Raw genomic sequence first — 288,358 nt, 5'->3', positions numbered from 1 at the left:
CCCAGGCGCCCCCCAACAGAAGGCATTCTGATTCTTACCTATATGAAGACATAGGGCATTCAAGGCCTTTCACCATCTGACACACGCCCAGAATTATGTGCTCAGTCCCCGTCACTTCTCCTGAGAAATTGTATGCTTCAGGCAAACTGGAATGCTAGCCATCCTATCGACATTTCAGGCACTAGCTTACCTTTGTCCTTCTGTTCCTCCCTCTCCAGAAATCCCTCACCTAGCCTCATTTTTCAATGTCCAGTCCAAACATTAACCCCTGTTCACAGATTGCACTCCTTGATGCCCCACACTATTTCCAAGTTAGGTAGGTTTAAATGTGCCCTCATGAATGGAAAACACTGAATATATTATGATTGTTTTTTGTCACATGTTTAACATAACCACTAGAGATAAAATTTCTTTCTAAGCAGAGCATTGCTTGTCTTGCATCCCACAATTTTTTATTTGTTAAATTTTCATTATTATAGTGTTCAAACTATTTTTTAATTTGTCTTGTGATTTCTTCTTTGACTCTAGGTTCTATGTAATTATGTGGCTTAATTTCCTAATATTTGGGGGCTTTCCAGATGTCTTTTCACTATTTATTTTTTAATTTAATTCATTTGTGCTCTGTTATGATTTTAATCCTTTAAATTTCTCAAGACTCATGTCATGGGCCAGCATGTGATCTGTCTTTGTGAATATTCCATGTGCGCTTGAAAAGAGTGTGCAATATACTGTTACCGTAGGCTATAATCTATACATTGGTCATGTTGCATTGAGTTGTGCATGTCTTTTATATCCTTTCTGATTTTCTCACTGCTTCTATCAGTTGCTGGGAGAGGAGTATTAAAATATCCAACATAAATAAGGATTTTTGTTTATTTTTCCTTTAAGTCTATCTGCTTTGTTCACATATTTTGAAGTTTTGTTATTGGATGCATAAACATCTAATTATTGTGGAATATTCCTCTTCACCTGTGATAATACTTCTTTAAGTCTACTTTGTCTGATATTAATATAGTCATTTCAGCTCTTTTCATGCATGGTATGTTTTTTCCCATCTTCATATTTTTAGACAATTTGTATCATTATATTGAAATGAGTTTATTATAGACAGCATGTAATTGGAATTTACTTTTTATCCAGACTGACAATCTCTGTGCCATAACTGAATCTGGTTTTTATGCTTCTTCTCTCTTCAGATTGTGTTTTTGTCATTCATATGCATTGTAACTTTTTGCTGAAAGCCAGACATGATGTAGTGGGTAAAAGGAATTGCAGTAAATAGGTCATCAGTGTAGGGCAATAAGGTGTGTAGAGAAGGGAAGCATCTTATGGTCTTATGATTGTGCTTTGGTTTTTTAGTGAGCCTGTGTCTCTGGGCTGTGATTTCGCAAGTGCTTCTTAGTCCTTCTACCCCCACTGGTGGGATAGGACGTTTAGAGGGGGCTGAACTTGAATGAATTTTTTTTCTTTTTTTTTTCCTTCTAGGTTGGTTAGGCTCAGATAAAACCCCAATAGAATAGGATCTGCTAAAATAGTTTATCTTGAGGGAATGTTTTACTAAGAACAGAATGCTCTGGGCATTTTCCAGAATGGTTTATTCCCCCCCCCCCCACTCTGCCAGAAGCAAGAAGGGCTTTTTTTCCAGTATTCATGGTGAAAACCTAGTGGTGTTCCTGAAAGTGAAATATAAAAGTATGGATGTACCCCTAATTCCGGGCCTTCTAGGTATTTTAAACGCTCAGCCTTATGAAAATAAACTTCTAGCAATTTGCAAATTATGGTTAAGACTTCCTAGTGCTGATTCCCATGGAGATTTCTGCTCAGGTAAGTGCTAATTCTCTAATTGTTGTCTGTCTCTCCAGTTCTGGGGGCATCGGTTTTCCCTGTAACCTCAATTCTCTAGTGGATCTAAGAAGGCTTGTTGGTTTTCAGTTTTTCAGCATTTTACTTGTTGTTAAGTAAGAGTGATGACTTTCAGGTTCCTTAGTTATATGCCAGACTGGAAATTGGAAGTCAGTTTCTGACTTTAATTGAAATATTAGGCCATTTACATTTATTGTGATTATTTATAATGTTGAATGGAAGTGTACAACCTTGTTATTTGTTTTCTGTGAAGTGGCCATATTCTCTTTGTTCTCTCCCTCCTTTGTTTTCTGCCTTAGTTTTAATTATCTTTTAGTATTCTGTTTTATGTCCACTTTTAGCTATTAGCTTTACCACTGTTTTTAAAGTGGTTGCTCTAAGGTTTATAACATTATCTTTAACAGTCTACCTAGAAAGAAAATTATACTATTGTACTATTTTATATGTAATATGAGAAACACGTTAGTAGTCTGACTTTTTTGATGCAGATGCTGTCTCAGATTAATAACTACTGAAATATTCATATATTTTTGTAGTAGAGTGTCTCTCTCTATAAAAGGGAACAGAAACTAACAAATGATAATGTGCTACATTTTGAAATGTGCTATATATTTGAAATTTAAATATGGAATATTATAGAATTATCATATAACACAGAATATAATATATTGAAAATAAGGAATATTAGAGAACAAAGAACCATTATGTACGGTGTAATTTCTTAACTTTATGACTAGTATTTTTATGACTTTTTTACTACTCAAACTTATACAGTTTATACTTCAAACACTTTTCAATCTCAATTTTCTGTTTCACAGGAACAATATTTTATCACTTTGATATATTATGTGCATTCCAGATATCATTTTACTAGACTAATGTTTATTTCATCTTAAAAGGAAATATAAGACAGGATCTTCTTATCATGTGGAGTCTATGGAAATTTTTCTAAGTAATCTTACATTAAGATTATATGAAAAAAATGTTAAGATCAGCTCTAAACATATATCTCAGTCTCAAGTAGCCTGATTAAATGCACTGAATAAGAAAGACATTTTTCCATAAATTGAAGAAAATGTCCCCATGAATTCCAATCTGCATTCTTTTCTGTGGACATTCTTTATGATATCAAATCAAAACTCCCTCTACACATCTTATGCATAAATGACTTTTTTTTTATATCTGCAACCAAGGTTTTTGTTCTCAAAATATTTTCTAAAAACCACTTTATTTTGTTAGAAAAGTATGAAATAAATCTAGAGAAATGTAAAGAATCCAAAGGAAAACAGAATAGGGACATTTGCTTGTTCAGATACCATAAAATAGAAACTAATCCTCCAAAAAATCATATAAGAGTATTTTACCTTCTAGGTTTTCAAATGAAGTTAAAATAAATATGAATTCAAGATTTGGAGTTATTGCATATCTTAAACCATATTGTTAAATGAGTTATAGAAAATGCCAAAATGGTAAATACATTTTTCCTTGATTCTTAAACTGAAGAAAAATAATGAATTCACCAAATGTCATACTGAAATCTGAGGCTGCAGCTTAGTTTTTATTTTTTCACAAATTGTTCTGTCTCTCTCTTTGCCCATGGATTGGATGACATCATCAGAGCATCTTGGGTTAATCCCCATAGTATAAGACAGTGTTTTAGTTTCCAGAGGTGGCCAATTTTGCTTTTAAGAGAGACTAGTTTTATCAATGTTTCCCCCCCCGCCCAAGTCTAGGACTTTTAGTCTGTTTCTTTCTTTCTTTCTTTCTTTCTTTCTTTCTTTCTTTCTTTCTTTCTTTCTTTCTTTCTTTCTCCAAATTTATGGATTTTTCTCATTAGACCTTGAGCTCTTTGAAGAAAAAGACTGTTGTTTTTGTTTGTTTTTCACTTTGCATCCCTGAGCCCTTTTATAGTTCCTTGAACAAATGCTTTCATTTGTTCATTAAAAAACAATCATTGATATCCTACTATGTGCCAGGCACTGCTGTAGCCTCTAAAGATACTCTGGTAAGGAAGACAAAGTCCTTACCATCACGGAGCTTACATTTTAGTTTGAAGGAGAAGTATATTTTAAATTAATATACACACACATGCAGGTCTATATGTCAGTTAGTGTTAATTACTCTGCTAAGAACTAAAAGTAATTTGATAACAAAAGACAGACAGATTGGCTACTAAGACTGGGTAGTCAGTGAAGACTTTACTAAGTAAGTTTTACATACACTGAGGAAGTTTATTACTATTATTGTTATTATCTAAAAGATCAGAATAGCAAGAAAGAGACTAACCTGGGACAGTCTGAAGAAAGAATCTTCCAGGTGGAAGGAAGAACTAATGCAAAAGCTCAAAGTAGAAATGAGTTTGGCTTATTTGAGCATAATGGGTAAAGGCACAGAGGATAAAGATTCAGAAGCTGAAGCTGAAGAAAGAGGCAGGAAGCTACCATACCTGGGGCCACATATTTTCTCCCCTCAAAAGAAGAGGTTGTTTCCAGCCTACTTTCCCATTCATTACTGCCCCTTGCACACTGGCCATACTACCATGTCTTTAGAGAGAAGAAGCCCTCTTATCATTTGTTGCTTCAGGTCCTGGAAAGGACCTCCTCTCTCCCCTTTGTTGGCACAGCACTGGCACCTGCAGGAAAGAATGGTCAGCCCCTAAACCTATAGCATCTATCCTGAACTGGCTACAGGAGGCAATCAGAATTCAGCTCATTGTGCCCACATTCCTCTTTACCTCATTTACCCACAAACCAAGTCCCCAAGTCTTCTGTCATCCATCAAGCCCTCAACCTGTGCCTTCTGTGGAAGCACTAACTGGCTTGATTTCTCACACTTCATGCCCTCTTAAACACATTCTCCACCATTTTTTAGGATAATCTCTGAACTTTCTCTTCACTTTTTAGGCCTAATTGAAACCTGATTATCCTCTGAAAACATTACTTCTCCTAAAGCCCTCTAAGTGCAGGTTGCTTTTCCAGGTCTTTCAGGGATATAAGTGGGATAGAAATTCTTCATCTCTGTTTTCTACCTTCCGGGAATTGCAGGAACATACTTTGCTTTTTTGCCTGTATCATAGATGAATGCTCTCTACTCCTCAATCTCCCACTTGTGTACAGATTCCATGTCCACCCTATTTTGGAAGGACATCACACCACAAATTTCCCCTTTTACTCTTCTGTTCAACATTTTTTCTCTTGTTACTGGAACAGTCTCATCAGTATGCCAGCAAGTTGTATTTCTCTCAATCAAGGAAAAAGAAAACCTAACCTTTTCTTGACTCTATTCCTACCAGCTATCACCCCCTTTTTCTTACTTTCCTTTATAGTGAAAATATTCACAAGAGTTACTGTACTTACTTTTCCCAATTGTTCTCTCCTTTGTCTCTTCCTCTTCTTTCATTTGGTACCTTTTTATTTTGATCTACTTTCTACCATACATAAAAGTTTAAAAAATAGCATAACAAATTTCCATGTATGTTATAGCCAGAATCACCATTTGTTTACATTTTGTTCTTCTATTATCTGTTTATCTGTTTATCTATCTATCTATCTATCCATCCACATACACTGAGTCATTTGAGAGTGGTTGGGGACACTGTGCCCCTTACCACTAAACACTTTAAGGTGTACTTCCCAAGAATAAGTCTGTTCTCCTTCATCACCACAGTAAAGTTATCAAAATCAGAAAATTAAACATTCCTGCAACACCATTATCCAATACAGTGTATACATTCAAATTCTGTCAGTCGTCTCAGTGCAACTCCATGATCACACATTGCACTTAATTATCATGTCTCATTAATAGCCTTTAATATGAAACTATTCCTTAGGCTTTCTTTGCCTTTGCTGACCTTTATATCATTCCTAAATGTACTCCTTTTAGCCATTTCCTCCTACCATTCTACTGAAACAACTCTCCTTAGCATGACCATTGTTCTCCAGAGTTCTAATGGTCTACTTTCTGTTTCATCTGACAGCAGCATTTGACACCAGTGATCACTCTATTTCCCTTGATTTAGGTTAATAGAGTCTCCTGGGACCCTCACAATCTTTTGACTGTGATTGGGTTCCTCCCTGATCCCTGGCATCTCCTCAGTTTTCTTTGCTAGTTTCTTCTGTGCTTTGTCACCTTTTAAAGTTGGCTAGCCCCAAGAGCTCAGTTCTAGAGCATATTCTCTTTACCTACACTCACCACCTAAGCGATCTCACATTGTCTCAATGGCTAACCACTTCCAGATATACATTTCCAGCCTGGGAGTCTCTCATAAACTCTAGGCTGGAGTATCATCCTCCCCACTTGACGTCTCCAACCATGCTAAATAAAACCTTTCTTCCAAGGTACTAATGATACTGAGACAGGCAATTCCAGTATTCACTTCTCAGTCCTCTTCTTACTGGATTTTCTGCCTCACTTATTTCTGTTGACAAATGCCTCTATTTTAAAATTTGAGTTTTTTGGTATTTACTATATTACTCTTTGGTTTTCTTTTTATTTCTTTGTTTTGGTTAGTAACTTCCAGGTCTTTTTTTGACCTTGCTTTCCTGGCTTCCCAATGATTTTTCTTTTCTCTTTAAACACTTTGGGTAGCTTCAACCAGAGTGTGTTCTATCCATCATTTTTATATTGATCATTTATTTCCAAATATCTCTCTAGCTTCCATCTTTCCTATGAGGAATAAACTCATATATACAAATGGCTGATGGAGCGTTCAATATCTACAGGACAAAAATGTCCAAAATTTATTCTCCTCTCTCTGTCTCTCTCTCTCTCTGTCTCTTGTTTGCTAGCTTCTTAATTCCTCTCCCATCTCCTGTATTGGTAAATTTGGTCTTAAATAGCCTGTCACACAAACAAGAAATTCTGGAGCCATTTTAGCATTTTTCTCCTTCCCTACATTCAACAACTTATCAAGTTTTAATTGGTTCTACCTCCTTGAAATCTTTTATTTATTCCTTTATTTTCTTACCACACTTAAACCAGACCCTTATGTTCTAATTAATAGGAGGACTACGGGACAACAGGCTTGTATTATCGCTGCTTCCTACTTGAAAACTCTAAGCACTGCTGCTAGAATGAATCCAGAAGGTGTTTAAATCATAGGTTTATCAACAAAGCTAGTCAGCAAAAACATTTACTGTTGAGAGTGCTTTTATTTTTTAATACACTATTACTTTATTTCAAAGAGTAAATTTCTTCTAGTTTAAATGTAGACAGTCTAGGAACTTTGCATTTTCATTCTTCATATTACTAAGAACAAATTTGCATTTGATTCTCTTTCACAAAATTGACCAATTATGCTAAAATATCTAATATTTGAATGTTTTGAGAGAATTATTTCATGTGCTTCTTAAGTAAAGAAAAAATTCATGTTTAAACTATGTTTAGTGTTATTTGTTTAACTATAAAATATAATTAGTCTAATATGCTTCCTATGAGGAAATAATATAATTCCCTTAAGAAAGTTTCTTCAGTAGCATGAATAAAATAATTGAAATAATGGATTCCAGGAAACATCCCAGGAAGCAAAGTTCCTTTTTATGTTGCCCTAAGAATATAATTCTCATTCTGGATAGTATTTGACAAAATTCTGCAGTTTTGTTTTCCTTATTGCCTAAATGGTTTTTTTTTATTTTCTAAAAATAAAATAATTATCACAGCAATTATGCCAGCAAACCAATGAAAAAATATCTTTCAGAATAGGTTTTGATGTCCAGAATAGGCAAATACATACAGACAGAAAGTTGATTAGTGATTTCCAGGGGCTGGGAGGAGGGTGTGTGGAGAATGACAGTTAATGACTATGGGCTTTCTTTTTGGGGTGATGAAAATGTTCTAGAATTGGATAATGGTCATAGTTGCATCATTTTGTAAATATGCTAAAAGATACTGAATTATATGCTTTAAAAGGGCGAATTTTATGGTATGTAAATTCTATCTCAGTTTTAAAAATTGATTTTGGTATCAGAATAGTTGCATTATGGTGAATTCCAAAAGCACCTTGGGCTCTTGCCAGATTGACAATCTACTCGGCAGAAGAGAACTGCTCCTTTAATAGCTCACATCTGGAGTACAAAGTCACTGAGTGGGCTTAACAGTCCTGTAAGAGAGTGAGTGCTTATTTGTTGACTGATTTTTTTGACCCATGGCAAATACATTCAACTTCTTCATTTATCAAGTAGGGATAAGGATAAACAGTTAAAGAATTAGATTTATGAGTTGTTAATAGAAATATGTATAAGATTGATTGAAATTGTAAGCTATTTACAACCTGGATGATGTGGGTAATATTTAATCATTCTTCAGAAAACCCTCTCAATAGCTTAACCTCTGGGGAATGTTATAGAGTGGCATATCTGGTTATTTTGAGGAAATATCACTACAGCAATTTCTAATGATGGCTATGCACTTTTTTTCTAGAGGTCTTGATTCCATAAAACATTTTTTTTTCTTTCAAAGGACAGTCTGTGCAATTTTGTTCTGTATAAAAACTCCAACCTATAAAAGAACACATTAGAGGAGGCGAGGATGCATTTCATAAATTAGTTTATTACAGGTAGTTTTGAAATAAGTCAGCTTTTCTGGGACATTTTCAACTATTTGTCCTGACTCTCCTCACAAGCCTGATTCTTCAGAAACATCTAGTGCACACTGAGGTGGGGAAGTGTGTAACACTGGGACTTCCGTTCACATCGAGAATTGCTCTGAAATGCTGTGGCCCTCTTTGCCACCAAAGATACAGGTGGCAGCACTTCAAACGAAAATGTCAGACTTAATACTTTTCCCTGAAATCTTAGCCTTTTATGTGTGACAAATTAAAGGATCTCACAGTACAGTGGAATTTGTTTCATAGTCTTGCTGTCCTTCTTGCACACTTCTGACTCGACATTAAATAGCTTTTCAAAACACAAAACATGCATCAAATCAGCTCCTTGTTCCTTTCTAATTTATGGTTGATGAGTTAAAATATTACCTATTGAGTAAACTATTTGCTACTAACATTTGGTGAGGGAAGAAGAACCTAATGCAAGTTTCTGATTCAAAGTTAAATTTGCTATACACATCTATAGTTCAAATAAAGAAAAAGTGCGGAGGATTTGACACTGAAATAAAACAACTTTGGTATCCTCCAACACTTCCTTCTTGTATTAAAAAAGTTTTCATATAAAATATATTTAGCTTCAGTGTGAAATTTTAAAAAGTCACATGATGGATAGCTTGACATTTAAACTTCCAGCAATTGAACTTATTCAGAACAGATATAGCCTGGACATAAATTGAAGAGGACTTTGAAGACAAGTGAAAAATATGTCATGGATATTTGTGCTTTATTTATTTACTAATCCATGTATGCATTTATTAATCGCTTTTTAAATTAATTAGTTTGCCAATGATGTGTCAGGTTGTGGGTACACTGTAATGAATAAATAAAACTTTATACAGAGCTCACAGAACTTTCTACAGGTTCTCAAGAAGGAGCTTATTGATTTTGATTTTTTTAAAGTTCATGTAATTGATTTAGCATGATTTCCCCTGGTGCTATTTAGTGGACTACAGTGAATGGTGAATTAAATTGTAGCGTACTGTGAATGGACAGAATGCTAGGAATTGACATATAAAGCAGCAGTCTGGGGCCACTTCATATAAGGACAGTAGTTATTCATTTAGCCATTGATTTGTTACAATTGCATATTTTAGAAAAGTGTATTTGTCATTACATTATTTAAGAACAAAGATCTAATGTAAAAAAGTATGATCAAATATTATGAAAATAATACCACTGAATATTTTACTTTTATTATTCAAATCCCAAATTTTATAAAATTTGTAATTTTAGGTTTAGAGAAGAAATTGTCAGAAATTTCCTGCTTCTTTTATTTAAAATGTCTCATGAAGCTTTAGATTTATGTTTACTTCCTTTTGACTTTTTGTCAATGCTGATTATAGTTCTTAGATTAAAGCACATACAATGAAAATTTTGTAATGTTCTAGTTTGTTTAATCATAAATTATGTGTTGTTTTATAGACCATCATTTCTATTTTTTTCTGCACTTAGTGTTTTTTATGTATTTATAAATTAAACATCAAGGTTAGTATATTTGTTACTATTTCAGGATTTCAAGTTGAATTCTTTGTATATAATTATTTTTATATTGTGTTTTCTCCAAATTTCTTAATGTTGTCTCAGAACCTGAATGACTCTCAGTAAATGATTGTTTACCAAGTGCAAGTTAATCAAGAGTAGGCTTTTTGAAAATGAAATGAGGGTTCCACAAAAAGAAACCAATACATAAATGCTGACTACAGAAGAAATCTCTGAATTGTGAAAATGTGACACAGCAGGTGGTTTTTACCTTTTGACCTTGAATGATTCCAGTCACTGGAATTAACAGGTTGGGTTTTTGCTGAGCACAAAGCAATTTCTGTGACAACTTTTTACATAGGGCCAAAGAGCAAACTAAAAAGCAGAAAGTGACTTTGTGTGATTCTCTGAGCAGCACAAAGACATCATTGAATTGTTTCTCTTTGTACAGTATAGGAAATGTTTAGCTCCATTGTGACTCGCAGAATAGGCTTTTTCATTGTTCACTCAGCAATAGAGGATATGTACCACACATTTCTAGTGCTTCTTGCTTTTTTTTTTTTCATAGTTGGTACTTGAGTATCTAGCAATACCTCCAGCTTTAAATTTCAGAGGAGATTATTTAAATTTTTGAAGATACAGTACTAATAGGCTTTCCTATATCCTTTGGATATTAATATTTCCAGTGACCTTGTGAAAAGAGATGCATTTGTTTAGATTTATTACTTTAATCTATAGGTTTATATTTTACACTAGTGAATATTTAATTTAGGGCTAGCTTTGTGTTACAGGAAGCGTGAAAATTAGGAAAGATTCACACAAAACACAATTACTATAATATGCAGGAGGATGCAACTAGATACCCAATTCATGTGGAAGAGAAGTGAATGCATCAGAAGCTCAAAGAGGAAGACATTGTACAAGGCATGGAATAGTCAGCAAGATTTCCAAGGAGTTCTGAGACTTGAAATAGATGTGAATAGATGGGCGTAGTTGGACAGGCAGAGGAGAGAGAGAGAGAAACAATTTGTCCAGGCATAAGGCATGGAATTTAGTTTGGTTGAGGTCGTGGAGGTCATCAGGTCCAACCTTCTAAGTGGTACATGAACTCCCTTTACTTCTGTGATCATTTTTGCAGTTGTTTTAGTTTGAGAATGACCTTTAGAGCCTCCCTTCAAGTCCAATCATTCAAAAAGTACCATTGATTTCTCTTTTAAAATGTCATTCCTATTTAGCCTTTCTTTTCCAGTCCAGTGCTGCCACTGTGGTTGTGGCTCTTTTCTTATGCTTGGTTTAGTCCAAGAGCTTCCTAACGCATCTTGCCTCTAACATCCCACCTCACATTTATCCTGCACACTAGCATGCACATGTGATAAATTATCTTAAAAGGACTCTTTTCATCATATCGTAAACTACAGTTTATAGAATTGCCTTAAAAGCTTAGACTGTCCTTTGAGGCTCTCAGCATGCTGCAAACTAATTTCCCTCTCACCTCCCCCACCCTCATAGGAAGAATTTTCCATAGCAGGGCTAATCTATATTTTTCTCTAACCATGTCATGCCCATTCCAGACTTGCTGATTTTCCTCATGTTATGAATGCATTCCTGAAATCCACTCTCATCTTTCTTTGTCATGGCTAAATCATATTCATTTTTGAAGGTACAATTCTTTCCTCCGTGAAATCATCCAAGATCGTCCCAATTGTAGTGAATCTCATTTCCCCGAAGTCCTACAGTGCTATTTCATTGACTTTTATGGTCCTTATATGTATTACACTGACTTGTTAATTAGTTTTTTAATATTTGCCTATCCTGTCTCTGTATAATCTCCATGATTAGTACTGAATATCATAACATTTATTTGACTATTGCACAATGTCTAACTAAACTCTGTACATAATAATTGCTTAATAACTTATTACGCTGAGTGAAAAATAAGATTAGCTCTTCTGAGGTGGGACAAAATTTGGAGAACTTAGGAAATTTCTTTTCATTACTGACACATGAACAAGTAGAAATTAGTGCTTTCTAAATTATGACTTTAGCATTCATAGACTAAAATCTAAACCCCAAATCCCAAATCTACACAAAATGTTTAATCATTCATAATCAGAAGTTCTACAGCATGAATTTCGTCAGCCAGAAATGGGAAAGCGAACTTTAATCCTTGGTATTAAAAACAAACAAAAGTTCTGGATTATTACCGTAGTCCCTCCCCTCCCCAATACCTTTTTATGTGACCTCTGAGAATGAGAGGATCCTAATAAAAAAGTACCATTTATTTTCTTTTGACACAGTCATTTTTGGGTATGAGCATGCAATTTCAAGTTTCCTTATTATCTGAAGCTATTTCTAGAATTAATTCATTTATTTACTCATTCAGCAATTATAGAGTATCTGTTATAGTACTTCTTACAGGCCAAGGTCTATGGAAGGGATGGAGATGTAGAATAGAAGTAACACACGCAAGCATGTTCTTGTGGAACTTATCACGTGTAAGTGATATTTAATAAAATAAGCTGTTGATCATCATGGTAGCTAATTCATTTATATTTTTCAATATAAAATTCGCTTCCATTTGCCTATATAATTTTGTGTATCGTATTTTGTATAGAACGCACCAAAAATTATAATTTGTGAAAAAAGTTACTTCCAAAGAGTAAAATAATGTAATGGTTACTTTCGGTAGCCATCAATTTGTGTTCTTTCTCTTTCTTTTTAACTCTATCTGTGTGTAGTAAAATATCAAAATACTTGAAAGACTCTAAGATGTTCACGACTGGACCATATATGAATATTACTGTCTACCTTAGGCAAAGTATAGCCCCCAATTTATTGAACCAATTTGAGATATTTTTAAGTATCTGTACATTCTATGCCCAAATAGATATATTAAAAACCATATTCTTTCACACATTTATGTTCAGGTCTGTGTCAATTCCTCCTTTCTCTTTCTACTTAGCCATCTTTTTATAAAGCCACACAGGCTCAACCCAAGTTCCATTTTTTTTTCTGTGAAGTCTTTCTGATGCTTCCAGTACAAAAAACTATAATAGATAAAGTGCTGTTTTGTTCATTAATTGGTTTGTGGCTGTATCTTTTTTACCCAACCAATCTGAAGGATTTTTGTGGCAAGAGATGTTTTTACCTGTTGATTAAAAAAAATTCCTCTTTACCTTACACGTAGTATTTTTTGCTGTTTACATAAGAAGTCAATACCTATTTCATTCACAACCAGTAAAGAGTAGCTTGATACATCCAGGCTATGCTCCTTCAGGTGTGCTACAAGGGCAAGAAACAAACAAATGAGGATTGGGATGAATTAATAATAATAATAATAATAATAATAATAATGAAAGGGATTTTTTTTTTAATGTTTATTTTAGAGAGAGACAAAGAGCAAGTGTGTGCAAGAGCAGGGAAAGGGCAGAGAGAGAGGGAGACAGAGGATCTGAAGTGAGCTCTGCACTGAGAGAACAGAGCCCAATGCGGGGCTCAAACTCAAGAACCACAAGATCATGACCTGAGATGAAGTCAGACCCTTAACCAACTGAGCCACCCAGGCACTTCCAAAGAAAGGGATTCTACATGCTAGGGCTTTATTAATTGTTTTGCTTTGCTAAACTGAAGGGATCTGCCAAAGGCAGAATTTCTACAAAATCAACTTGATTTAAAAATTACTTGAATATTATTTGCTTGCCTTCATAAATCTACATAATCTCGAGAGGTACTTCTTTATCTAACTTCAGTCTATGAACAAAGCCTTTTGTTACAGCTCCAGACCTTTTGTCAGCTGTGTAGCTGATCAATGTTAGCTTGAACCCGTAGTGGAGGTTGCATGGCAAAGAAGGCTGCCATTGAGATTTCACTGCAAGTGCCTAGACTTGTCTTCTATGAACATACCCTTCAAGTAGTGCCCAATGGGCCAGATATAACAAATGTGAGATGAATTCAACAAGCTTTATAGAAGTTTAAAGGTTTTTTAAAATTTTTTAAAAATTTATTTAATTTTGAGATAGCACAAGCAGGGGAGGGGGGCAGAGAGAGGGAGAGAGAGAATCCGAAGTAGGCTCTGCACCATCAGTGCAGAACCAGATGCAGGGCTCGAACTCACAAAGTGTGAGTGAGATCATGACCTGAGCCAAGATCAAGAGTCCGATGCTTAACTGACTGCACCACCCAGGCAGTCCGCTTTATAGAAGTTTAAAGTGGAGTTCAGGCCTGAGCACCGGCATCAATAAAGTGGAGTTCATTAAAACAAAACAAAACAAAAAACAAAACGCAAAAGCACTAGACCAGAACTTAAAGTTTTCTTTACAGAGCTCATGTATGAATATTGGAGACAATTTAAACATATTTATTAACTCCAGTTTCATCTCTTTTCTACTTAAATTCCTTCATCATGGCAAGAATAATAATAACTTCAGTGTGAAGAAACATGTTAAAATATATTACTGAGTTTTCAGAAGTATAAACCACTCCTATTCATTGAGGTAATTTAAGGATCTTATTTAAGGAGATATTTTGGGTCCATATTAGTTCTAAATACATGATGTATATGCTAAATATAATCCCTAGTCTTCAGAGTCTGCACATGCCCTACCTGCACACCATACAGTAGGCTTCTAGTCTGCAATTATTTTACAGCATCTTAATTAGAATGATCTGTTGAAAGCCTAGTCTTGGTTAATATTTATACAGATGTCTATGCTTAGCAGCCACCAGTTGTAAGCAAATGTCAACAAACCTTTGCTAAACCGTATGTATTATGGCCACTCATTTTCATGTACTCAAACCATTTTGCAGCAGCACTGTATGCATTATTTATCTCTCTCTCTCCTATGCTTTGCTAATTTGAAATGAGCTCAGAGTCAGCTGTTTACACACTAAATCTCTTAATATATGATCTTGTAATAGAAAGAATGAAATAAGGCTGACAAAGTATTATGAAGCAAGAATCAGCGATAAGCTTCTTTGATGACATGTTTAGGAACAGCTTCGCTTCAGTGCTGGTCAACTACTGTAAATATGGGCATCAACACAGGTGCAATTCTGAAGTTTGTTTCCAGGACAAACTTGTATTTGAAATTGGTGGGGTATGCTTGTTTGGAGACCCGAGAGTGAATGTCTGTGTATGAATGTTTCTGCTTCCCCAGCCGACAGCTGAGGCTCTGTCATAGCTGAACTACTTTAGTGGTGCTACCTGTAGCCACCAGCTGTTCTGGTTCTGGGTCTGAGATTCTTTTTTTTGGTCACCAGAAAATAAAAAAGTAAATTCTGTTCTATGTGCTTGTGTGTGCATATGTGTGCCAAGGTTCTTTCATTTTCAAATCTGAAACTGTGTGCTCACCTCATGTGAATGTGTTTGTGGGTTTGCTAGTGGCAGTTCATTTTTAGAAATAGTCTGCTCTGGGTCAGTTGAATACATTTCTTTGTCTGTTATAGGTATAGTATTTTTACCTCTTTCAGTATGCTCTTTCACCCTATCACAGAAATTTGGGAAAGTCAAAATGAGGTAGATGCGTAGAAGAGACAGGGTAATGTCAGCAGCAGCTATTGGCGGTAAAAGGCTAAATAGCAAATACTTTGGTATTTTGCATTTAATTGTCATTTGGTATATTACACAATGCAATAGAAATATAGACCCTAACCTTCTGAAGGTGACTTCCAACTTTGAGTTTGTGTGTGTGTGTGTGTGTGTGTGTGTGTGTGTGTGTGTGTGTACTTGTCTCTTAGGGATCATTCACTAACATTTGATATAGTATTTTACATTTTTCCTTAAAATTATTTCCAATTATGGAAATTTGAATAGTGCCCTTTTCTTTGTCCTTTTATGAACCTTGTGTCCATTCTGAGCTCTTTTATGCTAGCTTTTAAATACAAATAGCTGTATCATAGAACATACCATCTTTATATTTCAGATTTTGAGATTTCTGAATTCTTATAATTATGTAATAATACACAAACTGTGGGAGGAATAATATACTACATATACTTAATCTCTATTTTTATGGTAGGGACAAAAATAGACCAGTTCATAGACGTTTTTAAGACATAAGAAAACGTAATCTTAAAGAAACTCTAGACATTATTTTGCACTGTCTGTCAACTTTCAGAAATAGTCCTAGTGACTTATATCTCTTGGCATTCCTTTTAGCACAAAGCATAGCACCTTGCTGAAAACTAGTCAATGTTTAGAATATGAATGAATAAATGATTGGATGGATAGATGAATGAATCATGACTTTTGATCTTAGGAAAGAAGTGGCTTATGGCCTGTGAACAAACGGGATGGGAGTAGCTTCCTAGGGTCAACTGCTTTAATAGCACAAGATGACCAGGTGGCCATTCATTTCTCCCTCTGCATGTCCTAGATTAATAATTCCTAATTAGAGATCTTTGGTTTCTATTCAGTGAATTTCTGTTTTAAATTTCCTCACCCTCGTTGTGCAGGAAGAGTCTCCAATGACATCCAGCTGCTCTTTGCCTAGAATTTGAGTGCAGAAACAAATTACACGCTTAAAATGGATTAGAATGTTTCACCACACATTGGTCTGGGATGAATACCCTGCTAGGAGCAGACGGCTGTAATTAGAATGTGCTCCTATGGCAGGGAATTTGATTAGAGATGAGAAAGTTATAAATTCTTCATGGGAAGAAATTGTCTGATAAAATTAAAAATTACCTGTATTTCATGGATATTCTCTCTGCTGCTTATCTCACAGAGTTTCTAATGCTAAATCCTGTGACACAAAGTTCCATTGATAAACATGTAAAAACTAAATATATTAGCAGAAAAGCAATTAAAAATATTGTAAAATCTTAGATAAAAATAATGACAATGGTTAAAGATATATGCTGAGGAGCAGCTATTTCTTCTGCAGTTGTTTTGCATATAACCCTAGCACACATACACGTATATAAAAGCACCTCCTTTTAAAATTTCTTTTTTTTCTTCTTTTCTTCTTTTTTTCTTCTTTCTTTTTATTTTCAACGTTTTTATTTATTTTGGGGACAGAGAGAGACAGAGCATGAACAGGGGAGGGGCAGAGAGATGAAGGAGACACAGAATCGTAAACAGGCTCCAGGCTCTGAGCCATCAGCCCAGAGCCTGACGCGGGGCTCGAACTCACGGACCGCGAGATCGTGACCTGGCTGAAGTCGGACGCTTAACCGACTGCGCCACCCAGGCGCCCCTTAAAATTTCTTTTTAAAATTATTTGGATGGGAACAACACAGGACAGTCACGAGAGAAGCTGGGAACACTTGGTCGTGGGAAATCATTTAAACATATTCCAACTTACAAGAGGGAAAAAATACCATACCTACGAAAGACAAAGAGATGTATTCTCTTTTAAAGATGTGTATTCTTCATATGCCTGCATGTGCCTCTGATCCTCCCCCTGCCCAAACTGTAGGCCTCCCAACCCCCTAAATCCAGCTTTGATATTACTGAAGAATTCAAGAGTTGAGGAAATTCTCCAGAATCTCCATATCATAGCTTCCCCTGCAATTGCAGGGATTATATGTGGAAGAAGAATCTCTATTAAACAGATACCCACAACATTTAAAGCAGATCAGGAAATCCTTTAAGAACAGTGGCACTTCAAGAATTTGGAGGGAAAAAACCCAGTAAAATGAAAACTTACAATTTCTCTCTGGAATTGAAGAATCCCACTTTTCATCAAGGACTATGGGGAATTTGACATCTTTTAGAAGCCTATAAATAATGAATCCTACAAACATTAAATATAATTAAAGACTCAACAGACATAATACGCTAAAGAAAAATATACATTGTGCCTAGTTCCAAATTGTAGCATCTTGACTCTTAATTGTTAACCCAGTGGTGGTGGTGGAATAGGGATAGAGTGTGTGTGGAGGGGGAGGTGTCCATCAAGGCCTGTGCTAGGCATCCATTGTTTGCATCCTATTACTTGACTGCTGTCAACTGCTACCCAGTTGATTCAGTTTTCATCCTATTACTTGACTGCTGCCAACTGCTGACCACCTACTGTCTGTGTGAAATGGACAGTAGGTTCATTAATTCCATTTTTTATTTCCTTATTGCTCTTCACTAGAAAATTAGCTCTAGGGCAGTGATTCTTAAAGGGTGATTTTCATTCCTCTCCTTGGGTGCAGGGGTGGGCATTTGCCAATGTCTGAAGACTTTTTTTGTGTGTGTGTCATAGAGTATGGGTGTTGTGTGTGTGTGTGTGTGTGTGTGTGTGTGTGTGTGCGCGCGCGCTACTAGCACCTAGTGTTAGAGGCCAGGGATTCTGCTTAATATCCTACAATGCACAGAAAATCCTAAGGACAATGAATTATACAACACTTTATGTTAATAGTACCAAACACTGGGAAAAACTCTAGGCAGAAACAGCAAAAAATTCTGATTTTATATCCCTTTGCAGAAATTGTATCTCCTGCCAAGAGCATTTTTGTGTTTGTTTCAAGTTGGGTTCCTTGTGATGCATACTCTCAAATGGAAATGAGCAAACAAGGTGTCCATTAAGGGAATAATTTATGGATTAATCTGCCGAAAGAAGGGAAAGAAGAGGACTGGACAGAGAAGTTGAGCTGAAATGAAGTTCCAGTGAAGGACTCAGCCAAACCCACCGAGAGCTCTGAAGTTGGGATGAACTTTCAGAGCTGCTCCAAGTGGTGAGAGGGCGGGTCTTTCACACCCTCTGTTTGTCACTCATTAGATGTGGGGTACCTAGGACAGAATCAAGACTTGAGTGAAGCAGTATTCTTGAGCTGAGGCAATCCCCAGCTTGTTGGAAGGGCCATCTTCCAACAGCACTTCCAACCACTGGGGAAATAGATTCTTCCTGAAATGGGGATACAGCTGGAGAATCCCAATACTCTCCACAGTTTCCTACAGAGTCCTATAGTGGAGCTCACAACTTAGACTTCTTATATACAGAGAGAGTCTTTATGTAGTTAAGATTCCAAGTTGCAGTTTTATAATGCTTTTAGACATTCAGTGTATTTCAAAATGGCATTATTTCTTTCATTACACATCCACATACAAAATACTGCACTTTTTTTTGAAGGATTCAGGTATTTCAAAATAATATTTTGAAATTAATTTCAAAGATAAATTATTAATTTATTAATAATTATTAATTTCAAGATAAATTATTAAGAAATAAAATATGAAGACAAAGAAAATTTTAAAGTATCCCATAAAAAGGGGGGGCATCTGGGTACTCTCTTGGGGGAGGATCTAACTCTTGATTTCAGCTCAGGTCATGATCCCACTCTTACGAGATCAAGCCCCGTGTTGAACTCCATGCTGAACCTGGAGCCTGCTTAAGATTCTCTCTCTCTGTCTGTCTGTCTTCCTCTGCCCCTCTCCTCTGCTCTCTCTTTCTACTTTATGTGAAACTGTGGTATATTTAAAAAAATGAGTTTTGCAGTTTATTTCCAATATAATTAGTGATTACTAATATCACCATATTTTTAACTTCTTTTTTAATAAATCACATGTGATGTCATAGATACCTACTCTGCCTTCCAGAGGCAAATACCATCTATTCATAATAAAACTTTGACTATTAATATATCACTCATATAAATAAATACTAAAACTTTGTTGGAAAAAGCTCTTCCTTAAGAAAAAATATAAAATAATACAATGCAATTCAGTTCAGTAAATATTTATTGATAAACTAAAATGCTCAAGGATACACTAAATATATATCAATGAATAAAAGAGTGATAAAGATACTGTTTTTAGTATAGGGACATTTACAATCTAGCAGCATCATAAAAAGAGTACATAAAAGGTAATAAACATGATATGCCCTGGAAGCAGTAGGAGTATTGTCTCTGGAGGCTTAGAGAGAGGACTCACTCTAGGTTGGTTTAGGGTGATCAGAAAGAGCTCCAAGGAGCTCAGATACAGGATTTTGACGTGTAAAAATGAATGACACATGATGTTATTTCAGGCAGAGGAAAGAACATAAACTTAAACAAAGATGAATATATTTTTAATAATGCTGGATCTGTAGAGAACTATCTTCTTTCCCACCTTATGTATCTATTTAATAAAATGAAACCCAGAACAGGTAGTTTGGCAGTTTTAAGTATCTATAGTGAGAAGGCAATATTTCTTTAGATTAAAAGCTTCTTTTCTTCATCATTACAGGGTTGTGCTTCAATGAGTATTTGTATTTTCTTACATCCTTGTAAATGTTTTCCTTTATCATTATAGGGTTTTGCTTCAATGAGTATTTGTATTTACTAAAATGCTTGCAAATGTTCCATGATTAGATATGGAACCTCCACTGGGGAGGAATTTATAGAAGCATTTTTTTTTCTTAACAAGTAAACAACTATCAGAACTCAGCCTCAAATATCTTCAGGAGTGGCCAGATCAGAACTGGTTACAAACCAGGAAAACTTGAAGAGTCAGGAGAATGGCAAATGCTGCAATATGGGTAAGAGTAAGAGTGGGGATTGGTTATTCAGAAAATCAATACAGAGCAGTAAGTTCCAAATAGTGTGTCTGAAAAGCAAACATTGGTCTATGGGGTAAATACATATGTGACATAAGCAGTATTAGCTAAAAATACATGTCTAAATGCTGAGGATCCATTTAACAAGTTGCTGAAGGCTAATAGTTGGAAACTCAGCAATAGGAAGTAAGTTACATGAGGAGCACTAGTCCCAAGAACTCTGTCATTCGATGTAGAAGTCAAAAAGAAGAGCATTTGGTTAGTAGGGATGAAGAAGGTGTGTGTATGGGAAATAAAAGGCCAACCTACCAGCCACGTGTTCAGGTACCAGGAACAAGGCTGGAACACGGTGTTCAAGGAAACAAGGTATCAGGCAAAAATAAACAAACTGGTTTATCAATAAAATGTGGTTTCGGGGCACCTGGGTGGCGCAGTCGGTTAAGCATCCGACTTCAGCCAGGTCACGATCTCGCGGTCCGTGAGTTCGAGCCCCGCGTCAGGCTCTGGGCTGATGGCTCAGAGCCTGGAGCCTGTTTCCGATTCTGTGTCTCCCTCTCTCTCTGCCCCTCCCCCGTTCATGCTCTGTCTCTCTCTGTCCCAAAAATAAATAAAAAACGTTGGGAAAAAAAATTAAAAAAAAATGTGGTTTCAAGCATCTTATGGATCTAGGGTCAGCACTGTAGCAGGTGGGCTCCAAGAGGCCTCCAGTCTCTGCCTCCTGGTAGTCCTGCCCTGTTGTGGTCCTCTTCTCGTAAGTGTAGGTACAGACGCATGACTTGTTTCTAACCAATAGAATACAGTAAAAGTGGTGAGATGTTACTTCCATGATTATGTCACATGAGATCTTCACTTCTGTCTTACTGCACACCCTCCCTATTGACTCTTTCTTGCTGGGTCTGATAAAGTAAGCTGCCATATGAAGAGGCCCAAGTGGCAAGAAACCAAGAGCCAGCAAGGGCTTGAGGACCTCAGTCTGACAACCTGCCAGAAACTGGATCCTGCCAAAACCTATGTAAACTTGGCAGTGGACCTTTCTTTGGTAGAGCCTAACATTATATCCCAGCTCTAGACAACACTGTGATTTCAGCCTTGTAAGAGATGCTAAAACAGAGAATGTAGTTAAAGAATATTTAGATTCCTGCCCATAGAAATCGTGGGATAATAAATGTATGTTGTTTTAAGCCACTAAATTATGGTAATTTGTTATGCAATAGATCGCTAACATAGGCATTGAATTGATGGTGAGGCTAAGTGAATATTAGGTCAAATGGCCTTGAAGTCACTGGTTGGTGAGAGGAGACAAACAGGGACAGGCAGCCGAGTGCATCTCTGTAGGATAAGTCACTCACTGTCAGCCGTTGCAGGGACAGGATAGGACAATTCTCCACACCCTCTCCTCTCCCCTCTCCTTTTACTTGCTGGAATGACAACATTTTGTTGTGTATACTTTCTGGTTGCACGGCTATAAACCAATAAATGGGTACTATACAACGATCTAGCTCTCTTTTAAACAAATATCAGATCCAGTTCCGCTGCTATTACATGGAAATAGAGTTTTAGGTTGAATCCAATTGTTGGAATCCAATTTTAATAGGTGGAACAAAAGCAGAATTTCAAAGTGATGTTCAGAAACATGTTCAGTGTTATTTTAGTGAATTAAAGAATAAACTCCATATGTTTGAAAGTCCTCATATTCTTGATTCCTATTTTATTTTGCCTCCTCTAATCTTTAGTGGAATCAATTATATTTTATATAGATACTTAGAAAGGCAAGGTGAAAAATCTTAATCCCCAAGGATATTATATTTTAATAGCTTACTGGGGAATAAAGAAGGTAAAATGTTTTTGCTTTCTCTATAAAACAATACTATACTTTAGGAATTGAACAGAAATGAGTTCATTAGATACAACCATGAGGGATGAAATCTAAATTATGTCTCTTGTTCTACCACTGATTCATTTTGGTGTACGCATGTTTTCCACAGTGCTTTTAGAAATAAAACACTATAGGGGCATCTGGGTGGCTCAGTCGGTTAAGCGGCCGACTTCAGCTCAGGTCATGATCTCACGGTCCGTGAGTTCGAGCCCCGCGTCGGGCTCTGTGCTGACAGCTCAGAGCCTGGAGCCTGTTTCAGATTCTGTGTCTCCCTCTCTCTCTGCCCCTCCCCCATTCATGCTCTGTCTCTCTCTGTCTCAAAAATAAATAAATGTGAAAAAAAATTAAAAAAAAAAGAAATAAAACACTGTACACACACACACACATATATATGTATATATATATGTATGTATATATATATATATATATATATATATGAAGTTTTTTGAAAAAACTTTTTAGTGTGTTGTGCCATGTTTGAATATTTATTTGGAAAAGATTGTAAGATCTAACAGAAGGAAAAAAAGGTCTAACAGAAGATCAACAATAACCATTTATACAGATTGGTTCCTTACTATGGAACGTTGTTTGTATTTTTCTATTTTAATAATTGTATTTTTCTAATTGTATTTCTAATTGTATTTTTCTAAAATTATATTTTTCTAATTTAATAATTATTTCTAGTTTGCCAATATTAAAAGCTAGTTTCTTTTGCTTAAAATTTAGTCACCAGAGTGGAGCATCTGTCATGAAGCAGGTGGTATAGAATTGCGAATACTTAGAAATGCCTAATAATTAGATTTTTTGTTTTATTTATTTTTATAAATATTTTTCAGTTAAAAAAGAAGTATCTTAATTACATATTTTAGTATGCTTATAACTTTTTACTGTATTAGAGCCTGCTTTTGTTTATATGAAACGGGCACATCCTACAGTATTGGCACACTTTTATATGGTTAGAGAACAGGAAAAAATAAAATGAAACTAGAAAACTTAAATTAAAAATTGTCACAAAATCAAATCAGAAGTCATTTTTCACATAAAATAAAAGGCCTTTTTCTCTGAAACAAATGAAATATGATAAGAAATCTATAGTGACAAATAGCTTCTTCCCAAAGTATAGTGCAATTGGCATTCAGTGTTTTTGGAAATTGGTTATAAACAACATTAAATAAAATGCTTCTGCGACTTAGGTTCTGGTAAAAACTATAAATGGAGCTTTGCAGAGAAAAATTCTTGTAGACAACTGGAGAAGCACTATTTTGAGATGGTATTTTCTTTAGAAGTCAAGCTAATATGTACACCTGAAAGTTTTAGATGGGAGGAAAAGAGGAAGAAGAAACAGTTAAAAAATTGATGGAGCACCTGGGTGGCTCAGTAGGTTGTGTCTGACTTCGGTTCAGCTCTGCGTTGGGCTCTGGGCTGACAGCTCAGAGCCTGGAGCCTGCTTCGGATTCTGTGACTCTCTCTCTACCCCTCCCCCCCCCCCTCAAAAATAAACATTGAGGGGCGCCTGGGTGGCGCAGTCGGTTAAGCATCCGACTTCAGCCAGGTCACGATCTCGCGGTCCGTGAGTTCGAGCCCCGCGTCAGGCTCTGGGCTGATGGCTCAGAGCCTGAAGCCTGTTTCCCATTCTGTGTCTCCCTCTCTCTCTGCCCCTCCCCCGTTCATGCTCTGTCTCCCTGTCCCAAATAAATAAATAAACGTTGAAAAAAAAATTAAAAAAAATAAATAAACATTGAAAAAAAAATTGTTAATTGTTATTAACAGCAACAAAACAAAGTTCCCTTGGTTTTTAATGTGAATAAATGTTATTTAAACATGACTTAGCATTACTTGGGGGAATAAGTTTACATAGGTTAAAGTTATACATGTTTTACCCACTCTTGTGTTTATCCATAGTTTATATGAAAATTTGTAGCCAAAAATAAGGATAATTATATATAATCTATAAACAATTATATATTATTATTTATAAACAAAATCAAAGGTAACAGATGACAAAAATTATTTATTTGTTAATATATATGCACTTGATTCTCATTATTCATGGCAGTTATGTTTCATAAAGTTGCCTTTAATACTGAATTAGCAAATGCTGTGTCATTGCCCCTTGGGGGACCATGTACACATATCTATATATCTTACGTAGATTGTATAGTCTTAAATTCAGAAACAACTCATCCTGGTATATTCTACTTAATGTTTCTCATTTCTGGAATGTTTTCTGTTCTGTTTTATAAAAGAGAAAATGAGGTCCCAAAATGTTAAGAGACTTGCCTGAGGCCCGTTCCAACAACAGGTGCCAGGGTAGGAATTCAAACCTTGGTCCAAGTGGCCCCAGAGCTAGAGAGATCTTGTTAAAATAGTAGATTATAGTTCAGTAGATTTAGGGTGAGGCCTGTAGTTCTCCATTTCTTACATGCTCTCACATGATGCTGATGGTGCTGTACTGCTGGCCATACTTTGAATAATCTGAACCTAGACTACTCCACCTGCTTCTTAAGGGTTTCTGTTCCACTAAGTGTTTCCCATAATAACCCTGAAGTGTTTCCTATAGCCAAGAAGTCCTCCGTAAAGTTCTTCCACAGGCACCTTTATAACTCCTACACAACACTACCCCTTTCTTACTTGTAATATTAACTGTTAAACTGACTTCCCTAGTTATAAGTTTTTCACATACACCCTTTTATAGGTTTTTCCACATAAGCATTCATTCCTACACACTGTAATTTAGTGTTGTTTCTTTTCTTGAATTTCTAAATAAATAGTATTTATTAAATACAATTACAGGATTACATCTCATATACCTGGCTTTTTTATTCAAAATTACCTTTGTGAGATTTATCTATATTATTATATGCATTAATTTTCTTTGCTGGATAATATTCCATTATAAAGATGTATCACTATGTATCTTTGTACTCTTGGTAGGCGACTGGCTTGCCTTTAGTCACCACCAATAATGCAGCAATAACCATTCTAGAGTGAAATTGTTGGGCTCTAGGATATGTGGGTTATATATCTTCCTCAATTTTAATATATAATGCCAAAATCTTTTACAAAGTGATTATGTCAATTTGCTGATACAACCTCAGTGTATGAGAGTTCCTGTTGCTCTATAATCTTACCAACACTTGCTGTTATCTATTATTAATTTTAGAACATCTGGAAGGTATATAAGTAGTATCTCCTATGGTTTCAATTTGCTAATTAAGAGGTTAAACACTTTAAAAATATGTTTATCGTTTTTTATCATAAAAATACATCAATTACAACATCCTTTTCTATGAGACTTTGTTCAAGTTTTTTGCTTACTTTGTTCATCAGTTAATCTTTTTGTTTTATAAGAGTTCTTTATGTTGCTTATATGTATTGTAAGTATTTTCTGCCACCTGTGGCTGCTTTTTATCACTGTCTTACTGTTTTCTTTTGATAAGAGAAAGTCATTGAGTTTAATATAGTCCAATTGAGCAATATTTTATTTTAAGGTTACTGTTTTTTTGATCCTCTTAAAAAAGTGTTTCCCCATTTCAAAGTCATGAAGTATTATATTATCTTCTAGAAGCTTCATGAATTACTTTTTATTTTTAGCTTTACTTGGAATTAATTATTGTGTGTTATGAAGTCGGAGTCAAACTGAATATATTTTTCCATATAGATATCCAGTTGATCCAGCACCATTTTTTGAAAAGACTGCCTCTTCCATACTGATACTTTTGTTGTAAATCAAGTGTACATATAAGCATGGGTCTGTTAATGGACTTCGTATTGTATTTAATCTCTCTTTTGTCCTAGTGCCGATATAACAATGTCATAATTACTACTGTAGCTTTCTTTTGAGTTCTGGTATCGAGTAATTTCTCCCATCTTGCTGTTTGTATTCCACAGTGCCTTGACTATTTCTCTGTCATTCCATTCACATATACATTTTACTTTCTGTCAAAAAAAAAAAGGGTGGGATATTTGTTAGATTGCAATGACTCCATCAATTCAGTATCTTTATCACTTTGATTCTTTCAGTCTATAAATATATTATATTTATCTATTTATTTAGGTTTTCTTTAATTTGTTTCAGTAATATTTTGTTTTTCATATAGAGGTTTTATATATAATTTGTTAAATTCCTAATTTTTAATCTTTCATAAATAGCATTTTTTTACTTTTGTTTTTGCCTTAGGAAATGTTTTTAATATTTATTTGTTATTTTTTAATAATATTTTAAAATTCTGGATATAAACAGTATTTTTAAATAATTTTCTCTTTATTGCCAATAAGTGGACTTTGTGTCTAATATTACAATATTTACTAATTATTTCCAGTAATTTATCAACTATGAAAAAATCAGATTTTTTTAAAAAGTTGATCAAAATCTATCATAATTAGCATCATTTAAGGTAATTATTCCATATTTAAGTTGCCTGTTCCTATTTATTTAAGTTCTGGCAGTTATAATAAAAGTACATAATTTGTATGACTATGACCTTTGTATTTAAGCACTCCCTTAAGATAAGACAATTTGATCCCTTACTGGCTCCCCCTCAGAGAGGTAAAGGTCAGTAATGCCAATAAAAGCAATAAACACATTTTTACTCCTCTTAGCTGATTTCTCCATCAGGTGATTGAACATACAACAATAATAAATTGGGATATAAACACATCAATATATTTTGTGACTCCTCAATAAAATATGGACCCAAAGATCCACTATGTGCAAGATTAAGAAGAAATTTGGCATGATTTAAGAGATTGTAGGAGAATAAACATAACAGAGTACTCGAATCTTAAGTATGTAACTTCATGATTTTTTAAATAAATTTTAATATGTAATATATACTTAAAATATATATCATTTAAATTCAATCAACTTAACTTGTATATATAAAATACATTGTATGTTATATATAAACATTTATATATTTATGTTTATATATTATATTATTTTATGCACAATATGATATTTATGTTACAGATAGCATATATATGGATATACATAAATGGATATACACACTGGTTATATATAAATATATATATTTATATATATATATTTAAATGTGGCCTCAACATAGATTGAAATAAAGAATATTTACAAGATTACAAAAGCTTTTCTTTTGTCTCTCCACCATTAATACCAATTGCATTCTCCAGAGAAAATCATTATGCTAAATTCTGTTTCTGTAAATTAATTTTTCTTGTTTTTGAACTTCATATGAATGGTATTATACAGGATGTAGTACTTTGTGTTTGATTTCTTTACCTTTTCATTTAATTTGTGCAATTCATCCTTGTTGCAAATGCAAGTAGTACTTTTAAGTGCTCTGTAATGTTCTACTTTATGAAAAGACCACAGTCTACCCATTCTACTCTTGACAGACACTTTGGTTGTTTCTAAATTCGGATTATTGTGAACAATTCTGCTACAAAAATTCACATATTTTTGGTAGACTAGACATATACCCTTACTTTTCCTATGTGTATGCTTAGGAGTGTTGGGTCATAGGTTTGATGCATGTTTAGCTTCGATAAATAGGGGAGTAACATTTTAAATTAATACAGTGAAACAATAATTCTCCAATTCTGAGAGATAAAAAGGCTCATTTATAAGAATGGGGCTAAAAATAATTGGAGTCATTGCAGAAGGGATTATAGATGGGGTGCCTGGGTGGCTTAGTCAGTTGTGTTCAAAACCCTTGATCTTGGCTGTGACAGAATTTGGCTTTGACAGCACAGAGCCTGCTTTGGATTCTCTCTCTTCTTGTCTCTCTGCTCCTTCCCCACTCATGCTTTTTTCTCTCTCTCTCCCTCTCTCTCTAAACAAATAAATGAACTTTAAAAAAAATAAAAAGGATTTGTAGATGAAGAATTGATTAAACAGTTTGGCAAGTGTCAGAAACCAGCAAATAAGCTTTAAGCATTCTAATCAAAAAAGCTTCCACCTGGCTTTCCTCTGACTTGTGTTTCACCTGATAAGTAATATAAAAAGATGGCAACCTAACCTGCCAAAGCTTGGGGTAAACACTATTGAGGTGCTTGAGTGTCACTTCACTTTCATGAAGTGATAGTTTTGTCATCCCCATTCTAATTATTTTCATGTCTTATTGCTTTGGATAGAGACTTTACTCAGTGTTGAACAGTAGCATAAGACAGTCTCTTTCAATGAGAGATAAAATATCAGTAAAAAAAAATGACCTTAAGCCAGTAGTGCCTAACATATAATGTGAACTCCCTGAAGTAAATAAATAACATTACAATAAATAACATACTGGCATCTTTTCATTTAGAAAGCTATTTTTAGGATAGGAATTGGAATCATTATGTGATATGTTACAAGGAAACGTCTGCAGTTTGGAAGTAGCTTCATGATTTTATTTGTCAATAGACCTGACAAATACCTGACAATTCTGGGGGGCAGAGTTTGCTTGTAGAGAGGTAAGATTTACTGATGAATCAATAAGCTAGAAGGATTATATTAAACTGTGACTGGAAGGTTTGTTTGTTTGTTTGTTTGTTTAAGTAATCTTTACACCCAGCATAGGGCCTAAACACAACCCTGAGATCGAGAGTGACATACTAGACCAATTGAACCAGCCAGACACCCCGTGACTGGAAAGTTTTTTCTTGGATTCTGCTCTCACAACAATGTATGTAACTGTGTCTGGAAGCATAAGGTCTGAAGAAGTATCATAGTATATGTTTGGATAAAGATATAATGAGACAGTATTTTCTCTTGAATGGTATTTCAAATGAGATAAATTTGAGTAAATCAATAGTACTTTTAGTATACTTCTGTTATTTACATTGATATTTACATGTCTCCACTTCTAGATGTGAGTTTTTAAGAGCTGGTTCTTAATACTGCATCCTTAGAACCAAACACAGTGCCTACCTAACACATAGAAACTCTCTAGCATGTTTTAGATCAGTGATTTTCAACCAAAGGCAACTTTACAGTGAGGGGTCATTTGGCAAAGTCTGGAGATACCTTTTCTGTGTCATAATTGGTGGGAACATAGAGGTTAGGGATGCTACTGAACATCCTGCAATGCACAGGACGGCCCTCACAACAAAGAATGATCAGGACCAAAATGTTAATAGTGTCGAGGTTGAGAAATTGTTTTATATGAATGAATAAATTCATTGTTGGTAAGTGAGCCCTTTAATGTGAAATAACCTGTTTGTTTGGTATAAATTGTTCACACCACACATTTTTGCTGTTAAAATTTAGTCCTGGTAATCAGCTAGGAAATGTTTGACTTTTTTACTCATATGTTTTTGAAAAGGAGTTTCACTTGATGCTTGGGATTTACTTATATAATTTTGTTATAGAATTTAAAGTACAATTAAACTGTTATCTATTTGAATTGAATAATGGCTTATAATTTCACTTGCATCTAATCCTGGGTCCTTGTGCTGAATCATGCATATATTATTTGTTTTGAAATAATAATTTAAAACAAAAATTCCACAGAGCTTATCTTTTAGAGTATCACTGGAATCTGTACTATAGTAGTATAGTAGTATCTTTATTGATTAAAATAAAATATAATGTAGAGTGAAAAAAAACCTCATGAAAACTCATGAGGGAAACTCATGGCCTTCGACATCTTTTTGCACATAATGGGCTATATGAAATGATAATAGTTGCCATTTAAACTTCAAAAATAAAAGCAGCCTTGGATTTGATTTTTATCGTTTCCATTTTTATCTACTATATAAATCTGACAAGTTGATTGTTGCCAGTGATGTCTAAATTAGAAGGAAGATACCACTGCACATGTGATTGGAGAGCTGAATAACAGTGTTCTTTCTTCTTGGAAAATGTGCCCAGCAAGATTTTACCATCAAACATCTCTACTATCACCCAAAAGAGTAGAAAACAATGAAGATGTGCTCAAGGTAAAGGTGATGGTGCTTCATTTTTTTTCATTATTTTTGGCCAATGAAAATGAAAGTATGTAATGAATTTTGTCATAATGCACACAGATTACCTGTTGGACTCATCCAGAACATCTAGAATGTGTTTTGGCATCCAGATTAAGAATACAAACGTCCAAGAAGGATGAATTCTCCATATGTTGAGCAGAACACTGTGCACCCGTAACCAATGACAGGGGAGAACTCAAACTACAGGGAGGGTAGCAAAGATCATCACAATACCAGCCTCTAGGGAAAGAAGTTCAAACCGTTCTGCCCACTACATCTTGGTATTAGATGGGCCAAGGAATATACAACACAGTCAAGCACAGAATGGGACAGCACTTTTACTCAGAGAATATACAGAGTAAGATCAGCTCCATAATGTGTGTAGGGTCCCTCATGGCTAGTGAGTACCCCTGGCAGCTGACACAGGGCAGTTGGCTCATGCACAGTCCTCTTGTGCTGCAGTAGAAGGACCCTGAGTCCTCCTGTCTGGAGTGTATATTTCTGAAAGCTGTGGGTGTTCTTCAGAGCCTCTGATGCAGAGCAAAGGAACACTCACTGACCCTAATCAGGGAAAGATATTTCCACAGAAAGAGATCAACCAGTTGCAGGCTGTGTGGGTAGTTAATATATAGTGTAATAATGATTTAAGGAATAGAATTTAGTGATTCATCACTTACATATAACACCCAGTGCTCATCCCAAGTGCCCTCCTTAATGTCCTTTGCCCATTTATCCTGTCCCCCACCCAACACCCTACCAGCAACCCTCAGTTTGTTCTCTGTATTTAAGAGTCTCTTATGGTCTGCCTCCCCCTCTGTTTTTATCTATTTTTGGTTCCCTTCCCTTATGCTCATCTGTTTTGTGTCTTAAATTCAACGTATGAGTGAAATCATACGATATTTGTTTTTCTCTGACTGGCATATTTTGCTTAGCATGATACACTCTAGTTCCATCCATGTTGTTGCAAATGGCAAGATATCATTCTTTTTGATCACCAAGTAATATTCCATTGTGAATATATATCACATCTTCTTTATCCACTCATCTGTTGATGGACATTTGGGCTCTTTCCATACTTTAGCTATTGTTGATAGTGCTGCTATAAACATTGGGGTGCATGTGCCCCTTCGAATCAGCATTATTGTATCCTTTGGATAAGTACCTAGTAGTGTAATTGCTGGGTCGTGGGGTAGTTCAATTTTAATTTTTTGAGGAAGCTCCATACTGTTTTCCAGAGTGGCTACACCAGTTTTCATTCCCACCAACAATGCAAAAGGGTTCCTTTTTCTCCACATTCTCACCAACATCTGTTGTTTCTTGAGTTGTTAATTTTAGCCATCTGACAGGTGTGAGGTGGTATCTCATGGTGGTTTTGATTTGTATTTCCCTGATGGTGAGTGATGTTGAGCATCTTTTCATGTGTGTCTTTTAGCCATCTGGATGTCTTCTTTGGAAAAGTGTTCATGTCTTTTAGCCATTTCTTCACTGGATTATGTGTTTTTTGGGTGTTGAGTTTGATAAGTGCTTTATAGATTTTGGATACTAACTCTTTATTTGATAGGTCCTCTGAAAATATCTTCTCCCATTCCATTGGTTGCCTTTTAGTTTTGGTGATAGTTTCCTTCACTGTGCAGGAGCTTTTTATCTTGATGAGGTCCCAATATTCATTTTTGCTTTTGTTTCCCTTTCCTAAGGAGACCTATCATTAAGAAGTTGCTGCAACTGAGATCAAAGAGATTGTTGTTTGTTTTCTTGTCTAGGATTTGATGGCTTCCTGTCTTATGTTTAGGTCTTTCATCCATTTTGAGTTTATTTTTGTGTATGGTGTAAGAAAGTGGTCCAGGTTCATTCTTCTGCATGTCGCTGTCCAGTTTTCCCAGCACCACTTGCTGAAGAGACTGTCTTTATTCCATTGGATTTTCTTTCCTGCTTTGTCAAAGATTAGTTGGCCATACGTTTATGGGTCCATTTCTGGGTTCTCTAGTCTATTCCATTGATCTGTATGTCTGTTTTTATGCCAGTACCATACTGTCTTGATGATTATAGCTTTGTAATGTAGCTTGAAGTCTGAAATTGTGATGCCTCCAGATTTGGTTTTCTTTTGATTCTTTATCTCTTGATAAAAAAATATCCCAGCTCCAAGGCTCATTCTTTTTTTTTTCTTTTAATTTTTTTTTCAATGTTTATTTATTTTTGGGACAGAGAGAGACAGAGCATGAACGGGGGAGGGGCAGAGAGAGAGGGAGATACAGAATCGGAAACAGGCTCCAGGCTCTGAGCCATCAGCCCAGAGCCTGACGCGGGGCTCGAACTCACGGACCGCGAGATCGTGACCTGGTTGAAGTTGGACGCTTAACCGACTGCGCCACCCAGGCGCCCCTCCAAGGCTTATTCTTATGTGACTGAGTGGAGGCTGAAAGACTACATGCCTGCGACTCCCTTTCCCAACATAAACACACTAAGCAACCCCAACCACAAAGTCAGAAATTCCTCTCAAATAAATGATGTACATCTTGAGAAAAAACCAAAACAAAACAAAACTACATTCTACTTAAGCAGTCTCTATAATGCGTCATATTGAATTTACTTGGTTCACAAAATTGATGTCATAAACAAAGCTATGAATATAGAAAAATCTGGAATTTAATGGTAAACTTGACTTAATTTTTAAGCATGGATAGAATAAACTACTAAACTATATGCATGGTCTCATTACCTATAGAACAAGGAAGGCATTTCCTAGGACTTGTAAAATAACCATCACATCTTTAAGTAGCAAGATGGCGACAATTCCTGTATTTCCTGATGCCCACTGCTGGCAGGATCCTTGCGTGCACCATGATTGGATATACTGTAAGGCTTGAGCCCAAGGAGAATCACACTGTGAAAATCTCGTGGTGTAGGAAATAAGTTCAGAAAACAGTGTTACATTTTCTTTCTTATGTACATTGCATTTGAAAAAAAATCATTTGAAACTGGTGTACTTATTGCTACATAAACCTGGACATCTCAGGAATCTCATTAAATCTACCAAACCTCTCTCAATCCCCAAAGGGAAGAAGCAGATCTATTTATTGTTTCTTTCTGATAATTCACATTGAAGATCTAAGAAGAAAGTTGGAAACATTTTAGAAGGTGCTTCTTTTCTTCTGAATAACTCTTTCAGCTTTTTAATATATAGAAATAAAGTCTTTGAGATGTTTATCATTAACTACTTTAGGTTCATAATTTAATTTGAGGGCAACATAAGATAACATGACAAATTACAGCCTGATAGACAAAGTGAAATCACACCTGTGTGTATTATGTAACTAGAATGAGACATAAAAGATATCCTAGCTTGTGTCAAGAAAACAGATGTGAAAACAGAATTTAAGAAAAGATCTTTACTGAAGGTAATTAGCTAAAAATTGATGCTTTTACCCTCTATAATGCATGTTGTTGAATGTACTAGATTCCAGATAAAAGATCCATAGATCTTTGTAGATTTGTGGATTATTGTGTCCAACAATTCCTCTTTCTATATCAAAGAATAGAAAAACCTATCACTAGCTTCATCAGGGTCACCAACAATGCAGTCCTACTAGATAGCATTTCACTTGGGTGATGCTGCATGGTCTCCAGCCTGGTCCAGTTCCCAAACCTACATTCTTCCCACATAACACATTGCATCTGAGTTTACCAGAGAAGATGCACAGCTCTCCTTGCTGGCAGCTATTACTCCAATTACAAACCCCTAGAGTAAAAACAAACAGAAGATAACCTACATGAAGTTTTGTTAAGCCTGTTCATTTGCTTGCAAATTTCCCCCCATATTTCTTTTTATCTATCTATCTATCTATCTATCTATCTATCTATCTATCTATTTTAATGTTTTATTTATTTTTGAGACAGAGAGAGACAGAGCATGAGCAGGTGAGGGGCAGAGAGAGAGAGAGCGAGACACAGAATCTGAAGTGGGCTCCGGGCTCTGAGATGTCAGTACAGAGCCTGATGCAGGGCTCAAACTCACAAACCATGAGATCATGACCTGAGCCAAAGTCGGATGCTCAACCGACTGAGCCACCAGGCGCCTCCCCCCCCCACCCCCAAATATTTCTTTAGTATATAAAATGCAAACAATGTTCTGGATTTGCAACTTTGCAGAATCATTTTCCCTATGAAACTCACAGTATTTCTGAGGTGCTAAAGGAAATATTAGAAAAAAGAATCAGCTCTTCTAAAGGTACGCAGCTGAAATAATGCAATGTGAGTTTGGAACTACTCCATGAAGTGCATAATTATTTACATATGACAAGTTTGCTGATCACACCCAGGAGCAGACAAGACATGGCATTGTTTTCTTACAGCTTCCTCAGTGGTCTGTGTGCCTGGATAAAAAGCAAATGCTAAACAAAGAGATAATATTTCACTATAATCAATTGGGTAACTACCTTTGTAAAGTCTAGATGTGAGATAATACGTCAAACTTTCATCGAAAGTGTTTTAAAGAAAACTTGTACTTGTTTTTGCTGTTCTATTTTCATTCAAATAAAATATAAAAGTTAGAGCAATGTATACTGTTAAGATGATTGCTGTAATGCTATTTTTAGACAGAGGAGGAAATGCCATGATTATTATAAAAAGGTACATTGGCTAAAATGGAGATTCACCCCCCTCCCCACACACATATATTACTGTAAAGATATTTAAATACCGCAGTCTCCCTCAAAAATTTTTCTCTATCACTTTGTTTTTGGTAAATGCAGTGGATATTATTATTTGATCACAATTCTACTGTAGATGTGTTATGAGCCATGAAAATTTCAAGACATATTACTAGAAATGTTGGCTACCTTGCTGCAATTACTATTAGATGCTTTTGATTAATCTGTAAATAAGTGAATTTATTGTTTAGGAAAAGTTTTGGTTTTGGAGTCAATAGAGCTGAGCTGGAATACGTGCAGCTCCACTTACTATGTAAACGAGGTTCTTAATGGGGTTGGAGAAAATGAACACAAAGTGCTTAGCACAGCAGTTGATAGGTAAATGGTAGGAATAATTATGAACCCACTTTGTACACCAGTCCATTCTTATCCAGCACATAAGATGCTTCATTAGAATGATATACCATAAGAAAGTGCCGTCTTGTAATCAATCCTTGTTTCATCCATTCTCACAGTGTCTTTAACAAAGGCCCTAAACTATGTTTTGTGGAAAAACATTTTTGGCTTTCATGACGCAGACAAAAATATGAAGGAAAGTCCCCCTTATAACCTTTATTTCTCATTGTAAATCATAATAGATCTATCATCCATCGATATAAAACAATCATCTTGAATATAATTATAATTGAAGCAGTATCATTAATGGTGTAATTGGTTATATTTTACCTATAATTAAAACAGAAATACCTTTTACTTCTTCAAACGTTACTTATTTTTCAAGTTATAAAAAAATGCTACAAATTGGTCCAAATGCTACAATTGGTCCAAATCCTCAAAATATTTAGTCAGCAAACAAGTTGTTTCTATGTATCAGTGCAGGACATTTTGTTGTTTCTGGGAAATGCAAACGAAATGATATATTCATCTTATTCTCTGCAGTTTTACAGTCTACCGGAAAGATAAGGCATGTAAATAATTAACTTCATTTTATTCTCTTTTTTAAAAAGTTTTTACTTATTTATTGAGAGAGATAGAGAGTGGGGGAGGGGCAGAGAGAGAGGGAGAGAGAGAATCTCAAGCAGGTTCTGCTTAGTGTGGAGTCCCATGGAGTCTCATGACTATGAGATAGTGACTTGAGCCAATATCAAGTCAGATGCACAACCAACTGAGCCACTCAGGCTCCCCTCAAATTTAATACAAAGCATGAGTCAGGAAATAATGAATAATGAACGTGTGTGTGTGTGTGTGTGTGCACGTGTGAAAATTTAAATGTGTAGGTACGTTGATTCATGGGGATCCAATGGATTAGGGAGCATGCAAGGGGGATAATTCTATGGAAACATATGCATGTATGACGCCATGAGGGACTCAGGTTGGTTGACAAAGGATGGGAATGATTTTGAGTACATCATAGGATGTAGTACTCACTTTTCCCTTATGTGTAAACGTCTTATACTTAGGCTCATTCTAGAAAAAGGCACCAAAATAAAAGAATAAATTTAAAATAATGCATGTGTTAATCATATGTTTTTTCCAGAACAGACAGTGCAGGTCTGCTTTGCTTAAATTTTTTGTAAAGTGATTTATCTTAGTATACAAGTAATGACTACTGCAAAATTGAGAAACCACAAAAAAATAAGAAAACCTAGAACTCCATTACTTCAGCACCCAGAAATAATCACTTCTGTGTTACTTTCAGATAAATTTTGAGGCATCGAGTGCATTTACACTATTTTTTGTTTGTTTTATAAAAAAAAGGTCACATTATATGTAATTTTTGTAGACTATTTTTTTATCTGTTAACGTATCAAACTCTGTCTATTTCTTCACTGAAATGGGTTATGTGTGGCTCTTTGCACATTTTTTCTGCTTGCTTTAGGATATGTCACTTGAATTTTTGGGTCAAAGGAGGCATATTTAAAATTTCTATAAATATATCCCAATCTAGAAAGGTTGTAGCAATTTATACCTGCAGTGAGTTTGCAAAGTATATTTGAGAATTCTCATTTCCCTTAGGGTATGGAGAAATGAGCACTTGCACACAGATTATAGATTTTCAAGAATTTTATTTATTTATTTATTTATTTATTTATTTATTTATTTATTTATGTATTCGTTCATTCATTCATTCATTCATTCATTCACTTAGAGAGAGAGCACGCAAGAGCAGGGAAGGGGCAGAGAGAGAGGGAGAGAGAGAGAATCCCAAACAGGCTCCACTCTCAGCATGGAGCCTAATGCAGGGCTTGATCCTAGGACTGTGGGATGATGACCTGAGACAAAATCAAGAGTCAGATGCTCAAATGACTGAGCCTCACAGGCACCTCAGATTTTTTTAAAAATCAGTTTTTAACTTTTTTTCATTTTGATAGAGACACATAGCGTTTTATTAATTTACACTTAACCAAAAGGCTGAGAAGCGATAGCATTTTATGAATTTAAAATTAGTTTTTAAATTCTTAATGTATTTGAATATTTTAAAATATATTTTGTTTTTTAAATGCAAATTGGCACTTCAGTTTTCTCACTTTAGCGATTGTTTTTCATGAATCTATTTGGCTTAACATATTGATTAGTTTTAAGAGCTCTTTATAAACTTGAGATAATAACCCACTGTTACATTTCATAATTTTTTCTGTTTATTCTTTGTGAATTTTTTTCTTCTGTCCTGCAAAGAATCTGAAATTTGTTTACTATCCTATATACAAATCCAGTAGTCACAGGACTGTTTATTGAGAGGCCACCCCTTCGACACTAATTGATAATATCACATCTGCTACACAACAAGTTTCCAAAATTACTTGAGTCTGTTTATGGGCTCTTTATGCAGTTACATGGTTGCATTTGTTCATCCTGACACCAGTAACAACTCTATTACTTACTGACTTTTTAGTAGCGCAAATCCTCCTATCTTGTATTTCAAAATTGCCTCAGCTTTTTTTCCTAATTTTATTTATTTATTTTGAGAGAGAGAGAGGGAGAGAGAGAGAACGAACGAACCCCAGTCAGGCCCTGCACTGCCAGCACAGAGCCCAACACAGAGCTTGATCTCATGAACCATGAGATCATGACCTGAACCGAAATTAAGAGTCAGACGCTTAACTGACTGAGCCACCCAGGTGTCTGTCTCAGCTATTTTTGACCACTTCCTCTTCCAAATAAATTTTAAGATTCCCTATTGGGATTTTATTAAAATTATACTGCAATTACAGATTGCTTTGGGGCAAACTGACATCAACAATATTGATTCTTCCCAATCACTGACAATACATATTTTCTTAAATAGTCAGGGTTTTTTTCTTGAAAACATTTAAAAAGTGATCTCTGCATACTTTTGCACATTTGTTATATTTCTTTTAGGTCTTATAGGTTTGGTAGCTTCTGTGAATATGATTTTTTTTTTTGTCTACTTAAATTTATGAGTGGTTTGTAGTGGCATGCTAGGGCTGACACCACCTTGCAAGGGCAATTGTGTTCCTCTCTTCCCAGTCCTCCTTCAGTGACACCACACTGGCAGTTTGATATCAGCTATGGTGGGAATAATTACACCATGGAAATCAGCAGACACTACACATCAGGTTAATCTTTCTTTTTTCCTTTCCTCTCCTCTGCTCCCTTCCCTTCCATCTCTTCCCTTCCTCCCTTTTTCCTTCCTTAAATATCAGCATATAGCTGGTTGTAGATACTTAGTAGAAATAATATGATCTTGGGGGCGCCTGAGTGGCTTGGTTGGTTAAGATCCGACTCTTAGTTTCAGCTCAGGTCATGATCTCCCGGTTCGTGAATTCAAGCCTCACGTAGGGCTCCGCACTGACAATGAGGAGCCTGCTCCAGATTCTCTCCCCTGCCCCTGCCCCTCCCCTGCTTGTGCTCTCTCTCTCTCTCTCAAAATAAACTTAGAAAAAAAGAAATAGTATGATTTTTATAATGCTAATCTTGAATCTAACAAAAATTTTAAATCTCTTATTAGTTTCTATTCGACTGTAGATTATCTTGGATTTTATACATGGACATCAAATAAACTGCAAACACCAGTTTTATGCCTTTTTTCTCAATTTATATATATATATATATATATATATATATATATATATATATATAATTTTTGTTGTTTAGAACCTCTAGTACAATTCTGGATAAAAATGATGAAAGCGGGCATGTTTGTCTCACACCCTGGAAGTTCAATGAAACTGGTTCTGAAGTTTTACTGTTAAGTGTCACGTTTGTCATGAGTTTTTGTTAGCTAGCTGTTACTGCCTATGACTTCCATGTGGCCAAAACCAGAGGCAAATGCTCGGGTTTCATTTTATGTGGCCAATCAGGCACATGGAGCACAGTTGACCTCTTCACAGAGCCCTTTGACTTTGGAACATCAGACCCCTGTTTTTCTTTCTACCTCTCTAGCTGTTCTCACTCTCCTTGCTGGTTCTTTTTCATCTCCCTGATTTTGAATGTTGGGGTTCTGGAAATAAGTTATTGAATTTCTTCTCTCTTCTAATTACACACTCACTTATGACTTCAAATACAGTTGGCCCTTGCAAAACACAGGTATTAATGGCACCAGTCTCTTGCCCCTATAGTCAGAAATCAACATGTAACATTTCACTGCCCCCAAACTTAACTACCAATAGCCAACTGTTGACCGGAAATCTTACAGATAACATAAACAGCCAATTAGCACATATTTGTAACTAATATGTATTATGTAGTGTATCCTTACAATAAAGTAAGCTACAGAAAAATATTAAGAACATCGTAAAGAATATAAAATACATTTACCATTCTGTATTGTATTTATCGAAAAAAAACGCACGTATAAGTGGACCCATGCCGTTGAAACCCCATGTTGTTCAAAGTTCATCTGTACAATTTTTTGATGGGGTCTAATTTATGTCTCTAGTTTGTTCAGCTCTTCTGAAGTTTAAGTTTGCTTGTCTCACTGCCTACTCGCCACCTCTACTGAAATGTCCAATGTGTATTTCCAAGTGAACACCTGATATTTGCTGCCCCTGCATGACCAGACTTGCTCTGCCTGCATCTTTCACTTTACTGAGGCCAAAACCTTTGGCATCTGCTTTCTTACACTGCACAGTTAGCTTGCCGGTAAATCAAGGCAGTTCTATAAATTTATATAAATGTTTACAAAATAACTTTCTACCACCTTCACTGCTGCCATCCCTGTCTAAAGCACCATCCTTTTCCCCTCTAGCTTTTCTTTGTTAATCTCCTAATTGGTCTCCCTGTGTTTCTCCTTCTATTTCAGAGCCTTTCCTAAGAGCAGCCGGAACAGTCTTTGTCATACAGAGAAATCATATGATGGATCAAATAGACTCTCCTCTGTTTAAACTTCTCCAAAGGCTTCCCATCTCTCCCATCTCACTGTAATGTCCGGGGCTCCTGGTGGTTTTCTGCTGTCCTTGTCTCTCTGATCTTATCTCCTACCACTCTCCTCACTCCACCCACACAGGTCTTCTTCCTCATCTGACAGGCCAGACGGGCCCCTCCCTCTGGATTTGGCACTTGCCATGTTCTCTGGCTGGAGTGCCCTTCCCCAGGTAGATGGAAGGGTACCTCCTTACTTTCTCCCATGTTTACTCAAGTGCCATTTTTCAGTGAGTCCCGCCCTACTCCCCCAATCTAAAGATTTAACCTACCCCTTCTCCCATGATGCTCATCATCTCTTTTCCCTGCATTAATTTCTTTCTCATTGGAGACAGTCATGATCTAACTAACTTCCTTTTTATTTTGCATAATTATTATTGTGTTCCCTTTCCTCCCCATTAGTGTACAAACTACAGTCAGGTGGAGGGTTATTTTTTTAAATCTGTTTTTGTTTCTTTTAATCTTGCCAAGGCCTAGCAAAGTGCTTATCACATAAAAGGTACTTCATAAATATTTGTTGAGTAAATGAGTAGATCATATTAAGTAAATACATTGATTTCCTTTTTGCTGTTGTAACAAATTAACACAAACTTATTGGCCTAAAACAATGCAAATTTCCTTTTTTACGGTCATGGAGGCCAGACTCCGAAATCAGTTTCGCTGGGCTCCACAGAAGGTGTTAATAGTGCTGGTTTCTTCTGGGGTTTTGAAGGGTGACTCTTGTTTCCTTGCCTTTTTCAGCGTCTAGTGGCTGCCACCGCTCCCTGGCTTATGTTTCTGTGTCCACATCCAAAGCACATCATTCTGATGTCCGCCTCTATCACAACTTCTGTCTCTGATTCCTTCTGCTTCCCTGGACCCACCTGGATAATTCAAGATACTCTTCCTATCTCAAGATCCTTACCTTAATCACATTGGCAAGGTCCATTTTGCTGTATAAGGTGACACAGGTTCCAGGTGTTAGGATGTGGACATCTATGGGGGGGCATTATTCAGCCTATTAGAGTAGGGAAATTCCCTTATATTTCAATTATTCTGGTTTAAAAACCAAATTATGAATAAGTCTTGATTTTATTGAATACTTCTTTATCTGTTGAGATAGTAATTTATATATTTGTGCTTCTGTAATGTCTTTTAAAATTTTTTTATCATAGTAAAAAAGTCATAACATAAGATTTACCATTTTAACCATTTCTTTTTAAAAAAATTGTAATGTTTATTTTTGAGAGACAGAGACAGAGTGCAAGTGGGGGTGGGGTAGAGACAGAGGGAGACACAGAATCTGAAGCAGGCTCCAGGCTCCAAGCTGTCAGCAGAAAGCCAGATGTGGGGCTTGAACTCATGAACTGTGAGATTATGACCTGAGATTAATTAAATTGGATGCTTAATGGACTGAGCCACTCAGGCACTCCTCATTTTAACCATTTTTAAGTGCACAGTTCAGGAGTGTCAACTATAGTTACATTGTTACACAACCAATCTCCAGAACCCTTTTGTCTTGCAAAACTAAAACTCTGTATCCATTCAACAACATTCCCTACTTCTCCTCCTCTCCACACCTGGCCACTGCCAGTGTGCTTTCTTTACATTGTATATGACATTGAGAGATTTTTCTCTTCAACCAGCTTTTCATTTCTAGGCAAAATATGCTGCTTGAGTGTCATGTATTATCATTTTTTAATGCAATACAATTTGCACATTTTATTTAGAATTTTTTCATTTACATTCTAGTTGGACAAAATTTTCTTTAACTATTCTTTTTAAATCAGTTATATATTTTTTCAGTTTTATTGGGATATAATTGACAAATAAAATTGTAATGTATTTAAAGTATACAAAATGATTAGATACATATACAATGTGGAGGGATTCCCACAGTTGAGTTAACGTATCTATCACCTCACAGATTTAGCTTTTCTTTATTTTTCTTTTATTGTTCTTGTTTGTCTCACACAATGAGATAGGCAATTTCCCCTGTTTTCTTCTCTGAAAAAGTTTGTGTAAAATAGAAATTATTGGGGCGCCTGGGTGGCTCAGCCGGTTAAGCGTATGACTTTGGCTCAGGTCATGATCTCACTGTGAGTTCAAGCTCTGCGTCGGGTCTGTGCTGACAGCTCACAGCCTGGAGCCTGCTTCAGATTCTGTGTCCCTCTCTCTTTCTCTTCCCCTTCCCCACTCTCTCTCTCTCAAAAATAAATAAACATTAAAAAATAAAAAATAGAAATTATTTATATCTTTAATAGACTAGATGTTCTTACTGTGTTATTCCGATTCTCTGTTGAGCCAAATTTAACAAGTTTTTTTTTTTTTAGAAAACTATTCATTAAATTTTGAAATATTGGTGAAAACTTTTCAAATAATTCCATTATGAGTTTCTAAATCTTAAAATAGATCTCCTTTTTAAATTGCTACTATTGTATATTGTGTCTTTTCTTACTTTGTTTTTCTCAGTCCTCTTAACATGCTGGCCATTATATATAGCACTTGGTTCTGTTTGGCTTTTCTCTCTGTAGAACTCGGGTTAAAGTCCACACTTTTAAAAAAAATACTTATTTATTTTGAGAGAGAGAGAGGATGCAAGCTGCGGGGGGTGGGGGAGTGGGGGGTGGGGGTGGGGTGGGGAGGGTGAGGGCAGAGAAAGGGAGGCAGAGAATCCCAAGCAGACTCCACACTGTCAGCGCAGAGCCTGATATGGGATTCAGTCTCATGAACCCTGAGATCATGACCTGAGCTGAAATCAAGAGTCAGATGCTTAACTGACTGAGCCACCCAGGCGCCCCCCACCCCTTGTCCACACTTTTATCAGCAAAGCAGCTAAATCCAATCTAATGGAAGCTACACATGTTTACTGTCCAAGGAAATATACAGCTATAGAGAGGAAAAACAGTGCACACTTGATTTAAGAAAGAATGACCCTCACTTCTCCCGACACAGTGTTGTTTTTGGTAATTGTATACCAAAACTGTATGTCAAATGCATATTAAAAGTTGACAACATTTCTACTTTCTGGCTTTACAATATTTCAACATTTCTACATTTCAACATTTCTGACTTTAATAAGATAAATGGAAATTATGGTACAGCTAATGGAAAGATCTGGAAGATTATTTTCTTTAAGAAAAAAAAAACTAGAAGGATTTCTTTCAGAAGGGTTTAGGGTGGTTATGGTAGGGACTGCTGAGTTATAAGAAAGAAAAAGAGAAAAAGAGATGAGATTGATGAAATATGGCCAAAGCCACAGCTCATTCTGCCAGTTACATCAAGTCCAGAAAGAAAGCAGGAATAAGCCGAAGAGCCCAGAGAAATGGGCTAAAATAAATGAATAAGGGAGTGAGTCTGAGCAGATCAGGAGGTGAGAGGGCCGGAGATCAGAAGCCAAGAGCCTCCAGGTGGAAGACAGTTTGGGGACAATCGGATGGAAGTACTTACGCCTTCACAGGCTACAAAGTCTCTGCCTTGAGAAAGAAGACAAGAATGAGAAAAGATGAGAGACAGTGGGGAGCCTTGGCTGATTTTGCTCGACTCCCCTGGGAGTCGAGCCTTCTGTTGCAGCTCCAAGGGTATTTTCATATTTACACTCAGTGCACCATCTGTTATTTTTCTGCCTGACTCATTATGAAATCCCCCGTCCCTGCTGGAGTAACTGAAATCTCTGTACCTTCTTCAGTCTCTTTGGAAATGAAAACAGTGATGACCAGGAAGTTGAATCTGCAGGCACTTATACTCCCTGATCCAACCTGTCTGATGCCCTGGGTCACCCTGGGTGGTTGTGGGCACCCATGTCTCCCGCTGCTGGTCATGCCCTGCTGCTAGCTTTTGCCTGGCTTGGTGAATCAGGGGCTGCTTTGGAGTGGTTTATAAATAAATGCAGCAGGGGAAACTGGAGGAATGTGACCAACAGTTTGCTCTGAGGGATGAGTAAATGAGGAGGTATTATGAGCATCCCAACCACATCCCAAATACATAGTCAAGAGTTTGAATATGTGTTGAAGATCTCTCCCATCTCCCCCTCCCCCTGTTACTTAACTGTAGGAAAAAGAAAAAAAAAAAAAGACTGGGAAATTAAACCTGAACTCCAGTTTCTAAATAGAGAAACCAGTCTCTGAACCAATTTTCCCAAGTCAAGTTCAAGGTAAATGTTTACATTCACATGATCAACTCCTGTGAGAGAATGTGAGGGAGGGAGGGGATTAAAACATGAATGATGACAAATCTTCAAACGAGAGCTTAAGGGGAAGCTTTATGAAGTTTATGTTTTGTAGGCTGGAAAAAGGAGGTACAGTGCTTAACAAACTAAGGGTTTCTAATCTAATGGCATTTGTTTTCATTCGAGGGAGCCCACAGCAGAGTCGTGTATTTACAGCATCCACAGCAGAACCGAAATGTGTGGTGTGCCGCACAGCCTTCTCTGGGCTCCACCACGTCTGTTAGTTACAGGTGGTCATCCTGGGTTCCGTCAAAATGGCAGCACAGTTCTCTCTGATAAGGCAGGATGCTCCGAACCTCTAGACAAAAACACCTGCTCCTCATTCTGAGGAAACGCTGTTCGAGATTTGACTCAGTTACACAGTGCATGCCATCTCACTCCCGGGAGGGTGGCGATGAAAGCTTTATGCAGATCTCAGTAAGGAGAAATTTTAAAATGTATATAATGTACACTATGTAATACACAATCGATATAATGTATAACGTATACATTGATATTTATAAATATATATATGCATTTATATACAACCATATATATATATATATATATATATATATATATGTATGTATACTTTGGGAAAACTGTTGACCCATTTCTAACAAACAAGAAGCATAGTTCTTAGAGAACCACAACCGGAGGATAAACATTTAATCCTGAAATGGTGAGACGAACTCTGGAGCATAGTTACAAAGAGATGACATTGTCACAGAATTCTCACAGATAATTATATCCTACCATAACCTGCCTTCAGTTCGTTGACTTTTCTGGTTTTAATTTGAAGTCCTTTTCTCTTAAATGGTAGAAGGAAATGTTAGTCTCTGAAGATATTCATATCCCTTAAGAGTCATGGGTGTCATTTGATTAGTTTTCTCTATTGTACAGCCTTCAGCTCCCACCTATGTACCATGTTACTGTATATATTTCTCATGAAAGCATTCTCTAGTACTTATGGGATACTGGAGACTTTATAAAGCTCTAGAAAAGCAGCAGCACATTTCCTTGACTTGAACAGAAAATTAGTTCTCATCACTTTCCCTGCTGTTTAATTTCTTAGTTTCAGGCCAATAGAGAGGAATAAAAAGTAACTAGCAAACTAAGCAAATCATATAATATATTATATAATATATCTACTGATATATGTCTAATGAGTTAGGCTATATTTTCAGCAGACAGATGGCATTGTGAATCCTGATACTTGCTAGGTTGCCTTCTAGGTGCTTTTCTTAAAAGTAAAAATTTGAGGAAAGCATTTCTACACTTTCCAGCAGCATCAGCAGGAGTGTGAAATAATTCTTCCTTTCAGTCTGCTCAGCTTGTACTTGGTTAGTCTATTATGCTATATAAAGGCTATAACAACAACAAAAAAAGACTGAAAAACAAAATTCAAGTGTGGTGTCTGTCACATCCTAGACTGGGAAGCGGCACTAGACTGTTTGCTCAAGGATATAATTTTGCCCTTTGTCTTAATTAGCGGTTGGAAGATTGTGAGGTATAAAAACGGGGTGACATAGAAAAATAAATGCCTGTTCACCTGCAGCCAGCAGGGTCCTAAATTATTTTCTCTTCCTCTGCAACTGACATAGTCATACTGGTAAAAGAATGATCTGATTTGAAAATATGAGAGAGAATGTATGGGCCAGAAATGTAGTACTTTACAGAAGTATGATGATCTTTGTATGAACCATCTAATAAGCACTCTCCACTATCTCTATGTTCTTTTTATTCACAGTTATGGTTTAATTGTGTGATTACTCAGAATTTATTTTAAAAAGAGCAAGTACTGCCTCTGACCTTTGAAAACCATAAGGCACTGCAGAAATACACACACTACTGTTAATTTGGTTTTAATTACTATTACTGGTGTTGAGATTTGTGTCTAGAATCAGATTAGAGTCTGACATCCAAAAGGTTAGGGGGCATGATACCACACCATTAGGTGGAATTTCAAAAAATGCCATTCAATATTCAAATGGCATTTATTGAACATCTTTTATGGCAGGACTATATTTGACATTTATCTCTAAGTAGGGTTCCAGATTTAGCAAAAAATAAAAATAAATAAATAAACAAATAAACAAGGAAAAATGAAACAAACCAAACCAGAATAGGACACCCAGTTAAATTTGAGTTTCAGATGAATACTGAATCATCTTATTATTATAATCATTTTATTATTCCAGTATTATCCAAATGTTGCATGCACCCACTTATAGGGAACAGTGATTTATTTATCTGAAATTAATATTTAACTGAGCATCCTGAGTTATCTGGAAACTCTATTTCAAAGCTAAAAAGTCATAATCTCTGAGCTTGGGAAACTTCCTGTAGTGAACAGGTCGATATGTACATTTTACTATTTGGAGTTGCAGTAGGAGTGGAACAATATGCTTTATTTTTTTAATTTTTAAAGATTTTTTAAATTTATTTTTTGAGAGACAGAGAGCAAGCTGGAGAGAGGGACAGAGAGAGAGAGGGAGACCCAGAATCTGAAGCAGGCTTGAGGCTCCAAGCTGTTAGCACAGAGCCTGATGTGGGGCTTGAACTCACGAACTGTGAGATCTTGACCTGCGCTGAAGTTGGATGTTTAACCAACTGAGCCACCCAGGTGCCCCACAATATGCCGTATGAACACAGAAGAAGTGGTAAGCTAACTCAGTGAGCCCAGCTCTCTTTCTTTCCTCACTAGAAAAGTGCTTGCAGGCTGCTCAAAAATATTCTGTTGTATGCTGAGGTCCTCTAGTCCTATGTAAGACTGATTTTCCTCCCCAGATCGAAATGGCACAGAATAAATAGGTTCGTTTGTCTAGTCTGAACAAGCAGGAAGAAATCACCCTCCTCTGGGTTTGGGTAACTGGGAAGCTTCTGAAGTCATGTAATATCAAATACTGATTTTAAACAACGTGTAATACAAAAACAAAATTTTCTAACTTATCTGGAAGCTGCATCAGGTCACACGTTTTATTTCTTACGCCTAAGGAATGGGTGGCACTATATAACTACATGTTTCTATTTTCTACAGTTGACACCCACATGCAGTACCTGAGTCCCTATCCAAATGCTGAATTTTTGTCATGAACTCGTAACTGCCAGATTGTTGCTTCTCAAGAGAGGTGGAAGTAGCCTGGAGCTAGATTTAGAGTCTCTGCACTCTAGCCCTTGCTATACCTAATTTGTGATATGACTTGATTTTAAATTAAATTAGACAGTTGAAATAGATACTTTCTCAAGATTTTGCAACTCTAGAAATTCATAGCTTTAAAATCAAGAAATGCAAATCTAACCCTCCACTTACCCTTAACTTAAAGCTAAGGCCTGAAACTCAAATGTCTACAGGGGTCAGTTTGGAAACTAAATGAATGACAAGCAGGTGGAGTTCACTGTGGCTTGGAAAACACATCAATTTCAAGCTGTGGGGAAACTTCAGCTCTAGACAATGCCTCTGATAAGGGAGTGAGGGCCATGGTGGCTAGATGCTGAAAGTTGGCAAGATTTTTACAAAAGAAGGTGAAATGTATTATTTTTATGTAGTATCTTACTTATTATATGGTAATTATATGGCAACTTATTTTGAATATATATATATAGCAATGCAGTATTTTTTAAAAACAGAAAAAAATGTGCCATGTGGATGTGGTTTTTATGCTTCTAATTTGTCCCTGATTTAAAATGTGTTCATTATGTCCATGTGTTTTGTTTGTTTGTTTGTTTTTGTCTAGATTTCAAATCACCAGAGTTTTTGTCCTTATTCATTGTCTTGTGTATGCTGAAGTAATGTGCTGATTTTGAACAAATATTCTAGAACTTGCATGTGGATATTAGTTTTGTCCTCTTCCATTTAGTTGCTTTATAATAATAATTATGATTAACATCTGTTGAACATTTATATGGTCCAGAAACTGTTCCAAGTATGTATATATTTTTTTATGTAAAATTTTTTTATGTTTATTTATTTTTGAGAGAGACAGAGACAGAATGCTAGTGGGTTGGGGCAGAGAGAGAGGGAGGCACAGAATCTGAAGCAGGCTCCAGACCCTGAGCTGTCAGCACAGAGCCTGACATGGGGCTTGAACTCACGAGCTGTGAGATCATGACCTGAGCCGAAGTCGGACGTTCAACCGAGTGAGCCACCCAGGTGCCCCCTAAGTATGTATATTTTTATTTCATCTTCAGCAAAACCATGTTAGGTAAACATTATCTTATTATTCAGTGTTTCAGTTAATCTTTGTTCTTTAACAAAGTACCCCAAAATTTAATGACTTAAAACAACAACAATTTATCATTTCTAATGATTCTGTGAACTGGTAATCTGGATGATTTCTTCTGCCCATGCCACCTGGGATTATTCATGTGGCCTGCCATCAGCTGATGGCTCAGCTGAGGCTGAAGGGTCCAAGATAGCCTCGCTCATTTATCTAGCTATTGGCTGTCAGCTAGGGTACCACATGTCTTCTCCACATGAACTCTCGTCCTTCAGTATGCTACACAGGTCATCTTTATAGCATGGTGTTCTGATTTCAAGAAGGTGAAAATAAGAGCTGCAAAGCCTCTTCACACCTAAGCCCAGAACTTGCATATGTTGCATCCATTATATTCTGTTGGTCTAAGCAATTCATAAAGCTAGCCCAGATTTAGTGTGGAGGGGGAGATTACACAAGGGCATGCATTTAGGAAGGCATATTCCATCGGAGGCCATTTTGTAACAATCTACCATATACAGATACCTAAACTGAGGCATAGAAGATCTGAATAACTCACCTTAGATCAGACCATTTGTAAATAGCAGAATTAGGTTTTGAACCTTCTAGGCCTCTCATTTTTACTTCAGGCCAAAAATTGTATTTCCAGTAACATTGCTCTTTATCCGGTGTAACTTCCTTGAAGGGTAACATTTATTTATAGATATAAGTCTTTGTATCCTTGTTTTAAAAATTGCCCTGTAATTATTCTTGGAATGCCATTTACTTAAAACGCTGCCCACAGGGAGTTTTAAACAACCACAATTAATATGTAATGTTCTGCACTTTGGTTTAAATGCCAAAAAAGATAGAAAATATGGATTCACATTTAGATCTTTGTTTTTGCCTTTATAGATAGAAAAGGTGCATTAAGTGATGTAGAATTGATTGCATCCATTCATTCCATGTAGAACAAGGTAAGGAAGGGGAAAAAATATGGTAGCTAATATATCCTCTATTCATAAAGAAAAAAAGATAAACTATAACTGTAGATAATTCTGAGAAATACACTATAAAAATGTTCTTAGCTTGTCTTTAATGGGGTTAGGTATGCATCTGAGACTTGAATGCATTATTAGAAATGATTTCTCCAAGCAAATAAAGATTTCATATCCTAGAAAATTAAGCTGTTGACCAGAATGTCAGATTAAACAGATGAAATATCATTTCTTAACATTCTAGGAAAAGTATGCAAACCAGAAGGACTGTGCATTGGTAAGGATGACTGTTGTCAAACTACAAAATTAAATATACAATACTTTATTAAGTGCTCAAAAGTTGATCTAAGTTTTCTTTATCAGCTGTTAAAAAATAACTAGTTTTGGGGTGTCTGGGTGGCTCAGTCGGTGGAGCATCCGACTTTGGTCAGGTCATGATCTCACAGCCCTTTAGCTCAAACCCTGCGTCAGGCTCTGTGTTGACAGATCTGAGCCTGGAGCCTGCTTTGGTTTCTGTGTGTCCCTCTCTCTCTCTCTCTCTCTCTGCTCTCCCCCACTCGGGCTCTATCTCTCTCTCAAAAGTAAATATTAAAAAAAATTTTTTTTTAAATAACTAGTTTCACTTTGATTGGTCATCATTTTCAAATTGCTTCCTTTCTCCAAATATTTTCACATATTTTTGTGTGATTCTATTTAGATTCATATACAAGGGAACAAACCAAAGAGAGAGTTACAGTGAAATGGGCTTAATAGGAGCAAGAAAAAGTAGAAAACTTCTGGAGCTATGTGGAATTTTCAAGATCGGTGAGCTATCAGTTTGCAATTTGAGTCAAAGACACAATATTTATTCACTTCTTGGGAATAAGAAAGTTTGTGCTTCTAGGATAAAATATGGGAAAATTAAGAGCTTATGGATTCTCTTACCAGCGTTAGTAACAACAGTTTTGAGCTTGTCCAATAACTTTTGTTTACCCCAGTTTCTATTTTTTGTAATGGGTATAATACATGAGCATCTCTTAGGGACAGAGGAGGATATTTTCGTTCTTCCATAGATTTAATATAGGCTCAAGTGACAGGTAAAGAACACTATAGGCCACATCATGGTGTTGCTCTGTTCCTAGATCTGTGTCAGGTCTATATTGGACAGGAATGGGTGGCAGTCAGATGGAGGTGAGGGGAGTGGCAATGGAATGGCTGAAACTGGAATTGTGGCTGGGTCCCCAGTATGAACAGAATAGGGTAACTAGGCCATTTTCCCTTATACTGTCTTACGAGTCTACTTCCTATGGAAAAGCCCAGATGCTTCTAGCCTATGAACATAACTTATAACTGAGACAGATGAATTTTCTTATAATAGCCAAAGCTAAACTGAACACCCATTTTTTTTTCTTGGAAACCATGATTCTGTGTGGATGTACTATTAGAGAAAACCTAAATGGACAAATATTTACACTCAATTTAAGAGACATGCTCACAGATTGTTTTTTGTTGGTCATTTTTACTTTATTTTATTTATTTATTTATTTTTTAATGGTTTCAGGAGTAGAATTTAGTGATTCATCACTTAAATGTAACACCCAGTGCTCATCCCAACAAGTGCCCTCCTTACTGCCCATCACCCATTTAGCCCCATCCACCCACCAGCACCTCTCCAGCAGCCTTCATTTTATTCTCTGTATTTAAGAGTCTCTTATGGTTTTCCTCTTTCACTCTTTTTATCTTATTTTTGCTTCTCTTTCCCTGTGTTCATCTGTTTTATTTCTTAAATTCCACATATGAGTGAAACCATATGATATTTATCTTTCTCTGACTGACTTATTTCACTTAGCATATATATTCTAGTTCCATCCATGTTGTTGCAGATGGCAAGATTTCATTCTTTTTGATTGCTGTGTAATATATGTACCATACCTTCTTTATCCATTTGTCAGCCAATGGACCTTTCCATACTTTGGCAATTATCAACAGTCCTGCTATGAACATTGGGGTGCATGTGCCCCTTTGAATCAGCACTTTTGTATCCTTTGGATAAATACCTAATAGTGCAATTGCTGGGTCATAGGGTAGTTCTATTTTTAATTTTTTGAGGAAACTCCACACTGTTTTCCGGAGTGGCTGCATCAGTTTGCATTCCCACCAGCAGTGCAAAAGAGATCCTCTTTCTCCACATCCTCGCCAACGTCTGTTGTTGCCTGAGTTGTTAATGTTAGCCATTCTGAAAGGTGTGAGGTGGTATCTCATTGTGGTTTTGATTTGTATTTCCCTGATGATGAATGTTGTCAAGCATCTTTTCATGTGTCTGTTAGCCATCTGGATGTCTTCTTTGGGAAAGTGTGTGTTCATATTTTGTGCCCATTTCTTCACTGGATTATGTGTTTTTTGGGTGTTGAGTTTGATAAATTCTTCATACATTTTGGATATTAACTTAAAAAAATTTTTTTTTACATTTATTTTTGAGAGAGAGAGAGAGAGCATGAACAGGGGAGGGTCAGAGAAAGGGAGACACAGAATCCAAAACAGGCTCCAGGCTCCGACCTGTCAGCACAGAGCCCGACGCGGGGCTCAAACCCATGGACCGCGAGATCATGACCTGAGCCGAAGTCTGACGCTTAACCAACTGAGCCACCAAGGCGCCCCTTGGATATTAACTCTTTATCTGATATGTCAATTGCAAATATATTCTCCCATTCTATCGGTTGCCTTTATTTTTGTTGACTGTTTCCTTCGCTGTGCAGAAGCTTTTTATCTTGATGAGGTCCCAATAGTTCACTTTTACTTTTGTTTCCTTTGCCTCAGGATGCTCAAGAATTTTGAGGGAAACTGGTGTAGATGCTTCAACAATTAAAGAATATCATGAAAACACTAGTAATCTTGAAACTAGATATTAATTATTCAACAAATACTTATTAAACAATTATTACTTTTGGATATTATAGTTAACATTGGAGATAGAGTCTTGCACAAAATAGGACATAGTCTGTGTTCATGGAGCTTGTATAAGAGATGCTGCTAGCTTCAAAAGGAGAAACCTAACCTTTGCCAACATCAGTTGAGTGAAAACCATCACCAGGATCTAGAGAACACCGTCTCCACATAATGTGATTCTAAAGTACACAATAATAAATGCAGCAGTATATATACAGAGAATACTTTTGTTTTATGTAACAGGGACATGCACTACAGTTTATTACAGCCTCCATGCAAATAGTTTTTGCAGAGATATTTCAAAGGGCCAGATTTAGGAGTAAAATAGAAAAGCAGCTGTATTTATTTGCATATATTTACATGAACACTGCACATTCTTCATTGGAAATTAGAATTTTAAAAAGTTACCTCAAAAATGTAATTTCAAAGTTTTCTTTTCTCAATACCTTCATATAAACCTATTTATGGTTTTTCAAGTATCCATATGAGAGGTTTGGAATACATATTTAAAAGCATTTTTTTCACTAACCACATTAAAAAGATAAAACATTTACCTTTCATAATGTCGTAGATGTGCACATATGCTGAAATTTGAGGCCAGGGAAAGGGATAGCCAGGGCAATGACAGAGTGGCTAGAGCTGGGAAATGAAGAAAGACAAAATTAGTGAGTCCCACATCCTCTTCTCCTCTAATTCAGAGCCAGAGTTGTGGTTCCACCTGTAAGCCCCTTCATATCAAGAAAGATTGGCAAGACTTCCATATATTTTAAGGGAGTTCAGGCTTTCACTGAAATTTCATTTCTATGTCTGTTTTCCAATCATGGTTGTTGTAATAATTAACAGCAATAATAATAATAGCTATTACATGTTATTTCCTTGATGGCTGCCAGTGACTTGTTAAATGCCTTTGTCGTTTTATTTAATTGATAGGGAAAAAACCTATGAGGTAGGTGGTATAATTATTTCATTTTCAGGTAAAGAAACTGACATTCACAGAAGTGACATGAACAAAGACACAGGGTTAATAAGTCAGCTAGCCAAGATTCAAATTAGATCTGTCTGATTCCAAACATTGGCATGTTTACCTCTACTTACCTTGTTAAGAAAAACCATAAGGCAATAATTAGAATAATCATGCGTATGAAAAAAGCAAACACAAACCATTTAGATAGGAGTAGAGATGGCGTTAATACATATGTAAAGTATCTATATAAAAATGATTATACATTCTTTATATAAATCATGCGCACAGAAATATAGATAGCAAAACAGATTTTCTTTTAATTCTCACCCTCTGTATTGAAAGCAGCTAAAAAAAACCAAAAACCCAAAACACAGCAAAAGCTCAATGATCAGCCAAGAAGTACTGGATAGGTAAATAGGTCTGGAATATTAAATCATCCTGTCAGCCCCTTTCATATTGGCTGTTCAATATCATGACGAAGCATTCCTGTGTTTAAACTAATAGTTTCAAAACTTCTTGGTACCAACCTGATTAATTCATAAAAGAATCATAAAATCTACACGTTAAAAAAAGAGGATGAAAATAAAAACTGCAAACTCTGGACGATTGCATTACAACTTGATTTTTAGCTCTTCAAATAATTTTACTTAGAAAATGACAGTTTTCATAATTCAGGAACTGGTTGATTTGCTTGCACGTTATGCTTAAGCTTACCAAAAATATGTGCTTAAATTCTTAAAAAAATTAACACAAATCACCAGATTGAGAAGAGGCCTGACTGTCCTAAAAAAACAAACCAAAACAAACAAAAAACAGGAAAAAAACCCCACTGCTTTTACATCTCCTTCCAGTGCTCCAAAACCTATGCTTACCTTCTCCATCAATTCAGAAACTTGACTCCAAGTTCCTCTACAGTCTGATTTCACTTTACATGCCTCACTTAATTTCCCTTCAGTCAAGCCAGCATCTTAACTCTGAAGCTGTGTCTATATACACATCTAATCCCTGCTTCACATCATTGCTTATGTTATAACACACTATGTGTCTGTTTATATGCCATGTCTTTTCTCCTCCTCTTTACCTACTGCACATTCTGTTTAAGCCTTACCTTCCTCACAAGACACATTTTGAAGAGTTCTATTACCCTTATAACCTATTACATTTAGAATCATTACCACAAAGCATATTGTATTGAATGTGTGTGTTAGAGAGAGAGAGAGAGAGAGAGAGAGAGAGAGAGTGTGTGTGTGTGTGTGTGTGTGTGTGCGTGCGCACTTTTTATTTGGAGGGCACTTTGGCAATATAAAAGTGAAAATATGCAAATCCTTTAATCCCCAGTAATACACACACATATAGACAAATTCTTAACTGTCTGTATTTATATATGTACATGTAATAATATACAGTATATGATACATGCATATTCATACATGCAAAAACTTCAAAAATAACCTTAAGAGTTACTTACCTAGTTTGGAGACTGGATAAATGTTAACTTCCGTATAGGGAGGTAGGTATATAGATGAAGTTGGAAAATATTAATAACTGATATTTACTATAAACACAATGACAACTTCTTTGTGTTTTTTTCTTTAGTTCTCACAAAAACTTTACTATAGTAAGTGTTATTATCATGCCCTTTTACAAATGAAATGTGGATATATGTTTACATCTGCGTACGTGAATTATGAAGGGCACACCAGATGTTAAGAGTGGTTGCCCATGGGGAGTGTGATTAATATTGAGGGAGACTTGGTTTTCACTATGTGCCCTTCTATACTGGTTTTTAAAAATATACTTATATTTTTAAATGCATAATAATAACAGAGGAAAACATCTGTTGAGTTTTTCCTTCTAGCTGGACTGTGAACCCTTTTTAGGAAGGAGCCCTGCTGTATCAAATTGTATTGATATATTCAGTGATGTGCTGCTGGAGCACATATTTTCATTGCAGACAAAATAAAAACACAGATGCAGTTTTCATAAATATAAATTCTTAGAAACAGCAAACTCTGCCTTTTTATTCGGGGATCTAATATTTTACTTATTTCATATTTGCAGTGTCGTAAAATAAATCAAATGCTTTTTAACAACCATAAAGGAACTTCTGAGAATTTGTTCAAGGTAGATACTTTGTGAGAATATAATATCCTTTGAAGTGATTCTGAAGTGAATTGTTCAATTTTTTTTAAAGAATTTGAAAAGCATTATAATATACATTTATATGTTTAAACCTGTAGAAATTTTTACCTACTTATACCTGTATATTAAAGTATCAATTAGTTGCTTGTATAAGAGCCATTTAGAAAACCAAAACTCATGTAAAGTAATTCAGTATAATAATAATAATAATCTACTATGGAATATTAAGGTGTTGGAAGGCCTAGGGAACCGCCATGGGAAGACAAGATTACTTGCCTTAGGAAGTTACCACTATTTCTAAGTTCAAGGTTCAAAAGCAGGAGCTCAGGAGCTGGGGACACTAAGCTGAAGCTAGAACCTTGGATCCCAGCTGTCTCGGGAGAACTAGAGCCACGGAGAATACCAGCTGACAGAGATGATACCAAAGTAGAAAGACCAGGAAATACCTTGGTTTCGCTTTTCTGCCTGCCAACTCTGTGCCAGTGCCTCTCATTGGCTGAAATGGGCCAGGAGTCAATTTGCAAGGGATCTTGGGAAATGTAGTTTACAGAGGTCAGCCCGCCCCCAGTATGCAAAGGAGAGAGGAGAATGATTTGGGGAAAAAACATGCAAATAAACTACATTGTTTTGAAAACTTACCATGATACACAGTAGCACCTCCCACTTCTTTCCTCTTAGCGCCTTTCTTACAGAGGCACTTTTACCTCTTTTAGCCGTTTCTTCTGTAGTTTTATTCATAGTTCTAAATAAAAGTCTGCATTGCTACATGGTAATTTTTTAAGTTGATGTATTATATATTGGTTGTCGATGATGGTGGATAAAGATTTAGTTCTCTTATTTGCTCCTCCGTCATTCTTGCAATAGAATTGTTGCAATAGAATTATAGCATTTTAAAATGTAAATCAGCAAGCAGTGTTCACAACCTCATATGATGTACATATTGGTCACTGCTAAACCAAGTATCATGTTAACTTTTCTCATCTTGGATAAGTATTTGTTTGGAAGAATAATCACTGTTCTTTTACTTCATAATTCCTTAAATTTTAAAATATTTTTTCTCATAGTCTTAATTCTTCTCTATTACCCTAAAGTATCATCTACCTTTTTTTTTTTTTTAAGTTTATTTATTTATTTTGAGAGAGACAGGAACAGCGTGAGTAGGGAAGGGTCAGAAAGAGAGACAGAATCCCAAGCAGGCTCCACACTGTCAGCGCAGAGCCCTACATGGGGCACAAACTCATGACACCTTGAGATCATGACCTGAGCCCAAACGGAGAGTCGGATGCTTAACCAGCTGAACCACCCAGGTGCCCCTCATCTACCTTTCTAGTTTTTATTCCATTCTGTTATGTTTTTTAGGAGAATTTCCTTTTGGAGCCTCCTTTCTCTTGCTCTGATCTGGTGACTGCTCTATAATTTAGCTTTGTGCTATCATCTGGGGCTTTGTGTCAGTAATTTCTTGCTTTGGATGTACTTTTCCTCTTTCTTATTACTTTGTTTTTCTGTGGTGTATTTGACAGGAATTCTCTTGCTCTCACTTACTTGCTTCTGTCTTCTCTTTTCTCCTATTTTCTATGTTAATAAATTCCCTTTCTCCTCATTCATTTTCTTTTTCTCTATTTCAGGCATTTGTATTTCATAAGCACTTAATCTGTATCAAGCACTTAATCTGCATCCAACACTGAGTTAGCAAATAGGAACCATGCTATTTATTGGCCACGTTATAGCACGCTAAATTTATTTCACATAATTCTTTGGTGTAGGTCACTGATATAAGCCAATGTTCCAAATCTCTTTCACATTTGATCCAATTATCTTTAACAGTCCCTACTGCATATTTTCTCACAGGAATGGATAAATTGCTTTATACGGGTAATATTTTGAATTTTGGAGCACTTAAAAATTTTCCTAATTTATAAAAATACCTGTTATGAGCCTCAGTCCTCATAAGAACCTATTCTGAAATTACACATATTTGACAAACAGTGTCATTCTAAGTATCTTCCTCAAGAACAGATGTATTCACTGGTAGAGTCAGGAAACCCGGAAATCTTCTTTCTCACCTGTATCCTATAGGCTCCTTACCTGTGGTTTCGCTTTCCGCAGGTTCTGTTACCAGAGGTCAACCTTGGTTGGAAGTAGCAGACCCAATTTCCGACAAATCATCAGGTGAGTAGTAGCCTAGGGCTGCATCACACGTTGGAGTCCTACACCTTACTTCCTCTCCTCAGGTCGGCATTTAATCATCTCACAGCATCACAGGAAGAAAGGTGAGTATGAGACAATGCTGGATAATATTTTGAGAGTGATACCACATTCACACAACTTTTATTATAGTATATTGTTATAATTGTTGTATTTTATTCTTGTTGTTAATCTCTTACTGTGCCTTACCTATAAATTAAACTTTCTCATAGATATGTATGTACAGGAAAAAACAGTGTACATAGGGTTTAGTACTGTCTGTGGTTTCAGGCATCCCTTGGGGGTCTGGGAATGTATCCTCTGAGGTAAGTGGGGGGGGGGGATGACTAGAATACTATTTGACTATGTGCTCCATGAACTAGTATAAGGTTAACCAAATACGAGGTGTCTCTCCTTGGCTGTAACAGTCATTAAGGAAATGATTGAACCAACCTTTATTTATATCCAGTTTCTCTACTTCTTTATCTGGTTTCAGTCTGAGGGCTGGATGTGGCAAAACATAGCATGTTTGAATTGTATGGGAGACTTTTTTTTTTCCGAATGATTTCAGAGGAGTGTGTGTGCATGTGTGCATGTTCTAGTGCAGCCAAGGGGGCAAGGGTGTTGAGGGTGGAGGTGTTGTTGAGTTGCCAGATGAGCCCATGGAATTTCCTTACCTAAAAATGGTTTAAGATTAGAATATTTCCGCGCTTAAGGAGTTAAGTTTTTCTTCATTAATGTTAGAGAAACCAATTTATATTAAATAATTTCAGATATACACACCCATCTTAATACTTAATCTGTTTTAGTATTGCTGACATATAGGTCTTCAGAATAAATTTGTGGGATCACATATTCATTAAAATGATTTCTTTTACTAGTTAATTTTTATTATTCTTTAAAGAGCCAAATTAACAATAAAATTAACAGGATAACACAATACCATTTGTGAGGCAACGCAGTACGTTAGAAATAGCACTCAATTGAAGATTAAGCAATTAGACTCTAGTCCCATGTCTGTTACTCATTTGTTTTTTGGCCCTTGCAAGACACTTGCTTTCTGCTATGTTACTTATCACCCACAAGAAGAGGTGAATGAATGAAGTAGAATCTAAAGATCCCCAAAAGTAATTCTCTGATTTCTAATTTTTTTAAAATTAGGTTTATAAGTGCTAGACCAGTTCAGAGACATTCATGGACATAACTATCAAACACCCATTAATACACACAGACACACACAGATACACATTTGAATGATTTTATAGTTTCAGGTAAGTGAAAAGTGTAGATGATTATTTGTTACCATATATATTTTATTTTATATAAAAATATTATATCTTTTTTACTGTCTCTATTTCTGTCTGTCTCTCTATCTCTTTCTCTCTCTCTTTGTCCATACACAGAATGGCCAAACAAATTAGCCAAGTACAGCCTTTTGAATTCTAACAAATAGATAAGGGGTTAAATCTCCCTTGCTCCATTGCCCTAAGAAAAGGGGTTCTATATAGAGAGAGCTATTATTCCTAGCTTTGCTTAGGATGAAAAAATAGTACTTTATGTTTTTAAGTAAATGAATGTGGAATAAATGTATATAAAGGTCCCTGGTGTATTTATTGCTGTATGTCAGATGAACTGAAAACTTTTCAACATACGGAAGAATTACTCAAGATCTGATTTAACTAAAGGTTTCTGTTTTATTTCCTTTGTGTACATGTTTGGGTATACGATATGTGTGTGTGTGTGTGTGTGTGTGTATTAATTTAATAATACAATTAATGTATTCTGTATTATATAATTACATACATAGTTGTATATACATCAAATATTTAATATAAGATTTATTTATTTTTACTTTAAAAAATTATTCTCTTGCAAGTCATGCAGTTATTGCCTTTGTAGAAGTTGATATAATGTACTTTGTTACACTGACAAATACCATCTTTCATGATAGGACTAACAGTACAGCCACATCAAAAGATAAGAACATTTAGTTGGTATAATGATCTGCATAATATGAAACCAACATTTTTATTCTGAACTGCCCATGCTTTATTATGCAGGCTTTATTTTGACATAAACATTTTTTAACACTGTTACAAGCAAGAATTAAAGATAGGAAAAGGGGTCAAAAAGGACATAAATTAGGATCAGTGCCCCTAATTTGGTCTACTCCCAGTGGTTCATGTGGAATAATCAGAGGTAAAAAACAAAACAAAACCAAAAACAAAACAGAATTCAGTGGAAAGCTCTGAACTCCTATGTACAGAACAAGATAAGATTCCCTATAGATCTCTCAAATTTTAAATCATTTTGATAGAACCATTTGACTTCAACATCAAATAAGATGCATTCATGAACACTATTTGTTCAGCTTGCTTCCAATCTACTTCTTATTATAGCTTTACTAGCCTTAAGTATACACAATTAAGAGCTTTAAGCAATGACAGGATAAATTGTCATGCTTTTTAAATGCCTTATTTATTTGCATTTGAAGATCTTAAAATTAGACATGTTAAAATATGGCATGCTTCTTGAGTTTTTATGGTAACTAGAGGTATAATTGAAGTAATTTGCTGTGAAATATTTAAAAATCATAGCAAATATATTTTCTTTGAAACCACTAGTTCTACATAATATTTTATAATCATTCTTTAGTTTTATTTCCTTTTCTGGTATTTTGTCATGGTCCTGTCTTATATAATAGAAGATTGACTTTTTACAAACAGTTAATTTCATTGCAAGTACTTCTTGGGGCACCTGGGTTGCTCAGTTGGTTAAGTGTCCAACTTTTGATCTCAGCTCAGTTCCTGATCTCAGGGTTGTGAGTCAAGCCCTGTGTTGGGCTCTACACCCAGTGTGGAAAAAGAAAATACTTCTTGATAAAATAAACTACATGTGTACTCCTAAAAATAGCATCTTAATAATTTTTTTCTAGTCATAACATCTCAATACTACTTTAAGATTTTTGGTAAATATTTTGTACTTAGACTAAAACTTAACCTTTGCTAATAAATGTAGGCTAAAAGTCAAAATCCTAAAGATATTAGAAGCACAGAATTGGGCCAAATAGAAGTTTTAATTCTACCAGCAGGACCTTAGTTTTGTGTTGTTCTAGTTTGGACTGTCAGTTTCCAAAGAAAGCCAGAAAGATAAGTTGATCACTTACTCAATAGTTTTACTCACTATTTGTGGAAAGGATCTCTGTATCCAAGTATTGCCTTTTTAAAAAAAATGTTTATTTATTTTTGAGAGAGAGAGAGAGAGAGAGAGAGAGTACTAGAGAGAGAGGGAGACAGAAGATGTGGGGCTCAAACTCACAAACCATGGGATCATGACCTGAGCCAAAGTCTGTAGCTTAACCGATTGAGTCCCCCAGATACCCCTTGTACCTAGGTATTTCACAGGAAGAAGGAGGAGAAGAAATCAAATTATTGAAAGAGAACTTATAAAATGTAATACAATGAAGATTTTCTCAGAGAAAAATGTGGGTGAAGTAAGAGACACTAGGGTTAAAAAAACAAGTGATAGATGTGCAGGAAAGAATGTAAACTTTGGGTCTGAGAAATTATTAATATAATATGAGAAATTTATAAGGAAGAACAATGAAAATTGCTTTATATAAAGTAAGTTTCATATTCAGTTGGACAATCATGGAGGAACACGTGCTTCACCCTGCAGACTTCGGAAGGTCCTGACTCCAAGCGGTCTGACAGGACGCACACACCGTCTCCACTTGAGACTTGCTTTTACTACCGTATATTTCATCCTTGCCTCCCAAGTTATTACCATGATAATTGTTGAATTTCTCATTACAGAAAGCCAGGCTTTCATAAATATTATATGAGGCTATTATTGGCAGGCACAGTGTCAGTTTTTTAAGAAATATGGAAATTCTGTAATTTGAGGTGATTCATTATTTATCTTTTTTATAATTTTAATGAATACAAGTGTCTCTTATTCATTAAAAATAGAACAACAAAAATATCCATCTACCCATTATCCTCTTGATTGATCTGCCTCATTAAGCTAAAGATCCAGGCAGAGCACCTGAAAGCACCTTAATTCTTCTTCAAAGATCATCATCACACTGAAATTATTTGCTTCTGGAGATCATTAATTTCATTTTATGGATGTGAGGATTTTTTTTTCTGGATTGAGGTAGATTAACATTCCTTTTCACTCACCCCATTCAAGGAATTCTTAGTAATAAAGCAGAACGAAATGGCACATGTGAAACATCATTCATTTCATCTTTGGGGAAAAATCGTTCTAAGGAAAGTCTGGAGAGTAAGCCGAGAGTGGTTTTTTGATCTCATTGTAGGAATGATGGCTGAGGTATTTTGTTTTATTTGACAGGAAATACATGGCTATGTATGTTACTTGTGCATACCAAGAGGTATAAAATGATCACATAATTACTCATTATTATTTAAATGCCGGAAACTCCTGGGATTGATACCTGTGCCCCTGTATCACCTTTTAAGGAGCCTCTGGGCCTCTATCTACAATGTTTGCCGCTTGGTGCTTGTTAGAATGACCAGTCATTCCTAACTAAATTAAATCAGTCTCCATGGACTGGTGTTTTGAGGGCTAGCAAAGAAAGACATCTAAAGATGGCTTGGTGATAGGAAAAGATTTCATGTTATTGTAAAGAAAATGCACAACTTTTAAAGATGTATTCTTTCAGTTCTCACTTCTGTAATTTTTTTTAGTGACTGTATGTACCAAATTAAGGCAATTGCTTTCCCTCAAAATTATCCTTCAGATGAGAGGATGTGTCCTTAAGAAGTTTCTCATATAATATGTCTCAATCATTTTGTTTTGAACAACAAAGTTCAGATTTGCTTGAAATGATTTCAAACTGTGCTAGATTTTTATGTTTTTTAAAAAATCTAATCTTATGGGTTAAAAAAAAGGGAAAGAAATGTGAAACAGATTTTATAATTATTCCTAGGGTTGAGGTCTTACAATTGTGAGTGTTGGATATGGTTGTAAATGAGTCTTTTGACAATCACTTGAAAATCATTTGCAGAAAGAAAGACTGTCGTTTGCGTATGGATCCTTCGGTTCCTTAGAATTTAGAACAAAGTGCTAAACCCAAATAGGTTTAGGACCACCTTCACAGAGAGTGGTGCTTATATTTGGCATCTTCTCTCTTCAGTCTCATTTTACACATAAGTATCAGGACACTTTTCTTGTCTTATGTTCCTATCTCTTGCGCACACCATTTTCTTTTAAATCTTCCTTGTATTTTAAAACACTTAGAAGTAAAAAACTACATGCTGTGGAAAAGATTCAGTAATACCTCTAACATCACTGTAATGGTGGTGATGATAATGCTATCTAAGGTATATGTGAAGAGTCTCAATGAGAGTGGAAAAGAACATTTCTGAAAGACTCTTCTGTTTTCTGAAGACATGTTGTCCAGTTTGGTAGCCACTAGCCTCATGAGCCAATTTAAATTTAAATGAATGAAAATTAATTTTTTTCTGAAAATAAATGTATATTTAAATGTATACATAATGTTTTCTGAAGCCATGTTTGTCCAGTTTTGTAGCCACTAGCCTCATGAGCTAATTTAAATTTAAATTAATGAAAATTAAATGTAAACATTCAGTTCCTTAGTTGTACTGGTCCCATTTCAAATACCCAATAGCCACATGTGGCCAGTGTCTACCATATTAGATAGAGCAGATATAGAGCAATTCCATCGATGCAGAAAGTTCTGTTGGATGACACTGTACCAGAGAATAATTTTAAATGTCTGGGTAATTAAAATAATATTATAAATAGATATTTCACTAGTACATTTATATGCCTATATTTCAAGCTCAAATGTTCAAATATTTTGGAATAAAATGGGAGAATTATCTTACCTTTGAGGTTATTTTATATTTGGGCACACATAGTAATGTATTTAAAATATAAATTGTGTTTATTTTATTAAAAGTCAATGCCTTAAATGCTCCATGCAGTTTGTTAATTTGGAGACAAAGCTGATATTGACACCAAATTTTGAAAAGCAAGTGTTAAAGTCACTGAGTCTAAGGTAGTGAATATAGGATTTCATATTTAACAGAAGTTTTGCCACTTTCATAATCCTTGATTTCATTTTATCATGACATTTACTGCTATAGGCTTCTGTTTTACAAAAGGGCCCAAGGGCACCAAATAACATGTTATATGAAAATTGAATATAGAATAGTAAAATTTCTGTTTAAGGAAGAGTGAGAATTGTATTGCCTTTAAGATATTTTCTCCCTGGACCCTATAAGCAATCCTTGTAGGAATAGAGGCCTCTCCGACCAGTGGATATAAAGCTGAGTCTTAATGGAATTTAGAAAAAATATATAGAAGACTAGTTTCTAAATTTAAATCATAAACCTGCCTAGTATTCTAGTCAGAAGTCCAGAGTTGTTTTCGCTTGTTTGTTTGGTTGGTTTTTGCAAGTAAATTTCTTTGGTTGTATGGTTTCCTGAAGGAATATTAGCAAAAGGCTTTTGCTGGCATTACATTTGGCTTTAATATTTATGTCAGGAAATAAAATGATTAACTTCTGAGGGTTCTCACCATCTCCTTCTGCATTCCTTAGCTCCAGGTCTCTCTCCTAGTTTCTGAATTTAGAAGGGAGAACATTTTTCCAGTGGAAGTCTTTAGAGATGAGCTTCACTGTGGAAGTCTTGTGCACCTGCTCCCCAGGGTGCTGCCCAGAGATGTAAAGGGGAAGCCGGGGAGGAAGTAGCATCTCAAGAAACATAGTGTAGGTGCAAGGAGGGTGTTTTGAAGGAGGAGCATTCATCCATCCAATATTAACTGAGCCCCAACTGTTTTACTATGTACTCTGTAGGGCCTCCACCTAAAACAACCAGCTAACAGATAGGTTTCTGTGACTCTGCAGAGTTAATTGTCAACCAAAGGCAAGATAGGCAAAGGAGGAGATAATCCAATAACTTAGGGAATGAAGATAGCATTGCTTTTGATGCCCATGACTTCAAAAGGAGTTAATGAGGAAAGGCAAACACCAAAAACAAACAAAAAACTTAGCCATCTTTTCTTGATCCTCTTTTAAGGACTGAGCACCTTTCATGCATTATCTTATTTAGTTCTTACTGCAACCTTATGAGGACTGTGTTATTTTCAGGTAGCAATAGTCTGGTAGCAAGGCTACATTTCAGGTAGCAAGGAAGCCTTGGCTTCCTTAGCCAAGGTGTAAGGAAGTTAGGTAATTACCTGAAAATCACATAACTGGTGAGGTTTTTTTTCTTTTTTCTTTTTTTTTTTAATGAGAAAACTTTGAATTTGTCTAAGAGAGATTCTTTGGAAATTTGCGTATAGGCTCCTAGTGACAAAATTATGGAGATTTTTAGAGGAGGCAAGTAATTATATGAGAGAAATCAGAAGATTCAAGAGAAGATTATACCTCGTGGAATTCAGACATTCTTCATAGTGAGAAATAGCTGGTGTTGATAGCAAATGGGGTTTGTGTTTGTTTATTTTTTTTGCAAATGAGGAAAGCCAGATTTATGTGTATATATACACACACCCAAGAAAAGGACTTAGAGAAACATAAAATGTTAAAGACTAGAGAAAAGGTGAAGAGATGGGGGGAAATAAGGCTGATCAGAGCTAAGATGAGATAGAAACTAGGGTGCAAAGTGGAAGATAAAGGATCTGGATCTTGATGGACTGTATCCTTCAAGAAGTAAGGTGATCACTCAAGGAATGAGGAGGAATCAATCAAACAAGTGAAGGTATTCTTCAGGGAGTTAGCCCTTTTCCAGTATTCATGCAGGCCAGTATTTCTAACCTGATAGAACCTGATACAAGGCAGAATAGTGGCACCACATCAATGGACCTGAAGAGAAAATGGAAGATATCCATGGGTAGGGGGTGACATCCTGTGAAGTGAGGAAAGATGTGTGAATTGTTAAGCCTGTGCCTGAATAAGAGTTAGAAAGTAGCTTCAGAAAGAGAATTTATTTCTTCAACTCTGCACACATTACTTGAAAAGCAGTTAAAAAATAATAAATGACTGGGGCACCCGGGTGGCTCAGTTGGTTAAGCATTCAATTCTTGGCTTTGGCCCAGGTCATGATCTCATGGTTCAGGAGTTTGAGCCCCTGCTGGGCTCTGTGCTGATAAAGTGGAGCCTGTTTGAGATTCTGTCCCTCCCCTTCTCTCTCTGCCCTTCCCGTGCTCACTTGCTCTCTCTCAAAATAAATAAGCTTAAAACATTTTTTTTAATTAAAAAAATTTTTTAATGTTTATTTATTTTTGAGAGAGACAGAGACAGAATGCGAGTGGGTTAGGGGCAGAGAGAGAGGAAGACACAGAATCCGAAGCAGGCTCCAGGCTCCGAGCTGTCAGCACAGAGCTCGAGGCAGGGCTCAAACTCATGAGCCATGAGATCATGACCTGAGCCAAAGTCGGATGCTCAACCGACTGAGCCACTCAGGCACTCCTAAGCTTAAAATTTTTTTTTAAAATAATAATCAATGACTGATTGACCAAGACATTATTCTTTTCATTTGGGAAAATGATAATATGGTATTTCCTTAGTTATGTATGTGATGAATAAAGATCTTTCACATTTTGGAAGACCCTTGTGTGAATTTAGTCTGAGTTGCAGCTTAACAAAAGGAGAGCTAGCTTCCTGATAAAATCTTTTCCACTTCTGTGAAGATACAGGGAAACAGAGTTTTATGGATTGATTTATAATTGAACAAGTAAAAAATAGAGAAAACTAGAAGGGCAATACTAAATTCAAAATAATACGAAATCTTGCTACATAAGTTCCAAATATTATTTCTTTTGGCAAGTTGTTTCCCTTTCTCTGTTGTCTGTCTGTCTCACTTTTCTTCTTTTTTTGTATTTTTAAGATTTATGCTATCAGTTTCTATAAATGCTATAAACACAAGTATCAGTGCTGCCTAATATATGGTGATTACAAAACCAGTTTCATGGGAAATCAGAAGTTAATATTGATTCCCTTAAAGTAAAAACAACACATGATATCCCATAATAGAATACTTAATTTTTTAATCTATTTATATTTATAAGATTTCCAGAGCAAGGTAGTAGAAAAGAGAAATGATCTCTATATCCTTGCTAAATAATGGGTATTCATTAAAATACATCAGTAATATTTTGGAAATTTTAAATTGACAAATTTTTTTATTTTTTCCAGTGTTAATCTTTATTGGATTTATATTTCGGGAACTACACTATTTTTTGATCAAATAAGACAATAAGAAAAAAATCTGAACATAATAAAGGTGTAACACCCCATGGTCTGGTGCCTTGGCAGTTCGATGGGTCTGATTATCCTGTTTTTAGGACAGTCAAAACTAGTTGGCCCAAGTGTGCTCAACTCTCACAGGTTTTCTATTCTGAGTCTTTCTGGAGACCACAACTTCTTAAAAATAGTTAGGTCTATTTTGAACCTAAAAAAGGGTTTTAAGGCTTACTTCACCTGAACCAAACTCTCAATTCCCTCACAAAGCAAACTCATTACTCAAGTCATCTTGAATATATCTCAGAATTTTCAGAGTTCTGGAAACAAAGGTAAATGCTGACCTTCAGGATTTGTATATTTAGGCCCCCAAGGTATAGAGTGCCAAAGTGCCCCAAAATGGGATCTGCACAGGGTTTTGGAGGCCAGATTGAGAATTTGTAACAAAATGGAGAGAGACACTTAGTGTTTCCTACCCTTCTTTTTATATACTATGGCTTATATTAATGTTCCCGGTGTTTAAGACCCATTGATTGCAAGAACTTGTAAAAATGTGTCCTACTGGTTTTCAAAGCCATATATTATAGGGATTCCCTGTGCCTGGATTCCTGGTGTGGAGGTCTGTTTCTTTCCTGTCTCTGCTCTGGTGGTGTTCCTCCCTCCTGTGGACAGTGCTAGGGGTCCCCTTAGCTCCTGACCATGTCTTCACTATTCCTACCCTCTTTGATGTGGCTTCTTGTCTACATTTAGCTGTGGAGAGCCTCTTCTTCCAGTCTTCATATTGTTTCACACTGATATGGGTTGAATCTGTGGGAGAGATGAGCTTAGGGTCCTCCTACTCTGCCATCTTCCCTAGAAGTCCTGCTATGGCTTATTTTAGACTATGATATGTCTTAAATGTCACATACTGGACAGGACTTTAAGATTAATAATAAGTAACATTTGTTGAGCATTATATATGTTTTACCAGCACTATCTACTTAAATGCCACAACATTCCATGACACAGATGCCATTATCATCCATATTAATGAGGAAATTGAGGTTTAGACAGGTTAAACTACTTGCTGATGAGATTATATAACTTGATATTCTTAAATTATAGATGAGGACTCTGAGACTAAGAGATGAGAATTAATCTCTCTGCGGAAGACTGGATTGCTGTTAATTCTGCTCTCCTTCCCTCTGCCATGTGATTTTGCAGAACCATAGAGGGGGCAAAGTATATTTCTCTTTCCCGCTGATGTTGGGTCTGACACTATAACTTCATTCAGCCAACACAGTTTTAGCAGAAGAGTGAGAAGGGCATGTCATAATAGCTACTTCCCTTCTCCCTTGACCCTTCCCCAGCTGGCCTGCAGACCCTGGGAACAGAAAATCAATGTCTTTGTAGGCCATTGAGTTTGGAGTGGTTTGTTCAGCAACATCATTGCGGCAATAAGTTAATAATACACCATCCTTGGTTAATTAACTTATTTTAGATAAATTAGTGTTAATACTGAACAGAAGCCAAATGCAAACTAGAAAAATCTGAGTTATCCAGTAAGGAGGCAAAAAAGTAAACAAAACCAAGAACCTAAGGTCTTTTCAGTTAAAATCAGAGAAGTACTTTTTTTTCATTGTAAAAACCACATGTAACCTGTATTAAAGTCTGAATAATTGAAAAAAATACTCAGAAATAACCACTCTTTTGAAATACTACTAGCACATACTTACTCATTTTATATATTATACTCCAAATGAACTCATAAATTTACCTAATAGTAATTACTTTGCATATGTAGTTTTATATCATGTGTTTCCACTTGTAATTATAAAGTCTTACCCTATTTCTATAGATCTTATAACTTTAGTTTTTAATGGATGCTACATTAAGTGAATTAATCATAATTTACAATTTGATTATTTCCTGAGAATATATTCTGTGCCTGTTCTGAACTAGAATTACTGATTAAAGAGTGTAGACTTTTTGCTCATGTTGCCAAATTGCTTTCCAAAATGGTTATAAAAATTGAGTGTCACCAGCAGTGTGTGAAAGTAATGCTACTTCACTGCTGTTTTAATGTAAAATTTTTCATATTTATTGAGTTTCAACACTTCCTTACATTTTATAGCCAATATTTACTTAAAAATGTGCTACCTCTTTTTGCAAGTTGCATGTTCACATCATTTTACCATTTAACTAATGAATTTCTTACTATTGTTTTTCTAAATTGCATGATTTTTTTAAACATTAAAAAACCCTTCTTTGCCATTATCCTCAGATCTATTGAAGCTTTTATGTGTCTATGAAAGACTATCTCAGGTGGAGATTTGGGGGAAGAAATCATAGGGTATTTGTACAGGCTGTCTCTAAAACACTTTATTTATTTATTTATTTATTTATTTATTTATTTATTTATTCAATCAATCATTCATTCATTCATTCATTCATTCATATATTTATTTTTTTGGTGCAAAAAAAGTGATTTTATTAAAGCACAGGAACAGGACCCACGGGCAGAAAGAGCTGTCCTGGGATAATGAGGAGAGACTGATTATATATTTGGGAGTTGGAGAAGGTAAAGGCAAGGGGAAGTTTCCAAAGGGATTTTCATGTGCAAGAGAAGACTCACAGGATAATGGAGGCCAAGCTGTTGTCAAATACTTTAAATAGAGTTATCTTGGCTTATGGTGGGAGGTATGAAACTAATTTGATTTTTACCCCAAATTGCAAAGTACTTAATTCAAATAGTGTTTATGAAATACACTTTATACTCTGCATAGTTTCATGATGTCTCATTTGGCATATGCTAAATTGTTAACTAGATAATTCTCTCTTCCTAGGTTAACTCCTTTTTTCTATAGCTATTCTTGACTGAACTTTTTAAGAACAGAAAACATAAGTGGCACTTCCTTTTATTTCCCAGTGTTCTGCACAGGAGGCAGTCAGTAAATGTTTATTGTTGTTGACACTGGAGTAAAACATGGAGAAGAGGAAAATCTCTAATACTCCATTTGGTACTCCATGTCTGCTACCCTGACTCACATCAGCAGTACCGTAAGGCATTTTCCGCATTAAACAACAAGACGTTGGTTATATGATAACCTCTGAGATATAAATGAATCTTGGGGCACCTGGGTGGTTCAGTTGGTTAAGCGTTGGAGACTCTTGATTTTGGCTCCAGTCATGATCTCACAGTCATGAGATTGAGCCCTGAGTCGGGCTCTGGGCTGAGCGTGGAGCCTGCTTGGGATTCTCTCTCTCCCCCTCTCCTCTCTGTCCCTCCCCTGCTAGTGCATGCGCCTGTGCACTCTCTCTTTCAAAATAAATAAATACACATTTTAAATGAATCTCACAGGTGGTTCCAGGTGTTGAACATTGGGATTTACTTTGGGACTTCAGGATGTAATGGATAGGAAAGAACATGGTCATAGGATTTGGAAAAGATTCAGAGAAGCAGCCTCTGGAACAAAGAAGATAATTGGAGTTTTAGAAAAGACTGCGACAAAGAAGGAAAAACTAAAATTGAAATCAGGAAGGTTGCTAAAGACCATGTTTTAGTTTCTTTGTATGTCAAAGAACATGAGTATTAAGGTAAAGCATTTTAAGATTCTGTTTTATTTTTCTAACTTTCTTATTTGCATTTTAAAAAATCTCTCTTTTCATGTAATATTTAGCAGTAAAAACCGTTTTAAACTCAAACTCTCTTAGAGACAGAATCAAAAAGAGAAACACACTAAAATCCATTCTTAGTGTATCTGAAAGATGAAAGTCTGCGTACTGGTAACAAACTGGGCCAGATAAACCAATACCCAAAGCCTGGAGAAAAATTGCATGAGAAAGCTTCAGAGCCATCCCAGAGCAAAAGTGACATGGTGCAGATGTGAGCTGGTGGGGAGATGGCTGTATGTTTAGGATTTGTTGGCTATTTCCCTTCCTTTATGTATGGCTCTCCATTCTATGTTCTTTTTCTTCTTTGCCCTCCAGCATTTCCTGCCTGGTGGGTGTGTTTACCTCTTGGATCTCTTTTCAATTTAATATATTTTGCTGAGTGATACCAAGTATATGCAGATGATCTCCAAATTTATGGCTCTGAGTTCTGCCCTTTAATTATCTTAAATATCCCACACCTTGCTTTGAGAGAACTTTTGTGTGTGCCCCACCAACAATTCAGACTGAGTATTTTCAAAGCCACATTCATTATTCTTCACCATTCTTCATCAGCTACTTTTTCTATATTCCCTGTCTTAATTAATAACTTCAACAGCCATACAATCACTCAAGCAAGAAATATTATAGCTTTCTCAATTCCCTTCTGCTTCATACCTCAAATTCAAAAGTTCATATTCCATATTCAGGCCAGTCTTACTCTTCAAAATGTCTTTGAATTCAGTCTTACAATGGCTCCCATTTTGATGACCCATTTAAAGTCTTACCTGGAGGAGTACAGCAAGTTTCTATTTTACTCATCTTTATCTTTTTGATATATGATCCATTCTCACTTGTACTGAACATATTTCTTTGCATTGAGGAGGGCAGTTGTTGGGATGAGCACTGGGTGTTGTATGTAAGCGATGAACCATAGGAATCTACCCCAAAAACCAAGAGCACACTTTACACACTGTATATTAGCCAATTTGACAATAAATTATATTAAAGAAATAAAATGCAAATCTGATAGTGATTAATGTTGGCACTTTGTCTACTGTATAAAACTCAAGACATGGTGTCCACCTACTTTTCAACCTCATTACTTGCCACACACATTCATGCTTTCTAAACTTAAGCCATGCCAGGCTGTTTTCCTTTTCTAAATATATTATGCTGAGTCAGTTTCGTTACTATATGAGTGGTTCCAATAAACTCATCAAGGCGGAATTAATCCTTCTCTCTTGTATTTTCCCATATCACATTCTCTTATAGTGAGTAGCACTCAGAGTTGTTTATACAATAGTAGTATTTGTCTGTGTAGCTTCAGAAACACACGCTAATTGAAGGCAGATCCACTGGGATCTCTCCATCCTTATACCCTCAGGTGCCTTCTCTAAAATGTATCACAGCAGTTTGCACATAGGAGGTGTACTGTGAATGTGCTTTATTGAATTGAATGTCGCCTTCTGTTTATCTAAAAGACTCCACTTGGAGCTCTAGCTCTCAGGTAGTCTCCTCTCCCGGATTTGAAACATCAAAACCCATGCGTATGCACATAGAAAATAACTCAAACAATACATAAAAAAATTCTTACCTGTGTTACCTCTGGAGAGAAAGATTGGGTGGAGGGGTGCAGAGTTAAGCTTAACTTTTTCACTTCACGGTTTTTTGTACCTTTTACAATATTATACTATTTATTTTATAAGATTAAAGTAAATGAAACTCCTCAGCCCCTGTCTCAAACCCAGTCATGCTTGTTTAAAGACTTGAATATACTTTAAACAAATCTGATGTTGATTCAAGAATATGTTTCAAGAGTGGAGAATTATAGAATCCTGCTGTCTGCCTTTTTTATTAATCAGAAAGTTTTATCATGTCAAATTTCTAAGGGAAAAACTTCCCTGAGAAGTGTTTAAAATTTCTTGAATGTGCACATTAAAACATTACTCCAGACTTTAAAACAAAAAGGTAAAATTGAATGTCTATAGCTTACCAATTGCTGTAACTTCTAAATATTTAAAAACATAACTGTTTGATTTGTATGATTATAATTTGAATAACTTCTGTTTAAGAATTTTTTTCTTTATACCTCTCCATAAGGCTGAGAAAAAAACAATTGTTGTCAACATATTTAACCCAAGATACAGTGTGTCATTTGTGTCATAATTGTAAAAAAAGTTATTTAGGAATATCTATAATTAGTCTATCTATAATTTAAAATATATGAAGAGTAAGGTCATAAAAGGAGTGTTACACACAATACTTTTAATGAGCCATAAACTTACCCTGTATGAAAGTGCTGGCTTTGGATGGGTCTTATACATAATTTGTAACTTCAATGATAGGATCTTCCTACTTCCTTTTACCCTTCTATAATTAGAGATGTATGAAACATAAATTATTCTTTTAATTTATTGTTCACGTTGAAGAATTACATGTCATGAAATCCCTTGGTATCTTACTATTTTACCAACAGTGATCGTGAGATAAAGAAGATGGTTCTAAGAACAGCTTGAGCTCCTTCTCAGAAGTCGACACTAACCTCCTGAGAGCACATGTAGAAGGGAAGGAGCTGGCAAATTAGGAAATTACAGATAAAGCCTCAGTGCCTTCGCTAGGCATACAACACTCAGCCTAACTAAGTAAATGTTACTTCCTTCCCCAGAAGACCCTGCACTATTTTAGGAACAGAAGATCAATTGTAGGATTTTTGTGAGGCTAAAAAAATTATTGGTAAGTCTGATTTCCTTGATATCCTAATTAAAGCGGAGTTTAGATTCTTGAAAGAAAATCATTTCATTTAACTCCAAACTGGGGAAGAAAATACTCTGGGCCCATTCCATCTTGTTATGCTTTATTTATTGTTCTGTACTTTTCATGTTTCTACATTTTTGCATTGGTGCTCAGAATATGTCTTAATAAGTGCCTTTTGGAACTGAAATTTTTTGTGGTAAACTAGAATCTTTAGTGTAACCGTTTTAGATGACTACGTAATACTGGATGTCAACATTACTTGTTTTGGTGACATGGTTTGCATCTGACTTAAAGCATGTGCATCAAAATGTTTATCACTACAAAATAAGAAATAAGGGCCACTTTATTTTGAGTTAAGCAACAATAGTAACCAGAGATTTAACCTGACAGGAATTTTCTTCACGGTGATTATTGCTTATTGTGATTTGTCACATATGCGTGTGATCTTAGCACAAAAACTTGACTTAAATGGCAGGTTTATATTTTCTTTTCCTCGCTTGCTAAAAGGGTATCAATCTCATGATTTTTGTTTTGTCTTTTTTTTTAATTGAGGTATAATTTATATACAGTCACCACAAACAAGATAGTGAACATAACACTCTCATGGTTGTGAAATGAAAAGATACGTAACATTTTCTATAGTGCTTTCACTGTCACGGAGAGTATAGCACATTGTAAACAAGCAGGCAGTGTGGAGTAAAGCATAATTGTAAACTGCCTCCAGGGTAAACTGCCTTCCACCCTCTCATCCCTAACCCCAAACCGACACTCCTCTCTACCTCACATCTTCGAGGAGCTGTTCGTCTCTCCAGTTCCTGAAGATACTGGTAGGCATTCTACTTAATGGGGTCTTTACACAATGTAGTACTTGGATAGAAGTAGTGGGCAAAAATTTGGAGTGAATTAGGAAAAATAAAAAACAAGATTGACAATGGGAATCCAATAACATGTGTCATCTGTTCTGATCACATTGTTTTCCTTAGGCAGAGACTCTGACAGCTTAAGGACCAAAATGTATAGGTATTGTTTTGGTTACCTGCCTTTTTAAATTTTACTGTAATTACAAGGGAAAAGAATAAGGCAGATAAAGGAGTACAGCTACTTATATAGAAAATTCCGCTTATTAGGGATTGTTTCGTCATATTATTAGAGAATATATAACACATTGTTTTATATCATAAGTCGCAGGATGATGTAAAAAGAACTTAAGGAACCTGGAAATAGAAGACCTGTGTGTATGTCATTTTTACTGTCTAGTGACTATGGACAAGTGACTTTTTTTTTCCAGAGGTTCAACTACCTCATTATGAAATGAGGTCGTTAGCTAGATCAGGGGTCAGCAGCTCTTTCTGTAAGGGCTAGTTTACTTTTGCTCTGTGGGCCCTACAGTCTCAGTTGCAGCTGCTCAACTGGGCCACTGGAGTGTGGAAGCAGCCATAGACTACACTTAAATGAATGAGTGAATGAGCAAGGGAGTGGCTGTGTTATAATGAAATTTTATTTACAGAACCAGGCTGTGGGCAGCAGTTTGTTGACCCTTGAACTAGATAATTTCTAAAACTCTTTTCAAGTATAAATGCTGCTTATTGCATTAAGAATGTGCATATTTTCTAAGCATCAGAAGTTGTCATAGAATTTTATTACTGAAAGACATCCCAAGGGCTGATTTAGTTCCTCTGTCTACTCAAGCAAGATTATACTTCCATCACCAATGAAGACAGTTATTCAACTACCTGATCTAGTAAAAACATAAATCTCCCTTTGCACTCTTTTTTTTTTTTTGTAAACTGACTAGATAATAGATAATATATCCAGGGCTAGTGTAAGAATTTGGAAATCTCTTTAATGGCTTTAGGCTGAATATCTTGCCATTTTTAAAATTGACTTTACACATGATAGAAGATAGAAGAATGATAGATCTCTTTTGCATTATTCTTATAGCTTCAAACTCTATGAAACCATTCTTTCTCTTAATAGATCTAAACATTATAAAATTTTTCTTCCATACAAAGAAATTGTCATAAATGGAATTTGTTAGATATGGAATATAGATTTAATAGATGACGAATCATAGCTCCTCTGTGAGCTCTTCAAGTTTTTCACTCTGTTTATCTTTTTTATTTACATTGTTTTGTGAGCTTTATAAGCAAAACAAAAAGTACCCAAGACAACGTAGTAATCAGAGGTTTCATGTAGTAAAAAGTACTGGAATAATCTAGTCTTAAAAAAACATTTATGATCATTGCGACTTCATAGTATAAAAAATTCATTGATATAACTAACCTTAATTCAAAATAGATAGAAAAATGTGATATAATTATAGGATGTATTACATCACCTAAAGTTAGCATTAAATTTTACTTCTCTAATTTCGGCCTCAATATACAAATAACTATTTAGCTTTGTAAATGAATTGATTTTCCTAAATTATATTTAGTGTTTATTAAATATATTTTACTCTGCTATTAATTGGGTAAATGCATACATAAAGCTGCGTTAAAATTCTAAAGAGACAATACTGCCTAAGATTAGTTTAAATTTCCTCCAAGGCCCACAAATATTTGTCCTAGCCAAGCAGAAAGTGTAACCAAAAAAAAAAAAAGATATTGGAAGGCATTCCTGTTTTCATCTTCAAAAATCTTTTCTTCAAATGTTCTTTTTCTATTAAGGTTGAACTCAAAAATCATTAGCTTTCGTTGCCTAACCTTATGAAGCTTTGTTCAAGTTAACAATAAATTCTATCAGGGCTGGAACAATGTCTATTTTATATACTCGTATATTTGTTAACATCTAGCAAAGTACCCCATACAAAGCAGATTGACTTGGCTTAATATAGCATCATCTTCATCACCCTCACCATCATCATCATCATCATCATCAAATCACTATCCTGCTTACTGTGCCATACATTGTGCCTGCCACTTAGATCATTTTATAATCACACAAAAGAACTACACTTTGGGTTTATGTTTATTTTCCTTCTTTATTCCAACTTTTAATTTTGTTCAGATTATTAAAATCTACAGTAAAGTAATTATCAGATCCAGGATTTGAACAAAAGTACTCTCACTGTCCTATTGCACTTTTCTAGCATGTTCCACCTGTACCTGGCGGTACACTATAAACCCAGAGATATCTTAATTAGCTCTAAGGAAAAGTATCATTAAACTATTCGACCACTGTCTTATACTACACACAAAGATTAACACAAAATGGATTAAAGACTAGAATGTAAGACCTGAAACCATAAAAATCCTAGAAGCAAACATAGGTGGTAAGTTCTTTGTCATAGGTCTTAGAGATGATTTTTTTTTAATCTGACACCAAAAGCAAAAGCAACAAAAGCAATAATAAATCAGTGGCATTACATCATACCAACAAGCTTCTGCACAGCAAAAAGAAACCATCAGTACAATAAAAAGACTATCTACTGGATGGGAGAAACTATTTGGAAATCAGATACCTGATAAGGGGCTAATGTCCAAAATATAGAAAGAACTCACACAACGCAATGGCAAAAAAACAAATGTCACGGATTAAAAAATGAGCAGAGGATCTAAATAGACACTTTTCCAGAGAAGACATACAAATGGCCAACATGCATATGAAAAGATTCTCAACAGCACTAATCATCAGGGAAATGCAAATTAAAGCCATGATGAGATATCACCTCACACCTGTTAACATTGCTTTTATCAAAAAGACAAGAGTAACAAATGCTGAGGAGGATATGAAGATAAGACAACCATTGTGCATTGCTGTTGGGAATGTAAATTGGTGCAGCTGTGAAAAACAGTTCTTCAAAAAGTTAAAAATAGAACTCTCATGTGATCCAGCCATTTGACTTCTGGGTATTTATTTAAAGAAAACAAAAACACTAACTTAAAAAGATATCTGCGTTCCCACATTCATTGCAGCATTATTTACAGTAGCTAAGATAAAAGAGAAATGGATGAAAAGGGTCAAAAGACATACTTACATACATAAATTAAATATATAAATAAATAGCCTTCTTGATATAATAATTAAAAAAAAGCTATGGTTCAAATTACCTAATACATATTTATATAGAACACAGATTTAGCAATCACATAGGGAAGGAGAGTGGTTGCCATAAATACATAATAAAATGTCTCATTCAATAACTTAAAATATTTGTATGTGTTTCAGAAAGTTATCTTCTTATAAAGATGGCAAAGTTATCCAAGTTAGTATTTCTTGGCATTAAAAAAATATCACAAAATAGATGAAATGTTATCCAATCCAGAGTGGTAAATAAAAAGTGTCCAATGAATTTGCCTCTCTGCACCTTAGGAATACAGTCTGGGTTTTTTCTGGACTCTGCCATGAATATCCCTTTCCAACTGTAGATTCAGCTCTCTTTTTATCATTTCCTGCACATACATCTGGGAAACTATTTTACCGCAAAACTCATGTGAATTAAAATTCAATTTTAAAAAAAGATGGAAAGGAATGAAGCATGAAGCATCACGTAGGGAATTAGTAGTTATTTAATTGAGAGTAACACTATTGTCAAAATTGATGCAAGGTTTGTGAATCATATGACCTGCATGTTTTCACCTCTAAAAGAAAAGCTTCTTTCAACTGCAGGCTTTTCTCATTCATGAATACTTTTATTTTGCAGACTCCTAAGTGCATTGTAAGAAGTCTGTTTAAAAACAGATTACCTTAAAAGAAACAAGAATGGAAAGTGAGAGAATATATTGGAATAAGCAGTCACTCATTTTGGCTAACTTGGCCTTGGTTGGGTCATTAGAGAACCATGAACCTGTTCAATACAATTTGCAAATGTTTTCAGTGCTAGTTTTGAGTCATATTGGGCTGAATTTTATGGGTGACCTAATGAGTAATGAACTATTAAAAAATAACTACTCTGATTTTGAAAGAGTTCCATCATTTCAAATTAATTTCAACAAGAGGATAAGGAAATTTGAGATATTCCAAATGTCCTTCATTAGGGAAATCAAGAGTGGTTTTCTAAAATATGTTTTGTCTCCATTATAGGCAGAGAGAGATTCTGAAACTTTCCAAGGAACTGTTGAAATCCAGTGATGAGTTTAGATCAGGTGGAATAGCAGAATGGTGTGCCTTTTCTGCCGAGATTTGCTTTAGGAAGTCAATTCACATCTTCTGTACTAGACTATGTTCTGAAAATATAGTTTTAAGGGACAAAAGGACAGGAAAAAAATAGAGGAAACCTAGTAGGTCTCTGTCTGATGCTAAATTTTATTGCAGTGGTCTCCTCCTCTTTTGAATAATAGTAACAAGTATTACCTACCCAGTGCTTTGTTGTTTGCAAAATTTATTCACATTATTTATTTAAAAAAATAAGATCTCATTGTAATCAGTTTCTACTATTGATAAAGATTTTTCCATTAAAAAGTTGCCTTTTTTTTTCCTTGCTCTCTCATCTCTTCCATCCTGAATCAGAAGTATTTATTGAAATCCCCACTGTCATTTTTGTCATAAGTACACATTCCCTATTCTTCTCTATTGGTCTGTCTAACCAGTAGCCTATTCCACAACGAGCTAATTACTCTAACTTTATAATTACATCTGGTAATGTAAAATGTCCTTGACTCTGCTTGAATGCTTGCATTTCCACATGATTTCTGCAGTTTTCTTGTTAATTTATATACACACATTTACACATTGCTAAGATGCAAAGTGGGATTGTGTGGAACGTACAGATGAGTTTTGAGAGAACTGACAAAACTGGGCAAAGCACTTAACTGGCACTTAGAGAAAAAGAATGTTCAAATGACCAATAAATGCATCAACACTTCATTACTCATCAGAGAAATTCAAATGAAAACCACATGACATTTCACTGTGTACTTAACCAGAATGTCTAAAATGAAAAATACAGACAGTATCAAGTGTTGGTAAGAATGTGGCACGACTAAAATTCTCAGACAGTATCACTTAGGAAGATCATCTAGCAATATGTATTAAAAATGGCCGTCCTCGCTTCGGCAGCACATATACTAAAATTGGAACGACACAGAGAAGATTAGCATGGCCCTTTGCGCAAGGATGACACGCAAATTCGTGAAGCGTTCCATAAAAAAAAAAATGGCCATAGGTATGTCTCATAACCCAGTAATTTCACATCTAAAATATACCCAACAGAAAATATGTTCCCTCAACATGTGTGTGTGTATTCGTAAATGAATGTTCACTGCAGTACTCTATGTAATTGGCCCAAAGTGAAAACTACTGTAACCCTGAGCAAGATACCTCTCTGTGCTTTTTGTTTTTCATCTATAAAAGCAGGAAATATCATAGTGAATTATTATTTTTTTAAATTTTTTAAATTTTATTTTTGAGAGAGACAGAGACAGATTGTGAGCAGGGAGGGGCAGAGAGAGGCAGAAACAGAATCTGAAGTAGGCTCCAGACTCTGAGCTGGTAGCACAGAGCCCAACATGGGCTTGAACTCACGGACTGTGAGATCATGACCTGAGCTGAAGTCGGAGGCTTAATTGACTGAACCACCGAGGCATCCCTACCTATTGTTGTTGTTGTTATTATTATTATTATTATTATTATTATTATTATTATCAGCATCAGCATCATTAGGGTGGTTTTGAGGATTAAGCAACATAATATGTCTATAGCACTTAGAACAGCTGTCCCTCGTGTATAATAAATAATATGTAAATATATATTATTAAGATGAAACACATAACAACCAGAAAGATTCTAATATTTCAGTGTCTTAGGTTCCTTCTGTGGCTGAAGCACATTTTGCTTTTGTTCAGAACTATTTGGGTGAAAACTGACAAAGAAACATTCATGTTTGTACTGCTTATGTCTTCATCAATCAAAGAACATTCATTAATTGTCTCTCCACTGTGTAAGGCATCACCATTATCAAGTCAGACAACAGCATTTATTACCTGTTCCCTGTGTGCAGTGCAGAAAGAAGTATTTATTAAACGTCCACTTTCACATTGTGTCATGTTCTTTCTAAAGCTAGTCAAAAATCCCTTTTCTGAAATAAAATCATGGTTTACAACTTTATAAAAATAAAGTTACTGTGGCTTTGAATAGTAGGCTGCACAGTATGAATTCCTATTCATAATTGATGGGAGACATACATTCTTCCTATTACTTAGCACTTAGAATGATGCCAGTTAGCAGCATTATATTGTCCATTTCTCACACGCTTAAGACTATAATATTGATCAGCTCAGTTAGTCTTCCATTCTCTGTGAACAGAAGGGCCCATGGGCAAAGACCTTCTTATTATAAGCTGGTATTCTACTTTATCATTTGAAGAACCATTCAGTTAAAATAGGTGCCGTGGTGGTTAAGGTGCAGACAAGCATGGAAGGAGACATGGCGGGGCAAAGGAAATTTCTGAAGGGCTCTTTTCAAGTGGTTCTGAATCTCAGTGTTTATTTCAGGTGGAGACCATGGCTGGAGGCCAAACAGGATTGTCTGTGACTTTGAGTTGAACCCATCCTTTATAAGTAGGATCTTGATAAAGTTTCTGGACACAAGCCAGAACACCTTGACTTCCGTTCAGCACTAGTAGATAAGCTGGAGTCCTCCCTGCTTACCTTCTTTGTTAGCAAGATGTGAAACCAGTGAGAGTGGCCTGCTTCATTATTGATAGAGACACAAACTAGCTGAAATTCTGTCTTTCAAATCAAGATATAATTTAGTTTCTCATTTTTTAACTTTTAAAGTATACTGTTTCTTTGCAACAAAATTTGAATAATAAGTATCTTTTGAAATTATTAATTCTGTTTTTTGTAATTGGTATGCAAATTAAGTACTTAGGTCTAAAACTGAAATATTAGATTAGAATTCCAGAAGGAATACTGATTTTTTGATTCAGGTACCTCCTCCTAGAGATACCACCTCGTATGTCTTAATTTGCATGTTAAGAACCTCTCTGAATAGAGGCCACAATGTTTTCAAAATATCCACTGAATCTATTCTTTTATCCATTCAACAACTATATGGTGTTCACCTGTAATGTACCAGGCACTGTTGTAAAGGCTAGGAATAGAGCAGTGAGAAAGCATACAAGTCCCCACTATCATAATGTTTACATGGCAATGGGGGAAAAGACAGTGGACAAATAACTAAGTACATGAACAAATAACTTCAGGTGGTGATTATGTGAAAATGATTAAATAAGTGCTATTATAGAAAGTATCTAGGGAAGATGCAGCTGTTTTCCATAGCATTACTGAGGAGGAACATTTGCACTGAGCCGTAAATAATTACTCTCCAGCTGTGACCAGATTTGGAGGACGAGCTGGTGTCATCGTTAGGGTGTACTTCATTCAATGAATGTTTATTGAGGGTCACAATCAGGGGACAAAATAATATGACTTTATCCTAGACTTCCAGAATTGTTGAGCAAAAGAAAAGGTATACAGTTTACCCTTGAACAACACAAGGGTTGGTTGCTGACCACCACATAGTCAAAAATCCATGTATAACTCCTCAAAACTGAACTACTCATAGCCTGTTGTTGACCAGAAGCCTTACCTGTAACATAAAGGAATGATTAACACATGTTTTGTATGATATATGTATTATATACTGTATTCTCTTTTTTTATTTTTTAATTATTTTTGAATGTTTATTTTTTAGGGAGAGAGAGAGAGAGAGAGAGAGAGAGAGAGAAAGCATGAGCGGGGGAGGAGCAGAGAGAGAGGGAGACACAGAATCCGAAGCAGGCTCCAGGCTCCGAGCTGTCAGCATAGAGCCCGATGCGGGGCTCGAACTCACGAGCCATGAGCTCATGACCTGAGCTGAAGGTCGGACACTCAACCGACTGAGCCACCCCAGGCGCCCCAATGTATTCTTAGAATAAAGTAAGCTAGAGGGATGCCTGGGTGGCTCAGTCAGTTTAGCATCTGACTTTGGCTCAAGTCATGATCTCACAGCTCTGGAGTTTGAGCCGTGAATCCGGCTCCATGCTGACAGCTTGGAGCCTGGAATCTGCTTTAGATTCTGTGTCTCCCTTTCCGCCCCTTCCCTGCTTGTATTCTGTCTGTTCGTCTTTTTCAAAAATAAATAAACATTAAAAAAATAATGATAATAAAAATAAAATCAAAAGAGCACTGTCACATGTGCAAAGAAAAAGAATAAAGTAAGCTAGAGGAAAGAAAATGATATTAAGAAAATCACACAGCACATGGATGGGTCAGTCGGTTGACCGTCCGACTTCGGCTCAGGTCATGATCTTGCTGTTCGTGAATTCGAGCTCCGCATTGGGCTCTGTGCTGACAGCTCAGAGCCTGGAGCCTGCTTAGGATTCTGTGTCTCCCTCTCTCTCTGCCCCTCCCCAGCTCACGCTCTGACTCTCTGTCTCAAAAATAAGTAAACAAAGAAATTTTTAAAAAGAATTAAAAAAAAAAAACCGTAAAGAAAATACTTTTGCAGTATTTTACTGTATTTGTAGAAGAATCCACATATTAGTGGACCCATGCAGTTCAAATTCGTGTTGTTCAAGGGTCAACTGTATGTGTCCTTGTGTACACATCTCCCTGCATTAGTGAACAATGCAAATTTTATAGACACTTGATACAGAAGGAAGAGAAGGAAATCCCTGAATGAGCTTTATCTGTCATGTCTTTCCTCTAAAATATGATCTTTCAACCATTACCATTCCTTTTTTGCTTTTGCCCTTTCCTCATACAGCTTCAGATTGTTGTCTTCATCTCCGTTTTCATAAAGTCATTCCCTTATTCTCACGCTTCACACTTCAAATGATTCCAGCCTTTGCTAGTTTAGTCCTGTCTTAGTTGCTTTGTCTCTTCATGCCCATCACAGGTGCTAACCAAACAAAGGGCCTTATGGAAGACAGATATTATAGAAAGCACTCTTCTTTTTGTATTATTTATTTAAGTCATGATATTCACAGTCTCATCAGAAAAGGTTATTATTGTTATTCCATGAAATATCCCTTAGTGAATGTCTTGGAATTCTCACTTGGCTTTGGGAAGTGAAAGAAAATCCATAGCACAACCCCATCCCAGGCCAATAACTATGACTCCAGTGATTCTATTCTCCTTTATTCTCACTAATTTCTGTAATAGATTGGGAAGCGTGTGTGTGTGTGCGTGTGCGTGTGCGTGTGTGTGTGTGTGTGTGTAAATGCTGGAGAAGAAGGTGAGTTGAAATAGCACCTGAGGAGTGGCGGAGCCAGTTAGGAGACTTTATTGTGATAAGGTGACTTGTACTGAATTTCTGTAGCAGGTTTAATCATTCCTGAGATAAACTCACTTGAGCGCGGAGAATTAACTGGTTTTTTTTTGCGTATTTTTGGATATTACTTGCGAATTTTTTTTGAGGATTTTTACTTCTGTGTTCATGAGAGATAATGGTCCATAGTTTTCTTTCTTGAAATAATGTTTTATCTCATTTTAGTATCAGAATAATGTCGGTCCCATAAAATGATATGGACAGCATTTCCTCTTCCCAAGTCTTCTGAAAGAGTTTACGTAAGATTAGTATGTTCTTCATAGACATTTTGAAGAATTTACAAGCAAGGCCATTTGGGTTCAGAGTTTTTGTTGTGTAAAGATTTATTTATTTTTTTTTTTAATTTTTGTTTTAACATTTATTTATTTTTGAGACAGAGAGAGAGCATGAACAGGGAGGGTCAGAGAAAGAGGGAGACACAGAATCCAAAACAGGCTCCAGGCTCTGAGCTGTCAGCACAGACCCTGACGCGGGGCTTGAACCCACGGACCGTGAGATCATGACCTGAGACGAAGTCGGACGCTTAACCGACTGAGCCACCCAGGCCCCCCTGTTGTGTGAAGATTTAAATTACAGACTAAATTCCTTTAACCAAAATCAGGTTATTTAGATTTTTAATTTTTTTCTTGTATAGCTTTAGTAGAATTGTTTAAAGATTATGTTCATTTCATCCAAACTGTCAAAGTTATTGTCATCACATTTTTCATAGTAATTCCTTATAGTCCTTTAAAATCTATAAGATGCATCATAATGTCCCTCCTTTATTGCTGATGTTGATAATTTAGGTCTACTTGCTTTCTAGAGTATTATAATTAGAACTTTATCAATTTTTTTACTTCAAAGAATTAGCTTTTGGTTTCATTATTTTTTCTTTATTTGTAAATTTTTGTTTTACTGTTCTCAATTTTTTTAAATTTAAACAAATCAGTTAAAAATATTTTCTAATTTCCCTTGTGTTCTCTACTTTGCCTGTGGATTATTTAGAAGAATATTACTCAATTTCCAAATGTTCAAAATTTTAATTTAATCCTATTGTGGTTGGAGAACATGTTCTACAGTTTTTCAAAACTTTTCAGTTAGTTGAGGCTTGTTTCATTGTTCAGCAAGATCTTTCTTGGTGTTGGGCATCTGTTATATAAATATCAGTCAGTTAAATCACATTGTTTAGTAATGTGACTCACATTTCTGTATTACGTCTGAATATATCTCTCTCTGTCCTATCACTTATTAAGAAAGAAGGACTAAAATCTCTAACTAAAATTGTGAATTTCTAAATATGTCATTTTAGTCTGTTTTGCTTCTGCTTTAAACTGAATTATTAGTTATATACACATTTAGGATTTTAACATGTTCTTGATGAATTGAAGAGCATCAGGAAATGTCCTCCTTTATTCCTGGTAATATCTCTTGTCCTGACATATACTTCATCAACAGAGTCAATTCACCTTTCTTATTATTAATGCTCACATGGTATACATTCTCCATCCTTTTACTTTTAATGTACCTGTTTCTTAATATTTAAAGGTTATTATTTATTTTGAACTTTTTTAATGTTTATTTTGAGAGAGAGAGAGAGAGAGAGAGAGAGAGAGAGCAAGCATGAGCAGGAGAAGGGCAGAGAGAGAGGGAGAGAGGGTTCATATTCTATCTCTGCTGTTTCTTCCATTTGTCCTCAATTTCCTTATCTATAAAATGAAAATAATCATAATAATTATACCCATTCTGTAGGGTTGTTTTAAGTATTAAATGAGTTAATATATGTAAAATGCTTAGACTTATGCCTGGAGTATAGTAATCAATATATATTAATGTACTAGGTTGTATTATATAAGCATTATAATGCATATAATTAGTTCTGTTGTTACCATCATTACTATTATTATTATTCTTTATCTTCTCACCTTAACTGGATGATAAGCTCCCAAGGGACCTGGTTGGAAGTTTGATACGTATTTTAAGCGCTCAGTTTCTTTTTTTTTTTAATTTTTTTTTTTAACGTTTATTTATTTTTGGGACAGAGAGAGACAGAGCATGAACGGGGGAGGGGCAGAGAGAGAGGGAGACACAGAATCGGAAACAGGCTCCAGGCTCCGAGCCATCAGCCCAGAGCCTGACGCGGGGCTCAAACTCACGGACCGCGAGATCGTGACCTGGCTGAAGTTGGACGCTTAACCGACTGCGCCACCCAGGCACCCCAAGTGCTCAGTTTCTAACACTTAGTGGATCTTTGATGAATATTTTAGAATATGGTGTTTTTATTTTAAGGGTCACTTCAATGAAAGATCATATTATTACTATAATACTTATAGTGGCCATATACTTTTGCCTTGGAACAACACATGGTTTCTAAATTGTAAATATCTAAAAAAATTTTTTTAATGTTCATTTATTTTTGAGAGAGAGAGAGAGTGAGTGAGCAGGGGAAGGGCAGAGAGAGAGGGAGACACAGAATCTGAAGCAGGCTCCAGGCTCTGAGCTGTCAGCACAGAGCCCAACGTGGGGCTCGAACTCACAAACTGCAAGATCATGACGTGAGCCGAAGTCGGATGCTTAACCAACTGAGCCACCCAGGCACCCCTAAATTTCATATTTTTAACTAAGAAATCACAAAAGGGATTCATCAGATGGGAAAAATAATTACTTTTTTATATATATTTTATAAGTCAAATGGGAGAAGAGTTTAAAAAGTTGAAAACTTCCATAGTGATGCAGTTTGGTAACCTGGAGACTTGACAGGTATATAATTTATTGTAGTAAACTGAAACACTGTCACTTAACTGCCTTGACCTTTCCCTTTATCTTCAAATGGGGCCGTTGCTTATATAAATAATAATACATAGCAGGATAAGTTTTGGAAAAGGACATTATTGCAATTTGTATTTAACTTATTAAGGATCTGGGGAAAATCCCTTGTGCTAGTAATGCTAAACCCACAAAGCAAGTTATAAGAAAAAGTTACTTCCTATCTCTTCTCTGCCACTGTGTAAACATAGCTTGGCAAATGACAAATGGTTGTAGTTTCTGTACCATTCACGACTATCTTAGTATATTTCCCATGTAACTTTGTGTAAAAGCCAAATTTAGTTCAAGCAGTAGTATGTAAGACAGTATTTTAGTATATGGAAATGCAGTATGCACTCGAAAAAGGAGGTAAATGCAGAGAAGTAGAAGACCATGGGGAATATACAGTAGTATATAAAAGGTTTGCTTTAGTACAAGATGAAAAAGATGAACCTTCAAGCAGAAACTCTGTCTACCCAATGATAGGTAGAGAGCTTTCATTTAAGTTCAGTGGTGGTATTTGGCACTTAGGTTTACATTTAGAATATTATGTTTTATTTTTCTAATGGAATTATTTTCAAAATGAGAGCAATATATATAAAACTGCATTATGGCCCTTTTGTTCTCTCCCCATCAAGATATAGGATATTTAGTATATTTCAGCCCAGTGAATTTCAAATTTTATTTTAGTTTATAAAAGTTGACTTTTTAAAATTCAGCCCTACCTCACATACCCTAAACATAGCTTTGCATATAGATTGTTTTCTCACATTTTAATGAAAAACCTCATGATTTTAATACTGTGTCACTTAAATCCAAAACCGGAGACATTTCTGCAGTATGTTAAACAAAACATATTGGCTTGGATTGAATTTTGACTTTTAAGGTGATTTCGTGAAGTACAGTCATGGTGCTTATACAGTTTCATGGAATAGACATGTCTGTTGTATTTTGTTATTTACCCTTGCAAAGTAAGGTTAAGTCAAATTACGTGAGATATTATATTGTGGTGTTAAATGTGGAGTCTGGGTGGACTCCCAAGTTTACCTCTAAGTCTGTTAAGTCATTGATTTTTTTTTTCTTGTTTCCCATGAACTAGCCAAACTTAGTGATACATGGAGTTCACTGGAAGGATATGTTCTTTTAGATAGTTTCGGAGTTCCTGTGGTGCCTGGGTGACTCAGTTGGTTAAGCGTTCGACTGTTGATCTCAGCTTAGGTCTTGATCTCAGGGTCATGAGTTCGAGCCCTGTTGAGCTCCATGCTGGGCATGGGGTCTACATTAGAAAAAAAATACATAGTCTCAGAGTTCCTGAAAAAGCCATCCTCCTCCACTTCCTCCTCCTCCTCATCATGTATATTACTACATCTCTGACTTCTTTAGTCTGTTGATATAATGGATTCCATTAATTGATTTTCAAATGTTGAACCAGTCTTGTATACCTGGAATAGATCCCAGGTATGATTGTTATGTATAATTCTTTTTATACATTCTTGGGCTCAATTTCTAGTATTCTTGAGAATTTTTCCATGTATGCTCATGAGAAATATTGGCCCCTGGTTTTTCTATCTTTAATGTCTGTCTGGTTTTGTGATTGGGATAATGCTGGCCTTAGGAAGTGTTCCTTCTGCTTCTATTTTCTGGAACAGATTGTGGAGAATTGGTATTATTTCTTTCTTAAATGTTTGTTAGAATTCATTAGTGAAATCTTCTGGGCCTGGCAGCTTTCAGTTTCTTACATTCACCATCACTGAGCTAAAACAAATAAAAAAGTCTGAGTCCACAGCTCCCTTATTTATTATTCTAGAATGCAGTTCAACTTTCTTCATTGCATAAAGTATTTTGGTCTCTATTTCTTCCATTTTTTATTTGTGTGTGTCAGCCATGAAGAGAGGAGTGTGTGAGGGTGTGTGTGTGTGTGTGTGTGTGTGTGTGTGTGTGTGAGTGCGAGTGTGTATGGTGTAGGCCATGGGCTTTAGAGGTTAAAAGAAACATGAAGAATCATGAGAGATGACAAATGAATAAACTGGCAGTATCTAAAAAGGAATGGATGATGGGGCGCTGTGGTAAGAAAGCTTGATTATTTCCCCTCAGTAAAAGAAAGTCACAAAAATTCTTACTTATTTGTAAATCTAGACTCCTAAATCTAAATCTGCAAGCAGGGCAGGATAAAGTTCCATAAAACTAAACAAGAAAATGGCATTAGGGGTGCACCTGGTGGCTCCATTGGTTAAGCATCTGACTCTTGGTTTCAGGTCAGGTCATGATCTCACAGTTCCTGGGACAGTGTGGAGCCTGCTTGGGATTCTTTCTCTCCCTCTCTTTTCCCTCCCGCCATCCCTGCTCACATGCTCTCTCTGTCTCTCAAAATAAATAAACAAACAAACAAACAAATAAATAAATAAATAAATAAATAACTTTAAGACATAATAGCAAGAAATAAAACTTGATTAAATAGAAATTTCTTGACAGTTTATAAAATACATAAATTATGATACAGGCAAGGCAGAGAATTTGATTCTCCAAATATATTTGCCTATAAAGAAAAAATTTTGATTCTCTAACATAGTTTATCTCCAGTTTCATCTTTGAAGGCAGGGTGTAAGAGGTACTTTGATGGAAAGATTTGAAATAATAGAAATTGCCCTGGAAATTTCTCCCTAACCTAGTAATGAATAGTTACAGTATTAGCAGACACATGGTTCTTATCCTTAGGCTTCAGGGGTGAAGGCCCTGTTCTGGTTTCTGCCAAATCCCTTGAACTGCCTCAAAATTTAATTTTGTTAAAGTATTGCTGCTATTGAGTTTCGCTGTCATTGTATTGCTGTCAGTGATGATATTGATGATGATTATAAAGAAGATGATGGCTTTCCAGGAACTCTCAGATTATCTAAAAAGGGTATACATTCAGTGAACTCCATAAATCCCAAAGCTTAGCAAGGGCATGGGAAACACAGAAAAAACAACTGATTTGATAGATTTAGAGTGGGATTTTTCTGTCTCAGCACTACTGACATTTTGGGCTGATATTTCTTTGTTGTTGGGGATGGAGGAGCGGCTGTCTTCTTCATTGTGGGATATTTAGAGTATCCCTGGCCTCCACCATCAGCTGTCAGTAGCATCCTTCTATTGACTCCACTCCCATTTTTGACAATCAGAGATGTCTTCAGATGTTACTTAATGTCCCTTGTGTACTAAACTTACTCCTGATTCATAATCTACTGATCTAGAGTTATGATTGAAGTCCAGGTCAGAATTCACTTTTAATGCCACCATTTAATAGCCTGCTTAATTTGACTCAAGCTTACTATTACATCTCCCAAGTATATTCATCTATAAAGCCAGGATCCTTACTATTTGAGAGGTGGTTTTGAATACCTGTTACCCTAGGTTCTTTGCATGTATTATTATGGCTGTTGTACTCAAGGATCTTACAATTTAGTAGAGAAAATGAGGTATTTTAAGTGACTAGATGTACCATATTCTGTACTAAATGACAAAGAAGGGGATAATAGCATACACTAGGTGTTCAGGGAGAGCAAATCAAGTAATAAGCCTCAAGAGAGGCATTTGAATTTTGCCTTGAAGGATTAGATGGGATTTTCAAGAGGTGAAATAGAAATACATTCTTGACAGTGGGATTATCCTACAAAATGACATTGATCTTGAAGGAATGTCAAGTCAATCTGATCAGGTGACTTTATGCTTAGGCTGCCTCCATGAAGAGAATGTAGTTCTCTGTTGACCAGAATAATCTGATGTTTAGATAGAATAAGCCTCATCAAGCATAACTTATGTGAGTCAATTCTTGAAAGACCAAATTATTTTTAATGTGCTAACAAAATCAGAGATCTGAGCATATGACTCTCACGAAACACATATAGCACTTTGTGAAGCATCTTCTCACCCAGAGGGCCACCATTGTATGCATGGGCCCTGGCCACCTGAATGTTCAAGTAAAATCTTTCTTCCAAGGTGGCAGTAGAGATTAGAAATAATATGTATAAATAACACTCATTGTGACCAAATCTCTGCCTATTCTCTTCTACCTTTGGTAATTGTATTTGGAGTATTTGGGGTATTTGAAGAAAGGAACAGACCAGTCTCATTGACAGAATCTTAGGATATCTCTGAGTGGCATGGGTGGGGTGAGGAAACACTGAAGCTTAATTTGATAGGGTACCATCAAGAATTTCCTCTCTAAGCCTAAATCAACAGCTCAGCTATGTCAGTCCCATGACAAACATCTGGAATATTTCTGGATAGGTGAAGGATTGAGCTTATAAAGTAAGCTCTGCCAACAAATAACAGCTCAACGGGAACATTATTGGTATTTTGGGTGGGACACTTCCTCATGATGCAGAACTGTCCTGGATATTTAAAAGTGTTTAGCATTTGTTAGCTTTTATCAACCAATACCTTCAGTAGCCCCAAGTCATTGTGACCTCAGTTCTCCCATTTTCATGGCTCCTGGGTTTACAGACATTATCAGCACATTGAAAATCACTGAATTATATGTTTGACCTTGGGATAATGGTGTGGGGCAAATGGGTGCCTGTGGGAAATCCTCCTTTTGTTCTACATGTCTTCTGCTGTGTTACTAGCCTCCTGGCCAGGGGAGCTCAGGAGAAGGGACCTAAGTATCCACACTTGATCCCTGGAAAATATCCAAATGGCTCCAGACTCATTTGACATTTTGGCATGAATTGTATTAACATATATCTATCATTGATTGAAAAATGTACCGTTATTTTCTGTACTACTAAAAAGATAAAATGCTGCCAAATAATTTATGAAATATATTTTTAAATCACATAGATTTTGACAGCTTTATACTTATGAAAGAGTTCCTTTAGATTTAGACAAGATTTTTTATCCTATATTATTTTTGTGGATTAAAAACAAATGCAATAAGCAAAATAAAATGAGAAGGTATTCCTAACTTCTTTACATTGTGACTTTTCTAAAAACCATTGTCACTTGGTGTCCATGTTTTTCTACATGATATTGCTCACTATACTATCAAGAGTGTTCTGTTATTGCCATTGGGATTTAGCAGTGTCTTCTGCCTTCAACTGTAGTTTTTTTCCTGTTAGAAGTCTTGGGTTTGCTTGTAGGTACATGCTAAAATGTAGTAACAGCTTCATTTACCTGTAGATATCTTCTTTAAAGTTCTTTGTTGTTGATTTACAAAAAAATATGGAATTTTGGTTGTTCCTCCAATGTGTAAGTTTTTTTTTACTCATATCAAATTTATCCCCCTTGTATTCTCATGTTTTTCTGTGAACACAGTAACTTTTTGTTTCAAAGATAAATTGTAGTACAGTCTTTCTGAAGATATTTTCAATGATAACTAAACTCAACATATGCATAGTAACAATCCACTAATACACATAACTCAATTGAAATCATGGCAAATGAACCACCATGACCAAATATGCTTATGTGCTGACAAAGACAACTATTGGCTGACATTGATTGGAATAAGCATCCTGATTACAAAGATGTCAGACTGTGAAAAGTATGTGTATCTTATCCCATGAAACTTAGGTCTCCGAAATAAATAGATACATAATATCAAAATTGTATCTATCCTATGTATCAAGTAGGATAAAAGTAAGAGCAAAAACTTATTAAGACTAAAGTTTCTGGGGCGCCTGGATGGCTCAGTCGGTTGAGCATTCGACTTCAGCTCAGGTCATGATCTCACGGTCCATGAGTTCGAGCCCCGCATCGGGCTCTGTGCTGACAGCTCAGAGCCTGGAGCCTGTTTTGGATTCTGTGTCTCCCTCTCTCTCTGCCCCTCCCTGGCTCATGCTCTCTCTCTCTCTCTCTCTCTCTCTCTCTCTCTCTCTCTCTGTCAAAAATAAGTAAACATAAAAAAAAAGACTAAAGTTTCTGATTTTCATGGCCTGGTCCTGGTTGATAGAGATGGGGATATTATATGACACAGGGCCCAGGAATGTAGAATCCCAGGGGATGAAGGAGGGAGGGAAATCTCTGCCAGTGGAAGGAGGAGCCCAGAACAGAACCCTGAGTTCTGGGTGAAGCAAGACCACCAAGTGCTTCAAATTGTCAGTACCTGGCACATAGTAGGAGCCCAGTGAATGGTAGGTAGTCCCTACTAATAACTAGAGGCAGTAGAGAATAAAGGTAGAAACTTCAAATAGGAGACTGTTTTTTTCAGTAGTTTCCTGAGTGTACGTGCTAGGTCAGTGTCCAACCCGTGTTTCTTAACCACATTCTGAGACCCAGGGTCTGAGTTCTGCAGACCACTCTGACTTCTCTCATTCCCTCCCAGCCACACTGGCTTCTCTCCATTCTTCAAACACCCAGAGTAATTGCTCTTTCTGGGTATTGCTTGTACTGTTTCTTCTGCTTCCAACACTCCCCCAAGACTGACACATGCCTGCTTCCTTCACATCATCCAGGTTAGACTTCAAATCTCATTTCCTCAGAAAGTTTTTTCTGACCATTTTATTTCAAGTATTCTCTAAATCCTACTTCAGTCACTGTCTGTAATATTAATCTGTTTGTGTTTTTAGTATTACATCTAACTCTCCAGAATGGTGCTATCCAATAAAAATATAATGTGAACCACAGAAGTACATAATTTAAATTTTTTAGTAGTCACATCAAAAAAATATAAAAGAAACAGGAAAAAATAAATTTAATATTATTTAACTCAGTAGACCAAAATTATTACCATTTAAAGGTGTAATCAATATAAAAATTGTAAGTGAGATATTTCATACTCTTCTTACCACTGTGCCTTTTCCGAATTTGGCGAGTATTTTATACTTATGGCTCATTCAGCTAGTACTGGTCACATTTCCTGTAGTAGCTACCTGGGTTGCTAATGGCTATTATGTTGGCTAGTGCAAATTCTGGAATAATTTCAGTTTTTAATTTATATATCTGTCTTTATATTCAGTTCATTATGCTTGTATTTGTGAAAAGAATTTTGGTCTATAAGGTCAGGGAATTTAAATCTGTCAGGTTCATCACTGAATCATAACACCAGGAACAGTACCTGACACACAGTTGGCCTTCAGTAAATATCTGTTAACCTAATCACTTAAATAGATATGAAGTTTAGAACCTGAGATATGGCTGCATAGTTACCAGATAAACTCATAGGACAGTAGAGACAGTTAAGAGAGGATAAGAAGAGGCATAAAGATACTACAGCCACATCTTTTAGACTAAAAACAAAATAAAATATCAGACAATACCAAAACCTTGGTGAGAATGTGGATCAGCTAGAACTCTCATATGTTATTGGCAGAAATGCAAAATAATGCCATCATTTTGGAACAGTTTAGCAGTTTACCATAAAAATTAAATACACACTGTCTATATGACCCAGAAAACCCACTTCTGGGTCCTTATTCCAGTGAGATAAAAAGGTGTATTCCCACAAAAATGTATAACATGAATTTATAGCAGCCTTTATTTGTTATCACTGAAAACTGGAAACCCAAATGTCATTTAACTGGTGAACAGATAAACAACCAATGGTACAATCATACAATGAGATGCATTTATCAATAAGTAGGAACAAACCACTTATGCCTAACATGGATGCAAAAACATGAATGAACCTCAAATATGTTATGCTAAGTGTTACATGCCATATGATTCCACTTATATGAAATTCTAGAAAAGACAAAACTATAGGGGCAGAGAACAGCTTTGCCAGGGGCTAAGGTAAGGAACAGCATGAAGAGCAACATTAAAGAGTTCCTAGGAAGTTGTTCTGTAGCTCATAGAACTGAGAACTGTATATTTAAAAAATGCAAAATGAAACATAAATTAAAAAATAAAATTAAATGACCTTTATAAGTGCATTAAAAAAAAGAAGCCCTAGAAAATGCACAGTTGCTGTTACAGATGTATCAGCAAACAAGGGAGCACAGAGTTAGGGCACTTAGCATCTGGTAGGAGATGGGTTTCATGCAGTTTGGGGGAGAACAGGGAAATAAAGAGGCTAAAAGCAGGTAGCAGGGACCCAGTCAAGGGCCTGCATACTGATTTAGTCTGGAAGAAAAGAGAGGGTCTAGTAGGGCTGCAGCCTCAGCACAAGGGGTGCTGAGAACCAAGGCGAATCATGAGATCCTAAAACGAAAACAAAAGCCCTGTTCATAGAAACTCTGGTACTAGTCCAAAGCAGGACTTTGCACAGCTATCCTGATGCTGGGCCAGTGGGCTTGGATCTTATATTCTTTCCTGCTGTGTTGAGGGGAGCTAGTTGTCAGCAGACTGCATTCACTCTGTTTTCCTTTAAAAACAAAGCCATTCAAAGTTCTTTTGCTGAGCTAGAATGCTGGCTGGTCAGGCCCTGGGGCCCACAGTCCCGATCCCATTACTGTAGTAGGCTTGATGGCATCTGGAGGTGATGTTCCTGCTGATGACCACCGGCCCACTGGACTGGGGAAAGAGGTCATGATGGCTGCATAGAGCGAATTGGACCTTTTCAATATGCTAGCCTCAGAGGAAACTTCAGACACCAAGGAAGACCCTAATTTAGTCCCCACCATCACCAACAAGCAAATAGTTGACTGCATCTGTTCGAGAGAACTGCAGTCCGCCATCTGGTTCTGCCTGCACAAAAGTGATTTGCAGCGATTCCCTGACTGTGGAACCCATTCCAAGAGGGTACTCCACCAGTTGGGCCACCAAACCCCTGCACTGACTTAGTGCTATAAAGTTTCTTCTTTCCAATAAAGACTAGCCACTGGATTGGCTTCTCCTCAAAAGAAAATCCTTCCAAGTCCTCCGTGGGCTCCTTTCTGCTAGAGGCATTTCCTAGCATCCCTTGAATCTAGGTGTCACCAAATACCTAATTGGGAACAAACAGAAATGATGTAGTGGTTGAGGCATTTCTGAAAGAAATGGAAGTTATAAATGTAAAAGTAACCATAATGGGGAAAATATAGAGGGACATGAGGAAGCTGAAAATAGACCTATGTAGGATGGGAGTAAAACAGAATCCAAAAATGAACCAGAAAATACATGTCATAGAAGAAGACTGAAGGAATTAGAATTGAATTGAATCGAATGAGAATCAGGTTATTTGAGGAGAAGAGTGTTTCAAGGAGAAGTCAGCTAGAGGATTTGGGGCAGAGAGATAAAGGCCTATGAGAACAAAACCTAGTTGCACGTGTTTCTTTGGTGGTAGGAACCATGTCTTCCTGCAGAGTACTCCAAAATATTGCTTCCCAGAATCTACAATTTGGCTTTATTTCACATGAGTTAAGGAATTAGTTCTTATATTTCTACCCACTGCAAGCTATTCTTGCTCATCTACCCCACAGCTCATAGTTTCACTATTGTCTCCATAGTTAATTTTCTTGTATTATTTAAGATCATTAAATATAAATGAAATCAGGCAAAAAAGTACAAATGTCTTAATAAAAAGGTTATTTTTCAGACATGGGGGTAAAGTTCTGCCTATGCTTCCTCAAAGAGTTCCTTGTATGTTAAGTTTGAATGATACTTCTTTAAGTGAGGGACAAAGGAAAAAAAAAACTTACATTTTGAGACTGAAATTATTAATGAGAAATGAATTTTTAATATTATTCAATCAGCTGGGAGATTTTAGAAGCCATATGGAATGAACTATCCTATAATACTTTTCAAAAAATGACATCACTCAGTGGGCATACTCTCTGTTGAGCAAACACATACTAATGATGCGTATCATTTATTCAGCCCTTACTCTGTGTTAGAGGCTGAGCACAATGCTTCATTTACTGTTGCACTTTCTCCACAAACATATAGGAAAGTCTGGGCTCAGTGAGGTCAAGTGAAGTGCCCAAGTACCCTATCTGGTCAGTAAAGAAATGGGGCTCAAATTCAGGTGTTGGATTCTAAAGCCCATTTAATGAACCAGCATAACAAATTGCTTAATTTGAAGGCAGAAAACATCATAAAAGATAAAGTATAAGGAAAATATATCAGTGAACTGGAAATATACATTATAAGGAATTGATTATTTTGGCTGCAAGACCTCTCATGTACACTGAGAGAACTTTACAATTCACAGAAATAGGATGTGTTTTAACTATTAGCCTTTTATTGGAAATGTTAAAGTATTTTTCTAGATGTCCTTTGAGTATTCAAAAAAATGTCTTTTTGTATGATAGAGGCAAAACATTATCAGGTATATTTCTTGGGAAAAAAAGGAAAGTGTTTTATTTATTTATTTTTTTAATTAGAAGGAAATGTTAACTAATTTTCTAAGAAAGTAGAGTTTCACTTAAAGCAATGATTAAAAACAGCCTTTGGATTTTATAAGGTAGTTGTATACAGGTATTACATTATATTTCTTCAGATTAGAAGATGACAGAGGAGTAGGGGGACTCTTGGCTTGCCTCATCCCTCAAACACAGTGAGGTAAATATCAAATCATTTTGAACACTCAAGAAATTCATCTCAGGACTGAGAGAGCAGAACTGCACAACTACGGGTAGAAAAAAGCATTGTGGAATGTGGGAGCTGCAGAGTTGATTTGGGGGAGAGAATAGCTGTGGGTGCTGCAAAGGGGAGGGAGCCTTAGAGAGAGAAGCAAGAGAAAAAGAAAGAGAGAGTGAAAAAACACACAGGGAATTAAAAAACAAAAACAAAGACACTGTTCCCCAAAACCATTGACTGGGAAAGGGAGAGGGGCTAAATACTACAAGTTTATATAAACAGCAGAGTGCAGAGTCTGAAGTTTCAGAGGTCCATGCCATCACCGGGGTTGTGTCTGAAGGGCTTGGCTATGTTGTGGTGTGGAGGGAAGGCAGACACCTGGGGGCAGGCAGCGTGTGTCCCCTGGGTCACACGGGAGAAGCAGTTCCCCTGCTTGAGTGCATTTGGGAGTGGCAGCACAGCCTCTCTGGGGGCAAAAGAACAGGCAGCATGCTGTCTTGTTCCCTAGCATAGAAACAAAGACACCAGCTAAGGGTGGTGAGCTTTGGTGCTAGCTTTTACCTAAGCTTTACCATAAACTCCAAATCGCCGCGTGGTCACACAACCGATTTCTGGGACAAGCCAGGGCGAGCCACACTGCAGTAAGACCCTCCCCCAGAGGATCAGCATGGGTCCACCCTATGCAGATCTCTAAACTTCTGAGTTTTGAAACACCGCCATGCACCTAAAATAAAACAGAGGAGTGCTGGGCCACCTGGCAGGCAGACAGCTCTGATGCAGGGGAGGGTGAAGGCGGGGATCTGGTAGAAGCCAGGGACATAAGAGAGATGATTATTTGCTCTTCTTTTAGGGCTTCCTGAAGAGTGCCAGGCACCAGCTTCCTGCTCGGGACAAGAGAGGGAATGACACCGTTTTTTTCCCCACCCATCAGTACTGACAGACTTTAGGGAGCAAAACAGCGCCACCCAGTGGAGGCTGGAGCTGCCTCCACCAAGCACCCCCCCCCCCCCCGCCCCCACCGTCACCCCCACCTGTGCCCTACACATGCATCTCCAGTACGGGGAATCTGGCTGAGAATCAGAGTAGCAGGCTTCTTCCTCAGAAGGCCAGCACAAACCCCTCAAATGCACCAAGTTGGAAAGCTTCAACACTACAAGAAATAGGATCTAGTTTCCTTTTTTTTTTTTTTGGACCTTTTCTTAATATAACCATTACTCTCAAGAATAGGAACACAACAGGCTTTTCACACACACACACACACACACACACACACACACACACACACACAAACACACACACACAAAACAGTGACCCAGACAAAATGAGAAGACAGAGGAATTCATCATGAAAGAAAGAACAGGAAAAGTCATGGCCAGGGGTTTAATTAATACAGATACAAGTAAGATGTTTGAACCAGAATTTAAAACAATAATCATAAGAATACTAGCTGGACTTAAATGAATAGAAGACAGTAGAGAATCCTTCTTTCCAGAGATAAGAGAACTAAAACGAGTCAGGCCCAAATAAAAAATGCTAAACCTAGATGCAAAACTGAATATATGCTATGACAACAGGATGGATGAAACAAAGGGACGAATTAGTGATAATGGAAGAAAAATTATGGAAAATAGTGAAGCTGGAAATAAAAGGGAAAGAAGGGTTTTGGATGACAAATGTAGACTTAGGGAACACAGCAACTCCTTAAAGTGTAAAAACATATGTATCATACAAATAGCAGAAGAAGAGGAGAAAGAAAAACAAGCAGAAGGTTTATTTGAGCAAAGTATAGCTGAAAACTTCCTTCATCTGGGGAAGGAAAAAGACATTAAAATCCAAGAACTATGCAGAACTCCTGTTAAATTCAACAAAAGCCACCATCACCAAGATATGTCATAGTCAAATTCACAAAATACACAGAAAAGGAGAGAATCCTGAAAACAGCAAGGGAAAAAAGTTCTTAACCTACAAGGGAAGACAGATCAAGTTTGCAGCATATCTGTCTACAGAGACTTGGCAGGCCAGAAGGGAGTGGCAGGATATATTCAATGTGCTGAATGGGAAAAATATACAGCTAAGAATTCTTTATCCAGCAAGCTTGTCCTCAGAATAGAAAGAGAGATAGTTTCTTAGACAAACAAAAACTAGTGGAGTTTGTGACCACTACACCAGTGCTGCAAGAAATATTAAAGGACTCTTTGGAGAAAAAAGATCAAGAGCAGCAAAGACTAGAAAGGAAGAGAACATCATTAGAAACATCAACTTTCCAGGTAACACAATGGAACTTAATTCCTATCTTTCAGTAATCATTCTGAATGTAAATGGGCTAAATGCTACAATCAAAAGACATAGGGTATCAGAATGGATAAAAATAAAACAACAACAAGATCCATGTATGTGCTGCCTACATGAGACTCGTTTTAGACCTAAAGACACCTGCAGATTGAAAGTGAAGGGATGGAGAACCATCTATCATGCTGATAAATGCCAAAAGAAAGCCAGAGTAGCCATACTTAATATCAGACAAAGTAGGTTTTATTTTATTTTATTTTATTTTATTTTATTTTATTTTATTTTATTTTATTTTATTTTATTTTTAATTTAATTTATTTTAAAATTTAAAGCCAAGTTAGTTAACATATAGTGTAATAATGATATAAAGAATAGAATTTAGTGATTCATCACTTACATATAACACCTAGTGCTCATCCCAACAAGTGTCCTCCTTAATGCCCCTCACCAATTTAGCCTATCCTCCCACCCAACACCCTGCCAGCAACCCTCAGTTTGTTCTCTGTATTTAAGAGTCTCTTAAGGTTTGTCTCCCTCTCTGTTTTTATATGATTTTTGCTTCCCTTCCCTTATGGCCATATGTTTTGTTTCTTAAATTCCACATATGAGTTAAATCATATGATATTTGTCTTTTTCTGACTGACTTATTTTGCTTAGCATAATACAATCTAGTTCCATCCATGTTGTTGCAAATGTCAAGGTTTCTTACTTTTTGATCACTGAGTAATATTCCATTATATACATATACTACATCTTCTTTATTCATTCATCAGTTATTGGACATTTGGGCTCTTTCCATACTTTGGCTATTGTCTATAGTGCAGCTATAAATATTGGGGTACATGTGCCCCTTCAAATCAGCCCTCCTGTATCCTTTGGATAAATACCTAGTAGTGCCATTTCTGGGTCATTGGGTAGTTCTATTTTTAATTTTTTGAGAAATCTCCATACTGTATTCCAGAGTGGCTGTACTGGTTTGCATTCCCACCAGCAGTGAAAAAGTGTTCCCTTTTCTCCACATCCTTGCAAGCATCTGTTGTTGCCTGAGTTGTTAATGTTGGTCATTCTGACTGGTGTGAGGTGGTATCTCAGTGTGGTTTTGATTTGTACTTCCCTGGTGAAGAGTGATGTTGAGCATTTTTTCAGTGTCTGTTAGCCATCTGGATGTCTTCTTTGGAGAAGTGTCTATTCATGTCTTCTGGCGATTTCTTCACTGGATTATGGGGTTGAGTTTGATAAGTTCTTTATAGACTTTGGGTACTAACTCTTTATCTGATAGATCATTTGCAAATAAATTCTCCTATTGTGTCAGTTGCCTTTTAGTTTTGCTGATTGTTTCCTTTGCTGTGCAGGAGCTTTTTATCTTGATGAGGTCCCAGTAGTTCATTTTTTCTTTTGTTTCCCTTGCCTCTGGGAAGACATGTCAAGTAAGATGTTTCTGTGGCTGAGGTCAAAGAGATTGCTGCATGTTTTATCATCTAGGGTTTTGATGGCTTCCTGTCTTATGTTTAGGTCATTCACTCATTTTGAGTTTATTTCGTGTATGTTGTAAGAAAGTGGTTCAGGTTCATTCTTCTGCCTGTTACTGTCCAGTTCTCCCAGCACCATTTGCTGAAAAGACTGTCTTTATTCCATTGGGTATTCCTTATTGCTTTCTCAAAAGTTAGTTGGTCATACATTTATGGGTCCATTTCTGGGTTTTCTATTCTGTTCCATTGATCTATGTGTCTGTTTTTGTGCCGGTACCATACTGTCTTGATGATTATGGCTTTGTAATATGGCTTGAAGTCTGGAATGGTGATATCTCCACCTTTGGTTTTCTTTTTTAGGATTGCTTTGGCTATATGGGGTCTTTTCTGGTTCCATACATATTTTAAGATTGTTTGTCTTGCTCTGTGAAGAATACTGGTGTTATTTTGATAGAGATTGCATTAAATATGTAGATTGCTTTGGGTAGTATTGACATTTTAACAACATTTGTTCTTCCAGCCCATGAGCATGGAATGTTTTCACATTTTTCTGTGTCTTTCACAATTTCTTTCGTAAGATTTCTATATTGCAGTATGTAGATTTTTCACCTCTTTGGTTACGTGCAATTTTAAGTTGGCTCAATTCCTTTATTTCTCTTTCTGATGCCTCATTATTGGTTTATAGAAAGGCAACCGAGGGGCATTTGGGTGGCTCAGTTGGTTAAGCATCTGACTTCAGCTCAGGTCATGATCTCCTTGTTTGTGGGTTTGAGTCCTGTTTCAGGCTCTGTGCTGACAGCTCAGAGCCTGGAGCCTGCTTCAAATTCTGTATTTCCCTCTTTTTCTGCCCTTCCCTGCTCATGCTCTGTCTCTCTCTCAAATATAATAAATAAATGTTAATTTTTTTTAAATGCAACCGATTTCTATACATTGATTTTATATCCTGTGACTTTGCTGAATTCATGTATCAGTTCTAGCAGTTTTTTCGTGGAGTCTTTTGGGTTTTCCACATAGAGTATCATGTCCACACAAACTAGATTTAAACCAATTTAAACCACTGTAACAAGAGATGAAGAGGGCATTACATTGTAGGTACAGGTTCTATCCATCAAGGAGATCTAACAGTTATAAATATTTATGCCCCCAACATGAAAGCACCCAAATATATATATCAATTAATAACAAAAATAAACTCATTGATAATAATACCATAATAGTAGGGGGCTTTAACACCCTGCTTACAGCAATGGACAGATTATCTAAGTAGAAAATCAACAAGGAAACAATGGCTTTGAATGACACACTGGACTGAATGGACTTAACAGATATATTCAGAACATTTTATTCTAAATCAGCAGAATATACCTTCTTTTCAGGCGCACATGGAACATTCTCCCAAATAAATCACATACTGAATTACAAATCAGCCCCCAACAAGTGCACAAAGATTAATACCATACCATACATATTTTCATATCTACAGTGCTATGAAACTTGAAGTCAACCACAAGAAAAAATGTAGACAGACCACAAATACATGGAGATTAAAGAACATCCTACTAAAGAATGAATGAGTTAAACAAGGCATTAAAGAAGAAATTAAAAAATACATGGAAGCAAATGAAAATGAAAACACAACAGTCCAATTCCTTTGGGATGCAGCAAAAGCAGACCAAAGAGGGAAGTATATTACAGTACAGTCCTACCTCAGGAAGCAAGAAAAGTCTAAAATACACAACCTAACTTTACACCTTAAGGAGCTAGGAAAGGAACAGTAAATAAAGTCTGAAGCCAGCAGAAAGTAAATAATAAAGATTAGAGCAGACATCAATGATACAGAAACAAACAAACAACAAAAAACAATAGAACAGATCAATGAAACTAAGAATTGGTTCTTTGAAAGAATTAACAAAATTGATAAATCCCTAGCCATTCTTATCAAAAAGAAGAGAAAGGACCCAACGAAAATCACAGCTAAAAGAGGAGAGATCACAACACCACAGAAAAACAAACAATCCTAAGAGAGTATTATGAACAAATATATGCCAACAAACTGGGCAATCTGGAAAAAATGTACAAATTTCTAGAAATTCACAAACTACCCAAACTGAAACAGTAAGAAATAGAAAATTTGAAGAGATGTATAACCAGCAAAGAATTTGAATTGGTAATCAAAAATCTCCCAACAAACAAAAGTCCAGGGCCAGATGGCTTCCCAGGGGAATTCTGCCAAATATTTATTTTTATTTTTTATTTTTTAGAGAGAGGGTGAGTTCATTGAGTGAGGGAGAGAGAGAGAGAGAGAGAGAGAGAGAGAGAGAGACAGAGAGACAGAGAGACAGAGAGACAGAGAGAGAGAATCCCATGAGGGTCAGAGAGAGAGAGAGAGAGAGAGAGAGAAAGAGAAGTGGGGCCCACCTGAAGTGGCATTCATTTTCATCCAAAGTGGGGCTCGAGCTCCCCTGTTGTGGGGCCCATGCTCACCCAAGGTGGGGTGAGCTCAACTGATGTGGGACTCAAACTCACAAACCGTGAGATTGTGACCTGAGCCAAAGTCAGATGCTTATCTGATTGAGCACCCAGGCACCCTCTGGCATACATTTAAAGAAGAGTTAATCCCTGCTCTACTTTAAGTGTTCCAAAAAATAAAAATTGAAGGAAAACTTCCAAAGTCCTTCTACAAGGCTAGATTACCTTGATTCCAAAACCAGACAAAAACCCCACTAAAAAGGAGAATTATAGGCCAATATCCCTGATGAACATGGATGCAAAAATTCTCAACAAGATACTAGAAAATTTAATCCAACAGTACATTAAAAGAATTATTCACCATGACCAAGTGCAGTTTCTTCCTGGGCTGCAGGGGTGGTCCAGTATTTGCAAATCAATCAATGTGATACACCACATTAATAAAAGAAATTATAAGAACCATATAATCATCTCAGTAGACACAGAAAAAGCATTTGATAAAACACAGCATCCATTCTTGATTAAAAAAAAGCCTCAACAAAGTAGGTATAGGTGGAACATACCTCAATAGCATAAGAGACATATATGAAAGACCCTCAGCTATTATCATCCTCAGTGGGGAAAAACTGAAAGCTTTTCCTCTACTTTCAGGGACAAGACCGCGGTGTCCACTCTCACCATTACTATTTAACATGGTACCAGAAGCAATCAGACAACAAAAAGAAATAAAAGGCATCCAAATCAGCAAGGAGGAAATCAAACTTTTGCTATTTGTAGACAACATGATACTCTATGTAGATAACCTGGAAGAATCCACCAAAAAAGTGCTAGAACTAATACATGAATTCAGCAAAGTCACAGGATATAAAAATCAGTGTACAGAAATCTGTGACATTTTTATATACCAATAATGAAACAGCAAAAAAAGAAATCAAAGAATCAATCCCATTTATAATTGCACCACAAACAATAACATACTAGGAATAAACATAACCAAAAAGATAAAAGATCTGTACTCTGGAAACTGTAGGACACTTATGAAAGAAATTGAAGAGGACACAAAGAAATGGGAAAAAATTCCATTCTTGTGGATTGGAAGAACAAATATTGTTAAAATGTCGATACTACCAAAAACAGTCTACATATTTAATGCAATCCCTATCAAAATGCCACCAGCATGTTTCACAGAGCTAGAGCAAGCAGTTCTAAAATTTGGAAGGAACTGCAAAGGACCCTTAATAGCCAAAGCAATCCTGAAAAAGGAAAGCAAAGCTGGAGGCATCATGATTCCAGACTTTAAACTATATTACAAAGCTGTAGTCATCAAGACAATATGGTACTGGTATAAAAACAGACACATAGATCTGTAGAACAGAATGGCAAGCCGAGAAATGAACCGACAACTACGTGGTCAAGTAATCTTCAACAAAGCAGGAAAGAATATCCAATGGAAAAAAGTTTCTTTAGCAAATGATGTTGCAAAAACTGAGCAGCAGCACACAGAAGAATGAAACTGGACCACGTTCTTACACAATACACAAAAATAAATTCAAAATGGATGACAGACCTAAATGTGAGACAGTAAACCATCAGAATCCTAAAGGAGAACACAAGCAGAAACCTCTTTGATCTCGGCCATCATAGCTTCTTACTAGACACATCACAGGAGGCAAGGGAAACAAAAGCAAACATGAACTATTGAGACATCATCAAGATAAAAAGTTTCGGCACAGCAAAGGAAACAATCAGTAAAACTAAAAGTCAGCCTACAGAATGGGAGAAGATATTTGCAAATGACATATCTGATATAGGGTTAGTATCCAAAATCTGTAAAGACCTTACCAAACTCAACACCTAAAACACAATCCATTTAAGAATTGGGCAGAAGACATGAATAGACATTTTCTCAAGAAAGCATACATATGGTTAACAGACACATGAAAAGATGCTCAGCATCACTCATCATCAGGGAAATACAAATCAAAACTGCAATGGATTACCACCTCACACCTGTCAGAATGACTACAATTAACAACACAGGAGACAACAGATGTTAATGAGGATGCAGCAAAAGGAGAACCCTCTTACACTTTGGTGGGAATGCAAACTGGTATAGCCACTGGAGAACACTGTGGAGGTTCCCCAAAAAACTAAACAGAAAAACCATATGATCCAGCATTTGCACTACTAAGTATTTACCCAAAGGATACAAAAATACAAATTTGAAGGGATATACGCACCCTGGTGTTTATAGCAACATTATCAACAGGAGCCAAACTATGGAAAGAGCCCAAGTGCACAAAAGAGCACACTTATATGAATGGATAAAGAAGGTGTGGGATAATGAAATATTACTCGGCCATCAAAAAAGAATGAAATCTTGCCATTTTGCATTGAAGCTAGAGTGTATTATGCCAAGTGAAATAATTCAGTCAGAGAAAGACAAGTATATGATTTCACTCATGTAGAATTTAGGAAACAAAATATACGGGAAGGGGAAAAATGAGAAAGAGGAAAGGCAACCATAAAAGACTCTTAAATATAGAGAAGAAACTGGGAGTTGATGGTGGGAGATGGGTGGGGAGTGGGCTAGATGGGTGATGGGTATTAAGGAGGGCAGTTGTATTGGTCATGGGGTGTTGTATATAAGTGATGAATCACTAAATTCTACTACTGAAACCAATATTGCACTAAATGGTAACTAACTAGAATTTAAATAAAGATTTGGAAGAAAATATGTTTCTTCAGATTATTATTTTCATTTATTTGGTTAATTCTTTGAACAAAGTTTATTTGAGCTCGTATGTGATGTTAGGAGATACAGAGAGGAAGTAAAATCCAGCCTTTGCATTTATGTTCCCTCACATTATTATATAATGGAGATAGTTACTCAATTCTTTATTCTCTTCATAAGAAGCAAAAGAATACAAAAATTTCTCCAAATATTACATGTGTAAGTAGTACCTTTTAGGAATTACTGAATATTCCTAATCTCTATCACATGACCATACTTTAATTGTATCTGTATGAAATGGTTACTAATACTTGCAAAAACACAATTGTCAAGAATATTCTTATGAGATGAAAAAAATTAATGTGGGAAACAAAGACTTAAACATTATTGTGTATTACTGTATTGGACTATAAATTATTTGTTCATTCTTCTATTTCCAGTGCCTAGTGGGAAATGATATAGAGGGTACTCAATAAATACAGCATTGAAAAACAAATAGAGATACAAAAAAGAATAAGAATTTTCAATAACTGGAAGAAGAGATAAATAAATAATTAAAATACAGTGTGACAAATGCTATGATAGAGTTAACACAAGACGAAAAGTGGGTTCAAAATAGGAAATTTCCAGAAGATAATGCTTGAGGTAAACACCTAAGGCTATGTAAACAAAAGGTAGCTAGTTCTTTCCAGAAGTACAGCATGCATGTAAAGGCACAGGGGCACTGCCTACTCTTTCGTAGGAAGTGCCCTGAACAGAGTCACCTGGCCCAGTGTGGCTGAAATACAGTTGTGTGTATATTGAATTTCGATGGCCCTGTCTCTCATCTGTTGTTCTCTACCGCATGACTTCTCTCCCTTCTCCCCCTCATACTCCATACTCACTTTATGCCTTACTTTATTTCATTTTTACCTGTCCTTTCACTTACTCATCTATCTATTCATTAAAAATATTTATTTGAAAATTATTCCATATTATGCCATTGTGTTGGCTCTGCTAGAATAGGTGCTTTTGTCTTTAGTTTGTATATGATGACTTAAATTTGGGCAGTTCCTTCAGTAGCATTGTCCTAAAAGTAGTTCGAAATGGTGATGAATATGTCCCATCCATGTGACATCACACTGGCTGCCAGAAGCTTGCGTTCACTTTGTTGATCCTTTGTGAAACCTGCTCCAGCCATCTTTTGTCCATGTTTCCAAAGTTTACCCTGCTGCTCTGTCATCCTCCTGTTTATTAATAGCGACATGTAAGAGGAACGGCTAGTAGGGATGGTAGAAGGACCTCTGAGAATGTGAAAATACTTCAGTAGATAACCAAATAGACTGTATTACAAATAGTTCTCTAATGGCTAGCAACTTTTGTTGCTTTCCTTTTGTGTGCACATCTCTTGGTTAGGCCTTGAGGACATAAAGATGAATACAGGGGCGCCTGGGTGGCTTGGTCGGTTAAGCGTCCGACTTTGGCTCAGGTCACGATCTCGCGGTCGGTGGGTTCGAGCCCCGCATCGGGCTCTGTGCTGACACCTCAGAGCCTGGAGCCTGTTTCAGATTCTGTGTCTCCCTCTCTCTCTGACCCTCCCCCGTTCATGCTCTGTCTCAAAAATAAATAAACGTTAAAAAAAAAATTAAAAAAAAAGATGAATACAGTATAGTTTTTCCTTTAAGAAATTTGTACTGTAATGAGGATTGGATTTATTTAATTGCATTTCTCAAATTAAGCCACCAAAATTTTAAGAAATTGAAGTACTCCACAAAAGATTTAGATTTATATATATTTTGTTAACTTTATATTTGAAAAAAATTAAAGATTATTAAAAAATATGTTTTTAACTGAAAAAAAATTGCTTGTTATAAGTAAAAGTGCCATTTCTCCCCTGAATTGCAGTTAACAATATGGACATAGCTCTTTATTCGAGGCCTTAATGGTATAATTTCATGTTAATAGCATTTTATGTGACTTCACTTCCAACTAATTTCATTTATCTTTAAATATAAATGCAGTGTTTTCCTATAAATATCTTTAGTATTAACTCTTTTTAAAAGAAAAGACATGAGGGTAATATAAAGTCTTAAGCACTCCTATATAAAATTGCTTGAAGGAAAACAACAATATAAACATAGACATCTCCTTTCTCAAGTGTATATATACTCTAAGATCCTTGAGGGCCAAGATTCCATTTGATTTGCATCTTCAAAAGGACCTAGTACTGTGCATTGTCATAGAAGGTGTTCAGAAAGAATGTATTTGTTGAATTCATCTCTATGTAATGAACATTGCCTATAGATCTACATTTCATTTGTTTAATTAGATCAGTGTGTCTTCTTCAGGTGTTTCCATAGCCAAACATTTGATCACATATTCCAGTGGCTTCTTCCACCATACGTAAATTATAGATGGAGTTGATGTTTAACGTTGTCTCCAGCAATTAAAAAATGTCAAGGGATACACAAAGACTAAAGAGTCACTAAGATAATACAGAATTACATCATTAAAAAAAAAAGTAAATGTTTCCGTTTTTGTTTTCCAGTTTTTTCTAAGATAAAGATTTTATCATTTTAAGTCCGCGAAGTATTTAAGTTACCTTAGCACCTTTGAATAATGTATTTAAATAGTGGCAATGTACATGCATATATAGAGAGACACACATATACGTATATATTCTACTTACTAATGGCAGAACTAGTTAAAATATGAAAATGCTGTCAATAATTTATGTTGTGTACTTATTTCTGTTGCGCATTTATCTTTAGGTCATGTTTTGGATTTATTTACCCTTTTGCATTCAAAGTTGGTCAGTAAAGCAATTTTAACTCAGTGAGACAGATTTAATGCCACAAAAGTTAAGGATGCAAATATTTCCCGAAGTATTATCCATTGGGAATTTGCTTTGCTTTATGTCTGCAAGAACAGGCTCATAATAGTGTGAATATTTAATCTTAATTACATGTGATAACTTAAAAAACCTATGCACATTTCAGAATTTTACAGACACTGTGCAAATCTCACAGGGCTATGTGATAAAATAACAAACACAACAGCCTCCAAAAGAATTCTGAAAATTAGCATTTAAAATAAAAGTCATGCCGAAGCCAGGAGATGACTATCTAAAGGAGCAGTTAATATTTCACATGGTTACACAGTGTAACTTCTACACTCTACAAAAAAAACCCAAAGAAAGCACATGTTGCATTTCATATTATCTGACAATTAAAAAAAAACACATTTAATTTTCATAACAAAACTAAATTCTGTATGTTTCCAAAAAGTTCTGAGAATTAAAACCAATGATAAAGGCACAAATACTATTATTACTTTTTTCTCACATGGATACCTATTTTCTAATAAAAGGATGTATATCTATGTCTCTAGGTCATGGGGATCTTTAGGGTTTGCAATGGGCTACTGTATGAGAGCTCAGAGACAAACTCTGGTTTGGAGACAGTCACCTTTGTAACTAACCACCTTGATTTCCTCTACCCGATGGCTATGGCCTAGGAAGGCAAAATAAAACCAACATCCTAGACAAGAGGGAACCTGCCTGTCACTGGGTTTTTGACCTCTTGCCTCATTTAAGACTTTATTATTATCCTAATAATCAGATTTCTTCCTGTCATCTCCAGCCTCTCTCTTTCCACTGGCTTTTGTTCTCAGTTTCAAACATGTATATAGATAAGGTTTTTATTTACTCGAGCATTTGCTTCATTAAGTAATTCTCCCATTTTTTGCGATTCTGTGTTTAATAATTCTCCCATTTTTGCGAGTCTGTGTTTAAAATATTTCTTGGGGTACCTGGGTGGCTCAGTCGGTTAAGCATCCAGCTTCAGCCCAGGTCATGATCCCATGCTTCATGGGTTCGAGCCCAGCATCAGGCTCTGTGCTGAGAGCTCGGAGCTCGGAGCCTGGAGCCGGCTTCAGATTCTGTGTCTCCCTTTCTCTCTGCCCCTCCCCTTCTTGCACTCTGTCTCTATGTCTCCCAAAAATAAATAAATATTTTTAAAAATTTTTTAAAAATAAAATATTTCTTAAACTTCTCTATTCTGTAACCAACACTTACCTTTGCATTCCCACATTGGCTATCTTGTTTGGAGTTTTGGTCAAATTCTGACATGTTTGATTTAATTGATAAGACTGTAACAACAAGTCCTACTGTTTACAAATTGTTAAAAGAAATGACTGCTTCCCTCAGTGTGTTGCTTTGCTCTTATTTGTATAAACAAAATTTATCAAAATATCCTAGGTGTTGCTCCCTATTGAAGTTCAGGAAGACACACAAGGGAAACTAATAGATAAACACATTTATCTGAGGACAAATGAGTAAGTGCAGAATAGGCTTTAATTGAGGTATTGCTATGAAAAGAAATTATTTAAAAAAAAATTTTTTTTTCTTAAGTTTATTTATTTTTGAGACAGAGAGAGACAGAGCATGAATGGGGGAGGGTCAGAGAGAGAGGGAGACACAGAATCGGAAGCAGGCTCCAGTCTCTGAGCCATCAGCCCGGAGCCTGACGCGGGGCTCGAACTCACGGACCGTGAGATCGTGACCTGAGCTGAAGTCGGACGCTTAACCGACTGAGCCACCCAGGCGCCCCTGAAAAGAAATTATAAAGAGGTAAAGTTCAGTTTTATGTTTTTCAATAGTTTTTGTCATCCAAAAATATTAGTGTTTTTTACACATAATTAATTAAGCATGAATTTGTCTTAAACAAGGCTGATATCACATAGGTTTGGGTTCTGTTAGGTGTTTTCACTGCTCTTCCCTAGATGCATAGTCCTATAACTGTGTCCTTGCATTGATGTGAGTATAAATTGTTAACTTCCACTGAGGTTACTTGGATGCCTCTCCTGAGACAGGGATTCCTGCCCATTTTCATTAATCAAAACTCATAGATTCAACAAAACAGAGGAGAAATGTACTTTGGAGGTCATTACTGTCTTTTGCAGACATACGTATAGGAACAAAAATTCCTTCTACCTATTGCACATAGAATTAAGGAGTTATGGGGCACCTGGGTGGTTCAGTCAGTTAAGCATCTGACTTCGGCTCACTCCATGATCTCAAGATTTGTGGTTTCAAGCCCTGCATCAGTCTCTGTGCTGACAGCTCAGAGCCTGGAACCTGCTTCAGATTCTGTGTCTCCCTCCCTCTCTGCCCCTCCCACACTCTTGCTCTGTCTCTGTCTTTCAAAACTAAATAAAACATTAAAAAATTAGAAAAAAAATAATTAAGGACTTATTTCATGGGTTTCCTTTGTCTGGCAAGAAGTTTATTAATATGCTTGAAAAGAAACACCAAAAAATGAAAAAAAAAAAACAACAAAAAACAAAAAAACCTTCTGTAATTAGAAGATGTTGCCTGAGGTACCATGAGAGTGATAATCTGAACCATTTTTTAGTTTCATTTAGTATTTATTTCTGAGACTCAAATATATATATGCTTTGATGTTTTCATTTCTTGTCCCAGGATAACATGAAAAAAAAGGAATGAAAATAAAGGATTCTAAGCAAGTAGATTCTTCTTAAATGTTCTTCCCACATCTTGAGATGAACATACCCCAGAGGTTGACGATTATGAGAATTTTAGCACCCCATTCACCTAAGACAAGTAGTCTCTACCCTTGTATGAAGGTGGGTAGACTTCATAGTCCAAATAGACCAACTGCAGCACTGTGCTGTGAACAAAGGGTTGCTTTATGTTCTCGGTGGGACGGCCGCCAACCTGGTGTTAGAATTTTGGACTTGAACGAGTGAATAGAACGTTCTTGTAAATTGGCTTTAATATTTGCCACCACAGTGTAAACCCTGTTGCTAAGAGCTTTTAAACTTAATAATATTCCAAAGCTCGGGGCACCTGGTTGGCTCACTGGGTTCAGCATCTGACTTCAGATCAGGTCATGGTGTTGTGGTTTGTGAGTTTGAGCCCCGTGTTGGGCTCTTTGCTGACAGCTTCACAGCCTGGAGCCTGCTTCAGATTCTGAGTCTCCCTCTCTCTGCCCCTCCCCACTCGACTGTCCATCACTCTCTCTCAAAAATAAACATTAAAAAAGTAAAAAATAAAAATATTTCAAGCTGACTGAAAAGGCAAACATTAGCAAACTATATCATATTAAATGAAGAGCTTTGCAGTTTGCACTATCCCTGAGTTGTCTTGCTTGCAAGTCAAAGTTTCTTGTTGAGCTACTAAGTTAAATTCAATTTTTTTTAAAAGGATTATTGTAAAAAACTAAAAGAGCATTAAGAAGCTCTTTAAAAAATACCCCGGTATGTAAGGACACAATGCCATCTAGGGTGTTAGACCTTTTTTTTGTTGTTGTTACACACTGTTACTCTTCTGCCAACAAAACTGTTGAGGGAGCCATGGTCCTGAGTCGCGGCCATTACCGCTCCTGCACTGCAGTCCTGCTCAGCAACAAAAAGCTTACTTTAGCACTGACCAAAAACAGGGAGAGAAGGAAAAGAAAAACAGCTGAAAAACTCTAGTCACACAGTATTAAATGACTTGCGACTTGATCATCCAAAAAGCCTACTTTACCAATTTTGCTGCAATGAGAGGAAAACACTTCACTTTATAAAGGGCCATAGGCCTGTTTGTTGCAGGCCATAAATGTCAGTCCTGCGTGTGGGCCTAACAATGATGCTGCCCCGTCACCCAGGTACTAGTGACCCTCCTGAACTCTCCCCTATGATACACAAGCCCAACTTTTGAGAGATCTGCTACCATTGTATTGTAGAGACATTTCATCTGCAGGCAGAAAAAAATGGAGTTCATTCTGCTAGATTGTTCTTCTGACAGCTGGAATAATTATTTTTGACCCAGCTTTAGAGCTGGTTGTGTTATTTTAAGCAGTCACACCGATAACTATTTTATAATTTGCTGGGTTTTGATATTTTATTGGCGCATAATAACTGTCCTCATTTATTAAGTTTATCACTGCTCTACAGAGGCATGAATACATTTCAATTAGATTTGTATAAAATGCTGAATCGCAAATTCTTTTCAAATAGAATGAAATGGTCTATCATCTGAGTTCAACCCACTCAGATAATTTGATCCATTTGACTTAATACACATGTAAAACAAATTGCTCTAGTAAATTTGCATATAAAATAGCACCAGTCCTAAAGTCTCTAATATAAACAATTAGTTCCGTGTTTTTATCTCACAGAAACACTGGTTTCCCACACAACAAAAACCAACCTTGTAAAGTTTATATTTCAAAATTATGTTAGGGAGGAAGTGGTACATAACACAAACAGTCCTCCTTTTCTGCTTTGCTGTTCAACAATGAAAACTTCCTTAGACCATTTTGAATATATTCTAAAGATACATACATGCTCTCATTAAAATCAGAAGCATTAAATGAAGTTGCTGTAATTCTGAGTTTAAGTCATTATTCAAATTGAGCAAAAATTCTACTGGAAACACCTTTTAATCTTGGGAAGATAGGTTTATCTTAATATGCAGGTCTGCACAAGCTACATTTAAAAACCAAAAGAGTTCATGCACCTTAGTGAAAGAAATATATTAGAATTTGCTCTTGATAAACCTAGAAAGTCACAAAGCCTGAACAGAATGTATTTTTAAGACCATGTGAGTATAGTATTTTTTTTGACTAAAATGTATTCAGAATATCCTAGTCATTAAACAAAGCATATCGTGTTCTGTTCTTTCATTGTGTTGATAACAAAACCCCAGATCCTTGAGGCTGATTATAGAAGACATGGTAGAAATTTGCTCCATCAATTTCATCATTAATTTTTCTAACCAGGAATATGGTGTGGCATCTTGCGTGGCATGATTTTTTTTTTTAACCAGCATTTACATGACTCTGGACAGCTCTGGCATGATTTAGAAATTAGTATTAGGGGTTCCTGGGTGGCAGGTTAAGCTTCTTTTTTGGGCTCAGGTCATGATCTTGTGGTTTGTGCGTTGATGGTGCAGAGCCTGCTTGGGATTCTGTCTCTCTCCTTAAAGAAATTAGTATTAAGGGGGCGCCTGGGTGGCGCAGTCGGTTAAGCGTCCGACTTCAGCCAGGTCATGATCTCGCGGTCCATGAGTTCCAGCCCCAGGCTCTGGATTGATGGCTCAGAGCCTGGAGCCTGTTTCCGATTCTGTGTCTCCCTCTCTCTCTGCCCCTCCCCCGTTCATGCTCTGTCTCTCTCTGTCCCAAAAATAAAATAAACGTTGAAAAAAAAATTAAAAAAAAAAAGAAATTAGTATTAGGAAATATTTTTAATGGCTAATATGTCCCCTAAGAACACTTTCTTATTCTCCACAAATCTCAGTGCAACAAAGGCACATAGTCAGTAACCAATAAGTATTTACTGGTATACTTCTGGAATCCAATCAGGCATTGGTATTATAGAGATGATGGCAAAGCTATTGGGGGAATTCAAGCATTTTTTATGTGACAAACATGACCAGTCCAACAAAGCAGTTGTTTGATCTCACATATTTCGATTAAAATATATTTGGAGTTTTACTCTACGTGTGTGTGTGTGTGTGTGTGTGTGTGTTTATCTAGGACAGGGAGATGATCTGAAACGCATAAACATTTGTACAATAGCTATAGATAGGATGATATTTATTTCTCTTGTCCATTGAATAAATTAAACATCATAATAGTTTATACATCTGTTGGTGTGTATATATCAGTTCCAAGATGCTTTATGTACTGTCCAGAAATAGCATTGACATTTTTTGCAAATTATTTCTTTTGCAAATATTACTTTAAAAATGTAAAGCTCAAGTGAATGTATTAACCAAGATTTTTAGTGGTGAGACAGTTAGCAAATAAACTGATTGCTACCTGTGAGACACATGGACACCAGACAAGATAACTGAATGTTTAATCAGTTCATTTAAAAACATCAAGAAATCTCTATCTTAAAAATTTAGTCATATTTTGCAAAAGCTAGGTTTTAAAAGTTATGTATACATGTATTTTTATTATGGTTAAGAACACTTAACATGACACCTACTCTCAACAAATTTTTAAATATATTAAACATTTAAAGATTAAACAAAAGCTTAAACATTTCTGAAAGATAACAGTTGACAATGATTTCCACACACTAACTCATTTGATTCCTTTTCCCCCAAGGTAATATACATAGTTAAACAATATTTAATATCAGAAAATGAGATAAAAAATAATTTATTTTGCCCTACTTGTCTTATTTTATTTACTTATTTTTGAGAGAAGAAGAGAGAGATCAGGGGAGGGGCAGAGAGAGAGGGAGAGAGAGAATTCCAAGCAGGCTCCATCATGAACCTTGAGATCATGACCTGAGCCGAAATCGTGTCAGACACTTAACTGACTGAGACACCCAGGTAGTCCTCAAAAAATGTTTAAGTGCATGGTGCAATATTGTAAAATATAGGCACAATGTTGTACAGCAGCTTTCTCTAGAACTTAGTTACCAGCAGTAATTAACTTTAAGGTACTTTTCAAAATTAAAAGTTTGAAGGAAAACATTTTAGCTTATTTGACTAGCAGTACTTACTTTTCTGTTTGTTTTTATTTTTTAATTTTTTTTTCAACGTTTTATTTAGTTTTGAGACAGAGAGAGACAGAGCATGAACGGGGGAGGGGCAGAGAGAGAGAGGGAGACACAGAATCGGAAACAGGCTCCAGGCTCCGAGCCATCAGCCCAGAGCCTGACGCGGGGCTCGAACTCACGGACTGCGAGATCGTGACCTGGCTGAAGTCGGACGCTTAACCGACTGCGCCACCCAGGCGCCCCATTTTTCTGTTTGTTTTATTAATTTTTTTAATGTGATTGCTTTATGTCTTCAGGATAAATTTGCTCTTTATTAAATCATTGTTCTTATTTTTTGAAAACAAGTAGTGTGTCTCCCCTTTGGATACAGTCTGATGAGGCATGCGATTTTTGGAGCCAGGTATTTTAACAAATTTTAAAATACTAGAATCCTGCAACATGCCCTTGTTTTGAAAGTAAAGGCTCATGGCAGGTAAATTATCCATGTTACCTGCTTTCATCAAACCTAGTGAATCTGAAGATTTGCAGTTGTTAAAAATACTTATTAAAATTTTCCAACTCCCAAGTTTGCCTTCACAGGGCTTGAATAACTAAAACATTTTCTTGGCAAAAAAACAGTTGAGCTAGGTAGCGCTGGCTAGGATTTGATGACATCTTTCTGGTTGTTCGAAATTAAACCAAGAATTCACCCCTTCTCCAGATATAACCAGTTTTACAGAATGGCAAATGAATCTGTTATAATCTAAAGTAAGTAACGTTTAAGTTTGCCTTGAATACTTTGTCAAACATGAGGAGCAAGGTGTGCATAAATTTATCCAGTACTTCTCTTACTAGATAGCAGGGTTTAATATGTTTTTGATAAAATGCAGTGCTCAGCACAGGGTGCAATTAGCAAATGCCGGCAGGGATGATAGTGAAAGTGGTTATGGCAACTGGCATCCCGGAGACTTCAGATAAAAATCAGTTAGGCTTTTTCCACAGCAAATGTTTTTGTTTGCTAAATTAAACTAAAAACTCATGATGGTATTCACTGATCGATCCTTTGCTACATTCTCATGTGTTATTTGGGACACAACTTTAAGAGAAGCTTAAACATTTCTGAGAGGTAACTGTTGACTATGATTTCCACACACTTTAACTCATTTGATTCCCTTTCTCCCAAGGCAACACATAAAGAATATTTAATATCAGAAAATGAGGTAAAAAAATAATTTATATTATTTTGCACTACTTGTGTGACCAAATTTTTAGATACACTTGGATTTTCACCTGGTCTGGCAAGCAACGGACATATGTCAGGGTATAGGTTAATTCCAGAGAGAACCAAGTGGGACTTTGGGCAAATCTTTGATTTACCAACCCAACAAGCTTTCCCAAACTATGTTTCAGAAACACTAGGGCATTTTCTTGCTCAAATAACTATGGAAAACAGTGGGCCAAATATAGTGAAACACATTTCTTTGCAGGACTTTTCAGAGCCTTTAATATATGAATATGAACGGCAAATGTCTAAGGATGGCTTAAGGTATGTGTCTGCCGGTGCAGTCCTCAATTGTTTTTTCAGATGCTAGTTTCTTTCCTAACCACTTTGCCATGCAGGCTTCCTTTTGGCTGAAGTTTCCCAGAGGGTAACATTCTAATAGGCTGACTTCTGATCCTTAGCCACTGGCTTGCCTCTGTAAGTTTGTGAGTCTGCTGAGGTCATTTTTTTTTTTTCTTCAGTGTCTACACAGAGTGGCCTAGTTGCCATTTACATTTGATAACTTCTAACCTAATTTACTTTCACTTCTGCTAATTCTCATATGTGGCTGTTATTCTTTGCAACTTTTCTTATTATTAAACTGTACAGAAAGAGGACCCCCTGAATCTTGTGAGAAGTAAGTGCTGAGATATGCTGCATCTGACAGTGGTGTGATTTACTTGGTTTGATTGGCATTTCTAAAAATTACATTGCCTTTTAATATTTATCTAGCAGAACATCATGAGAATTAGCATACGTAGAACAAACTGTTCAATGATAATGCAAGGAAAGTATAATCACACATGTCAACAACTTGTGTCTATTGCTAAGCAAAATGAACTTTTAGGAATAAGCAAATTTAATCGATCTAGGGTAAAGGAAATGAGGGTGCTTCTGTCTTAAGTCACAATGATGCTGAGAGCCCATATTTTCCAAACTTGAGAAGTAACAAACAGGAAGACTCTGAAATGGACCTTGATGTTGCAGGAAAATCGGTGAGGTAGATAAAAAAGAACAGTCTTTTCATCATTAATTTTGAATATGATTAAATTGGTGTCATCTTAAATGTCCAAGGCATATGTCTTTAGTGAAGGAAGACTTCCTGGAGCTTGCTAAATACTTCCTTCACATTTTGCTGTAATTCTTAATAGATTCAATTTTAGGCTCTTGATTTGATTATTTAGTGTGAGTATCTGACACGTTCAAGAGATGTACCAATATTGGACCCTGAAGTTGGTGCCCATGTTCATTGCTCATTAGAATTGTGAGTGTAAATGGAATACTTGAGGGAAAAGATGAAGTTTCTTAAAGTGCTAGTCTTAAATTCCATTTTTTCCTTGTAGCCAAGTTCCATTTGAGAAATCAGTCTCTTCTTGCCTCTGGTGTCTGATACATGTGCAATAAGAACACTACTAAATGTAAAATTTGTCCATTTTTACCCTATTTTCCTGGTGCATTGTCACTTCACCTTTTTGTTCCACCAGTAGACTCTCCATGCTGTAAATACACATAACTCTGGTTCTACTGCCTAAATACTAGGACCTTTTCCAGGATTCCTAAGGACAAAATAATATACTCGAGTAAAAAGCAAGCCTCTGTGTAAACTCATGAGTCCAATTCTTTATTATTGTTCTATCATGACACAGCAGAAGGATATTTTTACTGTATTAAAGAGCAGAAGCTGTACGAAGAAGGAAATCACACTGAGTATTACAGGAATACTTATTATCTGAGATCAAATAAGTTAATATGACCAGGCCTGGGAATGTTGGGAGAGAATACATTCGACCCTCTATCTCAAAGTCTAAATTAAGTTTAACCAGTCAGAATTCAGGTCAGAAATGTGTTCTCGACATCCATGTGTGGAACAATGAGCAGTCAGCCAGCTGCACTGTGGTGTGCTCACAGTGACTTTTCCCCAAGACTTCGAAGGCAGCCTATTGTGACCAATATCTATTGTCTTCTCTAGAGTGTGAATTCTTTGTTTCCAGGGTGGCCTTCATGTATGCTTTGATGAGTTTTCTTTGTTTTGACTCCAGCAACAGTGTGCATTTGAGCTTCCCTTTTTTTCCTTCCTTGTTAAAAGAAAACAAACCCATCATTAACTTTTTAAAATGCAAGTCTGCTATTGTTGCTATTCAACTGAACTAATAAAATGAGTAGCAATGGGAAATTTTCTGATGGATGCCATCTAAATGATTACTATTATTGAATGCCTTAAAATTTATGTTAAATGGGAATGGCATGCTATCAAACTCTTGTGCTATTTTTAGTGTTTATGGCTAGATAAGCTCAAAAAAGAAAAAGAGTTATTTTTTTCTTGGTAACTCACAATAAAATAAAACCAGATTGTTTTGGCAGCTTTACTGTCCATTCATTTTTTTTTCTCTATGTTGTCTAAAACCAAAATGAAACAGAAGAAAACCCTTCTCATCTCTACATATTGAGGATTCATCTTTTACAGGGTTTCAGCCAAGTTATTCTTTATGAATCTTCCAACATTTATTGTCAATATATATTAATTTTGACAGAGGGAAATTTATTAATATTTTTCTAATATACCTAATAATATTTATCCTCAAACTAATCCCCACAATTTTACTTTTTTAACAAAAAAATGAGGACAAAACTATTATCAAAGTAACCTTTGTTTAGCTAATCACATTTCAGTTGGTGTCTAAATGTCTAACTACTCATTGAGCATAATCTGTAGATGTACAGGATTAACCAGCTTTCAAATAGATTTGCAACCATCTGAATGTAGCATTGTTTTTACCAAATCACAAACACTGCCAATTAATGCCCAAGGGGCACAGAGGTAATAAAAAGAATAAACGCCCGTGGTGTAGGTTATCAGCAAAGCTTGTTAACTCTACTTGGAGAACACATTCTAAGTCTGTTGAATACATTTCCACTATTTCTCACTTAGTTCAAAGTGCAATCCTTCTTCTCTGGTCTTCCTAATATGACTCTTTCCCTACTTCCCAATTCTATCCAAAATAAATAAGATCCTGTCACAGCCCGGGTAAACCCTCCATTGATTTCTCTTTACACTTAGGATAAATACAAAATCCCAAGTTTGACCCACAGTCAAATCTACACTGAATGACAGGCTACCTTCTTGCTTCCCTGACTTCATCTCACATGAGCATCCCCCATTCTCCATGCTGGAGCTTGTATGGCCTCCTCTCCCCAAATATGTTGAGGTTCTTTCTTCTTTTTTATTTATTTATGTTTATTTTATTTTATTAAAAAATTTTTAAACGTTTATTTATTTTTGAGAGAGAGAGACAGAGACAGAGTGTGAGCAGGGGAGGGGCAGAGAGAGAGGAGACACAGAATCTGAAGCAGGCTCCAGGCTCTGAGCTGTCAGCACAGAGCCTGATGCGGGGCTCAAACTTGAGCCTTGAGATCATGACCTGAGCCAAAGTCGGACGCTTAATCGACTGAGCCACCCAGGCTCACCCTTCCTTATTTTTTTTTTTAAATGTTTATTTATTTTTGAGAGAGAGAGAGAGAGAGCGCGCAATCCGGGTAGGGGCAGAGAGAGAGAGAGAGAAAATCTCAAGCAGGTTCTGCACTGGCAGCACAGAGCCTCGTGTAGGGCTTGGCTTGAATTTATGAACCGTGAATTGATGACCTGAGCTGAAGTCCGATGCTTAACCAACTGAGCCACCTAGGCATCTCAAGACTAAGTCTTTAACTCCATAAATCTATTTTAGATTTTTGACCTCTAGAACTATAAGAAACACATTTGTGTTCGTTTAAGCTACAAAGTTTGTGGTAACTTTTCACAGTGGCAATAGGAAATAAATATATTATTAACATGTAGACTTCTCCTAAATTTATAATTTGAGCCCAAATCACACTCCTTATTTATAGACTCATATACTTAACAGTCTGTGCAACTTCTTTTTTTCTGAAACAATCTTCAAACTCAATATGTCCAAAACTAAACTTTCGGTCTTCCTCCCAAACCTATTCCATGTGAGTTTTACTCAGCTCAGTTGGTCGCAAATCCATTCTTCTTGTTCCTAAAGCCAAAACAGTGGACTCTTTCACTCCTTTCACTCTTTCACTCCACCTCTACATCCATCTTCTTTCTTTCTTTCTTTCTTTCTTTCTTTCTTTCTTTCTTTCCTTCTTTCTTTCTTTCTTTCTTTCTTTTTCTTTTTGAAATTGTATATCCTTCTACTTTCCGTGTATGTCTAAGGACCAAATACTCACCAGTATCTGCATTTTACAGCCCTGATTCAGCCATTCTCATGTCTTGCCTAGATTATTTCAGTAGCTTCTTAGTTTTCCAATGCTTCCAGTCTTGCCTCTCCTAAACTTTCAACACAACAGCCACAATAATCCTTTAAAAATGCAGCACAAATCATGTCATTCTTCAGCTCAGACTCTCAGCAGGACCTCATTTCTTTTCAACCCAAAGTCCCAAAATATACAGTGCTTTGCAAGATCTTTGATGATCAGTGCTGCCCGTTTCCCATTTAGTTTCCCTTCTTTCTTCCTCACCCCGCCACATCAGCACATGGTCTGCTTTGTTCCTTGAACAGGCACATTCCCTCCATAGGGTTTTTGCACTGACTGTTGCCTCTGCTTACAATTCAGTCTCCCTTCATATCCTCATGGAAAATCTCTCAGCTCTTACGTGTGTGTGTGTGTGTGTGTGTGTGTGTGTGCATGTGCACGCATGCGGTTCAACAAAACCCACCCCAGCCATATTATAGAACTTCAGTCACACCATCTCTTCCTCACCCCCGGCACTCCCAATTCCCCGTATTGGACTCATTATCCCATTTTTTCTATCACCCTTAAACAATGTTTTATTATGTTTATTATTCATTTTTTCCCTACTTGAGAGTAGAATAGGGCAGTCAATAAATATTTGTGAATGAATGAATCCCACTTCTCTTCTTTCTGATGAGTTATGTTTTATTATAAATTTAGTACAAAAGCAGGTTTATGATCTTAACAGCCACAATCCTCACTTTTTAATATTACATGTATATGCAGCTCTAAAATCAGTCTCTTAAGTCTTTTCCATATTTTAGAGAAAGATATCCTAAGTGATGTCAGCAGAATGGCTGATTAAGACATTCCTTGCATGTACCCCCTCCCACCACCAACAACAGTAAATTGGCATCTATCCATGGACAAAAGTGCCTCTGTGGGAGGTTTGGGATCCAGGCAGGATATTGTGAAAACACAGGGTAGTCCAGGATGAGGAGAAACGTTTTGAGAAGCCAGGCTTGCACCATGGCCCAGGGGACAGAAATGGAAAGAGCTCCATACTCTTGGGGACTGGACTATGGCTTTGTTTGGCTGTGGGTCTGTCACCAGCACTGTCCCCCAAGTGATGTAGGCAGGCTGGGTCCAAGGACTCAGAGGGGCTTCTGATATCTAGATAGCCTATGTTATGTATCTATGATATATCTAGATATCCATATCTAGGTATCTATAGCCTCACTCTGAGTCTATGGAGCTAGAATCCCAGACTTGAGCTTGAACATTAAATTCTATCAATCTATAACTTCCCTGTGAGCCATCTACTTAATGTTAGCACTGGGGTTTCAGATGTACTAAACTTTGCCAAATCCCTGAAACATCTCTACATTTATACTGAATTTTTTTTCCATGTAGAAAACTTTTAGTTCATTGGTGTACAAAAGTGAGAAACATATTGATGAAAATACAGATAAAGCTTTTAACATTCCATAATCCTGTATCTTTGTTAAGAGTGTAAAATTCTTGTTGCAGGGCCTGGATTTGAATGATCATTTTTGGAAGGAATATCACAAAGCTGCCTGGAATGCTTCCTAAGGTATGAGACCCTTCGGCCTCAATGGTTCTTTTGCATTGTACTGTACAATAAAGTGAAATCATGGCTCAAGATTTATAGCTAAATGACACTTAGAAATCAATTAGTATTTCATTGAAAATTACATTACTTAATATATATATAAGTGTTCATGGATATGAAGTGTAATTGGCTACACACATGACATGATGATTTGTTATCGCTTATAATTTATATAATGTTCATAGTTTCAGGAAACAAAATATTGTTAGTACCTATTGACCCCCATTATCCACAACAGTGAATTTGAAATATCATTCTAGAAATACTGGCATTGTTAATGATATCATCTTCTTTAAGGTGTGTATAATCTGAATTTTAATTATATTCCAAAAGTAGTTTTCTACTATTTCATCTTGAGTAACAGTGTGAAAAGTCAAATAGTTCTAGTTAAAGCTTCAGCATTTACTTCACACATGCTTATGAGAAGATTATAAGGAGTCTAAGAAATCAGAAGTTAACTTAATGTCTAGTTTTCCTTGCTGTCACAGTGAATTGCTGTTCAAATGCAGGTTTGAATACTTCTTCACCAAATAATCAATTTTTGAAAATTGAAATCATAGAAAGATGAGGAATATGAGACATGCTGTTTCTGTTTTCTTCTTTTTACATTCCTACCAGAAAATGATTTTGGTAAAGAAAAACAATAAGGTAAATGAAACCAGGACTTAGTATACTCTTGGGGCAGACACATCGCAGTAATGCAAGATACTCCAGTTATAGTTCAGGGAAATGACAGCATCTCTTTAGGACAAGAATAATTCAGTATAGTATTCCTTGATAACTATAGGCTGTATATACAGTATTTCCTGAAATAGCACATCTTATTTTCCCAGTTTTCATTTTGGCTAGAAACTTAAGCCAGCACTATTATATGTGTGAGAATAAAAGTTTTGCCATATATATCAACATCCTCTCAAAACCAGGTTGATGTCAGTAGTTTATATAATGGAGGCAGATATAGGGAGTCCCAGCTTCTAAAACTTCTGAGGAAGGCCAAACAGCAACTGGAAATATAAATATAGCACATTCAGAGCATATGTTTCTTGCTGAAACTTATCCAGAAATGAGGAGTGAGGCTAGACCACAAGATGCTTAGAATGTTTGCCTAAATGCCATTCCAGATAAGGACTATCCCACTGGGGTGTGGCCACGTGGTGTATCTAAGTCACAACTTTAAAACTTGCTAGTCATGGGACTTAAGAGAAATGACTTAACATTTATAAGTATAGACATTGTCAATTGTTGAGTTGAGGTTCTTCAAAAGAAGGATTGTTATTTAACTTTAAATAAGATCTAAGTAAGATAATTAAACGATATTTAAATTAGACATACATATAAAGTAGCCAGCACATAGTAAGAGTTCAGTAGATGTTATTTTCCTGGAGGGTCCTTTACTCATCTGTATTTACAGCCTCCACTTAAGGGAGGCTATGGAATGTAGCTGTTAGGAGAACAGACTCTCGAGTCTATGTAACAAAAACGCACTACAACAGAAGCAAAAATACCAACAAAAGAAATAAACTGGGTTTAAATCTAGACTTGAACATTAATTTTGCCACTTTAGTCATTTAGTGTTTCTGAGGCACAGTTTCTTCATCAATAATAGAGTGATGACAATAGTGTCATTGCTCACCCAGCTCAAGAGCACCAGGACCCTTGTCGTGGAGCAAAGCTGGTTTATTGACCTGTTACAATGACGCGGGAATGCACGCCACAGGGAAATATGGAGCATACCAGAAAGGGAATGTTAGAGAAGTTATGACGGGATTCGGGCTTATGTCAACTGATTTTGGCGAGGCCTCAAAGAAGAGTTTGCTCTGGATTGGATGCCTTGGGGAAGCAAGGGTAATTCTATGGTTCATATCTTAATGGTTCTCATCTAGAAGACAGAAGCCTTGGCGGAAGCTAAGGCTCTAATCAGCACAGAGGCACAGCCACTCAGCTTGGCCAGGCTAAGAGGATGCTTGGTCACTTGTGTGGTTTGGAAATGTTCTTGTGTGTGTCTGGGTTCGGACTTGACTATGGAGTGGTGATATTTTGGTGCTGATCCGTCCTGGTCAGTAGCTGATGAGTTTCTGTGATGTGGTTTTACGTCCTCAGGAGAACATGAAGGCCTAGCTCATGATGCTAGGCCAGCCCCCAGCCGCCAGGGATTGCTTTCTCCTTCTCAATAGGAATAGCCACAGTGTGTTTTAATTAAAAAGAAAACCCACTTTAGGGACATCTGGGTGGCTCAGTGGGTTGAATATCTGACTCTTGACTTTGGCTCAGGTCATGATCTCATGGTTCATGAGTTGGAGCCCCATGTCAGATTCTGTGCTGATAGTGCAGAGCCTGCTTAGGAGTCTCTCTCTCTCTCTCTCTCTCTCTCTCTCTCTCTCTCTCTCTCTCTTTCTGTCTCTCTCACTCCCTGTCTCTCTCTCAAAAAAAATAATAAACTTAAAAAATAAAAGAAAAAAAGAAAATCCACTTTGATAGTGTAAGGTGGTGTTGTGTTATGTGTTATTTTCATTATGTGCCTCTAGGTTTTTTTGGTAAGACAGTCCTGTTTTATGTTATATTTACACTTGATTTCTCATTAGGGAATTAAGATCTCATATTCCTTGCATCTTATAAGAAGCATTCAAGTAGGACAATGTCATCTACTGTATCTATGTATATATTATATTATTTTATAATAATATGCTGTATTATTTCTCTGGTTCCTGGTTTCTAGCTCAATTTAGATGAAGCTCAAAAGATGATAATATCAGGAGGTATCATAGTGCTTTCAAATTCTGAATTTAAACATTCAGGTAAATACAATTGATTATGGATAGTTTCTGACTATATTATTAGACAATATTGAGTAGAGGTTAGGAGCACGGTCTCTGTCTAGAGGTAGTCTGGCTGGGTTTGAATCCTGCTTTAATCCTCTACCAACTGTATAACCTTGGTGTGAGTTCAAACAACAAACAACAACAACAGCACATCTCTGTATTTCTCCTTTATTTACACACTTGATATATTTGACTCCAGATGTATAGGTTTTCCACATATCAAGCGATTCTCTGACAGCAGCCGGATGTCTTACAATTTAATTCTGTTCTCATAATGTCTGGAGGTAGAATTAGAGCCCACAAGTTAAGGAATCAGTCCCCCAGGACTGTCTCCTGTCTCCACTTCAGATGCTAACTGTAAGTCCCAGGTTGTCACCTGTACCTCTGACTGGCCAGTTATAAATTGAACCTTGAACCTTCCCTGGGTTCAGTAATTTGCCAGAATGGCTCCCAAAATTCAGGAAGACATTTACTTACATGTAGAAGTTTACTATAAAGGTTACAGATGAACATCCAGTGGAGTGGGATGGGGCTGAAAGTTTTAAGCTTCTAATCATGGCTTGGTTTCCCTTGGGAATAGTCCCCATTCTGGTGCCCACCAAAAATTGCCTCTTTAGAACAAAGGACAGTCCTATCACCCAAGAAATTCCAAGGGATTTAGGGGCTCTGTGTCAGGAACTGGAATCAAGGACCAAATATTCGAACAAAGATGCTCCTCATGCTCTTATCACTTAGGAAATGACAAGGGCTTTATGAGTTCTGTGCCAGGAACCTGGGGCAGAGATGAATATGGATACGTACTTTATTGTATCACACTGGAAAAAGTTTTTTTAAGCTTCTGTGCCTCAATATCTCCAGATCTAAAGTGATTTAAAAAATATTTACCTCATAGAGTCAGTGTGAGGAGTGAAGGAAATAAGACAGTAAAGTGTTTAGAACAAATGCCTGGGACATAATGAGCATTAACAATAACATATAATAAATGTTAGCTGACACATTTTGTAGCCATTTCATTCCATGATAAAGACCCTTTGGATTTATTGTATGTTGATTGAACAACAAATATTCATTGCTTGCAACTCTTTGCAAGAAACTGAATTAGATATGTGGAAGTAGTTACAGTACCTGCCTTCAAGGAGGTTACTCTATAGCTGAGAAATACCTGAATAAGTCTGTAAGAGTTAAGTGCAAATGTCTGTTGCTGACAGTGACAACTGTCATGCTTTTGAGGAAAGAGAATTAATTTCTAGTTACAGTAGACTGGCAAATGTAGTGGTATAGATGGTAAATGGGCTGAGTCCTGGGAGATTTATTGAATTTGGCCATCCAGGAAGATGACAAAATTGCACTCTGTTCAGATGGAACTTCAAGGGCAAATACACGAGAAACCAGATACTAAAAATTCCAACAACAATAGTACAGCCTACAAAAGCAGAGTAGAACACGTACTGAACATAAAACCAAGCACTGAGCTAAGTACTTAAGTTCATTATCTTATTTAATCTTCTTTATGACCTTATAGAAAAGGTAGAATCATTATCCCCATTTAGTGAGGAAAACAAGGCTTAGACAGTTTAATGTGCTTAAGGTTACTAAACTAGCAAATGCGAGGAGGCAATTTAACCAAGATCTAATGGATTCTAGGTCCTAGCTCTTAACCTCTATTGTTCTGTTTCCCCTTAAATAACCTTTGTATATATTATCCCATTTAAGGTCCTCAGTAACTAACCCAGATCCATGTGGCCTGGTCAGATGATGCAAGACATTTAATGCAATGTCAGGAAATTTCTTTGTTCTCTGTACAGAATGGTGAATCCATTGCTATTTGGAGCAATGAAGTGGGGTGATCTTTTTTAAGGATATTTTAACCAATAATCCTGTCTTTGTTATTTATACAGATATTCTTGAAACACTCCATCACTCCATGCCCTATTATTTTACATAGCCAGACTGAATTGCTGTGTCTTACAAAGAAGAACCTAACAAAATGAGGGAAAGATTGTATTAGAAAACGTTGTCTTTCATTCGCATTTGTAGAAAAGCCCTCTACAACGTTAGAGCTCATATCATATATGTATACTTTTTTCATGAGGCTGTGAAGCATGTTTTTCTTAGGCTTCCTCACATACATAACTCACACAGGGACTCATGCCAGATACCTAGGCTGTTGAAAAAAATACTTTAATTTTTTAAAATTTTTATTTATTTATTTTGAGAGAGAGAGAGAGAGAGAGAGAGAGAGAGAGAGAGAGAGAGAGAAGGTCATAGAGAGAAGGAGAGAGGGAATCCCAGGTAGGTTCTGTGCTGTCTGCATGGAGCCAGACGTGGGGCTTGAACTACCAAACTGTGAGATCATGACCTGAGCTGAAATCAAGAGTCAGACACTTAACCAACTGAGCCACCCAGGCGGGTACCCCCACCCCCCAAAACAGTCTAAATCATAGATTTAGTGACGGATATCAAAGACCAATGCATCAAGAATTATGCTGTTTGGCAAAGTTGTTCACAAAGCAGCAAAAGAGGCCATATTGCTTAGTTAAGGAAAAAAAATATATAAGATGAAGTTTATTCCAACCAATAACCCATCTGTATGCAAGCAACCAACTGCTCCCTTTTTATTTGCTGCTTATTGAAATGTCAATAATTCCCTTATCTCGGGATACACTTCTACATCTGTAAAATCATGACTTTGGCTTATCTAGTTGTCTTTGAAATTAAATAAATCAATGAATAAGAGAAAAAGATAAAATTCGAGGGAGAACTATGGATATAGGATAAATTGTTGAATAAAAAACGAATTCCAAAACCAAAGGACTTCTGTCAAATGGTTGATAATTACCACTGCATACCTAAATCATGAATCTAAATTTACATTTGTAGCTCTTTGGGTTATGCTCAACTCCTGATGGGTTCCTCCATATTTCAGTTTTCTGTTAAAATGTCACAGAAACAGAGTTCTTTTAAAAAATAACAGTATTCTTGGGGTGCTTGGGTGGCTCCACTGGTTAAGAGTCTGACTTCCACTCAGTTGTGAGTTCGAGCCCCACATGAGGCTCTGTGCTGGCAGCTCAGAGCCTGGAGCCTGCTTCGGATTCTGTGTCTCCCTGTCTCTCTCTGCCCTTTCCTTGCATGTGCGCGCTCTCTCTCTCTCTCTCTCTCTCTCTCTCTCTCCCCCTCAAAAAAAAAATAAAATAAAATAAAAATAAGCATTAAAAAATATAACAATATTCTTAATCAGCAATTCCTAGCAACCCAGAGCTGACTCTGATAATTCAAAGTTGAATTCTTCTAAAGCCATTCCAGCGAGAGTATAAAGCTACATTCCACATATTACATGTGTATTCAGAACTTGTTCTTTAAAATTTAATTAGTATATCTTTAATGAACTTCTTGACTTTCTCCTTTCTGGAACATTCACACCTATGAAACCTTTACTAGGCTCCCAACAACAGTGTTAGAATGAGCTGCTGAGAAGCTGCCAAGTCTCATAACTGGGGGAAGGAGCCAAGAAAGTTGTCATTCATGCAGGTGACCCTGTTACCCTTATGGAGGGCACAGGCCTTAGATAGGAAAGGCCTGAGTTTGGGTCATGGCTTTGTCAATCGCTAACAGTGGAATCTCAGTCAAGTTATTTAATTTGTCTGAGTTTTGATTTCCTCATATTGAAAAAAATCTCACCTTGTGAGATTATGTGAACAATGAATACAGTCTTTTCAACTTGTATGTTCAAAGTACTTTGCACAGTGCCTGGCACAATAACACACATTTAATACATGTGAACTCTTATTTTTAAACTTACTGTATGGAAACCAATTTGACAATAAATTTCATATATCGAAAAAAATAAAAATAAAAATAAAAAAAATAAACTTACTAATGTAAGTTATTCAGCTAAAAGATTTTAAAGGTCCTTTCCAATCACAGTAATATATACTATTCTTATTCCTTAAATTATTTCTCTGTACCTAAAATTCTGCACCCAATTTCAATGAGTGGGGGTCTTCCCCACACCACCAAGCAATTCGCTAACACCAACTGGGGGTCCTATAATTCTGCTAAATTCTGACACTGTCTACCCAGAGACAGGACCAGACTTAATAGGTTAAGGGCTTAATCCCACAAGACTGCCCCCACTGCAGATGTCAGTCAAAAGTCTAGGTTGTTATCTGTGCTTCTGACCCATTGGCTATAAATCAAGGGTTCCCAACAGTCTCTCTTTGGGTTTGGTTAATTTGCTATAACAGCTCACAGAACTCAGGAAACTAGTTTACTCACTAGATTACTGGTTTATGACAAAGGATGTTAGAAGATACGAAACAGTAGCCACATCAAGGGTGACATTGGCACAAAGGAACCTGTCTTCATGGAGTTCAGGGCACAGTGGCATGCACAGGTGGTTCCCTATCCTGGAAGCTTTCCGAACCCCATCCTTCTGGGTTTCTATCGGGAGGCTTCGGTGCATGGGCATGAGTGGTTAAATCATTGGCCGTTGGCCATTGCTTCAACAGCCCCCTCTCCTCTCTGGAAATCATGGGATAGGACTGAAAGTAAGTTCCAACCCTCTAATCACACGGCAGCTTCCCCTGTCAACCAGCCCCTAGCTTTAGGTGATTTCCAAGAGTAACCTTACTAACAAAACAAAAGATATCTTTATCACTCTTATCATTTAAGAAATCCCAATGGTCCTAGGAGCTCCATGCTAGAAACGGGAACTTATTTATTATAAACCACAGTGTCACAGTACCTCTAGTGTTACATGTCACTTATAGTCCTTTTGTTGTTGTTCTTTATCTTTTTAGGTGTTTGTTGTATCTTCACCTATATAACAAGTTCCTTGAAGCCAGGCACTGTGTCTGTGCTATTTTATTTTCTCCAGATTTTCCAAATCTTGTTTCTGTTGATGATGCCAATAAATGCCTTTGAAAGACTTCTTCTCTAACTTGTCAGTATTAATTCAGATTACATGAATATTTCTGTTAGTCCTAAGGAGTAGGGTAGGTGCTTTGGAATATGCAGAGGGAATTCAAAATGTCCTAAACATTCTTTTTATTTGCAAGGAATAGTTTACACACCAGAAACATCTGGCTCATTAAATGGGTATTTACACATTTCTGCATGAATTTGCTTAAAGATTCATAGGGTGACAGCTTTGCACCAAATTATACTTTAGTGGCTTCCAGCATCTTTAATACTGGGGAAAAGTCACTCTGGTTTTTTTTTTTTTTTGATGGTTTTAAAATACAAAGGGGATTTCAGCACTGATATGAGAAAAAGAAAAGGGCCAACTGCAGACATTGCCAGGAAAGACTAAATGCCTAAGCTTACCAGTGATTGTGTTTTACATAGATAGCTGGAGGTAGAAATCTGCTTTAGAGAAATCTTCCTGAGTCACTTTCAGAGGGGGAAGGGGAAGAACTTCATGCTTGAAGAGTCCCACAAGGAGTAATCTTACTTCTTCTCTGGACTCCCCACTGTTTTCAGCAATGGCAAGAATAAAAAATATCTAACTTGCATGCGAGAACATCGTGCATTTTCTACATAGAAACATATCTGTAGAGTTTGCTTTAGGTAAGGCTACTGTGTGCAATTCAAAAAGTGCAATAACTCTGCTCAGCAATTAGTAGTTGGTTTTCTGTTTGATGTCCTGAGATTGTTCTTTCCCCTACAAAGCTCCCCTTCTGCACCTCAGAAGGATTTAGGGCAGAAGGAAAGGGAAATTTTACCTTACTGAAGAGTTAGCTATCCACCTCAAATCATGATTGCATTTCTCTATGACGTGTTCAAATAGATGTGTACACCCAGTGCAGCTCCATGCAACCATAATGCTGAAAGAAATCACTGGAAGGATGTCACTGAGGCTGTTTTTACATACTTACCTTTGCCCAGTCTTTTTGTTCAACATTCATCTTTGAGTTTGCACTCCAGTGCTATCTACTTTTCAGCACTGAATCCATTCAGAGTCTGCCCTTTCAGACACTCTAATTTTCAGGCATTTAACCTTTAAAAAATTGACAATTTTTCTCCTCTACAATTTTATGACTTTTGAGTCCATAGAAAGCAGGAAATAAAATGGCATTTTCTTTCTTCAAATTAAAAATAAAAGAAATCTGAAAAGAGAACAGAAAATGAATTGTTGGACCGTCAGTGTCTTCCACGTTAAGACATTGGGTAATAAAATCAAAATGGATCATCAAGTATAGGTCAACTCATATTTGCATTCAAGCATTTTTTAAAAAATAATGTGACATAGGAAGATTTTCTGCAAACCCGAAATGCTTCTTATTTTGAAATCATCCTCTAAATGCAGGGGAATGTTAGAAAACGTAAGAGTAGCTAAGAGTTTTGACCTTTAAGTCATTATTATCCATTATATTTGTTTAGAAATATCATCAAAGATTTCCAAATAATTTATCAGTCTGTGACTATTGGGTTCAGGTGTGCAGCAGGCTCCCTTTCAAGTAATAATACATAAATTATAGAGTAGCGATATTTGGACACGTGGTCAGATATCTGAAATCAGAACTGCCTTGGAAAATTCTAGACTTTTTAAAACATTGATTTACACAAAAAGATTGTGTGTGTGTGTGTGTGTGTGTGTGTGTGTGTGTGTGTGTGTGTGCAGCTTTGTTTAAAAGCAAGCCATTCATTCTGAATAGAAGTCCTGTCAGCATTGGACAGCTAATCACCAAGGATGAAGGCTTTACTTAGAATCCAGTGCTCACAAGAGGCCTTATTGCAAAGTCTGGTCCACTGTTTCTGTCAGATTTCAACAATCACAGATTATGGGGAACAAGTTTTTGTTTTTCACATTTCCAAAAATCATTATGAAGGAAGATAAACATATGCTATTTAGAACTATTACTAATCTAAATGTTAAAAATTAGCAACAACTATGAGCAAGCAAATAGAACAAGATATTATTAACTGAGGCCCACCTATGGAAGAAATAAAGTTTCAACTATAGTTGCTATAAATTTTTCCTCTCACCAGGTCATACTTAACATACCTGGGTCCATTTTGTTGTTGTTATTTCACTTTTTTATTAACATGTTATTGTTTTTGTAGTGTTTTGAGTATTCAAAGATTTTGGGGGTTGAGGAAAAGAGGAACTTTCTTGAAATGGACTTTCTTATTCTACATAATATGTAATATCTATAGAGTACATTTTCAGTAAAACTCAGACAGTGAAGTCAAGACAATTCCTTTACAATAACTTACTGGTGTTCATGTCTAACTTGAGTCTTAGCAAGACAATGTTTGTCCAGTGTCTCTGTATGGGTATAGGAAAGTTTCTATAGCACAGATACTTACGAAGTTTTCCAATTATCTATGCACAAGTGTTATGAAAATTTTGGTCATGGTAGAAATGTATACATTTATAGAAAATCAGTGTGTGAAGATTTGGAGACTATACACAGACAGGCACATGCACACTTGTAGATACACATACATATTGCATTAACCTACCCAAGGCAGAAATCTTCCATTAGTTGCTTTTCCATATAATTTTCTGAATGAAATTGAATGAAATGTATTTTGAGGCCCACAGTGGTAGTAACTAATCATCCATTAAGCATCGCTTCTCTAATACCACTTCAACTCCCTTCCCCTTAAAAAGTTCACTGGGGAAAAATAAAAAAAAAATTTCCTGGGGGCAGGAAAACCTGGGACCTAGGAGTCTAGGCATCTACAAAGACTTAAGTTATTGGTGGAAAATCAATTGGTGATGACATCTTTTTGAGGAAGAATTTGAGATTGATTTAAGTGAATGCTATACGTGGTCCTGCAACTATTTTTGGTCTAAGAACGACATTCTGCTAAGGACAGAGACACATGTCTAAAACCTTCAATCATTCATGAATAAATGCACTCCTATTAAGCAGTGTTATTTAATCTTCCTTGGTGTCAGTTTCTATTTTCTTTGTCCCTTGCTGATATTTTTAATGAAATATCTAATTATATCATCTAGGGATCTAGTTCCTTTATGCTCCAAAGAGTTGAAGAAGCTAAACTTTTCTTGTAGCAGGCTATATAAATGGTCCAGTAGTGGGCTTTTCATACTGTGTAGGGAGTGATGAGTGGGCCCATTTAAAGGCAATTCCCCAGATCTCTCTTAGCTGAATATGGAAGGGAATGATGTCCTAGAAAAATCTGCTGGCTTGCCAGAGAAACTGCTATTAAAATAAATTTGTTACCAAGTGTTTATTACGTTTTATGTTTGCCTCTCATTGTAATCCTTCATAACGTGTTTAAACAATTAATTGCCACAATATCCAACCTTCTGAGGCTTGGAAAGGGACCCTGAGTAGATTGAAAGAGCTATGAATCGCTATTTGTGCAAGAGGGAGAAGAGGCTTTTTGCTGTTGTTAATTAATCACATATTAATTTTGCATTTATCGAGTGTTCACAACTTAATGTGAACCACTGAATGTTCTTAGAGAGAGATATTAGGCCATTATGGTCTTTTCATACACTGTGCATTCAAGAGTCAAGAGGTGTTTTTTGTTGGGGGCAATGGGTTTCCAGTGACCCTTGGAAACTTCGCTGGGTGGGGAAAGTAAACATTTTGTCTATAAAGAGCTCTCATGTATCCTAACACTATGTTAGTGTGCAATAGTCAAGATACCTGACCATATGGCTCCATATTCTCTTTCTACTTTATGTTCCAAGTAATACAACCAAGCTGAAAAATTCTGTTTTTCAACCATGCTCTACCCTGTTTTGGTCAGTTGTAATGAAAATATTGATTGGGTGCTTAGTCTGCACGAAACACTTACTTTCATGTAGTCATCACCTTTAATAGGTGGAAATTGTTATTATCCCCATTTCACAGATGAGGTAAATTAAGACTTGATGATTTGAGTGACTTGCTGAAGATCATTCAGCAGAGAGCAGAGCCAGTGTTCTAGCTCAAGAAGTCCGGCTACAGAATTCTATCACCATCTGTCTGTCTGTCTCTCTGTCTATCTATCATCTGTCACCTGTCATATAGCTACCTATCTAGTTATTGAAGTATAGGGAGGTGTGTTTTTCATCTCACATATTAGAGGCTATTCTCAAATGTCTAGTAATCATTGTTTCTCAGATAACATCAAATTTAAGAGCAAGATGCTAACAACTTTTCCAACACTCTCTGTAGCTAGGTGGTCTTATTGATGGATGGGTCTCTCCATATGTTGATTAGAGAATCATTCATTTTATTGATAGATACTCAAATTCAGTATCCATAATTCATTTCTTTTGAGTCATTCTTTTTGCTTCAGTGGCATCTAGGATGCCAGTGTGAGGGTGCAAGTTCAGGTTCTTTGTGTGTCTTTCAGTGTCTAGTACAGAACATTTTGGGTAGCAACAATAATAATCAGGTGATGACTATTTACATGTTTCCTATTTATATGATCATTATGGTGTAGGAAGAAAAAAATCTTTCCCACTAATTGTATGTTTTTCCTCACTTTGCTTCATAATTAATTAAAAATTAGAAATAAGCTGAATAAACTAGACAAGTCTTACAGTTCTTTAATTCCTACTTTGAGTTAGACCTACATCAATACTAATTTTTGCAGCAACCCTGCAAGGCAGGTATTACTATATTCATTTTTTTCAACTGATAAAACTAAAGCTTGGAAAAGCTTGTATATGTAACACAAAAATAATAAAACTCTTTCACCTTGTATGATATCATTTCATTTTGATCCTCCCAACAAATCTTTGTGTGATGATGATTATTTTTCTTTGACAAGTGAGAAACAGAGAACTTAGAACGGTGTTTCTTGGGGCACCTGGGTGGCTTAGTCGGTTAAGCGTCTGACTTCGACTCAGGTCATGATCTCACAGTTCATGGGTTCAAGCCCTGTGTTGGGCTTTGTTCTGACAGCTCAGAGCCTAGAGCCTGCTTCAGATTCTGTGTCTCCCTCTTTCTCTGCCCTTCCCCTGCTCGTGCTCTGTCTTTGTCTCTCCCCAAAATAAATAAACATTTAAAAGAGAACAGTATTTCTCGTAATGAGTGACCCTGGGGGTCCCCAAGACCTTTTCAGGGGGATATATATATATATATTCATATGTATATATTCAAGTTTGTTTATTTTAAGGGGGGGGCAGGTAGAGGCAGAGAGAGAATCCCAAGCAGGCTCCATCTCACAAGTCGTGAGATCATGACCTGAGCCAAAATCCAGAGCCAGGTGCTTGACCGACTATGCCACCCAGGGGCCCTCAAACTATCTTAATAATGAGACATTAATTTGCCATTTCCCTTCTCCCACACTTTTACAGTGAAGTTTTCAAAGTTTGCATAAGTGATTATGTTTTAAAACCTTAGTTTTAATTTTTAATAGGCTAAATATCAAAAGATACAGCCCACGTATACAAAAGCTCCTTAGAGTTCCTCAATAATTTTCAGAAGTATAATGGATGCTGAGACCAAAATGTTTGACAACTGCTTCCTTAGAGGAATACATTCCTTGTATTCCACAAGGAATACAACTCATTTCTAGTAGAAATGAACTGGCAGTACAGATTTTCTGTGATCTTAGTATACTGTGCTTCCCCGACATTTTGGATATCAGAATCTCCTCTATTTTAATAGAGAAATAAAACTTTCCTAGAGGATAGACTTTATGTGTCCAGCAGAATAGCCCCAATGATATTTACCTTAATTAGTAAACAATTTCTCATGAAGGCCTACAGATCTTTCTTTTCTCTTCTGTATTCAGTATTATCACAGAAATCCACCTGGAATTCGATTGACTTTGAGATATTTGATATTGTTAAAACTCCACTGTGTGGCCAGTAATGATCCTTGTACTACATACCTTTCTTGGAGGCCTTTTGTTTGCAGTATATTTTTACCAAACAAAGTGGTTTCTATCAGAGTTAATCTCTTTGATATTCACAATATAGAACAAAATCAAAGTTTCATACAAGACAGTCTTTGAAAAGCCTAGATATAAGAATTTTTGAATCCTTTTAGGTTGCTGTCTGACTCTGATTATTGGAAAACTACCTAGAAAAAGTTGCCATATCTGACACGTTTGCATGTGATACGTACTAAGGAAAATTTTACAAAGAGATTTTTTTTTCCGAAGATACTGGACTTTGATCTAAGTTTCTGTGAACCAAACAATGTGTTTTTAGACATTTAGGTTGTAATTTCTTGGGAATTATGATGGAATTCTTCCTCTGAGTTTTTTTTAATGTTTATTTATATTTGTGAGAGAGAGAGAGAGAGAGCTGGGGAGGGGCAGAGAGAGGGGGGGACAGAGGATCTGAAGCAGCTCCACATTGACAGTAGAGCTCAAACTCACGAATCATGAGATCATGTCCTGAGCTGAAGTCGAACCCTTAACCAACTGAGCCACCCAGGTGTCCCAATGTTCTGAATTTTAACTAAGTATTTCACATGATAAGAATCATAATAAATTAATTACTGATAATACTTTAGAGAAATTATCAGTAATTAGATTTTGAAGACATTATCTCAAATTTCAAATTATATAGGGACCCAAAAGTTGAGTCAAAATTTTCATTCTTTTGACTCACAAAAGATTAAGTTGCAAATTAAAAACAAATAATTAAAAGTTGATTGTTTTTAGTATGTCAGAGTTCCTTAAATCAAATATGTATTTCACATAAGAATTATTATAAATTACTGATATTTTAGAAACATTATTAGTGATTGCATTTCAAAGAGATGATCTTGAACTTCAGATTATATAAAGACCCTAAATTTTGAGTCAAAAAAGATTAAATTGCAAACTGTTAAAAAAAAATAAGTAAAATTTGGTGATTTTTAGTGTGTCAAAGTTCCTTATATCAAATATCTGATAAGTGAGAACACTTTCCAACATACAGCCATTTCATTTGCACCAAATTTTCTGGAGTTTGTGAGTAATACTGATTGCTGCAATTGAATCGATTATGCAACAATCCACATTGATCATTAAGACAGCTGAAATGAGCAGATCAGCCATGGGGCAGTTTGTTTATTTTATGTGTATAGATATAGCTTTAATTCCCGGCACAGAAGTCTCAGAGAAATCTCTTAATACAAATATTTTTTCGACTGAGTACACATTAAAGGGTCATTTTCTTCCATGCTGTGGGAAACAAGAGCTCAGGGACATGGTCTCAGCATGTTGACACTGCACTTAAGGTTTGTAACAAAGTACCTTATTCTCTACCCTATGGGTTAAAAACTGAGCTCTGGTAAATCTACACCAGGAAATCATCTGCAGGTGTTTTTATAGCGAGGAGGGAGTGAGTGTCTGTCTCCTGAATGGGAACAAAATGCCCTTGAGCATTATGATTATAATGCTTTTTGAATTTTTACAATTTGCTCTTTCCACATCTGGTTGCAAGCAAGGCCTGGATTATGTAAGAGATGCATGCCTCTAAAGGGACTCTTAGCTAGAATCTCCGACTCTCCCCTTAGAGTTTCTTGACCGAGTACAATGTCGGAAAGCTACCAACAGCCCAAACTACATGTTGATTTTGATTCAACATTTGCGAAAGATTTGCTATCCACATTCAAAATTTCTGAAATATGACACAGGAAAAATATGAAAAAATATTCATTCACAAAGTATCTAATAAGAGAAGTTCTTTGTAATAGGATGATTAAACCCCAAGTTATAGCCCTAAGCCATTAAACTGATAAAAAACAACAACAACAAAAACACAAAGTATAGAATCCAGTAACACAAAAGAATTTGAATGTTATAGCTGGAGCTCATAAAAGTGAAACTTCACTTTGATTTTTGTGGGCAGCTAACTTGCCATAATGTAACACTTTTTATGTGACCTCGATATGCCACTATTTCCATGAAATTTACCGGGTAGGTAGTCATCATTTTTCGCCCCTTTTAACACTACACCTTTAGAGGAAAATGACTTGTTTCTAGATTGTCAGCTACTATTTGTTAACTATTATTAACTATTTGTTATCCTCTTTGAACTTGTGTTGGCCGAATGTTCCTTGGTGATTCTTTCTGCAGAGGCTGGATTTTGATTTCCTTTTGCCTCTAATTGGTATATAAGGGTTGTCTGCTGTTTTTCTATGTATATTTTTTAATCTTAGCGAAAGGAAAAACACTGAGAAGAACAATGAACACAAATAATTGATGAGTTTTTACTTCTGCTGTGGCTCTCTAAATAGAATATTGAGTCACATTAGGAAAAAAAAAATGTCCCTTTCAGGAAACTTGTCCCTTCTCTGTGTGAATGTCCCCTCAATCCTTGGAGTTGTCCAGAGTTCTTTGAAGTTCTTTTGGAGCAGCCAGTCATATGAAGGAGAAATGACTGGGGGCTCAGGGTCTTTTAGAATGACTTTCTTATTTTGGACTCCCTACCAGTGTAGGTTCACTCTTACACGTTGGTGTGATGTGTGAATCTATTTGACAAAAGTGTCAAAGCTTCAGGGTGTGTTTTTTGAAGACTGAAATCAAAGCTGCTGTGGCAAACAATTCAAAATGCGTTCCTCATAATAGCCAAAGAACATTTTTATAATTTCTGTGTGTTAAACTTATTCGCATCTATCATCATATTTGCATGATAGTAGGTATATAGCATAGTGCATGGATATCAGGAAACTATTATAACTTGAATTTGTTTTAAATATTCTAAACATATATTCAGACACCAGTAACGCACACACACACATAAACACGCTTCGATCTGAAGTCTTCATTTTTCACTCTAGTGATTTCCATCTCATTCAGTGTAAATGATCCATCACTTATATGCATTATTTCCAATAAAATACACCTTATGCTATTAACGTCCTTTAGGCAAGGCACATTTACCTGCTTTATCTCCAGCCAACAGCACAGAAGTGCAGTGGCTGGCTAGTGTATTCAGATATTGCTCTGTGTGTGTGTGTGTGTGTGTGTGTGTGTGTGTGTGTGACAATTGTACTCTGCCCCCTTTACACCTGCATTTTCACCCATAGGTTTCATTTGTAAAGATACTACAGTGTCTCAGGAGAGGGCATGTAACATAGTCTAAATTCTTAGGAGAAATTAGAATCTCTGGATAAAAGAAAAGAAATGCCAAAGAAAATTAGCAGATCAAGCAAGAATACCTTGGGGCAGCAAGTAGCAGAAAGGGCTGTTCCTCCACCACAGAGTAGGGGGGCAAAAGTGTGCTGTGGTTGAGAGAAAGGGGAAGAGGGGCATGCGTTCTGAAGCCCTTACATCAGGACAGGGCCAGCTTTGAACCACACAAGGGTGGCTGCGGGAAGCAGCGTGGCAGAGGGAAGTCGCGACAATCCTAGAACCATCTCCTCCAGCGGCTGAAACTGCGCTCCGAGCTGGGGCCCCGTGGAGTGAGCCCACGGCAGCCGGTGCTTTTAACACGGGTACCAATGACTCAGGAGCAGCTTTTGTCTTCACCCTCCACCCTCTTGACAGCTGTAAGACCCCCAAACTGCCTGTGGCACAGCACCCTGATGGGCAGAGACCCTCTACGTGATGGAGGCTAAGCGCTCAGCCGGCCTGCGACACGACAGGTTCACATCAGAAATCTGTGCACGGTTACGTAATAAACAAATGTGTAAGCTCACACAGTACATTTAAAAGTCTGTGATTCATATCTGGGGCAAGTCTGTTATCTCCACATTAGAAAAGAGTAACTTGAGGTTGAGAGAATTTAGAGAACTTACTTAAGATCATAAAAGGGGTAAACACCAAAGCCAGGCTATGCACACTCCAGTCTGTCTGACTTCGAGGATCCATGATCCACTGCTGTACTTTCCCGTAATCCAGGATGGAACAGTAGTGTGAGATCCTTCAGCGGGAGCCAGGTGTGGCGATGGGGCACACACAGTTGTGCCTGTCCAGTTTGAAAGGAGAGTCAGCAGCCCGAAGACTAAAATCGAGTTCTCTTCATTTGGTTTACAAGTAATAAAGCTGATGTTTTTAAGTCTGCTAGATTCCCCAGCTGTTTCTCAGCTGAGTCAAAATCTTTAAGACAAGGTGATGTAATGACTATAATAGCCAATCATCCATTGACCAGCCCACATAGGCACAATAACGGGAAGCAAAGTAAAGGCAGACTCATGGCTATAAAATCTATTCTTACTATCATACCAAAGCCAAGTAGTTCATAATAATATAAATAATAGCAGGATACTTATTAAAGACCAACCAAAAGCAATGCCTTCGAGAAGCTTATAAGATCAAGTTTTCACGGCTCCTTCAGTACAGTTCCAAAGAACATGACCCTTTTTTTTTTTTTTTTTTTTTTTTTTTTGCTTTCTGGCAAGCTCATTCTGTATTCCCTTCCTCTCTGGATTTTTTGAAGCATCCTTCTAGTTTATATGTTAGCACTTCGTTCCCTTCAGAATTTCTCTTTTGCATTTTTCAAAGTTGTTTTTATTTTGGCTGATATTTATTTCTTATCTTAGCAAACACTTCTTTATGTTAATTTGACCTTTGCATTTGTCTTCAACTTGAAGAGTATCTATTTTGTTAACTTGATGGGGTCAATATGTTTTTAACCTATGTCTGTGGGGATTTGTTGGCTGTGATTTCAAATCTTGCTCTAGTTCTTTCTGTCAGAGACCTCGAGTGAGGAAGGATCATTCTTTTGGGAATTGGTGATTACAGAGAGAATGGAGCAGTAAATGAACATTATATAGTGCAATCTAGACCAATTCAAGTAAAAGTCAGAAAAATATTTTTCTACTTGGGTATTTATTATAAAACATCACAGCTCACATTCTAAAAATGATAATTACCATCATAATATTTAACATTTACTGTGCCAGGAAACTTTCTAAGAGGTTTATTTGTATTAAGGCATATAATCTCCATAATAATCCTCAGTATCAGGTACTGTTATTAAGTTCCAACTTATAAATAGGAAAACTAAGACCGAGGTCATGCAGATAGGAAGTAGCAGGGTCAGGAGTCTGCATATTGTGTGTCTGTGTGTGTGGCTTAAGAGCATAGTTAGTGAAATCCACTGCCAAAGGTTAATGGAAATGTTATGTAAGAGTCAGATGAAAAGGTCAAGGTTTACTCATGGTTAAAGGTATGGGGTCATTTTTCTCCTCTCCAAACAAGATCATCCCTGTCCTTCATGGATAATTAGAAGGACTCTTCCTACTCTTTTTTTTTTTAAGCTTATTTATTTTCAAGAGAGAGAGTGCACAAGCAGAAGAGGGGCAGAGAGAGAGAACCTCAGGCAGGCTCCACGCTGTCAGTGCTGAGACCTTTATGGGGCTTAGACTCACAAACCATGAGATCATTAGCTGAGCTGAAATCAGGAGTTGGACGCTTAACCGATTGAGCCATCTAGGTGCCCTGGACTCTTCCTACTCCTACATTCTCCTGGATAATTGGTCACTTACCTTAGGTGTGACCAGAATGGGTCGGCCAAATTAAATGTCATTACCTCTGGGACCCAGATTCTCAGTTCCGCAAGAAAATTTGTCTGTGTTTAGGGCGTGAAGTACAGTTTTCTTAAGAATCTGATTGACTCCCAGAGACTAAATTTAATGTTGATCGTAATGGGGTCCAGATTGTTGTGTAAAATGATTGTGAAATCTACTTGAAAGTTTAGGGACTTGAGAATCAAGAGAAGCTAGGGAGTAAATCTTAGTTCCATCACCAACTAGCCTAGTGACCCTGGACAAACGTCTTCCTCTCTGATATTTAATTCCTTCATTCGTCATATAGGAATGTTTATCTTTCAAAGTTTTGGGAGTGGTTAGGAGAAGGGAATGCAAACATCCATCGTACATAGGTTCTCAATATGTTTTAACTATAATTTTATCCAAAAGAAAAAAAAAAGTATTTCCAAAAAATGGAGCATTTATTGATACCTTATCGTAAACAACATTTCTTTCCAAGACCAGTAAAGTATTTAGATTTTTTTTTTCATGAGGCCACAGAATAACTTACATATGGTGACCAACAATTTAATTAAATAGAGTGGTCCAAGCTAATTTTGGGTGACTGAAAGCAACATATTTTCAACGTTTTTATTTATTTTTGGGACAGAAAGAGACAGAGCATGAACGGGGGAGGGGCAGAGAGAGAGGGAGACACAGAATCGGAAACAGGCTCCAGGCTCCGAGCCATCAGCCCGGAGCCTGACGCGGGGCTCGAACTCACGGACCGCGAGATCGTGACCTGGCTGAAGTCGGACACTTAACCGACTGCGCCACCCAGGCGCCCCGAAAGCAACATATTTTAATGCACACACCACAGTCACTGTTAAAGAATTAAAAACACTAAGTTGTTCCAGAGGTCTCGTTCTGATGAAGCAGTTCCTGATCTGATATTCCTCAGTCTTCTGGGTAGCAATGCAGTTGTATGAGCGTGCTTCAGTTAGCCTGGGTTGCTGTGACAAAATGAAGAAATACAAAACAGACTGTGTGGCTCAAGTAGCAGACATTTACTTTCTCACAGTTCTGGAGGCTGGAAGTTGGGAGATAAGGGCACCAGCATGGTGGGGTTCTGGTGAGAAATCTTTCCCGATGAGAAGGGGTCTGCCTTTCTCACCATGTGCTCACATGACCTTTCCTTGGTGCCCCCCGCACAGAGAGAATCTCTTCTTTTCTTCTTCTAAGGACACTCTGCTCTTCTAGTCTTACCTCTATTTTCATAACCTGATCAAAACCTAATTACTTCCCCAAAGCCCTAGCTCCAAATACCATCACATTGAAAGTTGGAGCTTCAGAATATGAATGTGGGGGAAACCCAAGCGTTCAGATTATAACAGAACTGTTTTAAACATTTCCAAACAATAAAATGGGATTCATAGATTTGTCCTCTATAAAACAGCTCAGGCTAATAAAAAACACAAAATTCTTTGTTGTGCTTTTATCAACTCTATGGTAACAATTGTACCACACTGATCATGAATTTAAATGTCTGATTTTAAAGACAAAAAATATTACTTAATAAAATATAGTTTAGTAGAGAAATCTTTTCAAAACACAGTGCTTCTGGTGCTGGAAAGAAAAACAGGATATTTTCAGGTTTAGTTGACAATGAGAGTGGTAGCATGGGTTTGAGGGAAAGAAATCAAGACATGCCTAAGACATGGTGATAGTTGATATCTTGGTAGAATGATCTTCCTGACAATACTTAACCAGATAACAAGAAAATTTTCAGTAAAACATAAGGAATTTCTGAAAGAATAAAAAGTCTGTGATCTGTAAAGGTCATGGTTCAAGTGACCGGATAGCCATAGTAGGACATCCCTATCCTCTTAGATTGAATCTCAGTTTTTAGAGTGGATAGTCCCAGGGCACCCCACTTTGTTGTGGAGGCTGGCAATCGAGAGAGAAGGGGGGAATCACTATAAAGTCTGTAACCACAACAGGACAGAGGTGGAGAGCAGCTGGGAGGCACCGCTGGCACATAGTCATGAATTAGTAAGGATTTCACTGAATGAGGGGCGCCTGGGTGGCTCAGTTGGTTAAGTGTCCAACTTCGGCTCAGGTCATGATCTTGTGGCTCATGAGTTTGAGCCCCCCGTTGGGCTCTGCACTGACAGCTCAGAGCCTGGAACCTGCTTCAGATTCTGTGTCTCCCTCTCTCTCTGCCCCTCCCCACTCACGCTCTGTCTCTCTCTGTCAAACAATGAATAAATACTTAAAAAAAATTAAAAAAAAAAGTATGGGGCACCTGGGTGGCTCAGTCGGTTGAGTGTCCAACTTCAGCTCAGGTCACAATCTCATGGTTTGTGAGTTCAAGCCCCACATCAGGCTCTGTGCTGACGGCTCTGAGCCTGAAGCTTGCTTCAGATTCTGTGTCTCCCTCTTTCTCTGCTCCCCACATCCACTCACATTCTGTCTCTCTCTCAAATATAAATAAACATTAAAGAAAAAAATTTTTTTTAAAAAAGGATTTCACTGAATGAAGGCAAGCACATTGGAGGAGACAAGGATGATTGCAGCGGGGTAAAGGGTTGTAGTACGGCCCAAGGAAAGAAGTATACCCTTGCAAGAGAGGAGAAATGAAAAAGAAAGATTTGGGAAAAAGACAACTGTCCCTATAAGGCTTTTTTTTAATGTTTATTTTTGAAAGAGAGAGAGACAGAGACAGGGGCAGAGAGAGAGGGAGACACAGAATCTGAAGCAGGCTTCAGGCTTTGAGCTGTCAGCATGGAGCCTCATGGGGGCTTGAACCCACGAACTGTGAGATCATGACTTGAGCCCAAGTCAGACGCTTAACCAACTGAGCCACCCAGGCACCCCCTTATAAGGCTTTTATACAATATAATCAAAGCACCAGTAATAGGATATCTTGTTGTCAAATGCTTATATAAGGACCCTCTGTGTTCCCAGCTATAATACAAGTAGAATAATATCCCTTTGTGACAAAGTATTTACGTAATGTTGACCTAATCTTTCTTACTGCTCTTGCGGAAGACTGGATATAACCACCCAGAGTGATGAGACTGACCTACTTCCAAAGATTTTTTTTTTCAAAGAATTTCTGCCACCAGTTCTCACACTCAATAACAGCTTTATTTATTTAGCCCTTACAGTTTACAAAGTGCTTTTCATACGTTTTTCTCATTTGGATTTTCACCACTGTTGAGGCAGGAAACACATGTAGTTTATTCCAGTTACAGATAAGCAAGGGCAAGCTCATTCAAAAATCGTGGCCAAGATCAAGTTACTGATTAAGGGGTAGAGTTGGGTCATTAATACAGGTCTTCCAGTACCCAGTTCTTTTAGCTAAATTATGTTGACTCTATACAAATGCTGTCAGAAAGTAAGTTTTTTTAAACTAGATTTTTCATGTAATAATGAAGATTCCATTTTTTTTTGATTCATAAAAAATGAAGATAGGAAATATTACTAGCAGTATTAGATCAACCCATACTTAAAAAAAACGATTAAAATTATCCAGCATAATTGTGTTAACCTTTCTACTTATGCCATATTTTCTAACTCTTTAATCATCTTAGGTGGGTCTCATTTCACCCACCTTAGGTGGGTCTGATTGTTAGAATTTGTGGTAAGCAGTGAGATAAAGTTACTTTACTGTTTCTTACAAAAATACAGACTTTCACAATAAGATAATTATGTGTAGAAAAAATGAACAGTTAAGAACATAACAGCACCTATCTTCTACAAATGAATGAATACAAGACCTGCTGACAATCAGAAAGATTATTAAAATTGTTCTTGCTGAATACAGTGTGGTGAAATAGAAGCTAACAGTAAAAATGTGCTTAAAAATAAACTTGACTTAGTCTTAAAGAAATGTTATTACTCTTATAATACTATGGTTTTAAATTATGGTTCTTGTTTTCAGATGTTAAAATTGGAAACTTTATATCCTGGGACCATATCCTTAAACATTTTATAATACTGTGTGGCCGTATGAAATAATGCATATAAAAGCATGTTCGGTGTGACGCTGGGGAAGTATGAGTTAAGGACAATAACGATAGAGTGAATGTTTTCTGTTTTATACATAAGCTTTGCATGTGTATTATTTGTCTGCTCGCCCAGTAAAATAGGTACTGTTGTCTTCAGTTTATAACCACATAAACCAGAGTGCTAAGAAATTAGGAGTCTTCTCCAAATATCACACAGCTCCTTTGCTGAACTTGGGGAAGAGACCCAATCTTCTCATTTCAAATTTGAGACTTGCTCCATTTTTTCCACTTTACCTTTCCATCTATTCACATGATTCATGCAGCAATTTTCTACCATCTATCCAATCTAAAAATGTGGATGACATTCAATTTTTAAAGTTTTAGTCCCTTTTGTCTCCTCTGTACTGACAGAATGTACAGAATACCCTTAATAACAAAAAAATCACCTTTTAAAAAACAGTTCCAGAATATTATTGACATTTATAAGCTCACCACAACTTTTCCTATATGTCACCTAACATTATCTTTCACATCTGTGTTGGACTTTATTCTTTCCAGAAGGAATGTTGTTTGTTGTCTGTGTTCAGTTCCATAGCCACCTTTGCCCAAGACATTGAATTGTTTCCAACAACACACGGAGGAGGAAAGCTCCCTCACCCGCTGCAATACAGATGGGGTTCCAGGAGCTGCAGGAGTTTACAATGACCACAAAGAGTTGTGTCCCCAAGGGCTTGCCAGCTTTGTAAACCCACAGTCATGGAAGATTATTTCAAGCTGCCTTAGTTTGGGCTGCCATAACACAGTACCATAGATTGGGTAGCTGATGAACAACACAAATTTATTTTTGAAGTTTTGGGGACTGAAAGTTGGAAGTCAGGATGTCAGCCAGGTCTAGTTCTGGTGAAGCTGTCTTATAGGTGGCACACTGCCAGCTTCTTGTTGTATCCTCAGACGGTCAGAGAATGAGAAGGGAAGCTGTTCGGTGTCTCTTACTCGGGCACTGCTCCCATTCATGAGGACTCCTTCCTCATAACCTTGCCTAATCCTGATTGCTTCTTGAAGGCCCTACCTCCTAATACCATCACATATTGGGTTAGGGTTTCCACATACGAATTTTTGGGAGGTGCAAACATCTATTCTGTAACAGAAGAGGTGATGGAAGTAGGTTGGATTTTTAGATTGCTCAGGCATAGACTTGAGTCCCAGCTCTTTCCTTCCGCTTGCTCTGTGTAAATGGCTTACCCATTTTAAAACTCAGTATTCCCAGGCATATTCTCAGTATTCACAGGACCAATAATTATTTAACAGAACTCAGGCAAATGTTAGAAATAATACACCGAAGCTGCTTAGCACTATGCCTTATACATAGTATACATTTAATAAATGGTGGCTATTATTATTATCTACTAAGAATGTTATGCTAGGTTTCATATGGCAGAACATTTGCTTCTTTTGGGAACAGATCACACAGAAGGCACACACATTAAAACACTTGATGTACTTATATTTCTAGTCGCAACCGTCTTCTCTAATTGAGAATGAGTTTTCCCTTATGTTTGTTTATTCCTTTAAAAACTAAGATTCTTTGGGCTCAGAGCCCATATTGCTTACAGTAGAATATTGCCTTTGGTTAGAATTCCTGGCTGTGTGATTTGGGGGGAATTACTGCATTGGACTGAATGTGTATCCCCAAATTCCTGTGTTAAAATCCTAACCCCCAAGATGATGGTACTAGGAAGTGGGGCCTTTGGGAGGTGGTTAGGTCCTGAATGGAATTAGTGGCCTTATGAAAGAAGCCCAAGAGAACTCCCTCACGCCTTCTACCATGTGAGGACTCAGTGAGGAGACAGCCATTTATCTATGAAATAGGAAGCAGGCCCTCAAACAGACAACAAATGTGCCAGCGCCTTGATCCTGAACTTGTCATCCTGCAGAACTGTGAAAATGAGCTTCTGTCATTGATGAGCCCCAGCCTTTGGTGTTGCTTTAGCAGCGTGAATGGACTGACAGTGACTTAACTTCTCGGTACTTCAGTTTTATCATCTTTAAAGTGAGGTTAATAATAGTTCCTGATTCATAGGGTTGTTGCGATGATCATAGTAATGAGATAGGTGAAGTAAAGTGTGTATAATACATGCCTGACATGTAGCAAGCACTATAGAATGGTTAGGTATTTATACCATTAGCACATAGCGTTTTATAATTTCTTCCATAGTTTCTTTATAAAGATCATCCTCACTTTATTGTCTTTAACTACTTCTCTTCCACTACTGTACTTATATTTTGAATATTTTCAAAACAGATCTTTTCTGGTTCTTTACAAAAGATCTCTTTCCCTTCTCCAGTGTCAACAATGGTCCCTACAATGCATAAAGCTCAATATTTTTGTCTCCTTTAATGTGTCATACTCACACAGAACTCCTCATTCTCCCTGAGTCTTTGATCATTTGGGACATTTGCATGTTCTGATTTTTTCCCAGAAGCTTAGCTAATAATGAAAAAAGGAAAAAAAATCCCAATTCTCTGCTTTCATCCTTCTTATAGGTGAGGAGAGGGGATATTTCAGTGTTGTAACACAAGGTAGTATATACAATACAAGCATATGTAATATAAGGGAACATATATTATTGGGGGTAGCACGTGCCATACAAATATGTGTAATACAAGGACGCATATGCTAGATGGCAGATGAGCTGCCACACACAGTGGAGCCACAGGAGCTCAGGTGCTGAGGAAGCCAGTGTGGTCTGGGGAAGCTGGGAAAGGTGGCATGGAAGAAATAGGCAAAGAGCTGGCCTGTGTTCCTAAATGGTAGGACCTCATTCTAGTTGTTTAGATATGCACAAAGAGGGGTGCATGGTTGGCTCAGTCGGTTAAGCATCCAACTTTGGCTCAGGTCATGATCTCGCGGTTCCTGAGTTCGAGATCCATGTCGGGCTGTGCTGTGCTGACAGCTCAGAGCCTGGAGCCTGCTTTGGATTCTGTGTCTCCCTCTATCTCTGCCCTTCCCCTGCTCATGCTCTGTCTCTCTCTATCTCAAAAATAAACATTAAAAATTTTTTTTTAAAAAAATAAATGCCCAAAGAAATGGATCAAGCTTGTAATGTTTAGAGGAAAGTCTCTACTTAAATGTCCTTCAGGCACTTCTAACTCTCCAGCTGCAAACCTATGTCTTGTCTCAGCTTCCCTCTCCCAAATAACCCACCCACCATCCACATATGTATGCATGCATGCACACACACGCACACACACACACACACACACACACACACATTCAGCTCTCCAGTATAGCTGTGCAGCACCACTGTGCATCCAATTTTCAATCCAGAAACTGGTAAATTATCCGTGACTTCGCTCTCCTATTGCTCTGGGTCTTTAATTGATCACAAAGTGCTATTGATTCTGCTCCTAAATATCTCTCAAATCTCTCCACTTCTCTTCATCACAAGTGCTGCTACACAATGCAGGCACTATAATTTTGTGCCTGGGTTACGGGAAAGAGCTCCCAATTGTTGTCCCGAAATTTGTCCCCACCAAGAAACCAGAATGTTATTTCTGAAATGTACATCTGATTGCTCTTTCTGACCTAAGCAGTGTGACTACTCCTTTCAAGGAGCACATTGCTGTAGTGGAATAACTGTAACCTCTGTACCCAACAGCGTTGGGTCCACGGTGGCACTGACGATGGGCTTGGCGGTTTGTGTCACTTGACCTGAGCAGGCAGTGCATTTCCGTGGGGAAGGTTGGAACAACGAAATGTGAGTGGGTTCCTCTCTGAGCATCTTTGACATTTTCCTGGAGGTTCCCAGGTACAGAGCAGGGGACTGAGAATATTTGAGGAGAGGGCTGGCTGATGCTCTTCATTGTGGCTGGTAGGGGTCTTAGCAGTTTGGGTATTAAAATGTTATTTGCATCCACCAGCTGGAGACAGACGGGTTATACACAAATATATAATTAGTGATTCAGTACTGCTCCATGATTTATTTCTTCTGTATGGGATACTGTTCCATGTCTGCCCCACCCATACATAAAATTCCTTATTTTTCTACAGTACTCAGTTTAAAAGATTTCTCTGGGAAGTCTTCCTGACCACCACCACCCCCACCTCCCACACAGCTGGTTTAGAGATCCCTCTGTGAGGCTTATATCACAAACTTTGTGTGCTCTCTATATATTCCCCACATTGGTTTGCTTGCTGAAAGACAGAGGCTGACCTAAGTGAGAGAGAGAGAAAGACTTGTATGAAAACTTGTGGAATGAGATTTTTCTGCTCCCCAAACCTGGTACATATGTGTCTGTGGAAAAGATTAAGAGGAACAGATTGGAGAGAAAAGAAGTGCCTGTACCAAGGGCCTGGGGCAGATTGTATGGGAACTTTCCATCATGTGTGGTAGCATAGGTGTGATAGGAAACATCTCCCCAACTATCCCCCACCCTCTCAAGCAGAGACTGAACCAACTTCAAGTTTTTCATTAAAAAGGGTGAACAAAAGGCATAGTTTACTATTCCATATATGGTTAATGAAGCAATAATTTGGTTGCTATAGTGCCCTGAGTATTATGCTGTTTGATAAATACTGTTTTGTTTCATTTAACTTCACTTTCACAAAAACTTTCTAATGTAGGCATTTTGCCCATATTTTAAGGGTAAAGAACTGAGGCATATATATGGAAGCCAAATAACTTACCCAAGTGACATAAATGATAAGTAGGAGTTCTGAAACTCTTAACTAGCCCACCAAGTCCAGACTTGATCATTATGCTGTTCTACCCTTTTATATTGATTGTATTTTATATTGACCCTTTTATATTGATTTGTAATTTACTGTTTACCTAGATGTTTGTGTATTTGTGCAAGAAGTGGTCACAGCTTATTTATCTATATCCCCAAAACTTAGCAAAGTATATGGCATGTTGTTGAAAGTACAACATAATTAAGGAATAAATGAGTGAATGAAAGAATAATTAGGGAGAGTAGAATGATCCAAAGTACAGTAGCGAAGGGAACTGTTTGCCCGGGATTGGTCCTGCCCCTGGCATTCCAGGGAAGTGGTATTATCGTAAATGAAAACTGGTGTTGATTTTGCCCTATTCGAATTATTCTCTGTTGACTATTTCGAGTGGGCATGAGCAAACATGGAACTCACCCACCTGCACACTCATGCCAGTACCTGGCAAGGCCAGAGTGTGCACCTGCTCAGTGCCTCTCCGTCTCTGTTCTACTTGCTGAAATTCTGATGTTCAAAAGGTTACTGGCTCATTTCTACAGATTTTCTGTGAATGTTAGATGAACTGAATTAAGATACTTCAGCATGGAAGGAACATTAGGAATTTAAAAAAAAAAGAATGAAAGGAATTAGGCTATAGGATATATTGCTAGATGAATATGTTCTAGAGACTGTGGTATGACACAGTTCCAGTAAGTTGGTAATAGAGTATGGTGCACTTCAAAATGAAAGTAGATCTCATGTTAAGTGTTATTATGCCCCTGCACACACACACCCCAACAACCAAAGGGACACAAGGACATTTTAGAAGGTGTTGGATATATATGCTGATAGTATTGCTAGTGTTTGCTTATGTCCAGACTCATCAAATTGCATATATTAAATATGTCCAGTTATCTGTACAGTGATGATACTTCAACAATGCTAATAAAACTATATATTTGCAACAATTATGTACGAATTTAAGAGGAAGACAAAAGTAAAAAAAATTACTGATATCTTGACTCCCTGCCTGGTGGCAACTGTGCCTTAATTTTTCTGATTACTAAAGAGAAAATTCTATAGCCCACCTCTATCTCTCTATACTTAAAGTCTACTGAATTAATCAATTTTTTAATGCAGAATCTTTAAGCCACTGCTTACAGATACGCCGGATGTCAGCTATTGTTACTTCTGCTTTGTTCACTCACACCGAGTCAGCCTGTCTCCTTTATCTTTGACTTGGATTGTTTCTTGCGAGAGCAGCCACTTTTTATTCTTCTCTATGAAAAATTTAAAATTAATACTTCTCAATTCATTTATATCCTGGGTCCATGAAAGGCCTTTCTTTTGTTCAATTACTTATGAATTACTTTTTCCACGTGCTCATCGTTGCCAGTCTTAAGGCTTTCAACACTGATTGCCCAGCTGTCCTCAAGAAATGCTTTACTAATTTATATTATTACCACGAGTGTATGAGGATGTTTATCTCCCTTTCCCATCTCCTGTTCTGTAGCTAGCAATTCTTGAGTTTGCAGAAAATCAGATTTATCTCCTAGGAAAAACTATGTGTCCCATATAACTATTTGCTAAATACATACAAATCATGTATCCATCAAATTCCTCATGCCTCTCCCACCAAACATTTAAGAGAATACCTCAGTACTTTTTAAAAATTTGCTTAAAATATTTTTCTATTATCTTACATTTATCATTTGAATTTTAAAATCTACCTGATGCAAGAACACAGGGACCCATGATCAAAGGCAGAAAACGCTGCCAGTGTTTGTTTTCTTTGCATTTGGGAATTAAAGAGAGATATGTATAGAAATATGCTAAGCATGTAAGAAGCTCTAAAGGATTGAAAGTTACACAGGAAAATATAATAATGAGCCAAGAATTATAAATGGAATCCCTGGAAATGAAGGTGACCTGCATAAAGGATGGGTATTATACACACTGATTACAATTTCTGATGCTGCCTTCAAGGGACACCCAGAAAGAAACTGGATTCTGAATGAATCCACAGCATGGATGAAATAAAAAACAAAAACCAGAGAGACAAGGGGCTCCTGGATAGCCCAGTTGGTTAAGCAACTCTTGATTTCAGTTTAGGTCATGATCTCATGGTTGGGGAGTTCGAGTCCCGTGTCAGACTCTACACTGACAGCACAGAGCCTGCTTGTGATTCTCTCTCCTCCTCTCTCTGACCCTCCTCTGCTCATTCTCTCTGTCTCTTTCTCTCAAAATAAACTTTAAAAAAGAACAACAACAAAAACACCCAGAGAGACAAGATAAGAAAGAAAAGAGAATGTGTCATCTATTTTGTGTGTGTGTGTGTGTGTGTGTGTGTGTGTGTGTGTGTGTTGGAGGAAAGGGATAGGGAAAAGAGGGTGAAACAAATTCAATTAAGCAATTATCTTAAAATTTCAGGAGTCCTTTCTTTCCTGAATGGATTATATCATTGAAAAGAAGTTTAAAAATAGAAAGTGTTTCTGACAGTTAATTGCTAGAACTCAGGTGAATGATTCTATTACGATAGTAAACTCTACTTCCTGCAAATGAAGGTGCAGAGGAGAGACAGATCACCACCTGTTAGGAAGAGAGGAGGTCCTTGTGGTGTTCTAATAGAACTGACCAATATCTTCCATATTATATGTTTCTATTTTAAAATCTAAAGTTCTTGCACTAGAGTTAAGTATTAGATAAAATCTTCAGGGGACTTATAATATTTTTAGGATGAAAAATACATCAGAAAATTTTACTCTGTAATCCCTTTGTAAGGGACTAGAATGAGTGCTCTTCAAGATGAATTCTGAGTTCTAGAGTCCTATATCCTCCAAGAAAAGAACAGTGCACAATTCTAATTAGAAAAAAAAATGAGTATGGGAGAGAGAAAAAATACTCTTCTGTGCAATATAACCAGTATGTGTAAGAGTCTTACTCCTGACATTTATGAACACTTTGAAGGTAGAACTAATCAGCGGGAAATATTCGTAGCACTAACCATTTCCCAAATGTTCCTTTTAAAGAAGAAATCAAGCATGGGGCACCTGGGTGGCTCATCAGTTAAACATCTGACTTCAGCTCAGGTCATGATATCACGGTTCGTGGGTTTGAGCCCCGCGTCGGGCTCTCTGCTGACAGCTCAGAGCCTGGAGCTGCTTCAGATTCTGTGTCTCCCTCTGTGTCTGCCCTACCCTGCTCACACTCTGTTTCTCTCTCTCTCTCTCAAAAATAAGCAAACATTAAAACATTTTTTTTAAATGAAGAAATCAAGCAAAAAATTACTTGTGGCTAAAATGACTGGTTTGGTTCTAATTTTTTTTTTCAGTTTATTTATTTTGAAAGAGAGAGTGCAAGTAGGGGAGGGGCAGAGAGAGAGAGAACCCCAATCTCTGCACTGTCAGCACAGAGCCCACTGTCAGCACAGGGCTTAAACTCATGAGAACTGTGAGATCATGACCTGAGCGGAAGTCAGACACTTACCTGACTGAGCCACCCAGGCACCCTGGTTCTAATTCTTTAAACAACGGTATTGTAGCAATACCTGCCTATCAAACAGTTGGTTCATTCAGGTGTTCTCTTCATCTCGCTCTCTGTGGCCCATGTTTGCTCATCAGTGACGATTTGGAGGCCTTGCACACTCCATAGAGACCTTGATCACCAGCTTAACCATATATCATGGAAGACCTAGGGATGCTTTTGAGGCATATTTTGGCCTTGCTTTTGATAGACATTCTCTGAGTTCACCTCTGCATGGAGCACATTTGTGGCTATGCAGGATGCAACTGCCCAACTCCACTGGATACCATTTACATTGAGCTGTGAAACGTGGGTTACCTATCGTCCAGAGACTTGAAAGTCCATCTTTTTGGGCATGTTTCTTGATTAGTCTTATTAATTATCAGAAGAGAGTATTTACCATGTCTTCTACCTTCTACCTTCGATTTCCAAAGATGATTGGCAACAATGCATGTGCAGTGCAGATGTGAGCCCAAGATGAAAACCCTGAACTATCTGCTGTTCCTTTTGATATAGAAAAGAGCTCCAAAGAGCCAACAGAATCTATTGCTACTTTTTAAAATGTGGAGAAAAATCAGAACAAATGATATGTCCTACAATTGTAAAGAAGATGGTGCGTTAGTGATTTTGCGAGAGCGCCCTTGGGAGCATGGTAAGAAAATTACCCTGATTGTAGGAAGTTGGGGAGAGAGTAGATGGGAGAAAATAAAGTCAGTACTCATAATGTACTTATTTAAGATTTTTAGCAGGTTTTGTAGCCAAAAAGACTGTAAAGTTCAGTAGGACCCTGGGGTGGTATTTTTAAATTTGGAAAGAGTTTTGGGGTGTTATTTCACAGAAAGAAAGAAGAAAGAGAAATTAAAGATATTGAAAAGGCAAAGAAAATGCCGGATGGGTGAATGGGTAGCAAGTGCCTCCGGCATCGAGAGGGAATGTTACTCTGAGTCCAGGGAGCTTGGTGGACCTTGGAGAAGTGTGTGCACTTCTCCTATGGGGGGCCAGTCTGGGAGCGTGTCCAGATGCCTCTGAGTCTCTCTTCTCTAGCTAAAAATGCATGTTGTTAGTAATGGGTGGGGCTTTTACCAGGGTATTCAGATCCAGAGCTATTTTTCCTGGGCGTTTTGTTTGAGGGTGTCACACAGAGCTACAAATTGGGCAGTGTCAATGTCAGGTAGGTGAATCATGTTGTACTAAAACATAAAAGAGATGTTTATGACCCCCCCACGCATGCAATCTGCTCATAACTTTTCCATCCCTTTCCTCAAAAACTCCATTGGGACTATATCTTCTTACTTTTACATGAGTCTCGGACTATTATCTCGTAACTTCCCCTCCAGGACATCCTTTGATGCTCATCGTATTTATTCTGGTTCTGCCTGTTGACAACATTCCTGGGGGAAGGTGGGAAGCACACATTGAGGATTGTCTTAGGGCCTGCACTACCAAGGATGCGCCCGGCAACAGCTCGTAGGTCACAGTGCAAGGGAAAATTCTGTTCGCTTTCAAAAGATAAAAAGTCTCCTTTCTGGGTAAGTTTTATAGAGCTAAATAGAGGCTAGCACACAATCACATTTGGTCTTTTCCCCCGGTACAGTTCTTTCTAGCATTTTGAATGTATGAATCTTATAAATGGGATTATTTATTGTTTTTTCAAAGAAAATTTGACAAGAGACAGATGAGTGACAATGAGGTGATGGGCCTACTAGTCTAATCATTATAAAATGAAAGGTTTTTTCACTCAGTAAGACAGCCAATTTTGATTACATTGTAGGATTGCACTTTAAGGGGAAAGGATTCCTATTTGTATTTGAAAGGAAGCAAAGTTCTCATTTTCATAAGTAAATAGATTACTGTATATAAACACAGAGGAAACTCTGTTCTACTACCATCAACATGGCAGAAGTAGAGTCCAGAAGAAATCTAGTATGGTGACATTTAAGCCTTTTGATGTGTGGACAGCACAGAACCACTATTTATGCATGAAAAGGGTCTCTACCTCCTCAACTTTCACTAGAAACTTAGTTTATCAAACATAATAAGTCAAAAGAGAGAGATGTGAGGTTAAGAAGTAATGTGAGTTACGAACAGTGAAAAGCCTTGCGCCCAAAGATTCATGGGATTTATAATGTTTATTTATTTTTGGGACAGAGAGAGACAGAGCATGAACGGGTGAGGGTCAGAGAGAGAGGGAGACACAGAATCTGAAACAGGCTCCAGGCTCTGAGCTGTCAGCACAGAGCCCGATGTGGGGCTCGAACTTATGGACCGCGAGGTCATGACCTGAGCTGACATCGGATGTTTAACCGACTGAGCCACCCTGGCACCCCATGGGATTTATGTTTTTAGAGTTGTATTACTTCAGAGAGGAAAAAAAAAGAGACCACAGTCATAGTAGCCATTATTGTCAACTGCTTTACGAAGTGATAGAAATATACGTGACGAAGTTTTTGAAAGTAGCACCTTGCTATATTAGAATAATCCCAGCTACCACTGTGTGTCTATGATGGGCAACACATTATGCCAAGCACTTGACTTCTGTTAGCACTAATTTTCACAATCACTTTTAGAAGTTGGAAATGATAGACCTGTTTCATACAGGAGGCCACTGGGGTGCAGAGAGAAACTGTGCCTAGATATTTTGCACATGGAAGTACCCAGACTCTAAAGACCATAACCTTTCCTCTGTCTGTTGATGCCTCATTCTATTGTAGGGTATTGCTGTTTGATGACAGGTTAAGGTAGAGTGTGACAATCTTCAAAGACAAGTAAGCAAATTGAATAGAAAATAGCCACTTTATATAACAATTAAAGTAAAAAACTAAAAACAAAAAATGCACTTTGAGATTAATTCATGTGTTGAAAACAGTATTGCTATCTTCAGACAAAAGCACATTGCAGAGATTTAACTGAGGAGTCTTGTACAGACAGAGGTTCCCAGGATAGAATAACTCTGGACCCCTTTCCTTCTGGCTGTCCTTTAATTCACCATTGAAGAATCTTCTGTAACAAATCACCTGTGCTGTGTGTCTGATCTTGAGACTCATTAAATATTTCTTCTCAGGCAGAGAGCATGAAGGTAAATCCTCCACAGAAAAGAGGCAATTGTACTAGAATATTAGAACATTTTATAGCCACATCCACAGTTTTGCGTAGGCAAATAATCTTGCCCAAACTCCCTTTCCACTTTGTTCTTTATTATAAATGAGTAAGCCCTTCTCATGTTAAAGATATTGCCGCCAATAACTATGAAAAAATAGATACAGATTTATCAAATTTGGCCTGCAATACTATCTAGATCTTTACAGAAATAGTTTGTTGACTCCTGCTCTAGATAAATTAGCTGATTTTATTTATTTATTTACTTGTTTATTTATTTTAATGTTTATTCATTTTTGAGAGAGAGAGAGAGAGAGAAAGAGAAAGAGAGAACATGAGCAGACAGGGCAGAGGGAGAGGGAGACATAGAAACCGAAGCAGGCTCCTGGCTCTGAGCTGTCAGCAGAGAGCCTGACACGGGGCTCAAACCCATGAACCATGAGATCATGACCTGAGCTTAAGTTGGATGCCTAACCAACTGAGCCACCCAGGCACCCCAAGCTGATTTTAGAGTGAATCATTCTTTTTATGTTGGATAATGTTAACATAATTGTAACTGATTTGGAAAGCAATTTTTCCAGTGTCCTCATGTATAAGACAAAGATAATGAATGAGTTTATACCTGGTACCTGTTTTTCAAACTTAGAATCCCATTAAATGCCTTAGCTGGCATTTTGGAAGACACAGGTAGTAGTTTGCTAGTAGAAAATTAATGCTGCCCAAGTTTCAAAGTTCTTAACTCTTATCTTTTCAGATCCCACGATCTTTCTTACCTCATCCTGCTGCCTTCAGTGCATCCAGTAGCTTGGCCTCAGGAAATTCTATTTATGAAGTTCTCAAACATGAGATCACTTGATAAATTATTCTTTCCAGAATCAGGCTGGCAAGCCAACCTATTTTCTCCCTCAGAAAAACAACAAAGACCGACTTGCCTCTTCCATTATTCACAAGTGAACCCTCAGCAGCTGCTTTATTAAGACCACAATACTGAGAGTTCTAACGCTCTCTAAACTTAAATTCAGCATCAGGCACATGTGAACAAGCTTCCAAAGCAGCTTCCAATTGTCCTTCTCCTCTTACGGCCTAGAAAGCCTCAAGGGACACGATAGCCTCTCTTGGGGAAAATGGGGCTACGCTCTAAATGTAAATGATGTCCAGAGAGACAGTAAAGGAGACTGGTGTTTGGAGATGTATCTGAGCCGGCTCATTCTCTTCAGACAGCCCTCAGGGTCATCTGTCTTGTTGAATGTTGCCAATAGGTCATCTCACGAAAAGTCACAAGTTGGAGTCACGGTGCCATTATTTCCAACTACTTCCTCACTTGCTAAAACACACGCAGGAACTTCATAAGTAGACTTTCCTGAGGCCAAGCTAACGGATGCACTGAAGGTGGTGCAATGAGGTGAGAAAGATTGCAGAATCCAAATGACCCAGGTTTAAACTCAGTTATGCCATTTCCTCGTCCATGTGGCAAGAGACACCTAATTGCTCTGAGTCTTAGAAACTCACCTGGAAAACGGGGTGTTCCTCACAAGACTGTTGGAAGATTAAATGTGGTAATATATGAAAAATACATAATTGTTTATCTACCAGGTGTGCAATACTAAACATCGTTATATTTTTTCCATCCACTAGGATTCTACACGTTTTTCATATTTTGGAAACAAAATACTTACACCAGGTCCATAGAAACACTGTACACTAGGCACTGTACTCTACGAATTGAGCTATCGAAGGGCGCTCGACACTGTACTCTTAAAAAGGTCGAGAAAGCACATGCACACGTATACACAGACACATACTACTCACTTGTCTCTTACTTAAACATAATTTTGGCATAACTTGATGGGGAAAGAACAGTCAGTTTGGGTTTAGTAGTGTCAAGATTCTCCTTTCTGATTTATGGTCTTCATGTGCAGAGTGAGAGGGTGGGACCTAATGCTCCCATAGAGCCGTATCACATGTATGTTTCTGGCATGGTCAGATCCTGATTCCTTTATGGGAATGTTTGTATAGAGCTCCCAGCTCTCAATTATCCATTCTCCTTATTTACGTATTTGGAGTGGCACAGAATACAGCATACACTTATATTTCTGGCTTGGGAATGCCATGTTGCACTTTAACATACATACAAATATGGGATTATGGAAATGTGCTTTAATTCCTCCTGTCTTCTGCTTGAAGCTATTCCAGGCTTCCCACCCTACCATGGAACAGCTAAATCACAGCCATCTCTTCCTAATGGAATAGGGTCAGGGTAAGCTAGCCTCTGCCCCTTTTCTCTCTTTCTCTCCCATTCTCTTGCTTTCTCTTCTCAGTAGGTTTGCTTATCACTATGTTTCTCACTTGGGACAGGTAATGAAGTACTTTGGGTTAAACACATCCTGCTGATGGGGCACCTGGGTGGCTCAGTCAGTTAAGCATCCGACTTCAGCTCAGGTCATGATCTCATGGTTTGTGGGTTCAAGCCCCACATCGGGCTCTGTGCTGACAGTTCAGAGCCTGGAACCTGCTTCAGATTCTGTGTCTCCCTCTCTCTGCCCCTCCCCTGTGTGCGTGTGCTCTCTCTCTCTCTCTCTCAAAAATGAATAAACATTAAAAATTGAAAAAAAATTAAAAAATGAAACACATCCTGCTGGTCTGTAGACTGCATGTGGGAATGAAAGCCAGAGAGACTGAACAATATTAACAGTTAGCTCTTCTGTTTAATTATATCAGTGTGAACCATGAAAGATAACTGAAAGTTGATCAAGTTCTTTTCCAGAGGATGATTGTTATTTACTCTCTGCTTTTGTCTTCTTGTGGCTGATTTCCTGTACAGAACTGAAGTGGTGTCTCTGTTCTCCTGAGACTGTGTTCTTTCCTCTCCTTTTTATATCATGCTGCAAGCTATTATTATGAGAACAGTAATGAACGAAATAAATCCTCTTACTGTAGGCAGATAATCTCTACTCCATGAGATAATTATCAGATCTCATGGGAATCTGTTTTTAAACTCACTTCATAATGATGGCTCTCTTCTCTGAAGATGCTCCATCACGTCTAATAGAATGTAATCACAAACCATGGTGGGATGTGTAGTAGTTGTTTAAAATCCATCTCCTAAGAAAAAGAGAAGGGGGAAACTTAATTATATCTAATGGCTGTTGATCTCCCAAGAGGTTTGTCCTTCCTACCTGACAGAAAACAGTGGTCTGAGAATCCAGGAAATCTGATAAGTAATTTAACTATTTTGGAAAAGGTGAGTGATCCACTGTATTACATGTCAAGGCTACCATCTAAATGAGAAGCACTAGGCACTGCATATTCCGTAAAGAGAAACTGACAAGCAGAATAAGGGTCAAAGCTAATACTATAAAAATACAAGTGGAAGAAACCCCTTTGAATCTCAAATCATAGAACAGTCTGCAAACAATAGATTTTTCATTTAATTATAGCAACTGTCCTGAACATTTTGCATATTGGCAAATATAACAGATAATGAATTATTGATCCAACAGAAGTTCTGGAAATGCGGAACTTAACTAAGTTGTCTATTTTCCATTGGAAGGCACACTGATATAGTAGGAGAAGGGGAGCAATCTATTGATCCACGCCAAAATCCTTCTGCCTCACACTGGTAAAAGAAAAGAAAAAAGCTGAGCACGTTCTAAGCCTGGTTTGCCTCTGATAAAAAATTCTGCAGAGAGAAAAGTACTTGGACCTCCTAAAATCTGGTGTCACTGTCATGAGTGAGTTTTGAGTTTTATCAGCACCACATGTAAAAATTAGCAGTTGAATTGCTTACCCAGAAGCAGACACTTACTATGTGTTTCTAAATGAAGTGTGGTGGATTTTATCTTGCTGATAAGAGACAGGAGTACTGATAATCTTTCCTGAGATATTTTCCTTTACATTCATTTCTGAAATAAAGTGAGTTGGGGGTAGATAGTAGTAAGGATTCTTATTTCTGAGAAGAGGTGGACTGCTTTCACTCTAGTGCCCCAACCAATCTTAAAATTCGAAATTGGATCCTATCAGAGTCAACCACAGTAACTCAGGAAAAGAGCATCTCAGTGAGCTGGTAAAGAGTTTATTATTCCAGTAACTTAGATTTCATTTTAACCTATTTATCCATTTACTTAACAAATAGCCATTGTGCACCTACTCTGTTCCAGGCACAGTGTCTAACACTGTGGAATCAAAAGATGAATTGGACATGGTTCAATTGCTTGGGAGAAATAAACAAGTAAATCACATCCACAACAAAATGTAATGATGCCTACAATGGACATAAGGCATGATGCTGAGACAATTCACGAGGATCTAAATTATCAAGGAAGTTTCCCCTAAGATGTGAGTAGGCGTTAACTTCATAAGCTGGAACAACAGATCTTGCCTTATACGTCCAGATCGAATGTAGGGAGGCTTGATGTGCATGACTCACTGGAGGAATTCAGAGCAGTTGGCTCTGCCTATAACAGAAATTGCAGATGTCGTGAGTGTCAGGGGTGAGGTCAGAGGAACAGTGGGCACCCAGTCAGGGCTAATTAAGGACTTCGTTGTTTAGAAGAAAACACTGGAGCGTTTTTGAAGGACTTGAAGCAGGAGATTGACTTGACTACACATGTGGTTTGATTATAGCCTCTCCCAGCTGTGTGAAGGTACATTTGGAGGAACCAAGACCAGAGATGAAGAACACTTCAGAAAACATAGATTCCATGCAAGAAATGATCAAACCCTGAATAATAATCATTACCCTTAACTGAATATGTATCATAAGCCAGTAGTATGCTAAGTGTTTTATAATCATCTCATTTAATCTTTATAAGAAATCTGTAGAGTCGGTATTAGCAAACCCATTTTAAAGACAGAGAACTGAGATTCAGGGAATTTAGATAGATTGAGATTGCATAACTATTGCATAAAGTCATTTGTCCTTAAAACCAAAACTTGGATCCAAGTTTTTTTGACTCCAGAATACACCAGGAGGCATCAGGCAATACTTTTATGGTCAATGGTAAAAGTCATTTAAAAGACAAGTGTACCATTCACCAAAAGAATTCGGATACAGACACAGAGTTTGGGGGGAAAGATAATGAGATACTTTGTGGATGTGCTGAATTTGTTGTTGTTGGTTTGTGGTTTGTTTTTTTTTTTTTTTGGTTATTTATTTGTATATTTATTTTATTTATTTATTTATTTATTTATTTATTTATTTAATATAATTTATTGTCAAATTGATTTCCATATAATACCCAGTGCTCATCCCAACAGGTGCCCTCCTCAATGCCCATCACCCACTTTCCCCTCTCTCCCACCCTCCCCCCCATCAACCCCCAGTTTGTTCTCAGTATTTAAGAGTATCTTATGGTTTGCCTCCTTCCCTCTCTGTAACTTTCTCCCCCCCTCCCCCCAGTCTTCTGTTAAGTTTCTCAGGATCCACATATGAGTGAAAACATATGGTATCTGTCTTTCCAGTTGGACATCTAAGAAGAGATGTCACTGAGCAATTTATATACTTATCTAGAGTTCAGAAGAGACTTGTCTAGAGACTTATCCACAGGGCAGTCACAGACCCAGACAGAAGTACGAAGTGAAAAGAATAGTGGGTTAAGACAAAACCCTAGGAAACATTACTAAGCAGAAGGGAAGTCCATAGTGGGGTTAGAAGACTATCCAGGATGAGCCCAGTGTGAAGTCAATCCATCAAGATGAATTATGCATTTCATGTACACAGGGTAATGTGTTGGGTCCTATAGCTGATGCAGGAAGGTAGCAGAACATCAGAATTTCCCCCTCAGGAATATTGGGGAGAAAATTGCATGTGTACACATAAACAAAAGGTGAAAATTAATACAAAAATTTACAAAACCACTAAGCAAAGTAAGAAATACTACCAGGAAGAATACTGGAAATTTCTTACAAGTCGTTTAGGGAGTAAGATCTCTAAATTAGGAGGATTAAGAAACTGTTTGGTGAACTGAGTTAATAAGAAGGACTTCATGGAAAACAAAAGAACTGATTTCAAATTTAACTGTGCTTAAACAAACCATCTTGCTTAAAATTCAGATTTCTGGGCGTGTCCTCAGTTAATCTGATTCAGCAGGTTGGAATTTGAACAGTTACCAAGGACTTCAGGTGATTCTGAAGCAGATGATCTATCAATTCCAACTTGAGAAATACCATTTTAGACATGTTACAATGTGGGCAGGCGTGCTGAGTGGTCTGTGCTGTGTGTGCTGTGGGAAAGGGTGGGCATTTAAGGTGAAGAAAAGGCAAGAATAAAATTCAGTAGTGACGATAAATGAAACACTGTTTTCACAGATGGTCCAATGGTGTCCAGGTTGGGAAACACTGAGAGATTTAAGTGAAAGACACAGGCCATATTAGGAGTACCTTGAATACCATGTTAGGATTTCTTGTCAACTGAAGATACTTAATCATACTTTACAGTTCAGCTTACTCAGTGGAGTTTTGCCTTCTGCAGCATCACATTGCTCCTATAGCTGAGAAGCTAAAAGTTCTTCTCTAAATGTGCTGACTTTGAGCTCCCTGCGGGGTGGGGGGTGGTAGATAATTAGACATGAGAGAGAAGAAGGTTGAAGTGGTTCGGTCAAAGTCATGCGGTGCTTCATAGCAAGTAAAGAACATAGATTTGACCAAGTTGCCCTGCAACCATCTGTCAACTAGGCGATCATAGCATTCTGCTTTACTTAGGCTCTTGCTCTTTTGAGAATGATGACATTTTCAAAAAAACCTTTTTTTCTCCCTACAAAGTGGTGTTTGAAACACACTAACAGGCATAAATTACTGTTTGCAACAACCCATGAAGTTATTCCTCCAAACTGTAGATGTGTGAAAGCACAGGCAAAAAAGTGGAAATTTAATCCAGGACGCTGACAATGAATTGATATGCCTTTGTTGGTCTTATTTTGAAATTTCTTTTATAACATTATGACATTTTGTCAGTAGCTCATAGACTTTTATTTGGCTCAAAAAAAAAAAAAAAGAACGTTAGTTTGAATTAAAGGAGAAAAAAGAAAGGGAAGTAACAAGATTTATGATGGAATAGTGTGATTTTTTTTAACTGCCCCCGTGGAGCCGCAGCTCCTGTAAATCTTCGTACTGCTAGGCTAACCAGCAAAATGGCAAACCCACAGCCCTGCAAACCCCAGGACATACTGGACTCTTCCACCTTCGCTTTCATCTGAGAGCCGTCACTGGGTGCTGTGGAAGTCCTGCCCACACTGGACTGCGGGGGCCGGTGGTGCTGGGCACACGAGTTGGAGTGGGAAAGTGACACCTAATGTGGAAACAAATGCACACATACTTCATCAGATAGTCATGGTATTACAGAGAAAAGTAATCTGGGGTAAGAAATAGAAAAAATACTTGTTTGGGGGCTGGGGTTGATTATTTTATACAGGGCTTTCACAGAAGACCTCACTGATGTTGGTGACTTTGGAGAGACCTGAGTAAAAGATAAGAAAGCACCAGGCAGGTGTCTGGGAGGAGAGAGTTCTGTGGTGGATTTATGGTAACTTCAGGCTGCAGTGTCAACTTTATTGTGATGCTGTGCTGGACGGATGTTTGTTTTTTTTTTGTTTGATTGTTTATTTTTGAGACAGAGAGAGACAGAGCATGAATGGGGGAGGGTCAGAGAGAGGGAGACACAGAATCTGAAACAGGCTACAGGCTCTGAGCTGTCAGCACAGAGCCCGACGCGGGGCTCGAACTCACGGACCGCGAGATCATGACCTGAGCCGAAGTCGGCCCCTTAACCGACTGAGCCACCCAGGCGCCCCTGGACGGATGTTTTTAATGATGTAAACCAGAAACCTATGGCAGTTATGCATGCTTTCATAAATAACACTGAATGTTATGTATAATAAGATAATAACATGCTCACCTTTCATACAATAACCATCTCTCTAACCGCCAAGCTTTCCAGAACAACTTTCTCCCATGCATTGGCTTTAGAAAAACTTTGTTGATGTGGAACAGAAGAGGGAGACATAATATCCAAGGTGGGAACATTTAAATTCACTTGTCAAGTAACATTTTATAAATCTACCTTTTCTAGATCTCAACACTGTAACAATTCAAGGTTAAAAGAAATTTGGTGTTCTCTGGGCAAGGCATCATGATCGTTCTTCCCAAGAGGAAGAGGAAAAACAGCTGCATAATAAATTTGTTTTATTTTACAGAAGTCTTTGTTGATATATTGCATTTTGAACAATTTGTCCTTTCTACTCATAAGGAATAAATAAGATTCTGACAGATCTTCCTGGTTCCAAATTCAGGCTACGCTAGTCCAGTGTTTATTTTCCTGGCTTCTTCAAAGTGTCTTAAATCCATCATGATTCACTCTCTTTCAAATGTGTATTCTCTAATTGCCTGGGATATTTGTCTGTCATCTCTTTTGCATTGAAGTGAGCTTCTTAGAAAAATCCCTCTGTGTCCTAAGATATCAGTCTCTTTGGATGTACATCTTCTCCTGAAACAAAACCATTCATTTTTATCTTTTACCTCCTACTCTATGTCAAGTTTCCTCTCAAACTCTCCAATACCTTTTAGCTTATCCTCTGTTAAATTGGAAAATGACTATCTCATAAAATTTTATGCATCCAGCATAGATAATAAATGTAGGCAATTAACAAAGAAGCCATCTTTTTGTAAAATCAGTGCTAAGATAGATCCCAGTGCTGATAAACATACATACATGGGTATTTCAACATTTTATTTCAAATATCTTATTAGTAAACAAGATACATTTGTATCAGATGATGAGTCCTCTGAAGGCCAAACAAAGAAATGATTATAATTCCAGAGCAGTAGCAGTAAACACTTCCTTGTGGCCTTATTCCAATGTCAGCACTTCATTTTAATGGTAACTGGATATCTGCTGTTCATTGTGAAATCCTTGGATATACTTAACAACCTGCTTAGAGTATATTGAGTTTATGGGGATGACCAAATGAGGCCTGAAAATTTATTGTAAGGAAATTGTGCAGATTATATGAGAGATATTCATTCTAATTTAGGGCTGAGCAGGAGCACGCAAAATGTAAAGATTTGAATAGGACAGTGTTCAAGCAGGTGCAGTCTTACCTGTTATCACTCTTCATCATTGTCAAGTGTCTCCCCTGTTTAGTATATTTCTCTCAATTCTTGATTAGCAGCCTCCAGAGCTGTCCCTAGGGTGTGATAACACTAACATGATAATTCAGATAGCACTTTACAATTTGCAAGGCATTTTTTACATGTGTCACATTTTTAATGCTCTCAACAATCCCAAGAAGCAGGCTTTATTCCGGTTATGTCATGTATGAGGGGAAAGGGGCTTAATTAAATTGATTCAGGATAGTTAGTTAAGTAAGGGCCATTTTCTTCTTCCTCCAAAACTCAGCTTTTTAAATAAAATTCTTTTAATGTTTATTTTTGAGAGAGAGAGAGCCAGAGTGCAAGTGGGGGAGGGGCAGAGACAGAGGGAGACCCAGAATCTGAAGCAGGCTCCAGGCTCTGAGCTGTCAGCACAGCAAGTGCCCAATGTGGGGCTTGAACCCACGAACTGTGAGATCATGACCTGAACCGAAGTCAGACACTTAACCGACTGCCTGAGCCACCCAAGTGCCCCCAAAATGCGTATTTATTTGTGTTTGGTTTTGTTTGGCTAACCAGCATGCACTTCCCTTTCCTAATTAATGGAGGGAGGAGTAAGCTATCCCCATGTGTGTGTTCGGTGGGTCAGCTCTGCTGCCCACTATGGAAACTGTAAAGGGCCAGATCCTCTTCTTCTCCATACCAGGCAGTAAGAGTGTGGCTCATTAACTGGACTCAGTTAACTTAATTTCTAGGACTGAATCTTGATGAAAAAAAAAAGCAAGGATAAGGGAATGATGAAAGTATCCTTTTATTAGATGTGTCTGGCAATGGAAGCATTTGCAGGGCCCAAAAATACACATGAAGGCTCACGTACAAATATTTAAAAGTTATCAATCAATCCAGTGACTTATTGGGATGAGCACTGGGTGCCGTATGGAAGCCAATTTGACAATAAATTATATTTTAAAAATCTAATGAACTGTTTAATAATATTCATATATTTTTATTCTTGTACCTTGACAAATGTTTTTTTTTTTTTCATAAATTCAAGGTAACCAGGTTTGAATTTAGAATTTCCAAATCCCTTGGAGTGGCCCACTGGATTCTGGAAGCCTGGGGAGGGTGGGCCCCTGGTGCTTGGCCCTGGTCTGTAGGCCCTCACTCTTTCTCTTCGTGTTCCTAGTTCTGACCTGCTCTCTAAGCCATTTTGTGCCTTTGTATGTGGACACCCTGGACTGCAGATCCACACTCCATTTATATCCCCCAACAGAAAGGTGTATCTTAGCCACCCCCGTGTAGGGTCCATTCTTGAGTAGGTAAAGCCTGTGAAGAGGCCTGTATAGTCCTGGAGGTGGATTCAGGACTGTTGATGCAAGGAATTCTGGGGTCTTATGTATCCAGAGCATGCTCAAGAAGGCAGAACTTGGTGTTCCCTTAGATACATAGACTTTTCCTTCATAGAGAAGGTCATATTCAGAAGAGGGCCAAGGTGTGTCCTTTAAAACACAGAACTTAGGACAAGGGCTCTTCTTGCCTAGACATAGGGTACTACTGGTTGGTGATATCCCATCAGTAATGTGTTAGTTCTTGGCTTCTAGATCCCCTTTGGTTCTTGCTGGTCTTCTAAGCAGGTCCTCTTATCTCATATTCATTCTCTGAGCCCTCTACATACTTCTAGTCCATTGATTTGACTTAGAGTAGCCAAACTCATATTTTGTTGTTGTTGTTGTTTACAACTGGGAACCTTGTTTGAAACACACAGTCTGTCATTTATTCTACAGGGTGAGGATAGTAAGGGGTTGTCAGTAACTAAACAATGATGGATGAAAACAAACCTGAGCAGTATTAAGTACTGTCCATGATAAATCTTCTACTTTTCTCATGGAAAAACAAGTTGATAGGACAGCTCCTCTGCCTTTTATATATTCTATCAGGTTCCGCATTTCTTATCATCTTCTTTTCAGGGTAACCTGAGCTAACCCTTCAGGTGAAATATTGAGGGAATAATACAGTGCCTTATGCTGGTTACTGTAAACACTAAAATGCTATTTAGTTACTTAAAAAACAATTAAAAATGTATTCCATATTACGAAATCAACAGATATTCATCAAAGGAAAAGCTTATAAACATAGAGAAACTTAAAAGGGAAGGCACACACTTCTCTAGACATCCTACTGTTTAGAGATATCACTATTATTAACAGATCACTTTTTTGAGCATATCTTTAAGAAAAAAAGGATCATACTATACATGCTTATTTAAAACCTGTTTTATTCACCACATCCTGTATTAGAAGCACTTTCATCTCAATCATTTTTTCCATAATTTTTTAAAATTGGTATTATATAATTGAATGTTGTGATATTGTTTAACCTAATACTAACTGTTGGACATTTTAGTGGTCTTTAACTTTTACTATTAGAAACAATATTAGTGAATATCCTTGAAATAAAATTACTATACATATGCTTAATTATCTTAAAGGATATACTTCTATGACTGGAATATTCATTATTTGAATACTATTTTAAAATATCATAACTCATGCAAAGGGTAATTACATAGTGAACAGCATATATCTAGCATATATTTTGATTAAGAATTAGTAAGTATAATTATAAGCCAGCATTATTTAAGTCCTTTGTATAAATCTGATGTGTTACATACAATATACTTTGAAAAGATCTTCAAACAAATCTGGAAGCAAAAGATATCTTTTTTTAATTTAATAGGGAACTACTTTGCTGTAAAAAAAACCCCAGCTTTGTTATGATATAATTCACATATCATACAATTTACCCATATAAAGAATATAATTTAATTGGTTTTAGTATATCAGAGAGTTGTGCAGCCATCACCACTATCAATTCTAGAATATTTTCATTACCTCAAAAAGAAACACTGTATCCCTTAGCCTCTACCACCAACCCCCATCTTCCCCAATCCTAGGCAACCACTTAACTACTTTCTGACTCTATACATTTGCCTATTCTCGACATGATATAAATGGAATCACACAGTGTGTGGTCCTTTGTGATTTACTTCTTTCACTGAGCATGATGTTTTTAAAGTTCCTTATGTTGTATCACTAATTTTTTCCTTTTTATTGCTTAATCATATTTCACTATATGGATATGTCATTGATCAGATGGACATTTGGGTTGTTTCTACTTTGGGCTATTATGAATGTTGCTTCTAAGAATATTTGTGTACAAATGTTTGTGTGAATATATATTTTTTTTCTCTTAGGTATATACATAGGAGTGAAATTGCTTGATTATGGGGTTGCTCTGTGTTTAACCACGTGAGGAAATGCCAAACTCTGTTTTCCAAATCAGTTTTAACATTTTACATTTCTACCAGTAGTATAGGAGGGTTCCAGTTTCTCTTCATCAATACATGATATTATCTGTCTTTTTTATTGTAACCATCCTAGTGGACGCGAAGTGACATCTTATTGTGGCTTTTATTTGAATTTCCTGATGGCTAATGCAGTTTCTCTATTTTTTTTTTAACAGAGAGAGTGCAAGTAGGGGCACAGGGAGAGAGAGAGAGAGAGAGAGAGAGAGAGAGAATCTTAAGTAGGCTCCGCATTCAGCATGGAGCCAGACATGGGGCTCAATCCCATGACCCTGGGAACTGAAATCAAGAGGGATGCTCAGCTCAAGTGACTGAGCCGCTTAGGTGCCCTGCAGTTCCTCTATTTTTTAAAAAAAATATTAGCCTTTAAAAAGAAGTGCCGAAACATTAAAAGTGAGATATTAACTCCCATTTCACAGTGTTTTATGTTGGTAATTAAATTGATTTTCCTTTTGAATTCTTTTTTAAAGAGGTGCCTGGATTGCTCGTTTGGTTAACCGTCTGACTCTTACTTTTGACTCAGGTCATGATCTCATGGTTCATGGATTCCAACCATGCATCAGGTTGTCTATCAGCACAGAGCCTGCTTGAGATTCTGTCTCCCTCTATCTCTTCCCCTCCCCCACTTGCTCTTTATCTCACAAAGTAAATAAACTTAAAAAAATTCTTTTTTTAAAACAAAATAATCCATGAACTATTGTTGTTGTGATTTAAAAAAATATTATAGGGGCGCCTGGGTGGCGCAGTCGGTTAAGCGTCCGACTTCAGCCAGGTCACGATCTCGCGGTCCGCGAGTTCGAGCCCCGCGTCAGGTTCTGGGCTGACGGCTCAGAGCCTGGAGCCTGCTTCCGATTCTGTGTCTCCCTCTCTCTCTGCCCCTCGCCCGTTCATGCTCTGTCTCTCTCTGTCCCAAAAATAAAATAAAATAAACGTTGAAAAAAAATTAAAAAAAAAATATTATATGTTCCTAATGGATTATGACATAGCTAGGCATTATTTTCCTTTCTTATAAATGTTGGCATTCATGGTTATCTGTCTGTGGTTTCTAAGAATTTATCATTTATAGTTTTATCAAGCATCATGACTAGGCTTAGTAATTTTCTACTAACAAAGAGGTACTAGATATCCTTCAGTTCAGAATGCTGTATTCTTTGATAGGAAAATTAAAGAAATAATACCTCGGAAAAGCAGATTTTAACAAATCAAGAACTTATATTTAATAGATTTTTAATTTTATGTGTTTTAAAAGTTTTATTAAAAGATGGATTTTTACTGCTAATTCACTCAGCTCAAAGGAGAATGTCTGGTATGAAACAATAATGATGGGGTGGTAAATACAATGTGATGAACCATCTAATTGGATTTTGAAAGTTAAATCTTGCTGCAGAGAAAACAGCTCTGTGATAATACTTTGAAAACTATATATGAATAAATGTGTAGCTTTATTTTATAATATAGAAATGGCATTCAGCCTGTGAGGTAACAAAGTTTAGTTTGATATCCTTGAGACTTTGAAGAAAGGCTGAAGGGCAAAGTGGTGAATTTGTTTTTAATACAAATCCACATGCATATATTGTAGGTCTCAGATGGATTTGCAGAAAGTCTTGTTCTCAGATGAATAAAAGTGTTCAAGCTCGTTTGAATAAAAACAAATTCAGAGAGCAGTATCTGTGGTGTAAGCTACAACAGGTATCTCATCAATAAACTGAAAGATGGCTCATGGGGCCTCTGGAAGGATCAAGCTTTATATGGATATATATTCTAAGAAAGGATTTCAGTTGCCTGTTCCATCAAGGACAAGATTGAAGGAGATTCAAATCTAATCTCCTGACTTCTGGAGAATGGACCAAACAGATGACATGGCCAGACTGAAAGATTCATAATAAATCTGGGAGGGAAAAAAAAAAGGCTATGAAGCAATACTAAGACACCTACAGGATTGTTTCCACTAGCTTTGAACTTGGATGCCTTAACCTGACCACTGTGTAGCAGTGTGACCCTGAACAAATTGTTCCATTTCTCTGGCCTTCATTTTCCTCTTAAGTAGGGTGGAGACAGCCACATCCCAGGGGCGTTGTGTGAATTAAATGGAATAATGTATTTTCAAGCATTTATTGAAATACAACTTCTCATTGTCCTAGGTATAATAGGCATTCAGTAATGGGTTGAAACAAATGAACAAACAAACAAAACCAATACTGGATTGAGCACTTAGCTCTGTGCCAAGCACTTTTTAAATGTCTTATAGCTATTAAGACATTTACTATATAATCTTCACATCAATATTTTAAAAATTTTTACCAATATGGTACAGAAACTCAGAGAAAGTTTCAATGACTTGATCTAAGGTCACACAACTACTAAATAGTGAGCCTAGGATATGAACCCAGACAGCAGTTTTAAACATTATACTATTACTACCCCAATATGTTCAAGCAAATGTAACTTTAGAGTCATAGCACAAATCTAGTGTATTTTATTTTTTATTTTTTTAATATTTTTTAACAAGCATGCACACATGCACGCACGCACATGTCGGGGAGAAGAGCAGAGAGTGAGAGAGAGAGAGAATCCCAAGCAGGCTCTGCACTGTCAGCATGTGGCCTGATGTGGGGTTCAGTCCCATGAACCTGTGAGATCATGACCTGAGCCAAAATCAAGAGTTGGATGCTCAGTTGACTAAACCACCTAGGTACCCCAAATCTAGTATATTTTAAAATATAATTATTATTTTTATAACAAAAATTAAAATTGCTTCTTAAAAAGTCGTTTGGGAATAAGAATAAATTGAGGACATATAAATTTAGGAAATAGAGTTATTTCATGGGTTTTATAGTCATCCTTAATAAGATGACTTCATGAAATGACGTAATTCGGTTTTTTTAATAGAGTATTTGATATTTATTTCCATAGGTCACATGACATGATTATTGTAGTGTTTGAGTCAAATAAATTATCTTGGACTTAACTCTCAGTGATTTTAAAGACAGGTAACTTCATGACTTTAGCAAATACATCATCTAAAAGCCAGGAAGAGTCAGCACACTGCTATTTTATAATTAAAGGTGTTCGTCATACTCAATCACAAGTTCTTCAGCCTCTCCCTAAGTGTCTTAATCACCATAACACTGCAGGTCAAGCATGCACCCTAAAGTTTAGGCCCCACAGTGCACTCCAAATCAAATTCCAGACTCACATTTAAAGTGAATCCCCTGGTGAAAGAAAAGATTACCATTTTAAAGCAAGCATTGACACTCTGGCTCTGATTTAGGACTCTGAGTCTACAATCATCTGCATATGAATATCGAGTCCTTTCTTCCTCAGAGACAGGTGATTGATTCTGCTAAGGCCCTAAAAAATGCCCTGTCTAAAAGGGCAGCCACTAGCCCCAATTCACCTATTGCGCACTGAAATATGGCTAGCCAGAAATGAGATCTGGTATAAGAACAAACTACACACCAGATACAGTCAATTTAGTACTAAAAAAAAAGAAAAAGAGAAGGAAAGAATGCGAAATATCTCATTGATATTTTTTTGTAATGAATATATGTTAAAATGCTCACATTTTTGGATGTATTTGTTTAAATAAGCTAATTATTAAAATTAACTTCACGTGTGTTTACCTTTATGAAAGTGGATACAGAAAATTATAAATTCTGTATATTATGTGCACTGTATTTCTATTGGGCAGTGCTGCTCTAAGAAAACTGATAGATTCTGATTTTTTTTTTTTTTTGGTTTTGTTTTGTTTAGGAAGACAGAGAACTCAAGCCTTTGAATTAGTGGTCTGGGAAGTACACCCCTAGCCAGAGAAATAGAGTCAAAACTAGGCTGAGAAGGAAGAGCCTTTTGGAGTAGGTCTGTGGTTTCAGTAGAGCCTTTGACCCCATAAAAAAAGGAGGGCTTACTGCTTGTATACAGGTAGGGAATTTGCGTTAACTGGAGAGTGTTCCAGGATTGAGACCATGCATTTCCCAACTGCACAGCAGTCTAATAGCCAAACCATCGGCCCAAGGCAGTTCTTGGGAAATCTTCTCTGAGGCAGAGATTAGTATGCAGGACGTTTATTGGCAAATATTCTGAAAATTAGCACCTGTGGGGAAAGGAAAGAAACAAGATTAGGAAAAGTGAGATATCCAGCTTCCTCAGCTCACCCCATGAGGATTTCTGAAGTTGGGATAGCCCTTCAGAGTTCGAGTTCAAGCAAAGGCAGGAAATTTACACTGACATTATCCAGTCGTTGGATACAGGTTGTCCCCTGGAAGGCAGTGTGACCTTGAGTGAGAGGCTCTCTTCAGTCAGGGGCAATCTTGGCAAGCTTAAGAGCTACGTATAATGGGTGGGAAGGGTAGGTGTAGGTCCTTCAGTTCAGAAGAAGAGTCTGGGCAGCACAGCAGCATCAACTATGGTTCACTCCTTGCTATGCATATTCTACTTTATATAAGTTTGGAGTAGCACCTTCACGGATTCCAGTGGGCTTCTTGGGGGAAAATTCTAGACCCACCACTGCAGCTGATTTCAAGGTCACACCTGATACCCAGTTTCTATCTTCTGCTATCCATTCTAGATTTTGCTAATCCTCAAATATCACCTTTACTCTTCTGGATGGATCATGTGATGATGTGGAACCCTGGGCACTATACTTTCCTCAGGCTGTGGCTATTGGACATGTCATTTTACTAATACAGACTGTTGGGGATATTCTAAAAGTGGGTTATCTGATGGCTCAACATATGTCTCTTCATTTGTTCAGGGTATCATAGCAAAATACTTCAGACTGGTATTGTGTCTTAAAAAACAGACATTTATTTCTCAGTTCTGGAGTTGGGAAATCCAAGATCAAGGTGGCAACAGATTTGGTGTCTGGAGAGGCTCTGCCTCCTGGTTCATACAAGGATGTTTTTCTCTCTGTGTCCTCAGAATGGTGGAAGGGGTATGGGATCTCTCCAAGGTCTTTTTTATAAGGGTACTAATCCTATTCATAAGGGCTCTAATTACCTCTCAAAGGCTCCATGTCCTAATACTGTCACATTGGGGTTTAGGATTTCAACATGTGAACGTGGGGGTTTACACAAATATTCATTCCATTGCAGCCTCCCTATAGTGGCAGTTCTACCTTTTGCAACGAAGGATCATGGATAATCAGGGTTGATTATGCCTATCAGGATGGTGACTCCTCTCTTGTCTGCTGGCCCCTTGCCGTAAGAAATTGAAAGTGCCCAAGTGGCTGCTATAGGTTAAATTTCAATGGGATGAAGACGTTCTCATGACAGAAACGTTATCCTTTTGGGAACCAAGATCTTTAAGCCCACAGACTCTAGAGTTTCAGAGAGGAAAAGCACACATTCCTCAAAGGGGTAAGGAGGAATGCTGGTAAAGGCACCATTCTACTTCTGCTCCTTGGTTCTCACCATGTAGTCTACTTATTAGAGAACTGGAGCCATATAATGTGTATTGATTTAGGATATATGCTGTGTCCTGGAAGATGTTATTACCTCTCACAGGGAAAATCTGAGTTTGCACCTCCCATTTGTGTTTAAACAGGCTGTTTTGCCATTCTGTCCAGTTGGCATCTTCTGGGTGATGTGGCATGTAATGGAACCAGTAGGTTCCATCATCATGTACCCACTGATGATCCTGCTTTGCTTTAAAGTGGATCCCTTGGACTGACATAACAAGTCAAATGACTATTGTTGAACCTAACACTGTAAGCTCTCAGAAAGCGATGTTAGCTGAGACCCTGTGGGCAAGGAAGTAAATCCATATTCAGAAATTATGTCTATTACTGTCAAGATACATCACGCCTCTTCCAGGAAGAAAGGAGTACACTGTGGGCAACTTGCCACTAGGTGGCTAGCTGATCTCCTCAAGGAATGATGTGATATTGGGGACCAAAGTTTTGTCTTTGTTTGTGGTGGGTTGGTATTTGGTAGCAACAGGAGCTAGACTAGCTTTGATGAAAGGGAGTCCATGCTGCTAATCCCACATACAGCCTCCTTCCCTTACACCAAACTACTCCCTTTATGTATCCTTTATATTACCACTGGCATTGCCAGTGACAGAAGCTGGCTGATATCACCTGGCTGAGGCATTCGGTTTTGTTGGCCCTTTCAGTACAGATGCTTTCTGGTGGGTGTTAAAATGCAGTTCAAAGATATTCATACATTGTACTCACTCCCATAGTTCCAACTGCATGCTACTACTCCAGAAATCTTTGTGATCTAATCTCTCTCTCTCTAGGCCCCTGACTATCTCTCCAGGTTATTCATTCCCACCCACAGTTCTGTATATATTCCAACCTGTAGCTCCATCTCATTCTATACAAACTAGATGGCCAAGCATATTGCCTGAAGCTCTGCCCATTGAGAGGATTTCCCCTAATAGCTGTTTCTGAAAGCCACACCTGAGTGGGAGAGGAGGCCAAGCTCCATCAACCAAAAATTGGGGGAAAACTTCCCCTAAAAAGGGTTTGTGGCATTGACAGAGGTTGCTTTCCTCACCAACAGCCAATTCCAAAAGAGTCGACAGTTGAGGATTGACCTCAGCAGCCCTCAGTGTAGCTGAGGGAATATATATCCTTCATTGCTGAGGAGGGACCTGGGAAGAGTATAGCATCTGATATAGTCTATTTTATCTTTGCATAATCTAAGGCTGTGAATCAGCACTGCATTATTATCTTAAAAGCTCAAGTTGAAGATGAACACGGAAATCAAATGTAGTGGAAAATTGGGAGATGAAAGAATATTTAGTACCCTGTGAGTTATTTGTATTCCTTACTCATTTTCTCATTGTGTTACTTTGATTGCATTTAAATATATTTTTGACTTTCTGGATATGTCAGATAGGGGTGACTACTTAGCTCTGAGTGATTGAGGGAAGCATAGATAGTTGTGGTTAAGAGTAGCTGGGGTGGGGGGAAGTGGGAAGGTCTAGCACCAAAGTGGCAGAAAGGGACATTTGTGGCATGTTTGGGGGCTACCGACTAGATGGATCATCACAAATGAGTCATTATGTCAATGTGGACACAGTCACATGTCCTTGGACCATCTTTATACAGATGCCAGGATGATGTAAAAGCTTCATGTAGAGCCATGAGATCTCTCGGGTTCCTGAATCATCATTTAGTAAGTTCTGCCTGCACTGAGTTAAATAGTTCTGCATCAGCCTGGATGAGTTATTGCAGCTGCAGAAATACATTTATTAACTCCCTGTGAGCAACTTATGCAGTGAATGAATCTGCCTGGATTTTATCAGAGTCACAATCAAAATAAAATCATAACTATTGTTTAACAAACCAAGCACTCTAGAGTTTGAGAAACTGACATTATTTTATATGCATTTATAATAATTTCTTTTACTGCTCATTTTAAAGAAGAGGATTATTACTATAACATCTCTTAGCAAAATAGCTTGGCAGACAAATTTGCTGAAGCTGAATATTATTTCAGTAGAGTCATTAAATTTCTTTTGATACCACAGTTAGCTCAAAAGATAGCACTGTCCATTCAGGAATCCTTAATTCAGTAGGTTCTTTATATGAATCACACTAATGATTCCTCAAAGCTCCTTTAGTCAAAACCATTCAATATTCATCTTCCCCTAAAGCAAAAGTTTTGGTAAGGTATGTAACAAATGCTTACTAGTGTATTTGTAATAGAAGTATCATAAGGGATTTAATTAAAGTTTAAAGGCAATAAGCCTAAATAACACAATTAAGGATGTGAGACCTTTTTTCTGTAAGAATTCTTATTATGATCATTTAAATGTCAGCAACACTGACATTAACACTCTTAGAAAATAAGAGATGTATTTTTAAAGTATTAAAAAGTACCATTTTCTTTATATATTACTAAAGACCCCTGTCATGCAAATTCTGGTTATGAAACCGGTTTAAGCTTAAAGTATTTTCCACTGCAGCACCACAGCAAGATTGTCTTTTTAATCTAGTGGACACCATACTCTTGGTTATCATCTGATCAAACAAGAATGGACTTCTATTAACAAGACATTATTCTTCAGGAAATAGCCACAACGTATACCGAAGTCTGAAACTTCTACAACACAGCATGTAACTGTTCCCTCCAGTTTTCTTACAAGTAGCTTCTGTTGATAAAAGGCAATTGTGTGGTCCTTGTGGGGAAATACCTGAGTTAATAGGAAAGTGACGAATGAAGATCTCAGTAAACATTTGAACTAGACTCCTCTATGGCTCCCACATTCTTTAATATTTAGGAACATTTTATGACACTTGAAACACACTCTCAGAGTAAAAAAAGAATTAACAAAAGACAAAAACCATAAAGAGAATATAAAAAAAAATTATTTTATCCAAGGGCAATGAAACCTGTGAAGATTATTAGGGAATCCTCTTTTTTATTTGATATTGTAAATACATAAATATAATATAACATGGGAAATCATATGTGTATTGTTTGGCAACATTTTGTGGCTATTATGTATTATTAAAATATATTTCCTACCGGGGCGCCTGGGTGGCGCAGTCGGTTAAGCGTCCGACTTCAGCCAGGTCACGATCTTGCGGTCCGTGAGTTCAAGCCCCACGTCGGGCTCTGGGCTGATGGCTCAGAGCCTGGAGCCTGTTTCCGATTCTATGTCTCCCTCTCTCTCTGCCCTTCCCCCGTTCATGCTCTGTCTCTCTCTGTCCCAAAAATAAATAAACGTTGAAAAAAAAATTAAAAAAAAATATTTCCTACCAATAAATACATTTCTAAAATATGGTTTTTATTTTCAGGTTTTAGTTCATTATATAAATGTAACGTACATTGATAAATCAATCCATTATTATTTATCATTTAAGCTGTTCACAATATTCACCATTATAAGAATGCTATGTAATTAAATATTGATGCTAATTCTTAAATATTCCACCAGCATAAATTCCCAGAATTAGAATTGCTGTATGCATGTTTTAAGGCTTTTGATAGTTTTTAAAGTCTTTATTGTTCTTAAGGAGAGTCTAATAAATTTGGGTCACATTCCTGGAATAATAGCAGAAATTAATTATGTGGACACAAACCTGACATCTCTGGTGTTGTTTGCTTCCCTTAAAGTGCACCTACATTTCATGTACTGCCAGGAGTTGTCCATTGATTACTCCATTATCTGTTTATTGAATTTCTGTTACATGCAAAGAACCTGATAGGTACTGTGTATACAACAGTGAATAAAATTTAGGCAGAGTCACTGCCCTTATAGAGCTTACATTCTAATGTGGAATATAAAGAACTAAACAGGAATTGCAATAAGTAGTATTTCTCAATGTACAGGCAGGGATTTTGTCCCAAAGGCATATCAGAATTACCCATGAAGTGATTCTAAATCTACTATAAACCTGTAAAGAAAACATGGAATTCCAATTAATAATCTCAATAACATTGGGGCACCTGGGTGGCTCAGTTGGCTAAGCGTCTGACTTTGGCTCGGGTCATGATCCCGCAGTTCACGAGGCCCACATCAGGGTCTGTGCTGACATCTCAGAGCCTGGAGCCTGCTTTGGAATCTGTACCTCTCTCTCTTTGTCTGCCCCTACCCTGCTCATGCTCTGTCTCTGTCTCTCTCTCGTTTTCTTTTTCTCGCTCAAAAATAAATAAACATTAAAAGTGAAAAAAAATCTCAGAAACAATAGATGAAGAACTTATACAAGCCAACACCAAAAACAGAAATAATCCAATTTAAAAATTGGGCAGAGGGCCTGCCTGAATAGACGTTTTTCCATAGAAGACATACAGATGGCCAGTAGACACATGAAAAGGTGTTCAACACTAGTGATAATTCCCTATCACCAATTACCAGGGAAATGAAAATCGAAACTATAGTGAGATATGATCTTATATCAGTTAGAGTGGCTAAGATCAAAATGAAAAGAAATAACAAGTGCTGGTGAGGATGTGGAGGAGAATGAACCGTAATGCATATTTGGTGGAAATGTAAGTTGGTACAATCACTGTAGGAAACACTGGATTTCCCTCAGAAAATTCAAAAGAAAAATATCATATGGTCCAATAATTTCACTATTGGGTATTTACACAAAGCAAATGAAAACACTCCTTCTAAATAATATTTGCACCCCTATGTTTGTTGCAGCATTATTTATAATAGCCAAGACATGGAAGCAACCTATGTAAACAAATGGATAAGGAAAATGTGTGTATGTGTGTGTACTTGTACACACACACACGCACATGCACACAGTGAAATATTACACAGCCATAAAAAGGATGAGATTGTGCCATTTGAGACAACATGGATGGACCTAAAGGGTACAATGCTAAGTGAAATAAGTCAGAATGAGAAAGAAAACACCATATTATTTCACTCATAAGCAGAATGTAGAAGAAAGAAATAAGCAAAAAGCAGAATCAAACCTATAATTGCCTGAGAGAGGAGATTGAGGAATACAGTCAATGATACTTTAATAGCAAGGTAATGGGACAGATGGTAGCTACACTCGTGGTGAGCATAGCATAATGTATAAACTTGTCAAATCACTACGTTGTACACCTGAAACTAATGTAATGTGTGTCAACTATATGGAAAAAGGAAAATAAAAAGAAAAGAAAAGAAAAAAGAAAAGAAAAGAGATGAAAGGGTGGGAGGAAAGAAGGAGGGAAAGAAGCAAGAATCCCAATAACAGTAAGTTAGATAGGGGAGGGTCTTTCAGGTATAGCAAGGAAGAAAAAAGTTTTGAGTATCATTAAAGTATAATATAAAAATTGATATTATACAGAAATTAAGAAAGTAAATTACATGGATTCAGTAAAGTCTCAGAATATAAAATCAATGTACAGAAATTGGTTGCATTTCTATACACCAATAATGAAGCAGCAGAAAGAGAAATCAAGGATTTGATCTCATTTACACTTGCACTGAAAACCATAAAATACCTAGGAATAAACCTAGCCAAGGAAGTTAAAAAATCTGTACATTGAAAACTATAGAAAGTAGGGGCGCCTGGGTGGCTCAGTCGGTTGAGCGTCTGACTTCAGCTCAGGTCATGATCTTACAGTTTGTGGGTTAAAGCCTCACATCAGGCTCTATGCTGACAGCTTGGAGCCTGGAGCCTGCTTTGGATTCTGTGTCTCCCTCTCTCTCTGCCCCTCCCCTACTCATGCTCTGTCTCTCAAAAATAAATAAAAATGTTAAAAAAAATTTTTTAAAAAGAAAACTATAGAAAGCTTATGAAAAAAGTTGAAGAAGACACAAAGAAAAGGAAAAACATTCCATGCTCATGGATGGGAAGAACCAATATTGTTAAAATGTCAATTCTACCCAAAACAATCTACACATTCAATGCAATCCTATCAAAATAACACTAACATTCTTCCCAGATCTAGAACAAAAATTCTAAAATTTGTATGGAACCAGAGAAGACCCTGAGGAGCCAAAGTAATGTTGAAAAAAAAGGCCAAACCTGGGGGCTTCACAATTCCAGACTTCAAGATGTATTACAAAGCTGTAGTCCTCAAGACAGTATGGTACCAGCACAAAAAACAGACACATTGGTCAATGGAATAGAATAGAGAGCCCAGAAATGGACCCACAAATGTATGGCCAACTAATCTTCGACAAAGCAGGAAAGAATAATCAATGTTATAAAGTAGGATCTTCAGCAAATGGTATTGGGAAAACTGGACAGTGACATACAGAAGAATGAACCTGGACGACTTTCTTAAACCATACACAAAAATAAATTCAAATGGATGAAAGACCTAAATGTAAGACAGGAAGCCATCAAAATCCTAGAGAAGGAAACAGGCAACAACCTCTTTGACCTCGGCTGCAGCAAGTTCTTACTAGACATGTCTCTGGAGGGAAGGGAAACAAAAGTAAAAATGAACTATTGGAACCTCATCAAGATAAAAAATTTCTGCACAGCAAAGGAAAACATAAGCAAAGCTTAAAGGCAATTGACAGAATGGGAGAAGATATTTGCAAATGACATACCAGGTAAAGAGTTAGTATCCAAAATCTATAAAGAACCTATCAAACTCAACACCCACAAAACACATAATCCAGTGAAGAAATGAGCAAAGACATGAATAGACAGTTTTCCAAAGAAGACATCCAGATGGCCAACAGACATGAAAAGATGCTCAACATCACTCTTCATCAGGGAAATACAAATCAAAACCACAATGAGATCCCACCTCACACCTGTCAGAAGGGCTAAAATCAACAACTCAAGAAACAACATGATGGCAAGGATGTGGAGAAAAGGGAACCCTCTTGCACTACTGGTGGGAATACAAACCGGTGCAGCCACTCTGGAAAATAGTATGGAGGTTTCTAAAAACATTAAAAACAGAGCTACCCTATGACCCAGCAATTGATCTATCAGATATTTATCCAAAGGATACAAAAATGCTGATTGGAAGGGGCACATGCACCCCCCAATATTTATAGAAGTTCTGTTGACAATAGCCAAATTATGGAAAGAGCCCAAATGTCCATTGACTGACAAATGGATAAAGAAGAAGTGGTATATGCACATACATACACACATACACATATACACAATGGAATATTACTTGGTGTTCAAAAATAATGAAATCTTACCATTTGCAACAGCATGGATAGAACTAGAATGTATTATGCTAACAATATAAGTCAGTCAGAGAAAGACAAATATCATATGATTTCATTCAAATGTGGAATTTAAAAAACAAAACAGATGATTATAGGGGAAGGGAAGGAAAGAAAAGATAAAAAGAGAGGGAGGCAAACCGTAAGAGACTCTTCAATATGGAAAACAAACTGGGGGCTGCTGGAAGGGTGTTGAGTAGAGGGATGGACTAAATGGGTGATGGGCATTAAGGAAGGCACTTACTGGGGTGAGCACAGGTAAGTGATGAATCACTGAATTCTACTCCTGAAGCCATTATTATACTATATATTAACTAACTTACATTTAAATAAGATTTAAAAAAAAAGAAAGCACATTAGAAACATCTGGATCAGCCTTGAGCATCAGAAGAAATCATTTCAGAGAAATTATATCTAAGATGATCTGTGAAATATAAAAATAAGTGGGATTAGTTAGTTGGAAGTGAGCATGGTGGGATGTCTATGATATTTCAGCTAGAACCAACAGCAGCTGTCAAATGTTGAAAGTGAGAAATAGTATATTGTAGGAAATGAAAATAATTCAGGATAGTAGGACTGTTGAGTTGAAAGGTATCTTGGTGGGAGAGCAATGTGGTTAGAAAGATTGTGATACAGTCATGTAGAAATTGTAAACCATCTTAAGTATATTTTACTTTAGAACCTTGAGAAATCATTGATTGGTATTAAGCAAGGAAATGGTCTGATCAGATTTGAAATTTACTCGGATCACTTGGACTACATTGTGGTAAATGAATTGGAGCAGGGCCATGTTAGAAGCATGAGGGAAAATTACAGTGAGGCTACAAGAAATAATGATGTGGTGATGCTCATGGGGAAGAAGGACAGGGGCTGGTTTATCTGCTGATGACAAGATGTTGTGATTGCTGGAATGGAGAGTGGGATGAGAAAGGGCAAAGAGTGGGCCCCAGAAATCTGGTTTGAGCATCTGGGATGCCACTCACTGAGGTAGGGAATACTTTAGGAGCAGCAGGTGTAGAGAGGGAGGCAGCAGTCATTGCATTTAGTTTGGACAGGTTGAGATTGAGATAGATGACAGGATAATACTGTGCTTGCCTGAGCAAGCAGACGAGTCTGAAGCTTAGGAAAAAAATAAGTACAGATAAAGATTGGGACAATGGACCTAATAATATATATGTATATAGTAATCCTAACCAACCAAGTGTGTAATCACCCAGAGAGTATGTAAAGAATGGGAAAAGAATAGAGGTTAGGTTAGAACTCCCAAAATACCAATATCTAAAGAGCAGAGTCAGGAGCTGTGTGGCTCAGTAGGTTAAGCATCTGACTCCTGATTTCAACTCAGGTCATGGTCTCATTGTTCATGGGACTGAGCCCCATGTTGGGCTCTGCACTGACAGCATAGAGCCTGCTTGGGATTCTCTCTTTCCCTCTCTCTCTGCCCCTCAGCCGGCACACACTCTCTCTCTCAAAATAAATAAATAAACATTAAAAAAATAATTAAAAGGTAGAAGATTACCACAGAGAAGTCTGAAATGGAGCAACCAAAAGAAAAAAAGAAGCAGGAAGAGTGTAAGTCAGGTAAATCAAGGCAGGAATATGATCATGACCATTTGATAAGGCCTTGGATAAGATCAGAAATCTCCACAAATACATATTTTTAATTTTTTAATATTTATTTTTAAGAGAGAGACAGAGCGTGAGCAGGGGAAGGGCCAACAGGGAGACAGAAATTGAAGCAGGCTCCAGGCTCTGAGCTGTCAGCACAGAGCTGGATGTGGGGCTTGAACCCACGAACTGTTGAAATCATGACCTGAGCTGAAGTCGGACTCTTAACTGAGTGAGCCACCCAGAAGCCCCTCCACGAATTTATTTTTGAAGTTAATCTATTGAACAGTCAAAACTTAAGATACAAAGGTCCTCATTCCTTAACTATAATTAGCGCTTTTACAATATGAAGAATATCCTCCTACTAATAAAATCAAGAGCAATTTATGAAACATTTATAATCTTTGACATACTTGGTGCAAAGGGGAATATATAAACTAGTGAGAAGTAGCTAATTGGGTTCAAATGAGTCATTCGAATGTTCAGTAAGCAAATTCCATGAGGGCAAAAATGATGTGAGTCATAAATAGTAGAGAACCTGAATCATGAACAGCAAATCAACGTGGCATATGGGTGACTGAATTTAAGAAAAGCCTCAGAGTAAAGATTCTCTACTTGCACAAACATAAAGTTTTTGTTTGGTGTTTCTGTCACCAAAAAAGTACCAATCAGATTTTATACAAATGTGAAAGGATGTGTTTGGAATCATTTGACTTAAAATATATATTACATGACAGAGAGCAAGTTCGTGTGGAAAAGGGGTCTCGGACAGAGGCTGGACTCCCAGGGCAGATGCAGTCATGGATTGCTGACTGAGCTGTATATATCTTGCCAGCCATGCCCAACTCTGACAGTAGAGCTCCAAGTGGAGAAACAGAAAGGATTGATTAATTTATTAATGGTTAATAAATCTAGGCAAGGCAGAACTGAATAGTGGGGACTTACAATTAAAGTTAAACGAGGCTGAAGTTACTATTCTCACTGAATGATGCACCGCCTTTCAAAAAAATGATAAAAATGGGTGTCATTAATGATTAACTTTTGGTGTGCTGTCCTTGACTGCCTTAAGAACAGAGGTATAGAAAGGTTTTCTCTCCTTTACACATTGACTGAAGATTATTGACATCAATACTTAATTTTGATCACCTTTCCATTCAAATTTCTAGTTCAGTTCTCCTTAGGGAAATTTCACTGACTGCCCCATTCAGTAGTGCTTTTTGTCACTGTTTCTTTGTCTATTTGGAAAATCTACCCAAATAATCTACAAAATAGTTCTGTTCAGCAGCATAAGACCCATGCCAAACCTTTAAAATTCCTTCCTATGCTTTTTCTTCTATTTGTGTTTATTTTTTCCCCTTCTGGGAAGCTACTGATTTTTCCTATCAGAAGTTTTAAGCAAACCTGAGAACAGTTACTAAATTAATGATGTATCAACAGGTGTATATTCACCTTGACAACTTTTCCAAGTTAGCAAAATAAATATTTTTATGACATAGAATCTCCTCCACCAGAACATAAGTTGTACAAATAATCCAATAACTTTGTTATGTATTTGCTAGTGGTAGCTCGTTAACATATGGGAGATCTGCATTTCATCTCATAAAGCCGTGTTTAAATTTGGCTTTGCTCAACCTAAGCCATGCTTAGTATGTTCTGTTTGGACTTTTGGTTTGCTCTTTCTCTTCCTGCAACACTTTGTTTTGCCTCATATAACTGTTCTTTTTCAAAGTTGTTTTGGATATTTCAGGTTTGTTATTTCTCCATAAATTTTGGAATCAGTTATTCAATTTCTTTAAAGAAAAAGCGTTATGGGATTTAAAAATTTTTTTTTAAGTTTCATTTATTTATTTATTTATTTAGAGAGAGAGAGAGAGAGAGCACAGAGTAGGGGGAAAGAGAGGGAGGGAAAAATCCCAAGCAGGCTCCATAGGACTCGAACTCATGAACCATAAGATCATGACCTAAGCTGAAATCAAGAGTTGGATGTTTAACCGACTGAGCCACCTAGGCGCCCAAAAAACCTTATGGGATTTTGAGTGGCATTGGACTGACCCAGTAGATTTATTTGTGGTGAATTGACATCTAACTAATATTGAGTCTCTGATACGAATACAGTATCTCTACATTTATTTAGCTCTTTGAAATCTTTCATCATTTTAAAATCGTTTTTGGCATATAAATCATACACATATTTTGTTAGATTTTTCCCTAAGTAGTTGACGTTTTGATGCTATTGTAAATGGTGCTTATTTAAAATTCATTTAATTTTTTGTTAATGTGTGTTTATTTGAGAGAGAGAGAGAGAGAGCGCACGCACACAAGCAGGGGAGGGGCAGAGAGAGAGGAAGACAGAATCTGAAGCAGGCTCCAGGCTCTGAGCTGTCAGCACAGAGCCCAACATGGGGCTCGAACCCATGAACTGCGAGATCATGACCTGAGCCAAAGTCAGATGCTTAAACGAATGAGCCACCCAGGTGCCCCTGAAATTCATTTTTAAATTGCTTATTCCTATCAAATAAAAATACAGTTGGTATTTGAATCCTTGTATACCCTAAACTTGCTAATTCACATATTAATTCTTGCCATTCACCTATTATTTCTAATAGCTTTTTGTAGATACTTAGTAATTTCCTGTATAGAAAACCTATAGTCATGTTATCTGAGAATAAAGGCTGTTTTCTATGATCTTTTCCAATCTGTGGGATTTTTTAAATGTTTCATTTATTTTTGAGAGAAAGAGAGAGAGCATGCAAGTGGAGGAGGGGGCAGAGAGAGGAGGCAGAGGATGGGAAGTGGGCTCCATGCTGACAGCAGAGAGCCCCGTGCAGGACAAGAACTCAGGAACCATGAGATCATGACCTGAGCCAAAGTTGGACGTTCAACCACCATGTGAGCCACCCAGGCACCCCTCCAATCTGTGCATTTTTAAATTTCTGTTTCTGGCCTATTGCACAACACCAACAACATGCTGACTAGGAGTGGTGAGAGCATATATCCTTGGTTCTTAATTTAAAGGAGAAAGCATGTAATCTTTCAACATTAAGTAGGAGTTAGCTGAAGTTTTTGTTTTCATAGATATCTATCATTAGTCTCCTGAGAGTTTTTTGGTTTGTTTTTTTAAAATCAGGAGTGAGTGTTAAATTTTGTCAAATGCCTTTCTTGCAACTCTTGAGATAATCATGTTTTTTCTTACATGGTCTGTTAATATGGTGAATTACATTGATTGATTTTCAAATGTTGAGATAGTCTTGCATTCTTGGAATAAACCTCCCTAGGTTGTGATGTAGTATCATTTTTATATTTGCTTGAATCAATTTCTTAATAGTTTATTGAGATTTTGTGACTCTTTTTCTGAGAGATATTTGTCTTTCAATTTTCTTATAAAGTTTTTTTTTTCTGTTTTTAACTCGGAGAATGAATTGAGAAGTGTATTTTCCTTTTCTGTTTTCTGGAATAGTTTTTGTAGAATTGTTTTATTTCTTCTTTAAATGTAGTCACTTTGTTTTATTTCTTTTTAAAATACATTCACTAGTGAATCCATCTTAGCCTGGAATTTTATTTTTGGAAAGATTTTTCACCACAAATTTGACTGGTTTAATACAAGTATAACTATTCAGAATTTTTTATTTCTTCTTGAGAAGCTTTGGTAGTTAGAGACTTCAAAAGAATTTTTTCATTGTATATAAATCAACACAGTCCAATAAAAATATGATTTAAATGTATGATGTAAAATTTTATAGTAAACATTTTTAGAAAGATAAGAAGGAATAAGTAAAATTTATTTTAATAATATATTTTATTTAACCCATATATCAAATGTATCAAAATATATTATTCCATCATATAATTAAAATAAAGTTATTATGGAGCTATTTTACATTTTTATTCATTATAAGTCTTTAAAATTAGGTGTGCATGTTTACACTTAAATCACATTTTAATTGAGACAGGTAATATTTGTATGTGTTCAACAGCTACCTGTGACTAATAGCTCTTATAATGGGCAGCACTGATAAGTTATGTGATTTTTTAATATAAACTTGTTCATGATCTTTGTTATTCCATTATGACTGTAGGATTTGTAGTGATGTCTCTGATCTCATCCTTAGTATTGCTAATTTATATTTTCATTTCATTTTTCCTGATAAACTTGGGTAGTAATTTTCTAATTTTATTCATCTTTTGATAGAACAAGTTTTTGGGTCTGTTGATTTTCTTTATTATTTTTTGGATTGTATTTCATTAATTTTTTTTCCTCATTTTCACTATTTCCTTCATTTTACTAACTTTTGGCATAATTTTCTCACTTGTTTGTGTTTCTCAAACCAGGAAATTTTAGATTATTGACTTAGCAGTTTTCTTCTTTTTAAGACACATGTTTAATTTTTAAAATTCTTTAAACATTGCTTTTGTTCTATTCCTCTTGATATATTGTTTTACTATCTTTCATTTCAAAATGCTTTCTTATTTCTCCAGTCATTTTTTTTTCACCTATAGGTTATTTAGAAGTATATTGTTTGGGGGCACTTGGGTGGCTGAGTCAGTTAAGCATCCGACTTTGGCTCAGGTCATGATCTCACTGTTCATGGGTTCAAGCCCCGCATTGGGTTCTGTGTTGACACCTCAGAGTTTGGAGCCTGCTTCAGATTCTGTCTCTCTCTCTCTCTCTGCCCCTCCCCCATTTGTGCTCTATCTCTCTCTCAAAAATAAACATTAAGAAAAAGGGAAGTGTATTGTTCGACCTGTAAATATACATGAATATTTTAAATATTTAAAATTAATTTTTACTTTAATTCATTTTTTGGACATGGAACATTCTTTGTATGGTTTTAATCCTTTCATATTTACTGAAATTAGTTTTATTTTTCTTGGTTAATGTTTCTTATGCAATTGAAAGGAATTTATATTCTGCTGTTGTTGGATGAAGTGTTCTGTAAGTGGGAATTAGATCAGGTTGGTTGATAGTGTTTTTCAATTCTTCTGTATTCTTACTCTCTACTTGGCTTATCAGTAATTGAAAGAGAGTGTTAAACTTTCCAAATATAACTGTAGATATGTATATTTATCAATTCATTTTTACTAGCTTTTGTTTTGTGTATATTGAAGCTTGGTCACTAAGGACACACACATTGATGATTGTTTTGTTCTCTCAGTGACTTAACTCGTTATGAATTCAACCTCTTTACCTTTGGTAATTACTCTTTGCTCTGAAATCTACCTTTCCTGATATTAATGTAGCAATTACAGCTCTTTTTTGACTAGTTTTAGCATGTTATATATTTTTCTGACATTTAGTTGTAACATGATATGTCTTTTTCTATACTTTGTATTACTGTACATATGTCTTTATGTCAAAAATGGGTTTCTTTTTGACAGCATGTAGTTAGGTCTTTTTTTCTTAATCACACCTGACTCCTGTAATTGGAATATTTAAACTATTACATATAATGTTTACAATATAATTAGGTTGAAATCTACCATCTTGTAATCTGTTTAATTTGTCTCATTTGTTTTGTTGTTGTTTTGCTCATTTTCTTTCCCTTGCCCTATTTTGGATTGGTTATATTGTATTATCCTATATTCTCTCCATTTGCTTATTAGCTATAGTTTTTTAAATACTATTAGTGGTTTCTCTAGAGTTTCTAATATGCATCTTTAGCTTCGCAGTCTAACTTGAGATGATACTATAGTATGTATATTGTATACTATTCAAGGTATTGTATTCCTGGTGTGCCTGGGTGGCTCGGTCAGTTAAGCATCTGACTTTGGCTCAGGTCATGATCTCGTGGTTCATGAGTTTAAACCCTACATTGGGCTTTGCGCTGACAGTGTGAAGCCTGCTTGGGATTCTCCCTCTCTCTCTCTCTGCCCCTTCCCTACTCTTGCTCTCTCTATCCTTCTTTCTCAAAAATAAACTTTAGAAAATGTATTATTTTGAATATAGTGATCTGTATGCTGGGATACAGTTAACTTTCTTATAATCATTTTGAGACTCTTCAGGGCTGCTTTTAAGCTTTGTTACAGCAGTATCCAACAGAAAGGCCTTAGTGTATAGCTAATTTACACCCATTACTGAAGGAATTCTCTCTGAAAACTACCTAATGACATTTAAATTAGCAAATTTTTCTACTTTTGCTTCATGAATTCTCAGAATTGTTACACCGCTCTCTTTTGGTAATTTTTTCTTTATCTTGTATAATTTCTATGCACACATGTACAAACCTATGCTCAGCAGGAATCTCAGGAGACTCTTCTGTAGCTCTCCAGAATCCTCTTCCTTTGTAGGACCCTTTTCTTCCAAAAGTCTGCCCTGAACACCAAAGCATACTCCTCAATTCAGCTAAACCACTAGACTCCATTTTGTTTTTATTCCTTATGTTGTGGCTTTGGCACTCTCCAAACATTGATCTGGGGCTCTCATAAAGTATCCTCCTTTGTTTTTCTTTTGTTAGGAATGACTGTTCTTGCTATCTGCTGCTCAAAGTCTGAAACTGTTTTTAAAAACATGTATTTTTATGGTTTCTAGTTGTTTTAGGTGGGAGAGTTAATCTAGTCCTAGTTTTTTTCCCATTGTTGTCAGAAGTGGAAGTCCTTTCTCAATTATTCCAGGCATATAAAAGGACTTTTTTTTTGAGAGAGAGAGCAAGAGAGAGCATGAGCAGTAAAGGGAGAGAGAGAGAATTTATTTTTACTTTTTTAAGTTTATTTATTTTGAGAGAAAGAGAATGCATGAACAGAGAATGGGCAGAGAAAGAGGGAGAGAGAATCCCAAACAGGCTCCTTGCTGTCAGCATGGAGCTCAACACAGGGCTCGATCCCACAAACCATGAGATCATGACCTGAGCTGAGATCAAGAGTTGGATGCTCAACTGACTGAGTCACCCAGGCTCCCCAAGACTGTTTGTTTTATAATATCATTTCACATAGTTATATAATAACCCAGCAACTATATCAAAACCTCTTATAAGCATTAGTAGTTTATCTGTATAGTCTTTTGGGTTATCTATTTCAAAAATTAAATTGAATGTTAATATTGTCAGTTTTGTCCCTTCCTTTCTAATTCTTTTGCCCATTTCTTTTTAGTTTATTTTTTATATAAATTGGACAGTGCTTACTAAGTCAAGAAACTGGGCTTTAAAACATATATGCTTTAAAACAAAATGAAATTAGAAAAAAGTTATATGCATGTGAATCTTTTGATGGTTTGTTTTTGCTGTTTTTGAGTTTTTATTTTTTACACTGTGCTAAAAATCAAATATATCTCGCAGTAAGACAGTGTGCTGTGGACCTTAAAAATTAAACAACAAAGGTTATGGAATTGCAAATGAGTTTATTTGAGAATAAGGACATGCAAACTTTGGCAAACCATAGACAAGTCCAGAGAGCAAAAGAGGAGAGCATCCTTTTATAGAGGAAAGGAGGAACAGGGAAGAGGTTGTTTTGAGCAAAAGTTTATGGTAGGAAAATGAGAGTTCAAAGTATTGGTCACTTCTCCTTGGCTGATGTTGCCAAAGAATAGGAAGTCTTTCTTCTTCCTGCTGGACTGTGTAAGCTGTGACAACTGTCAGTGGGTGGGGAGCTCCCTCTTTATGGCTTCCTGACTTCATTTTGAATGAAGTTTTCTTTATTCATTTTCACATTTTCCCCTTTAGGTAAAGATTGTGTCTTTAAATCATCACTGATCAAGAGTCAGTTTTTTCATATTTAATGGTTTTGTCCCTTGGTGCCAGGAAGCATTTTTCCTGGTTGTCATGTCCCATGTGGAAGGAGAAAGGGCCTAGCAGCTAGAAACCATTCAAGGCTACACTGAGTAACAAGGAAGGGCAAGAGGGAGCTCTCAGGCATTTCCCATTTAGTCTGTACCTTATTGAGGTTGTAAGCATTAGAAATCACCTTGAAGCATCGAGCCAGTGGCATTCTCTTAGGTACAAAATAATTATACAAAGCAAAATGAGGAGCAGGATAATAATGGTCCTAAACCAGGAGGCCAAATCTGAAGGCAACCAGCCAAATACATCAAAAGACCAAGGGTCAGTTGGATTTTCTCCTAACCTAGGATTAAAAATATAAAAATAAGCTATTCTAAATTCCAGAGGTTACCCCCTTAGTGATGGCCTAGATGATAAGAATATCGGCATTATCCTTCTAGGCTAATGCCAAAGTGAGGGAAAGAAATGGAAGATCTGTTAGTTAAAGTTTGAAGTCTTGATCCAGTATCATGGGTGGGATATAGATTAAAGAGACATAAAATAATAAAAGAAGTTCTTCATGGGAAGTTTGGGAGCTGTCACTTTACACATGCATATACAACCTTATTCTAACATGGGAAACATAATTTTTATCAAAATCTTCCAGTAGCCAGTGCACAATATTATCCCACTGGTTTTGTAGCAATCTAAGAATTAAGGAAAATTCATTACTACAAGGAGGACTTGCTGGTTTCATGTTCTCCACAAGAGTCATTACTGAAAACTGGCTTTAAACTGCATATAAGCCATCTCTAATAGTAATTTAATGTCATATCTCACCATGACATAACACTTGAGGTTTGTTTTCTTTTTAAATGTGAACAGTAATCATGTCACTAGGCAACTAAAAAATTAAGCTTCAAAGAATACACATTCTTTTGAAAATAAATTTAATTGCATTTTAACCTGAAGACAGAAGATGCTGTTTGATAAAGATAACAAAAGTTGTTATGTATGCTTTGAATAATTTCACTTGCAGGTATTAACATTCTGAATAGTTTTTTAAAACATCATTGTTGTATTTAAAATTGGGAATTTACTGACAGACCTATGAATAAAGTCTTTATAATTATTTTGTTCTTAATGTTCCAGCTTCCTTCTTCATATAATCAGCTGATAATTCATATATGAAGAGTCAATCCAATTTTTATACATTGTTCTTTATACATACCATGGTATCTATATTGTCTGTTGTAGCTTTTGCCTTTTAAAATACATGAAAAATAATTCAAATGATTTTATATCTAAATGGAACTCTATTATTTTGATCAACAAGGTTATAGAAATTAGGTGTTATTGAAATTTAAATTTTAAAGATTTTAAAGAGGATGGCAACTAACACTTTTCATTTTCAATAAAGAATGTTTAAACAGAAATGTAGAAAATTTAGGTCAAGAAAGTGGGAGAACTTCTTGATCAAAAGAAGGTTGATATTGAATTTTGTTTGGGTCTCACCAAGTGTATTTTAATAGTTCAGTATTTATCTAGCTTAGATGACTATTCCAATTTAAGATATCTTAGGAAGAGGTAGGTAGCACAGTTAAATTTGTGTGAATAATTACATATACAATGTCAGTGTAAATTTGAAATTTATCTGAGCTCATTGAAAAAATAAGAAATATTTTTAAATTTCAGAACAAACATGGGCTTCAGAGATTATCTAGGCACTAAAATACAGAAAGTTAAAACTACAAAAATCACTTATTATAAAACCCTCAAGTTTATTTTTTTTAATGTTTATTTATTTTTCAGAGATAGAGACAGAGCATGAGCAGGGGAGGGGCAGAGAGAGAGGGAGACACAGAATCTGAAACAGGCTCTGGTCTCTGAGCTGTCAGCACAGATCCCAGGGCCAGGCTCAAACTCAGGAACAGTGACATCGTGACCTGAGCCAAGTCCGTTGCTTAACCAACTGAGCCACCCTGGTGCCCCTAAAGCCCTCAAGTTTAGTAAAGAAAATTAAAATTCAGAAATCTAAGAAACTTGTCCCAAATAATTCACTGGTTTTAAGCAAAATTCACATTAAACTTGCACATTGCACTTTCTGTCATTATTCCACATATAATGAGAAGACTGGACCCAGGTAAATTTTTACCTTTTAGTCTTCAAATCAGTGTTATAAATATGCTCTCCATTATTGAATCCTGAGTGATTAATACACTTCCAGGTGCTGCTATACAGAGAGTCCAGATCTCATTGTCAGTTCTGTCCCTGTAAACATTCAGCTTCTTGATACAATTGTGTGATTTAGGATCAAAGCCCACTTCTGAAGATCATCCTCAGTCTAATTTAATCTTAGGGATTTGATGGAATAAATCTATGGGTGCCCTTGGATATTCAAATTTTAGTGTTAGAAAACTGTTTCTGGTGTCATGAGCCTTTAGGTAGACAGAAACCACAGTCTTTCTGTGCTCTTTGTCTGGCTTGACTTTTTTTTTTTTAAATCGTTTGTTTTTGAGCACTAGTTGTCCAGGAAAAAGAGATACCTGGCATAACCTTCTTCAGGAAAGACAGGATTCAAACCTTTAGTAAAAACCAGTGGTTCAGAAGGAAGACAGGTTCTTAAATTGACCTGAAGGAGGGGACACAGCTATCTAGCGTGATATTAACTGTATTTAACCTAAGTGATACAGTGGGATAAACAGAAGGCTGGTGATCGTTTTAGTTTCTGTGTTAATCCTTTACCAGGCATAGGCAAGTTGTTTAATATGACAGTGGTTGAGCAATCTGTGATTCATAGCTCCACAGACAAGAGAGGATATAATTTTCTGGTGTTCATTATTGAGATCAATAAGCAAATTGTATAGAAGGCCGTTTGTGTCTGAAATAATGAAACAAAGTTGCAAGGCATGTTTTCTCTATTCCTTCTATTTCACAAAGGACCCCAAGAAAGCTGGGATTTGAAAATAAATAAATAAAAACACATCAGCCCTGCTAGTTATTTATTTTAGGTGAAGCCTACTGCACACAACTTGAGCTGTGTGAAAGAAAAGTGCATAATGAGAAGCCATTACTTTTCTAAGGTTGAAAACAATGAATACAGAAAGCAATACAGAAAATGTGTAAGATGTGAAGGCATGTGTGTCTGTAGGGGGTTGAGTGCTGGGGATGGGAGGGAGCAAAGGGGAGAAAGATATTTTATTGAAATATGGCATAAACTAGAGGCTGAATTATTATGCTTAAACCCTCTCTTCCAAACCAAGTCACCATATGCTGACTATATTCCACTTTTTGCTTCATAAAATATGTAGCAAAAAATGCTTTGCACATAAATCATATTTTGTTAAACTCAGCTCCAAGTGGGTACATGTAAATTATTTTAAGTCCAATCTTTTTTCCCCCCTCAGAATGAATTCTTTATTTATATCACAATCCATTTCTTAGTGCTTTAATTTCATTTTCATGGAGTTTACCAGTTACCTAACCGTGCTTATTCCTTGAGGAAATAAGAATATTCTTCTTTTAGGGTGTATTAAACACATCAACTCTTAAATGAGAAAATATTTTGAAAAGAGATTACATTTATTTTAAACGACCTATAGACGTTTCATGGGTATGGATTTTAAAGTGATTATTAATACCATTTGTTTTAATCACAATGTTTGGTTAACATTATCTGTTCATACAACAAAATGTGATTCTGTCCAGAATCTTTGAGTATCTTTGAGGTCAGTAATACAACTCTAGGATAATTTTAATGTGAGGACCGTGTGAAAGAAAATGGCTCTGTGACATAGCATCCTTTTTAGAGAGGAAAGCAAGCTTCCCAGGCAAATTCCCCAGCAAACTTCCCAGTTAAGAGCAAATTTGCACCCCGCTGTTTTCCTTTTTCCCTGAAGGATTTAGTGATGAACATAAAATGAATACATTGTAAACAAAGCAATATGCAGTGTATCTGCATTTCAAATTAGAAGAGATATTTGACATAGCCTGACCACATTCTCTTATCCTTAGAGAAACAAAGGACTAAAGAAGTAAAACAATTCGCTCTAGAACTCAGCTGTCCAAATTCCTGCCTTTTGATGGAAAGAACAGCCTCAGGATTCAGACAGATGTGGATTTGGATGTTGGCTGTATGACCTCAGACACAATTTGCCTAACTTCTCTGGGCCAGTCTTTCCTCATCAGTGATAAAAAAGAAATAGAGATAGTAGTTCCTATATTTTAAGTCTGCTTCAAGGATTAGAAATGCACATAAAATGTCTAACACAGGCCCCAACGCATATCACATACTCCAGAAGTGATACCTATAACAGCAGTTAAACTTGAATTAAACTAGGCAAGAGGAAAAGAAATGCTTACATATGAATTAGCCTATTTTCTTAGCCTCTTAGCTACTTAGCCCAACGTGGGGCTTGAACTCACAACCCTGAGATCAAGACATGAGATCAAGAGTTGGACGCTGAACTGACTGAGCCACCCAGGCGTCCCTGTTTATTTTTTTTATTGAAGTATATTTGATGCACAAAGTTATGTTCGTTTTGGTATACAACATAGTGATGCAACAACTGTATACCTTAATGCTATGCTCACCACGGATGTAGCTGCAATCTGTCACCATACAGCACCATTACAATACCATTGACTACATTCCCTGTGCTGTGCCTTTTATTTATGTGACTTGATTCATTCTGTAAGTGGAAGCCCTTCATCCATTTTGCCTATCCCCCACCTCCCTCCTCTCTGACAGCTATCAGTTTGTTCTCTGTATTTATGGTTCTGTTTCTGTTTTGTTTGTTTGTTTTGTTTTTTTTTAGGTCCCAAATATAAGTGAAATCATACAGTATGTGTCTCTGATTTATTTCACTTAGCATAATACCCTCTAGGTTCATCTGTGTTGCTGCAAATGACAAAATGTTATTCTTTTTTTTTAATGTTTGTTGATTTTTGAGAGAGACAGAGAAAGAGCACAAGTGGGGGAGGGGCAGAGAGAGATGGAGACAGAGGGTCTGAAGCAGGCTCCAGGCTCTGAGATGACAGAGTGAGCCTGATGCGAGGCTCAAACTCACGAACCAAGAGATCATGACATGAATCTAAGTCAGACACTTAACCAGCTGAACTACCCAGGTGTCCCAAGATGTCATTCTTTTTTATGACTAATATTCCATTGTGTGTGTGTGTATATATATTTCACATCTTCTTATCCATTCATCTGTTGATGGACATTTAGGTTGCTTTCATATTTTGGCTATTGTAAATGAGCCTCAATAGACATAGGGGTGCATATATTGTTTATGTTAGAGGTTAGAGTTTTTGCTTTCTTTGGGTAAACACCTAGTCCTTAGCTACTTATTTTAAAACCGTTAATTAAAGCTGGCCATTTTGCAGGCTCATTTGACAGATAAGCGTACTGAATAGCTAAAATTACGACTTAGTTTCTAATCTTTTCCCCATGATAATTGATTTAGACTAAGTAATTTTTTTCAGAAACTAAAGGGCAAGTCAAGAGACTGAGTTAAGGAAAACAGACAATGGGTCATAACATTTCACGCTAAAAATACCCCTAAACCATTTTAAGTTAGTAAAATGAGGCAATACACAGAGCCTCACAATTTTGCTATTATATTTCTTCCAGCTATAATTGTGATGTAAATATAAAATACCATAAGTTTCAACTATGGAATTGAAATTGAGGAAAATTTGAAATTTAACAGGAAAATCATATTGCCCATCATTTGAGGGACATTGTTCCAATATAGGATTAATATGAAACATAAGATATTCTGCCAGAGCTACTGTTACAGACCCAAGAACCTATCTAGGCTAAAAAAGAATAAAGTCTTGGCTATAAAGATGTGTTAAACTTCAAAATTCTACCCAGGAGATCTTTTAGTCATGTAGGGGCACCTAGGTGGCTCGGTTAATCATCCGACTTTGGATCAGGTCATGATCTCATGGTTTGTGGGTTTGAGCCCCATGTCAGGTCTGTGCTGATGGCTCAGAGCCTGGAGCCTGCTTCGGATTTTGTGTCTCCCTCTCTCTCTGCCCCTCCTCTGCTCACACTCTGTCCCACTCTCACTCTCCTTCAAAAATAAATAAACATTTAAAAAATTAAAAAAAAAGAATTAGCCATAGAAATATCATAGTAAACAATTCCATTGCACATCAAAAGAAACAGTCAGTAAAATGAAAAGGAATCTTTAAGAATGGTAGAAAAATTTTGCAAACTATTTGTCGAATAAGAGGTTAATATACAGGAGGAGGAGCCAAGATGGTGGAACAGCATGGAATTTTTTTTTTGCATCTCACATCCATGAGATACAGCCAGATCAACACTAAACCTCTCTGCACACCTAGAAAACTTATTTGAGGATTAACACAACAATCTGCACAACCTGAACCATAGAACTCAGCAGAAAAAAAATTACCTTTATTTTCAATTTTTATTAAAAATATTTTTCTTTATTTTTTCGACTATATTTTTTACATTTTTGTAATTTTTTCAATTTCCATTTTACTCCCATCATTTCATTTTATACTATTTCATTGTATTCATTTTCTCAAATTTTCAAATGATTTCCTTTTTTTCCTTTTTCCCTTTTTTCTCTAATCTGTCAAGCTCCTTTCAATAACCAGACTAAAACACAAGCAGAGTCTAGCATCACTGATTTGAGGTGTGTGTGTGTGTGTGTGTGTGTGTGTGTTGTTTTTAATTTTTTAATTTTATTTTTTTTATCTTATCCATTCCTTTTCTTCCTTCAAAATGATGAAACAAAGCAATTCACACCCAAAAAAGAGCAGGAAGAAACAACAGCCAGGAAGTTAATCAACACAGATACAAGCAAGATGTCTGAACCAGAATTTCGATTCATGATAATAATAATACTAGCTGGGGTCGAAAATAGATGAGAATCCCTCTCTGTAGAGTTAAAGGAAGTAAAAGCTAGTCAGGATGAAATAAAAAATGTTGTAAGTGAGCTGCAAGCTTGAATGGATGCCATGGCAGCAAGGATGGATGAGACAGAGCAGCGAATCAGCAATATAGAGGACAAACTTTTGGAGAATAATGAAGCAGAAAAAAGGTAGACTAAAGCAAAAGAGCATGGTTTAGGAATTAGAGAAAGCAGTGACTCATTAAAAAGGAAAAACATCGGAATCATAGGGTCCCAGAAGATGAAGAGAGAGAAAAAGTGGTAGAAGGGTTATGTGAGCAAATCATGGTTGAAAACTTCCCTAACCTAGAGAAAGACACAGACATCAAAATCCAGGAAGCACAGAGAACTCCCATTAGCTTGAAAAAAAAAAGACCATCAACAAGGCATATCATGGTCAAATTCACAAAATACTCAGGCAAGGAAAGGATCATGAAGGCAGCAAGGGAAAAACAGTCCTTAACCTACAAGGGAAGACAGGTCAAGTTTGCAGCAGACGTATCAACAGAAACTTGGCAGGCCAGAAAGGAGTGGCGGGATATATTCAGTGTGCTGAATCAGAAAAATATGCACCCAAGAATTCTTTACCCATCAAGGCTGACATTCAAAATAGAAGTTGAGATTTAAAGTTTCCTAAACAAACAAAAATTAAAGGAGTTCGGACCACTAAATCAGCTCTGCAAGAAATTTTAAGGGGGACTCTCTGAGGGGTGAATACATGAAAAAAAAAAAAACCAAAGGCAGCAAAGACCAGAAAGGACCAGAGAACACCACCAGAAACCAACTCTACAAGAAACATAATGGCAGTAAATTCGTGTCTTTCAGTACTCACTCTAAACATCAATGGACTAAATTCCCCAATCAAAAGACATAGGGTATCAGAATGGATAAGAAAACAAGATCCATCTATATGCTGTTTACAAGAAACCCACTTTAAACCTAAAGACACCTTCAGATTGAAAGTAACGGGATAGAGAACCATCTATCATGTTAGTGGTCGACAAAAGAAAACTGGAGTAGCCATACTTATATCAGACAATCTAGACTTTAAAATAAAGACTAACGAGAGATGAAGAAGGGCATTATGTCATAATCAAGGGGTGTATCCACCAAAAAACCTAACAATTGTAAACATTTATGCTCCAAATGTGGAAGGACCCAAATAGAAATCAATTAATCACAAACATAAAGAAACTCATTGATAAATAATACCATAATAGTATGGGATTTCAACATCCCACTTACAACAATGGACAGGTCATCTAAACAGAAAATCAATAAGGAAACACTCTGGACCAGATCAACTTAACAGATATATTCAGAACATTTCATCCTAAAGCAGTGGAATATACATTCTTCTCCAGTGTACATGAAATGTTCTCCAGAATAGACCACATACTGGTGCACAAAACAGCCCTCAACATGTACAAAAAGATCAAGATCATACCGTGCCTATTTTCAGACAACAATGCTATGAAACTCACAATCAACCACAAAAAAAAATTGGAAAGATAACAAATACTTGGAGTCTAAAGAACATCCTACTAAAGAATGAATGGGCCAACCAAGAAGTTAACGAGGAAATTAAAAAGTACATGGAAGCCAATGAAAATGATAACACCACAGCCCAAAAGCTCTGGGAACCAGCAAAGGTTGTCATATGAGGGAAGTATATAAATCCAGCCTTCCTAAAGAAGGGAAAATTTCTCAGATATACAACCTTACCTTACACCTTAAAGAGCTAGAAAAAGAACAGCAAATAAAACCCCAAACCAGGAGAAGACAGGAAATAGTAAAGATTAGAGCAGAAATTAATGCTATTGAAACCAAAACAACAGTAGAACAGACCAGTGAAACCAGAAGCTGTTTCTTTAAAAGAATTAACAAAATTGATAAACCACCAGCCAGTTTGATAAAAATGAAAAAGGAAAGGACCCAAATAAAATCAAGAATGAAAGAGGAGAGATCACAACCACAACAGCAGAAATACAAACAATAAGAAGAGAATATTATGAGCAATTATACGCCAATAAAATGGGCAATCTGGAAGAAATAGACAAATTCCTAGAAACATATACACTACCAAAACTGAAACAGGAAGAAATAGAAAATTTGAAGAGACCCATACCCAGTAAAGAAATCGAATTAGTAATCAAAAATCTCCCAAAAAACAAGAGTCCAGGGCCTGATGGCTTTCCAGGGGAATTCTAGCAAACATTTAAGGCAGAGTTAACACCTATTCTCTTGAAGGTGTTCCAAAAAATGGAAATGGAAGGAACACTTCCAAACTCTTTCTGTGAAGCCAGAATTACCTTGATTCCAAAACCAGAAAAGACCCCACCAAGAAGGAGAACTATAGACCAATTTCCCTGATGAACATGGATGCAAAAATCCTCAACAAGATATTAGCCAACCAGATCCAACAATACATTAAAGAAATTATTCACCACGACCAAGTGGGATTTATACCTGGGATGGAGGGCTGGTTCAATATTCACAAAACAATCTGTGATTCATCACATCAATAAAAGAAAGGACAAGAACCACATGATCCTCTCAATAGATGCAGAGAAAGCATTTGACAAAATATAGCATCCTTTCTTGATAAAAACCCTCAAGAAAGTAGGGATAGAAGGATCATACCTAGAGATCATAAAAGCCATATATGAATGACTCAATGCTAATATCATCCTCAATGGGGAAAAACTGAGAGCTTTTCCCCGTAAGGTCAGGAATAAGACAGGGATGTCTACTTTTGCCACCGTTACTCAACATAGTATTGGAAGTCTTAGCTTCAACAGTCAGACAACACAAAGAAATAAAAGGCATCCAAATTGGCCAAGAGGAGGTCAAACTTTCACTCTTTGCAGTGACATGATACTCCATATGGAAAACCCAAAAGATTCCACAAGAAAATTGCTAGAACTGATCCATGAATTCAGCAAAATGGCAGAATATAAAATCAATGCACAGAAATCAGTTGCATTCCCATACACCAACAATGAAGCAAAAGAAAGATAAATCAAGGAATTGATCCCATTTACAGTTACACCAAATACTATAAAATACCTAGGAATAAATCTAACCAAATAGGTGAAAAATCTATGCACATAAAACTATAGAAAGCTTATGAAAGAAATTGAAGAAGACACAAAAAAATGGAAAAAGATTCCATGCTCCTGGATAGGAAGAACATATATTGTTAAAATATCAATACTACCCAAAGCAGTCTACATATTCAATGCAATCCCTATCAAAATAACACCAGCATTCTTCACAGAGCTACATCAAACAATCCTAAAATTTGTGTGGAACCCAAAAAGACCCTGAATAGCCAAAGCAATCTTGAAAAAGAAAACCAAAGCAGAAGGTATCACAATCCCAGACTTCAAGCTATACTACAAAGCTGTCATCATCAAGACAGTATGGTACTGGCACAAGAACATTCAGATCAATGGAACAGAATAGAGAACCCAGAAATGGACCTACAAACATATGGCCAACTAATCTTTGACAAAGCAGGAAATGGAATAAAGACAGTCTCTTCAGCAAGTGGTGCTGGGAAAACTGGACAGCGACATGTAGAAGAATGAACCTGGACCACTTTCTTGCACCATACACAAAAATAAATTCAAAATGAATGAAAGACCTAAATGTAAGACCGGAAGCCATCAGAGTCCTCGAGGAGAAAGCAAGCTAAAACCTCTTTGACCTTGGCCTCAGCAACTTCTTACTCAACATGTCTCTGGAGGCAAGGGAAACAAAAGCAAAAATGAACTATTGGGACCTCATCAAAATAAAAAGTTTCTGCACAACGAAGGAAACAATCAGCAAAACTAAAAGGCAGCCAACAGAATGGGAGAAGATATTTTCAGACAAGAACAGATGTTGGCGAGGATGCAGAGAAAGATCTCTTTTGCACTGCTGGTAGGAATGCAAACTGGTACAGCCACACTGGAATACAGTATGGAGGTTCCTCAAAAAGTTAAAAATAGAACAACCCTATGATCCAGCAATTGCACTTCTAGGTATTTATCCAAGGGATACAGGTATGCTGTTTTAAAGGGGCACATGCACCCCAATGTTTATAGCAGCACTATCAATAATAGCCAAAGTATGGAAAGAGCCCAAATGTCCATTGATAGATGAATGGATAAAGAAGATGTGGTATATATATACAATGGATATTACTCGGCAATCAAAAAGAATGAATCTTGTCATTTGCAACTACGTGGATGGAACTAGAGGCTATTATGGTAAGTGAAATTAGTCAGTTGGAGAAAAACAAATATCATGTGACTTCACTCATATGAGGACATTAAGACACAGAACAGATGAACACAAGGGAAGGGAACCAAAAATAATATAAATACAGGAAAGGGGACAAAACAGAAGAGACTCTTAAATATCGAAAACAAACAGAGGGTTACTGGAGGGGGTGTGGGAGAGAGAATGGGCTAAATGGGTAAGGGGCACTAAGGAATCTACTCCTGAACTCATTGTTGCACTATATGCTAACTTGGATGTAAATTAAAAAAAATAAATAAAAAGTTAAAAAAGAGGTTAATATCCAAAATATATGAAGAATTCATGCAGCTCAATAACAACAACAGCAACAACAACAATAAACAAGCAATCTGATTTAAAAATAGGCAGAGGTATTAAATAGATCTTTTTCTGAAAGACGCTCAACACTGCTTATCATCAGGGAAATGGAAAGCAAAAGCACAATGAGATTTCACCTTACATCTGTTAGAATGGCTGGTATCAAGAAGAGAATGTGGAGAAAAGGAAACTGTATACTGTTGGTGAGAATGTATCTATGGAAAACAATAAGGAATTTCCTCAAAAAATTAAAAACAGAAATAGCATATGGGTCAGTAATTCTACTTCTGGGTATTTATCCAAAGGAATTGAAAATAAGATATTCAAGACGTATCTCCACTCCGTGTTTATTGCAGCATTATTTACAATAGCCAAAAATATGGAAACATCCTAAGAACACACACACACACACACACACACACTCACACACACACACACACACACATAATGGAATCATTATTCAGCTTTGAGAAAGAAGAAAATCACTTGAGGACATTATCATGAGATAAATCAGACCCAAAAAAGTCAAATACCGTATGATATCACTTGTATGTGGAATCTAAAAAATCCAAACTCAAAAACAGGAGAACTGTTGTTTAAGTGTATAAACTTACAACTAGTATACATATAGGCCCTGGAGATCAAGTGCACAGTATAGTAGAAACAACAATATTGTATTGTAATCATTAAACTTTTTAAGAGACTAGATAGCAATTATTTCCACTTCAAAAAAGAAATAATTATGTGATGTGATAGAGGTACTATCACTACAGCGGGAAATTAATATATAAATAAATCAACATGTTGAACACCTTAAATTTACACAATATTGTACGTCACATATATGTCAACAAAAATTCTTTAAAAACTATTTCATATCTGTCCAAATTATCAACTATTAGGGTCTCTAGGACATTTAGAACCTAGAGACCCTAGGTTCTAAACAAATTTCCCAACAAATTCTGTCAACACTGTTATTGTTATCATTAGTCGTCACCATGTTTCCTTATTGTAACTTTGTTAGGAATATTGTTCTTAAGTGGAAAACTTGTAATATATGTTTTTCTTACTTTCCTGTCAAATTTCCCAACTGCACTTAAAACAGTGCTATTTTTTCCTCAGATTCCCAATATATATACATATGTGTGTATCTATATATGTATGTGTATATATATATATACATATTTATATATATACGTGTATGTATATATATACATATATATGTGTACACATGTATATATATATACATATATATACGCGTACATATGTATATGTGTATGTATATATATACGTGTATATATAGTATATATACACGTATATATATGCTAATAAAACGCTTATAAGTTGATAGCAGTAAAAATAATAAAAATGAAATCCAAAGTTGATTCCTATATCAGGTAACATTTCAACATTTTCAAGGCCTTTTCTTGTCAATCTTTATATAGGTACTGTTTATTCTTTGTTTATTCAGATGTTAGAATAACTTTTTTTAATATTTATTATTTGTTTTTCACTAATAAGTCTAATTTGTCATGTTCTCCAATTTTCACCCTTAAAAGTGGTGCCTTATGATTATCCAGTCACAATGCTTTAAAGATTTAAAAATATGATACATCCAAATATAAAATTAATATATGTCAAAGATTTATCAACTCAAGAATGAGCAAACTAATAGAATATCAAGTATTTATAAAACATTTGAATGACAGGGTATTTATAGACATTTAAAAAAAAATTCTTGACTTAAGGTTGCTGGGTTAGTACATAACTGATTACAGGGCAATGAAACCAAAGCCTTTGGAGATTTGTTTTCTAGCAAAAAAAAAAAAAAGGAAAGAAACCCACCATCTACCCAGTTAGTATGTTACCTCACAGACTCTGAACTCTTAATAAAATTAAAAAAATCAAAATAGGTGCAATCTTCTGGAAAATTAAATAATTCTTGTTTGAAACTACTAAACAATGTTCCACTCTAACATTGAAAGAACATGTCTATCTTTTTTGCCCTTTTTCTAGTTTCAAATAATTTTCTTTAATATGGCTTACATAAGTTCTTACATAATTATGTTTATACTTTTCTACTATTCCTGAGTTCTATTCCTTTCTGGAGGCTCTAGGGGAAGGAAGTCTCATTCAGAATGTTTCTTGTCAGAGCTGAATTCATTATGGTTACAGGAATATGGCCTTCATCTTCTTGCTGTCAGTGGAGAAGCATTCCCAGCTTCTCAAGGCTGTTAAAATCCTTGGCTGTGGATCCCTCTCTTCATCTTCAAATGATCCTCCAGAAATGAAGGATCAAACATGTTGTGTCTCTGACTCTCTTCTGCCTTCCTTTTCCACTCCTGAGGACTCCAGCAATTAGATGGACCCATCCAGATAATCTAGGATAATCTCTCCATATCAAGGTCTATCCCCTCAACTGTACATACAAACTTCTTTTTGCCAAATAAGGTAACATATTTACAGGTTTAGGGGATTGAGAAGTAGACATACTTGAGGGGTCTTTATTCTGCTTATCACGTCATAAGTGCACAATTGAATGATTATTAGTAAATTTATAAATTTGTGCAAACATCACGTAATTATAGAATGTATTTCATCTGTCCAACCAAATATAGAATGTATTTGGGGTGATGAAATCCTCCAAAGTTTCCTTGTGTCAGTTGGTAGATATGTTCGTGGTCTCAGCTCTAGGCAGCCACTGATTTGCTTTCTGTTTTCATAAACTTGCCTTTTCAGGACATTTCATACAAATAAAAACAAAATATTTAATCTTTTGCACAATGTTGAGGTTCATCCATGTTTAGCATGTATCTATAGTTTGTTCTCTTTATTATTGACTGTATCCCATTGGTTGTACATATTATGGTTTATTAGTTTACCAATTAATATACATTTTGGTTGTGTCCAGTTGTTGCTTATTATAAATAATTCTATAATAAATATTTCCACATAGATCTGTTTGAAAATATATTTTCATTTTTCTTGCATAAATTTCTAGGAGTGGATCATAAGGTAATTTTATGTTTAATTTTCAAGAAACTACCGTTTTTTTCCCAAAACATTATATTATTTTAAACTCCCTCTAGCAATGTATAAGGGATCCAGTTTTTTGACTTGTTATTGTCTATCCTTTGATTATTGCCCATCTAGTGGGTATAAAATAGTGTGTAGTTAGTCTTAGTTTATATTTCCCTAATAACACAATGTTAAGTATATTTTCATTTGCTTATCAGATATATATATATATATTCTTTTCATTTGTGTGTGCATTTTAAAGCTTAAAATTATTAATTTTGATAAAGTATGATGTATCAATGTTTCCCTGTTATAGACTTCACTTTTTTGGTCATATCTACAAACTCTTTGCCCAACCCGAAGTTAAGTAGGATTTTCTCCTACATTTTCTACTAGAAAATTTACGGGTTTTTGTTATTTATTTATTTGTTTGTTTGTTTATGGTTGGATTTTTTTGTTTTTGCTGTGATACAAAAATAAGACTTAGGAACAACAGTTTCTATTCTTTCTAAAACAAATATACCATTAGATAATAAAAACTGAAAGAATCCCATGTTTTTAATCTTCAAACTAATAAACTTCTTCACATAAATGACTAAAGGATTTTTGAGGATATTTATCAGATGGATATGAAACAGCTATTTATTTCAGTGGAAATAGTTCATATTTAAAATAAAGGAGGATATGCAGACGCCACCACAAAAGCAAACAACTTCAGAAACAACAGTTACAGTCTGATTTTTTTTTTTTTAGTTACTTGTTATTCTTTTTATTTCAGACTCTTTTGCACAGGACTTTGTGTTTTGTTGTAATATAATTTATTGTCAAGTTAGCTAACATACAGTGTATACAGTGTGTTCTTGGCTGCAGGAGTAGTTTCCCATGATTCATTGCTTACATGCAACACCCACTGCTCATCCCAACAAGTGCCCTCCTTGATACCCATCACCAATTTTCTCCTCTCCCCTGCAATCAACCCTCAGTTTGTTCTTTGTATTGAAAGGTCTCTTATGGTGTTCCTCCTTTCTGTTTGAAACTGTTTTTTCCTCTTCCCCTCCCCCATGGTCTTCTGTTACGTTTCTCAAATTCCACATATGAGTGAAAACGTAATGGTATCGGCCCGTCTCTGATTGATTGATTTCACTTAACATAGTACCCTCCATTTCCATCCACATTGTTGCAAATGGCAAGATTTCATTCTTTCTCATTGCTAAGTAGTATTACATTATATAGATAGAGATAGAGATAGATGTATATGTATGTATATACACCATATTTTCTTTATCCATTCATCAGTTGGTGGACATTTGGGCTCTTTCCATAATTTGACTGTTGTTGATAGCACTGTTATCCTATCTTATGCTATCCTATCCTATCCTGTCCTATCCTATCCTGTCCTATCCTATCCTATCCTATCCTATCCTATCCTATCCTATCCTATATCACAGTGCCTCTATGAATCAGCACTCCTGTATCCTTTGGATAAATTTCTAGTAGTGTTATTGCTGAGTCATAGGGTAATTCTATTTTTAAATTTTTTGAGGAGGCTCCACACTCTTTTCCAGTGTGGCTGCACCAGTTTGCATTCTCACCACCAGTGCAAGAGGGTTCCTGTTTCTCCACATCCTCACCAACCTCTGTTGTTTCCTGAGTTGTTAATTTTAGCCACTCTGACTAGTGTGAGGTGGTATCTCACTGCGGTTTTGATTTGTATTCCCCTGATGGTGAGAGATGTTGAGCATCTTTTCATGTGTCTGTTGGACAGCTGGATGTCTTCTTTGGAAAAGTGTCTATTCATGTCTTGTGGCCATTTCTTCACTGGATTATTTGTTTTTTGGGTATTAAGTTTGGTAAGTGGTTTATAGATTTTGGATACTAACCCTTTGTCCAATGTGTCATTAGCAAATACCTTCTCCAATTCTTTTGGTTGCCTTTAGTTTTGCTGATTGTTTCCTTTGCTGTGTATCAGCTTTTTATCTTGATGAATTACCAATTGTTCATTTTTGCTTTTATTTCCCTTGCCTTAAGAGACATGTCTAGTAAGAAGTGCTGCAGCTGAGGTCAAAGAGGTTGTTGCCTGTTTTCTCTCCTAGGGTTTTGGTAGTTTCCTGTCTCACATTTAGGTATTACATCCATTTTGAATATATTTTTGTGTATGGTGTAAGAAAGTGGTCCAAGTTTATTCTTCTGCATGCTGCTGTCCAGTTCCCCCAGAACCATTTGCTAAAGAGACTGTCTTTTTCCCATTGGATACTCTTTCCTGCTTTGTTGAAGATTAGTTGGCCATACATTTATGCATCCATTTCTGGGTTCTCTATTCTATTCCATTGATCTATGTGTCTGTTTTTATGGCAATACCATACTGTCTTGATGATTATAGCTTTCCAGTACAGGGTAAAGTCTGGGATTGTGATGCCTCCAGCTTTGGTTTTCTTTTTCAACATTATTTTGGCTATTCGAGGCCTTTTGTGGTTCCAAAAAATTTTTAGGATTATTTGTTCTAGCTCTGAGAAGAATGCTGGTGCGATTTTGATTGGGTTTCCATTGAATGTGTAGATTACTTTGGGTACTATTGACATTTTAACAATATTTGTTCTTCCAATTCATGAGCATGGAATGTTTTTCCACTTATTTGTGTCTTCTTCATTTTCTTTCATAAGTTTTCTGTAGTTTTCAGCATATAGATCTTTTACATCATTGGTTAGGTTTATTCCTAGGTATTTTATGGTTCTTGGTGCATTTGTACATGGGACTGATTCCTTGATTTCTCTTTCTGTTGCTTCATTACCAGTGTATAGAAATGCAGCTGTTTTCTGTACATTGATTTTATATATTGTGACATTGCTGAACTCATGTATCAGTTCTAGCAATTTTTTGGTGGAGTCATTTGGGTTTTCTATGTAGAATATCATGTCATCTGTGATAAGTGGACGTTTGACTTCTTTGCCAGTTTGGATGCGTTTGATTTCATTTTGTTGTCTGATTGCTGAAGCTGACTTTCAACACTATGTTAAACACAGTGGTGAGAGTTGACATCCCTGTTGTGTTCCTGATCTCAGGGGGAAAGCCCTCAGTTTTTCCCCGTTGAGGTTGATATTAGCTGTGGGCCTTTCATATATGGCTTTTATGATGTTAAGGTATGCTCCTTCTATCCTGACTTTCTTGAGGGTTTTTATTAAGAAAAGATGCTGTATGTTATCAAATGCTTTTTTCTGCATCTATTGACAGGATCCTATGTTTCTTATCTTTTCTTCCATTAATGTGATGTATCACATTGATTGATTTGCAAATATTAAAGCAGCCCTGTAGTCCAGGAATGAATGCCACTTGATCATGGTGAGTAATTCTTTTAATATACTGTTGAATTCGATTTGCTAGTATCCTGTTGAGAATTTTTACATCCATGTTTGTCAGGCATTTTGGCCTGTAATTCTCCTTTTCCATGGGGTCTTTTTCTGGTTTGGGAACCAAGGTAATGCTGGCTTCATAGAATGACTCTGGAAGCTTTCCTTCCATTTCTATTTTTTGGAACAGCTTCAGAAGAGTATGTATTAACTCTGCTTTAAATGTCTGGTAGAATTCCCCTGGGAAACCACCTGGACCAGGACTTTTATTTGTTGGAAGATTTTTGATAAATGATTCAATGTATTTGCTGGTTATGGGTCTGTTCAAATTTTCTTTTTTTAATTAAAAAAATTTTTTTAATGTTGTATTTATTTTTTAGAGAGTGAGAGACAGATTGTGAGCAGGGGAGGGGCCGAGAGAGACTCAGAATCCAAAGCAGGCTCCAGGCTCTGAGCTGTCAGCATAGAGCCTGATGTGAGACTCAAACTCACAAACTGTGAGATCATGACTGATCCACCCAGGCACCCATATTTTCAAATTTTCTATTTCTTCCTGTTTGAGTTTGGTAAGGTGTGGATGTCTAGGAATTTGTCCAGTTTTCCAGATTGTGCTGTTTGTTGCCATATAATTTTTCATAGTATCCTTTAATAATTATTTGTATTTCTGTGGTGTTTGTTGTGATCTCTCCTTTTTCATTCGTGATTTTATCTTTTTGGGTTCTTTCTCTTTTCTATCTGAGAACTCTGGCTAGGAGTTTATCAAGTTTGTTTATCCTTTCAAAAAACCAGCTCTTAGATTCATTGATCTGTTATACTGGTTTTTTTTATTCTACATTGTTTATTTCTGCTCTAATCTTTATTATCTCTTTTACTCTGCTGTCTTTGGGGTTTCTTTGCTGTTCTGCTTCTAGTTCCTTTAGGTTTCAGATTAGGTTCTGTATTTGGGATTTTTCTTGTTTCTTGAGATAGGCCTGGCCTTTGCTGCATCCCAAAGGGTTTGGTCATGTTTTCATTTTCATTTGTTTCCATATATTATGTAATTTCTTCTTTAATTGCCTGGTTGACCCCATTCATTCTTTTTTTTTAATTTTTTTAATGTTTATTTATTTTTGACAGAGAGAGAGAGACAGAGCATGAGCAGGGGAGGGGCAGAGAGAGAGGGAGACACAGAATCCAAAGAAGGCTCCAGGCTCTGAGCTATCAGCATAGAGCCCGACGTGGAGCTCAGACTCAGAGACCATGAGATCATGACCCGAGCTAAAGCCAACGCTCAACCAACTGAGCCACCCAGGCGCCCCCCCCCCCCAATTCATTCTTTAGTAGGGTGTTCTTTAACCCCCATGCATTCGGAATCTTTCCAAATTTTTTCTTATGGTTGATTTGAAGTATCATAGTGTTGTGATCTAAAAATGTGCATGATATTATCTCAATACTGTTATATTTATTTAGGGCTATTTTGTGACCCAGTATGTGATCTATTTTGGAGAACATTCCATGTGCACTTGAGGAGAATGTGTATTCTGCTGCTTTTCAATGATAAGTTCTGAATATATGTGTCAAGTCGATCTGGTCCAGTGTATCATTCAAGGCCATTGTTTCTTTATTGATTTTCTGCCTAGATTATCTGTCCATTGTTGTAAGTGGAGTATTAAAGTCACTTACTATTACCATTTTCTGATCAATAAAATTGCTTATGTTTGTGTAATTGATTTGTATATTTGGGACGTCTCAAGTTGGGGGCATAAACATTTACAATTGTTAGCTCTTCTTGATGGACCCCCTTAATTATGATATAATGCCCTTCTTCATCTCTTGTTACAGTCTGTAGTTTAAAATCTAATTTGTCTGATATAAGTATCGCTACTACAGCTTTTTTTGACTTCAAATAGCATGATAAATGATTCTCCTTCCCCTTACTTTCAATATGCAGGTGTTCTCAGGTCTAAAATGAGTCTTTTGAAGACAGCGTATAGATGGATCTTGGTTTTTTATCCATTCTGATACCCTATGTCTTTTGATTGGGACATTTAGCCCATTTATATTCCGAGTTATTACTGAAAGATATGGATGTAGTGTCATTGTTTTATCTTTAGGTTTCATGCTTGTGGTGATGTCTCTGGTCCTTTGTATTCTTTTTCAGCATTCCACTAAGAGTCCCCCTTAGGATCTCCTGCAGGGCTGGTTTAGTGGTCATGAACTCCTTCAGTTTTTGTTTGTCTGGGAAAGCCTTTATCTCTCCTTCTATTCTGAATTACATCCTTACTGGATAAAAGATTCTTGACTGCATACTTTTCCTATTCAGCACATTGAGTATTTCCTGCCACTCCCTTCTGACCTGCCAAGTTTCAGTGGACAGGTCTGCTACTACCTTTATGTGTCTACCCTTGTAGGATAAGGCCCATTTGTCCCTAGCTTCTTTCAGAATTCTCTCCTTATCTTTGTATTTTGCCTGTTTCACTATGATACGTCATGGTGATGGCCTATTCTCTTTGAATCTGAAGGGAGTTTTCTGTGCCTTCTGGACTTGGATGTCTGCTTCCTTCCCCGGATTAGGGAAGTTCTAAGCCATAATTTGTTCAAATAAACTTTCTGCCCCTTTCTCTTTCTCTACTTCTTCTGGAACTCCTATGATACAGATATTATTATATTTCACTGAATCACTTAGGTCTTTAATTCTTCCCTCATGTTTAGTATTTTCTTATCTCTCTTTATCTTGGCTTCATCATTTCCCATAATTATATCTTTTGTTTCACTTATTCTCCTCTCTGATTTTTCTATCCTTGCTGTCACTTTTTCTGGTTTATTTTGCAGCTCATTTACAACATTTCTGAATTCATTGTGACTATTTCTTACTTCCTTGATCTCTGCTTCAATAGATTCTCTGCTGTCTTTTATGTTTTTATCAAGCCTAGGTATTAGTCTTATGACTATTACTCTAAATTCCTGTTCAGATATATTGTTCATATCTGTTTTGAGCAACTCTCTGGCTGTCGTTTCTTCCTGGAATTTTTGAGGAGAATTCTTTCATTAAGTAATTTTGGCTAGTTTTTTTGTCTTTTATGTGTTTTAATAGCTTGTTATATGTTCTGCACCTGCGAACACTACCATATTAAGAAGGGTTCATACATGGTCCAGGGCATGGCCCTTCAGGAGGTGTTTTTGGAGTGTGTTGCTTGTTTTCTGTTGTTGCTTTATGTCCCTACTTGTAGTGGTGTTTTGGACCTTCCACAAGGTGTGCTTTGATTTGTTCACTGAAGCAGCCCTGGAAAAAAAATTTTTTAAAGGTGGGGGGGTGGAAGAAGCCTTATCCCATATACAGAGAGAAATGACAGGAGTGGGGAAAAAAAGAAAAAATGACCAGGTAGAGTTTCAGAGAAACTATATGGCTTAATCCAGGGAGAGAGAGTGAGAGAGAAAGAGAGAGGAAATTAAAGAAGGAGATACAGAAGAGGTAAAAAAAATACATTAAAAATGCCTACTTAAATAAACCAACAACCAAAATAGAGAAGGGAAGAAAGAAGGGAACAAAAAATGTACCTGTAAAATAAAAATTGACCAAGAATGAAATCAGAAAATGCAGAACTGCTGGACCGATGTCTGCTGGTGCCTTGGAATTGGTGGCTGTGCTGGTCTGGAAGAGCGGCCTTCTGGTTCATTCAATTTCAGTGTTGCTCTGGTAGGTATGCAGTTGGCAGGCACGGAGGGATGGGGTTTGGTGTAAGCGGGTACCAACTCCACTGGGGCCCACTGTCCAGTCCCTGAAGCCCCACCGTGTTGGTGATGGGAAGAAAAATGGTGACACCCCAGTCTCTCCTCCACAGATTGCTGTTCCAAACTATACTGTTCAGGCAGTCTTTACAGTGCTTTGTGGGCACAAGCGGGCTGCTTTGTCCTGCTCCACAGTCTCCTGTGCCGCGCAGGCACTTGGCTAGGATTCAAACCCCGATGTCTTAAAGGATCCTGCTCCATGTACCGCCATTCTGGGGTAGCACTACTCTGCCCAGCCAACAAAGGGCCTCTGGCTGGCAGGCACCTGCAGCGTCTTTTGTCCTTGGAGCAGCTATATACCTTCTTCCCACAGCACCCGAGGGAGGGGATTGCTCTCTTACACTGTGCCTCTGAGCTCACCAAAGGCTGGCTCCCCCTTAATCCCAGGTGGGTGTACAGGGCAGCAGGCCCAGTCCCAAGAAAGTCCTGCAACACTGGGTCATCACTCCTAAGGCTGTTTCCAAGTCAGAGACTGACTGTCTCCACTTTTTTCCATTCCCTGGTCAGTGGTCTGGAGAGTTTTTCTCTTGTTCAGATGCTTCCACACTTCCACAGCCTGTCTCTCTCTTCCTTTTGTCTCTCTGTGGAAGGAGTTTTCCCTTTGGTCTGTGCATTCACCACCCATTTTATCTCTCCCAATTGGCAGGCACGCACCTCTGGCCCGCCAAGCTGTCCCCTTGGGCTCCTGGAGATGTTTCTATCACTCTGTAGCCCGGATTCCTGGAATTCCAAGTCTTTGGCCTCAATACTGCTGTTTGAGGTATGAGGGAAATTTGCCCCCCTCGCACCCCCACCCCACTTCTCCTCCATGTTGACTCCTTTCTTGAGAATTCATAGTTTTAGATCTTAAGTTTAGGTAAGATCTATTTGGAGTTAATTTTTGTGTGTAGTGTGAGGTATGGAAATACTTTTTTATTTTTTTGTAAGTTGACATCTAGGTGTTCCAATGATATTTGTGTTTTTTGTTTGTTTTTTATTTTAAATGCTGACTTTTGAGAACGAGAGAGAGAGAGAGCATGCATATGCAAGCAGGGGAGGGGCAGAGAGGGAGGAAGACAGAGGTCCAAAGCAGGCTCTGTGCTGTTAGTGCAGAGCCCGATGTGGGGCTTGAACTCACAAATGGAACCATGAGATCATGACCTGACTGGAAGTCAGATACTTAACTAAGCCACCCAGGTGCCCCATGTGATGTTTGTTGAAAAGCCTATGCTTCCCACATTGAATTGTTCTGTAACTTTTCTGGAAAGTCAGTCTTCCATTGATACATGAATTTATTTCTGGGCTCTGTTTCTAACCATTGATCTATATATGATTGTGCCTTTGCCAATATCACATTGGTTGATTACTTTATTGCTTGCTTGCTTGCTTGCTTGCTTTATTTATTTATTTATTTATTTATTTATTTATTATTGTTTACTGTGGCTTTAGAGTAATTTTCAAAATCAGGTAGCTCTGTGTTTTCGGAATTATTTTGGATAGTCTAGGTTCTGGAAATATCCCAATAAATTTTAGAATAAGCTTGTTAATTATTAACAACAACAACAACAACAACAAAAAGGCCTGCCAAGCTTTGATAGAAATTGTGTTGAATTTCTAAATTACTTCGGAAAATATTGCCATCCTGACAATATTAGACTTCCAGCTCACTAACATGAAACGTCTCTATTTATTTAAATATTTAATTTCTTTCAGCAGTGTGTTATAGTTTTCAGTATATAAATCTTAAACTTTCATTTTTAAGTTGTTTTAAAAACATTTAATATTTTATACAATTTTAAATGGAATTTATTCTTAATTTAATTTTTGTATTTTTCATTGCTATTGTATAGAAATGCAAGTGATTTCTATGCATTGACTTTGTATCCCAAGACCTTCCTAAACAATGATTAGTTTTAGTAAATTTTTTTTATGCATTCTTTCAGGTTCCCCTCATTTAAAATCATTTGCTCTTTAAGGACAGTTGTACTTCATTATTTCCAATATAGATGCATTTAACTAACTAATTAATTAACTGTTTGATATTTTCTTTTTCTTTTTCTTTTTCCTTTTCTATTTTATTTTATTTTTTATATTTCTTATTTTTTAAAATTTTCCTTCTTGAACTTACTAAGAAAGCTAATATAACTGAATAGAAATAGTGAACATGACATCCTTAGTGAACATGACATCCTTGCCTTGCTACTGATCTTAGGGGACAACTATCAGTCTTATACCATTTAGTATGATGGATGTAGTTTTTTCATAAATTCCCCTTGTCAATTTGATGAAGTTTCCTTCCATTTCTAGTTTTATAAGACTTGTTTTGTTTTAATCATGAGTAAGTCTTAAGTTGTGCCAAATTATTTTCCTATATCTACTGACATGATTATGTGCTTTTTATCTTTTTTTAAATTTTTTAATGTTTGTTTATTTTTTAATCTTTTTTTTAACATTTATTTATTTTTGAGAGACAGAGAGAGACAGAGTACAATCAGGGGAAGGGCAGAGGGAGAGAAAGAGAGAGAGAGAGAATTTGAAGCACGCTCCAGCCTCTGAGCTGTTAGTACATAGCCTGATTGGGGCTCAAAACCACGAGCTGTGAGACCATGACCTGAGCTGAACTTGAACGCTTAACTGACTGAGCCACCTAGGTGTCCCAGGTCTTTAATGATTTTAATATGATTGATATATTAAGTTAGTTTTGGGATGTCAGACTAACCTTATATTTCTCAGAAAAACTTCACTCAGTCATGGTGTATAATTCTTTTTATATTTTGCTGGTTCACTTTATAAACATTTTGTTAGGGATATTAATAAAGGATAGTGGTCTATGATTTTCTTTTCTAGTGATGTCTTTGGCTTTTTTATGAGGGTAATACTAGCCATAGTGGTAAGTGATGAATTGGTGTTATTCCCTCTGTAAATATTTGATAGAATTTATCATTGAGGCTACTGGGCCATAGGCTTTTGTGAGAAGATTTTTAATTCCTAATTCAATTTCTATATTTCCCATGATTGTATTCAGATTTTCTATGGCTTCTTAACCCAGTTTTGGTAATTTATGTCTTTTTAGGAATTTTTATATTTTTTTCTAAGTAATTTAATGTGTTACCATAAAGTTGTCACAGTATTTCATTGTCACTTCCTTTAGTATCTGTGAGTCGGTAAAGAAACACATTCAGAGTTCAAATAATTTCTAGGTCTTCTTTGGCTTTCCCTGTTTTTAATACCTTTTCACATCTCTTATGTCATGCTTATTCAACCTGGGGATTGGCAGGGAGTTTGTCTAGTTTGAATCCTCCCTAGTGTCCACTGTACCTGCAGGCATCTTTGTGCATCAATTGGGTCAACCTCAGGCCAAAAGAGTAGCAGTAGGTAAATTATGGTCCATGGGCCAAACCCATGACCTGTGCACTAAAACTGTGTATTTTTTATTATTTATTTTTTTAAGATTATTTTTTAATGTTTTTTTTTTTTTATTTTTTTTCAACGTTTTTTATTTATTTTTGGGACAGAGAGAGACAGAGGATGAACGGGGGAGGGGCAGAGAGAGAGGGAGACACAGAATCGGAAACAGGCTCCAGGCTCCGAGCCATCAGCCCAGAGCCTGACGCGGGGCTCGAACTCACGAACCGCGAGATCGTGACCTGGCTGAAGTCGGACGCTTAACCAACTGCGCCACCCAGGCGCCCCTTAATGTTTATTTTTGAGAGAGATAGAGAGACAGAACACAAGCAGGGGAAGGATAGAGAGAGAGGGAGAGACAGAATCTGAAGTAGGCTCCAGGCTCCGAGCTGTCAGCACAGAGCCCGACACGGAGCTTAAACTCACAAACCGTGACATCCTGACCTGAGCCGAAGTCGGACCCTTAACCAACCAAGCCACTCAGGTGCCCCAAAAAACTGTGTGTATTTTTAAAGTAATGAGAAGAAGAAGAAAAAAGAAGAAGGAAAAGAGGAGTAATAGCAAGAAGGGTGGAAGTCCAGAAAGGGGAAGAAAGAGGAGAAGGTGAAGGGAAAACAGATACCGTAGGTGGCCCGCAGAACACAAAATACCTCTCTGGCTCTTTCAGAAACAGATCGCCTATCCTCCAGGCAGAGCTGTTGATCCTCCCATGTCTGTCAACAACACTGCTGGATGTGGGTGTCACCCACTGCTTCAAATTTTGAGAATCCCCTTCAGCCGTCACAGAAAATCTGCCAGCCCTCGCAGCCTGTGCCACCCTGGGGGAAATGGGAGCAGTCCAGGCCAGAATGACTAGGTTCCCACTGCTCTTACCCATCTTACTCATTCAGCAGTTTTTTTGGTTTTTTAATGTTTTTATTTATTTTTAAGAAAGAGAGAGGGAGAGAGAGAGCATGAGCACAACCTGATTACTTCTACATGCTTCTCTTCAATTTCTGATTTTGCACTCTTCTTTACTTAAGAATTTCTTTAAAAAATCGCACAGGGAAAATGACTCCCCCCCCACCACCACCACCCCGACCCAATCAAATTTTCGTATCAATGAGTGGGGGAGGGGCAGAGAGAGAGAATGAGACAGAGGATCTGAAGCAGGCTCTGTCTGCGCTGACAGCAAAGAGCCTGACGTGGGGCTTGCACCCGCCAACCGTGAGATCGTGTGGGCTGCAGCCCACCAGCTGTGAGATCATGACCCTGGCCACAACCAGGTGCTCAACCTACTCAATCACCCAGATGCCCCTTCTTCAGCAGTTCTTTTAAGCCTCAGTGCCTCTTAAAATTTGCAAACCTTTAGTCAGTTTCTAGACGACAGAAATGGATGTTTTTGTCAATTTTGCTTAACTTTCAGGCCGCTTTTTTGGAGAGGATTTTCTGACCTCACTTAGCTGTGGTTAGAAGGCCCACCTTCCTTGTAATTCATTTTAAAGAAAACTAAATGCAATACTAAAAAGAAAAAAAAGAATCAAATGCTAATTTATCACTACACTATGTTCTTTGCTAAATATTTGTTAGCCAGAACAATTTGGTATATAGAAACCTGGGGATTTAAGAGCCACCAAAGCGAGTATGTGGTAACTTTATTTATTTTCAGGATTTAAAAAAGTCATAAGATGGCAAAACTGCCTGGTGGCTGAGTCGAGCAGCGTACATTATTACAAGCCCAGACGGGCCATTCAACTGATAAATTGAAACTGGAGACTAAGTAATTGGTGGCAAATTTTCCAAAAGATCGTGTTTCTTCTGAATGTGAAATATTTAGCCAAAGCGTCTTTTCTGGTAGGGAATAAATAAGTCAGCCACTGATACTGAATCCTTCTTTAGTACCATGGTCACAAAGATGGATAAACCCTTGACATGGCATGTTTATCTATCCTGTTGCCGTAACTAAATTTCCTCAAAGATAATTTTCCTTCCACTCTCCTTTGGACATCTCATATAAGAGCCAGGAAGTCCACAAAGAAAGGACCTTATGAGTTTTGAAAGCAGACAGAGTGTGGGCCTGATCCCTGGAGTTATGACACTCTCTATTTGCACAACATACTGTGGAAACTAGTTTTAAATCACATTGCTTTGTTTGTGTTTCTACTACAGTTACCTGCCCCCGAATTTCTTTTAGAAAAAAAAATGAAATTATCTGTTTAAAAAATCCTCTTCTATTTTTACAAAATAATCTTTTTCTTTGCCCATCTCCATCCTCTATTCCTTGCCCCTAACCGACCCATCCCCTTATAATCTAGATGGTTGATGATCTCCTATAAAGAAATAGTCGGAACCAGCCTACAGGGTTGGTGTACATTGTGAAATAAACATAAGTATATCTTATTTCATTGGCTCAGGTTTGGTTGAGTAAATGTGAGTAGAGAGGGTCTGCCTGAGGCAGATCAGGGCTCTGGAGAATGAACACCTAAATGAATGACCAAGAAATGAAGACACCAATTTTCTGGGGGAGAATTGCCAGCTGTCATTTAAACTCATGTTTGCACAGCAAAGTAGTGAAGAAATTTGAAAGACAAGATAGCCTCAGCTATAATTTTGCTTCATTATTTTCTCCTACCAATTTATGCTCAACTGCGTGTTGTTGTTGAAGTTCAAATACTTTAAAAAGCAGAATTTACTTTCAGTTGATTTTTTTCCTTTCAATCCACCTTTGCTGATTCTCTTTTATCAGTAAAAGTCTTAGCTATTTGATATGTTCTGCATTAAAGGCACAACCTGATTACTTCTACATGCTTCTCCTCAACTTCTGATTTTGCACTCTTCTTTACTTAAGAATTTCTTTAAAAAAATAGCACAGGGAAAATGACTGCCCCCCCCCCACACACCCCGACCCAATCAAATTTGTGTTTCAATTAAGACATTTGGCACACAGTTTTAACAAATTTCCCAATTATGAATACAAGCACTTTGTTAGAACAACTTCTTTCTGTTTCCTCTCCAACCCTTTAGAAATTCTTCCCTGGGATTATTTTCAGTAGAAAAATGAGCAAACAATCCAACCATTATCGATACAGCATTTTTTTTTTTTTTTGGTAACAAGCAAACCTAGAAATTTTAAGATAAATAACTGACATCCCACCTAAAACAATAAAGTATTCAAAGAAAACTTTTATATAGAATAAAAGAAAGCAATAATATTTTTGATGAGGTATGAAAGAAGTTATTTTATTTGCAAAAGTGACTTTCTAATATAGCTATCACTAAGTTTCCACTTGTTCCAGCTCACAAAAAATAATCCTTGCTTCCTGCTAAAATAAATATCACATTGTTTTTGCTGATCTACTAATATAAAATCAGTAAAAAAGCTTTATGAAGTAAAACTTGAATAAAATTGTACAATGCATTTTTATGGGATTTTACAAAGTAAATCACAAAGAAATTAGAAACCTAGATTTTGTAGATTTTTGATCTATTATGAGTTTTCAACAAAAATTGTGTGTATGTATGTAGTATATGTATGTATATAGAGTGTATGTATAGAAGACTGATAAGATATGTCTTATCAGTCTTAAAATTCAATATGATCACCATTGTATATACATGGTTTGGTATTTTGAATGACTTGTTAAAAACAATTTCATAAATGAGGAAAACTAATATTGGATCATCAAATGTTTGAGTAAAATATGAAAATCTCAGAAAAACAAAATTTTCAGACAAGATGTTCTCTTTTAAGGGCAGTTAAGAAGAATTAAATGTAGAAAATACAGTATTTATTGAATAGCATTGTAAAAAAAAGGAGGTTACTTAAGACAAAATACAAACATACACACATTTAAAAGCATTACTTCTATCCACACACTTATTTTCAAGAGGAACTTTTCATCCCTTCTGTTTTCCAAATGAAATCTATTGTCTAGTCTCTAACTCTTGACATTTCCCCCTCATTACACCTGCAGTTGTTTGCTAGAAGACTCTTTCCAGCCAAGAGGTAAGGTGAGTGATGACATTTATGGCAGAACCCAGAGCTGCAGGCAGTGGGAGTGTTAAAACCAAAAGCAAACCCATTCTGCCACTCTCCCGCCAGTCGTGACTCCATTCTTCTGCAGCAGATGCTTCTTACTGCCAGCCCTAGCGAAAATCTTTTCAAACTCTGACTTAGCTTTCATCCTCTTGTGTGGCCATTGGCTGTCTCTATCATCTCTCATTTCCTGCGACTAATATGCCAACTGCTAACAGTCCAGTTTCCTTCATTTGGACTCAGTCTGAATCATTATAAATACTTCATTTACTTTAAAGGATTCTAAGATGTGTATATAACAGATTTTCACTGTTTTTCTTTTCTTTTAACTGTGAGCTATTAGAGTAGAAGTACTATGATATTGAGTTAGTCTTCCAAGAAAGTATGATTCAGGTTAATACACTACACAAACACGGGTCTGTTGCAATTTTTCTGCCTTTGCCAAAGAGCTAACTGTGTGTCCTTGGGTGAGATATTTAAACATTCTCCCCAAGATTCCTCAGCTAAAAAATGGGGATACTATAAAACATAAACTTAAAACATAGGACTTTTAGAGGCCCCACCAAAGTTATAAAATACAAATGAGAGTTGAATGCTAGTCAGTATAACAGAAACTTTCCTTTAAGATCTAACTTAATTCATAACCCTTGGAACATATAACCTATGCTAGTGATTTCTGCCTTTTAATTTTAGAATTTCTATCCGTTTTATGAAATTTCCATAGACGTTCTAACCTGAATAAATTTCCTCCCACTCTATGGAGCAGTCACTATTTAATCATTTAAAATATTCTCTGTTCATTTCATGTTCACTTAAAATATTAACATTTGTCCAAATGGGAAAGAAAGGGGGTAAGCTCGAAGAAAAGCTGGTTTTGAACAGAAATAACATTTGACATAAAGCCAAACCTCCAGGAGCAAGGAACCTAATCGTAATCTTAATCAAGTAACCCTCAATGAAGCATATGCTGCCAGGGGCTCACAGGAAGAGAGAAGTTACAGATAGACAATTCTTTGGGGGCTCTATTTGTAAAAAGAACCTGAAGAATTGTATCATCAACCTCCATTGTTTCAGAATGTTGAATTAAGTTCATAAAGCCTTTAATGGGAGAGCAAATATACATGAATCATGGCTTATCTTTTATCAGTGGGACCTTATTAGGGAGAGACAATTCACCAAGCTAGAGCAGCAGCATTGCCTTCTCGAAGGAGAAGGGACTCCTGCAGCCATCCGGACATCCTAAGAATGGTTATTTTTCTGTTATTGTTCAGATTCTGGGTTGGGAATTGTGGGAAGGGAAAAATGGACTGTCAGCTCCAGAGCTTGTGAGGGGGTTAAGAGGCAGCTTAGTGAGGAAGGAGGCAGTGATCCTTGAGCCTCCCTGATCAAATTAAATCTGAGTTTATTTTGCCTTTAGTGAAACGCTCTTTGATAAGATATAAAAATTCAGTGGTTTTACGACAAAACTCAAGAGATTATGCCCAAATTGTGAACACCAATGGAACCTTAGGTGTCTACTGTCGGATGCTGCAGAGCCTAAACCTGGGGCTGCAAGGCAGGTGTGGAGTCCATAATGAAGTAGTGATTTAAGGTCATTGTGAGGTGAGAAGAAAACAGAACTTAAAAGGATTTTTCTCTTGTAATACTGTACTTTGCTTTCCAAGTATTGTTTTCTTTTCCTGTTTATTTGATTAGTCTATTTCCTTTGTGCTGACAAACAGAATGTTTGAGAGGTACCTGAGTCCTCTGTTACTAGCATACTTCAGTGGGAAAGATTCTGCAGAAATGGTCCGCCATGTGAAAAGCACTGCCACCTACTGGTATTTATCTCAAACTGCAGCTCAGTTTAGCATAGCTGCTATGATTACATTACCCTGGGGATTACAAAACCAGACCATTCCAGAATGAATAAGAACTTTGGAGAGTTTTCAGCCATTGATTTGATACTCTAACTTTACTGCTGATGCAGAGTACAGAGAGGTTTTTCACTGGTAAGATACACATCACTTAGAAAGTAAATGTGCTCCTCTTGCCCAGAATTAGAATGTCTGCTGTTCACTTAATTAAAAAAAAAAACAAAAAAAAAAACCAAAAAACAAGTTTTTTGCTCAGGGCATTAAACTCTGTGATGTATAAGGACTTTGAAAACATTTTGATCCCACATTTAGTAATCTATAATTTTAGAAAACAAACCATATTTAGGCAGATATATTGGATAAACTCACATCTAGAGTAACCCTAAAATAGAAATATTAATTATCCCATTTAAAAGGTTCAGTTATACATTTGAATTTCTACCTTCAAAGAATTCAACTGTTTTCCTCAACATGATTTTACTTTTTCAGGGAAATCTTGCCCCAAATTTAAACACTATCAATGCCTGTATGTTTCACATGGGGAAATTCCTCAAAATATAAGAACATTAGACTTCTCAACCTTCAATACACAGCCTCATTAGACTATTCATTTTCCAAGACTGGTAAAACCCCAAGCCATCATCTCACTGTGTCCACTATTCTAAATTATTATATCATCAACTCTTCTCACCCCTAATAAAACCTTTGCATTGAAAGTCCTACCTTAAACTAATTATTTCAAAATCTTTAATAATTATCTTATCTTTACTATCCCCGCTTCCAAGAGGTTACTAAGATTCTGTCAAGTTAGTGATATTCTTTATGACCATAATCAGTGAACTCAGCTTTGCCTAAGCAACAGATTATCATGGTGACATTTTAAAGCAGGATGTTCAATGATAGGTAGATAGATATAGATAAATAGATGATAGATAGATGTTTGGAAAAATATTTTTGAAGCAAAGAGTTATACTTTTGAATGATGACTTTGAATTTTAGTGCCCTAAATCATTGTTGTATACCTTATAGTAAATTATAATGACAGCACATACTATAAAATTGAGACATAATGTAAAGGAAACTACTTAGGTCAGCCTACAAAGTGATATTAAAATATGCACAAAATAACATAAAAGCAAATGGAGAATAGCTTAATTGTTGTCTACAATAACTAAGTTAATTTATATTTCTCAAATGAAAATTAAATAGACACTAGGCTAAGAACACTGAAAAATATGTATGGGTAATGTCCATTCACAAGATGAAGTAACAAGTCAAATTCAGAAACTCCTCTAATTTTGAAAAAAAAAGATATTTGAAGTTTTTGTTTTTGTTGCTATATAATAAATGGTCAGAACAGAGGAAAAATTTTTTAAATCATGAAAAACTGAATTTATTTCTTTACACTAATTAAAACACAGCAAATTGTCCTTTCAGAAAATCTGACCAGTTGATTTGAGTATCAGATGGTAGCATTTATTTAAACATATAGAAAAGACATCTGGAGAACAGCAATCATCTGCCGTGAGGGGCAAGGTGATGGTAGATGCTACTGTATAAAATGCAAAACAAACAAACAAGAAAGCACAGACATTCAAGGCATTTTCCCCAGTCATTGCTATTTAAAGACATGAAACATGATTCCAAAATAGCAAGCAAAAATTTGAGAGTAAAAGAATAGTGTAGTAAGCAAAACTATCGTCATTTCAGAAAAGTGGAATTTATTTTTTAAGTAAAATTAAAAAGAGTCATTATGTTTACCATCGTGATTATTCCATCTTTAAGAAAAAAAGGAAAAAAATTAAAACATTTTTTTATCGTTGTGACTCATTTTTTTCTCTTAAAGGCAACATGTCAGCCATACTAATGTCTTTAACTGAAAACCTTAATGTTATATGGTTCTACAAGAAGGGAGGTCATGCTTCATATATGCTGAAAATTAATCCTGTGGGAAAGTTTTCAAATGTCATACTATGAGAAATAACTTAAAAAAAACAGGCTTTAGGATTCCAAACTAGAGAAAACTTGTAATACAGAATGAGCAGTTCTTGCTGTAGGGTCTTTCATACTTTATGAATCACACGTGCGATATCATTACTAATGGCTATTTAAATCATTTCCTGGGGGAATGCTCTTACACTATGGCCTGTGGACACACTTTGATCCTTCAGTGAAAACCTTTTCTCTGTATCACAAACAAATAACTACAAAACTCTCAATGTGATATGATTTCTTGCAGATCTCTAAGCTGAAATTTATGTTACCAGAAACTGGCATTATCTGGCCAACTTTTAAAATGTGTATTCTGCCCAAGCAAGAGAGCTCCTTGATATAGCCAATGTCCTATTTGCAAGGCACTCATTTTCAAGCTAGCAACTTACTATTAAGTATATATTTATATTTCTCACTGTACCAGCACTTTATGTAGAAGGTTACCACAAATATAGATCACATCAGGACATTTTAAGAAAGAATTTGGGCCATTTAAAGTCCGTGGTATACCACAGAATTATGTGAATTCCTGTGGGAGCCCACCTTTCAGCAGCAACATGTATGGTTTTTGCAAATTCTGGAAATAAATGGATGACTCTGTTAGCACTTTTAGACATTTCCATCACAGAAAGAAAGAACAATTCAAATATGACTTAATTGGCAGGAGGAATCAAGGAACAAGCTAATGCTCTTTTTCACCAGAATTGTCCAGGAAAAACAAGTTCTTTTCTACCTTTGAACTTATTAATCATTAAAATAATAGATCATCACTCTTGCTCTTAAATTGAAGAGTAGGCAAACTTCAAATCATTGTTTTGCCAAAATTGTTCAATGCTGAGCATAGCATCAAGAGCTTCAAAGTCTCCATTTCATCCTCAAATATTTTACAAAGTTTTGCTGCAGGCACAACAGAAGCCTTAGGCATGGTTTTCTGGCAGACACACTGATGACAGCAAGATGGTAATTTTGTGGACGGAACTTGCGACATAAGAGGAGAGAGGTTATTTAGCCCAGAGGGTAGCAGGTAGGAGCAGGACACCCCAGGAATGCAGTTTCAGAATTGACAGGGAGTGAAGTTCTCAACAAGCTGGAGTTACAGGCAAAGGAGTGAGGTGGGAGAGGGGCACATGCATTGGCTAGAATCTTGCAGCGTGTTCATCCTGGGTGCGTAGCATTATCAGGAAAAGGGAAACAGTATCTCACATCTCTTTTCCTCTTTTGTTAGAAATCCCTACTCTGCAGAAGCAAATGGTGGTGCGTTCACACTGGAAAACTCAGCAGCATTTACAAGTAGCGTATTATCACTTCCTTTGGTGCTCATTATACTAACATTAATCATTATAAATTCTTTTGGTGTGACAGTATTTCCTCTTCTTTGATCCCATAAGAAAACCTCAAGCAATGGGTCATTTGCCAGACAAACCAGTGAAGAGGGTCGATTTATTTATTTTTCCCTCTTTCTGGTCATGAATGATTTGAAATGAAGACTTCCCGAGACTAAGAAGTAGGTACGATGACAGTCTGAACCGTGTCGAACCTTAATTCCTGTCCTAATATTAGCCAAATTGAACCATCATTAGCATTTGGATTTAAGTTCTACCAGATGACAGTAGCGTATACACAACTAATTAAGAATTTCTTTCAGTAGCTGGTATATATAAAAATTTTTCTTGTGTTTAATGATGTTTACAACCTTGTTTAGGTGAGCATAACATTATGTTCTGTATTACATTTCCTATTAAGTTCAACAGCTTTCTCCTCCTTCCACTCCATATCTTGTTCTCATAATAATAGGACACATAGTTCAAGGCATTAAAACTAGTTCATGGTGTTAGACAGTTTTAAGGAATCCTAGTTTGATAGCTAAAGAAACAACGCTGGAGTACCTAAAATGATCGTTTTACATCACGGTCCATTTATTTAAATTAGCTTAGTTTTAAACAAGGAAATGTTGAAGTTTAAGCTGCTTTATTCTTTCAAAAAAAAAAAGGATACCTCTATTCTTTCTTTACACAGATCTTAGGAATTTCCTAATAGTTTCATCCTAGAAGACACTTTGCAGTTAGCAGTTTTATTTATTATTATTACCTGTCTTTAAGAACTGCTTGCTGCTAACTGTTACAAATGCACAATAAAGTTTTCTTGTTATTATCTAGCTGCAGTGTTGATTAAGGTACTTAACAATGTGGATGCACACGTCGTTGGCAGTGAAGAAAAAAATTTTGTCCACTTTGATTTGGATGTTTTGCTATTGTTCATTTTTCAAAGAGCAAATCACTAACCAGCGTGCTGCTTGGGTAGTTCAGGTGTTTTATTCATTTGTTTTTTAGTTTCAAAGGTTTTGGCTGATTTTTTTAAAAAATTGAGCGATTTTACTCTGCTTCAATAAAGTACTGCACAATCACAATGCGAATTAAGGACTGAAATATTATGCATTCATGGAGGTTAAACAACTAGACATTTATGCCTATATATCCCAGATACGAGTCATGGATGATTAGTTAAAATGTCTTTTATAACACCGCACTGGTTTTATAGAAGTCACTATCAATAATTGGGAATATGAATAACCCTGTATACTGTCAAAAGGGAAGCAAAAATAAATAAATAATCTTTGAGAGGTCAGGATTCATTTATTGTTTCATTTTTTAAATTAAAATTCTGGGATACTGAATACTACTTTCAGGCTAGATCCTGGGAACAAATATAGCCCTTGCTTTCGTGGATCTCATAGTCTATAGAAGTGATATATTTTAACCAACTAATAAATCATACAAAATATGTAGTTTAAGGTGGGATCCAAAAAGTGATGAGGGTTAAGTCAGACAAATAGCAAGGGAAAGATTATTCCAGGCAAAGGAGCAATTCCCCAAAGTCCTGAAAGAAAGAAATTACAAAGATGAAAGTGTAGAGTAGACAAGACTGAAATATAAAAATTAATGAATGTATGTATATATTTAAAAGTTATAGGTTTATTAAAAATTGAGAAATATTACAGATTATTTCCCTATACTCCAAATCAGTCCTACTATGTATATTAACATCCTGCATTAGTATGGGACATTTGATGAGCTAATGTCAAATTCTTATTAGCTAAATTTCACAGTTTATTAAGACTTCCTTAGTTTTTACCTGATGTCCATTTTGTGTTCCAGAATTCTATCCAGGATACCAAATTACATTTCTTTGTCTTGTTGCCTTAGGCTCCTCTCAGCTGTAACAGTTTCTCAGACCTTCCTTATTTTTGATGACCTGAACAATTTCAAGGTGTACTATTCAGGTATTTTATAGCATGCCTTCTACTGGAATGTTTCTGACGTTTTTCTCATGACTAGACTGGGGTTATGTTTTTTGGGAGGAGGTTCATGCAGGTAAAGTGCTAAGTTTTGATCATATCTCATTATGGGCATTTACTCTCAACGTGATTTAGTATTGTTGATTTTGACTTTGGTCACTGGACTGAGGTGGATTTGTCATTTTTTCTTTTTCCTCTGTAAACTTACTCTTCTCCCACCCCCACTTTCCATAATCGACCGTTTGAAAGGCAGTCTTTTTGTGCAGCTCACACAGAGGAGAGGATGCTATACTTCACCTCCTTAAGAGCAGAGTAGCTGCATAAATTATTTGGAGTTATTCTGCATAGGAGATTTGTCTCTACTCCCTCATTTATTAATTTATTTAGTCCTTTATATCAACAGGTCTTCATGGACACTTATTTTATATGTTGGGTTATTATCGAATACTACTTTACTTATTGTATTGCTCAAATTGTTCCTGCTTTGGCCATTGGGAGCTCTTTAAGTTGATTTCTTTGTCCCTTTATCATGTGCCCACAATGTGGGGTTTCATTTTGGGCACAGGAGACACTTCTTTAGCTTCTGTCACTACAAGATGCTCCGGGCTCATCCTGTATATTTCCTGCCACAGTGCTAGAATAAACCATTTCCCCCCAAATCTCTGGTTCCTTTATTGGAGAAGGTGCTGGAAAGCAAGATCTGAGTGCTAGATGTATTCACTGCTACTGGAGTGCTATTTCTTTTAGATCCCCTTAGCTGACAGAGCACAGAAATATATGGATGTATCCTGATGCGTTTATATAGGGATATATATGTATTTAAATCAGCTCAACATGACTTTACACTGATGTTGCCAAGTCTGATCCACTAACACATGCCTCATTCTAACGTCCTCTTGCTTATCTGTGAATTTTCACCCCAGCTGTAAGAAACCTGACTTCCCTCCCACGATCCATCTACACAGATGTTCAATTCCAGCAAGCATGTGTAATGTACAGAATTGTTAAAGTATACCCTCGTGGGGAACAACTTTATCAACCAGAGTAAAGTGCTTATGTGCTATTCCTTTTCCTTTAGTCTTACAGACTCCACTTAGTTCCAAAGATACTTAGGTCAGCACCTTCTCCCCACCCTCACACATCAGTGAGGTAATGTCATATATTTATAATATGGTTGGATTTTCTTCTCATATTATACATTTATTTCTGGGATCCCTGGCCTCCTATTTTTTTTAATGTGCATTCATTAAGGTCCATTCTTCGTGCTGTAAAATTTTTTGAGTTTTAACAAATGCATTGCTATCCACCCACGATTACAGTATCCTACGGAATAGTTTCACCATCCTAAAAATCCACTGTGCTTTGCTGATTCACCTTTCTTCCTCCCCCTGGAAACCACTGATCTGGTTACTGCTTCTGTAGTTTTGCCTTTTATAAATGCCACATAATTGGAATCATGTAGGCTTTCAGACTGGCTTCCTTCACTAACAGTACCCTTTTAAATTTTCTTTGTGTTTTTTGGTGTTTTAATAAACTTGTTTCTTTTTATCACTGAATATCATTCGATTGCATGGGTCTAGCACATTTTGTTTATCCATTCACCTACAAAAAGACACTTAGGTTTTTGGGTGTATATAAGTTTTGAACTAAAACGGGGCACAGTTACTGGATTACATGCTAAGAGTATGCTTACCTTTGTAAGATTTTGCCAAATTGTCTTCTGATGTGTCTATGCATTTTTTCATTCATCCAAGAAATGAATGGGAGTCCCTGTTGCTCTTGCATCCTAACAAATTTGGTAATGTGAGGCTTTTGATTTTTTGTTTTTAGCCACCCTAGTAGACATCCCATTGCTGTTTTAAATCACAGTTCCTTAATGACATGTTTGAGTGTCTTTTCATATGTTTAGTTGCTATTTCTTTGGGGGGAAGTATCTATTCAGATACTGCTTCTATTTAAAACTTTTTTTCTTATTGTTGAGTTTGGTTTTTGTTTTTAAGTTTATTTATTTTGAGAGAGAGAGGGGGAGCAAAGGAGGGACAAAGAGAGGGAGACTGAGCTCATGAACTGCGAGATCATGACCTGAATTGAAATCAAGAGTTGGATGCTTAACCAACTGAGCCACCCAGGACCCCTGTCTTACTGTTGAGTTTTAAGAGCTCTTTGCAGATTTTAGATACAGGTCTTTGTTATGATATCTGTTTTTGCAGTTTTTTTTTTCTTAGTCTCTGGCATGTCTTGTCATTCTCTTGACTGTCTTCAGGGAGCAGAAGTTTTAAATCTTAAAGTCCTACTTACTTTTTTTTTCCTTCACTGATTATGCTTTGGTGCTTCATTTAAAAACTCCAAGGTAACATAGATTTTTTAAAATAAACTTCATTTTATGGAGAAGTTTTAGGTTCACAACAATATTGAGCAGAAGACACAGAGATTTCCCATATACTCCCTGTCCCTACATATGCATAGATTATCGTCTCACACCAGAGCGGTACATTTGTTATAGCTGATGAACCTATAGTGACACATCATCATCACCCAGAGTCCATAGTTTACATTATGGTTCACTCTTGGTGTTGCATATTCTATGGGTTTGGGTGCACCTATAGTGATAAATGCCCATCATTGTCGTGCTATGCAGAGTGGTTTCACTGCCCTTAAAATCCTCCAGGCTCTGCCTATTCACCCCTCACTTCCCAGCCCCTAGCAACCACTGATCTTTTTATAGTCTCCATAGTTTTGTCTTTTAAAAAATGCCATGTAGTTAGAATCCTGTAATATGTAGCCTTTTCAAATTCAATTATTTCATTTAGTAAAATGCATTTAAGAGTCCACATGTGTTTTCATGACTTGATAGCATGTTGCTTTTTAGCACTGACTCGTATTTTATATTCTGAATGTGATGAGGTTTTTTGGGGGTGATAGTGGGGTTCATGGGGTCCAGAGCCGACGGCCAAGAAAGAATTCCTGAAGACGTTTTTGATGCAAAAAAGTGGCTTTTTTAAATTACGGGGACGGGACCTGTGGGCAGGAAGAGCTGCCCCTGACCATGAGGAGAGACTGGTTATATAGGACCCAGTTGGGGGAGGTAAAGTCCAGGGGAAGTTTCCAATGAGATTTTCATATGCTAAAGAAGACTCCCAGGATACTGGAGGCCTAGCTATCTTCAAGCTAAGGTTGTTTTTCCCTCTAGCAAAGCATTAGCATTAAGACAATAGGGAGTTCCTGGAGAAACTTTTTGCTCTGCCTGCCTCAAGTATTGTCAATGGGCTGCAGGTCATAAGGAAATTGAGTTCTATCTGCCATTTCCTTCTGCCTTTCCCCCCCCCACATCAAATGTATTGCAATTTATTTATCCATTCACCTACCAAAGGACATTCTGGTTGCTTCCAAAGATGGAAATTATGAATAAAACTGCCATAAACATCCATGTGCAGATTTTTGTGTGGTCCCATATTTTTCAACTCCTTTGGTTAAATGCCAAGTAGTATGATTGCTGAGTTGTATGGTAAGAGTATGCTTAGCCTCGTAAGAAACCATCAAACTGTCTTCTAAAGTGACTTTATACTTTTGTGTTCCTACTAGGAATGAATGGGAGTCCCTAATTCGCCACATTCTTGTCAGTATTTGGTGTTGTCAGTATTCTGGATTTTGACCATGCTAATAGGTATGTAGTGATATCTCATTGTTGTCTTAATTTGCATTTCCCCAAAAATATATGACGTGGAACATCTTTTTATATGCTAATTTGCTCTCTGTGTATCTTCCTTAGTGAAGTACTGTTAAGATTTTGGACCATTTTTTAATTGGATTGTTTGTTTACTTACTGTTGAATTTTAACAGCTCTTTGTATAATTTGAGTAATAGTCTTTATCAGATATGTCTTTTGCAAATATTCTTCCAGTTTTGGCTTACGTTTTTATTCTTTTGAGTGACATAGAGGTTTCTCCTGTGTTTTCTTCTAGAAGTTTTATAGCATTTTGTTTTACGTTTAGATTGAAGATCCATTTTGAGTTAACTATGTGAAAGATTATTTTTTTGCATATGGATAACTAATTTTTCCAGTTCCATTTGTTAAAAAGATTATTCTTTCACCATTGAATGCTTTTGTTCCTTTGTCAGTAATCAGTTGACTATATTTGTGTGGGAAGACTGTTATATTTTTAAACAATATCACTGGACTATAATTTCATCTCATAAACTTCTCTGGAGTTAAGTGTGCAATTCAATAAGTAAATAAATTTACAAATTTATAGATTTATGCAATAATCACTGTAATCCAGTTTTAGAACTTTTCTTTCACTCAGAAAAGATCTCCTATGCCCATTTTCAGTTAATTCTCCCCCCTCACCCCTAAGTCTAGGAAACCACTCATCTAATCTACTTTCTCTGTGTATAAGGTTTGCCATTTCTTGTTGGTATGAACGTTTGCATACAAGTTTTTATGTAGCTGTATATTTCATTTCTTGGTATAAATTCCTAGGAGTAGAATTGCTCGTTGATATGGTTTGGGTTATATTATTATTTTCAATTTTTTTATTATTGTCATTATAATAGGTATGAAATAGTTTCTCAGGGTGGCTTTAATTTGAATTTCCTGATTGACTAATGACTAAAGCATCTTTTCATATGTTTATTATCCATTCCTATTCCTTCTTTAGTGAAACTCTATTCAAATTTCACTCACTTTTGACTGAGCTATTCATCTTCTTACAGATTTGTAAGAGTCTTTTATGTATACTGGAAAAAAGTCCTTTATCAGGTATATGATTTGCAAATATTTTCTTCCTGTCTGTAACTTATCTTTTCATTTCCTAATAGTGAGTTTTGAAAGCATAAAAGTTTTTAATTGTGATGAAGATCAGTTTGTCATTTTTTTTTCTTCTATGGGTTGTGTGTTTAGTGTCACATCTAAGAACTCTGCCCAACCCAAATTCACAAAAAAAATTCTTCTTGTTTTCTTCTAGAAATTTTATAATCTTAGTTTTCACGTTTAGGTCTATTTTTCATTTTCAGTTAGTTTTTGTGTATTGTGGGAGTAGAGTATCTAAATTCCTCTTGTTGCATGAAGTTTTCCAGTTGTTCTAACACACTTTGTTGAAAAACCATCCTTTCCCCGTTGAATTACACTTGCAAAAAATTTATTGATTTTATATGTAAGAGCTTATTTCTGGATTCTTAAACCTATTTCATTGGTTTTTATTTCTATATTTATATAAGAATTACACCTTCTTGGTTACTATACCTTTATAGAAATATTGAATTCAGATATGTAAGTTCTTTGGCTTTATTCTTATTTTTCAAAATTATGTTGCCTTTTGACCTCACCAGATTTATCTTCCTCAGAGCTCTCTGTCACTATTAATGACCCTACCATTCAGGCAATTTTCAGACCACACTATTTCTTTTTTTTCGGTAATACTTCATGATTAATTCATCAAAAATCTTGAGAGCTCTACATGACAGATTATAAAGGCCAAGAGTGGAAAGAATGGATACTGGGAGATTAATTAAAAAGCAAATGCAGTAGTTCCTGAAGAAGAGGATGTGGTTCTCACAGGATGGTAGGAGTAAGATGGAGAGAAGGGAGTAGATTTGAAATTTATTTTGGCAGTTAGAACCACCATGATTTGTAATACACTGAATATGGACAAATGGGACAGCCAGAGACTTTTACTGAGATAGGAAAACTAAATAAAGGGTGGGTTTGGGAGAAAGTTCGGGAGATGGACAATATTTAAATATTACACACTTTAAATTTTAAATCTTTTGTGTGAACCCTTCAGAATCAAATTCTGTAACTCAAAGCAATGGTCATTTTCATAGAATCCCCTTTTTCAGTCTCTTAGCAGTAGATGACACAGCTCATCAGATTTTCCCCTTCTCTATGAGATTTCTTCATTTGGTTTAAACTTTTGGTTTTTTTTCCTATCCCATTAGTATCTTCTCCATTTCTTTTGATGGATCTTTCTCCTCTTCATCTAAATAATCTAAATAATGGACTACTCAAGTTTTTGGGGTTTTTTTCCCCTTATACTTTGATTTTCTCTGTCTTTACTTATCCTCTAGCTGATAGCATCCAGTCTTATAGATTTTAATTCTACTACTAATGTGATAACTGCCCAACTGATGCCTCCAGTCTTAACTTTCACCTGACCTACAGAATTGTGCCTTCAACCCTGCTTATATGTCTGACAGGCAGCTTACATATAATATCAAAGTCTGAACTCACAATTTCCTCACCAGTTTCTCCCCATCTGAATTCACTTCCTCACTGCTTCCCCTCAGTAAGTGGCACCACCATTAATCAAGCCAAAGACATGAGGGACATCTTTTTTCTCTCCTTCTGTCATGTCTAATGGCTAATCCAGTGGAATCTTATGGACATGATTTTCAAAACATCAATTATATGCCAGCACTTATCATCATATCTACCATTACTACCCTAGTCCAAACCACTGTTATTTCTACCCTACTTTTACTTCTCCCACTCTTATTTCTTTAAAATATATTTACTGTAGAACAATCACAGTGATATGTAAAAACTTACATCAGACATACTGCTTCCTGGCCTAAGACCGTTCATTGGCTCCTCCCCACTTAGAGTTAAAACCAAAATCTTTACATGGCTCACAAGGCACTGCATCATGTGGACCTTACTTCATCTCTGGTCAAGTTTTACTACATCACCACCCTTCTTCTTTTGCTCTGGCCACTCAAACCCTCTCAAGCATAGCCTGCTCCCGGTTCACAGCTGTGTAATGACCTTCAAGTGTGCCTGGCCATAGAAGATAGTTATTGATAACTAAATAGTGATGCTGTTATTAAACACAACCATAACCAACATTAACTTTTTTTTCACACCAGAGTATTAGAAGCCATAAACTAGGGGAAAATGAGGGAAAGAAGAGGTGAAGCTAGAGAAAGATACAGTACCAGTAATAATATTTAATAAGTAGTAATATCTAATAAGTAGTAACATCTGATACAGAAATTATGTAAGGAGTAAACACCATAACTGAAAAACCAAAGCCTTGATAATAATTAATGCCCCTCTACCTCATAGCAGGCACGAGTACTCCTGTGCAGAATCATTGACAGGCACAAGGCTCTCTGAATCATTAAGAGGAAGTTGAAAGACATTGAATCACATCAAGAAAGCAAGAAGGCAGCTTAAAATGATTTAGGAGAAAAAAACCACATTTTATAAGTTCATTTAATTCCAATAATTTCATTACTTAAAAAATTGACTTTGCTTATTTGGAGAATTCAGTTTAGTGAAATAATTAATTTCCTAGTGATGCTGAGTGTCGCCCTGCCCAGGTCTCCTTAAGATAGGTAATTGGGGAACTTTTTATCAGTTTCACATAAAGAGATTCAAACTAAATAATAATTTTGTAGTTAGCATAAAATCAATATTTTGCTTTCTAAATAGAGTATTGCTGTTATTTTACTCTATAAAGATTTTCTTCAAAAAAGTAAAATAAACCAACTTTACCTTTTGTTAAAATAGTTTATGCTCGTTGTGGAAATGTAGAAAGAATAGAAAAAAAATCACCTGTGTTCCTCCAGCAAAAGACAAAACACCATTAAACTATATGTGTGTCATGTCAGTATTTTTTTTACATAATTATTTTCTTCCAAAACTCCTCAGATCACTTGTTTTTCTTATTGATAGAAATTAAAATTATTATCTTTTGTTTATCTGAACCCATGCAACATCTCAATAATGTACTTAAAAAAAATAAATCCTCTCAATATCCCACAGGATATTGTTAATACCTTTGTTTATCTAAGTTGTATCTCCTTTGTTGATCTAACAATGTCTGTAGTGTGCTTTATTAGAAATATTTTAACAAAAAATTCTCTTTATTAAAAAAAATAAAACTAATAGCACATAACATTTTAATTACAGCATTAAAATATTTGTAATGGAAAAACTTAAACAAGTATGAAATAGAAGTACCTACTATTCATAACAGTCACATCTCTAAAACAAACAAAAAAACCCCATGTAATTCCAATTTAAAATGTATTAAAGCTATATGTTAAGATCCAAATGAAATGCATATACATTGTTTTAAAGTATTGTAATTTAATAGCTATGTATACTGCCAAAACTGTAGAAAGGATTCAGTAATTCATGACAAAAGTGAAATACTACATGGCCATTCAAATTAAATATTTTATTTGTTTTCTGAAAGGCATTCTAATTCTGCAAATAAAATTAAATCGATGTAACCTGTTTACATATACAGAAATGCTTTACCAAGCTTTTACTTCCCAGAAATCTTAACTTTTTTACATTTTTATATCACTCTCTCCTTGATATACATTTGTTTTCTAAGCTTATTTGAGTAAGTTCAAATGGGTAAACTATAGTAATAATCAGAACTGTAGAGGATAATTATTTACTTAATCTCTCTTTTTTTTTTAACTTCATTTATTTGAGAGAGAGAGAGAGAGAGAGAGAGTGAACAGGGGAGGGACAGAGAGAGAGAGGGTGAGAGAGAGAATCCCAAGCAGGCTCTGCACTGTCAGCACAGAGCCCAGTGCAGGGCTTGAACTCACAAATCATGAGATCATGACCTGAGTTAAAATCAAGAGTCCAACACTTAACTGACTGAACCACCAACGTGACCCTACTTACTTGATCTCTTAAGTAATTTTACATGTAAAAAGCATCTTCAAGGTCATCTAGGCTCATCAATTTTTTTTTTAGAACTTCTTTCTATGAGGTCCCTGATAGATGGTCATCCAGCTGGGAGTTTTCTAGTGACTGAGAATTCACAAGTCATTCATTCCATAATTATATTCATTCTTCCATTATTGATTCAGTTAACCAGTATTCACTGCATATGTACCATTTGCCTGTCAATACACTTGACACTGAATACATAAAGATGAGTAAACCTGAAGAAACATGAACACTATTAGAATGTTTTGTTTTGATTAAGCTTATAAAATCTCTTTTTGCCGCTTCTCTCTTCCTGATTGTAAAGATGGTAGCTGTGAAGAATAATCTTAATATTTCTTTGTTACTTTTGAAATGTTTCTATTAAAAAAAGACAGGAAAAGAAGTAAACAAAATAAATTTGTGTTCTTAGAGTTCTACAAATATTGACATAGTCATGGCTCCCTTTACTTTCTTTCTAAAAATCATGCACACAAGCACAATGCATACACCTTACATTTCTGGGTTAAAATCATCTTTAATTTCTTTATGTGACAGAGTTCCCCAAAGAGTTACTATGTTTAAAATTACCTTTTGTCTAAAAATGTCTCTAATATGCTTTTAAATTTGGTACCCCAAATTAAAAAGGTAACCATTGCCTTTTATTTTTATTTTATTTTATTTTATTTTTTTTATTTTTATTTTTGGGACAGAGAGAGACAGAGCATGAACGGGGGAGGGGCAGAGAGAGAGGGAGACACAGAATCCGAAACAGGCTCCAGGCTCCGAGCCATCAGCCCAGAGCCTGACGCGGGGCTCGAACTCACGGAGTGCGAGATCGTGACCTGGCTGAAGTTGGACGCTTAACCGACTGCACCACCCAGGCGCCCCACCATTGCCTTTTAAATATAGTAACCAGAACTAAACAAATATTTCCAGCATAGACTAAGAAAACAGGTGCCTCTGTATACTTATGTTTTCAACACTAGTAGCAGAATTTAAGTTGCAGTCATTTTGGAAGAGAGGGAAGGCCAGCCAATCACACTACTGGCTTATATTGAGATTGTTTTCTGCATATAAAGTACTATGTTTTGTTCCTAGGGACTATTGATAAACTAGAATTTTTTTTCTTTTTACTCCTTGGCAAGATTTTTATCATTTCTATATTTCATTTCATTGTTTTAATCTCATCATTTTAGCCCTTTGCACTTCTGGAATAACGGTTTTGTTACTGGATGTGTATACAGTTCGTTATGCTTCCTTGATTTCAATGATGTATAAATTTGATACTCTCTATAAGTTACTGATTTATAAAAATGTGAACTCAGGACCACCGGAAAAATCTCAGAAGAAAAAAAATAATGAACCAATAATTAACCCTGAACTTGATAATGAACTTCGACTTGATAATGAACCAACAATCATTTTGTCTCACAAGCCACAAGAAGACCCCAGTGTCCACATTTTTCAGTCTTTATATTAAAATCTTTAAGTCTTGATAACCTGAAGCAGGTAATATTTCCAGCATTTTCTTTATGGATAAGTCCAGTTACCCCATTTAAAAAGGAAACTGTTGTTTGATAAAATTTCTCAGGCAACCCTTGCTAGATCATTACTATTATTATTATTATTATTATTATTATTTTACTTTTTTGTGTCAAGTATTAATGGACATCATCTTTGATAATCTGTTCTGGAATGTCATCAAGGATATATCTATATTCTATTTACTTCTTTAACATTTATTTACAATAAATATAATTTTATATGGAATGATTTCTATAAGAAATTACATACTTAGATTTTTTTGTAACTGGAAGAAGATAGGATTAGATCATCTAATCCATCTCATTTTAAAAATGAATAAATTGAGGCATAGAGAAATACATTTATGTCAGTGTAAATCTAATTATGCATTTCATTTAGTGAGGTCCTTCACCATTTGCCAAGGACAATCCTAATTTACTCAAAGAAGTTAACTTGCAAGTTGAAGATACCCTCGGAATTTCCAGATATGACTTTCCATCATTATGAAGTTGAGCATATTTCATAACTACAGTCAAGGGAGTTTATGAATGGCCTGACTCCATCTATTCCACATAACTTACATTAATAAGAATTAGCATTAGATGAGAAAGGGATAAATTGGATACAACCATTACATTAAGTATAATATACCAAACTGTTGCCCTTCTGTCTATTACTGAAGGACAGACCAAGAAAAGACTGAGATTTCTGTGAGGTGAGCTGAAGGGCAAACTCAGTTACTGATGCTTCTGGGATATAAACTTGTCATAGAAAATGTAACGTTTTGTCTGAAAATAATTTGAATTTTGCAGAACCTGTTTTCTGAGGTTTCAAATCGGCATTAACTATATCATATTTTTAGCAATCAAAATTAAAACACTGTGGCAATTTCTTTCTGCTTTTCTTAAATTTATTACATTATTATTACAAAAGTATTTTTTTGAGAAAGAGAGAGCCATGTGGGGTAGGAGCAGAGAGGAAGGGAGAGAATCCCAAGCAGGCTCTCGCTGTCAGCACAGGGTCGGACACAGGGCTTGATCCCAGGAACTGTGAGATCATGACCTGAGCCGAAATCAAGAATTGGATGCTTAACCGACTGAGCCACCCAGGGGCCCCAATGTGATTCATTTTTTAAAATGAAGATAAAACACGAGTAAATAAGACAAAAAGACACAGTCCTTAAAATGTGAATTCTCTTGTGTCTCTAAGTGTACTTCTTTCTGCAAGCACCAAGCTTTGTGTTTGTCAGGCCAGGTCTACTGACAGAGCAAGGAGGGCAGAGGTCTTTCTCTCATCTTGAATCAATCCGCACAGCTATTCCTGGTCCCTTGGAAACTGTGTGAGCTTCCACTTCGCTTTGCTTCTACAAAACTGGTTTGAAAAATGGGTTTAGAGCTGTGAGTGAGTGGCATTCTGGTGGTCAGAAGGATAGCCTCTTGGAAAGAGACTAGTACAGAACTTCAAGATTAATTTTTATATTCATAACTACAATAACAACAATTATTTAGTGGCTTCCTACATGCCAGGTCTCATTTTTATTATATTTTAAAAATTTCACAATCAAGAAGTGAATGCATTCTCACTGTAAATTATTCAGTCATCACACAAAATAAAATTCAACCCCCATTTGTATGCCGGTCCCCCACAATTAACCACTATCTTCATGTATATAGTTTACACATGTTCTACCAATATGCTTTATATATTATGTATCTGTATATATAAATTCTTTATCATATTACTTTGTATTGTGGACTTTATGTGGAATTAGTTTTTTATGTATTGTTCTTCAATTTATTTTTAAGTTTAACCGTATGACTTTGAAAATTCTTTGGCAGTGTATATAGATATACCTTGTTCCTTTACTAAACAGTTGTACTGAACCATGAGCCATCATTTATGGCATTTAGAGGTTCCTTCACTTCTCCAGTTATAAGCAATCTCTTTTTACAAGATTAGAGTATTGTCTAGGGCAGACCCTAAGAAATAGAATTATTGGGTGAGAGTATATACTTTTTCTTTATGGTCTTAAATACAATTTTATGGTTTTCTTTATATAAGACTCACATTTTTCTCATTAGATTTATTCCTAATTTAGTATGTGTGTTACTAGTGTGATTGGGCATTTTTACTTATATTTTCAAATTAGCTATTGCTATTGTTATTGATTTTTGTCTTTTTATTTTGTGTGGTGAGCTGGCTGAAGTCACTTAGTTTGTCAGTCAATTTTCTTGACTTTTGTAGGTATATCTTTTTCTTTGTTTCCAATGATTCTTTCACTTATGTATTTATTTTGTATTTTATTTGGAAGGACTTCCAATATAGTGTCAGATAGTGGCACTGATGATAGAGGGTATTCATATCTTGTTTCTAGAATATTTATTAAGAATACATCTAATGTTTCTTGAGAAGTATGATATAGATTAAATTACTGTATCTACTGTATCTTTGTCAAGAAGTTGCCTCCTACTTTTTGTTTGCTAAATTTGTTTGCTGGTTTATTTGTTTGTATTTAGGAAAAAGAGTGGATTTTTCATCCTACTCTTATTGAGATATAATTGGCATACAGCACTGCATTATTTTAGGGTGTATAACATGATTTGATATATATGTATATCGAAAAATAGTTACCACAATGATGTTAGTTAACATCACCTCACATAGTTACCATATTTTTTCTTGCCATGAATACTTTTCAGATTTACTCTCTTAGAAAATTTCAAACATACACCAGTATTGTTAACTGTAATTACCATGTAATTTACATTAATGTAATGTAATGTAGTGTAATGTAATGTAATGTAATGTTACATTACATCCCCAGAACTTACTTATCTTATAAATGAAAGTTTGTATGTTTTGACCACCTTCACACATTTCCTTGACCCCTACCCCTTATCTCTGGCAATCACCAATCTGTTCTCTGTATCTGTTTGGTTTTTGTGGGGTTTTAGAAGATTTTTACATATAAGTGAGATCATACATCATTTGTCTTTCTCTGTCTGACTAATTTCATTTAGCATAATGCTCTCAAGTCAATCTATGTTGCCACAAATGGCAAGGCTTCCTTCTTTTCATTGCTGAGTAATATTTCATCACACGTGCGCGCGCGCACACACACACACACAGAACTGGGGGTACAGATACCTTTTTGAGATAGTGATTTTGCTTTCTTTGGATATATGAGAAGTGGAATATCTGGATCATATGGTAGTTATATTTTTAATATATGTTTTTGAAGAAGCTCTATACTGTTTTCCATGGTGGCTTCACCAACTTATAATCCTATCAATAGTGCAGAAAGATTGAAGAGGATGGATTTCGTCAAATAATGCTCTAGAATTCATATTTCTAAGACTCATAATGACTATGCCAGGCCAGAGTGTGAAGTGAGGTTCAAAGAGATTAGGTAGAAGGGTAGAACCAGCATCATGAATACTAGAGAAAAGGTGGAAGCTCTTAGGAACCAAAGGAGACCAAATAAAGGAAACTCAATTGTTCTCTTCTTTCTGACCTCTCTGATGGCTCTGTGAAAAGTTGCAGATGCCACTGTAAGGGGACTGGCATTTTACAACCCAACTCCATGCCATCTGAGTCAAAACTTCCATGATTATATCCTAGCCCAGAGTTACAGAACCATGTAGGTGTGAGTAGAAAAAAAATACTCATCAGTGTGAATTGCTCTTTGCAATCAGACACATCCCGAGTCTGATATTTCTTGTCCTTGCTGTTTGCTGAAACTAAATGGATGAACTCTTGTAAATCACATCAGCCAAATTTCCTTCCAGGCCAATTTGGCAGCTGTCATATAGATATAATTGCAGGGCTCATTTGAGTAGAAATATATTATTAACTAAGATTTAAATGTTTTGTAAATATCACTGATTTTGATAATATAGTTCTTATTTAGGATTTCTATAACTAAATATTTATGCTGTTTGGCTATTGTTGTGTAGTATCTTTCTAACCACTTTGTGTGTGTGTGTGGCTATCATTATCTATTCTCTTGGCAATTTTTACACTTTTTTGTGAGAATCATGTTCTTAATGTTTGCAATTTTTCAATATTTTAATGTTTCCATAAAAGTGCCTCTTGTTTAGATGCAAAACATATCTTCACTTTTAGAAAGATGCAAAGCTATGTTTAATAATCAAAACCAAAACTATCCTTAAGAAAGCAGAATTTCTAATAACTAAAAGAGTTTCCTTATTCTGTTTTAGTGTTCTTTCACAATGAATTTGTACTTTAGTTTGGTAAGAACCTGTTCAGTGTCTTACCTCAACTTTCTCTGAAAAGAAGCCAGTAATCCTAAGATTGATACAATGTATCAGAAGCACTTTGCAGGAAAGATGAAAAATCCCTTTTCTTTTTCCATCTTTGGTCTATCATGCCTATAAGTACTACATATTTTACAAAAGAAAGGAAATCAGGTTTTGGGGTTTTTTCCCCCCCAAGAAGAGGGTCTTTCTAAAATTCCATTGTCTTTCACTAAACATTAAGTGCTAATGCCCTGGAGAATAGGGCAGTGGCATTTCTACAGATATGTATGAGGTCTTACCCCTTACAATACCCTACCCTTCTTGTGGGCAGAAATGCAACTGGAGAGGCTGGTGTGACACATGAGCATCCAATCACCAGAAAATGCCATTGGGATGAGTTGGCAAAATTGTAAACCATGTCACAAAGGAGAAATTGTAGGTGGTAAATGTAGGGGAGAATATTTTATGGCAATTAAAAAGGTTCAATTTTAAAAGATAGGCATCATATCTATTAGTATTGCATTTAAACTAATATCTAATTCCTAGTAAAACAGATATGCTTATATGTCACTGATAGTAATAAAAGCTGTGCAGTCTCCTTAGGAAGTAATTTGGTAATACATATCAAGAGCAAAAATAATGCACAGCCCCTGGCCCATAAACCTTCTTATTGGTATTTATTTTAAGTAAATAATTCAAAAGTATGAAAAATCTATTATGTAAAATTACATTTAGTTCACTATCATTGATCATAATTATAAAAATAAATTCTAAAAAACCCAGAGTGATCACAAACAGGATCTGATTAAGTAAGTTATGGCACCTACATGAAATCCTCAGCATTCTTATTTGTGCAAATTTACCCAAAGAAGACAAAATAAAAGAATATATAATTTAATTGCAAAATATTTTTTTTTATTTTGGTCTAACTGCTATGTTGGAGAAACAAGGCTCATGGGATATAATCAGATATCAACCTATTGAAACCGTTCTTTGAGACCAATTCTTGTCATCTTGGATGGCAATTAGCTTGCGTCCCTTGATTCTCCCAGTCATTCTTAGATAATGAAAAGTCCTACTGACTTCACAAAAACAAAAATAATTTAAAAAATATGTTTTAGAAATTTCTAACATTTTCTTTTAGAAATTAGTTTACTCTAGTACAGTAATTACAACTCCATATTTATTCAAAAGTATTATTTCTATTCTCCCCAGTCTCAATCCTGGGATGGAAGGTAGGGAGCATGCCAGATTTCTTCTTTCTTTTCCTCTTTCTCTCGTTTAGTTTTCCTCTCTTGTCCTTCACACACAACCTTTCACTTTTAATTGACTGATTATGAGAAAACATGGATACCTCTTGGTCTTAGCAGGCATTTAAACTCTCTCTTAGCAGGCATTCATCTCTCAGTGAATGTTTATAAGGCTTCTTGGAAGACCCTCTTCCTTCTAAGGGTCTCTTAGTCATAGTTCTCTTGATATTGGTGAAGCATTTTTAATGACTGATTGCAGATGATTTTCCTACCCGTCGAAGCATCTGACAGCCTTTTTCTTTCTGACAGTCTCTAGAGAGTATTTAAGATAATTCTCACATATCCTTTGCCCAGCAATGCAGTAACCACTCCTTGCCAGCCAGTCTCTTGCAGTTTAGATGGTTCATGTCTGAAGTAGACTAGGCCACTGGATCCCAGGCTCCAGAGACCTCATAGCAAGCTCTTTTGTCCCTTTTCATGGCATGAGGTGAAAAGAAAACACCCTCACCCTCATCCATGGGGTGTGAGGAGATATCATAGCTTATGACAGCTCCTTTTATTTCCAAAAATCCATTTCTCGTCCCCTAAACTTCAAGCCCTTAGGACTCTTTGCTTACATGTCCTTTGTGATTTCTTGAACCTCATTGTGGAATATGATATCTTCCTCACTGGAGGAAGACCTCAGTGAAATTAAATCTAAAATACTCTCATTTTAAAACTCTGCACCAATTACATTGTTCATTATAATTATAAAGCAGAGGAATTCTAAATATTCAATAAAAAGGAGATGTTAAGTAAATGATTACTTAAATTGAATACAGTGCAGCCTTAAAAAAACAGTAATTTATCACTTTGAGACATGTTTAGAATAAAACACTAACAAATGACACAAAATCGCATGCGCTCTATGAGTAAAATTATGTGAAGTATGTGTGTTAAAATTGAGTCTCTAATTTACAAAAGAATTGTTTAAAGTTAATAAGTTTTTTAAAAAATAATTTATTGTGAAAGACTATTAACTCAAGACATCTGAAAACCTCTATGCTTATTAGAGAAATGGTATTTGTTGGAGTTTGGATGCTGAGCATATGGGTATTTATTTTTTTAATATTTTCTGATTTTGTATGAAATCAAAGTGGCATTGCAATATTTGAAGGAGGACTCTAGCAGAAAAGGATCACCAAGAAAATATTTCAGTGCTATAAGATTATGCTTTATCATTCTAAAGTCATTTATTCTTTAGTGGCTGGTATTATATTTTATACACTTTTATAGTCTCCAAACTTGCACAATTATGACACAAAGAAGGGACTCAATAAATACATATTAAAAATTAATAAAGTAATTAATAATCAATTAGATATTTATACTGGATCTTGTCAAATTTTTATTTTTATTATCTTTTCTATGGTCTTTTTTCAGGCTGTGTAATACACAGAATATCTAATCAAGTTTTGATGTTAAAATTCTATATATATATTATATATATGTCACATATATAAAAATGCTATATATGTATATTCCATATATATATATATATATATAGTCCTATGAGACATATATACATATACATATACATATGCATATACATATACATAGTCCTTAAGGTATCAGACAGATGTAGGATAATTATTAGCTAAAAATTTATGGTAATTTTGTTGTTTATCTAACTTAGCACCTAATCTTCTCTCTACTTAGTATAGTTCTTGGCTAATGTCCAAAGACACTACTTATCCTATTCTTACCTCATGAACCGATAGTGAATTTGCATTTGGAAATATAATTTTTTCCTCTTATTTCACTAAAAAAGTGAAGTGCAAAATGAAGCACCTGTTATGAAACTTATATGAAAAGTCAACTTGAATAGTTTAAATAAGATATCACCTTTATGATTTTGAGTATATTAAAGTTCTTCTTCTCTACTTTGCTTCATGATCAAGTATCTGACATTTTTATGCCATATGTTGCTTTTTAGTAACCAGCTTAGAATATGACATTAGAGGGAAAAGCATTACTTGTGGGATGCAGCTTAGAGCAGTGGGGACATCAAAGGTTTTGTGTGCATTATTTTATTTGATCTTCACATCCTGATGGGTGTGCCTTTATTGTTTTCATTTTAAAGACGAGGAAACCAAGGGTTAAGGAAGTAACTTGCTCATGTTCACGTGTTAAATGAAAAAGTCGTATTTTTAAAAACAAATTTTTTTTTAACGTTTGCTTATTTTTAAGAGACAGAGTGAGACAGACCATGAGTGGGGGAGGGGCGGAGAGAGAGGGAGACACAGAACCCGAAGCAGACTCCAGGCTCCAGGCTGTCAGCACAGAGATTGTGACCTGAGGCGAAGTCGGCTGCTCACCCAGGGGCCCCGAAAAAGTCAGATTTAAAACCAGATCTCTCTGACTCCAAATGTCTAGGGGTCAGTAGAGCTGATTTGATTCCCATTTAGTGTAAGATTTGCTGTAGGAATAGGCAAAGCCATTTACTCCATGCGTGTTAGATTCCTCATCCATAAAATAAAAAGTGACCTGTCTAGGTGATCCCTCAAGTTCTCTACCACTTTATTAATTTTGAGTCTCAGAATTTGGAAAATAATGTCTTTGCTTTCAGAACCTTTGAACACCAGGAGTCATGTGCAACTTATCAACTTTCCAAATGGTCCCTTATGCTATAGTATATAGTGTCAGGGAAGCACCACCATGCTTAGGAAGAAATGTTTCCTGAAGTGTTAGTGAGTTCATAGTACTTGTAGTAAGGCTCAATATCAGGGCCCAAGAGCAAGTCTCTATTTAGGAACACAGAAATATTGGCTCTTAGCTCTAAGACATGTCTTTAAAGTACATGGAGATGAATGAAGCAGATTGATCAAAGTGCTATCCTTAAAACTCCTTGTAATATGATTGTTGCAAACTGTTCTTGTGGGAACATTCAGGGCCAGGTTTCTGTCATCTATACTTTATAACATCCATGGTTTGAGAATTCTTCGTTATTCTCACTTTTATATACATTACAAGCAGCTACAGTGGGAGAAATATAAGCCTACTACAGTTTGGAGGAAGACCTTTCAAGGACTTTTTTTTTTGATGCGAAGGCATTTCTGCATTAGGTACAGGATTAACAGTATAATTAGAGTAAATCAAAATGTTTTTGCATTGGTTTCATTTTTAGGAAGTATTAATTGCATGTTGCTTTATGCTGTGTCTGTATGATGGACTTCCTTAATTAGATTATGAGTTTTGGTTTGAAGGTCCAACCTCAGGGTAATTAAAATACTGGGTAATTAACCATATTTTCTAAAACATACACTCTGAAAATATTTTTGTAGTCATATCTCTGTGTTTTATATCTTTTAATGAACATATAATTTTTGTTTGTCTTCTTTCTTATGAAAGAACAGTGTGGAAGATTGTCATTGATGGGCCGCTATTATAATAAGATATGGGCTTGACTTTGGCTGATCATAGTCCTGGTATATTGGCAGAGTTGCATCCATCAGAGACAGACGCTGGCGGTGGTCATTTAAAAATCCTGCCTCTGTCTGCCAGACTGAGTTTTGGCAACAAGAGCCCCTACTTGTGCCAAGAAATAAGGTGTCATTTAATTGTTGGCATATTTCTAGTACATTCCTGAAAACTTGTAGATGTTACAGAGTAATACCCTAGACTTTTAGTTAAATATCAATTTTTGTAAACTGCAACAAAGCCTTATTTGGAGAAAGAAGACAAAGTGGGAGGGAAAAAGAGGATAAACATGAAGCAAGAGACTATAAGGTAAAAACAACAACAACCACAAAATCCAAAAAACAAAACAGAAATACTTAGTTTCTAAGAAAAAAACAACAAAGGAAGGGAGTAAGTAAGATGACAGCCACTTTTGAAATCAAATGAGGTGGGGAATCTTTGGCAATGCAGTCTGTGAAAGAGCAGTTGATAGATGTGGATTTTGTTTGGGAGGAAAAATGATTCATCGAGATGATCAATGGATTACAGAGAATGGGGCTTTCGTATTCATTTGTCACAGCCTCTTCCTAGAGGGGATGATGGTGCATTGGGGCGTACCAGTCCCTACTTTGCGACTTACTCTTATTCAGGACAAGTTAGCTAACTTCATACAGTGAGGTGAATGGAGATAATAATAAAGCTTTATAGTAGGCAGAATTAAGTAATTCAAGATAATACATGTAAAGCCCTCTGACCATGCTAGAAAATCAATGCTTTCTCCTTAGAACTTGTTTCTTCTTTTGAAAGCAACACTTTCAATGTGACATTGATACTTTCTACTTCTTCCAGGCATTAGTTTCCTACTGGCTTTACTTTGACTCCACCATCGTAGTGACGGCCTTTCTAGAACATCAAGCAGCCCTGGCCCCTCCACATTCTTTTATTTTGCAAGGACCATAAAATACTTCAGCTACCTTTCCCCCTTCATGACTTCCATGCTGCTGTCACTTGCTTTATTTCCTCTCTCTATATTTTAAAAATCCACATGACATTATTATAGTTTTATATAGTTGATGTTTATTTAAATTTTCTACATACTTACCAGTCTTGTGTTGTTTTTGATTCCTTTTTGTGACTATGGCTTTCCAATTGGGATCATTTTCCTTCTACTAGGAATACTGTCTTTAGTGGAAAGCTATCTCAATTCTCTTTACCTGAAAATATCTTTATTTTGCCTTCATTCCCATTAAAGGATTTTTGCTGGATATGGATTTCTCAGTTTTAGAAATTTGAGAATATGATTCATTATTTTCCAGCTCCTGTTGTTTCTGTGGAGAAATTCGTTTTCACTTTATGCAGCATTTATATGTGATCTGTCTTTTATCTCTGACTGTCTTTAAAATTCCCCTGTATTTGATATTCTACAGTTTCAGTAAAATGTGGATTTCTTCGGTTGTTTGTAATTTCTTGTGATTCTAGTATCTATGAGTTGATGTCTTTCAACAATTCTGGAAAATTCTCAGCATTCACTCATCACATATTGCCTTTTCTTCCCTCTATCCTCTTAAACTATAATTCTTTCTTTTTCCCTTCATTCCTTTGATAATATTTATGAAAGAAGAATTTATATTCAATGGCTCCGCTTCTTTACCAAATATCACTATTTATTGCTCTAGATCTTAAATTTCCCTATCATACCAAAACTGATTTCTTCAAATTTTTTTGCTTATTCATGTTCACTAAATCTAAAAGCTTTTCTTTGCTTCTCATTATCCTCAGTTTCTCTGTAGAATTCAGCAATATTTATCATCTTCTTTCCTCTTAAAATTTCTCCTCTTCCTAACTTTAAGAGAAAATCAATTTCTTATCACATTTTTATCTTTTCCATTTCCCGCTTTATCTTCTTCACTTGAAATCTGCAAGATATTGATGGGTCTAAGAGTTTTTCCTCAAACTCCTTCTTTTTTCTCTTTCTCATCTCTCCTCCAGAGACCCCAGTGCATGCCTACCCCCTCCACATGGTCAAATAGCCGGATGGTAGGCACGGATTATGTGCTTATGTCCCCAGTGCTCCACTGGTTGTCAGATACTTTGAATACCACCACCACCATTATTATTGTTGTTGTTATTATTATTATTATCATTATCATTATCATTATCTTGTTTCTTCTTTTAAAAGCAACACTTTCAAGGTTGCATTGACACTTTCTACTTATTATTATCTCCAATTTCCACCTCTCTAGCAAGTTCCAATACTGTATTTTCGATTAGCTTGGGGACATTTTCATTTGATTTATTTCAAACACCTTAAACTCAACGTGCTCTACAGCTAAAATCATTATCTCCCCCCACCCCACCCCCACACTCACGGACATTCTCTCCCCAAATTTTCTTACTGATGTCCTCATATCTCTTAATAGTAGCACTTAATTTTTCTGTCTCTCAAGCATGAAATATCAGAAACACTTTACATTTTACGCTTTAGTTTATCCTAAATCATATTGTCAATTTCTAGTTTTTCTTCTTTGTATATTTCTCTGATTCCTTTTCCCCTTCTTCCTGTTACCATTGACATAACTGAATCCAAACACGTCGCACCACTTGGACTTGCTTGTCCTCACTCTCATCTGTCCAGTGTGGCAGAGCCTCATTAATGTGAAAACACCTTTCTTCCTTCCTTCCTTCCTTCCTTCCTTCCTTGCTTTCTTGCTTTCTTTCTTGTTTCTTTCTTTCTTTCTTTCTTTCTTTCTTTCTTTCTTTCTTTCAAATTTAAATCCAAGTTACTTAGTATATAGTGTAATAATGATTTCAGGAATAGAATTTAGTGATTCCTCACTTACACGTAACACCCAGTGCTCATCCAAACAAGTGTCTTCCTCAATGCCCATCACCCGTTTAGCCATCCCCCCCCCACCTCCCCTCCAGCAACCCTCTGTTCTCTGTATTTAAAAGTCTCTTATGGTTTGTATCCCTCTCTGTGAAAACACCACTTTCAAAATGTTTTTTCATATTCACAAAAGGTACTATGGCTCGGAGCAATACTTGCATCAAAGGCCAGTAATTTCCAATTGGCAAGAGAAAATAACTTTATAAATTACAATAAAATGAGTTCTACAAGAATAAAGAAAAGTACAAAGTACAGCACCACTTTTTAAGCTATATGTTTTAACAGATATAAAATAACCCCATTAAATTGGTATACAGTTTTTACACTCCCACTCCCTGTTGCTCATCACAGATGGTAGCAGTTTGAAGACTAGCACCGTCTGCTGACGGCACGTTGAGTGGACCCCTCTTCAGTGCCCATGTCACTAATCTCTGCTGTGCCTATAGAGCAGAATCAATAGGCCAGTTCTAAAATACGCAGATGTCCATGCCCCTGAGAACTAATGATAGAATCTCTGGGAGGGTTGCCAGGGCATAGGCGTTTCAAAAAAGCTGTAAAATTGATTCTGATACTCAGCCAGGGCTGAGAACTATTGGCTTATGGAGAAAAGTGCGCACTTTCAATTCTCTGTAATCTGGCTCCAGCCTATCTTTTAAATCTCATTAAAATCACTTCTTTCGTATATCCCATATTTCAGTCAATCAGGACCTTTGGCTTTCCCAATTTGATCTGCTCTTTCCCACCTCTGCTGTCAAGTCCCAGTCTGGAATGTTCTTCCCACCCCTCCACTATCAACATTCAACCCATCCTTCAAATGGCCATGTACTGAAAAATATCCCTCATTTACAAAACCATTGCTAATTAATTAAAAAAATTAAATTTTCCCTCATCTAAATGTCTGTACTACTTTGGTATTTATGATATTTATCATAGTTTATTTGGATTCTAGTTGTGGAGGCATTGTAGTGTAGAGAGAAAAGAAAAAGAATTTATAGTCAGTAGAACCACTTCTGAGTCAAGACTTTACCTCTTCCTAACTGTGTGACCTGAGATAAGCTCAATAAATTCTCCAAATATGCATATTGAGAATAAAATTTGTAACCTTCATCACAAGATAGGTGTTATAAGTGAACAGTGAACAAGATAATGTATGTTAAAGCAATATCAGTACAAGGTATTATTACCTACTCTACTACATTAGAAGCATGTTTGGGGGATAAGAGTAAGTAATATAAATCTTTATATTTCTACACCCCCAGTAGGATATTTGACACAGCAAGAATTCAGTACATATTTTCAACTAAATGAATAAATGCATAAGCAGATCCCTTACATAGTAAAATTCCTAGTGTGAGTCCCAGTAGGCCATCTTGCCCAAAACTATTTCCAGTAGCTTGTTTGGTACTGATTCCTGAAATTCCAGCATTAGGGTTTTTTCTTTTGGATAAGTACTGATTATGCTAACAAAGATAATTTAAGTCATTCTAATGTATGCCTTTATACACATTTAATCTGTTTATCAGATTATTTTCTCCTCTGACAAAAGGTGTTTAGCATCTCATGAAAACACAGAGAATTTACTGAAAAGATGGGAAAGGGGGTTTGAGGATATGAAAAATTAATCTAATCCCCTTCACTTTTTTTTCATGGAAGGAACCTGAGTTCATCAAATGATGATAGATAATCTTGATTGATAATTTGCTATGTTATAGACTAAAATGCTTAGCACTTTACATGAATTATCTTTAATCCTTACTATTTGGTGATATTGAGTCTATTTAATCTCATTTTACTTTTGAGAAAATGCAAACTCAGAGAGTTGGTTAAGGTTATATAACATAACCATTCAGTTATTCAACTAGAAAGTAATGGAGGAATGATTTGAGCCCAGACTTGACACTAGAACCCAAGCTTGGTCATTACAACCCTTCAGTAATTACCCAATAACTATATGGGGCTAAGGATAGGTGTAAAAGTGTACAAGACCCATAGCCCCTGACTTCAAAGATTTGACATTCCTATGGAAGAAAAGTCAAATAACAATTACTGTAGGAAATCACACAGAGGCTGATGGTAACATGCAGGGATACCTGACTGTGCAAGCCAGCTGGGAAAGATGAATGAGGGTATGTTTCCTGGAGGAGGCCACATAAAAAAACCACCAAGGAGTCTCTTCAGAATGAGCAGATGATGGGCAGAAAATTGAAGTAACATCTAGAAGGGTGAACTATTCCATACAGAGAGTGATTTCTTCCAGCTCTTGGAAGTAAAAGACATTATTAACCATTTAGGGAAACCTATTTAGGGATTATGCCTAGAAGATATAGTTAGAGACTGTAGTAATGGAAGACAAAATAGGAGACATGAGTAAGGACCAAGGAATGTTCAAAACCAAAAGTTATTGTATGGATTATTCATCCTGTGGTTTAGGGAAAAAAAGAAGAAAGGTGCTGGTATTATTTGATTGTAAATGAGTATTTTTGGACATAGACAATATGTATTTAGTTTGCATTTGAAAGATAGTGTGATACAGAACTTAACTCATTCTTCTTTTATATGCCTTAATTTCTTCGGTTACTTTCAACAAGTTCCATATAGTAAGACACATGCTAGCTTTCACCAACAATAAATACTTGAAGCCAAGAATAGTTCATGATTTGACTTCCTGACATAACCATGAAACTTGCTCTATAGGTCTAATTTATAGACAAAAGTTATTGCACTGCATATTAAAATCAAGAGGATTCTAGGAATATGATAACTTAAATGCATTCTGATTATAATTATTTCCTAACGCCAACCAACTGATTGAAAACTGCTGGGCCCAGCAGCCATGCGTTCTGCAGGTATACAGTGTCTGGTATCTTCCCCCAAACAAATCCATGCATCTGTAAATGCACAGAAAAAAAAAAAAGATCTCAGGAACAAAAAGAGAAGGAAGGAAAGGGAAGGAAAGGAAAGGAAGAAGGAAGGAAGGAAGGAAGGAAGGAAGGAAGGAAGGAAGGAAGGAAGGAATTATGAGGTACCCTGGAAGACTGGAGGCCATCTCAAATTGGTGTGGGTTAGCAAAGTGGGTATTAGAATCCCGTGATGGAAGATGGCTGGAAGTTTCATCAAGAGAACAGAAGAATGGGTTGTAAGAGAAAAACTTCCTTTTATTTTCTCATATAGTGGCAGAAATTAGCGATAGCCCAGATTCTTATATATGTATCCTGAATTTCCATCAAGGCAGATCAGAAGTTCTACTGGGGTGGAGAAGTTTTTAAAAAAATTATAGACTTTATAGTGTCCCTGAGCCATTCACTCGTCTCCCCTCCTGCTTACTGCCCTCAGGCCTGGCAGACTAGATCTATGGAGACTACCCTCTCCTGGTGGATGGAGCTTCATCTGAAGGTTTAAAGCATAAACCTGATCTGAAGGACTGTCTGGTTAACAGTCACTGATGTTAGTGATTCGGTGGTACCTGGGCTTTCTGATCTCGCTCTTGCTTTCTGATCTCGCTCTTATTTAACACTAGCACAGAATATGGCCTGGCCTTAGTTCTCTATACATTACATGCATTTATAAACACAAATAAAAGAAGTACAAAGAAATAGACACCATATACTCCACAAATGAGAATTATTAGAGCAGGTAAACCAAGAATTTTTTTTAAATGATTGTATAGTTAAGACAATAGACTATTAACAATATGGAAAAAGAACAATAAACCATTAAATAGGATGTAGGGGGAATATTAGGAAAGAAAATATAATAGTGGCTATAAAGAATACAATACATGGGATTGATGAGTATAGCAGGATAAATAATTTGACGAGTATAGCAGGAAAGCCAATAAGTGAGCCTAAAGATCAGATTAGAAACTCTCTGAAGGAAAACAACAGGTAAGAATTAAAAAAATAAAAGCTAAAAGATATAGAGAATAAATGGAATTTTGAACAAGTCCCAGAAGGAGAGAAAAATGCAAAAATAATACATGTGAAGAATTAATAGATATTTTTCAAAATTAAAGAAAGTTGGAAGACTTTAAATTTATAGGGCTGATAAGGGGCCAAATGGAGAATAAAGAGCCACATCTAGATATTATAATGAGAATGAAGAATTCAAAAGCAAAGGAGAATGAAGCATGGAGCATGACTCTTGATCTCAGGGTCGTGAGTTCAAGCCCCACATTGGGCATAGGAATTACTTTAAAAAATAATATCTTAAAAAAAAGATTATCTGCAAAGAAACAAAAATAAAATAGCCATAGACTTCTTGATAGCAAACTGAAAATAATAAGACAAAATAATATTATTTTTAAAGTATTCAAGATAAAGAACCATGAATCTTAAAACATCATCACTAGAGAGGTTGATGTTTAAAGATTAAAGCTTAAAAAATATTTTCACGCATAAAGGTCTTCAGAACTTTTACCATAAAATGGCCCTCATTTAAAATACCTTTTGAAGAACAAAACTATAGATGCTAAAAAGAAATGGAAAGTAAGTATTAACCAAATATCTTGGTTAAGCTTATTTTTATGTTAGGTAAATAAGAGTAAGGATGGAAAAAAAGGAAAAGTGTATTGACAACAATCTAAAACTCAAATTCTAATAATACAATACAATAATTGTATTATCGTACTCTAATATTCTAATATTGTATTCTAATAATATTCTAATAATTCTAATAATACAATACAATAATTTAATAACACAATAGGAAGAGGCAAGACAAAAAATATTAGAAATAATCCAGTTTTTATTGTGTTAGGAGGAAAATATCAACATTCACAAATTGATAGTATAAGTCCTAAGGTAAAGACAACAGTGAAAATAATAAAAATAGAATATGTAATAAACCATAAGGAGAAAATTTTATTCGATTGAAAGGAGGAATTATGGGAGGAAGGTATAAAAAGTGAAGAATGAGTGAAAAATACAAAATGGCAGAAAGAAGTCTTAATTTAACAATAATTACAATTTACATTTAAATTGGAAATGTGGATTAAGATAGCAGAAATAAGATCTAATTTCAAAATAATATACCCCTTAAAACACAGAGTAAACTTACTAATTAAGAGACCAAGACTCCATAAGTGGGTGAAGAATTATGTTGTATGAAAAAGACAAACAAAACAAAAATACTCAGAAAGACTGAAAATGGAAGGATGGAAAATATACACCAGGCAAATAGAAATCAAAGAAAGCTTGGCATTTTCTTAGTTCACACAATGCTGACCGACTGGAGTCAACACTGCAGTACAACTAGATCAAAAGGCAGCCACTGTAGAGACGAGGAAGAATTTAGCAACAACCAATGGAGGCGCAAGTGAGTCCAGATAAGGACCCAGGAGCATAGGCAGAGGCTGGACTGCACTTGATGAGATGCACTTGATGAGAGAGCCACTGGCCTGGAGAAGGCACCAGGTGGATTTGATGCAACAGTTCTGAGAAGTGAACTTTGAGAGCCATTTGTGGAGTAACTGTTATAAGGAATGTGGAGGCTCTGAGCTGATTTGCTACAGAATATCTAATACCTCTTGTAACTGGGCAGTAAGAAGATAAAAATATGTGACTATTGGGGGCCCCTGGGTGGCTCAGTCAGTTAAGCGTCTGACTTCAGCTCAGGTCATGATCTCGTGGTTCATGAGTTTGAGCCCCATGTCAGGCTCTGTGCTGACCTCTCAGAGCCAGGATCCTGTCATAGATCCTGCTATGGATTCTGTGTCTCCCTCTCTCTCTCTGCCCCTCCACTGCTCACACTCTGTCTCTTTCTGTCTCCCAAAAATGAATAAATGGTAAAAAAAAAAATTAAATATGTAACTATTGACCCTTGAACAACATTGGTTTGAATTACGGGTCCATTTATATATGGATTTTCCACCCATAAATACAGTACAGTACTGTAAATGTATTTTTTCCTCCTTATAGTTTCTTAACATTTTCTTTTCATTTTCTCACTTTATAAGCTTTGTAAGAATACACAGAATATACAATTAATCGACTTTATCAGTAAGGCTTCCAGTCAATAGTAGGTTATTAGTAGTTAAGTTTTTAGAGAGTCACAAGTGATATGCAGATTTTTGACTGTGTAGAAGTGGGGGTGGGGGGTTGGCACCGCTAACCCCTGTGTTGTTCTAGGGCAGCTATAGTCCTGAATGAGAAAGAAAGAAAAAGGTGAATATGAAAAAATATAGAGTAGCAAGTAAGCAAAAGAAGAAAAGGAGAGAGGGAAGAAGGAAAGAGGGTGAAAGGAAATAAAGAAAAGATAGGTTATAATAAAAAGTTAAATATGGCAAGAGTAAAAGGCAAAAACTCAGTTTTTTAAAACTGATACAATTATGTGCTTTGCTTTGCCTATAAAATGGCATTATGTCTACTTTAGATGAAAACAGATTTGTCTTGCATATAGTCTTAAATATTTGTATGTTTGCATTTTTATTATTTTGTTTGTACGTTTTTCTGAGATTATGAGATTCTGTTATAAGTAAAACAAAACAAAAAGCAGACTTTTTTTTTTTTTTTTTTTAGAGAAACAAAGCTGCCCACGCTTGGCTTCCTTCCCTGGGGTCAGCCGTGGGACAGAAATGCAGGCTTTGACTTCACATAACCTTTCTCCTACCTGTTCTGAAAGTTCCAAAGTAGCTGTTTTGTGTGGCTGGACATTGCTTTCACCAGAAATGATACTGGCCTCATTTTGCAATACCATCTGTAACTGACAGCCCAGAGGAGAGAAAATTCATAAAATTTTTATTTTCTGTTATAGAACAGAGGAAAACAGATGTAAAGATTGACTCTATCAGTTTCCTTCCAAGAAGGGGATTTACAGGGCATAGATTATCCTTCCTCATTATAAGAAATTTCCACTGAATTTTGAAAGGTTAGTAAAGGAAGTCTACCCACACAGAGATAGAGATATCATTGCCTATCATTTTTGTTATTACTTTAGTATTAATTTTTAATACACCTTTCCATTTGGTGTGTGGAAGAGATGCAAATATCTATCCCATGTTGTCTTTTTGCATCCAACATCAAGGTAAAAATAAAAGACCCTACTTTGATCTGCCTGGTTTTCGTCATTGCCTCTATTAATTGAATATTTCTCTTTTAAGAGTCCATGGATGTTTTCAAGGTAGGAACTTTGGAGTCATTATTTTTATTACTGAGAATTATTAATACTTATTTTTCTATTTAATATTGCATAAGAGAATTCTGTTGCTCTTTCAGAGTAAAAACCTGAAAGTAAATTTAATTTCTAATGGTTTTAATTTTCTCATGGGGAGATGCTTCAGAAGGCTATCTCATGCATGGAGGTAGATATTGAATGTGATATTTAATAAAGACAAATGGGCACAGGAAAGTAAGTTTGTCAGTAATGCTTTGTTGGGCTCTGCCCTTTTTAAAATGAGTTAATGACTTTTGCTTCATGACCCATTTCTAATGGTAGCTTGGTCTTTTCTAAGAGGACGCCACTGTCATAGTTCAGAGGTATTAGGCAGTCATGCCTTTGTGGCAAATTAAAAGCACATGGGTAAGACTTAAATGTTACACACCTTTAGAATAAAAGGCCACCAACTAGTTTAATAAAGAAAGTATTTGAAGACAATGATTTGTAAAGTTATGCTTGGTAAGAAAATGTCTTGATCGTCACATTCTGTTTTAAAACATTTATAAGAACTAGACAAAGCATTTTGAAGTGCACAGCTTTTTTAATTTAATACTATCTTATTGCATATTATATGTTAATGCAGATGGTATTTTATTTTTATAAAAGCAGTACTTTGTCTCTCTTCACTCTGAAAGCAACCATTTTGCTTTATCCGATTTTACTTCATTTGAGTCCTGTGTGATCTAGGCTGAAAGTCAAGTCAAGTTAATAAAATCATTTATTTCATTCTAGAGTTACTTTTTGGATCTGGTAGAAAAAGCACAAATGTAAGAATCAAAATCCTGTTACCTAGTTCTATCACTGAACTGGACTCGAGTTATTTAATATTTAATCAAGGACTTTGTCTTCAGAAAAAAAATTAATTCCATATCACTTACAAGATAACCAGTTCAATTAAGGATATTCGTGTAGTGTTTTCTTTAATCTACTGCTACACTGTGGATTGTAATGGGGAAGTATGGAATTTTGAGTAGGTGAAATAGTCAAGCTCATCACATGTAAACAAGCCATGGTAATAACTGAGCAAACACGATTGCTCCTCAAAGAGCGTCTATAGCAAGAGAATGTTTTGCATATGTGCATGTTAGTCAGGGATGACTATGCAGGAAGTGTTTTTGGGTGCTGGAAAATATTATTTACTTCTTATGTCTTCCATTCTTTCTTAGTGGCTGGTCATTCATAATAATCCAAGGTTGTGTTGAATTTCTAAAAAACTGTTTCAGACATAATGCCATCTGCAGAGATACGACTGACATACATTCCAGCAATATCTGAAACACAGCCTAGACACAGGACTGGATCCATTATGTCTTAGTCATTTCCTGTGAGTAGCTCTAGTCTGCCATTTAGTATGTCATCTTAGCATGTGCCTCTTTTAGGTGGACCTACTCTTTCTTTTCCTGGCTATCCACTATGTCTGGAAGATGTCTAGTTCTATATCAAGAGGTGTGTGTGTTTGGGGCAACAATGTCTGAGCAAACGACTCTACGGGGGTGCATTAAATCCTGACCCCGTTACTCATTTCTGTGTTCAGCCTTGTATGTAGCTAGTTTATTTTGGAGGCAACATAAAGAAGACAATAGCAGGAGGAAAGAACTGGAGATAGAGCAATTCTGAGACCATTACAAAACCCTAGGTGAGAAATTAAGTGTACTTAATTAAGACATGAGGAGGAAAGAGGAGATGAACCCAATTAGCATTTATGGGAAAGACTCCTCCAGTTTGGTGAACAAATAGATGTGAAGGGGCAATATTTGTTTATCCACAACTGTAGTTCATCCAACATGGGTATGGCAGCTCTGTCGTCATCAGGAACCTCAACTCTTACTGCCTGAGACACATAGCATCCATGCTATAGTATGAATGAACTCCACCTCTCCCATTGCATGTGTGTTCCTGCCAGCAGGAAAGACAGAGAATACTCCATTTTAGAATAGAGGTTCTGGCAGTTGTAGACGTGACTGCTATTGACTTCAAGAGGAAAGAAACAGATACAGTCTGTATTCTGAGTAGACACATGGCCATCTGAAATTTGAGGTTTTATTAATGAAGAAGTAGAGAACAGATATTGAAAACAACTCCCAGTTGTAAAAACTCCCAGGCTGGATTCTCTCTACCCCCCAGCTGCCCAGAAGTAGAAAAATGAAATGAAACTTGGATGTTTTCTTGGTTTTGTCAGCCCAATAGATAGCAGATAAGTTGATGTAAGCATGGTTACAGGATATAGATGCAGATACACACACATTTACACATATTATACACAGGCATGTACATGTAGAGGTGTGTGTGTTTGGGTCAACAATGTCTGAGCAAACGACTCTACAGCCTACCCCCCATGTTGACTGAAATCACACTTGCATAGGAAACCAAAAAGGGAACAAAACATTTAAGTTGAATTACAAGTAGTCCACGAGAAAGATAAATTCTCAAACCAAATGATGTTTAAATTCTCTTTAAGATTTCACGTTATTTCCTTTAAGTTAGAGTAGAAATGGAGGGATTTGGGAGAGAGAGAGCAGAGCTGTGGATCATTCTATACACATGAAGAGCTCATAAAACATATGATTAGAAGTAATATTATCCCAATCATAAATTATTACTGAAGATATGCTTCTTGATATAACTTAAAAATTGTTTACTATATGGCTTTTTATCATTTCCCTGTTTCTATACTGTTCTATCATGTGAAAATGCAGTGATTTAATTTTCAGATCCATAATTAGTATACCAAAGACTCTGCAAATAAAACAATAATATGTTAATTTTCTCTTTGCAAAAATCAATTTCCTGCATATCAAAACACTGGAATAAACCAGGACCTTTTCTCTATTGTTGTATCCTGTTGTATATCCTAACTGTTATGGTTTTAGAATTTTATGACTTAGTTTTTCTGGTATTTCTTTTGTTTTGTTTTGTTTCCAAACACAGTTATTACTTTGGGCCATTTCTTGTATGAAGAATCAGAAAGTGTGAAAAAGAAAACAGATAGAATGGATCTCTAACATTAGAACCCAGCACATTTGGGGAAGTAGCTAAGACACATAAGCCTTAGATGTTTCAAGGTAGTTGTGTTTGGGAAAAATAGGCAAACTTTAAATCTTAGGTGGCAGAGATAATAACCAGACAGGTCTCTTACAACAGTTTTTTCCAGAAAGATAAGAATGTTAATGAGGTCAGAGAGCAGCTCAGTGATGGCATAATAAGTCATGCACATACGCCTTGAAAGAAAGATGAAAAGAAGTTTAAGGAAGGAAATAAGATTTTAACCCTTGGGATTGAAAGGCCTTCACCATTACTCACATTAGGGTTACTCATTTTAGACTACATAGGACAGAGAGCATTTGATTCTGTAGCTTATTTTCCATCAGTACTGATATTAAATTACTGCATTTCAAACTTCAGAAATTGCAAATAAATATATGCTCTGGGTCACTTTGGTACAAAAGGTCCCAGAACATTTATGACATGGTATGGGGAGAAAAGGAGAAGACATGCTTCAGCTCAGAGCACCGAGGTTCTAACAGCTCTGTGGTAGAATCACTTTGTCAGCATAGACATGCTCCTTCATTGCCATCAAAAATGGTCTTAGGTTTTTACATGTGTTGTTTTTAAATCATTGTAAGAACAGAAAGTTACAGTATTTGGAATTCACTAAGTAGTCGGTGAGACTGTGCCAGTATTTTACATTTGTCATTTCCAAAGGCTGTTTGGGGAGTCCTTTCAGGATATGACCAATTTTTTTTAAATTTTTTTAATGTTTATTTATTTCTGAGACAGAGAGAGACAGAGCATGAGTGGGGAGGGGCAGAGAGAGAGAGGGAGACACAGAATCTGAAGCATGCTCCAGGCTTTGAGCTGTCAGCACAGAGCCCGACGCGGGGCTCGAACTCACAAACCGTGAGATCATTACCTGAGCCGAAGTTGGTCGCTCATCTGACTGAGCCACCCAGGCGCCCCAGGATATGCCCAATTTTTATCTGATAATTTTGGTCAGTAGTAATGTATGCTTCAAGTATCTAGCTCTCTTACCTGTTTTCCAGAAAAAGTTTTGTATTCAGGTTTGTATGAGTTCATGTATATGGAAGAATTTTATAAACTAGGTGCTATCTGAAAATGAGTTACTATGATTTTAGAGTAGATACTATAGGAAGCCAGCCTTGTCGAGTAACAGGGGAGAAGCTAGACCCCTCCCTGTCCTCCTTGATACAGGTAAAAGTGTAGCACTAGACATTCAGACAATCTGGACTTCCCTTTCTTCAAATTAAAAAGTGGTTTAATTAGTGATCTTTAAGATTCTTTTCATCTTAAATATTTAGATGTTAGAATAGGTAAATCCAGTGGAAGTTCAAGTAGCACTGAGGTGAAATGCTTAAAAAATATTTAGCCAGTTCAGCCATAAAAAGAAATTAAGTACTGACACATGCTACAACATGAGGCACCTCAAATACATTATGCTAAGTGAAAGAGGGCAGAGACAAAACACTACAAGATTGTACAATTCCATTATGTGAAATGTTCAGAATAGACAAACCCATAGAGACAGAAAGTGGATGAGGGGTTGCCCAGGGCTGGGGGCACTACAGAGTCATGGCTAAAGGATGTAGGGTTTCTCTTTGGGGCAATGAAACTATTCTAAAATTGATTGTGGTGATGGATGAACCACTTTGTGTATCCATTAAAGGCCAGCCATGGAATTGTGCATTCAAATGGCTGAATTGGCCAGCATGTTAATTATATCTCAATAAAACGTTTAAAAAATGAGATAGCTTTAGTGGTGCCAAGGATAACGTTGGAAGTATCTCAATGATTCTCTTAAAAAATTTTTTTTTAATGTTTATTTATTTTTGAGAGAGACAGAGACAGAGTGTGGTGGGGGGGGGGGGGCAGAGAGAGAGGGAGACACAGAATCTGAAACAGGCTCCAGGCTCTGAGCTGTCAGCACAGAGCCCGACGCAGGGCTCAAACTCACGGACCTTGAGATCATGACCTGAGCTGAAGTCAGACGCACAACCAACTAAAACACCCAAGAGCCCCTCAATGGTTCTCTTTTACTGTGATGCCAGTCTCTGGTTAAAAATTACTTGATTGTCCTCACCAATGAAAATGATCATTAGTGTGGGAAATACAAGATAGGGATAAATTAATCTCAGGGGCTTTCTTACTGACTCCTATCAACCTTTTGCAGTGCCTTTACATGCTATTAGCATTATTGTTTTCACTCGCTCTCATTTGACAATGGAGTCTTTATTTCCAAGGCCTCTTACTTTTCAACACATACTTCTGTCTGTAGCCAGTCCCACCTATCACAACCATGGAACTGGATTTTATCTGAGAAATAAACGCTGATCTGCAGAAAGGGTGATTCACAGCTAAGTAATAGTAACACGTATATTTGGCACAGCATATGCATCTTTGAATTTTACTCTTACAGTTCTGTGATTAGAAGAGATCTTCTTGTCCCCAATTTACAGAAGGAACCAAGGACCAGAGAAGTTAAACATTTTGTGTAAAGTCAAACAGCTATTAAGTTGCAAATCCTGGATCAGAATTTAATCCTATCCGATATCAAAAGCCAAGTTCTTTCTTTCACATTGTGCTGACTCTTTTACCAAAATGAAAAACAGCTCCCCTTCTGGAATGCTCTGGACTTTTAAAATAGAGTTGTTAATATAAAACCTCCTAGCAATAGAAATAATCCAGAAAGCTTGGAGAGAAACTGAAACTTGAAAAATCTACCTAACAAAGATCTAGGGAAAATCTACCTAATTGAAGGATTTTTAGATTTACAAAAAGATTCAATACAGTATCTTTACAAAAAGAGTTCTCATATGCATTTACAATACAATTCAATTTACAGAAATCAGAGGCAGTTTTTATGTTGAAATATTAATCAAAGAACCTAATTTTAATTCCTGGTTCTTCCACTAACTACTTGAGTACCTTGTGAAGTCCACAGGAGCTTCAGTTTCCTCAATAATAAAACATGTTGCCTTTTATTCACTCATTCATCTACTTATTCATTCATTTATTCATTCATTCGTCAAATACATGCCCAGGTTTTCTACTAAGTGATATGAATTCCATAGTGAGGAAACCCACAGATCAAAACCCTTCTCTGAGGGTCAGCTGCTCATTTGCTATCAGCTCTGTTTCCAACATTCTCAAACTCTCCTGTTTGTGGTAGGGCTCAGTCTTTCCTTAGGCTCTCTTGCTCTCTGACTTCTGGGTAAGTTCAACGTATAGGAGGTACAGAGTAAGAGGTGTGGAAAAAACAAAGTATTTCTCTCACAGTTTCTTTCTTTCTTTCTTTCTTTCTTTCTTTCTTTCTTTCTTTCTTTCTTTCTAGAGAGAGAGAGAGAAAGCATGAGCAGGGGAAGGACAGAGAGAGAGGGAGAGAGAGAGAGAGAGAGAGAGAGAATCCCAAGCAGGCTCCATGCTGTCAGTGCAGAGCCGGATGAGGGGCTCCATCTCATGATTATGAGATCATGACCTGAGCTGAAATCAAGAGCTGAACGGTCAACAGAATGAACCACCCAGGCACCCCAACAGTTACCCTTTTTTAATGAGCCCTGCTCCTGCCTGGAAGCACCACCATGATTCCGCTTCTAGAAACACTGTTCCTTCCATTATCTCTACAGCAGTAGAAGTGATAACAGCTTCCCACCATTGCGAATATCTCAGTGCCTCATGATCCCATTTTTTTTTTGAAGAAAACGTATAGCCTGTAGTTCCAAGAAACTCTACAAACACCAAGCAAGATAAATACTAAGAAAAACACATCATTGTGTACTATAACCAAACCACTGAAAGCCAGTTAGAAATTCTTGAAACAGTGAGATCAAAAAAGAACAAAAAGGAGCAGTCTTGCTGACTTTTGGTTAGAAACAATGAAAGTAAGACAACAAGACATCTTCAAAGTACTGAAAAACAGCAGGAGCAAAAGTCCCTCTCAACCTAGAATTCTATATCTAGCAAAAATATTCTTCAAAACTGAAAGTGGAATAAAGACATTTTCAGGAAAGAACTGAGAGAATCATCCACCAGCTGACCAGCTGTGTAAGAAATGTTAAAGGAAGTTCTTCAGGCTGAGAGAAAATTATACTAGATGAAAAATTAAATCTGTACAAATGCATGAAGAATGACCAGAAATGGTATATGTGTAGGCAAATATAAAATACTCTTTTGTTTGTAAAAGGTCTTTATAAAATGAATTTAAAAATAATAATAATAATAATAACAACATATTTAGGCTTTCTAAAACACACAGAAAGTAAAGTGAAAGGTATGAAAACATAGCCAAGTGATGAGGCCAGGGAGAAGAAAAATCTTCTTTTTCTTAAAAGAAAAAAAAGGGTTATAGCTAACAAGCAACAAAAACTTAAAAACCTTTATGATTCTATAAGCATGATCTCAGCAACAAATCTATTCTGTTTTTTAAAAGACACCCACTTAAGTTTCATTCAATATTTGCTTAAGTCTTGATTCTGCTATAACTCAAATGTAAAATTGTAAAGAGTATACATGTTTCTAATTTCCATTTGGGAAGAAAAACTAAAAGAAATACATAGGTAAATTTGGAACAACTTCAGTCAGTAAACTGCAGGTAATTTACTCCCGCCTCCTCAAGAATTCTGGTCACTTGCCATTTCAATTCTATTCATGGAGATACTTCTTCAATGACATTAAAACCTTGGGATTCCCAGACATATTGTGTGATACTATGCTGTCAACACTAGATCCATTAGCTTTTTGAAGGTCTTTGATGTTTCCATGACTGTACAGGTATAATATTTAGGTGTTCTTGGTTGGATAGGTTTTATTTTATTCAAATAGAGTTTTGATTAATTTCAAGTTTCAGTATTAAGCATACTGTGCACAATATAATTTTTACTATCTGGCACATTGTCACAGGTTTGGAAAGCTTCTATGTCTTTGAGAATTTAAGACCAGAAAAGTCAAATGGGTGTTCTCAAAGTGTTGCTGGAGAAACAAGTAAGAATACCAAAATTACAAATTGCTTGGCTAATATTAAAAAAGGAAAACAACAAGTTTTATAGAATTTCTATGTAATTCTTTTGTTGCTCTTATAAAGTTGAGGAATGCACAGTTATACATTAAGATTCCTTTATGAAATATAGTAGTAATTACATTAGTCTTAGTATGCTTTATTTTGAAATTTCACTAAGACTTTAATAAATACAGAGTACAATTTTAGATGCAACACCTCAAAACTTTGACTGTATTTGATGCCATTCATCATGTTTTCAAGAAGTTTGTGAATAGGAAAGGATTAACCTTGGTAACACAAAGACTTTCAAAATGAATTCTAGGCCAGTTATCATACCAAGACAACATTTATTCATAGTAGAACAAGCACTTATTAAAAATCTCATTTATGCTAAGTGCTGTAAGGGGCACCTTCATGCACTAAAGGCTCATATCTACATATGTATATTAGAATATGTATGGAAGTATATTTGAGAAAGAATGTTCAAGGTAAAAAAAGATGGAATATGGTTGGGATGAGAGAAAGAGAGACTTGAGACAGAGTTGGAGAGAAAGAGAGAGAGAGATAACAAGGACAAAGTAATTACCAAAGTAATTGAAAAATACTTTTACTTTCTCTACACTTTCTGATTTAGGGTTTAGATAATTAAGGCAAAGGAATATGGATCAAGTCATTGTAACAAATTTAGTATACCCTTTTGATATCTCCTTTGAGGGTTAAATGCACATTGACATCTTAACAATTGCTGAGTGTGCTTGCCAACTTTGGCTCACAAATTTGGTTAAAGAGAGACAGACAAGAAGAAAGGAAAGGACATTGAAGGAGGCAGGGACAAAGGAGAGAAACATAATTTGTTCTTCTTTTATCCCACCATCAGATGAAGGACAAGTTTACATTGAGTTTTCTTAAGAGAAAAATAAATCACTGGATAGTCTTAAAGCTCCTCATAATATTCAGATGCTTGTGGTTGTTTTAAATCTGAAAGAAAAATCATGCAGTCATACACACACATGGAATGTGATGAACATATTGCATGGAGAGATACATTTGATTCCAGATGTATTTTCTTAAAGGAGTTAATTCAATGAGCAGAACAAATATATCATGTGCAAAACCATAATGACAGAAATCATATTGTTTCAGAAATGGAAGTTGGAGAGCTTCTTATATTTTTATTAATGTGAAACATTTTTTTCTATTCTGCATTTGATTGATCACTTCATTCTGTTACATTTGTACTGTATCTTAAGATTGAGCATGACTCATGCATATATGCTAAAAGCATGAATTTTTCTAAGAGGCCCTAGAGATAGGAAAGACCATGATTTTGAGATTAGCTACTTCATATTGGTTGCATGTTGTCACACACACATACACAAAATGCTGTGCAATAAGCACTCAAACTCAATGGTTTCAAACAGCAATGATTTTTTTCCTCCTTACCAGTTTGCAGGAATAATGGATCCAGATAAGACAAGAAAGGGAAGTTCTAGTTCAGCTCACATATATGCAGCAGGCCCAAGGTTGGCTAGCTTGTTTGGGTTGGAGTACCTGAGTAGGGATCTGTTCTATGAGTCTTTTATCCTCTTCCTGGGACCCATGGGCTGGCTGGCAGAAGCACAAAAGAGCAAGCAGAACTATGCAAGGCCTCTTGAAGCTCAGGCACAACGTGAGTTCCATTTCATTCTAGTGGCTAGAGCTGGTCACGTTGCTGAACTGAGTCGTCTATTGTGTAAGAAATTGCAAAGTCACAGGGTGAGGAATGTGGGTAGAGAAGAGTGAATAATTGAAGTCATTAGTGAAATCTGTCTTGTCTATGCTACAATTGGAAAGACCTGTAAGACACATTTGAGAGTGCATCAACCATGAATAGTCCATTGATATGAAGAGGATCTACTTCTGAAGCTTCTGTAACTAGATCCCAACATTCAAGGCCTTCCCCGGGCATATCTTTGCTTTTTGTCTATCACTTTCACACTGCCTTTGGAAATAGTGCTGTGCCCTGTAAGTGGAATGATCACATCATTGTATGGGATTGTAGTATATATGGTACTGAGGATGCTGTTTGTACAATGCATTTGCCACCGTATACAAATCCATGCATCAAACCACTGATCCAGTGGTTGTACTAGTCTCATTACTATCATATTTTAAGTCTTTCTTTCTACCAGTTCTGTTGTAAATAGGAAGTATGAAAATACTTCCATCTAAAGAAAAGCTTATTTTTATGCTTATCCTTACCTATCGCTCTAAGCCTTCTAGGAAACAATATCAAGAAAAGAAATCAAGATTTTGGGATTACAAGGCAACAAAGAAATGTTTTTTTTCCTTTATAAGCTGGTGTAATTGTAAGAACAAAGATTTGCAAAGGAAGGGAAGTTCCCAAAAGAATTACATCTTCATTTATATTTTATTTCCCTTCCCATATTTATCTTGTAATACATAAGGTTTATAAGTTTTTGTTTGCCTGGGGCACCTGGATGGCTCCATTGGGTAAGCATCTGACTCTTGATTTCAGCTCAGGTCGTGATCTCACAGTTCTGGGTTCGAGACCCACATTGTGCTCTGTGCTGACTGTGTGGAACCTACTTGAGATTCTCTCTCCGTCTCTCTGCCCCTCGTCCATGTGTGTGCGAGCGCACATACACACACACACACACACTCTCTCTCTTAAAATAAATAAATAAACTTAAAAAAAAGTTCTGTCTGCCTATTTGATGTGCAGATAGGTTACTTTATATGTTTCCAGAGTAAATAACAGTTGTTAAAAATAGTCTAACTGCAAAACCATCAGTATATATTGTTCTCTTATTCACAAACTCTGTGCTCTAACTGTGCCAATAAAATATTTCAAGATAAAGCATCTTATGAAATATATTCTCTTTTTTTACTGTATAATTTTCTTCATTTTTTTCAGCAAACGCAATCTAAAACTGCAAATATCAACAAATAAAATAACTGTTTTGATGCTGACTACTGCTTTCTATACTTTGAAATTAAAACTTCTCTACTATAATAGTTTTCGGTAGATTAAAATATTATCTTCTATGATAGCTAAACAGTTTTATATTTAATTAGCTTTCAAGCCCCATGGATGAGTGTTAAGGGTGTTTATCTTTTTTTTCTTTTTTCAATTATAAAAATGAGACAGTGACAGGATCAATCCATTTAGCAGTGTTCTTTCAGTTAGATTTTTCTTTTCTTTTTCATCATACATTTTAAAATTACTAACACACAGTAGTGAAACACGAATTAAAATGTCTCATAAAAATGTCAAGAAGATGTTAGCATTAAAGGTATAGTTACATATTTACAATTCACTCAAAAAGCATTCTTTTCTACTTAAGCTGCAGGGGGTAATCTCTAAATAATAACTAACATTTGAGCAATCTTTTACAGTTTGCAAGGCGCCTTTAGCTCCATTTAGCTGCAATTCAGAGAAAGGAATTGTTTTAAAGTCACCTAACAAATAAGATGCAGGGCCCACAACCATATTTTCTGATTTTTAAAATTCTTATCTCTGAAAGCAGTCTGCAGTCTCCATAAGCTTGCAAATCTCTCTACTCCTCATCCCTTTCTTCTCAAATTTTTATAAACTCACTTTATGCCACATACATTGGCAGGACGTTCCTCAATTGTTACTCGGATGATAACATTCAGTCTTCGTAACTAAATTGGAAATGTTATTACAAGTAGAGATCTCTGGTGCGGATTCTTTCATCTCTCTCTCTCTCCTGTGCCCACAAGCCCTTAACCTCTCCTGGTTTATTAGATGCTTAGTAACGCTTGGTGACTGGATATAAAGAAATGTTTAGTCATTAGAGTAATTTATAGCATTTCCTAGTTCAGACTAATGTGAAGTTTCTTTGATTGAAGTACATGTGTGCCTGTCTCTAAACCAAGGATTCTGTAGCAGTAAATGGCATTGAATTTCTGGAATATATGGAAAGACTCTGATTTAAGTAGGGTTTGCAGAATTTTGTTGATCCAAACTGTCTTTTCTGAGACTTAGATTAATTTTCTCACTTTCCATTCGGTAAAGTTCCTAAATCTTTTTTCTTAAAAAATAAATTTATGTTTTTCTGCTCTGAATTGTTGAAAGACTTCCAACAGGTCCTGAAAGCACAGTGTTTCATCTCCTAGAGTTTCAATGAACTTTTTTTTTTTCTTAATAGCTCGGTGAAACTGGAGAATAATTACTTTTTCAGTTAATGTTAAATTGATGGCATTTTTAAACAAAAAGCTGGCAGCAAATATTATGTCGAGCTGTAGTGTACTGAAGAGTGGTTTGGCCACTTTGCAACTCACCTCGGAGACATCAGACTTCCTTTGTGGTGCCAAGTGCAACATTAAGAATAGGAATAACACAGTGAGATGAAGGGGGTGCTGGCATTATTTTGCTCTAGGTGTAGAGTTGTGTATCTCCACACTCTGCTGTGTGAGACCGACTTTCCAATCCGTTTATAACCAGACAGTCCTTTTGCAAAGACCCCTGAAGATCCATTTTCTCACAATCTAACAAATAAGTAGGTATAAAAAAAGTTAACATTAATAAGCCACTAGAATGCTTTAACTCTTCTCCGGTTTGTTCAAAACTTGGGACAAATTCACACCTTTTCAAATGCCTTTTTGTCACACCTTTTGAAATGCCTTAAGGACACAAGAAAGAAATATTTTCCAAGGAGTAAACCAAGTACAGTGCATACTGCACTGGTACCTGGAATGAACTACTGCAGAGCCAGCCCATTCTTAACAGATATTTCGATCAAACAGTGTGCATCCAAAAATATACTTTGTTTTTTTATGAGCAGAACTCTGTGTTGAATACTGTGAGGGACATCTAGTAAGGATGAAACAGTTTGAAATATGACACTACATAAATAAATACATTTAACACATTGTAGAAAGCATTAAATTTAATAATAGATGTACAGATAAAATTCTTTGTATTGGGAAGAGAAGAAGAGGTGATCTCCTCTTTGAAGGGGCTAAGAAGTAGTGAGAGAGGCAGCAGAGCCAAAAGTTCTGGGTTGGGATTGCATGTGAAGTGACCCAGGCTGTGGATTTCTACGAGACAGGTATACAGGAAGCAAGCAATTCAAAGTGAGAGAGATTAATTCTAAGCCATAAGTGCAAGGTCAGGAATCAAGGTGGGGGTCCCAGAGGTGGGAGTTCAGAACCTGGCATGTCAGACTGAGAACTAAGAGGATTAGAATGAGAACAGTTTTGCAACAAGTAAGGGTGGATGCCAGAGAAAAAACCCACCCACACTGAGTGAGTTTTCTGGGACACCAGACTTGAGGAGCTTGGCTTGGGCTGGTTCCTTTACGGGGCAGGAGAATCCCAAGGAGGGGATGCTGTGTGAGTAGGGGAAGGTTATGCCCAGTTTTTTCTGGCACTGATGGCTGTCTTATGTGGGTGCATGTATGTGTGTTTGAAGAAGGACTGGATTGTTTGTGCTACAGGTTATGTGATTGCCACCATATTTGTGCATGGAATACAGCTTTCTTTGGTCTAGAAAATAGTTGACAAATGAATATATCATTCAGAATCTAAAAATCACTTTAAGCCTAAATTACCCAGATTGGTTAGGTTGAGGTAATCAACTGGATTATACTATTTTTAGTCCTAACTTTAACTGTGTAAATGCAATTATAGTGGACATAGCTCCTCTAAATATATAAAAGAGGCAATGAGGAAATTGGCATATGTTGTTCCCAGTTCTTTTATCTTTTTATTAAAGAGCTTTATTGTGGTATATTTTGTATATCATACACTTCACCCATTTCAGGTATACAATTTGATGATTTTTGGTCACTTTGACAAGTGGCATTAACATCACCCAGTTCAGTTTTAGGACATTTCCTTATCACACCTAAGATCCTGCCTGTCTATTTACAGTTGAACCTTCTTCCCAGCCTCAGGACCCAGGCAATAGCTAATTCACTGTCTATCTTTACAAATTTGCCCTTTCTGGACATTTCATATAAATAGAATCTTAAGTCTGTCATCTCTTGTGTTTGGCTTCTTTCACATAGAGTGATGTACGTGTCCATGGCTCATTCATTTTTAATGCCCAGAAATATCCCATCATATGCTATAGGGGATAGCATACCACAGTTTGCTTATCCTTTCACCAACTGACAGAGTGTTTAGTTGTTTTCAGTTTTAGAAATTATGAATAATGCTGCTATGAACATTTATGTGCAAGTCTTTGTGTGAATATATGTTTCATTTCTCTTGGATAGATTCCTAGGACTGGAGTTGCCATGTGATATGATAGTTTTATGTTTAACATTCTGAAAAAAATGCCAAATTTTTTTAATTTTTGTTTATTTTTGAGAGAGAGAGAGAGTGTGTGAGCAGGAGAGGGGCAGAGACAGAGAGAGGAAGACACAGAATCTGAAGCAGGCTCCAGGCTCTGAGTTGTCAGCACAGAGCCCAATGTGGGGCTCAAACTCACAAGCTGTGAGATCATGACCTGAGCCAAAGTCAAATGCTCAAATGACTGAGCCACCCAGGTTCCTCCAAATTGTTTTTTGAAGTGGCTGCCATGGTCCTGTTATCTTGATGTTGATGATGAAGACTATATCTGCTATTACTGCTTCTTATGTGGTATTTGTTTTATCATGAGCCAGGATTGTGTCAAATTACATAGATTTAGATTCACAGATTATTTATAGATATATATTCATTCTTTGCTTTCAGTTCTCACAAAAATTCCAAGTGGTAGGCACCAATATTATATTTTCATATGTATCTTGGGTACTTTAACTGTGTTCGTGTTTTCAATTGCTTCAATATTAGTAGCCCAGAGTTTAAAAAACAGACCTAATATGTCAAAGGAAGGAAGCTCATGTGGTCTAAGAGAAAACAGGGAAGTATCAATATTTGTTGATATTAAGAGGCTGGAAAATTTGTGAAGTTTAACATCACGTATGGATGAATTGAATGAGATGCATTTACCTATTGGGTGACCCATTTAAGCAAGAAATGTAGTCTGTTTTAGAAGATGAAGAATCATGACACAAAAACAGACACTCGGATCAATGGAACAGAATAGAGAACCCAGAAATGGACCCACAAACATATGGCCAACTAATCTTTGACAAAGCAGGAAAGAATATCCAATGTTATAAAGTATGTCTGTTCAGCAAGTGATGCTGGGAAAACTGGACAGCGACATGCAGAAAAATGAACCTGGACCACTTTCTTACACCATACACAAAACTAAACTCAAAGTGGAGGAAAGACCTAAATGTAAGACAGGAAGATGATCAAAATCCTTGAGGAGAAAGCAGGCAAAAACCTCTTTGATCTTGGCCGCAGCAACTTCTTATTCAATGTGTCTCCAGAAGCAAGAGAAACAAAAGCAAAAATGAACTACTGGGACCTCATCAAAATAAAAACCTTCTGCACAGAGAAGGAAACAATCAGCAAAACTAAAAGGCAACTGACAGAATGGGAGAAGATATTTGCAAATGACATATCAGATAAAGGGTTAGTATCCAAAATCTATAAAGAACTTATCAAACTCAACATCCAAAAAAACAAATCATCCAGTGAAGAAATGGGCAAAAGACATGAATAGACACTTCTCCAAAGAAGACATCCAGATGGCCAACCGACACATGAAAAAATGCTCCACATCACTCATCATCAGGGAAATACAAATCAAAACCACAATGAGATACCACCTCACACCTGTCAGAATGGCTAACGTGATCAACTCAGGCAACAACAGATGTTGGCAAGGATGCGGAGAAAGAGGATCTCTTTTGTGTTGCTGGTGGGAATGCAAGCTGGTGCAGCCATTCTGGAAAAAGTACAGAGGTTCCTCAAAAAATTAAAATACGACTACCCTACGACCCAGCAATTGCACTACTAGGTATTTATCCAAGGGATACAGGTATGCTATTTCTAAGGGGCACATGCACCCCAATGTTTATAACAGCACTATCAACAATAGCCAAAGTATGGAAAGAGCCCAAATGTTCCATCAATGGATGAATGGATAAAGAAAATATGGTATATATACACAATGGAGTATTACTCGGCAATCAAAAAGAATGAAATCTTGTCATTTGCAACTACGTGGATGGAACTAGAAGGTATTACGCTAAGTGAAATTAGTCAGTCAGAGAAAGACAAGTATCCTATGACTTAACTCATATGAGGACTTTAAGAGACAAAACAGATGCACATAAGGGAAGGGAACCAAAAATAATATAAAAATGGGGGGGCAAAACATAAGAAACTCTTAAATATGGAGAAAAAATAGAGGGTTACTAGAGGGAGTGTGGGAGGAGGGATAGGCTAAATGGGTAAGGGGCATTAAGGAATCTATTCCTGAAATCATTGTTGTACTATATGCTAACTAATTTGGATCCATATTTTAAAAAAAAGATGAAGAATCAGACTGGTACCCAAGAAATATTCCATGTCTGGGACTTTCCCAAACTTAGCCCATGCCAGCTCATAGATAAGTGGACGAATTCTTCCAGGGCAGATACTAGCTCTGTTGATTGTTTGTCTCTGTTGACTACATCATAATAGAAACACAGTGCATACTTCATTGATCAAATATGGCAAGAAATACACAATTTCCAGAAATATTCTCAGAGATATTAGAGTTATATCACGGTGAGTACATGCCAAATAGAAGCAACCATGAGGGTATCCAGATGACAGGATTGATAGGTTTTCAGTCCTGAAACTAAAACCATTTCAGCAAGGTGGCCTCACCTCTGTGCTCTAACTTTCCCAATTTGAATTTCCTCCCAAGGCCACACTAAGTCTTTGAGGGTACTTTAATTGTGTATAGTTACATTTATTTGGTCTCATAGAAAAAAAAAAAGCTATCTTAAAGATGGCCCAGTGATGTGGAACTTAGGGTATGCCAAACTTTTACTGAGAGGAAGGAAAAAAGGTGTCTCCCCCACTTTATATGTACTGTATTAACTGAAACAAAATGGTATCTAGATAAAAACATCAATTCTCATACCAGTTAAGATTTAGGCTTAGCTCCTAATAGCTCCTCCAATATTTATTTTTAATATTAAGGAACTTTAACTTAATAATTTTCTCTATTTCTTTCTCTAATTGACTTTGAATGAAGACAGACAAAGGCAGATAAATAATTAAGATGGAGATGCTGATTGATTAATGCCATTAACATACTTTTTGATTAAAGCTAGCATGAATCCAATGGTGGTAAGACAGTGTGTGACTGATATTTTTATACACTGCCTCAGCACTTACTTGGGAAACAACTTGGCAACGACCATCAAAAGCCTTAAAAACGTTGTGCCTGTGACTAGGTAATTCCTCTTCTTGAAATTTGCCCTATGAATGTAAAGATAAATGTGGGAAACATGGAAATACATGGGAAAAGCTATCTGCAGAAAAATATCAGTCACAGGCTCTGCTTTCTATTTTTAGGTCCTGGAAATAACTTATTTGGACAACAAATAGGGAATGATTAGGTATCTATCAAATGACCCATGTAGTGGCATATAAGATAGCCATTAATAGTGCTGGTGATTACAACTTTGTGGTACACAAGAAGATGCTCATGATAAAGTTTTACGTGAAATTGATATAAAGTGTTACATGCATTTTTGATAAATATTTATCTATTTTTTAATAAAGGAAGATATTTTGGAAAAAATAATACCAAAATACTAATAGAATCAGGCTCCTATGTTAAGCACACTCTCTCTTTTTTGTTTTTGTTTTTGTATGTGGTTATTCAGGATATCCAGGACAACAAAAAATAACAATGAAATTACTCATTACACTTTTAGTTAAAAATAGATTTTTGATTTTCTTTTTTTGTGAGGTAACATCTATTGACTGTTAATCATGGGCTGTATAGGAGGTTTCTATAAACCATATTTTTTAATTCTATTACTATTTCATAGTACAGATATTATTCTTAGCTTCCTTTTGTTGAGTGGGAAATCATAGCTTATAGAATTAATCTTGTTAAGTGAGGTATAGCAAGGGGTGGGGGGGGGTGCAGCATTGAATGAAATCCTAATCCTGGCCAGTTCCCTCCAGAGCATAACCTCTTAACCAATACATTGTGTACTTAAAAACTGGAACTGGGGATTGGGTGATAATCTTGAGACCTTACAGATTAAGTGTCTGAAAAGAAAGGGAAGGAGGAACGGTCCTTCTAGATTTTGGTTTGGCATGGACAGAATTTTCATGTCTGAATTTTTCACTCATAGTCGGGAGTTTGGTAGCATGAACTCAGATGCATGGGACTGAGAGTCGGAACAAGCAAAAAAGGCTTTGGCATGTTTCTTCATGATAGGTTTTACTTTTCCTCCTGACTCAACTCTAAACCATCATCAGACTCCTACTTGATATCAGGGATCACTCAGTGTAGTCTCTTGGGGACAGGAACAACTGCTGGCCATATTTGGGATTCCTGGACACCTTTGTCTTCTAAAAAGGAGAGTTTTGGGGAACGTGCAGTCTGGACAGAAAGAAACAGCAGTGTTTCTGTGGCTCCCTCCCTGATTCGAGAGCCAGGGAGATCAATCTTTATATGAGATTTTCAAAGTGGTTGGGTGGTATTTCCTTTCTCTTTCCTTGAGATTATCTGACTCACCCTGTCTGATCAACTGAGACAATCCTCTGAGAACAACTCTGAATGAGAATTACAGTAATAGTCTTTGTCTGACAGCAAAGAGATTTTCCTGAGCCAATATTTTTGGCCTGGAGATGAGCCCAAAGCAGTTTTACACTAGACCAGTTGAATTTGTCTCGAAAAAATATTTGTTTGCCCTGACTGTTTGGAATTTGAATGGGGAGTGGGAAGATCCAGCTGGTGGCTGTGAAGTGTGACAGTGTTTATTCCAATGAGATGGCTAAAGAGGGAGTATCTATTCACGGGAAGAACCTCCTTTCCATGTGAAATGTCCATGCATCCAATCTCTGTATGACTCTTCCACTCTCTCCACCACCCCACCGCCTTTAGAATGAATTTGACACTCTTGTTTTGGCTGAAACAAAAACAAAAACAAACGAAAAGAGAAAGCCACTATAACATCTCCCACTCTCTTCCTATCACACAGCACAGTAGCCAGGAGTGCCTTATGGAATTACAGAAAGGGAACAGTGCAGTTTCCGTGCTGTTTGGAACAGTTTATAATAGAGCCCAAAGGCACATAATTTAGAAAAATGAAGAACTGAGTAGCTTTGGGTGGAATAATGTCCAGAACTGATACCATCAGATCACAGACTGTGTGGTGAATAAAACCACTGGCTTCCTTTTAGCCATGTGCCTTACTCAGCCCCCTCCTTAAATTGTGAGAATTTGACCCAGGAAAGGAGATTTGGCCTTAATCTCCAAATTCATATATCCATGTTCCTCGTGCCCCAAACTGAGCCATTTGTAACAATTTACACAGTAATAAATAAATTATCCTGTTGTGATGAAACAAATGGCCTTTAATCACGAATTCTCGTTGAATCCTTAATAAATATTGATTACCATCATGATTATAATGACGTGATCGGTTACAATAAATTTTTAAGTAAACAGTACTACACCTGCATGCAACCAGAGGAAGATTTGATATCAATCCAGCAACAAAAGTTCTCTTTCTAACCTTCCTCATTCTCAACTGCCATTTGTTTTTAAAGGGGTTTTAAATGAACATTAAACATTTCACAAACTTGCTTTTTATACTCAATAATTTATTTCTTGTTAGAACAGTTTTTCAGGCTAATTAAGATAAATTGTTTGTAATGAACAGAAACCTGGCATTCACAGACTGGCTTGAAGTCTGAATTCTGAATGGCTGAAAGAGGAGGAATCTTTAAATTAGAAAGTAATTACTTATTCTGTAATTTGCTGGTCAAAGAAAGTACATATTCTTGATTCAGATTACCCTCCATATGTAGGTTGTGTTTTCTAAAGCAGTGCCAATATTTAAAACAAAGCTTGCTTGCTAATTTATGGATTAAAAATCTTTTTGAAGGATCGGAAGTCCAATTTGAGCACATCTTGGAAGATTAGCACTTATCTCTGAAATGGGCCTGTTGAATTTTTTCAGAGATCTGTTTCTTTCCTTTCACTTTCTACTTTCAGATTTTCCACATTTCTTCAATTCCTAGTCTAAATGTCATTTTAGAAGGAAAAGGATGCTCAATAGACTGAACTCAGGGACCCTGGTGAAATGACATATTTTTCTCTTCTATAAAGGCATAGGGTAAAACAACATGATCTTGTAAGAACCTTTCAGCGCTGAAATTCAATAATTCCGAGTTTTTCTTCATTCCTACATATTCTCATTGCATTTGTAGTAACTTCCATCCCTAGGTTTATTAAGAGACCACCTGTTGTCTATTTTGCAGCAGATATCCTGTGGACCCATACTTATGGGGAAAAATGGCTTGGTTGCTTATTTATTAGTTTTATTTAATAACACATCATTCAATTGCAGAGTGTGTGAACACCAGCTGGCTTCATGCGGATCATCATCTATTATAAGCACACAAAGCTTACTTAATATCAAGAAAGTGAATTTTTACAGAAGTCTGCTTTATTAAGATGTCTCTTATTCTTGAAATAGCTTTTTATAAGGAGATCTAAAAGGGAGAGGATATTGAGACAAAGATAAAAACTTCACTTCTAATGATCAGAAAATCATTTCTTAGTCTGTGTCTGTAGAAAAGTATAGGTCAAGATGTAGGATCCCATGTGCCTTAGCCATGTATAAATTAAGATGGTTGATGAATTGAATGCATGGTTATTTTAAGCCATCGGGGGAAAAAAAAGAGCTGGGTCATTTTGTTTACATCTTACCGCATGACATTCTAAAGCACTTTAAAATACTGGAGTGGAGCTCCCTGGGTTTACTGCACGTCAGCACAACTCTTACTTCTTGCTGCCCCTCAGAGAACTGAATGAACCTGGCAGCCTACGGATCTGAGGTTAGCAGCACAGATCCTCCAGAGCACGGTGCATACAGGTCGTCTCCGTGGTCATCTTGTGTGTGTTGGTCTGTCCTTCACTGTTTTCTTCACTGTCCTTCACCCGCTGCCATCGACACTTTCTTGATTTTAAAGACTTTCACTGAAGTTTTGAAGAGGTCAGGGAAAGGCATGTGTCATGCATTCTTTCACCTCTTTACCCATCTCTCCACTGTTCTCCCTCACCTTTTTAAATCTTTAATGTAGAAATCGCCCTTTTTTGCCTCAGCAAGGACAGCATCCCTGATATGCAGTTTCTTTTCATCATTAAATATTTTCTAGAAAAATTTGTTGGATGAATATTTCCCCTTCCCCACCTGGTCACCTATGGGACCCCTCCCATGTTAGTAGATATTTCATATAAAAAGTTTAGAATGCCACTTTATTATTTGTTTTATTCTGAAACTTTTCAAATCCCTTAATGGGCTATTGAATTGTGTGAATTTCCATGGAGGGGAGAGTGAGAACTATAATAATCTACTTTGGCCAAACATACAAAATCTTTTTTGTTTTTCCCCCTTAGAACCCTTAATGACATCTTTGTAGTACATTAAGTCCTCTGGTACAGTTTTAGAAATTTACTCTCAAGAAAGATGATGCTGATTTTCCATTATGTGCTGACAGAGAATGTGAACGAGGAAGGAAATAGAAGGCACAACCTGGCCTGGTGGGCTGCACTTGAATTTTAGGCAGAGGAACAGGGTATAGCCAGAAGGCAAAGTGGGACATTTTTACACGCATACTTTGAAATGTACAATCTTCTCATCAGGATCCTCTTATTAACTGGTTCCCAACCTTTGTGAATATCAGGACCTCTCTTTCACATCCAAATTTTATGTTTTCCCACATGATTAAGTCATCATACTTTTTTTCTATGTATTGAGAAAATATATAATAATAAAAGCTACTATGATAACAAGAAACAAATACACACCTGTAACAATAGTTAAAATCCAGAAAGCGGGTAGTACCAAATGCTGATGGGGATATGGAGCCACAGGAACTCTCTCATTGCTGGTGGGAATGCAAAATGGTATAGCCGCTTTGGGAGTACTTACAAAATTAAAGTTTTTTACAAAATTAAGCAGACTTTTACCATATGACCCAGTTATTACACTCCTTGATACTTCTCCAAATAAATTGAAAATATATCCACACAAAACCCTGCACATTAACTTTATAGTAGCTTTATTCATAATTGCCAAAACTTCAGAGCAATCAAGATGCCCTTCATTAGTTGAATGGATAAAGAAACTGTGGTACATCCAGACAATGGAATATTAATCAGCAATAAAAAGAAATGAACTATCAAGCCATGAAACTTAAATGCCTATTACCAAGTGAAAGAAGGCAATCTGAAAAGGCTACATACTGTGTGATTCCAGCTATATGACATTCTAGAAAAGGCAAAACTAGGGAACCAGTGAAAAGATCAGTGGTTGTCAGGTGTTCATACAGAGGGACGGATGAATAGACAGAGCCCAGAGGATTTTTAGGGCGGTGGAACCATGCTGTATGATACTACAAATGGTGGATACATGCCATTAATCATTAATCAAAACTCATAGAATGTCCAAAACCAAGAGTGCACCCTCATGTAAATTATAGACTTCGGGTGATAATGATATATCAGGGTTATGTTCATCAGTCGTAACTCCATTGCAGGGTGCTGACAGTTTGAGAATCTCTACATTGTGGAGGCAGAGGGGATATGGGAACTCTCTGTACTTGTGAACCTAAAATGGCTCCAAAATAAAAAAGTATTAAAAATTAAATCATTACAAAATACACTTACCCTTTGATCCAGTAATCACATTCTTGGGTATTTATCCCCAGGGAAATAAAAACTTATATACACAATACATGCACACACACACAAGCTATTATGACCTTAGCAATCTCTTTAAGTTACTTTGCAGTCTGTTATTCAGAATAGCAGCTTGTGATTCCTTTGAAAATAGTACCTGGTGTAGTTGTAGAATAAGGGACCTCTTGGGGGGTGTTGGGGAGTGGCGGATTAGGAACGATTGCCTTATGTAAAATGGCCTGATTTGGAGCTTTTGAGTTCTAACATCAAAGTCTCCTTCTTACACCGGTTACTTGCATCATAGAACCATCATCTTGAGTTTCTGCACGCATATGCTACGTGCGTAACGGTATTTCAGTCAGGCTCTTCAATGTAGAAGAATGATCACAGAAACTCTGCATAAGCATCAGCACCAAGCACATATAGAACATCTTTCATGGACTCTCTGTTTTCATACTGAGGATAAGAAGTTTGAAGCCAGGCCTCTCTCGGGACCTCAGTCACTGCTCACTTAGTCCCGTGTATTCTGTGACAGCAAAACTCTTCATCTGAAGGGCTTTGTAAAAAAAATGACCTAACAGGTTGTTTGGAATATTTTGTTGAGATATTTGCTACTTTGGTATTTATGTTGTTTATTTGTGGTGAGAGTGTACCTGCTTCATCAGTTGGTAACCACTTAATTCAACGTACATTAGTGTGCATTTATTGTTCTCATTATCATACTTTTAATATAGATACCCTTTGTAGAGTACCTGCTATGTGCCTGGCAGCTATGTTGGTAGTTTATATTTAAAGTAACAAAAATAACAATCTCATAATAGAATTTTGCACAAAAGGTGTTGTTACCATTTTACAAATCAAAATACTGTAAGGCCCAACGATGTAAAGACATTTGATAATGGTGACCGAGCTCATAAGTAGCAGCACTATGATTTGGAACCCAAACCTAGCCAATATTTAAATGATAGTAGTAGGGGCATCTGGGTGGCTCAGTCAGTTAAGCCTCAGACTCTAAGGGAGTTTGAACCCACGTCGTCGTCAGTCTCTGCACTGGCAGCACAGAGCCTGTTTAGGATTCTCTGTCTCCCTTTCTCTCTGCCCCTCCCCCACTTGTGCTGTCTCTGTTTCTCTCAAAATAGATAAATAAACTTTAAAGAAAAAAACAACATAGGGGAGCCTGAGTGACTCAGTCAGTTGAGCGTCCAACTTTGGCTCAGGTCATGATCTCGTAGTTTGTGAGTTCGAGCCCCACATCGGGCTCTCTACTGGTGGCACAGAGCCTGCTTCAGATCCTCTGTTCCTCTCTCTCTCTCTCTCTCTCTCTGCCCCTCCCCCACTCACTCGCTCTGTCTCTCTCAAAATAAATACTTAAAAAATAAATATATTAAAAAAATAAAAAAATAAATGATAGTAGTAATAATGATGTGAAGACTCATTGCTATAGTTTTAGACAAGGACTGATCTTTTCACACATTTCTTTGTTATAACACCTAGCAGTTAAGAGCCTTGGCTCTAGACTAAACTGCCAGGATTGGAATCCTGGTTACATGTTATGTGATCATAACCAAGCTACTAATTTCTCCATGCTTGCATTACCCATCTTACTATGGAATAGCAATACACTTATAAAGTTGCCATGAAAATCAATGAATCAATATATGTAAATATGTTTAGAACAGTGACTCATACATAGTAAGCAATCATTCTATATTAGTTACTATTACTATTAAAGATTTAAAAACATTAAACATTTTAGATGATATTACCACAACATTACTGTTGTAGAATGTGTACATACAGGTTTTCATTGCCAACAAACACTCCTTGAAACTGATTATTCAATCTTCTCCATTCACTATGGAACACACTGGAACCAACGAGGTCCCTGACCTAAACTGGTCTGTTGGATTCAACTTTGAACATCTCTCTCAGCCTCAGGTTGCTGGCCAGCCACCATCTCCCTGATTGTAGATATGGCACATATTTGGAAGATGCTTAAAATGAAGGGTGTGAAGCCAAAATTTTCTATTTTTGAAAATCCTATGAATCATAAATCCCATAGCATCATTTTATTGTAGAGAATATGAGATTATTCTTACCTCTTTATTTATAATTTGGTACCTGGGATACCTTAGCGTCAGTGTTGATAAGAACTCAAGGTATTATAAAGTAGGTTTAGAAATGTATTTTTAAGTCCTGATATTCTATAAGAAAAATATCTTAAAACAGCAAGGTTGCTCTATGTTAGATTACATAGTTTGAAATTACATTAGTTGTGGAAACATCAACTTTGCTGACATCAGATACATTTCTCCCTGAAAGGAAGATGGAAAACAGCTTTATGAGACAGTTAACCAGAGCGGAGATGCTGTATTTTTGACATAACCTGATACTCATTCATTGGGCCAATACGATTTTATTCAGCATCTCACATAAAAAAATATACTCATTCATACACATAAAAATATATAACTTGTTTGTGGCACAATCCAGTATGCAAACCCTTTCCTTCACTGGTCTTTTAAGATCAGAGTTCACATTTCTACAACCATGTTTTCAAACTATAACTGTTTACCCTGGGGTTGCACTTTTCTTTGATCTTAAGAAAATCTTTACGTTTTTCCAACAATGATATGAAAACATCTAAAAACAGTTGGGTTCAAACTCTGTATTCAAAGATGATTTTGCACAGGCTAGATCTAATACCCCTGGGATGTGTAGCATAGGAAGTGTTTCATTTTGTGTCAGGTCATTATTACCAATAGGTATGAGAGAAATTAGGATCTAATAACTAATTTTATAATTTAGTTATAATTTATTTTTAATTTTTTTTTTTAACGTTTATTTATTTTTGAGACAGAGAGAGACAGAGCATGAACAGGGGAGGGTCAGAGAGAGGGAGACACAGAATCGGAAACAGGCTCCAGGCTCCGAGCCATCAGCCCAGAGCCCGACGCGGGGCTCGAACTCACGGACCGCGAGATCGTGACCTGGCTGAAGTCGGATGCTCAACCGACTGCGCCACCCAGGCGCCCCTATTTTTAAAATAGAAATGTACAGGGTAATTTGGAGAAAACATTCCAGATATTTAGATAAACAGTTACCATGAACAGGCTTTACTTATTTCATGTTCTATGTATTGGACAAAGTGCATATGCCAGGTGAGATGTGCTTAATGATGAAAATAATAAAAAGGATAAAGATATTTCTTAAAATGAGAAACACTCCATGAGAACTTATCAGGTGAGGGCTTGCATGAGATGCAGACAGAATGCTTCTCCCTTTGCTTCCAGAACCCCTGAGGGGAGGCTTACCTCAGAAACAAAATGTGCGTCTCATTAAAAAATTGTAGCCTTAAATAGTTGTAAATCTTTGATTCCTCTCTCAAGAATGTAGTCCTCCTACAGCCTGACAGAGAAAGAGAAAGGAAGCACATTTTTTCTTCCTTTCTTAAAGTAATTAAGAGTCTGCTATATCTTTAAAGTGTTTTATTCTTACAAAGAGAGAAAATGATGGAAAGTGTGTTTAAAAATGTAATAGATGCTTCTCAAGGAAATGAGCATAACACATTTGGGAATAGGATCACAGCAAAATGAAAATTTTAGCCATCACATTTTAAACTCACACAGCCAGATGAGTGTGGCTGGAGAATGTGAACTTAAATAATGTTCTGTTAGTACCTGCAGCATTTGTAGAAATTTCTGAATACAGTAATTGAATCATTTAGATAGAGTGTGAGCATAATATTTCTATTCTATTGGACTCTGAGTTGGTTAAACACGAAATGGAGAATTGTGATAAAAAATGAAATTGAGGGCACTCAGTAGATATATGTCATCAGTAATAAATGCATTTACAGCAACAAAATACTATAAGACAATTACTATAAAATACTGAGTAATGAATTCAGGAAATGGGGGTTGGTCTCCATGAAAAGAGTTGATAGACTCAATCTGGTTCTTAGTGCTCATTCGAAGGTGTTTACCCCATGAAAAATTCACAAAGGAAACACCAGAGGGGCCTCAACAGAGCCATTGGTTGATTTGTCTCCTTTTTTCCTCAGTCCCACTAGAAAATCTGTAAAAATCTTGCCAATTAGGCCTGCAAAGGAAACAAACACATGTGTGGTCCAATTGGAGGAACGAGGGAAGCACAGATAGAATGTGCATAGAAAAGGACATTCCAAATGTTGCTGGTGCTGTATCTGTTAGTAATTATATTACAATCCATTTGGAACACGTTTTTTTAAATCCAGAATAGTACATAAATTACTTAGTACCAGCCTGAAAACTCTTTAGTACATGTTGCCACTAGATAAATCTAAAAATTAAAAGTAGTGTTGAGAACATTTTATAGCAATTTAACAGGATAGCTTTCTGTTTATCAATTCCAATAATAAAGAAATTAGGGGTTATGTTATGTATGTGTTTTTTAATACCAATGTTCTAGTAATTCATTTTTAATTTTATTTGACAAAGTGTTGATTCTGCAGCAAACTGGGAAAAAAATATGATTCTTTACCGTAGACAGTTGAGAAACCTATGTTTGGATTGTAGCTAAATGGAGGTGCGGGGGTTAACAGACTACAACCTGCAGACTGTTCTAATTTTTTTTTTAATTGGCCCACAGTGAATCTGCCTTCACATATGAATGTTTGCAATTGATTTGATGATAAGGAGTATGAACTGTGAACCTAATCTAAGCAAAACATTATCACCTCCTCCAAAAAAATTTCCATCTTCTCACTGATGAAGTTTTGGGCTGATGGTGGGGTGGTCCAGAGCTGATGGGCAAGAAAGAATTCTTGAAGACTTCTTTGGTGCAAAAAGGTGATTTTATTAAAGCAAGGAAACAGGACCTGTGAGCAGGAAGAGCTGTACTGGGGGCTGTAATGGGTAACTGATTACATACCCTCAGGTCGGGAGGGTGTTAGGGATAGAGTAAGACTCTAAGGTATTTTGGAAGCAAAGTTTCCAGGACCTTGAGGGGCTAGCTGCGTTAGGAAAATGGCATTTATTACCATTTAGTAAAATCTCAGTCTTCAGACCCTTCAGATGTGTATCAGGGGGCCATAAACTAAGAGTATGATTGCCAGCATATATATTGGGGTAGTTGAGATAAAGGAAGTTTCCAAAGGAATTTTTATATGTTAAAGTAGACTTACAGGATCCTGGGGGTTGGGATAATGTTAATCCAAGATTTCCTTTTGTCCTTAGCAAAGTGTCATCATTGAAGCAGCTGAGTTCCTAGAGGGAGGTCCCTCTGCCTATTTCAAGTACTTTTCAATGGGCTGTAGGCTATAAGGGAATTTAATTTTTTATTTGCCTTATTTTCCCACATCACCATGACAAGCACTTAAACCCCTTTCCTTTGTTCTTGGGTAGCCAGGACTGTCCGAGGAACATCACACATATTCCACCTGGCTGGGGGGAGAGTGGGGTGTGTTGTTAGCCTGTACTTTGCCTTCAGCTCACCCCACGCTCCCTCATCATCTTTAGTAGATTTACATTACAAATTTGTGTGCCCAATTTGTATTATATTCTGAATTTCAATGATAAAAATTTGTGGAAATTTTGTTTCTCCCTTATTATATATATACTTACATGGTATCCTTGATGTTTTTTTTCTTGTTGTCCCACCAAGCCTAAAATATTTACAGTCCAGACCTTTAAAGAAGAAGTGTGTCAGCCAGTGGTTTTTCAACCAGACAGGTTTTTCAACTCTCAACGAGTGCAAAAATGTACATTCAATCTCAAACAATAAATAGTTTACATATATACATAGTAGTATAATTCAAATACATACAGATATAATTGTAAATAAGTCCAAATTAAGCTTTATAAATTTGTAGCTTTTAAAGTAGGCATTTTATTTTCATGTCTTTATTACACATTTGTATCATAAAATAATGCATGCAAAATATTTTCAAAAAAATTAAGAAGAGTATCAAATGAAAGACAGAAGACTCCCTTTGATTTCTTTTCAAACCCAAACTAACTCTGGAGAGAGCTTTGAACCATTTCTTTTTAAAACTTCTGCTGGTGCCCTTTTTAACAATTCTACTCCTGAAACCAGTATTGTACTGTATGTTAACAAACTAAAGTTTAAATTTAAAAAAATTCTGTTGGTAGTTACCACCATAATTCTAAATATAATGCCTTTTTTTTTTTTTACAATTTATCAGTTTTAGATATTGCCTCTTAATACCCTTCTATAGAAGTGGAAAGATTCAGCTTACTTAATACTGTTTCCTCTTCTCCCTTTTTCATAAATTAAGGAAACCTATTCTTTTAGTTTTTCCACTGATTTCATTGGACTTTTAAATAATGTACACAAATGTTTCATTTCTTTCCCCAGCTACTTTAAACCTCTCTTGACGCCCCAATTTATTAAGGCTTCTATTTTTTGCTACATGCCTCTTCCCCATTTCTTTCTCTCATCTTCTGTTGGCTCTACCTTTGTGTAGGCAAAACTGGTAGCATTTACTTTCATATCTCTAAGTATTATATCTTTTTTTAAGCTAGTCTTAACATTTGCAAATAAATACATGCCTTCTACTTTTCCTCCATATCCCCATATGGTAATTGCTTCAAAAATAGGCTTGTAATTCAAGTTAGTCAATAAGACTCCGTCCCATGACTTTTGTTTTTAACTATTGGAAAAGAGACACTTTTCAATTGTCAACAGTACTTGCCTTCAAAAACTTCCATTAGGTGTTTACTGGACCATCTGAATTTAGCCTTTATTTCTTGTGCTTTTTTTTTTCTCATACTCTCTCTCTCTTTGCCTGTTTAGTCTATATTTTGGGAAATTTCTCATGCTTCCCCCCCTCCCCATCTGACCAATATGACTCAGTGGATAATACAATGACAATGTAAGTTTTAATTTCTGAGATCCATTTCTTATTCTCTGATGCTCTTTTCTCATAGCGTCTTATTTTATCATTAAATGTTTTCTCAAATTCCCTAAGAACTTAGAATTGTTTAGACTTCTTTCCTTACTTGTGGCAGTATCCTTTTTGTTTCCCCCAAGATTGGTTGTCCTCATTGTTTATGGTGGCATTTCTCTTTCATAATCCTGCTGCATCACAAATGTCTACTGTCCTTAGAGCCTGGATGTGGCGATGTCTCCTATGGTGCCTTCTACCATCTTCCTGGTCAGTGGAGCATCATAGGTAGGATTTGTGGAGCGAGGAGAGGTAACAAACTGAAGTCTCCTTTAAAGCATTCACAAGTCAGAGGGCATTTCTGAGACAGTGGAAGCAAAGAAAGTCCTCACTCTTACTTCACCTAGATGGTGGTCTCCGTTTGGATGCATTCCAGAATGAGAAGATGTGGGGGAAATACAAAAGTGGAATGAACATCCTCATTGCCTGAAACATAATGACAATCCACACAGAGTAACCTTCTAGATAGATTTACTACTCTGAACACACCAACATGTTCAGATGTAATGAAATAGTTGGGATCCACAGATCAACTTTACATCATGACAGAATAAGGATACTGATTACTGTAGATATGCTGCTCTAAACCTACTGAGAGACTCAGCAAACTCAACCCTTAATACAAAATGCCACTTCTTAACACAAAGAGATTGACCTCTCCAGATATACTGTGCACATTCTAAAACCTGTGGGGTGCCTTGTCCACACTGCCCTGGCCATTTTTATTGGAGGGGAGGTTGGACTGAGATCATTAGGACCCCATGGACCACCTTTTATTTCTTCCATTTATGAAATATTTAGAAACATTTCCCTAAGTTTCAGGTTGGTGAGGATTTCATTTGCTTATTCAAGCCAATGTACATATAAGCATTCATTGGTCAGGAGAAAACCATGCCACTTTAGAAATGTTGGCAATGACAGACAAAGGTCAATAATGGTTCCAGGGATTATATGTCTTTATGGGGTATACTTAATCTTTTGAAATCAACCTAACAATTTTGTCCAGCATGTAAGTTTTTGACATTGGTCATGATTTTGATACTAATAAGGCATTTAATAACAATTTTATAACCCTTATTCTTCTCAATCTGCATTCAATCAAGCTACTTCAGCAGTATTTGCTGATTTCTTCCAAAGCCATTTTAGTCATTGACTTAATGTTACTCACAAAATACTATATTGAAAGAACAAAATGGTTAATTAGATTACAAATAAAATATGTGAATAAATGAATAAAAATATTAATATTCTATTAATAACAGTTATGTGTTAGATAAAAATAATGCCCATGAAGGTCTAATGACTGGCCTGATTAAGGCATCTGAGATCTGTGATCACTTTCACAGGGCAGACAGTAAGAATTAGACACGATTGATTTTTGTGAACAAAATATTATTGATCTCAAGTCACACTGTTAAAAAACTTATTTATTAAAACCAACACTGAAAAGGAAGAATATCTTTAGGGGCACCGGGGTGGCTCCATTGGTTAAGCATTTGACTTTGGCTCAGGTCATGGCCTTGCAGTTTGTGGGTTTGAGCCCCATATCGGGCTCTGTGCTGACAGCTCAGAGCCTGGAGCCTGCTTCAGATTCTGTGTCTCCCTTTCTTTCTGCCCCTCCATGCTCACACTCTGTCTCTCTCAAAAAATAATTTTTTTTTTTTAAGAAAAGGAACACGGGGTGCCTGGGTGGCTCACTGGGTTAAGCGTCCAACTTCGGCTTGGGTCATGATCTCATGGTTTGTGGGTTCAAGTGCCACGTTGGCTCAGGGCCTGGAGCCTGCTTCAGATTCTGTGTCTCCCTCTCTCTCTGCCCCACCCCCATTTGCGCTCTTTCTCTGTCTCTCAAAAATGAATAAATGTTAAAAAAAAATTTAAAAAGAAAAGGAACAATATCTTTAAAGTAATATGT

At 36.5% G+C, this 288,358-nt stretch overlaps 1 non-coding gene across 1 annotated transcript; it reads left to right on the top strand.

Moving 5' to 3' along the window:
• Positions 1-79,434: 79,434 nt before the first annotated feature.
• LOC122479212 lies at positions 79,435-79,542 on the top strand. The gene has a single exon (XR_006296278.1). It is a non-coding gene; the product is annotated as a U6 spliceosomal RNA (small nuclear RNA).
• Positions 79,543-288,358: the final 208,816 nt, after the last annotated feature.

Source organism: Prionailurus bengalensis, chromosome B1 (assembly GCF_016509475.1).
Source record: "Prionailurus bengalensis isolate Pbe53 chromosome B1, Fcat_Pben_1.1_paternal_pri, whole genome shotgun sequence".
NCBI classification, from domain to species: Eukaryota; Metazoa; Chordata; class Mammalia; order Carnivora; family Felidae; genus Prionailurus; species Prionailurus bengalensis.
Note: the sequence above shows the minus strand (reverse complement) of the source record. Positions and strands in the feature narration are given on the sequence as shown.